Source organism: Lycorma delicatula, chromosome 7 (genome assembly GCF_047948215.1).
Source record: "Lycorma delicatula isolate Av1 chromosome 7, ASM4794821v1, whole genome shotgun sequence".
In the NCBI taxonomy this organism is placed as follows: Eukaryota; Metazoa; Arthropoda; class Insecta; order Hemiptera; family Fulgoridae; genus Lycorma; species Lycorma delicatula.
The window spans coordinates 41100653-41389010 of record NC_134461.1 but is presented as its reverse complement, the minus strand read 5'-3'; the positions used below and the strand labels follow the sequence as shown (position 1 = coordinate 41389010).

Below are 288358 nucleotides of genomic sequence, written 5' to 3'. Positions count from 1 at the left end.
CCGGTAATGTGCAAAAGGAGGTCGGCGTGTTTCAATGTAGTGGGAAGGATCCTGAAGGTACGCTCCTTAGATAGGAGCAAGAAAGGGTGGGCAAAGACTTTATTCATAGCACTTCAAGGTGATAGTGTTATCCTAAAACACGAAGAACACTCTCCTTGTGGATGCTAAAAATATTTTGGAGGTTGGGAATGGCTATGAGGGGTGAGAGGAGGCCATCATTAAAAAAAAAAATTTACGTAAGCCTATCAACCAGCTCGTCACTCACATTTGTTCTCCCGTTTCCAAACATTTTGCAGGTTTTTATGATCGTCGGGTATGATATTCATTCTCATCGTATATCTCAACAATTTGTTGAGGAATTTCACAACAAGTGTAATTATTTCCCTACAAAAATCGGACTACCGAACGCAGTTCTGTAATCGACGAAACCTCTAGAGGTAACGACGTGTTGAACACGATAATGCATATATACTGAATGATGTACAGAACTGCTGCTGGGGGACGGTGAAAACAACAACAAAGCCAGTGCTGCATCAGAACACATTAATGTATTCCTTTCAGTTTAAAGACGGCAAAGGTGTAACTGCTTTTTTGACGCACTTGTTAAATTATGTACAGTAGTGATTACAATGTGGTAACGTACAGTTTTTCCAGCATCATGATATATTCTAACACATTACACTTATTATAATGTAATTTATGAATTTTGGATTTAAACACTTGAACATTTTTTTTTTTTTTCAGATGTATGAGTTATCATTTATACTATCTACTTTTGTATAATTATCTCACTTTCAAAACGTCTGGACTCTCGGTAATGTATCATTTATATTATTAATTACATAGTCGTAACGTACGGTTTATTCAGCATCGTCTGATATTCTAACAATTTATCATTACTAGGTAGATTTTATTGGATAATAGCGCTATGGTAAATTAATTTGAAAAAATTACAAAACTCATAAAGGATGTAGAATAGCGTCAAACCAATTAAGTAACAAAAAAACCTATAGTAAATACTACTCTTATAGCGGTATAAATACTGTCATAAGTAGCTCATTTTATCAGTGCACGATTTAAATCTGCAGTTCTATTAGATAGTATATTTTTAATTGAATTCTGCATTTGTAGATTTTGCACAGTACGGTGTAATTTTTGCTTAAATATTTAATAGTTATGACTGTCATAAGTAGCTCATTTTATCAGTGCACGATTTAAATCTGCAGTTCTATTAGATAGTATATTTTTAATTGAATTCTGCATTTGTAGATTTTGCACAGTACGGTGTAATTTTTGCTTAAATATTTAATAGTTATGAAATATTCATTTCTGACAAATAGTAATTTTCTTTTTATTTGATCAATAAATAGGGTTTTGTATTTTTTCTCATTATTATAATTTGTAGTGATTTATTATGTTTAAAATGGTGTTGCAGATGTGTTGTTAATATTTAACTATTTAAAAAAATTACAAAAAATATTTTTTTAACATAATTCTTTTGTTCTATTGTTACAGGTACGATACAGGTAATTTACTTCATAGGTTAAAGACTGAGGATTATTTGAACAGCGTTAACTTTACTTAAATATTTATCTCTGGTAATGTAATACTAATGACTGGTAGGAGGAATATTTATTTTGTAGCATGTTAAACTAATTATATTACTGTTTCATTAACAAACTTGTTATATTTATTTTGTAAATATGTGAATATTCAGATAATAATAATACGCATGGTATTTTAAGAAAAATATCGTGTTCGCCCAGGTAAGTTCCTCTGTAGGTTGTGTTTATATTTTATTTATATATTTTTATACATGTGTGTTTTTTCAGGTTTTGTGTGCAGTTAATTCATTCGGTTATGTTTTAGTTTAAAGTCGTGTTCGTATCCCACCCAGGACACTTTGGTAAAATTTATTAGAAACTGGATTTTAATTTTTTCATTGATTATTATATTGAAGGATTAGCTGTACAAAAGGTATGTAAAACATGACTATATCTTGAAAAGAAGTGGAAAATAAAAATTTATCATGCATGTTTTTTTGAAAAATTCCAATTCCTGATCATACAATTTTCTTCTCGCATGAAATTAGTTTTAGGGAGATTTTCTTAATTACATTAGTTTGTAATATCATATTTCTATTTTTAACTGTTTATAGAACTCTATTCAATAATAAATGTTTATCTTTTTGTATTGCCTTGGTGTTGTTGTTCGGTTAGCTTTAGTAGAGTGTGTTGTGGAATTGTTTCCTTTTTATATATGTATTGCGCATGTTCTGTGTGTGTGTAGTTGAAGTGCATAGAAAAGTGTGCTTTTGTAAAAAGAATGTTGCTAGGATACAAATATACAATCAGTCCTTTCTATAGTACAGCCTGGTTTTAATGCAGATCCTAGAATTCAAGAAAATGTTTGTTATTCACTATCATCACCATATTTTCTAACAGGTAATAATAATTTTTGTATGATTATTATTAGATAATATAACTGTTGTTTCATTAATATCATCAAGATAATATTTCTGACGAATAAATTTTTTTTTGTTTTCGGGTAAACGTGTAACATATAAAAATTTTTGCTTAATATTAAATTCATCCTACATCAAAGAGCTGTTCCGTGTGACCAATACATGACGTTCAGTATTAATTCCATAACGGTAGTAGACATTTGTCTCGGTAACTTAGTACTATATTTTTTGGTGGTTTACACCTGTTGATTTATAATTATATGATTTTGTTGTAAAACATCCGTGTTGTTAATTAATATTATAATTGATTATTGTTTGAGATTTAAAAAATATGTTTATTTGTGTTTCAGATGCATGAGTTGTCATTTAAGTAGTGTACTTATTTTCAAATTATGCCACTTTCAAGCAGATTAATATATTGTGTTCAGTATAATTAAAATAGCGGTAATGTACAGTTTTGTCAGCATCGTCATATTAACTAAGAGTTTTTACTTATTATACGATTATTAGATTTTATTGGATAATATACACAAAGAATGATAATAATAACACAAAATTTTTTGTTTAAAACTATTAAAATACTTTTAAAATTATTATTTTTTTTGTTTCAGATGTAATTGTTATCATTTAACACCCTACTCATTTAAAGAAAGGATGCTTTCAAGACTGCTTGACAGTGAGTAAAATACGAAGGACGATCAGAAAGTAAGTTACACTCGATCTATGAAACAAACATATATTTATTAGTCAAACCTAATGTTTATATTTATTTTTTGACTGCCTGTATTTTTGTGTGTCCATTTATGTGTTTCTCATTCAGTTTAAATAGTGTAATGTAGCACCCAGCTCTCATCCCCTACACGGATTTCTTTCAAAACATGTGGACCAGTCATAAAATAATAATGTTGATTAAAATAAAAGAGCTAATGCAAAAAGTTGACGTTTGTAGTTGTCGGTCAACAGATGTGGCACAACTTGTGCACACATGTTGGGGTAACCAAGCTGATCGTGAATGAAATCGCATACACAATACTTTCACACAGTTATCTTCACTTTCTATTTCTCCAATTTTACTGTGCCGGTTACTCATTATCAATTCATTCACGGTTTCCGATTAACGCATCGTGTTTTCAGTTAAGTGATCCCAAAAAAAGTGAGCTTGAGATGAAAGTTGGCACCGTGTAAGTCGCGGGGGGGGGTTCAACCTATGGCCATTTTGTTCTCTCCACCCACACGCATCACTGAGGAATCAGGATTTACTGATGGTGGATATGGTGACCCTCGACATATGATGAACCTGTGAGGATTGCGGGAAGGACATGTGCTAAGCGAGTCTGGATCTGATAGACTGTCCCCGGGAAGGTTAACCCTTAAACAGATTAACACGCCGGTAATGTGCAAAAGGAGGTCGGCGTGTTTCAATGTAGTGGGAGGGATCCTTAAGGTACGCTCCTTAGATAGGAGCAAGAAAGGGTGGGCAAAGACTTTATTCATAGCACTTCAAGGTGATAGTGTTATCCTAAAACACGAAGAACACTCTCCTTGTGGATGCTAAAAATATTCATGGAGGTTGGGAATGGCTATGAGGGGTGAGAGGAGGCCATTATTAAAAAAAAAAATTTACGTACGCCTATCAACCAGCTCGTCACTCACATTTGTTCTCCCGTTTCCAAACATTTTGCAGGTTTTTATGATCGTCGGGTATGATATTCATTCTCATCGTATATCTCAACAATTTGCTGAGGAATTTCACAAGTGTAATTATTAGCCTACAAAAATCAGACTACCGAACGCAGTTCTGTAATCGACGAAACCTCTAGAGGTAACGACGTGTTGAACACGATAATGCATATATACTGAATGATGTACAGAACTGCTGCTGGGGGACGGTGAAAACAACAACAATGCCAGTGCTGCATCAGAACACATTAATGTATTCCTTTCAGTTTAAAGACGGCAAAGGTGTAACTCCTTTTTTGACGCACTTGTTAAATTATGTCCAGTAGTGATTACAATGTGGTAACGTACAGTTTTTCCAGCATCATGATATATTCTAACACATTACACTTATTATAATGTAATTTATGAATTTTGGATTTAAACACTTGAACATTTTTTTTTTTTTTCAGATGTACGAGTTATCATTTATACTATCTACTTTTGTATAATTATCTCACTTTCAAAACGTCTGGACTCTCGGTAATGTATCATTTATATTATTAATTTCATAGTCGTAACGTACGGTTTATTCAGCATCGTCTGATATTCTAACAATTTATCATTACTAGGTAGATTTTATTGGATAATAGCGCTATGGTAAATTAATTTGAAAAAATTACAAAACTCATAAATGATGTTGAATAGCGTCAAACCAATTAAGTAAGAAAAAAACCTATAGTAAATACTACTCTTATAGCGGTATAAATACTGTCATAAGTAGCTCATTTTATCAGTGCACGATTTAAATCTGCAGTTCTATTAGATAGTATATTTTTAATTTAATTCTGCATTTGTAGATTTTGCACAATACGGTGTAATTTTTGCTTAAATATTTAATAGTTATGAAATATTTATTTCTGACCAATAGTAATTTTCTTGCTATTTGATCAATAAATAGGGTTTTGTATTTTTTCTCATTATTATAATTTGTAGTGATTTATTATGTTTAAAATGGTGTTGCAGATGTGTTGTTAATATTTAACTATTTAAAAAAATTACAAAAAATATTTTTTTAACATAATTCTTTTGTTCTATTGTTACAGGTACGATACAGGTAATTTACTTCATAGGGTAAAGACTGTGGATTATTTGAACAGCGTTAACTTTACTTAAATATTTATCTCTGGTAATGTAATACTAATGACTGGTAGGAGGAATATTTATTTTGTAGCATGTTAAACTAATTATATTACTGTTTCATTAACAGATTTGTTATATTTATTTTGTAAATATGTGAATATTCAGATAATAAAAATACGCATGGTATTTTAAGAAAAATATCATGTTCGCCCAGGTAAGTCCCTCTGTAGGTTGTGTTTATATTTTATTTATATATTTTTATACATGTGTGTTTTTTCAGGTTTTGTGTGCAGTTAATTCATTCGGTTATGTTTTAGTTTAAAGTCGTGTTCGTATCCCACCCAGGACACTTTGGTAAAATTTATTAGAAACTGGATTTTAATTTTTTCATTGATTATTATATTGAAGGATTAGCTGTACAAAAGGTATGTAAAACATGACTATATCGAAAAGAAGTGGAAAATAAAAATTTATCATGCATGTTTTTTTGAAAAATTCCAATTCCTGATCATACAATTTTCTTCTCGCATGAAATTAGTTTTAGGGAGATTTTCTTAATTACATTAGTTTGTAATATCATATTTCTATTTTTAACTGTTTATAGAACTCTATTCAATAATAAATGTTTATCTTTTTGTATTGCCTTGGTGTTGTTGTTCGGTTAGCTTTAGTAGAGTGAGTTGTGGAATTGTTTCCTTTTTATATATGTATTGCGCATGTTCTGTGTGTGTGTAGTTGAAGTGCCTAGAAAAGTGTGCTTTTATAAAAAGAATGTTGCTAGGATACAAATATACGATCAGTCCTTTCTATAGTACAGCCTGGTTTTAATGCAGATCCTAGAATTCAAGAAAATGTTTGTTATTCACTATCATCACCATATTTTCTAACAGGTAATAATAATTTTTGTATGATTATTATTAGATAATATAACTGTTGTTTCATTAATATCATCAAGATAATATTTCTGACAAATAAATTTTTTTATGTTTTCAGGTAAACGTGTAACATATAAAAATTTTTGCTTAATATTAAATTCATCCTACATCAAAGAGCTGTTCCGTGTGACCAATACATGACGTTCAGTATTAATTCCATAACGGTAGTAGACATTTGTCTCGGTAACTTAGTGCTATATTTCTTGGTGGTTTATACCTGTTGATTTATAATTATATGATTTTGTTGTAAAACATCCGTGTTGTTAATTAATATTATAATTGATTATTGTTTGAGATTTAAAAAATATGTTTATTTGTGTTTCAGATGCATGAGTTGTCATTTAAGTAGTGTACTTATTTTCAAATTATGCCACTTTCACGCAGATTAATATATTGTGTTCAGTATAATTAAAATAGCGGTAATGTACAGTTTTGTTAGCATCGTCATATTAACTAAGAGTTTTTACTTATTATACGATTATTGGATTTTATTGGATAATATACACAAAGAATGATAATAATAATACAAAATTTTTTGTTTAAAACTATTAAAATACTTTTAAAATTATTATTTTTTTTGTTTCAGATCTAATTGTTATCGTTTAACACCCTACTCATTTTAAGAAAGGTTGCTTTCAAGACTGCTTGACAGTGAGTAAAATACGAAGGACGATCAGAAAGTAAGTTACACCCGGTCTATGAAACAACCATATATTTATAAGACAAACCTAATGTTTATATATATTTTTTGACTGCCTGTATTTTTGTGTGTCCATTTATGTGTTTCTCATTCAGTTTAAATAGTGTAATGTAGCACCCAGCTCGCATCCCCTATACGGATTTCTTTCAAAACATGTGGACCAGTCATAAAATAATAATGTTGATTAAAATAAAAGAGCTAATGCAAAAAGTTGACGTTTGTGGTTGTCGGTCAACAGATGTGGCACAATTTGTGCACACATGTTGGGGTAACCAAGCTGATCGTGAATGAAATCGCATACACAATATTTTCACACACGTTATCTTCGCTTGCTATTTCTCCAATTTTACTGTGCCGGTTACTCATTATCAATTCATTCACGGTTTCCGATTAACGCATCGTGTTTTCAGTTAAGTGATCCCAAAAAAAGTGAGCTTGAGATGAAAGTTGGCACCGTGTAAGTCGTGGGGGGGGGTTCAATTTATGGCCATTTTGTTCTCTCCACCCACACGCATCAGTGAGGAATCAGGACTTACTGATGGTGGATATGGTGACCCTCGACATATGATGAACCTGGGACGAGTGCGGGAAGGACATGTGCTAAGTGAGCTGGATCTGATAGGCTGTCCCCGGGAAGGTTAACCCTTAAACCGATTAACACGCCGGTAATGTGCAAAAGGAGGTCGGCGTGTTTCAATGTAGTGGGAAGGATCCTGAAGGTACGCTCCTTAGATAGGAGCAAGAAAGGGTGGGCAAAGACTTTATTCATAGCACTTCAAGGTGATAGTGTTATCCTAAAACACGAAGAACACTCTCCTTGTGGATGCTAAAAATATTCATGGAGGTTGGGAATGGCTATGAGGGGTGAGAGGAGGCCATCATTAAAAAAAAAAATTTACATAAGCCTATCAACCAGCTCGTCACTCACATTTGTTCTCCCGTTTCCAAACATTTTGCAGGTTTTTATGATCGTCGGGTATGATATTCATTCTCATCGTATATCTCAACAATTTGTTGAGGAATTTCACAACAAGTGTAATTATTTCCCTACAAAAATCGGACTACCGAACGCAGTTCTGTAATCGACGAAACCTCTAGAGGTAACGACGTGTTGAACACGATAATGCATATATACTGAATGATGTACAGAACTGCTGCTGGGGGACGGTGAAAACAACAACAAAGCCAGTGCTGCATCAGAACACATTAATGTATTCCTTTCAGTTTAAAGACGGCAAAGGTGTAACTCCTTTTTTGACGCACTTGTTAAATTATGTCCAGTAGTGATTACAATGTGGTAACGTACAGTTTTTCCAGCATCATGATATATTCTAACACATTACACTTATTATAATGTAATTTATGAATTTTGGATTTAAACACTTGAACATTTTTTTTTTTCAGATGTATGAGTTATCATTTATACTATCTACTTTTGTATAATTATCTCACTTTCAAAACGTCTGGACTCTCGGTAATGTATCATTTATATTATCAATTACATAGTCGTAATATCAGTTACATAGTCGTAATCATAGGTTTATTCAGCATCGTCTGATATTCTAACAATTTATCATTACTAGGTAGATTTTATTGGATAATAGCGCTATGGTAAATTAATTTGAAAAAATTACAAAACTCATAAATGATGTTGAATAGCGTCAAACCAATTAAGTAAGAAAAAAACCTATAGTAAATACTACTCTTATAGCGGTATAAATACTGTCATAAGTAGCTCATTTTATCAGTGCACGATTTAAATCTGCAGTTCTATTAGATAGTATATTTTTAATTGAATTCTGCATTTGTAGATTTTGCACAATACGGTGTAATTTTTGCTTAAATATTTAATAGTTATGAAATATTTATTTCTGACCAATAATAATTTTCTTGCTATTTGATCAATAAATAGGGTTTTGTATTTTTTCTCATTATTATAATTTGTAGTGATTTATTATGTTTAAAATGGTGTTGCAGATGTGTTGTTAATATTTAACTATTTAAAAAAATTACAAAAAATATTTTTTTAACATAATTCTTTTGTTCTATTGTTACAGGTACGATACAGGTAATTTACTTCATAGGGTAAAGACTGTGGATTATTTGAACAGCGTTAACTTTACTTAAATATTTATCTCTGGTAATGTAATACTAATGACTGGTAGGAGGAATATTTATTTTGTAGCATGTTAAACTAATTATATTACTGTTTCATTAACAGATTTGTTATATTTATTTTGTAAATATGTGAATATTCAGATAATAAAAATACGCATGGTATTTTAAGAAAAATATCATGTTCGCCCAGGTAAGTCCCTCTGTAGGTTGTGTTTATATTTTATTTATATATTTTTATACATGTGTGTTTTTTCAGGTTTTGTGTGCAGTTAATTCATTCGGTTATGTTTTAGTTTAAAGTCGTGTTCGTATCCCACCCAGGACACTTTGGTAAAATTTATTAGAAACTGGATTTTAATTTTTTCATTGATTATTATATTGAAGGATTAGCTGTACAAAAGGTATGTAAAACATGACTATATCTTGAAAAGAAGTGGAAAATAAAAATTTATCATGCATGTTTTTTTGAAAAATTCCAATTCCTGATCATACAATTTTCTTCTCGCATGAAATTAGTTTTAGGGAGATTTTCTTAATTACATTAGTTTGTAATATCATATTTCTATTTTTAACTGTTTATAGAACTCTATTCAATAATAAATGTTTATCTTTTTGTATTGCCTTGGTGTTGTTGTTCGGTTAGCTTTAGTAGAGTGTGTTGTGGAATTGTTTCCTTTTTATATATGTATTGCGCATGTTCTGTGTGTGTGTAGTTGAAGTGCATAGAAAAGTGTGCTTTTGTAAAAAGAATGTTGCTAGGATACAAATATACAATCAGTCCTTTCTATAGTACAGCCTGGTTTTAATGCAGATCCTAGAATTCAAGAAAATGTTTGTTATTCACTATCATCACCATATTTTCTAACAGGTAATAATAATTTTTGTATCATTATTATTAGATAATATAACTGTTGTTTCATTAATATCATCAAGATAATATTTCTGACGAATAAATTTTTTTTTGTTTTCGGGTAAACGTGTAACATATAAAAATTTTTGCTTAATATTAAATTCATCCTACATCAAAGAGCTGTTCCGTGTGACCAATACATGACGTTCAGTATTAATTCCATAACGGTAGTAGACATTTGTCTCGGTAACTTAGTACTATATTTTTTGGTGGTTTACACCTGTTGATTTATAATTATATGATTTTGTTGTAAAACATCCGTGTTGTTAATTAATATTATAATTGATTATTGTTTGAGATTTAAAAAATATGTTTATTTGTGTTTCAGATGCATGAGTTGTCATTTAAGTAGTGTACTTATTTTCAAATTATGCCACTTTCAAGCAGATTAATATATTGTGTTCAGTATAATTAAAATAGCGGTAATGTACAGTTTTGTCAGCATCGTCATATTAACTAAGAGTTTTTACTTATTATACGATTATTAGATTTTATTGGATAATATACACAAAGAATGATAATAATAACACAAAATTTTTTGTTTAAAACTATTAAAATACTTTTAAAATTATTATTTTTTTTGTTTCAGATGTAATTGTTATCATTTAACACCCTACTCATTTAAAGAAAGGATGCTTTCAAGACTGCTTGACAGTGAGTAAAATACGAAGGACGATCAGAAAGTAAGTTACACTCGATCTATGAAACAAACATATATTTATTAGTCAAACCTAATGTTTATATTTATTTTTTGACTGCCTGTATTTTTGTGTGTCCATTTATGTGTTTCTCATTCAGTTTAAATAGTGTAATGTAGCACCCAGCTCTCATCCCCTACACGGATTTCTTTCAAAACATGTGGACCAGTCATAAAATAATAATGTTGATTAAAATAAAAGAGCTAATGCAAAAAGTTGACGTTTGTAGTTGTCGGTCAACAGATGTGGCACAACTTGTGCACACATGTTGGGGTAACCAAGCTGATCGTGAATGAAATCGCATACACAATACTTTCACACAGTTATCTTCACTTTCTATTTCTCCAATTTTACTGTGCCGGTTACTCATTATCAATTCATTCACGGTTTCCGATTAACGCATCGTGTTTTCAGTTAAGTGATCCCAAAAAAAGTGAGCTTGAGATGAAAGTTGGCACCGTGTAAGTCGCGGGGGGGGTTCAACCTATGGCCATTTTGTTCTCTCCACCCACACGCATCACTGAGGAATCAGGATTTACTGATGGTGGATATGGTGACCCTCGACATATGATGAACCTGTGAGGATTGCGGGAAGGACATGTGCTAAGCGAGTCTGGATCTGATAGACTGTCCCCGGGAAGGTTAACCCTTAAACAGATTAACACGCCGGTAATGTGCAAAAGGAGGTCGGCGTGTTTCAATGTAGTGGGAGGGATCCTTAAGGTACGCTCCTTAGATAGGAGCAAGAAAGGGTGGGCAAAGACTTTATTCATAGCACTTCAAGGTGATAGTGTTATCCTAAAACACGAAGAACACTCTCCTTGTGGATGCTAAAAATATTCATGGAGGTTGGGAATGGCTATGAGGGGTGAGAGGAGGCCATTATTAAAAAAAAAAATTTACGTACGCCTATCAACCAGCTCGTCACTCACATTTGTTCTCCCGTTTCCAAACATTTTGCAGGTTTTTATGATCGTCGGGTATGATATTCATTCTCATCGTATATCTCAACAATTTGCTGAGGAATTTCACAAGTGTAATTATTAGCCTACAAAAATCGGACTACCGAACGCAGTTCTGTAATCGACGAAACCTCTAGAGGTAACGACGTGTTGAACACGATAATGCATATATACTGAATGATGTACAGAACTGCTGCTGGGGGACGGTGAAAACAACAACAATGCCAGTGCTGCATCAGAACACATTAATGTATTCCTTTCAGTTTAAAGACGGCAAAGGTGTAACTCCTTTTTTGACGCACTTGTTAAATTATGTCCAGTAGTGATTACAATGTGGTAACGTACAGTTTTTCCAGCATCATGATATATTCTAACACATTACACTTATTATAATGTAATTTATGAATTTTGGATTTAAACACTTGAACATTTTTTTTTTTTTTCAGATGTACGAGTTATCATTTATACTATCTACTTTTGTATAATTATCTCACTTTCAAAACGTCTGGACTCTCGGTAATGTATCATTTATATTATTAATTTCATAGTCGTAACGTACGGTTTATTCAGCATCGTCTGATATTCTAACAATTTATCATTACTAGGTAGATTTTATTGGATAATAGCGCTATGGTAAATTAATTTGAAAAAATTACAAAACTCATAAATGATGTTGAATAGCGTCAAACCAATTAAGTAAGAAAAAAACCTATAGTAAATACTACTCTTATAGCGGTATAAATACTGTCATAAGTAGCTCATTTTATCAGTGCACGATTTAAATCTGCAGTTCTATTAGATAGTATATTTTTAATTTAATTCTGCATTTGTAGATTTTGCACAATACGGTGTAATTTTTGCTTAAATATTTAATAGTTATGAAATATTTATTTCTGACCAATAGTAATTTTCTTGCTATTTGATCAATAAATAGGGTTTTGTATTTTTTCTCATTATTATAATTTGTAGTGATTTATTATGTTTAAAATGGTGTTGCAGATGTGTTGTTAATATTTAACTATTTAAAAAAATTACAAAAAATATTTTTTTAACATAATTCTTTTGTTCTATTGTTACAGGTACGATACAGGTAATTTACTTCATAGGGTAAAGACTGTGGATTATTTGAACAGCGTTAACTTTACTTAAATATTTATCTCTGGTAATGTAATACTAATGACTGGTAGGAGGAATATTTATTTTGTAGCATGTTAAACTAATTATATTACTGTTTCATTAACAGATTTGTTATATTTATTTTGTAAATATGTGAATATTCAGATAATAAAAATACGCATGGTATTTTAAGAAAAATATCATGTTCGCCCAGGTAAGTCCCTCTGTAGGTTGTGTTTATATTTTATTTATATATTTTTATACATGTGTGTTTTTTCAGGTTTTGTGTGCAGTTAATTCATTCGGTTATGTTTTAGTTTAAAGTCGTGTTCGTATCCCACCCAGGACACTTTGGTAAAATTTATTAGAAACTGGATTTTAATTTTTTCATTGATTATTATATTGAAGGATTAGCTGTACAAAAGGTATGTAAAACATGACTATATCGAAAAGAAGTGGAAAATAAAAATTTATCATGCATGTTTTTTTGAAAAATTCCAATTCCTGATCAAACAATTTTCTTCTCGCATGAAATTAGTTTTAGGGAGATTTTCTTAATTACATTAGTTTGTAATATCATATTTCTATTTTTAACTGTTTATAGAACTCTATTCAATAATAAATGTTTATCTTTTTGTATTGCCTTGGTGTTGTTGTTCGGTTAGCTTTAGTAGAGTGAGTTGTGGAATTGTTTCCTTTTTATATATGTATTGCGCATGTTCTGTGTGTGTGTAGTTGAAGTGCCTAGAAAAGTGTGCTTTTATAAAAAGAATGTTGCTAGGATACAAATATACGATCAGTCCTTTCTATAGTACAGCCTGGTTTTAATGCAGATCCTAGAATTCAAGAAAATGTTTGTTATTCACTATCATCACCATATTTTCTAACAGGTAATAATAATTTTTGTATGATTATTATTAGATAATATAACTGTTGTTTCATTAATATCATCAAGATAATATTTCTGACAAATAAATTTTTTTATGTTTTCAGGTAAACGTGTAACATATAAAAATTTTTGCTTAATATTAAATTCATCCTACATCAAAGAGCTGTTCCGTGTGACCAATACATGACGTTCAGTATTAATTCCATAACGGTAGTAGACATTTGTCTCGGTAACTTAATGCTATATTTTTTGGTGGTTTACACCTGTTGATTTATAATTATTTGATTTTGTTGTAAAACATCCGTGTTGTTAATTAATATTATAATTGATTATTGTTTGAGATTTAAAAAATATGTTTATTTGTGTTTCAGATGCATGAGTTGTCATTTAAGTAGTGTACTTATTTTCAAATTATGCCACTTTCAAGCAGATTAATATATTGTGTTCAGTATAATTAAAATAGCGGTAATGTACAGTTTTGTCAGCATCGTCATATTAACTAAGAGTTTTTACTTATTATATGATTATTGGATTTTATTGGATAATATACACAAAGAATGATAATAATAATAACACAAAATTTTTTGTTTAAAACTATTAAAATACTTTTAAAATTATTATTTTTTTTGTTTCAGATGTAATTGTTATCGTTTAACACCCTACTCATTTTAAGAAAGGATGCTTTCAAGACTGCTTGACAGTGAGTAAAATACGAAGGACGATCAGAAAGTAAGTTACACCCGGTCTATGAAACAACCATATATTTATAAGACAAACCTAATGTTTATATATATTTTTTGACTGCCTGTATTTTTGTGTGTGCATTTATGTGTTTCTCATTCAGTTTAAATAGTGTAATGTAGCACCCAGCTCTCATCCCCTATACGGATTTCTTTCATTACATGTGGATCAGTCATAAAATAATAATGTTGATTAAAATAAAAGAGCTAATGCAAAAAGTTGACGTTTGTGGTTGTCGGTCAACAGATGTGGCACAATTTGAGCACACATGTTGGGGTAACCAAGCTGATCGTGAATGAAATCGCATACACAATACTTTCACACACGTTATCTTCACTTGCTATTTCTCCAATTTTACTGTGCCGGTTACTCATTATCAATTCATTCACGGTTTCCGATTAACGCATCGTGTTTTCAGTTAAGTGATCCCAAAAAAAGTGAGCTTGAGATGAAAGTTGTCACCGTGTAAGTCGCGGGGGGGTTCAACCTATGGCCATTTTGTTCTCTCCACCCACACGCATCAGTGAGGAATCAGGACTTACTGATGGTGGATATGGTGACCCTCGACATATGATGAACCTGTGAGGAGTGCGGGAAGGACATGTGCTAAGCGAGTCTGGATCGGATAGGCTGTCCCCGGGAAGGTTAACCCTTAAACAGATTAACACGCCGGTAATGTGCAAAAGGAGGTCGGCGTGTTTCAATGTAGTGGGAGGGATCCTTAAGGTACGCTCCTTAGATAGGAGCAAGAAAGGGTGGGCAAAGACTTTATTCATAGCACTTCAAGGTGATAGTGTTATCCTAAAACACAAAGAACACTCTCCTTGTGGATGCTAAAAATATTCATGGAGGTTGGGAATGGCTATAAGGGGTGAGAGGAGGCCATTATTAAAAAAAAAAATTTACGTACGCCTATCAACCAGCTCGTCACTCACATTTGTTCTCCCGTTTCCAAACATTTTGCAGGTTTTTATGATCGTCGGGTATGATATTCATTCTCATCGTATATCTCAACAATTTGCTGAGGAATTTCACAACAAGTGTAATTATTAGCCTACAAAAATCGGACTACCGAACGCAGTTCTGTAATCGACGAAACCTCTAGAGGTAACGACGTGTTGAACACGATAATGCATATATACTGAATGATGTACAGAACTGCTGCTGGGGGACGGTGAAAACAACAACAAAGCCAGTGCTGCATCAGAACACATTAATGTATTCCTTTCAGTTTAAAGACGGCAAAGGTGTAACTCCTTTTTTGACGCACTTGTTAAATTATGTCCAGTAGTGATTACAATGTGGTAACGTACAGTTTTTCCAGCATCATGATATATTCTAACACATTACACTTATTATAATGTAATTTATGAATTTTGGATTTAAACAATTGAAAATTTTTTTTTTTTTTTCAGATGTATGAGTTATCATTTATACTATCTACTTTTGTATAATTATCTCACTTTCAAAACGTCTGGACTCTCGGTAATGTATCATTTATATTATTAATTACATAGTCGTAACGTACGGTTTATTCAGCATCGTCTGATATTCTAACAATTTATCATTACTAGGTAGATTTTATTGGATAATAGCGCTATGGTAAATTAATTTGAAAAAATTACAAAACTCATAAAGGATGTTGAATAGCGTCAAACCAATTAAGTAAGAAAAAAACCTATAGTAAATACTACTCTTATAGCGGTATAAATACTGTCATAAGTAGCTCATTTTATCAGTGCACGATTTAAATCTGCAGTTCTATTAGATAGTATATTTTTAATTGAATTCTGCATTTGTAGATTTTGCACAATACGGTGTAATTGTTGCTTAAATATTTAATAGTTATGAAATATTTATTTCTGACCAATAGTAATTTTCTTGCTATTTGATCAATAAATAGGGTTTTGTATTTTTTCTCATTATTATAATTTGTAGTGATTTATTATGTTTAAAATGGTGTTGCAGATGTGTTGTTAATATTTAACTATTTAAAAAAATTACAAAAAATATTTTTTTAACATAATTCTTTTGTTCTATTGTTACAGGTACGATACAGGTAATCTACTTCATAGGGTAAAGACTGTGGATTATTTGAACAGCGTTAACTTTACTTAAATATTTATCTCTGGTAATGTAATACTAATGACTGGTAGGAGGAATATTTATTTTGTAGCATGTTAAACTAATTATATTACTGTTTCATTAACAGATTTGTTATATTTATTTTGTAAATATGTGAATATTCAGATAATAAAAATACGCATGGTATTTTAAGAAAAATATCGTGTTCGCCCAGGTAAGTTCCTCTGTAGGTTGTGTTTATATTTTATTTATATATTTTTATACATGTGTGTTTTTTCAGGTTTTGTGTGCAGTTAATTCATTCGGTTATGTTTTAGTTTAAAGTCGTGTTCGTATCCCACCCAGGACACTTTGGTAAAATTTATTAGAAACTGGATTTTAATTTTTTCATTGATTATTATATTGAAGGATTAGCTGTACAAAAGGTATGTAAAACATGACTATATCTTGAAAAGAAGTGGAAAATAAAAATTTATCATGCATGTTTTTTTGAAAAATTCCAATTCCTGATCATACAATTTTCTTCTCGCATGAAATTAGTTTTAGGGAGATTTTCTTAATTATGATAGTTTGTAATATCATATTTCTATTTTTAACTGTTTATAGAACTCTATTCAATAATAAATGTTTATCTTTTTGTATTGCCTTGGTGTTGTTGTTCGGTTAGCTTTAGTAGAGTGTGTTGTGGAATTGTTTCCTTTTTATATATGTATTGCGCATGTTCTGTGTGTGTGTAGTTGAAGTGCATAGAAAAGTGTGCTTTTGTAAAAAGAATGTTGCTAGGATACAAATATACGATCAGTCTTTTCTATAGTACAGCCTGGTTTTAATGCAGATCCTAGAATTCAAGAAAATGTTTGTTATTCACTATCATCACCATATTTTCTAACAGGTAATAATAATTTTTGTATGATTATTATTAGATAATATAACTGTTGTTTCATTAATATCATCAAGATAATATTTCTGACGAATAAATTTTTTTTTGTTTTCAGGTAAACGTGTAACATATAAAAATTTTTGCTTAATATTAAATTCATCCTACATCAAAGCGCTGTTCCGTGTGACCAATACATGACGTTCAGTATTAATTCCATAACGGTAGTAGACATTTGTCTCGGTAACTTAATGCTATATTTTTTGGTGGTTTACACCTGTTGATTTATAATTATATGATTTTGTTGTAAAACATCCGTGTTGTTAATTAATATTATAATTGATTATTGTTTGAGATTTAAAAAATATGTTTATTTGTGTTTCAGATGCATGAGTTGTCATTTAAGTAGTGTACTTATTTTCAAATTATGCCACTTTCAAGCAGATTAATATATTGTGTTCAGTATAATTAAAATAGCGGTAATGTACAGTTTTGTCAGCATCGTCATATTAACTAAGAGTTTTTACTTATTATACGATTATTGGATTTTATTGGATAATATACACAAAGAATGATAATAATAATAACACAAAATTTTTTGTTTAAAACTATTTAAATACTTTTAAAATTATTATTTTTTTGTTTCAGATGTAATTGTTATCGTTTAACACCCTACTCATTTTAAGAAAGGATGCTTTCAAGACTGCTTGACAGTGAGTAAAATACGAAGGACGATCAGAAAGTAAGTTACACCCGGTCTATGAAACAACCATATATTTATAAGACAAACCTAATGTTTATATATATTTTTTGACTGCCTGTATTGTTGTGTGTCCATTTATGTGTTTCTCATTCAGTTTAAATAGTGTAATGTAGCACCCAGCTCTCATCCCCTATACGGATTTCTTTCATTACATGTGGATCAGTCATAAAATAATAATGTTGATTAAAATAAAAGAGCTAATGCAAAAAGTTGACGTTTGTGGTTGTCGGTCAACAGATGTGGCACAATTTGAGCACACATGTTGGGGTAACCAAGCTGATCGTGAATGAAATCGCATACACAATACTTTCACACACGTTATCTTCACTTGCTATTTCTCCAATTTTACTGTGCCGGTTACTCATTTTCAATTCATTCACGGTTTCCGATTAACGCATCGTGTTTTCAGTTAAGTGATCCCAAAAAAAGTGAGCTTGAGATGAAAGTTGGCACCGTGTAAGTCGCGGGGGGGTCAACCTATGGCCATTTTGTTCTCTCCACCCACACGCATCAGTGAGGAATCAGGACTTACTGATGGTGGATATGGTGACCCTCGACATATGATGAACCTGTGAGGAGTGCGGGAAGGACATGTGCTAAGCGAGTCTGGATCGGATAGGCTGTCCCCGGGAAGGTTAACCCTTAAACAGATTAACACGCCGGTAATGTGCAAAAGGAGGTCGGCGTGTTTCAATGTAGTGGGAGGGATCCTTAAGGTACGCTCCTTAGATAGGAGCAAGAAAGGGTGGGCAAAGACTTTATTCATAGCACTTCAAGGTGATAGTGTTATCCTAAAACACGAAGAACACTCTCCTTGTGGATGCTAAAAATATTCATGGAGGTTGGGAATGGCTATGAGGGGTGAGAGGAGGCCATTATTAAAAAAAAAAATTTACGTACGCCTATCAACCAGCTCGTCACTCACATTTGTTCTCCCGTTTCCAAACATTTTGCAGGTTTTTATGATCGTCGGGTATGATATTCATTCTCATCGTATATCTCAACAATTTGCTGAGGAATTTCACAACAAGTGTAATTATTAGCCTACAAAAATCGGACTACCGAACGCAGTTCTGTAATTGACGAAACCTCTAGAGGAAACGTTGTGTTGAACACGATAATGCATATATACTGAATGATGTACAGAACTGCTGCTGGGGGACGGTGAAAACAACAACAAAGCCAGTGTTGCATCATAACACATTAATGTATTCCTTTCAGTTTAAAGACGGCAATGGTGTAACTCCTTTTTTGACGCACTTGTTAAATTATGTACAGTAGTGATTACAATGTGGTAACGTACAGTTTTTCCAGCATCATGATATATTCTAACACATTACACTTATTATAATGTAATTTATGAATTTTGGATTTAAACAATTGAAATTTTTTTTTTTTTTTTCAGATGTATGAGTTATCATTTATACTATCTACTTTTGTATAATTATCTCACTTTCAAAACGTCTGGACTCTCGGTAATGTATCATTTATATTATTAATTACATAGTCGTAACGTACGGTTTATTCAGCATCGTCTGATATTCTAACAATTTATCATTACTAGGTAGATTTTATTGGATAATAGCGCTATGGTAAATTAATTTGAAAAAATTACAAAACTCATAAAGGATGTTGAATAGCGTCAAACCAATTAAGTAAGAAAAAAACCTATAGTAAATACTACTCTTATAGCGGTATAAATACTGTCATAAGTAGCTCATTTTATCAGTGCACGATTTAAATCTGCAGTTCTATTAGATAGTATATTTTTAATTGAATTCTGCATTTGTAGATTTTGCACAATACGGTGTAATTGTTGCTTAAATATTTAATAGTTATGAAATATTTATTTCTGACCAATAGTAATTTTCTTGCTATTTGATCAATAAATAGGGTTTTGTATTTTTTCTCATTATTATAATTTGTAGTGATTTATTATGTTTAAAATGGTGTTGCAGATGTGTTGTTAATATTTAACTATTTAAAAAAATTATAAAAAATATTTTTTTAACATAATTCTTTTGTTCTATTGTTACAGGTACGATACAGGTAATTTACTTCATAGGGTAAAGACTGTGGATTATTTGAACAGCGTTAACTTTACTTAAATATTTATCTCTGGTAATGTAATACTAATGACTGGTAGGAGGAATATTTATTTTGTAGCATGTTAAACTAATTATATTACTGTTTCATTAACAGATTTGTTATATTTATTTTGTAAATATGTGAATATTCAGATAATAAAAATACGCATGGTATTTTAAGAAAAATATCATGTTCGCCCAGGTAAGTCCCTCTGTAGGTTGTGTTTATATTTTATTTATATATTTTTATACATGTGTGTTTTTTCAGGTTTTGTGTGCAGTTAATTCATTCGGTTATGTTTTAGTTTAAAGTCGTGTTCGTATCCCACCCAGGACACTTTGGTAAAATTTATTAGAAACTGGATTTTAATTTTTTCATTGATTATTATATTGAAGGATTAGCTGTACAAAAGGTATGTAAAACATGACTATATCTTGAAAAGAAGTGAAAAATAAAAATTTATCATGCATGTTTTTTTGAAAAATTCCAATTCCTGATCATACAATTTTCTTCTCGCATGAAATTAGTTTTAGGGAGATTTTCTTAATTATGATAGTTTGTAATATCATATTTCTATTTTTAACTGTTTATAGAACTCTATTCAATAATAAATGTTTATCTTTTTCTATTGCCTTGGTGTTGTTGTTCGGTTAGCTTTAGTAGAGTGTGTTGTGGAATTGTTTCCTTTTTATATATGTATTGCGCATGTTCTGTGTGTGTGTAGTTGAAGTGCATAGAAAAGTGTGCTTTTGTAAAAAGAATGTTGCTAGGATACAAATATACGATCAGTCTTTTCTATAGTACAGCCTGGTTTTAATGCAGATCCTAGAATTCAAGAAAATGTTTGTTATTCACTATCATCACCATATTTTCTAACAGGTAATAATAATTTTTGTATGATTATTATTAGATAATATAACTGTTGTTTCATTAATATCATCAAGATAATATTTCTGACGAATAAATTTTTTTTTGTTTTCGGGTAAACGTGTAACATATAAAAATTTTTGCTTAATATTAAATTCATCCTACATCAAAGAGCTGTTCCGTGTGACCAATACATGACGTTCAGTATTAATTCCATAACGGTAGTAGACATTTGTCTCGGTAACTTAATGCTATATTTTTTGGTGGTTTACACCTGTTGATTTATAATTATATGATTTTGTTGTAAAACATCCGTGTTGTTAATTAATATTATAATTGATTATTGTTTGAGATTTAAAAAATATGTTTATTTGTGTTTCAGATGCATGAGTTGTCATTTAAGTAGTGTACTTATTTTCAAATTATGCCACTTTCAAGCAGATTAATATATTGTGTTCAGTATAATTAAAATAGCGGTAATGTACAGTTTTGTCAGCATCGTCATATTAACTAAGAGTTTTTACTTATTATACGATTATTGGATTTTATTGGATAATATACACAAAGAATGATAATAATAATAACACAAAATTTTTTGTTTAAACCTATTTAAATACTTTTAAAATTATTATTTTTTTTGTTTCAGATGTAATTGTTATCGTTTAACACCCTACTCATTTTAAGAAAGGATGCTTTCAAGACTGCTTGACAGTGAGTAAAATACGAAGGACGATCAGAAAGTAAGTTACACCCGGTCTATGAAACAACCATATATTTATAAGACAAACCTAATGTTTATATATATTTTTTGACTGCCTGTATTTTTGTGTGTGCATTTATGTGTTTCTCATTCAGTTTAAATAGTGTAATGTAGCACCCAGCTCTCATCCCCTATACGGATTTCTTTCATTACATGAGGATCAGTCATAAAATAATAATGTTGATTAAAATAAAAGAGCTAATGCAAAAAGTTGACGTTTGTGGTTGTCGGTCAACAGATGTGGCACAATTTGAGCACACATGTTGGGGTAACCAAGCTGATCGTGAATGAAATCGCATACACAATACTTTCACACACGTTATCTTCACTTGCTATTTCTCCAATTTTACTGTGCCGGTTACTCATTATCAATTCATTCACGGTTTCCGATTAACGCATCGTGTTTTCAGTTAAGTGATCCCAAAAAAAGTGAGCTTGAGATGAAAGTTGTCACCGTGTAAGTCACGGGGGGGTTCAACCTATGGCCATTTTGTTCTCTCCACCCACACGCATCAGTGAGGAATCAGGACTTACTGATGGTGGATATGGTGACCCTCGACATATGATGAACCTGTGAGGAGTGCGGGAAGGACATGTGCTAAGCGAGTCTGGATCGGATAGGCTGTCCCCGGGAAGGTTAACCCTTAAACAGATTAACACGCCGGTAATGTGCAAAAGGAGGTCGGCGTGTTTCAATGTAGTGGGAGGGATCCTTAAGGTACGCTCCTTAGATAGGAGCAAGAAAGGGTGGGCAAAGACTTTATTCATAGCAGTTCAAGGTGATAGTGTTATCCTAAAACACGAAGAACACTCTCCTTGTGGATGCTAAAAATATTCATGGAGGTTGGGAATGGCTATGAGGGGTGAGAGGAGGCCATTATTAAAAAAAAAAATTTACGTACGCCTATCAACCAGCTCGTCACTCACATTTGTTCTCCCGTTTCCAAACATTTTGCAGGTTTTTATGATCGTCGGGTATGATATTCATTCTCATCGTATATCTCAACAATTTGCTGAGGAATTTCACAACAAGTGTAATTATTAGCCTACAAAAATCGGACTACCGAACGCAGTTCTGTAATTGACGAAACCTCTAGAGGAAACGTTGTGTTGAACACGATAATGCATATATACTGAATGATGTACAGAACTGCTGCTGGGGGACGGTGAAAACAACAACAAAGCCAGTGTTGCATCATAACACATTAATGTATTCCTTTCAGTTTAAAGACGGCAATGGTGTAACTCCTTTTTTGACGCACTTGTTAAATTATGTACAGTAGTGATTACAATGTGGTAACGTACAGTTTTTCCAGCATCATGATATATTCTAACACATTACACTTATTATAATGTAATTTATGAATTTTGGATTTAAACAATTGAAATTTTTTTTTTTTTTTTCAGATGTATGAGTTATCATTTATACTATCTACTTTTGTATAATTATCTCACTTTCAAAACGTCTGGACTCTCGGTAATGTATCATTTATATTATTAATTACATAGTCGTAACGTACGGTTTATTCAGCATCGTCTGATATTCTAACAATTTATCATTACTAGGTAGATTTTATTGGATAATAGCGCTATGGTAAATTAATTTGAAAAAATTACAAAACTCATAAAGGATGTTGAATAGCGTCAAACCAATTAAGTAAGAAAAAAACCTATAGTAAATACTACTCTTATAGCGGTATAAATACTGTCATAAGTAGCTCATTTTATCAGTGCACGATTTAAATCTGCAGTTCTATTAGATAGTATATTTTTAATTGAATTCTGCATTTGTAGATTTTGCACAATACGGTGTAATTTTTGCTTAAATATTTAATAGTTATGAAATATTTATTTCTGACCAATAGTAATTTTCTTGCTATTTGATCAATAAATAGGGTTTTGTATTTTTTCTCATTATTATAATTTGTAGTGATTTATTATGTTTAAAATGGTGTTGCAGATGTGTTGTTAATATTTAACTATTTAAAAAAATTATAAAAAATATTTTTTTAACATAATTCTTTTGTTCTATTGTTACAGGTACGATACAGGTAATTTACTTCATAGGGTAAAGACTGTGGATTATTTGAACAGCGTTAACTTTACTTAAATATTTATCTCTGGTAATGTAATACTAATGACTGGTAGGAGGAATATTTATTTTGTAGCATGTTAAACTAATTATATTACTGTTTCATTAACAGATTTGTTACATTTATTTTGTAAATATGTGAATATTCAGATAATAAAAATACGCATGGTATTTTAAGAAAAATATCATGTTCGCCCAGGTAAGTCCCTCTGTAGGTTGTGTTTATATTTTATTTATATATTTTTATACATGTGTGTTTTTTCAGGTTTTGTGTGCAGTTAATTCATTCGGTTATGTTTTAGTTTAAAGTCGTGTTCGTATCCCACCCAGGACACTTTGGTAAAATTTATTAGAAACTGGATTTTAATTTTTTCATTGATTATTATATTGAAGGATTAGCTGTACAAAAGGTATGTAAAACATGACTATATCTTGAAAAGAAGTGGAAAATAAAAATTTATCATGCATGTTTTTTTGAAAAATTCCAATTCCTGATCATACAATTTTCTTCTCGCATGAAATTAGTTTTAGGGAGATTTTCTTAATTATGATAGTTTGTAATATCATATTTCTATTTTTAACTGTTTATAGAACTCTATTCAATAATAAATGTTTATCTTTTTCTATTGCCTTGGTGTTGTTGTTCGGTTAGCTTTAGTAGAGTGTGTTGTGGAATTGTTTCCTTTTTATATATGTATTGCGCATGTTCTGTGTGTGTGTAGTTGAAGTGCATAGAAAAGTGTGCTTTTGTAAAAAGAATGTTGCTAGGATACAAATATACGATCAGTCTTTTCTATAGTACAGCCTGGTTTTAATGCAGATCCTAGAATTCAAGAAAATGTTTGTTATTCACTATCATCACCATATTTTCTAACAGGTAATAATAATTTTTGTATGATTATTATTAGATAATATAACTGTTGTTTCATTAATATCATCAAGATAATATTTCTGACGAATAAATTTTTTTTTGTTTTCAGGTAAACGTGTAACATATAAAAATTTTTGCTTAATATTAAATTCATCCTACATCAAAGCGCTGTTCCGTGTGACCAATACATGACGTTCAGTATTAATTCCATAACGGTAGTAGACATTTGTCTCGGTAACTTAATGCTATATTTTTTGGTGGTTTACACCTGTTGATTTATAATTATTTGATTTTGTTGTAAAACATCCGTGTTGTTAATTAATATTATAATTGATTATTGTTTGAGATTTAAAAAATATGTTTATTTGTGTTTCAGATGCATGAGTTGTCATTTAAGTAGTGTACTTATTTTCAAATTATGCCACTTTCAAGCAGATTAATATATTGTGTTCAGTATAATTAAAATAGCGGTAATGTACAGTTTTGTCAGCATCGTCATATTAACTAAGAGTTTTTACTTATTATACGATTATTGGATTTTATTGGATAATATACACAAAGAATGATAATAATAATAACACAAAATTTTTTGTTTAAACCTATTTAAATACTTTTAAAATTATTATTTTTTTTGTTTCAGATGTAATTGTTATCGTTTAACACCCTACTCATTTTAAGAAAGGATGCTTTCAAGACTGCTTGACAGTGAGTAAAATACGAAGGACGATCAGAAAGTAAGTTACACCCGGTCTATGAAACAACCATATATTTATAAGACAAACCTAATGTTTATATATATTTTTTGACTGCCTGTATTTTTGTGTGTCCATTTATGTGTTTCTCATTCAGTTTAAATAGTGTAATGTAGCACCCAGCTCTCATCCCCTATACGGATTTCTTTCATTACATGTGGATCAGTCATAAAATAATAATGTTGATTAAAATAAAAGAGCTAATGCAAAAAGTTGACGTTTGTGGTTGTCGGTCAACAGATGTGGCACAATTTGAGCACACATGTTGGGGTAACCAAGCTGATCGTGAATGAAATCGCATACACAATACTTTCACACACGTTATCTTCACTTGCTATTTCTCCAATTTTACTGTGCCGGTTACTCATTATCAATTCATTCACGGTTTCCGATTAACGCATCGTGTTTTCAGTTAAGTGATCCCAAAAAAAGTGAGCTTGAGATGAAAGTTGTCACCGTGTAAGTCACGGGGGGGTTCAACCTATGGCCATTTTGTTCTCTCCACCCACACGCATCAGTGAGGAATCAGGACTTACTGATGGTGGATATGGTGACCCTCGACATATGATGAACCTGTGAGGAGTGCGGGAAGGACATGTGCTAAGCGAGTCTGGATCGGATAGGCTGTCCCCGGGAAGGTTAACCCTTAAACAGATTAACACGCCGGTAATGTGCAAAAGGAGGTCGGCGTGTTTCAATGTAGTGGGAGGGATCCTTAAGGTACGCTCCTTAGATAGGAGCAAGAAAGGGTGGGCAAAGACTTTATTCATAGCACTTCAAGGTGATAGTGTTATCCTAAAACACGAAGAACACTCTCCTTGTGGATGCTAAAAATATTCATGGAGGTTGGGAATGGCTATGAGGGGTGAGAGGAGGCCATTATTAAAAAAAAAAATTTACGTACGCCTATCAACCAGCTCGTCACTCACATTTGTTCTCCCGTTTCCAAACATTTTGCAGGTTTTTATGATCGTCGGGTATGATATTCATTCTCATCGTATATCTCAACAATTTGCTGAGGAATTTCACAACAAGTGTAATTATTAGCCTACAAAAATCGGACTACCGAACGCAGTTCTGTAATTGACGAAACCTCTAGAGGAAACGTTGTGTTGAACACGATAATGCATATATACTGAATGATGTACAGAACTGCTGCTGGGGGACGGGGAAAACAACAACAAAGCCAGTGTTGCATCATAACACATTAATGTATTCCTTTCAGTTTAAAGACGGCAATGGTGTAACTCCTTTTTTGACGCACTTGTTAAATTATGTACAGTAGTGATTACAATGTGGTAACGTACAGTTTTTCCAGCATCATGATATATTCTAACACATTACACTTATTATAATGTAATTTATGAATTTTGGATTTAAACAATTGAAATTTTTTTTTTTTTTTTCAGATGTATGAGTTATCATTTATACTATCTACTTTTGTATAATTATCTCACTTTCAAAACGTCTGGACTCTCGGTAATGTATCATTTATATTATTAATTACATAGTCGTAACGTACGGTTTATTCAGCATCGTCTGATATTCTAACAATTTATCATTACTAGGTAGATTTTATTGGATAATAGCGCTATGGTAAATTAATTTGAAAAAATTACAAAACTCATAAAGGATGTTGAATAGCGTCAAACCAATTAAGTAAGAAAAAAACCTATAGTAAATACTACTCTTATAGCGGTATAAATACTGTCATAAGTAGCTCATTTTATCAGTGCACGATTTAAATCTGCAGTTCTATTAGATAGTATATTTTTAATTGAATTCTGCATTTGTAGATTTTGCACAATACGGTGTAATTGTTGCTTAAATATTTAATAGTTATGAAATATTTATTTCTGACCAATAGTAATTTTCTTGCTATTTGATCAATAAATAGGGTTTTGTATTTTTTCTCATTATTATAATTTGTAGTGATTTATTATGTTTAAAATGGTGTTGCAGATGTGTTGTTAATATTTAACTATTTAAAAAAATTATAAAAAATATTTTTTTAACATAATTCTTTTGTTCTATTGTTACAGGTACGATACAGGTAATTTACTTCATAGGGTAAAGACTGTGGATTATTTGAACAGCGTTAACTTTACTTAAATATTTATCTCTGGTAATGTAATACTAATGACTGGTAGGAGGAATATTTATTTTGTAGCATGTTAAACTAATTATATTACTGTTTCATTAACAGATTTGTTATATTTATTTTGTAAATATGTGAATATTCAGATAATAAAAATACGCATGGTATTTTAAGAAAAATATCATGTTCGCCCAGGTAAGTCCCTCTGTAGGTTGTGTTTATATTTTATTTATATATTTTTATACATGTGTGTTTTTTCAGGTTTTGTGTGCAGTTAATTCATTCGGTTATGTTTTAGTTTAAAGTCGTGTTCGTATCCCACCCAGGACACTTTGGTAAAATTTATTAGAAACTGGATTTTAATTTTTTCATTGATTATTATATTGAAGGATTAGCTGTACAAAAGGTATGTAAAACATGACTATATCTTGAAAAGAAGTGGAAAATAAAAATTTATCATGCATGTTTTTTTGAAAAATTCCAATTCCTGATCATACAATTTTCTTCTCGCATGAAATTAGTTTTAGGGAGATTTTCTTAATTATGATAGTTTGTAATATCATATTTCTATTTTTAACTGTTTATAGAACTCTATTCAATAATAAATGTTTATCTTTTTCTATTGCCTTGGTGTTGTTGTTCGGTTAGCTTTAGTAGAGTGTGTTGTGGAATTGTTTCCTTTTTATATATGTATTGCGCATGTTCTGTGTGTGTGTAGTTGAAGTGCATAGAAAAGTGTGCTTTTGTAAAAAGAATGTTGCTAGGATACAAATATACGATCAGTCTTTTCTATAGTACAGCCTGGTTTTAATGCAGATCCTAGAATTCAAGAAAATGTTTGTTATTCACTATCATCACCATTTTTTCTAACAGGTAATAATAATTTTTGTATGATTATTATTAGATAATATAACTGTTGTTTCATTAATATCATCAAGATAATATTTCTGACGAATAAATTTTTTTTTGTTTTCAGGTAAACGTGTAACATATAAAAATTTTTGCTTAATATTAAATTCATCCTACATCAAAGCGCTGTTCCGTGTGACCAATACATGACGTTCAGTATTAATTCCATAACGGTAGTAGACATTTGTCTCGGTAACTTAATGCTATATTTTTTGGTGGTTTACACCTGTTGATTTATAATTATTTGATTTTGTTGTAAAACATCCGTGTTGTTAATTAATATTATAATTGATTATTGTTTGAGATTTAAAAAATATGTTTATTTGTGTTTCAGATGCATGAGTTGTCATTTAAGTAGTGTACTTATTTTCAAATTATGCCACTTTCAAGCAGATTAATATATTGTGTTCAGTATAATTAAAATAGCGGTAATGTACAGTTTTGTCAGCATCGTCATATTAACTAAGAGTTTTTACTTATTATACGATTATTGGATTTTATTGGATAATATACACAAAGAATGATAATAATAATAACACAAAATTTTTTGTTTAAAACTATTTAAATACTTTTAAACTTATTATTTTTTTTGTTTCAGATGTAATTGTTATCGTTTAACACCCTACTCATTTTAAGAAAGGATGCTTTCAAGACTGCTTGACAGTGAGTAAAATACGAAGGACGATCAGAAAGTAAGTTACACCCGGTCTATGAAACAACCATATATTTATAAGACAAACCTAATGTTTATATATATTTTTTGACTGCCTGTATTTTTGTGTGTCCATTTATGTGTTTCTCATTCAGTTTAAATAGTGTAATGTAGCACCCAGCTCTCATCCCCTATACGGATTTCTTTCATTACATGTGGATCAGTCATAAAATAATAATGTTGATTAAAATAAAAGAGCTAATGCAAAAAGTTGACGTTTGTGGTTGTCGGTCAACAGATGTGGCACAATTTGAGCACACATGTTGGGGTAACCAAGCTGATCGTGAATGAAATCGCATACACAATACTTTCACACACGTTATCTTCACTTGCTATTTCTCCAATTTTACTGTGCCGGTTACTCATTATCAATTCATTCACGGTTTCCGATTAACGCATCGTGTTTTCAGTTAAGTGATCCCAAAAAAAGTGAGCTTGAGATGAAAGTTGGCACCGTGTAAGTCGCGGGGGGGTTCAACCTATGGCCATTTTGTTCTCTCCACCCACACGCATCAGTGAGGAATCAGGACTTACTGATGGTGGATATGGTGACCCTCGACATATGATGAACCTGTGAGGAGTGCGGGAAGGACATGTGCTAAGCGAGTCTGGATCGGATAGGCTGTCCCCGGGAAGGTTAACCCTTAAACAGATTAACAAGCCGGTAATGTGCAAAAGGAGGTCGGCGTGTTTCAATGTAGTGGGAGGGATCCTTAAGGTACGCTCCTTAGATAGGAGCAAGAAAGGGTGGGCAAAGACTTTATTCATAGCACTTCAAGGTGATAGTGTTATCCTAAAACACGAAGAACACTCTCCTTGTGGATGCTAAAAATATTCATGGAGGTTGGGAATGGCTATGAGGGGTGAGAGGAGGCCATTATTAAAAAAAAAAATTTACGTACGCCTATCAACCAGCTCATCACTCACATTTGTTCTCCCGTTTCCAAACATTTTGCAGGTTTTTATGATCGTCGGGTATGATATTCATTCTCATCGTATATCTCAACAATTTGCTGAGGAATTTCACAACAAGTGTAATTATTAGCCTACAAAAATCGGACTACCGAATGCAGTTCTGTAATCGACGAAACCTCTAGAGGAAACGTTGTGTTGAACACGATAATGCATATATACTGAATGATGTACAGAACTGCTGCTGGGGGACGGTGAAAACAACAACAAAGCCAGTGTTGCATCGTAACACATTAATGTATTCCTTTCAGTTTAAAGACGGCAATGGTGTAACTCCTTTTTTGACGCACTTGTTAAATTATGTACAGTAGTGATTACAATGTGGTAACGTACAGTTTTTCCAGCATCATGATATATTCTAACACATTACACTTATTATAATGTAATTTATGAATTTTGGATTTAAACACTTGAACATTTTTTTTTTTTCAGATGTATGAGTTATCATTTATACTATCTACTTTTGTATAATTATCTCACTTTCAAAACGTCTGGACTCTCGGTAATGTATCATTTATATTATTAATTACATAGTCGTAACGTACGGTTTTTTCAGCATCATCTGATATTCTAACAATTTATCATTACTAGGTAGATTTTATTGGATAATAGCGCTATGGTAAATTAATTTGAAAAAATTACAAAACTCATAAAGGATGTAGAATAGCGTCAAACCAATTAAGTAAGAAAAAAGCCTATAGTAAATACTACTCTTATAGCCGTATAAATACTGTCATAAGTAGCTAATTTTATCAGTGCACGATTTAAATCTGCAGTTCTATTAGATAGTATATTTTTAATTGAATTCTGCATTTGTAGATTTTGCACAATACGGTGTAATTTTTGCTTAAATATTTAATAGGTATGAAATATTTATTTCTGACAAATAGTAATTTTCTTGTTATTTGATCAATAAATAGGGTTTTGTATTTTTTCTCATTATTATAATTTGTAGTGATTTATTATGTTTAAAATGGTGTTGCAGATGTGTTGTTAATATTTAACTATTTAAAAAAATTATAAAAAATATTTTTTTAACATAATTCTTTTGTGCTATTGTTACAGGTACGATACAGGTAATTTACTTCATAGGGTAAAGACTGTGGATTATTTGAACAGCGTTAACTTTACTTAAATATTTATCTCTGGTAATGTAATACTAATGACTGGTAGGAGGAATATTTATTTTGTAGCATGTTAAACTAATTATATTACTTTTTCATTAACAAATTTTTTATATTTATTTTGTAAATATGTGAATATTCAGATAATAATAATACGCATGGTATTTTAAGAAAAATATCGTGTTCGCCCAGGTAAGTTCCTCTGTAGGTTGTGTTTATATTTTATTTATATATTTTTATACATGTGTGTTTTTTCAGGTTTTGTGTGCAGTTAATTCATTCGGTTATGTTTTAGTTTAAAGTCGTGTTCGTATCCCACCCAGGACACTTTGGTAAAATTTATTAGAAACTGGATTTTAATTTTTTCATTGATTATTATATTGAAGGATTAGCTGTACAAAAGGTATGTAAAACATGACTATATCTTGAAAAGAAGTGGAAAATAAAAATTTATCATGCATGTTTTTTTGAAAAATTCCAATTCCTGATCATACAATTTTCTTCTCGCATGAAATTAGTTTTAGGGAGATTTTCTTAATTATGATAGTTTGTAATATCATATTTCTATTTTTAACTGTTTATAGAACTCTATTCAATAATAAATGTTTATCTTTTTGTATTGCCTTGGTGTTGTTGTTCGGCTAGCTTTAGTAGAGTGTGTTGTGGAATTGTTTCCTTTTTATATATGTATTGCGCATGTTCTGTGTGTGTGTAGTTGAAGTGCATAGAAAAGTGTGCTTTTGTAAAAAGAATGTTGCTAGGATACAAATATACGATCAGTCTTTTCTATAGTACAGCCTGGTTTTAATGCAGATCCTAGAATTCAAGAAAATGTTTGTTATTCACTATCATCACCATATTTTCTAACAGGTAATAATAATTTTTGTATGATTATTATTAGATAATATAACTGTTGTTTCATTAATATCATCAAGATAATATTTCTGACGAATAAATTTTTTTTTGTTTTCAGGTAAACGTGTAACATATAAAAATTTTTGCTTAATATTAAATTCATCCTACATCAAAGCGCTGTTCCGTGTGACCAATACATGACGTTCAGTATTAATTCCATAACGGTAGTAGACATTTGTCTCGGTAACTTAATGCTATATTTTTTGGTGGTTTACACCTGTTGATTTATAATTATATGATTTTGTTGTAAAACATCCGTGTTGTTAATTAATATTATAATTGATTATTGTTTGAGATTTAAAAAATATGTTTATTTGTGTTTCAGATGCATGAGTTGTCATTTAAGTAGTGTACTTATTTTCAAATTATGCCACTTTCAAGCAGATTAATATATTGTGTTCAGTATAATTAAAATAGCGGTAATGTACAGTTTTGTCAGCATCGTCATATTAACTAAGAGTTTTTACTTATTATACGATTATTGGATTTTATTGGATAATATACACAAAGAATGATAATAATAATAACACAAAATTTTTTGTTTAAAACTATTTAAATACTTTTAAAATTATTATTTTTTTGTTTCAGATGTAATTGTTATCGTTTAACACCCTACTCATTTTAAGAAAGGATGCTTTCAAGACTGCTTGACAGTGAGTAAAATACGAAGGACGATCAGAAAGTAAGTTACACCCGGTCTATGAAACAACCATATATTTATAAGACAAACCTAATGTTTATATATATTTTTTGACTGCCTGTATTGTTGTGTGTCCATTTATGTGTTTCTCATTCAGTTTAAATAGTGTAATGTAGCACCCAGCTCTCATCCCCTATACGGATTTTTTTCATTACATGTGGATCAGTCATAAAATAATAATGTTGATTAAAATAAAAGAGCTAATGCAAAAAGTTGACGTTTGTGGTTGTCGGTCAACAGATGTGGCACAATTTGAGCACACATGTTGGGGTAACCAAGCTGATCGTGAATGAAATCGCATACACAATACTTTCACACACGTTATCTTCACTTTCTATTTCTCCAATTTTACTGTGCTCGTTACTCATTATCAATTCATTCACGGTTTCCGATTAACGCATCGTGTTTTCAGTTAAGTGATCCCAAAAAAAGTGAGCTTGAGATGAAAGTTGGCACCGTGTAAGTCGCGGGGGGGTTCAACCTATGGCCATTTTGTTCTCTCCACCCACACGCATCAGTGAGGAATCAGGACTTACTGATGGTGGATATGGTGACCCTCGACATATGATGAACCTGTGAGGAGTGCGGGAAGGACATGTGCTAAGCGAGTCTGGATCTGATAGGCTGTCCCCGGGAAGGTTAACCCTTAAACAGATTAACACGCCGGTAATGTGCAAAAGGAGGTCGGCGTGTTTCAATGTAGCGGGAGGGATCCTGAAGGATACACTCCTTAGATAGGAGCAAGAAAGGGTGGGCAAAGACTTTATTCATAGCACTTCAAGGTGATAGTGTTATCCTAAAACACGAAGAACACTCTCCTTGTGGATGCTAAAAATATTCATGGGGGTTGGGAATGGCTATGAGGGGTGAGAAGAGGCCATCAAAAAAAAAAAAAATTTACGTACGCCTATCAACCAGCTCGTCACTCACATTTGTTCTCCCGTTTCCAAACATTTTGCAGGTTTTTATGATCGTCGGGTATGATATTCATTCTCATCGTATATCTCAACAATTTGCTGAGGAATTTCACAACAAGTGTAATTATTAGCCTACAAAAATCGGACTACCGAACGCAGTTCTGTAATTGACGAAACCTCTAGAGGAAACGTTGTGTTGAACACGATAATGCATATATACTGAATGATGTACAGAACTGCTGCTGGGGGACGGTGAAAACAACAACAAAGCCAGTGTTGCATCATAACACATTAATGTAATCCTTTCAGTTTAAAGACGGCAATGGTGTAACTCCTTTTTTGACGCATTTGTTAAATTATGTACAGTAGTGATTACAATGTGGTAACGTACAGTTTTTCCAGCATCATGATATATTCTAACACATTACACTTATTATAATGTAATTTATGAATTTTGGATTTAAACAATTGAAAATTTTTTTTTTTTTCAGATGTATGAGTTATCATTTATACTATCTACTTTTGTATAATTATCTCACTTTCAAAACGTCTGGACTCTCGGTAATGTATCATGTATATTATTAATTACATAGTCGTAACGTACGGTTTTTTCAGCATCATCTGATATTCTAACAATTTATCATTACTAGGTAGATTTTATTGGATAATAGCGCTATGGTAAATTAATTTGAAAAAATTACAAAACTCATAAAGGATGTAGAATAGCGTCAAACCAATTAAGTAAGAAAAAAACCTATAGTAAATACTACTCTTATAGCCGTATAAATACTGTCATAAGTAGCTCATTTTATCAGTGCACGATTTAAATCTGCAGTTCTATTAGATAGTATATTTTTAATTGAATTCTGCATTTGTAGATTTTGCACAATACGGTGTAATTTTTGCTTAAATATTTAATAGGTATGAAATATTTATTTCTGACAAATAGTAATTTTCTTGTTATTTGATCAATAAATAGGGTTTTGTATTTTTTCTCATTATTATATTTTGTAGTGATTTATTATGTTTAAAATGGTGTTGCAGATGTGTTGTTAATATTTAACTATTTAAAAAAATTACAAAAAATATTTTTTTAACATAATTCTTTTGTTCTATTGTTACAGGTACGATACAGGTAATTTACTTCATAGGGTAAAGACTGTGGATTATTTGAACAGCGTTAACTTTACTTAAATATTTATCTCTGGTAATGTAATACTAATGACTGGTAGGAGGAATATTTATTTTGTAGCATGTTAAACTAATTATATTACTTTTTCATTAACAAATTTTTTATATTTATTTTGTAAATATGTGAATATTCAGATAATAATAATACGCATGGTATTTTAAGAAAAATATCGTGTTCGCCCAGGTAAGTCCCTGTGTAGGTTGTGTTTATATTTTATTTATGTATTTTTATACATGTCTTGAAAAGAAGTGGAAAATAAAAATTTATCATGCATGTTTTTTTGAAAAATTCCAATTCCTTATCATACAATTTTCTTCTCGCATGAAATTAGTTTTAGGGAGATTTTCTTAATTATGATAGTTTGTAATATCATATTTCTTTTTTTAACTGTTTGAAGAACTCTATTCAATAATAAATGTTTATCTTTTTGTATTGCCTTGGTGTTGTTGTTCGGTTAGCTTTAGTAGAGTGTGTTGTGGAATTGTTTCCTTTTTATATATGTATTGCGCATGTTCTGTGTGTGTGTAGTTGAAGTGCATAGAAAAGTGTGCTTTTGTAAAAAGAATGTTGCTAGGATACAAATATACAATCAGTCCTTTCTATAGTACAGCCTGGTTTTAATGCAGATCCTAGAATTCAAGAAAATGTTTGTTATTCACTATCATCACCATATTTTCTAACAGGTAATAATAATTTTTGTATGATTATTATTAGATAATATAACTGTTGTTTCATTAATATCATCAAGATAATATTTCTGACGAATAAAGTTTTTTTTGTTTTCGGGTAAACGTGTAACATATAAAAATTTTTGCTTAATATTAAATTCATCCTACATCAAAGAGCTGTTCCGTGTGACCAATACATGACGTTCAGTATTAATTCCATAACGGTAGTAGACATTTGTCTCGGTAACTTAGTACTATATTTTTTGGTGGTTTACACCTGTTGATTTATAATTATATGATTTTGTTGTAAAACATCCGTGTTGTTAATTTATATTATAATTGATTATTGTTTGAGATTTAAAAAATATGTTTATTTGTGTTTCAGATGCATGAGTTGTCATTTAAGTAGTGTACTTATTTTCAAATTATGCCACTTTCAAGCAGATTAATATATTGTGTTCAGTATAGTTAAAATAGCGGTAATGTACAGTTTTGTCAGCATCGTCATATTAACTAAGAGTTTTTACTTATTATACGATTATTAGATTTTATTGGATAATATACACAAAGAATGATAATAACACAAAATTTTTTGTTTAAAACTATTAAAATACTTTTAAAATTATTATTTTTTTTGTTTCAGATGTAATTGTTATCATTTAACACCCTACTCATTTTAAGAAAGGATGCTTTCAAGACTGCTTGACAGTGAGTAAAATACGAAGGACGATCAGAAAGTAAGTTACACCCGGTCTATGAAACAACCATATATTTATAAGACAAACCTAATGTTTATATATATTTTTTGACTGCCTGTATTTTTGTGTGTCCATTTATGTGTTTCTCATTCAGTTTAAATAGTGTAATGTAGCACCCAGCTCTCATCCCCTATACGGATTTCTTTCATTACATGTGGATCAGTCATAAAATAATAATGTTGATTAAAATAAAAGAGCTAATGCAAAAAGTTGACGTTTGTGGTTGTCGGTCAACAGATGTGGCACAATTTGAGCACACATGTTGGGGTAACCAAGCTGATCGTGAATGAAATCGCATACACAATACTTTCACACAAGTTATCTTCACTTTCTATTTCTCCAATTTTACTGTGCCGGTTACTCATCAATTCATTCACGGTTTCCGATTAACGCATCGTGTTTTCAGTTAAGTGATCCCAAAAAAAGTGAGCTTGAGATGAAAGTTGGCACCGTGTAAGTCGCAGGGAGGTTCAACCTATGGCCATTTTGTTCTCTCCACCCACACGCATCAGTGATGAATCAGGACTTACTGATGGTGGATATGGTGACCCTCGACATATGATGAACCTGTGAGGAGTGCGGGAAGGACATGTGCTAAGCGAGTCTGGATCTGATAGGCTGTCCCCGGGAAGGGTAACCCTTAAACAGATTAACACGCCGGTAATGTGCAAAAGGAGGTCGGCGTGTTTCAATGTAGCGGGAGGGATCCTGAAGGATACACTCCTTAGATAGGAGCAAGAAAGGGTGGGCAAAGACTTTATTCATAGCACTTCAAGGTGATAGTGTTATCCTAAAACACGAAGAACACTCTCCTTGTGGATGCTAAAAATATTCATGGGGGTTGGGAATGGCTATGATGGGTGAGAAGAGGCCATCAAAAAAAAAAAAAATTTACGTACGCCTATCAACCAGCTCGTCACTCACATTTGTTCTCCCGTTTCCAAACATTTTGCAGGTTTTTATGATCGTCGGGTATGATATTCATTCTCATCGTATATCTCAACAATTTGCTGAGGAATTTCACAACAAGTGTAATTATTAGCCTACAAAAATCGGACTACCGAACGCAGTTCTGTAATCGACGAAACCTCTATAGGTAACGACGTGCTGAACACGAAAATGCATATATACTGAATGATGTACAGAACTGCTGCTGGGGGACGGTGAAAACAACAACAAAGCCAGTGCTGCATCAGAACACATTAATGTATTCCTTTCAGTTTCAAGACGGCAAAGGTGTAACTCCTCTTTTGACGCACTTGTTAAATTATGTACAGTAGTGATTACAATGTGGTAACGTACAGTTTTTCCAGCATCATGATATATTCTAACACATTACACTTATTATAATGTAATTTATGAATTTTGGATTTAAACACTTGAACATTTTTTTTTTTTTCAGATGTACGAGTTATCATTTATACTATCTACTTTTGTATAATTATCTCACTTTCAAAACGTCTGGACTCTCGGTAATCTATCATTTATATTATTAATTACATAGTCGTAACGTACGGTTTATTCAGCATCGTCTGATATTCTAACAATTTATCATTACTAGGTAGATTTTATTGGATAATAGCGCTATGGTAAATTAATTTGAAAAAATTACAAAACTCATAAAGGATGTAGAATAGCGTCAAACCAATTAAGTAAGAAAAAAACCTATAGTAAATACTACTCTTATAGCGGTATAAATACTGTCATAAGTAGCTCATTTTATCAGTGCACGATTTAAATCTGCAGTTCTATTAGATAGTATATTTTTAATTGAATTCTGCATTTGTAGATTTTGCACAATACGGTGTAATTTTTGCTTAAATATTTAATAGTTATGAAATATTTATTTCTGGCAAATAGTAATTTTCTTTTTATTTGATCAATAAATCGGGTTTTGTATTTTTTCTCATTATTATAATTTGTAGTGATTTATTATGTTTAAAATGGTGTTGCAGATGTGTTGTTAATATTTAACTATTTAAAAAAATTACAAAAAATATTTTTTTAACATAATTCTTTTGTTCTATTGTTACAGGTACGATACAGGTAATTTACTTCATAGGGTAAAGACTGTGGATTATTTGAACAGCGTTAACTTTACTTAAATATTTATCTCTGGTAATGTAATACTAATGACTGGTAGGAGGAATATTTATTTTGTAGCATGTTAAACTAATTATATTACTTTTTCATTAACAAACTTGTTATATTTATTTTGTAAATATGTGAATATTCAGATAATAAAAATACGCATGGTATTTTAAGAAAAATATCATGTTCGCCCAGGTAAGTCCCTCTGTAGGTTATGTTTATATTTTATTTATATATTTTTATACATGTGTGTTTTTTCCGGTATTGTGTGCAGTTAATTCATTCGGTTATGTTTGTTTTAAAGTCGTGTTCGTATCCCACCCAGGACACTTTGGTAAAATTTATTAGAAACTGGATTTTAATTTTTTCATTGATTATTATATTGAAGGATTAGCTGTACAAAAGGTATGTAAAACATGACTATATCTTGAAAAGAAGTGGAAAATAAAAATTTATCATGCATGTTTTTTTGAAAAATTCCAATTCCTGATCATACAATTTTCTTCTCGCATGAAATTAGTTTTAGGGAGATTTTCTTAATTATGATAGTTTGTAATATCATATTTCTATTTTTAACTGTTTATAGAACTCTATTCAATAATAAATGTTTATCTTTTTGTATTGCCTTGGTGTTGTTGTTCGGTTAGCTTTAGTAGAGTGTGTTGTGGAATTGTTTCCTTTTTATATATGTATTGCGCATGTTCTGTGTGTGTGTAGTTGAAGTGCATAGAAAAGTGTGCTTTTGTAAAAAGAATGTTGCTAGGATACAAATATACGATCAGTCTTTTCTATAGTACAGCCTGGTTTTAATGCAGATCCTAGAATTCAAGAAAATGTTTGTTATTCACTATCATCACCATATTTTCTAACAGGTAATAATAATTTTTGTATGATTATTATTAGATAATATAACTGTTGTTTCATTAATATCATCAAGATAATATTTCTGACGAATAAATTTTTTTTTGTTTTCAGGTAAACGTGTAACATATAAAAATTTTTGCTTAATATTAAATTCATCCTACATCAAAGCGCTGTTCCGTGTGACCAATACATGACGTTCAGTATTAATTCCATAACGGTAGTAGACATTTGTCTCGGTAACTTAATGCTATATTTTTTGGTGGTTTACACCTGTTGATTTATAATTATATGATTTTGTTGTAAAACATCCGTGTTGTTAATTAATATTATAATTGATTATTGTTTGAGATTTAAAAAATATGTTTATTTGTGTTTCAGATGCATGAGTTGTCATTTAAGTAGTGTACTTATTTTCAAATTATGCCACTTTCAAGCAGATTAATATATTGTGTTCAGTATAATTAAAATAGCGGTAATGTACAGTTTTGTCAGCATCGTCATATTAACTAAGAGTTTTTACTTATTATACGATTATTGGATTTTATTGGATAATATACACAAAGAATGATAATAATAATAACACAAAATTTTTTGTTTAAAACTATTTAAATACTTTTAAAATTATTATTTTTTTGTTTCAGATGTAATTGTTATCGTTTAACACCCTACTCATTTTAAGAAAGGATGCTTTCAAGACTGCTTGACAGTGAGTAAAATACGAAGGACGATCAGAAAGTAAGTTACACCCGGTCTATGAAACAACCATATATTTATAAGACAAACCTAATGTTTATATATATTTTTTGACTGCCTGTATTGTTGTGTGTCCATTTATGTGTTTCTCATTCAGTTTAAATAGTGTAATGTAGCACCCAGCTCTCATCCCCTATACGGATTTCTTTCATTACATGTGGATCAGTCATAAAATAATAATGTTGATTAAAATAAAAGAGCTAATGCAAAAAGTTGACGTTTGTGGTTGTCGGTCAACAGATGTGGCACAATTTGAGCACACATGTTGGGGTAACCAAGCTGATCGTGAATGAAATCGCATACACAATACTTTCACACACGTTATCTTCACTTGCTATTTCTCCAATTTTACTGTGCCGGTTACTCATTTTCAATTCATTCACGGTTTCCGATTAACGCATCGTGTTTTCAGTTAAGTGATCCCAAAAAAAGTGAGCTTGAGATGAAAGTTGGCACCGTGTAAGTCGCGGGGGGGTCAACCTATGGCCATTTTGTTCTCTCCACCCACACGCATCAGTGAGGAATCAGGACTTACTGATGGTGGATATGGTGACCCTCGACATATGATGAACCTGTGAGGAGTGCGGGAAGGACATGTGCTAAGCGAGTCTGGATCGGATAGGCTGTCCCCGGGAAGGTTAACCCTTAAACAGATTAACACGCCGGTAATGTGCAAAAGGAGGTCGGCGTGTTTCAATGTAGTGGGAGGGATCCTTAAGGTACGCTCCTTAGATAGGAGCAAGAAAGGGTGGGCAAAGACTTTATTCATAGCACTTCAAGGTGATAGTGTTATCCTAAAACACGAAGAACACTCTCCTTGTGGATGCTAAAAATATTCATGGAGGTTGGGAATGGCTATGAGGGGTGAGAGGAGGCCATTATTAAAAAAAAAAATTTACGTACGCCTATCAACCAGCTCGTCACTCACATTTGTTCTCCCGTTTCCAAACATTTTGCAGGTTTTTATGATCGTCGGGTATGATATTCATTCTCATCGTATATCTCAACAATTTGCTGAGGAATTTCACAACAAGTGTAATTATTAGCCTACAAAAATCGGACTACCGAACGCAGTTCTGTAATTGACGAAACCTCTAGAGGAAACGTTGTGTTGAACACGATAATGCATATATACTGAATGATGTACAGAACTGCTGCTGGGGGACGGTGAAAACAACAACAAAGCCAGTGTTGCATCATAACACATTAATGTATTCCTTTCAGTTTAAAGACGGCAATGGTGTAACTCCTTTTTTGACGCACTTGTTAAATTATGTACAGTAGTGATTACAATGTGGTAACGTACAGTTTTTCCAGCATCATGATATATTCTAACACATTACACTTATTATAATGTAATTTATGAATTTTGGATTTAAACAATTGAAATTTTTTTTTTTTTTTTCAGATGTATGAGTTATCATTTATACTATCTACTTTTGTATAATTATCTCACTTTCAAAACGTCTGGACTCTCGGTAATGTATCATTTATATTATTAATTACATAGTCGTAACGTACGGTTTATTCAGCATCGTCTGATATTCTAACAATTTATCATTACTAGGTAGATTTTATTGGATAATAGCGCTATGGTAAATTAATTTGAAAAAATTACAAAACTCATAAAGGATGTTGAATAGCGTCAAACCAATTAAGTAAGAAAAAAACCTATAGTAAATACTACTCTTATAGCGGTATAAATACTGTCATAAGTAGCTCATTTTATCAGTGCACGATTTAAATCTGCAGTTCTATTAGATAGTATATTTTTAATTGAATTCTGCATTTGTAGATTTTGCACAATACGGTGTAATTGTTGCTTAAATATTTAATAGTTATGAAATATTTATTTCTGACCAATAGTAATTTTCTTGCTATTTGATCAATAAATAGGGTTTTGTATTTTTTCTCATTATTATAATTTGTAGTGATTTATTATGTTTAAAATGGTGTTGCAGATGTGTTGTTAATATTTAACTATTTAAAAAAATTATAAAAAATATTTTTTTAACATAATTCTTTTGTTCTATTGTTACAGGTACGATACAGGTAATTTACTTCATAGGGTAAAGACTGTGGATTATTTGAACAGCGTTAACTTTACTTAAATATTTATCTCTGGTAATGTAATACTAATGACTGGTAGGAGGAATATTTATTTTGTAGCATGTTAAACTAATTATATTACTGTTTCATTAACAGATTTGTTATATTTATTTTGTAAATATGTGAATATTCAGATAATAAAAATACGCATGGTATTTTAAGAAAAATATCATGTTCGCCCAGGTAAGTCCCTCTGTAGGTTGTGTTTATATTTTATTTATATATTTTTATACATGTGTGTTTTTTCAGGTTTTGTGTGCAGTTAATTCATTCGGTTATGTTTTAGTTTAAAGTCGTGTTCGTATCCCACCCAGGACACTTTGGTAAAATTTATTAGAAACTGGATTTTAATTTTTTCATTGATTATTATATTGAAGGATTAGCTGTACAAAAGGTATGTAAAACATGACTATATCTTGAAAAGAAGTGAAAAATAAAAATTTATCATGCATGTTTTTTTGAAAAATTCCAATTCCTGATCATACAATTTTCTTCTCGCATGAAATTAGTTTTAGGGAGATTTTCTTAATTATGATAGTTTGTAATATCATATTTCTATTTTTAACTGTTTATAGAACTCTATTCAATAATAAATGTTTATCTTTTTCTATTGCCTTGGTGTTGTTGTTCGGTTAGCTTTAGTAGAGTGTGTTGTGGAATTGTTTCCTTTTTATATATGTATTGCGCATGTTCTGTGTGTGTGTAGTTGAAGTGCATAGAAAAGTGTGCTTTTGTAAAAAGAATGTTGCTAGGATACAAATATACGATCAGTCTTTTCTATAGTACAGCCTGGTTTTAATGCAGATCCTAGAATTCAAGAAAATGTTTGTTATTCACTATCATCACCATATTTTCTAACAGGTAATAATAATTTTTGTATGATTATTATTAGATAATATAACTGTTGTTTCATTAATATCATCAAGATAATATTTCTGACGAATAAATTTTTTTTTGTTTTCGGGTAAACGTGTAACATATAAAAATTTTTGCTTAATATTAAATTCATCCTACATCAAAGAGCTGTTCCGTGTGACCAATACATGACGTTCAGTATTAATTCCATAACGGTAGTAGACATTTGTCTCGGTAACTTAATGCTATATTTTTTGGTGGTTTACACCTGTTGATTTATAATTATATGATTTTGTTGTAAAACATCCGTGTTGTTAATTAATATTATAATTGATTATTGTTTGAGATTTAAAAAATATGTTTATTTGTGTTTCAGATGCATGAGTTGTCATTTAAGTAGTGTACTTATTTTCAAATTATGCCACTTTCAAGCAGATTAATATATTGTGTTCAGTATAATTAAAATAGCGGTAATGTACAGTTTTGTCAGCATCGTCATATTAACTAAGAGTTTTTACTTATTATACGATTATTGGATTTTATTGGATAATATACACAAAGAATGATAATAATAATAACACAAAATTTTTTGTTTAAACCTATTTAAATACTTTTAAAATTATTATTTTTTTTGTTTCAGATGTAATTGTTATCGTTTAACACCCTACTCATTTTAAGAAAGGATGCTTTCAAGACTGCTTGACAGTGAGTAAAATACGAAGGACGATCAGAAAGTAAGTTACACCCGGTCTATGAAACAACCATATATTTATAAGACAAACCTAATGTTTATATATATTTTTTGACTGCCTGTATTTTTGTGTGTGCATTTATGTGTTTCTCATTCAGTTTAAATAGTGTAATGTAGCACCCAGCTCTCATCCCCTATACGGATTTCTTTCATTACATGAGGATCAGTCATAAAATAATAATGTTGATTAAAATAAAAGAGCTAATGCAAAAAGTTGACGTTTGTGGTTGTCGGTCAACAGATGTGGCACAATTTGAGCACACATGTTGGGGTAACCAAGCTGATCGTGAATGAAATCGCATACACAATACTTTCACACACGTTATCTTCACTTGCTATTTCTCCAATTTTACTGTGCCGGTTACTCATTATCAATTCATTCACGGTTTCCGATTAACGCATCGTGTTTTCAGTTAAGTGATCCCAAAAAAAGTGAGCTTGAGATGAAAGTTGTCACCGTGTAAGTCACGGGGGGGGTTCAACCTATGGCCATTTTGTTCTCTCCACCCACACGCATCAGTGAGGAATCAGGACTTACTGATGGTGGATATGGTGACCCTCGACATATGATGAACCTGTGAGGAGTGCGGGAAGGACATGTGCTAAGCGAGTCTGGATCGGATAGGCTGTCCCCGGGAAGGTTAACCCTTAAACAGATTAACACGCCGGTAATGTGCAAAAGGAGGTCGGCGTGTTTCAATGTAGTGGGAGGGATCCTTAAGGTACGCTCCTTAGATAGGAGCAAGAAAGGGTGGGCAAAGACTTTATTCATAGCAGTTCAAGGTGATAGTGTTATCCTAAAACACGAAGAACACTCTCCTTGTGGATGCTAAAAATATTCATGGAGGTTGGGAATGGCTATGAGGGGTGAGAGGAGGCCATTATTAAAAAAAAAAATTTACGTACGCCTATCAACCAGCTCGTCACTCACATTTGTTCTCCCGTTTCCAAACATTTTGCAGGTTTTTATGATCGTCGGGTATGATATTCATTCTCATCGTATATCTCAACAATTTGCTGAGGAATTTCACAACAAGTGTAATTATTAGCCTACAAAAATCGGACTACCGAACGCAGTTCTGTAATTGACGAAACCTCTAGAGGAAACGTTGTGTTGAACACGATAATGCATATATACTGAATGATGTACAGAACTGCTGCTGGGGGACGGTGAAAACAACAACAAAGCCAGTGTTGCATCATAACACATTAATGTATTCCTTTCAGTTTAAAGACGGCAATGGTGTAACTCCTTTTTTGACGCACTTGTTAAATTATGTACAGTAGTGATTACAATGTGGTAACGTACAGTTTTTCCAGCATCATGATATATTCTAACACATTACACTTATTATAATGTAATTTATGAATTTTGGATTTAAACAATTGAAATTTTTTTTTTTTTTTTCAGATGTATGAGTTATCATTTATACTATCTACTTTTGTATAATTATCTCACTTTCAAAACGTCTGGACTCTCGGTAATGTATCATTTATATTATTAATTACATAGTCGTAACGTACGGTTTATTCAGCATCGTCTGATATTCTAACAATTTATCATTACTAGGTAGATTTTATTGGATAATAGCGCTATGGTAAATTAATTTGAAAAAATTACAAAACTCATAAAGGATGTTGAATAGCGTCAAACCAATTAAGTAAGAAAAAAACCTATAGTAAATACTACTCTTATAGCGGTATAAATACTGTCATAAGTAGCTCATTTTATCAGTGCACGATTTAAATCTGCAGTTCTATTAGATAGTATATTTTTAATTGAATTCTGCATTTGTAGATTTTGCACAATACGGTGTAATTTTTGCTTAAATATTTAATAGTTATGAAATATTTATTTCTGACCAATAGTAATTTTCTTGCTATTTGATCAATAAATAGGGTTTTGTATTTTTTCTCATTATTATAATTTGTAGTGATTTATTATGTTTAAAATGGTGTTGCAGATGTGTTGTTAATATTTAACTATTTAAAAAAATTATAAAAAATATTTTTTTAACATAATTCTTTTGTTCTATTGTTACAGGTACGATACAGGTAATTTACTTCATAGGGTAAAGACTGTGGATTATTTGAACAGCGTTAACTTTACTTAAATATTTATCTCTGGTAATGTAATACTAATGACTGGTAGGAGGAATATTTATTTTGTAGCATGTTAAACTAATTATATTACTGTTTCATTAACAGATTTGTTACATTTATTTTGTAAATATGTGAATATTCAGATAATAAAAATACGCATGGTATTTTAAGAAAAATATCATGTTCGCCCAGGTAAGTCCCTCTGTAGGTTGTGTTTATATTTTATTTATATATTTTTATACATGTGTGTTTTTTCAGGTTTTGTGTGCAGTTAATTCATTCGGTTATGTTTTAGTTTAAAGTCGTGTTCGTATCCCACCCAGGACACTTTGGTAAAATTTATTAGAAACTGGATTTTAATTTTTTCATTGATTATTATATTGAAGGATTAGCTGTACAAAAGGTATGTAAAACATGACTATATCTTGAAAAGAAGTGGAAAATAAAAATTTATCATGCATGTTTTTTTGAAAAATTCCAATTCCTGATCATACAATTTTCTTCTCGCATGAAATTAGTTTTAGGGAGATTTTCTTAATTATGATAGTTTGTAATATCATATTTCTATTTTTAACTGTTTATAGAACTCTATTCAATAATAAATGTTTATCTTTTTCTATTGCCTTGGTGTTGTTGTTCGGTTAGCTTTAGTAGAGTGTGTTGTGGAATTGTTTCCTTTTTATATATGTATTGCGCATGTTCTGTGTGTGTGTAGTTGAAGTGCATAGAAAAGTGTGCTTTTGTAAAAAGAATGTTGCTAGGATACAAATATACGATCAGTCTTTTCTATAGTACAGCCTGGTTTTAATGCAGATCCTAGAATTCAAGAAAATGTTTGTTATTCACTATCATCACCATATTTTCTAACAGGTAATAATAATTTTTGTATGATTATTATTAGATAATATAACTGTTGTTTCATTAATATCATCAAGATAATATTTCTGACGAATAAATTTTTTTTTGTTTTCAGGTAAACGTGTAACATATAAAAATTTTTGCTTAATATTAAATTCATCCTACATCAAAGCGCTGTTCCGTGTGACCAATACATGACGTTCAGTATTAATTCCATAACGGTAGTAGACATTTGTCTCGGTAACTTAATGCTATATTTTTTGGTGGTTTACACCTGTTGATTTATAATTATTTGATTTTGTTGTAAAACATCCGTGTTGTTAATTAATATTATAATTGATTATTGTTTGAGATTTAAAAAATATGTTTATTTGTGTTTCAGATGCATGAGTTGTCATTTAAGTAGTGTACTTATTTTCAAATTATGCCACTTTCAAGCAGATTAATATATTGTGTTCAGTATAATTAAAATAGCGGTAATGTACAGTTTTGTCAGCATCGTCATATTAACTAAGAGTTTTTACTTATTATACGATTATTGGATTTTATTGGATAATATACACAAAGAATGATAATAATAATAACACAAAATTTTTTGTTTAAACCTATTTAAATACTTTTAAAATTATTATTTTTTTTGTTTCAGATGTAATTGTTATCGTTTAACACCCTACTCATTTTAAGAAAGGATGCTTTCAAGACTGCTTGACAGTGAGTAAAATACGAAGGACGATCAGAAAGTAAGTTACACCCGGTCTATGAAACAACCATATATTTATAAGACAAACCTAATGTTTATATATATTTTTTGACTGCCTGTATTTTTGTGTGTCCATTTATGTGTTTCTCATTCAGTTTAAATAGTGTAATGTAGCACCCAGCTCTCATCCCCTATACGGATTTCTTTCATTACATGTGGATCAGTCATAAAATAATAATGTTGATTAAAATAAAAGAGCTAATGCAAAAAGTTGACGTTTGTGGTTGTCGGTCAACAGATGTGGCACAATTTGAGCACACATGTTGGGGTAACCAAGCTGATCGTGAATGAAATCGCATACACAATACTTTCACACACGTTATCTTCACTTGCTATTTCTCCAATTTTACTGTGCCGGTTACTCATTATCAATTCATTCACGGTTTCCGATTAACGCATCGTGTTTTCAGTTAAGTGATCCCAAAAAAAGTGAGCTTGAGATGAAAGTTGTCACCGTGTAAGTCACGGGGGGGTTCAACCTATGGCCATTTTGTTCTCTCCACCCACACGCATCAGTGAGGAATCAGGACTTACTGATGGTGGATATGGTGACCCTCGACATATGATGAACCTGTGAGGAGTGCGGGAAGGACATGTGCTAAGCGAGTCTGGATCGGATAGGCTGTCCCCGGGAAGGTTAACCCTTAAACAGATTAACACGCCGGTAATGTGCAAAAGGAGGTCGGCGTGTTTCAATGTAGTGGGAGGGATCCTTAAGGTACGCTCCTTAGATAGGAGCAAGAAAGGGTGGGCAAAGACTTTATTCATAGCACTTCAAGGTGATAGTGTTATCCTAAAACACGAAGAACACTCTCCTTGTGGATGCTAAAAATATTCATGGAGGTTGGGAATGGCTATGAGGGGTGAGAGGAGGCCATTATTAAAAAAAAAAATTTACGTACGCCTATCAACCAGCTCGTCACTCACATTTGTTCTCCCGTTTCCAAACATTTTGCAGGTTTTTATGATCGTCGGGTATGATATTCATTCTCATCGTATATCTCAACAATTTGCTGAGGAATTTCACAACAAGTGTAATTATTAGCCTACAAAAATCGGACTACCGAACGCAGTTCTGTAATTGACGAAACCTCTAGAGGAAACGTTGTGTTGAACACGATAATGCATATATACTGAATGATGTACAGAACTGCTGCTGGGGGACGGTGAAAACAACAACAAAGCCAGTGTTGCATCATAACACATTAATGTATTCCTTTCAGTTTAAAGACGGCAATGGTGTAACTCCTTTTTTGACGCACTTGTTAAATTATGTACAGTAGTGATTACAATGTGGTAACGTACAGTTTTTCCAGCATCATGATATATTCTAACACATTACACTTATTATAATGTAATTTATGAATTTTGGATTTAAACAATTGAAATTTTTTTTTTTTTTTTCAGATGTATGAGTTATCATTTATACTATCTACTTTTGTATAATTATCTCACTTTCAAAACGTCTGGACTCTCGGTAATGTATCATTTATATTATTAATTACATAGTCGTAACGTACGGTTTATTCAGCATCGTCTGATATTCTAACAATTTATCATTACTAGGTAGATTTTATTGGATAATAGCGCTATGGTAAATTAATTTGAAAAAATTACAAAACTCATAAAGGATGTTGAATAGCGTCAAACCAATTAAGTAAGAAAAAAACCTATAGTAAATACTACTCTTATAGCGGTATAAATACTGTCATAAGTAGCTCATTTTATCAGTGCACGATTTAAATCTGCAGTTCTATTAGATAGTATATTTTTAATTGAATTCTGCATTTGTAGATTTTGCACAATACGGTGTAATTGTTGCTTAAATATTTAATAGTTATGAAATATTTATTTCTGACCAATAGTAATTTTCTTGCTATTTGATCAATAAATAGGGTTTTGTATTTTTTCTCATTATTATAATTTGTAGTGATTTATTATGTTTAAAATGGTGTTGCAGATGTGTTGTTAATATTTAACTATTTAAAAAAATTATAAAAAATATTTTTTTAACATAATTCTTTTGTTCTATTGTTACAGGTACGATACAGGTAATTTACTTCATAGGGTAAAGACTGTGGATTATTTGAACAGCGTTAACTTTACTTAAATATTTATCTCTGGTAATGTAATACTAATGACTGGTAGGAGGAATATTTATTTTGTAGCATGTTAAACTAATTATATTACTGTTTCATTAACAGATTTGTTATATTTATTTTGTAAATATGTGAATATTCAGATAATAAAAATACGCATGGTATTTTAAGAAAAATATCATGTTCGCCCAGGTAAGTCCCTCTGTAGGTTGTGTTTATATTTTATTTATATATTTTTATACATGTGTGTTTTTTCAGGTTTTGTGTGCAGTTAATTCATTCGGTTATGTTTTAGTTTAAAGTCGTGTTCGTATCCCACCCAGGACACTTTGGTAAAATTTATTAGAAACTGGATTTTAATTTTTTCATTGATTATTATATTGAAGGATTAGCTGTACAAAAGGTATGTAAAACATGACTATATCTTGAAAAGAAGTGGAAAATAAAAATTTATCATGCATGTTTTTTTGAAAAATTCCAATTCCTGATCATACAATTTTCTTCTCGCATGAAATTAGTTTTAGGGAGATTTTCTTAATTATGATAGTTTGTAATATCATATTTCTATTTTTAACTGTTTATAGAACTCTATTCAATAATAAATGTTTATCTTTTTCTATTGCCTTGGTGTTGTTGTTCGGTTAGCTTTAGTAGAGTGTGTTGTGGAATTGTTTCCTTTTTATATATGTATTGCGCATGTTCTGTGTGTGTGTAGTTGAAGTGCATAGAAAAGTGTGCTTTTGTAAAAAGAATGTTGCTAGGATACAAATATACGATCAGTCTTTTCTATAGTACAGCCTGGTTTTAATGCAGATCCTAGAATTCAAGAAAATGTTTGTTATTCACTATCATCACCATTTTTTCTAACAGGTAATAATAATTTTTGTATGATTATTATTAGATAATATAACTGTTGTTTCATTAATATCATCAAGATAATATTTCTGACGAATAAATTTTTTTTTGTTTTCAGGTAAACGTGTAACATATAAAAATTTTTGCTTAATATTAAATTCATCCTACATCAAAGCGCTGTTCCGTGTGACCAATACATGACGTTCAGTATTAATTCCATAACGGTAGTAGACATTTGTCTCGGTAACTTAATGCTATATTTTTTGGTGGTTTACACCTGTTGATTTATAATTATTTGATTTTGTTGTAAAACATCCGTGTTGTTAATTAATATTATAATTGATTATTGTTTGAGATTTAAAAAATATGTTTATTTGTGTTTCAGATGCATGAGTTGTCATTTAAGTAGTGTACTTATTTTCAAATTATGCCACTTTCAAGCAGATTAATATATTGTGTTCAGTATAATTAAAATAGCGGTAATGTACAGTTTTGTCAGCATCGTCATATTAACTAAGAGTTTTTACTTATTATACGATTATTGGATTTTATTGGATAATATACACAAAGAATGATAATAATAATAACACAAAATTTTTTGTTTAAAACTATTTAAATACTTTTAAACTTATTATTTTTTTTGTTTCAGATGTAATTGTTATCGTTTAACACCCTACTCATTTTAAGAAAGGATGCTTTCAAGACTGCTTGACAGTGAGTAAAATACGAAGGACGATCAGAAAGTAAGTTACACCCGGTCTATGAAACAACCATATATTTATAAGACAAACCTAATGTTTATATATATTTTTTGACTGCCTGTATTTTTGTGTGTCCATTTATGTGTTTCTCATTCAGTTTAAATAGTGTAATGTAGCACCCAGCTCTCATCCCCTATACGGATTTCTTTCATTACATGTGGATCAGTCATAAAATAATAATGTTGATTAAAATAAAAGAGCTAATGCAAAAAGTTGACGTTTGTGGTTGTCGGTCAACAGATGTGGCACAATTTGAGCACACATGTTGGGGTAACCAAGCTGATCGTGAATGAAATCGCATACACAATACTTTCACACACGTTATCTTCACTTGCTATTTCTCCAATTTTACTGTGCCGGTTACTCATTATCAATTCATTCACGGTTTCCGATTAACGCATCGTGTTTTCAGTTAAGTGATCCCAAAAAAAGTGAGCTTGAGATGAAAGTTGGCACCGTGTAAGTCGCGGGGGGGTTCAACCTATGGCCATTTTGTTCTCTCCACCCACACGCATCAGTGAGGAATCAGGACTTACTGATGGTGGATATGGTGACCCTCGACATATGATGAACCTGTGAGGAGTGCGGGAAGGACATGTGCTAAGCGAGTCTGGATCGGATAGGCTGTCCCCGGGAAGGTTAACCCTTAAACAGATTAACAAGCCGGTAATGTGCAAAAGGAGGTCGGCGTGTTTCAATGTAGTGGGAGGGATCCTTAAGGTACGCTCCTTAGATAGGAGCAAGAAAGGGTGGGCAAAGACTTTATTCATAGCACTTCAAGGTGATAGTGTTATCCTAAAACACGAAGAACACTCTCCTTGTGGATGCTAAAAATATTCATGGAGGTTGGGAATGGCTATGAGGGGTGAGAGGAGGCCATTATTAAAAAAAAAAATTTACGTACGCCTATCAACCAGCTCATCACTCACATTTGTTCTCCCGTTTCCAAACATTTTGCAGGTTTTTATGATCGTCGGGTATGATATTCATTCTCATCGTATATCTCAACAATTTGCTGAGGAATTTCACAACAAGTGTAATTATTAGCCTACAAAAATCGGACTACCGAATGCAGTTCTGTAATCGACGAAACCTCTAGAGGAAACGTTGTGTTGAACACGATAATGCATATATACTGAATGATGTACAGAACTGCTGCTGGGGGACGGTGAAAACAACAACAAAGCCAGTGTTGCATCGTAACACATTAATGTATTCCTTTCAGTTTAAAGACGGCAATGGTGTAACTCCTTTTTTGACGCACTTGTTAAATTATGTACAGTAGTGATTACAATGTGGTAACGTACAGTTTTTCCAGCATCATGATATATTCTAACACATTACACTTATTATAATGTAATTTATGAATTTTGGATTTAAACACTTGAACATTTTTTTTTTTTCAGATGTATGAGTTATCATTTATACTATCTACTTTTGTATAATTATCTCACTTTCAAAACGTCTGGACTCTCGGTAATGTATCATTTATATTATTAATTACATAGTCGTAACGTACGGTTTTTTCAGCATCATCTGATATTCTAACAATTTATCATTACTAGGTAGATTTTATTGGATAATAGCGCTATGGTAAATTAATTTGAAAAAATTACAAAACTCATAAAGGATGTAGAATAGCGTCAAACCAATTAAGTAAGAAAAAAGCCTATAGTAAATACTACTCTTATAGCCGTATAAATACTGTCATAAGTAGCTAATTTTATCAGTGCACGATTTAAATCTGCAGTTCTATTAGATAGTATATTTTTAATTGAATTCTGCATTTGTAGATTTTGCACAATACGGTGTAATTTTTGCTTAAATATTTAATAGGTATGAAATATTTATTTCTGACAAATAGTAATTTTCTTGTTATTTGATCAATAAATAGGGTTTTGTATTTTTTCTCATTATTATAATTTGTAGTGATTTATTATGTTTAAAATGGTGTTGCAGATGTGTTGTTAATATTTAACTATTTAAAAAAATTATAAAAAATATTTTTTTAACATAATTCTTTTGTGCTATTGTTACAGGTACGATACAGGTAATTTACTTCATAGGGTAAAGACTGTGGATTATTTGAACAGCGTTAACTTTACTTAAATATTTATCTCTGGTAATGTAATACTAATGACTGGTAGGAGGAATATTTATTTTGTAGCATGTTAAACTAATTATATTACTTTTTCATTAACAAATTTTTTATATTTATTTTGTAAATATGTGAATATTCAGATAATAATAATACGCATGGTATTTTAAGAAAAATATCGTGTTCGCCCAGGTAAGTTCCTCTGTAGGTTGTGTTTATATTTTATTTATATATTTTTATACATGTGTGTTTTTTCAGGTTTTGTGTGCAGTTAATTCATTCGGTTATGTTTTAGTTTAAAGTCGTGTTCGTATCCCACCCAGGACACTTTGGTAAAATTTATTAGAAACTGGATTTTAATTTTTTCATTGATTATTATATTGAAGGATTAGCTGTACAAAAGGTATGTAAAACATGACTATATCTTGAAAAGAAGTGGAAAATAAAAATTTATCATGCATGTTTTTTTGAAAAATTCCAATTCCTGATCATACAATTTTCTTCTCGCATGAAATTAGTTTTAGGGAGATTTTCTTAATTATGATAGTTTGTAATATCATATTTCTATTTTTAACTGTTTATAGAACTCTATTCAATAATAAATGTTTATCTTTTTGTATTGCCTTGGTGTTGTTGTTCGGCTAGCTTTAGTAGAGTGTGTTGTGGAATTGTTTCCTTTTTATATATGTATTGCGCATGTTCTGTGTGTGTGTAGTTGAAGTGCATAGAAAAGTGTGCTTTTGTAAAAAGAATGTTGCTAGGATACAAATATACGATCAGTCTTTTCTATAGTACAGCCTGGTTTTAATGCAGATCCTAGAATTCAAGAAAATGTTTGTTATTCACTATCATCACCATATTTTCTAACAGGTAATAATAATTTTTGTATGATTATTATTAGATAATATAACTGTTGTTTCATTAATATCATCAAGATAATATTTCTGACGAATAAATTTTTTTTTGTTTTCAGGTAAACGTGTAACATATAAAAATTTTTGCTTAATATTAAATTCATCCTACATCAAAGCGCTGTTCCGTGTGACCAATACATGACGTTCAGTATTAATTCCATAACGGTAGTAGACATTTGTCTCGGTAACTTAATGCTATATTTTTTGGTGGTTTACACCTGTTGATTTATAATTATATGATTTTGTTGTAAAACATCCGTGTTGTTAATTAATATTATAATTGATTATTGTTTGAGATTTAAAAAATATGTTTATTTGTGTTTCAGATGCATGAGTTGTCATTTAAGTAGTGTACTTATTTTCAAATTATGCCACTTTCAAGCAGATTAATATATTGTGTTCAGTATAATTAAAATAGCGGTAATGTACAGTTTTGTCAGCATCGTCATATTAACTAAGAGTTTTTACTTATTATACGATTATTGGATTTTATTGGATAATATACACAAAGAATGATAATAATAATAACACAAAATTTTTTGTTTAAAACTATTTAAATACTTTTAAAATTATTATTTTTTTGTTTCAGATGTAATTGTTATCGTTTAACACCCTACTCATTTTAAGAAAGGATGCTTTCAAGACTGCTTGACAGTGAGTAAAATACGAAGGACGATCAGAAAGTAAGTTACACCCGGTCTATGAAACAACCATATATTTATAAGACAAACCTAATGTTTATATATATTTTTTGACTGCCTGTATTGTTGTGTGTCCATTTATGTGTTTCTCATTCAGTTTAAATAGTGTAATGTAGCACCCAGCTCTCATCCCCTATACGGATTTTTTTCATTACATGTGGATCAGTCATAAAATAATAATGTTGATTAAAATAAAAGAGCTAATGCAAAAAGTTGACGTTTGTGGTTGTCGGTCAACAGATGTGGCACAATTTGAGCACACATGTTGGGGTAACCAAGCTGATCGTGAATGAAATCGCATACACAATACTTTCACACACGTTATCTTCACTTTCTATTTCTCCAATTTTACTGTGCTCGTTACTCATTATCAATTCATTCACGGTTTCCGATTAACGCATCGTGTTTTCAGTTAAGTGATCCCAAAAAAAGTGAGCTTGAGATGAAAGTTGGCACCGTGTAAGTCGCGGGGGGGTTCAACCTATGGCCATTTTGTTCTCTCCACCCACACGCATCAGTGAGGAATCAGGACTTACTGATGGTGGATATGGTGACCCTCGACATATGATGAACCTGTGAGGAGTGCGGGAAGGACATGTGCTAAGCGAGTCTGGATCTGATAGGCTGTCCCCGGGAAGGTTAACCCTTAAACAGATTAACACGCCGGTAATGTGCAAAAGGAGGTCGGCGTGTTTCAATGTAGCGGGAGGGATCCTGAAGGATACACTCCTTAGATAGGAGCAAGAAAGGGTGGGCAAAGACTTTATTCATAGCACTTCAAGGTGATAGTGTTATCCTAAAACACGAAGAACACTCTCCTTGTGGATGCTAAAAATATTCATGGGGGTTGGGAATGGCTATGAGGGGTGAGAAGAGGCCATCAAAAAAAAAAAAAATTTACGTACGCCTATCAACCAGCTCGTCACTCACATTTGTTCTCCCGTTTCCAAACATTTTGCAGGTTTTTATGATCGTCGGGTATGATATTCATTCTCATCGTATATCTCAACAATTTGCTGAGGAATTTCACAACAAGTGTAATTATTAGCCTACAAAAATCGGACTACCGAACGCAGTTCTGTAATTGACGAAACCTCTAGAGGAAACGTTGTGTTGAACACGATAATGCATATATACTGAATGATGTACAGAACTGCTGCTGGGGGACGGTGAAAACAACAACAAAGCCAGTGTTGCATCATAACACATTAATGTAATCCTTTCAGTTTAAAGACGGCAATGGTGTAACTCCTTTTTTGACGCATTTGTTAAATTATGTACAGTAGTGATTACAATGTGGTAACGTACAGTTTTTCCAGCATCATGATATATTCTAACACATTACACTTATTATAATGTAATTTATGAATTTTGGATTTAAACAATTGAAAATTTTTTTTTTTTTCAGATGTATGAGTTATCATTTATACTATCTACTTTTGTATAATTATCTCACTTTCAAAACGTCTGGACTCTCGGTAATGTATCATGTATATTATTAATTACATAGTCGTAACGTACGGTTTTTTCAGCATCATCTGATATTCTAACAATTTATCATTACTAGGTAGATTTTATTGGATAATAGCGCTATGGTAAATTAATTTGAAAAAATTACAAAACTCATAAAGGATGTAGAATAGCGTCAAACCAATTAAGTAAGAAAAAAACCTATAGTAAATACTACTCTTATAGCCGTATAAATACTGTCATAAGTAGCTCATTTTATCAGTGCACGATTTAAATCTGCAGTTCTATTAGATAGTATATTTTTAATTGAATTCTGCATTTGTAGATTTTGCACAATACGGTGTAATTTTTGCTTAAATATTTAATAGGTATGAAATATTTATTTCTGACAAATAGTAATTTTCTTGTTATTTGATCAATAAATAGGGTTTTGTATTTTTTCTCATTATTATATTTTGTAGTGATTTATTATGTTTAAAATGGTGTTGCAGATGTGTTGTTAATATTTAACTATTTAAAAAAATTACAAAAAATATTTTTTTAACATAATTCTTTTGTTCTATTGTTACAGGTACGATACAGGTAATTTACTTCATAGGGTAAAGACTGTGGATTATTTGAACAGCGTTAACTTTACTTAAATATTTATCTCTGGTAATGTAATACTAATGACTGGTAGGAGGAATATTTATTTTGTAGCATGTTAAACTAATTATATTACTTTTTCATTAACAAATTTTTTATATTTATTTTGTAAATATGTGAATATTCAGATAATAATAATACGCATGGTATTTTAAGAAAAATATCGTGTTCGCCCAGGTAAGTCCCTGTGTAGGTTGTGTTTATATTTTATTTATGTATTTTTATACATGTCTTGAAAAGAAGTGGAAAATAAAAATTTATCATGCATGTTTTTTTGAAAAATTCCAATTCCTTATCATACAATTTTCTTCTCGCATGAAATTAGTTTTAGGGAGATTTTCTTAATTATGATAGTTTGTAATATCATATTTCTTTTTTTAACTGTTTGAAGAACTCTATTCAATAATAAATGTTTATCTTTTTGTATTGCCTTGGTGTTGTTGTTCGGTTAGCTTTAGTAGAGTGTGTTGTGGAATTGTTTCCTTTTTATATATGTATTGCGCATGTTCTGTGTGTGTGTAGTTGAAGTGCATAGAAAAGTGTGCTTTTGTAAAAAGAATGTTGCTAGGATACAAATATACAATCAGTCCTTTCTATAGTACAGCCTGGTTTTAATGCAGATCCTAGAATTCAAGAAAATGTTTGTTATTCACTATCATCACCATATTTTCTAACAGGTAATAATAATTTTTGTATGATTATTATTAGATAATATAACTGTTGTTTCATTAATATCATCAAGATAATATTTCTGACGAATAAAGTTTTTTTTGTTTTCGGGTAAACGTGTAACATATAAAAATTTTTGCTTAATATTAAATTCATCCTACATCAAAGAGCTGTTCCGTGTGACCAATACATGACGTTCAGTATTAATTCCATAACGGTAGTAGACATTTGTCTCGGTAACTTAGTACTATATTTTTTGGTGGTTTACACCTGTTGATTTATAATTATATGATTTTGTTGTAAAACATCCGTGTTGTTAATTAATATTATAATTGATTATTGTTTGAGATTTAAAAAATATGTTTATTTGTGTTTCAGATGCATGAGTTGTCATTTAAGTAGTGTACTTATTTTCAAATTATGCCACTTTCAAGCAGATTAATATATTGTGTTCAGTATAGTTAAAATAGCGGTAATGTACAGTTTTGTCAGCATCGTCATATTAACTAAGAGTTTTTACTTATTATACGATTATTAGATTTTATTGGATAATATACACAAAGAATGATAATAACACAAAATTTTTTGTTTAAAACTATTAAAATACTTTTAAAATTATTATTTTTTTTGTTTCAGATGTAATTGTTATCATTTAACACCCTACTCATTTTAAGAAAGGATGCTTTCAAGACTGCTTGACAGTGAGTAAAATACGAAGGACGATCAGAAAGTAAGTTACACCCGGTCTATGAAACAACCATATATTTATAAGACAAACCTAATGTTTATATATATTTTTTGACTGCCTGTATTTTTGTGTGTCCATTTATGTGTTTCTCATTCAGTTTAAATAGTGTAATGTAGCACCCAGCTCTCATCCCCTATACGGATTTCTTTCATTACATGTGGATCAGTCATAAAATAATAATGTTGATTAAAATAAAAGAGCTAATGCAAAAAGTTGACGTTTGTGGTTGTCGGTCAACAGATGTGGCACAATTTGAGCACACATGTTGGGGTAACCAAGCTGATCGTGAATGAAATCGCATACACAATACTTTCACACAAGTTATCTTCACTTTCTATTTCTCCAATTTTACTGTGCCGGTTACTCATCAATTCATTCACGGTTTCCGATTAACGCATCGTGTTTTCAGTTAAGTGATCCCAAAAAAAGTGAGCTTGAGATGAAAGTTGGCACCGTGTAAGTCGCAGGGAGGTTCAACCTATGGCCATTTTGTTCTCTCCACCCACACGCATCAGTGATGAATCAGGACTTACTGATGGTGGATATGGTGACCCTCGACATATGATGAACCTGTGAGGAGTGCGGGAAGGACATGTGCTAAGCGAGTCTGGATCTGATAGGCTGTCCCCGGGAAGGGTAACCCTTAAACAGATTAACACGCCGGTAATGTGCAAAAGGAGGTCGGCGTGTTTCAATGTAGCGGGAGGGATCCTGAAGGATACACTCCTTAGATAGGAGCAAGAAAGGGTGGGCAAAGACTTTATTCATAGCACTTCAAGGTGATAGTGTTATCCTAAAACACGAAGAACACTCTCCTTGTGGATGCTAAAAATATTCATGGGGGTTGGGAATGGCTATGATGGGTGAGAAGAGGCCATCAAAAAAAAAAAAAATTTACGTACGCCTATCAACCAGCTCGTCACTCACATTTGTTCTCCCGTTTCCAAACATTTTGCAGGTTTTTATGATCGTCGGGTATGATATTCATTCTCATCGTATATCTCAACAATTTGCTGAGGAATTTCACAACAAGTGTAATTATTAGCCTACAAAAATCGGACTACCGAACGCAGTTCTGTAATCGACGAAACCTCTATAGGTAACGACGTGCTGAACACGAAAATGCATATATACTGAATGATGTACAGAACTGCTGCTGGGGGACGGTGAAAACAACAACAAAGCCAGTGCTGCATCAGAACACATTAATGTATTCCTTTCAGTTTCAAGACGGCAAAGGTGTAACTCCTTTTTTGACGCACTTGTTAAATTATGTACAGTAGTGATTACAATGTGGTAACGTACAGTTTTTCCAGCATCATGATATATTCTAACACATTACACTTATTATAATGTAATTTATGAATTTTGGATTTAAACACTTGAACATTTTTTTTTTTTTCAGATGTACGAGTTATCATTTATACTATCTACTTTTGTATAATTATCTCACTTTCAAAACGTCTGGACTCTCGGTAATCTATCATTTATATTATTAATTACATAGTCGTAACGTACGGTTTATTCAGCATCGTCTGATATTCTAACAATTTATCATTACTAGGTAGATTTTATTGGATAATAGCGCTATGGTAAATTAATTTGAAAAAATTACAAAACTCATAAAGGATGTAGAATAGCGTCAAACCAATTAAGTAAGAAAAAAACCTATAGTAAATACTACTCTTATAGCGGTATAAATACTGTCATAAGTAGCTCATTTTATCAGTGCACGATTTAAATCTGCAGTTCTATTAGATAGTATATTTTTAATTGAATTCTGCATTTGTAGATTTTGCACAATACGGTGTAATTTTTGCTTAAATATTTAATAGTTATGAAATATTTATTTCTGGCAAATAGTAATTTTCTTTTTATTTGATCAATAAATCGGGTTTTGTATTTTTTCTCATTATTATAATTTGTAGTGATTTATTATGTTTAAAATGGTGTTGCAGATGTGTTGTTAATATTTAACTATTTAAAAAAATTACAAAAAATATTTTTTTAACATAATTCTTTTGTTCTATTGTTACAGGTACGATACAGGTAATTTACTTCATAGGGTAAAGACTGTGGATTATTTGAACAGCGTTAACTTTACTTAAATATTTATCTCTGGTAATGTAATACTAATGACTGGTAGGAGGAATATTTATTTTGTAGCATGTTAAACTAATTATATTACTTTTTCATTAACAAACTTGTTATATTTATTTTGTAAATATGTGAATATTCAGATAATAAAAATACGCATGGTATTTTAAGAAAAATATCATGTTCGCCCAGGTAAGTCCCTCTGTAGGTTATGTTTATATTTTATTTATATATTTTTATACATGTGTGTTTTTTCCGGTATTGTGTGCAGTTAATTCATTCGGTTATGTTTGTTTTAAAGTCGTGTTCGTATCCCACCCAGGACACTTTGGTAAAATTTATTAGAAACTGGATTTTAATTTTTTCATTGATTATTATATTGAAGGATTAGCTGTACAAAAGGTATGTAAAACATGACTATATCTTTAAAAGAAGTGGAAAATAAAAATTTATCATGCATGTTTTTTTGAAAAATTCCAATTCCTGATCATACAATTTTCTTCTCGCATGAAATTAGTTTTAGGGAGATTTTCTTAATTATGATAGTTTGTAATATCATCTTTCTATTTTTAACTGTTTATAGAACTCTATTCAATAATAAATGTTTATCTTTTTGTATTGCCTTGGTGTTGTTGTTCGGTTAGCTTTAGTAGAGTTTGTTGTGGAATTGTTTCCTTTTTATATATGTATTGCGCATGTTCTGTGTGTGTGTAGTGGAAGTGCCTAGAAAAGTGTGCTTTTGTAAAAAGAATGTTGCTAGGATACAAATATACGATCAGTCCTTTCTATAGTACAGCTTGGTTTTAATGCAGATCCTAGAATTCAAGAAAATGTTTGTTATTCACTATCATCACCATATTTTCTAACAGGTAATAATAATTTTTGTATGATTATTATTAGATAATATAACTGTTGTTTCATTAGTATCATCAAGATAATATTTCTGACGAATAAATTTTTTTTTGTTTTCAGGTAAACGTGTAACATATAAAAATTTTTGCTTAATATTAAATTCATCCTACATCAAAGAGCTGTTCCGTGTGACCAATACATGACGTTCAGTATTAATTCCATAACGGTAGTAGACATTTGTCTCGGTAACTTAATGCTATTTTTTTGGTAGTTTACACCTGTTGATTTATAATTATTTGATTTTGTTGTAAAACATCCGTGTTGTTAATTAATATTATAATTGATTATTGTTTGAGATTTAAAAAATATGTTTATTTGTGTTTCAGATGCATGAGTTGTCATTTAAGTAGTGTACTTATTTTCAAATTATGCCACTTTCAAGCAGATTAATATATTGTGTTCAGTATAATTAAAATAGCGGTAATGTACAGTTTTGTCAGCATCGTCATATTAACTAAGAGTTTTTACTTATTATACGATTATTAGATTTTATTGGATAATATACACAAAGAATGATAATAATAACACAAAATTTTTTGTTTAAAACTATTAAAATACTTTTAAAATTATTATTTTTTTTTGTTTCAGATGTAATTGTTATCGTTTAACACCCTACTCATTTTAAGAAAGGATGCTTTCAAGACTGCTTGACAGTGAGTAAAATACGAAGGACGATCAGAAAGTAAGTTACACCCGGTCTATGAAACAACCATATATTTATAAGACAAACCTAATGTTTATATATATTTTTTGACTGCCTGTATTTTTGTGTGTCCATTTATGTGTTTCTCATTCAGTTTAAATAGTGTAATGTAGCACCCAGCTCTCATCCCCTATACGGATTTCTTTCATTACATGTGGATCAGTCATAAAATAATAATGTTGATTAAAATAAAAGAGCTAATGCAAAAAGTTGACGTTTGTGGTTGTCGGTCAACAGATGAGGCACAATTTGAGCACACATGTTGGGGTAACCAAGCTGATCGTGAATGAAATCGCATACACAATACTTTCACACACGTTATCTTCACTTTCTATTTCTCCAATTTTACTGTGCTCGTTACTCATTATCAATTCATTCACGGTTTCCGATTAACGCATCGTGTTTTCAGTTAAGTGATCCCAAAAAAAGTGAGCTTGAGATGAAAGTTGGCACCGTGTAAGTCGCGGGGGGGTTCAACCTATGGCCATTTTGTTCTCTCCACCCACACGCATCAGTGAGGAATCAGGACTTACTGATGGTGGATATGGTGACCCTCGACATATGATGAACCTGTGAGGAGTGCGGGAAGGACATGTGCTAAGCGAGTCTGGATCTGATAGGCTGTCCCCGGGAAGGTTAACCCTTAAACAGATTAACACGCCGGTAATGTGCAAAAGGAGGTCGGCGTGTTTCAATGTAGCGGGAGGGATCCTGAAGGATACACTCCTTAGATAGGAGCAAGAAAGGGTGGGCAAAGACTTTATTCATAGCACTTCAAGGTGATAGTGTTATCCTAAAACACGAAGAACACTCTCCTTGTGGATGCTAAAAATATTCATGGGGGTTGGGAATGGCTATGAGGGGTGAGAAGAGGCCATCAAAAAAAAAAAAAATTTACGTACGCCTATCAACCAGCTCGTCACTCACATTTGTTCTCCCGTTTCCAAACATTTTGCAGGTTTTTATGATCGTCGGGTATGATATTCATTCTCATCGTATATCTCAACAATTTGCTGAGGAATTTCACAACAAGTGTAATTATTAGCCTACAAAAATCGGACTACCGAACGCAGTTCTGTAATCGACGAAACCTCTAGAGGAAACATTGTGTTGAACACGATAATGCATATATACTGAATGATGTACAGAACTGCTGCTGGGGGACGGTGAAAACAACAACAAAGCCAGTGTTGCATCATAACACATTAATGTAATCCTTTCAGTTTAAAGACGGCAATGGTGTAACTCCTTTTTTGACGCATTTGTTAAATTATGTACAGTAGTGATTACAATGTGGTATCATACAGTTTTTCCAGCATCATGATATATTCTAACACATTACACTTATTATAATGTAATTTATGAATTTTGGATTTAAACAATTGAAAATTTTTTTTTTTTTCAGATGTATGAGTTATCATTTATACTATCTACTTTTGTATAATTATCTCACTTTCAAAACGTCTGGACTCTCGGTAATGTATCATGTATATTATTAATTACATAGTCGTAACGTACGGTTTTTTCAGCATCATCTGATATTCTAACAATTTATCATTACTAGGTATATTTTATTGGATAATAGCGCTATGGTAAATTATTTTAAAAAATTACAAAACTCATAAAGGATGTAGAATAGCGTCCAACCAATTAAGTAAGAAAAAAACCTATAGTAAATACTACTCTTATAGCCGTATAAATACTGTCATAAGTAGCTTATTTTATTTGTGCACGATTTAAATCTGCAGTTCTATTAGATAGTATATTTTTAATTGAATTCTGCATTTGTAGATTTTGCACAATACGGTGTAATTTTTGCTTAAATATTTAATAGGTATTAAATATTTATTTCTGACAAATAGTAATTTTCTTGTTATTTGATCAATAAATAGGGTTTTGTATTTTTTCTCATTATTATAATTTGTAGTGATTTATTATGTTTAAAATGGTGTTGCAGATGTGTTGTTAATATTTAACTATTTAAAAAAATTACAAAAAATATTTTTTTAACATAATTCTTTTGTTCTATTGTTACAGGTACGATACAGGTAATTTACTTCATAGGGTAAAGACTGTGGATTATTTGAACAGCGTTAACTTTACTTAAATATTTATCTCTGGTAATGTAATACTAATGACTGGTAGGAGGAATATTTATTTTGTAGCATGTTAAACTAATTATATTACTTTTTCATTAACAAATTTTTTATATTTATTTTGTAAATATGTGAATATTCAGATAATAATAATACGCATGGTATTTTAAGAAAAATATCGTGTTCGCCCAGGTAAGTCCCTGTGTAGGTTGTGTTTATATTTTATTTATGTATTTTTATACATGTCTTGAAAAGAAGTGGAAAATAAAAATTTATCATGCATGTTTTTTTGAAAAATTCCAATTCCTGATCATACAATTTTCTTCTCGCATGAAATTAGTTTTAGGGAGATTTTCTTAATTTTGATAGTTTGTAATATCATATTTCTATTTTTAACTGTTTATAGAACTCTATTCAATAATAAATGTTTATCTTTTTGTATTGCCTTGGTGTTGTTGTTCGGTTAGCTTTAGTAGAGTTTGTTGTGGAATTGTTTCCTTTTTATATATGTATTGCGCATGTTCTGTGTGTGTGTAGTTGAAGTGCCTAGAAAAGTGTGCTTTTGTAAAAAGAATGTTGCTAGGATACAAATATACAATCAGTCCTTTCTGTAGTACAGCCTGGTTTTAATGCAGATCCTAGAATTCAAGAAAATGTTTGTTATTCACTATCATCACCATATTTTCTAACAGGTAATAATAATTTTTGTATGATTATTATTAGATAATATAACTGTTGTTTCATTAATATCATCAAGATAATATTTCTGACGAATAAATTTTTTTTTGTTTTCGGGTAAACGTGTAACATATAAAAATTTTTGCTTAATATTAAATTCATCCTACATCAAAGAGCTGTTCCGTGTGACCAATACATGACGTTCAGTATTAATTCCATAACGGTAGTAGACATTTGTCTCGGTAACTTAGTACTATATTTTTTGGTGGTTTACACCTTTTGATTTATAATTATATGATTTTGTTGTAAAACATCCGTGTTGTTAATTAATATTATAATTGATTATTGTTTGAGATTTAAAAAATATGTTTATTTGTGTTTCAGATGCATGAGTTGTCATTTAAGTAGTGTACTTATTTTCAAATTATGCCACTTTCAAGCAGATTAATATATTGTGTTCAGTATAATTAAAATAGCGGTAATGTACAGTTTTGTCAGCATCGTCATATTAACTAAGAGTTTTTACTTATTATACGATTATTAGATTTTATTGGATAATATACACAAAGAATGATAATAACACAAAATTTTTTGTTTAAAACTATTAAAATACTTTTAAAATTATTATTTTTTTTTGTTTCAGATGTAATTGTTATCATTTAACACCCTACTCATTTTAAGAAAGGATGCTTTCAAGACTGCTTGACAGTGAGTAAAATACGAAGGACGATCAGAAAGTAAGTTACACCCGGTCTATGAAACAACCATATATTTATAAGACAAACCTAATGTTTATATATATTTTTTGACTGCCTGTATTTTTGTGTGTCCATTTATGTGTTTCTCATTCAGTTTAAATAGTGTAATGTAGCACCCAGCTCTCATCCCCTATACGGATTTCTTTCATTACATGTGGATCAGTCATAAAATAATAATGTTGATTAAAATAAAAGAGCTAATGCAAAAAGTTGACGTTTGTGGTTGTCGGTCAACAGATGTGGCACAATTTGAGCACACATGTTGGGGTAACCAAGCTGATCGTGAATGAAATCGCATACACAATACTTTCACACACGTTATCTTCACTTTCTATTTCTCCAATTTTACTGTGCTCGTTACTCATTATCAATTCATTCACGGTTTCCGATTAACGCATCGTGTTTTCAGTTAAGTGATCCCAAAAAAAGTGAGCTTGAGATGAAAGTTGGCACCGTGTAAGTCGCGGGGGGGTTCAACCTATGGCCATTTTGTTCTCTCCACCCACACGCATCAGTGAGGAATCAGGACTTACTGATGGTGGATATGGTGACCCTCGACATATGATGAACCTGTGAGGAGTGCGGGAAGGACATGTGCTAAGCGAGTCTGGATCTGATAGGCTGTCCCCGGGAAGGTTAACCCTTAAACAGATTAACACGCCGGTAATGTGCAAAAGGAGGTCGGCGTGTTTCAATGTAGCGGGAGGGATCCTGAAGGATACACTCCTTAGATAGGAGCAAGAAAGGGTGGGCAAAGACTTTATTCATAGCACTTCAAGGTGATAGTGTTATCCTAAAACACGAAGAACACTCTCCTTGTGGATGCTAAAAATATTCATGGGGGTTGGGAATGGCTATGAGGGGTGAGAAGAGGCCATCAAAAAAAAAAAAAATTTACGTACGCCTATCAACCAGCTCGTCACTCACATTTGTTCTCCCGTTTCCAAACATTTTGCAGGTTTTTATGATCGTCGGGTATGATATTCATTCTCATCGTATATCTCAACAATTTGCTGAGGAATTTCACAACAAGTGTAATTATTAGCCTACAAAAATCGGACTACCGAACGCAGTTCTGTAATCGACGAAACCTCTAGAGGAAACATTGTGTTGAACACGATAATGCATATATACTGAATGATGTACAGAACTGCTGCTGGGGGACGGTGAAAACAACAACAAAGCCAGTGTTGCATCATAACACATTAATGTAATCCTTTCAGTTTAAAGACGGCAATGGTGTAACTCCTTTTTTGACGCATTTGTTAAATTATGTACAGTAGTGATTACAATGTGGTATCGTACAGTTTTTCCAGCATCATGATATATTCTAACACATTACACTTATTATAATGTAATTTATGAATTTTGGATTTAAACAATTGAAAATTTTTTTTTTTTTCAGATGTATGAGTTATCATTTATACTATCTACTTTTGTATAATTATCTCACTTTCAAAACGTCTGGACTCTCGGTAATGTATCATGTATATTATTAATTACATAGTCGTAACGTACGGTTTTTTCAGCATCATCTGATATTCTAACAATTTATCATTACTAGGTATATTTTATTGGATAATAGCGCTATGGTAAATTATTTTAAAAAATTACAAAACTCATAAAGGATGTAGAATAGCGTCCAACCAATTAAGTAAGAAAAAAACCTATAGTAAATACTACTCTTATAGCCGTATAAATACTGTCATAAGTAGCTTATTTTATTTGTGCACGATTTAAATCTGCAGTTCTATTAGATAGTATATTTTTAATTGAATTCTGCATTTGTAGATTTTGCACAATACGGTGTAATTTTTGCTTAAATATTTAATAGGTATTAAATATTTATTTCTGACAAATAGTAATTTTCTTGTTATTTGATCAATAAATAGGGTTTTGTATTTTTTCTCATTATTATAATTTGTAGTGATTTATTATGTTTAAAATGGTGTTGCAGATGTGTTGTTAATATTTAACTATTTAAAAAAATTACAAAAAATATTTTTTTAACATAATTCTTTTGTTCTATTGTTACAGGTACGATACAGGTAATTTACTTCATAGGGTAAAGACTGTGGATTATTTGAACAGCGTTAACTTTACTTAAATATTTATCTCTGGTAATGTAATACTAATGACTGGTAGGAGGAATATTTATTTTGTAGCATGTTAAACTAATTATATTACTTTTTCATTAACAAATTTTTTATATTTATTTTGTAAATATGTGAATATTCAGATAATAATAATACGCATGGTATTTTAAGAAAAATATCGTGTTCGCCCAGGTAAGTCCCTGTGTAGGTTGTGTTTATATTTTATTTATGTATTTTTATACATGTCTTGAAAAGAAGTGGAAAATAAAAATTTATCATGCATGTTTTTTTGAAAAATTCCAATTCCTGATCATACAATTTTCTTCTCGCATGAAATTAGTTTTAGGGAGATTTTCTTAATTTTGATAGTTTGTAATATCATATTTCTATTTTTAACTGTTTATAGAACTCTATTCAATAATAAATGTTTATCTTTTTGTATTGCCTTGGTGTTGTTGTTCGGTTAGCTTTAGTAGAGTTTGTTGTGGAATTGTTTCCTTTTTATATATGTATTGCGCATGTTCTGTGTGTGTGTAGTTGAAGTGCCTAGAAAAGTGTGCTTTTGTAAAAAGAATGTTGCTAGGATACAAATATACAATCAGTCCTTTCTGTAGTACAGCCTGGTTTTAATGCAGATCCTAGAATTCAAGAAAATGTTTGTTATTCACTATCATCACCATATTTTCTAACAGGTAATAATAATTTTTGTATGATTATTATTAGATAATATAACTGTTGTTTCATTAATATCATCAAGATAATATTTCTGACGAATAAATTTTTTTTTGTTTTCGGGTAAACGTGTAACATATAAAAATTTTTGCTTAATATTAAATTCATCCTACATCAAAGAGCTGTTCCGTGTGACCAATACATGACGTTCAGTATTAATTCCATAACGGTAGTAGACATTTGTCTCGGTAACTTAGTACTATATTTTTTGGTGGTTTACACCTTTTGATTTATAATTATATGATTTTGTTGTAAAACATCCGTGTTGTTAATTAATATTATAATTGATTATTGTTTGAGATTTAAAAAATATGTTTATTTGTGTTTCAGATGCATGAGTTGTCATTTAAGTAGTGTACTTATTTTCAAATTATGCCACTTTCAAGCAGATTAATATATTGTGTTCAGTATAATTAAAATAGCGGTAATGTACAGTTTTGTCAGCATCGTCATATTAACTAAGAGTTTTTACTTATTATACGATTATTAGATTTTATTGGATAATATACACAAAGAATGATAATAACACAAAATTTTTTGTTTAAAACTATTAAAATACTTTTAAAATTATTATTTTTTTTTGTTTCAGATGTAATTGTTATCATTTAACACCCTACTCATTTTAAGAAAGGATGCTTTCAAGACTGCTTGACAGTGAGTAAAATACGAAGGACGATCAGAAAGTAAGTTACACCCGGTCTATGAAACAACCATATATTTATAAGACAAACCTAATGTTTATATATATTTTTTGACTGCCTGTATTTTTGTGTGTCCATTTATGTGTTTCTCATTCAGTTTAAATAGTGTAATGTAGCACCCAGCTCTCATCCCCTATACGGATTTCTTTCATTACATGTGGATCAGTCATAAAATAATAATGTTGATTAAAATAAAAGAGCTAATGCAAAAAGTTGACGTTTGTGGTTGTCGGTCAACAGATGTGGCACAATTTGAGCACACATGTTGGGGTAACCAAGCTGATCGTGAATGAAATCGCATACACAATACTTTCACACACGTTATCTTCACTTTCTATTTCTCCAATTTTACTGTGCTCGTTACTCATTATCAATTCATTCACGGTTTCCGATTAACGCATCGTGTTTTCAGTTAAGTGATCCCAAAAAAAGTGAGCTTGAGATGAAAGTTGGCACCGTGTAAGTCGCGGGGGGGTTCAACCTATGGCCATTTTGTTCTCTCCACCCACACGCATCAGTGAGGAATCAGGACTTACTGATGGTGGATATGGTGACCCTCGACATATGATGAACCTGTGAGGAGTGCGGGAAGGACATGTGCTAAGCGAGTCTGGATCTGATAGGCTGTCCCCGGGAAGGTTAACCCTTAAACAGATTAACACGCCGGTAATGTGCAAAAGGAGGTCGGCGTGTTTCAATGTAGCGGGAGGGATCCTGAAGGATACACTCCTTAGATAGGAGCAAGAAAGGGTGGGCAAAGACTTTATTCATAGCACTTCAAGGTGATAGTGTTATCCTAAAACACGAAGAACACTCTCCTTGTGGATGCTAAAAATATTCATGGGGGTTGGGAATGGCTATGAGGGGTGAGAAGAGGCCATCAAAAAAAAAAAAAATTTACGTACGCCTATCAACCAGCTCGTCACTCACATTTGTTCTCCCGTTTCCAAACATTTTGCAGGTTTTTATGATCGTCGGGTATGATATTCATTCTCATCGTATATCTCAACAATTTGCTGAGGAATTTCACAACAAGTGTAATTATTAGCCTACAAAAATCGGACTACCGAACGCAGTTCTGTAATCGACGAAACCTCTAGAGGAAACGTTGTGTTGAACACGATAATGCATATATACTGAATGATGTACAGAACTGCTGCTGGGGGACGGTGAAAACAACAACAAAGCCAGTGTTGCATCATAACACATTAATGTAATCCTTTCAGTTTAAAGACGGCAATGGTGTAACTCCTTTTTTGACGCATTTGTTAAATTATGTACAGTAGTGATTACAATGTGGTAACGTACAGTTTTTCCAGCATCATGATATATTCTAACACATTACACTTATTATAATGTAATTTATGAATTTTGGATTTAAACAATTGAAAATTTTTTTTTTTTTCAGATGTATGAGTTATCATTTATACTATCTACTTTTGTATAATTATCTCACTTTCAAAACGTCTGGACTCTCGGTAATGTATCATGTATATTATTAATTACATAGTCGTAACGTACGGTTTTTTCAGCATCATCTGATATTCTAACAATTTATCATTACTAGGTAGATTTTATTGGATAATAGCGCTATGGTAAATTAATTTGAAAAAATTACAAAACTCATAAAGGATGTAGAATAGCGTCAAACCAATTAAGTAAGAAAAAAACCTATAGTAAATACTACTCTTATAGCCGTATAAATACTGTCATAAGTAGCTCATTTTATCAGTGCACGATTTAAATCTGCAGTTCTATTAGATAGTATATTTTTAATTGAATTCTGCATTTGTAGATTTTGCACAATACGGTGTAATTTTTGCTTAAATATTTAATAGGTATGAAATATTTATTTCTGACAAATAGTAATTTTCTTGTTATTTGATCAATAAATAGGGTTTTGTATTTTTTCTCATTATTATAATTTGTAGTGATTTATTATGTTTAAAATGGTGTTGCAGATGTGTTGTTAATATTTAACTATTTAAAAAAATTACAAAAAATATTTTTTTAACATAATTCTTTTGTTCTATTGTTACAGGTACGATACAGGTAATTTACTTCATAGGTTAAAGACTGTGGATTATTTGAACAGCGTTAACTTTACTTAAATATTTATCTCTGGTAATGTAATACTAATGACTGGTAGGAGGAATATTTATTTTGTAGCATGTTAAACTAATTATATTACTTTTTCATTAACAAACTTGTTATATTTATTTTGTAAATATGTGAATATTCAGATAATAATAATACTCATGGTATTTTAAGAAAAATATCGTGTTCGCCCAGGTAAGTCCCTCTGTAGGTTGTGTTTATATTTTATTTATATATTTTTATACATGTGTGTTTTTTCAGGTTTTGTGTGCAGTTAATTCATTCGGTTATGTTTTAGTTTAAAGTCGTGTTCGTAGAATTCAAGAAAATGTTTGTTATTCACTATCATCACCATATTTTCTAACAGGTAATAATAATTTTTGTATGATTATTATTAGATAATATAACTGTTGTTTCATTAATATCATCAAGATAATATTTCTGACGAATAAGTTTTTTTTTTTTTTCTGTTAAATGTGTAACATATAAAAATTTTTCTTAACAAAACTCACATTTGTTCTCCCGTATAAAAATATAATTTTTATATAGATACCAAAATGAAACTTCATAATAACAAAATTATTTCACCAAATTCATCATCTGCTTTTAAATATAATGTAATTATAAATTGTTTTAATGATGATGAATATAATTTAACAATGTTAATTGATTCAATATATTCTTTTATTGAAAATAATAATAATTTTTAAATAACACATTTGAACATAGATTGTCGTCAAATGGTTTGTATAAGTGACACTATTTTGGATATTATTATATTGATGATGTAGTCATTTAGAACAAAACTTGAAAATGATTTACTTAAAGTTTTAAAAAAGACGCTATTTTCGATATATATATATATATATATATATATATATATATATATATATAACTTTATTAAATTAATAATTTATGTCAATGTAATTTGTACATTTAATTGTTTAATTTATACATATTTAACTTTTCAATAATTTATTAATTTTTATTTTTTTTATAATTAGTGAGATATGCGACAAGTACTACAAAAAACAAATCCCCCATTGTAAATGCAATGAGGGGATATACATTTAAAAAACACAGTAAACATGGTTCTCTCATGCCAAACACTATTAAATGTATTGTAGGTGGGCCATCGAATTGTGGTAAAACAAATGTAGTTTTAATCTTTTAGTTCAAGAAAACGGAGTACGTTTTCAAAACTTGTACATTTTCTCAAAATCACTTCATCAACCTCTCTATAGAATGTTATCAAATTTGATGATGATGAATCCTAAAATGGGTAATTATGAATATACTGTAAACGATCAAATCTCTTAACCAGAGGCGATTGAACCACATTCAATAATGATTTTTGATGATGTAATAAAAGAGAAATAAAATATCAGTTCTTATTTTGTACGGGATCGTCATAATAAAACTGATTGTTTTTATCTAGCACAAACATATACTAAAATACAAAAACAAATCATACATGACAATCACAATTTTTTAATTTTTTTCAAACATGACAATTTAAATTTAAAACACATTTATGATGATCATGTAAACGTCGACATGTCTTTTGATGATTTTAAATCAATGTGTGATCATGTTTGGAATACAAACCAATATAGTTTCTAGTTATCGATAAAGAGAAAGATACAAATAAAGGTCGATATAGAAACAATATAGATAACTTCATCATTATTGAATGTAACGTTTAACGTAATGTTTAACATTGTAACATAACGTTTAACGTTAGTTTTTAATTATATTACGTTAATAAAATAATCGTTTTTAATTTTTTTTTTTCTTTATAGAACATTGAAAAAGGAGAAACAAATGATTGAAATTGATAAGCTTAATAAAGATTTTAAACGTAAATATGCAGCCTTTACGATGGGTTTGGCTGAAGAAGAAGCTTTATTTGCTAAACGTTTCAAACCGATAATAGATCCTCTAAATGAAATTAAAGAAAAAGTAGATAGACCAAGACCTCCTTCACCTAAAACCAATGGAGAAATTGATGTAGATAGAGTAGGGCGTGAATTGGGTGATAGATTGTCGGCTCATTTAGAAAGACACTAAGATAGATGTGAACAGAGTTTATTGGAACAAGATTTAGAAATTTCAGATGATGATGAAGAAGATATATATATATCTTATATATTATTATCTGAACAAACAACATCACCACTATACTCTGAACAATCTCAAGAACTACCTAGAATATATACAAAATATACGCCTATATTAGAAGACAGTCTGTCTTCCGACATAACTGCAACTGAAATAATTAAACCATGCTTGGAAATGTTAAAAACTGGTCCAAAAGTATCTCTAGATCATGTATATGGTGTAAAGTATGATAAAAATACAGATTCTTGTACTTTGGGTGACATTAAAATTGAATTTAAAAACGATAAAATTCATTTGGGACGTGTAATCTATTCGGCTACACCAGGGCTTTTACAGTTGTTGGTTCATAAAAATCCAGACTTCAAAAATGTTCACACTGCAGATATGATGGCTTATAAAGAAATTTTTAAATATACTGGTGCTCATTTGATGGAGCGACACGATACAGATGTAGTGAAATCGAATAAATCTTTTAAATATAATGAAGTGATTAGAAAATTGTTCCCTTCAAAAAAACTCATTTACCCAATCTCCCCATATAAAACACCATTCCATGTCTTTTCGTGGTTCTGGGTTGTTACATGCACAATTCAATTATAATCCGGGATATTTATATTGGGACGATCCAAACGAGTTGATTGATAGATTGTATACACTTGTGGGTGAATATGATGCTGGAAACAAGACCGTTTCAAATGAAATCATATCCATAGTTAAAGAATTGAAAGATGTTGAATTTGTATAGGTTTTTAAGTATTAATTTTTTATTTTTTTATATAGAGAAATGTCACGAATAAAATTAGGTAAAGGCCGGCGACGAGGAGAACGAGGTTTTCACTCACACCAGATGGAAATTTTTATATAAAACATCATAGATTGTGTAATATATCTGATCCTACTGATGATAAGGATGCGTTTAATTTTAAACAATGTAAACTTATGTTTGACGAATACACAAACAGTCTGTGAAAAGTTTGTGGGTTTATAACGATTAAATCAGGAGATAATAATTCTTATTAAAACATAAAAAAATAAATAGAGGATGAAAAAGTGAAACTTGCAGATGCAACTGTTGAATTTATGAAAGATTCCCTCAAACCTCTTAAAGAAAAAATCGCAAAGTATATAGAGAGAGATAGACGATGAATTAAACGGTCGCATTACAGAAGATCTCATCGGGAACCAGATTAAATTCATTGTCGGGGCAATGATTCGAGAAAATGAAATGACTAAATTAAAAGTACTTGATAAACCATAGAAATGTTATTATCAACAATTTATTTAATTTGAAATAACTTTTTTTATATAAAGATATGAACAAAAAGATAACAAAGACGAAGAAAAAAGGACGTAGTATTATTGGTTCTGTGGTGAATAAAGCTGTAGATTTATTATCAGTGAAGCAAACTTACCAGGTTTTATAATTATTATGGAAAAATAATTATATATGAAAAAAGTTACATAAAATTATTTTTTGAGCTGGGGGTAATTATAAGTTTTATCATAAAATTATATCCAGTTTTTTTGTTCTGTGTTTAATTAAACCAAAATAAATTTTAAAACTCATAAAATCAGTATTTCTTTTATTTTTGTGCTCCTCTCCAAAATCACCATCCAAGACTTTTTTTTTTATTTTTCTACATTGACTATGTTAAATGAAAGAAACTAAAAAAATCTATTAAAAAATGTACAACCAAAATAATGTTACCTAACATCTTTTTTTATGATGGAGGGACAGCTTGGTTTGCTTGGCATTACTCCCGCTACCGTCCCATTCGGTCGCCATAAAGCATAAGACCGAATGTCTGTACCACAAAGGGCTACTGAGGCTCGAATCAGTTTAGCGACCGGTGTCCTAACTAGCTCCTAGAGCTAACCTAATTGCAAAAGCGACATAAGCGTGGTGCCACACACCACCGGCTTACGTGTCCCAACAGCTTATCATATATTTACTAAAATGGGTAGGCGCACCACGTCAACTACTAAAAATATATACGACATCCGTAAATTAAAATTTACTTTGTCAAGACAGCAATTCACTGCCACGCCTAGGTCGCTGAATGCCAGCAAGTACCTGTCCACCATATTAAAGCGTTTGGAGCACTAATTGGCTGGTGGTCAGCCATGTATCTCAAGGTTAGCTTCCCAAAGCAGTACGTTATGAGTCTTTCCCTTAAGTAAACTACTGATGATGGTTGACCTTTGCAACCGCATCAAGAAACTCCAACAAGGTCACAATCTCTCGCCACATTGACTCGCTGCTTGTGAGCGGCCAATTTTCCCCTTGACCTCTAAGTTCCAGGGTAGCCCGGTCTCTGGCTCCCCCAAGCGCAGGGCAGGTCAAACATAGAGTGTTCATTTGACTGGACCTCCCCGCAGACGCACAGCTCTTCAGCTGGCAGGCGAAACCAAAAAAAATATTGGTTCAAATTAACATGGTTGGTGAGCACCTGAGCACCTGTTGTTCTTAAAAACGAACTCGAGGCATACCAACCCTCCAGATTCCGTATAAACTTGTATAGGGATCTTTCCTTAGTGGTGGTGTTCCATTCCAGCTGCCATGCTTCCATCGCGGGGCTCAGCAGCCTCTACCACAGGCGAGAGATGGGTAATTGAACGAAACTTAGATCCAGTGCATTGCGATCACCGTTCCGTTCTGGTACTGGCCCGACTTGAAACCGCATACCAAATACTTCGTCGGCCTCCCGGCCTCTTCGCAATGACCGCATGTCTGCCCGAACTTTCACCACTAAATCGATTGGGAGAGTCTTTCCCAATATGGTGGTAGCCTCGTAGGAGGTTGTTTTAAAAACACCAATGCATACAATTAAGGCTCTGTAAGAATCATCACAGTGGTTTTCTCTGCACTGAAGACCATCACCTTAGTACCTTACATGCCTGAGTCGCTCTGAGTTCTATCTCAGCACACGAGTTTCCCTTGACCAACAGCAACCCATGGTGGCATAAGCCACGATGCGGCAGCCACAGGGCATCCTTAACCGCTCATCAAAGAACACCGGTATCCACGATCTAGTATTCAAATCCGTATAAACGTAACTGCCTTTACTAGAATTTGAACCTTAGAACTCTCGACTTCGAAAACCATCTTATATCTTACCCTAACTTAACCTAGCCCTCCGCCATATTGGAATTTCCCTTTAATAAATATTATGAACTCGTACAAGAAACTGTTATTTTTATTTTTGAGTTATTAAACAACACTATCTTTTGAAGCCATCCCTGTGTTTTGAGTAAGATAAAGGTCAAATTAGACATTACTCGATCAAATGTTTTATGAACGTTTAAGTCACCAAAGGAACAAGCGAATAGGTACCGCATACGTGTAATTTGACGCCTTGCAATTTTTCTTTTTTTTGAAACAAAAAAGACACGGTATTTCCTTTAAATACAAATGATCTGAATCATCTCAAGCTTTTAAATATTTGACCTGATTTTATAAATCAGAATGAAAGTTTATTAAAACACTTTTAGTGCCTGTGAGTCCAATGTGGATTCACAGAGTTACAGATCTAATGGCCGCGTGAGTCAAATGTGTCACCACATGTTAGGTTTAGTTATATGGCCGTGTAACTCCTCTTTGGTTTCATAGTTCCTATTAAAACACATGGCAAGTGAAAGAGCATGGCCAGTATGTCATGAAACTGTTATTGGCCTGTTGATAGCGAGTCCACACTGGTGTCACATGACTATTACTGTATGATAAATGTAATGAAATAATGCAGAATATCAGTATTACAATATGATGTTATTTTTATTGACAAAAACTATACAAAAGCAACTGCAGAAAATCTGCTTGAAAATAAAATGTAGATAATAAAATTTCAACTTGAAAATAAAAAAAAATTAACTTTTCAGACAAAATATTTATGTACACCAAAAAAACAGTCCAAACAAAAGTGTTTTTCACACACCACACATTTATATTTGGTTTGAGTAGTTTTTCGCATGGCAATCTTCCTGCCTTCAGCCTTTGACTTTTTTTCATAACATTTATGACATCGCCTTCTTCCTTGTCTGCCATTGGTTGGCATTATTAGGCATTGGTTGTCAACATTAGGACTTCTTTTCTTCTGTCATGCCATTTTAACACAACTACACCTGTATTGCTTTCAACAGCAAAATTTTCCCCTTTTTGAAGTTTTTTTTTTTAATTACACTTGGGGGATTATTCTTTCTGTTTCATCTCAAAGTACTAACCAGGTGTGTGTTTTGTTTTAGTAGCTCATGGACTAGTGCTACTGAGGTGTACCAGTTATCAGTGCAGAGCATACAGAGCCCCTTATCTAGTAGATAAGGGGTTACTTATCTACCTAAATTTGTCGCTCTGACCTAGGACCCATCTGGTCCATGTCTAAGTCAGGCCGTGTCTGTCGATACAAATTACCCATAAAAACAATGCTTACCTTCATAAATTACCTCATATAAATCATACTCACAACATACATATTTTTTATTTAGCATCTAAAAGTCATGAACTCAGCACTCTTGAATCAACAGTACAAATGAGGAAGGGATTTGATTATAATCCCAAAAATATCTGGAATCATGCAGTGTAACAACTATTTAGAAAGTGAGTTACAAATCTTTCCACCAAGGTGTTGTCTCAGCTTATCAACTTTAAATCCATGATTTGAATCTGATCTGATTAGGAATTTTTATAAGTTAATAAATGTCTACACACATGCTTTGAACTTATAATGGTGAGCTAATAATCTAGAAAAGAAAAACTGTTCTCATATAAAAACATAAAGCTCATATCATCATGGTTATTTATTAAATGAACTATCCTTTATTATCGATTCTCAATGAATAAAATATTTCATTCTTCAAATACTCTCCCTTAAATGACTGATTTCAATAACTATAATTATTCTTTAAAAATGTTTTGTTTGCACACTTTTACTACATAATGAAAAACTCAATATTTTTTTATCATTCACATTGCATCCTGTTACAAAGGAAGTAATGCAAAAATCTCAGTGTAGAAAAACTGACCATTAAAATTTTAGGTAACTTTTGTTATGATAACTTCAATTAATTAATTCATAATAAAAAAAGTTTTGATTTTCTTTAATATTTTGGAGGCCAAAATTTAATTTGGTTTCTAAAAATGGTATTCTTTTAGGAATGTGTTTAATGAGCTTTATGTTATAATAAGTATGAAGTATGATGTATAACAATAAAATTAATGCAAAATTAATATTACAAAAAATAAATAAATAAAAATAGGCTACTTTTTACTTTCTTATACAAAGTAAAGGAAGTATTATAATAATGAAAAATTTTGGTATTCAGATTTCAACAGAAATATCCATTTTGACCATCCCTGAATCCATTTTGACTGTTTTTGGCATGACATATGTTTGTATCTCACATAACTCTAAAACTGTCACACCGTAGATTGTTAAAATTTTTGATTTAGGACTGTTGTAACATCTAATAGTGCACCTCCCCTTTTGATTGCAATCGATTTGACCAAAAATGCCCAAAATCCAAAAGAATTTGGCTTTTGGACTTTTTCTTAACTGTAGTAATAAGCCCACATTGAGTGCTTTTCAATGTTATTTCATAAGTGGTACTTATTTTCATTGGTTCCAGTTATAGCCAAATAAAATTTTAATTAATGAAATATTTTGTCTTACAAGGGGAAGGCAGTTCAAATCTGACTTGATTCCTTATTTTTACTTTTTTTTAATTTAAATATATTAATTTATTTATAATTATTAACCTCTGTTATAAAAAAAAATGTCCAATAAATAATAATTCAATAATAACAGTAAAAAAAAATTGAAAAAATCTGAAGTTATTAGTGGAATAAAATTTTATGTACTTTTCCTTTTAAAAAAAATGTGTATGTAATTTAATAGGCGTTCAAGGAAGTCATGTTGTGTCCAAATCAGATTTTTGTTTAAGAGAAAATATACCAGATATCTTTTTGGAATTTTATTCAGCTCCTTCACTGATAACATTTAAGGGAACCTGGTAATGAAAATAAATTTAAGTTCTCCTCTTGAAAGACGTCATGCAAATAAAAATATTAACCATAACATGCAAACGTTACCCTTAGCACACAAAAACCAAGACCTTAACACATTTACACAATAATACATTCATACATTTCATTTGACAGAAACAACGAATAACACAGCATAAATGGATTATATTATTTGATTACATATGAAGAGATTTTGTACCCTTTAAAGATTGACATTATTAATAGCAGTTATCTCCACTGAAGAAGATACAGCCTCGTTCAGTTCCAAAAGGTTTTTTAGAAGAACAATTTACATGTAATTTAAAAATTATTCATTTATAACTTCTAATAATATAAATTATTCATGTTTCTATTTACATTATTCACAAACAAGTCATTTTTATTTAAATTAATTAAAAATCATTTTAAAGAAGCTATTATCTATTAGATATTGTTGCAGGACCAGTATAAATACCAGGATAATGAATGAATTTCTTCCAATTAAGAAGAAAGAAAAAAGTAATGGAAAGAAGAATCCAGAAGGAACTAAAAGAGATCCTTTTCTTAGAGTAATAGGTTTGTTTGACAATCTGTTCTTTGTAATACAATCAATGGTACCTCCAAAAGCTGTTGTTCGACCAGAAAGGTTACTGGACCAGAATACGAATTTATAGAAAAATGTAAGGATGTGGACAGTTATAATTATTATGCTTCAACAATTAAAAGAATGAGGCAGGTACTGGTTCTGTAGGTCAGGAAATATAAATACGGCTGGGGATCAGTGGGTCAGAGAATAGTTCTGCAAGACCATTTTCTGCGCAGTCGTGATAACAGGAGTAGTTCAGCTAGGCTGTGTTTGGTGCATTTGTGATAACGTGATATAAGTGTATATTAACAACTTCTGAAGAGTATGGCATAAGTATACCAGTGTGGACAATGGGTGAATACAAGAAGTTGTTTGGTGTGTTCTTACTGATGAACACTAGTGAAAATGACAGTATTGTTTTGTAGATAACAACTGTGACCTTCTTACATAACAGACATGACTAACTTTATATTATGACAACCAGTTGTGATTTTAAAATTTTATAAATTTACATTCTACACAATTTAATTTTAATGTTCTCAAATTGAAGAATAACTTTTCCTGAGGATAGTCAAATGATTGAAAGTGCTTGAAAATAGAACACGGACAAATTTTTGGTAAGGTTGAGTTTCATTTATTTATATATAAATAATATTATATACCAACTGTGGAATGCTTAAAAAACTTAACTAAGTATTATATTCATTCATAAAGGGTAGAGTAATTCTTTTATAAATAGTAAATGTAATAATACTTGCTGAAAGTGAATGGTATGAACATTAGACTTTTCTATTGTTATCTTGTTAATCCAATATTAGTTTCTAGCAGTCATTATAACATTTTTAGTAAAGTAGGCTACATTTTGGTATTCATTAACTTAACTATAATTAAATAAATCTTGTCTTTTTATTTGAGTTACTGTTTTGTATATTATGTAATGTATTATTAATTGTATTTATTGCATTTTTTATATTTTTAGAGAAATAAATTGTATTCATTAGAAATTTTTAGTTTGTTACTCTCTCTATTTCCTGGTCGAAACACGAACATGCAATATTTTCCAGCTGTTTTAAAACTAATGCTATAATTTTTATTTTTAAGAAAGATTCAGCAGTTAATTTACAAATTGATAGACCAATTCGTTATTGTCTGTTTTTTTCTAAAGTATTTGAAAAATACCTTTAATTTTGTGCAATTTCAGTAAAGCATTCAGTTTAATTCTACTATTCAATTTGTACATCAATTCATTAAATTTTGCATCTATCTAAAAATAATTGTTTTTCAATGAAATGCAATGAAAAACCTTTATTACTTGCTAAGTATTTCACAAGGTTAACAAACCTTGTTAAGTATTTAGGTGTGTGGGAAATGTTTTATCATTTATTATGATAAACAAGCTGCTTTCATTCAGCAAAAATGTTTAACAATGATATAGATGGATGATTCAATTTTAAAACTACTTCTTGTGCGTAATTTTACACGTAGTTCAATTAACTCCGGTAGGTAGCGTTGCTATTTGTTCCTTATTCTGAAATACTAACATACAATATTACATTTGTTAAACATCTCATCGTGTTTTTTTACTACCCTTAAAAATTCTAATAAACATATGTTCTAATTTCTACATAATACGAGAATTAAGGGTTTAATTGTTTGTAAATAGAATAAAATGGGTACAAGTTAATACGACCTTCAAAATTTTAATATCAAAATGGTTGCAAATGCCTTATTAATAATAACGTATTTGAATCACCCACCTTAACACTAATTCCTACTGATTAGAGAATATTTACACCATGAAAGATAAAAATTGACGCGCCGAAGTCTGATTAATACTAGTTGTAAAAAAATTTAATTGCATATTTTTTTTTACAATTAAAACATTTGGTTAAAGTTCATTTATTTGTAAGATTTTAATTTTAAGTGAATGCTTTACTGTCTTTTGAAAATAAATTAGAGTTTATAATCTGTAAAAGAAAATTTTGTGGTATATATATATTATCTCACTCATTGAATTGTTAAAGGTTTATAGTTATGTAAGGATACAACAATGTATTCTTTACGAGAGGGTTAACAGGTAGGAACAATAACTGGTTTTCTGACCATTTTATTTCTTAGCAGGGAGCAGCTGGCACTCCTGTTGGAGCGAACGGATCTTTTAGTTTGTTTGAGTTCTGATATTGAGAATGAGCCGAAGAAAAAAGACTAAGGTTTGTAAATTTTACATCTAAAAGTACTTAATTTTGTTATATATGTTGCGATTGATGCTAAATTATGGTATTTTCAGGCGGGAAGAAGTACTTTTATGCTTACCGGCTAAATTTGTAACACGTTCTAAAGGGAAGGTTACAGTGTTTTGGCGTCTGTTCACATAAGTGCAGGTTATATTTCTAAAAGATGTTAATTGTGTTGTTAAAACGTTCATGTGTTAAACATTTCTGTATTAGAATAATATATTTCATAAAGAATTCTTAAGCTGTAACTCAAGAAGGGCTGTTTAATTTGCAAAGTGTCAACAAAGTGCTATGTTGTTTAGTTGTAGGTTGGGTAAATTTTGATGCTCAATTATACAAAAGTAGTTAAATTAAGCGGGTTAACGCAATTAATTAGTATTAGCGGTTGTTGATATTTATGTGTGGGTTTAATTCTTGACTATTCAAATTTTAATATCGTTGAATGCTGCGTTTTTATTAATCATAAACTGAAATTAATTTAACTGCTTGTAGAATAGTGTAGGCGTGTAATAAATTTTTCATCATGGATTAAGTCAGCTTAAATATCTGACATTTGTATGAAGTCATGAAAAATTAGTTGTAGTTTATTAATATTCTGTTATATTTACATTCAAGTTTTATTTTAGGACATTCAATTTTGTTATAACTTGATTTCCATTAGTTTCATCCGATTTGTTTATACTATAAATTTTATATCTTTTATAAGAAAGTTATAAACCATAAATACTAGATTTTATAAATTTGTCATAAGCCATTTTGAAAATAGCATACAAGTGTCTACCTCTTGAGTGCTAAGATTCAAGCCTTTTTGACAGTTTGTTTAAAGACTATACAGAGTTTGTTATGGTATACTGCCTATTTTGCGTGTGGTGTTTTACTGAGTTGCCTATGTTTGTTATTTATAAATAAAAACACCACATTAAGGTGTAAAATCTAATGAACATGCTAATCTAAATTTCTTTATTTTAAAATTATCTGTTTGGGAAATTTTCTTAAAAACAGTAACAGACATTTGAGGGACATCTATTTAGCAGCATAAAAATTGTGTTTTGAGTGTAAAAGTAAATATTGTATTTAATGCATTATTCGATTATATTATTCATCTGGAAAATGGTACTTCTTTTATTTATTCATTTAGATATTTGCTAATATGTATTGTGTATAAATATTAAGACTAAATTTAGAAGTTATTGAGAAAAAATTTTTTTTTTTTGTAATATTGTTTAAAAATGTTTTTATATTCTATCAATTCATGATTTATTATTATATCATTAATTAATTAATTATAAATAAATTTATTAACTGTAATAAATAAAATAACTTAATAATCATGTTAATAAAGAATTAACTTTTTATTAAAAATATACGTTTATGTAATATTTGTATTATGTCTTGTATTATATTTTTATTATGTATTAATGTCTTTTAAAATATAATTTAAGTCATTTAAAAAAAATTACTATATTTTTGTATGGTCTGAGAATCAGTTAAGTTATTCTAAGACATTCACAATAATGATGGATCAATACATATCAGATTATTTGAGCTGTTTTTATGTAAGTGTGAATTAGACTATAATTATAATTTTATTTTGAACTCTGGATGTAAGTTATTGATTTTTATTTATATATATATATATATATATATACATGCTGTGTGTGTGCGCACGTGCACGCATGTGGAGATGAATTCCTGAGTGTATTTTTGATTGTTAGTATATACAGCTTTTATTCTGTCATATAAACTCTTTAAAACAGGAGAGATGATAAATAGTTGGTGTATGTTTAGAGCATTTTTGGATAGCAATTTTATTTAATAATAATAATAAAAAGAAAACAAAAGCATTTTTTTTTTTATGAGAAAATATACAATTCAAGTTTTTGTCTGTTGCTTAGAGCAAATGCTTAGTTGAAACAAATTAATCAACACTACTACTTCTTTTAATTTTTATTCTGTAAAAATTATTAAATAAAAAAAAAATGAAAATAGTATCAGTTGAGTTACATTGATTGTTTTTAACAAAATAAAATTTTCATTATTCCTGTAGGATGGAGTTTGTTGTTCATTAAGGTTAAATATTTTGTTGTAATTAATGAAAACAAAGATTTTTTTGTATTAAGAGACCTCATCCATGGTACATAACATTAAAATTCTTATAGAAATTCATAAAATAAAAATGTAAAAAATTACTTATCAAAAAGAATTTTTTGAGTAATAAAAAATTAAATACATGTGGATGAAAATTGTTTAGATTAAACAGAAGGTTAGTATACAAGGTAATGCAAAGTGTACAGTGATGTCTTTCACTGCACAATATGTGTTTGCTTGACTGTAGGTGAAATCCTTTACATTAAAATGGTTAAAACTTTTATATATTGATTGCTCTTGCAATTAGATTCAATTTGAGAGAACATACAATGAATCCTGGGCAATGATAAGGAAATTTTAGACTGGGTGTTGTTTTTTCTTAAGGCCGTCTGTTTATACTTGAATATTTGATTTACTGTAGTGTTTATCGGCTCTTCATACTAGTTGCAATGTAGCAGTTGGAATTTTTATTGTTCTGATTAAGAAGTAAAATGTGATATCTTAGTTTATTGTGTCATGTCTGGGTGATGATAACGCAGAAGCATTTTTCACCCAGAAAAAAGAAGTTGAGATAATTATTCAATTAACTAGTGAGATTTAATATATTATAAAGAAATTAATTTGTTTTAAATATAAACACAACATAGTTACAAACTTAATATTATTAACTTACCGATTTATGTTACTTTTTGAGTCCAAGGATTTATCATCAGCTCTAAAGTACAATATCAAGTGGTAACGTATTGTCATTGTTACATATGAATGCTAATAATAGTTATAAAGGGTATTAAATAAAATGTGAAGTTTGTATTAATTTGTCATTTTGGTGTTCATTTGTTAATAAAATGTTTATTAACTACAGAATCTGTTCAGTAAAATTATATATATGTATACATATATAATATATTTTATGTTTGTAGGTTGAGCTGGGGATGATGGATGATAATTATACAGCAGGTGATGAAGGCGATACAAGTGATGCTGGGTCAGAAAAATCTAAACCTGTTGATAAGAAAGTGACTCCTCCTGTTTTGATGGAAACAGAAACATCAGGTGGTGATCCTTCTTCTTCTTCGAATCCAACTGGCCAACAGACTACAATTACCCCAAAACAAGAAAAAGATGAAGATGGAGAACAAGATTCAGAGCAAGATGATCCAACTGGTATTAATTTTTTATATTTCTTGAATTCCCATTTTACGTTTTTACTCTGTTAGATTTTGTTTACTTATACATTTCTTTGTTGGACTGCTTCCATTTAATTTTTTTTACTAATATTTTAATTCATTTGAATATGTAAATTTTATAATCTTGTGTAGAATGTGTTACATAAATTATTTCTCCAGCATTCTTTCAGATATCTACAATAAATTTTCTCCTTTAGAAAATATTCTGTTGTAAATCTTTAAGACCACACATATTTATATCTTTCTTACAGTCTTGTGCTTGTTACTGAAATATATTTCCTAGAGAAATTTTACTTTTAAGTTCAGTTTCTCAACTGTTATGCTTTTTATTGGCAGTTCTATCCCAACAGTATAGTGGAGTCATACTTTGAGCTCAAGGTAATAATTTAGAAAAAGTGGAGAGTCATTAAAAAATGCAAAATCAGTAAAAGTAGAAGATTTTAAGAATATGAAAAATATATATTTGAGCAAATCCTGTGGTATAGATAGGATTACAGTTGTGCTTGCTCACATTACGTTTTTAATATTGGTGAGTCAGCCAATTGGAGAACACTGTTAATGCAAAATACAAACAGAACATAACTTTCATTTGATGTAGTTTTCAATGGGCGTTCCTTTCAAAAAACGTTTTATTATAATAAGTGGAGTGATAGGATCTCAGAATTTCATCTGGAAATTTCTGCGGTTTGAATTTTGGTCAAGCTTGGAATTTTTCATATGATACAAAATGTTGTGTCTTTTTCCCATTCACAGTTCTGAGTTTGTGTGGTGAATAAATATTTAAATATAAAATTTTGATTTCAATTTGATTGTGTAATTTGAATCATATTGATTAAAAACACTATCTACATTGTAATATTATTTTTGTTTAATACTGACTAACTGAAATACAGGTATTCCTCCAGGTACCAGATCTTATTTATTATCTAGAAGGAAACCCCAAATAAAATTAAAAAAATTATATCGTGTTGTGCAAATTTTTATTGCCATTGATTTTCATTAAAACATTTTTCATAGATGTAAAATTCATCATGTAAGTTAAAAATAATGTCCTTGTGAGGTGGAAAAGGAGTCCTTGTTTGAATATTTTTCATACAAAACATTGGTAAGAGAATCATTCAGGTCCGCCCGGCAGTTCTTGTGTTTTTAGTTAACATGCATATGAACTTTCTGATTTATTTTTAATTATTTACAATATTCGTCTATAGAATGCTTTTAAATATTGGCTGTGTATACAATACTATAATCAAATTGGTTATGGTAACCCATTTGTGTAAACATTTTTTTACCATTACCTGGCAAAAATAATATTTCATACATTTGTCACTACTAGCTGCTGGCTTAAAACACTGTAGTTTTGCTATTAAATCATGTAGAATATCTAATTCTTTTAAAATTACATTTATATTCATTGTGTTTAATTTTAAAAGATGAAACATTTTTATTTACATTTTATAAGAGTACAGTAGCCACATTGTTTCATTATTTTTAAGCTTATGTTCACTATTATCTTCAAAACATTTTCTTCTATAACTTTTATAATTATTTATATTCTTCAGAAAGTAAGAACTAACAAACAAAAATAATGGTAATATTGAAAACAAGATAGAAATAATATTAAAGGAGAAAATTACAAGACACATGCTTATGTAAATGTCATGTGGTTCAATTAACCACACATCTCAGGGATGGTCATCCTGAGTCTGTACAAGACTGCACTTCATTTACATGTCGTACATATCATCCTTATCTCTTTGGTCAGGAGGGGGGGGTTGTTTATTATTCACTAATTGAACATATTGCAACATACACATTAGGAATAATGATAATAATAATGATGGAACTAATCCAGTACAAAAAATTTAAAATAAAAATTGGATAGATTTTTGTTTTATGCCACCCAAAAATTCTTACCCAAACTAACTCAAAATCACTCAAATTATGTTGAAAAAAAACAATTTTTAAGTGAGAAAAACGGTAAAAAAAAATTTGTTACCTATGTTGCTTCACTTGCTAACCTCTACTAATTAACAGTAATGTTTTGGTTATGTAAGTGATAAATAATTGCAATAATTACTGAATTTATTATTCAAATACTCAAAACATTACTGTTAATTTGTCAAACTTAGTGAGCAAAGCAAGCATAGGTGTTAAGTTTTGTTAATTTATGTCTGTAACATTTTTTGATAAATAATGCAATAAGCATTATTTCTTTTAATTAAAGATTGCTTCACTCCCTAACCTTGACTAATGTAACAGTAATTTTTTGATTATTTAAATAATAATTGCAATAATTACTAAATTTATTATTTAAGTAATCAAAACACATTACTGTGTTAATTAGTCAAGGTTAGCGAGCAAAGTGAGAATTAGGTTAAGCTGAATGAGTTCCTAATATGTTCACAATTTTATTTCGCGAGGAAAAGTGATTTTTTGTATTTCTAAAAAAAAAAAATTTTTTCAATTTCTTTGATTTTAAAAATTATTGATTTTCTTTGATTTTTTAATTATTATTTTCATGTCCAAATTCAAGGAAATGTAATGATTTTTCAGGGGGGTTTGGGAGGGACGGAGCCACCCTAATTGTTACAATATACAGTCATAAATTTAAAATTATAATTCTACATAATTTAAATTTTAAAAAAAATAAAGGAAAAATATTTTTTCAAAAATTGAAAAAAAATTTTTTTTACCTTTTTTTTCACTTAAAGATTGTTTTTTCAACATAATAATTATTTCAGATTGATTTTAAGTTGATTTGGGCAACAATTTTTGATTGGCATAAAACAAAAAAGTACCAAAAATCAATTGCTTATTCTGTCAAAAGTTATGTTAGTGAAACAAAAACCGTAATTAATTTAATAGATCTGTTGTCTGTTGAATTACAAATAAATTACATATTTTAATATGATGTAAAGAAATGTGTCCATAATAATCTACCATCGTTTTTATTTTCATTGTGCTTATTCAAAATACTTTATGCTGGGTTAAATTTGAGTTTAAGTTATGGATGAATAAATAAAACAAGTTATATTATCTATATTAGAAATAAAACTGGAGGGATTGGAGTGATTAAACAAATCACTGTTAAAAAACATGTGTTATTGATGTTGTGGTTTTAGTGAAATTATGGTTAAACACTAGAAGAAGAATAAAACCAACCAAATATTTTATTGTTCTACCATATCTAGTGAAGCTGCATATTAGCTATTCAGCTAAGGTTTTAAGTTGAATAAATCTGTTTCATAAATTTGAGCTGCTGAGTATTAAATTATACTAGATTTTACAATCTCAAAATTTTCCCCCTAATTGGCATGCAAAAAATGGAAATGAATATAATATTTATATAAAACCTTTTTGTTATATTTTGATATAGAGTTTTTTCCTGGAAGCACTTCTTTTTCAAGAAAGATTCTCTATGATGGGTGATAAATAAATTTAATACTTTCATTATTTGGATAGTTGTTTTTTAAGTATAATCTTTTACTAGAAAAAAATATTGAGTGGTCTTTTCTTTATAGTTACTTTTAATTATTTATTTAATAGATTCTATTTTAACAACTATTTATTTTTACTAAGTATTCATTTATTATAACTTTATTTAAATTAATTTTATTTTAGGACTTGAAGGTGCTGCATTTCATAGCAGATTGCCTTTTGATAAAATGACTGCCACAGAAGCATCTTGTTTTCCAGATGTTTCTCAAGGACCTCCTCAAACTCAGAAAGTGTTTCTTCATATTCGTAACAGACTTGTAAGTTACCACTTATTACTATAAATATGAATCTTTTGATTTATGCCAAGAATGGTGAAAATTTTTCAAACAGAAAAATTGTACATTTTCTTCCCATAAAAAATGAAGTGAATTGTTAAAATCTTTTTATCTCTTGAATGACCAATTTATTTTAGTTAGCTGTCTTTGATTCCTATTGTGACATTGCCTCTGTACATGTCTACCAAGGCTTATTTGCGGCTGTTTGGCTGTGGCGTACATGAAGCATCTTAGATGTAAATATCCAATTAGAGTAGCTTTCTTTAAGAGTAATAATATTCATTTATAGCAGTGAACATAGTTAAGTGATATGTTAAATGGGTGATTTAACCAAAATGGATGTCTCTCAAATGATGCTTGTTGCTCTTGAACATGGCTATGTTTTTTTCAGGAATGGCTTTTGCCTAACATCAGTTACCTGAAAGGATTTTTTTTTAATATGTTAATACACTTTCTTTGTAGATAGTTTAATATAAACCCACCGGCTTGGTCTAGTTGTGAACTCATCATCACAAATCAGCTGATTTTGAAGTCTAGAGTTCTAAGGTTCAAATTCTAGTAAAGGCAGTTACTTTTATATGGATTTGAATACTAGAACGTGATACCACTGGTGGTTGGGTTTCAGTTAACTACACATTTCAGGAATGGTGAACCTGAGACTGTATAAGACTATACTTCATTTACATTCATACATATAATCTTCATTCATCCTCTGAAGTAATACCTTAAGGTGGTTCTGGAGGCTAAACAGAAGAAGAAAAAAGATAGTTTAGTGTAATTTCATTCTATTTTTTTTAATTTCAATTAAAAAATTAATTGGTGTTTTTTATGCCAACAAGCATATCGTCCTTTTTATTGATAATATTTTTTAATTTTTAGTTTACATAATATGTATCTAATAACTATGAGCTTTATTGTAAAATTATATTTTATCACATTCACTGTGAAATTAATCACTTTTTCTGGTCTTTGATAGTAATACATATTTTAGGTCTGAGTAATATTTTATCACAGTTTTGTTGATTTTGATGTTATCGAACTGCATTAACCACGATCAGTGAGATACAAATGTAATTTCTTTTATTTTTATTTAGATTAAATACGTTATAAATATCTAAAACATAATGAATTAGCTGATATATAAATACTTGTTATTTATTGTAAACTGGATTATTGTCTAATACTGAAATAACTAGAATAAAGCTGTACTAGATGTACAGTTTTATTTGATTTGGTCATATGTACAAATAGAGAATATCTCAGTGCTAGACAAACCAAAACAAACAATAAGAAAGAATCACTTCATGAAAGTAGTTAGCATTAAAAAAAAAAAAATAGAACTAGATATACTGATGTTTGAAATGTTGATGTACTTTCAAGTATATACAAGATGACATGTGTAAAAGTAACCGTAACATCTGTACAAACATAACTTTTTTACGTATGCACAAAGATGGACACTACACTTGTTAATCTACAGAGTCTAAAATAAGTTCATGAGGATCTATTAGTTTAAAATGACATAATTATGATTATCTGTACACTATTATCAATAATGTATTCACAATTGGTCAGCAGAGATTTGATTTACTTCATTTTATATGTAGAATATTAACTGTCTAGTATAATCAATTAAATTGATGGTTGTTTTTAGCTATGCTTTATCTGTACTTCAGCTTGTAGCCTCTTTGTACTATTATTATTTATTTTGTTTTATTTAATTATTTTTATTCCACTGTCTGTGTCTGTTGTATTACACTGTAAATTCATTTTATCTTATTTTTATAGTTTCAATAAATTTTACAATTTTCAAAATATTTGTTTAATTATTGTGAACTTACTGTTCACAATGGAGTTGTGAAGTATTCACTCCACAAGATTATAAAATAGCTTTTCATGTTTCTGATATGAGATTGTAGAATAATTCTACATGAAGATTTTAAATGTTTATAGGATCTACCAGTTGAAAGAAAATGTCATGTCACTATCAATCTTTCTTTTGCACCAATTACTTCTCTTCTCCCAACTGTTTTCTTCATTTGGATATTTTTATCAAGTAAAATTTTAAAATATGTTTTGTCTGTGTGCAAAATTATGTAAGATAATTTTGCAAAGGTCTCAATTCATTCAGTAAATTGATTTCCTTAAACTACCCCATCTTTATACCAATCTTAACTTCTGAGATTTGCTTTGTTGCTTAAAGTTTATTATTATTATTACAGGAAGACGTATCTTTTGTTTGTGTTGTAATGATTGGTTCAAATGTTGCAAAGTACTCTGTAGGGCCTATACTTGTATGTTCCAACCTCTGAAATACATGCGTTTTTATATTAAAAAGTGAGTACTCTATTTGTTAATGCTTGTACAAACATGAGAAATAGACATATCAAGTCATTTTATATGAACATCAGTGGGTGTTATTTATATGACTTACGTTGTTTTGTATTTATAAAACATTTTATTTCATTACACATTCGTGAATGCTTATACATTCTTAGCTTTTTGAGTAAGGCCTGGCTAGTGTCAGGATGTTTTATGTAAGAGTAGGATGTTTATATAGAAATAAAATTTTACATACTGACATATCTTGATCCATCCAAGCCTAGTTTATACGTTCAGAAGCAAACCATATTTTACTCTTATGACATTTTAAATAGTTTCTGTGTTCCAAGGTTTGAATTTTTAGTACGTTTTATATTGATTGTGACAAAAGATGGTTTTTGGAACAAAATATTTCTTTTGTGAAATTATCCAAACTTTTATGAATGTCACAGAAGTCTGGAAATAAGCTGTGAACTTGTAAAAATTCATACAAGTAAAAAGTCACCTTTGAAGTATGATAACTAAAAATTTATCATTGTAATTTAAGTAGACTTTATAATACATATTGCTACAGAGCTTTCCATCCCTCTCAGATTGTCTTATCTATATTTAGATACAAAAGTATAATTTCACTACAATATTATTGCACATGTATATTATATAAACCTATTAATAAAATAATTATATTAAAATAAAAAAATTAGCCAGCTCTTTTATTAAATTTAATTCTATTGGTTTAATTCTGACAAAGTTAAATATAATTGTGAAAAAATGTACTCAGGAAGAGAGATTTTCTGAACATGTGAAGGTATTTAAAAATATAAATGATTTTAAAATATTTCTGAGCATATTATAGATAATATATGGTAAAATATTGGAAAATAATTTGGAAACTTTAAAAATGTAACTGTAAGAAATAGAAATATTTGGAAGAATATTCTATTTGTAAAGTGGTAAATTGTTAAAATTGTAATATTAAATCTTATCAGTTGAATTTAATTCATCCAGATTGAAAATAAAAAAATTGCATACAAATATTTTTGATGCTATAAAAAAGTTTTGTCATTGCACCCCAATATGTGTAAATTTACTGGAATTGTTAACATTTTCATATCATAAATATTGTCACATAGATAATACATTAATCTGTTAACATGCCCAGTCAGTTAAAAGGTTAATGAGAGCGTAAGTCCTTTTTTTTGCTAAATCTTAAACATAATTTAAAGTAATATTAGCCTTTAAACATTTTAGAAAATTTAATTTGATTTTAATATGTGTTATCTATTATTTGTAGCTACAATTATGGTTAGACAATCCAAAGCAGCAGCTTTTGTTGGAGAATGCATTGCCTCAGGTTGAACCTCCATATAATAGTGATGGACCATTGGTGATGCGCATTCATTCATTTTTGCAGAGACATGGCTATATTAATTTTGGTATATTTAAACGGCTTAAGGTAATAGACTTTGAATTTTATTAATAAATTACTAGAATTATATATATATATATATATATATATATATATATGTTTGTGCATGTATGTTTATGAAAATGAAACGTGGTTACTACTTGTTTATTATTTTGGCATTACCTACCATTTTCATTAAATATTAAGATTAAATCAACAAATGTTAGTTCTTTTTTCTTAAAGTTGTCTGTTATTTGTTTTTCTGCACGATTTGCATTTCATTATTTGTGACATTACTTTTCTGTTGGTCTACCTGGAAATGAGAATCAACTATTGAGTTTCTTTAACTCATTTATATAACCAGTTTTTCTTTTCATTATATACTTGGTCACAATGCATGATTTAATTTTTCATTGTTTGCTGTTACTAGTCATTTTTATTATGTGAACATGCAGGATTGTTTTTATGTTTTAGCGATTTTATTAGATCTATTTTTAATAAATATGCATACTTTTTACTGACTTACAAAATGTTGCAGTAGAGTTATGGGAAGCAATTTGTGAACCATTCAGGATGATTTAATTGTTTTATGGTAAAATAACAACTTAACTATTCTTAACAAAATAACAATTCTGGATTGTCACAAATGTTTGACAATGATCCTGTTAAAAAAATTGATGCTATTATCAGTGAAAATTCCAGTTATTTGTAAAATTTTGCAAGAAATGAGAATTTGTAAAACTTTGTCACTTAATTTTAACTAAAAAAAAAAACAACATATATGACTAAACTTTCAACATATATGAACATCTATGACAGAATTTGTCATATTTGTTATTCTTTTGTAAGTTTATTTTTGTAAAATCAGCTCTAGTGAGGTAGAATGGCAATGTACAAGGTAGCATTAATTCTCTTCGATGGTCTAGTATGTGTAATAGTATGTAATACTATTTGGTCTAGTATGTAATAGTATGTGTATTTAAACTGTGGTGGCAGTGTTCTCACTGCCACCACAGTTTTAGATACCCATACTATTTAAAAAATCCTTCTTCCTTTTTACTGTATACTCAGTATCTTCAAAATGTTAACCCATGTGTTGAGAGCATGAACTGATAAATATATAACTGAACAAGACAATTGCGATGAATATATAACTGTCTTCAAAATCCATGTTGAGCAATTAATCATAAAATAGCACTATTATATAAAAGATTTCAGAACAGATGTAAGTTGGATTGCAGTGCAAGACTCTATTGTAAGTACAACATAAGTTCCTACTGTATAGTTTAATATTTAAAGTATAAGTGAAATATAACATCATGTGTTTCGTGATTAAATAATGTGGTGCAGATGCATCTGCTATAGAAGATACTGGAATATTTTGTTAAATTCTGTCTTATTACTCTGAATACTTTTATTATTGATATCTAAAGTAACTGCTAGATATTTTATTATTATTGATTTTAATATATATGTATAACTTCTTTTTTTATAATATCTGAAAGTACTTTACATTTATAACAGTTGATTTTATGTAGTATAATCATTAACACAAATACTGAAATAAAAGTAATAAAATTGTTTCTTGATTTTTGTATCTCAACAGTAATTTAAAACCAATTTTAATTATCATGTTTAAGTTTCACACACAATGTAATATTTTAAACATGCACAATTGTACCTAATCAAAAGACACCATGATTGCGCCAATTCACTGCGTTAAATAACAATAGAAAATTAAATAAAAATAATCATCCACATTGTGAAAAGACACACAGATATAAAGGTAGCACCTGAATTTTTATATGAAACCTCTATCTTTTAGAGTTTAAAACAAACTTAACATTAGAAAAAAAATTAAAAAATGAGGTTGCAGTTAGTTACTGCATTGTGTTTCATTTGTTAGTGGCCTCATGGGCTGGCATCTGTGAAATGGTTTGATCAAGAGCTAAATAACTCAGAGTCCAGCAATAGATTGGAACAGTTGAGTACATGTAGTTGTGGCTTCTCGAGGGGAAAAGGAAAACTGGGAGATATGGTGGATAGTTGAGATGACGGGAGTTTTATCATTGCAGTAAAACCAATTGCCGATATACATCAGCAATTGAGATACATGTAAATTGCTAAAATACATGTACAAATAGATATACATGTAGCAGTGAAATTTTTAGGTCATGTGATACACAACATATGAGTATTTCCTGGTGAAGGGCTGATCTATTTTTCATAATGACATCACAGGAAATATTGAGTAGGTATATTTGGATCCCTATGTAAGATGCAAACTAATAGTTGGAATTTAACCATTTCAAAGTGGATTTAACAATTATAATTTAATAAACCCCAAACAGGCATGCACACACAGACAATTACGAGTATATCTAGAAAATGATGCAATAAAATATATTGCATCACAGGCTGTCAGCATGTCAAAAGATCCTTTTCTGAGTTTGTGTGGCATTGTCCATTTGGCATCAACCTATTTGATGCAATCATCGTCATAATATAAGAAACCCAGTTCCTGATGATTAACAGTTGACACCAAAAAGGTAACTTACTTTGTTATAAAAATTATTTTTGATGAAAATGCTGATACTCTTAAAATGACAAATAGTGTTGTTGTAGCATAGAAGTACCAAAGATTGTTTAAAAAAAATTATGCTTGTAATTTTGGAAATACCGAAAAAATTTGGGTAATTTTTTTTTATTTTAGTCTCCTGGAATCTTTTTTGTGGTTTCTACAAGAATTTGTAGAAACCACAAGTTTCTTGTAGAAACAGTCACATCTTTACCATTGTACAGTTACATCTTTATTAGCATTATGGTACTTATGTATATGATATTACTGAAATATATCCAGTTCTTGAATTTTGTGCTGTTTACAATCACTGCTTGCCAAAAATATTTTTTACATTTAAGTATTATGCATGTACATTTTTATTTTTTGATAACATAGAATTACTTTCTTGTTGTTAATACTTTCTGTAAATATTAGTGCTTCACTAGTTTATTAGCGTTTTCTGTTAGCTGAATAAAAAGATCATCTATCAGATGGATTGCAGTTACTTCATCTAACTTTTAATGTGGCTGTAAACATGTACAGTGTGCTACTCTGGTTGACATACTATTGTTATTTGTTTAGATACTTTCTATTAGCACTGTAACAAGATTTCTATGGTCAGTTGTATAAAATGTTTTGGTTTCTTGTGGGACTATCAATTTTCCTGGGAGTGATCAGGTTGAGTCCATTTGTAATCAGATCAATTCATACTTTTTTCTTTGAAACATGTCAATTACTTATTTTAGCAGCTACCAGATAAACACCCATTTACATTTATGTATAAAAGATGAATTTTGTAATTCCAAGTGTGACCGAGATTCAAACTCACACAGATTTAAACTCGCATGTTAGTTTGGGACATTACCATCCCATCACAAAAATTGGCAGTGTGTTATAATTTATTTTGTCCTAATTATAAAATATTTATTATGTTTAAATATTACTGCCTAAAAAAAATATAGTATTAAGCTCGTTCATAAAATCATAATGAGTTTTCAGGCACATGGTTTGTTAGAGCAGCGTTTGGCATAAGTGAATTTGATTTTTATTGATTAAAAATTTGTACATTGAAATCAATTTTTTCCTGTTATTTACAGATATAATTTGCAAAAAGAGATTTCTGAAACAATTATAATTGCTTCTACTAGAAAACAACTGTTTTCATGTTATATAAAATGACCTTTGGATCTATGAAAAAGAGCCTTATTATGTTTCTGTTTTTTAGTTAATTAACTACACCTTTAAGATCATCCAATCACTATATTTAAAATAAAATTGAATATTTCCTTTTTCAGAAACAGTATTTTTCTCTTTTGATGATTTTTAAGTCTTGTAATTAAGTAAAACTGAATTTTTTTATATCTTTATTTAACTTACTTTACTCTCAAATGTTTATTTATTAACATCCAATATTTTTATTAACTGTTGTATTAATTTTGTTAATATTCTATATCCATATATTCTAATCCAATTTTCTGCAGTAGTGCAATTTCAGTGTTCCAAAACTTTATAAATAGAATATATTTTTTCACAAAATTAATGTAGAGTGTACTTAAAAATTATCTATGTTTAAGTATCTTAAACATTTTTTCTGTTGGTTTTAAGTGGTGGCCTTTTTTTAAATTTTTTTTTCTAAGGTATGAAATTTTTCATAACTGCATATAAATGTAGTGAATTTATATGCAGAAAAGAAATGAATAATACTTTTCTGTGGAGCTGTTTCACTCTTATACCATAATAGTGTTGTTAGAACACATTTACAGTTCAATAAGTAATTTCCTGCACTTGTTAAATTACTGAAAAAAAGGAAAAAAGTAATTTTTGCTAAATTGTTATGATTCTTTTTGGTTCTCTTCAATTTTTAAATCTAGTATAATGCAGAAAATAACAAGGTTTATTATAGTATAAAATTTAATGTTTCCATCTAAGTTTTTTTGTTTGTGAAATACCAAAGTATATTTTTTCCGACATAAAGAACTGCTGTTAGTTTTGTCAATTCTTGGTGACAGCTTTTTTTGCCGTTGGACTGACTGGAGTTAGTGCCACTACAGTGTGTAAAATCACAGGAGACTGTTCCTGCAGGCTGGGGAAAGGAACTCCTATGCAAATTTTCAAAAAATATTTTTGTGAATTAATTAAATTAATTTTACCAAAAGGGGAGGGGGTTAATTATTATCAAAAATCTGTTTTAATCAAGAAGTGGGAGCTCAGTGGTAAATATATCAATTTGAGAATTAGAAAATAATGCTAAGATAAGTAAATTACCTTGTTTAATTAAAAAAAGTTCACTTTTCATAAATTAAGATAATGGGATCTAATTGAAATAAAAAAGCCAGTTAAGAAAAATCCCTTTTAACGTCATTGTCAAAACACTTACTGTACTCGTAGTTTTAAATTTCTGTTAGTTAAATAATGACTAATAGAAATTGAAAAATACCAGTACAATAAGTTTTGATAACGGAGTTACTCTGAAATGCGTCAATGTATAATAAAAGAATGAAGCTAAGAAAGGTAAACAGTACTCAACGTAGAAATCATAATGTTCTTAGTAGAAAATATAATAATAATTATCTTAGTAACAATTCATTTGATTTTAATAAATGAAACATCAAAATAATTACAGCTTTTTTTTCAAGATTTCACTTGTAGGAATTTGCATTTTCTTTTTCAGAACATGACTTGACCAGACAGAGATTCAGAACATTAAAAGAAAAAAACACATGCATGTTGAGTCTTGCATATGTAAAACATTTGTTTTTTGCAACTAATACATAGAACAATTATAATTTAACTTTTCCTCATTGTAGTTTTATTTTCTTAACATGTTAATTTAAATGTATTTATTTTAATATATCTCTAATTGTTTTAGCCTTTGCCTGTGAAGAAACATGGAAGAGTGATTGTTATTGGAGCAGGTATAGCTGGCCTAGCTGCTGCTCAACAGTTACAGCAGTTTGGTATGGAGGTTGTTGTACTTGAAGCTAGAGTAAGTATAAACAGTATACTTTCTACTCAGTCATTTGGCTACATTGAAAGAATTCTAATTTTGTGCTATTCTAATTCAACATATATATATTTTTTTTAATATTTCTCCAACCAGTTCTACGGCTACTGCTGGGGCTGGGTGTGTGTGTGTAGCCAAATACAATTACTGCTACCAGTTAGCCAGACCTGAGGGTAATGCAAGTGTAAACTTACTGGTAAACATGTAGTCTTAAGCAGACTGTTGAGACTTGTGGTTAATTGAAAACCAGCCACCAAAGAATACTGGTATCCACAGTCTAGCATTCAGATCCATATAAAAGCAACTGCCTTTACAAGAACTCAAATTTTAGAACCCTTGACTTCGAACAGCTGATTTTGCGATGAGAGTTTAACTACTGAATAACCTGGCAAGGTACTATTCTTATCATCATCAGGCCATCTAATGCATCCAATTTCCTTAATTGTTTTTATTCTTTCTCTTTTACAGTTTTTATCTTCTACCTTCCAAATTAATTTAATTTGGAAGTTAATTAGGAACTTCCATACTAATTCTGTTTATTCTAAAATATAGTTTCCTAATTTTATTTTCTGACAACACAATTTTTGTTTTACAAATTTCTCATATCTCCTATTCAATATTTTCTTTTTATTTAATACTTTTTATAGTTATCATTTTTAGCACTTCTAAAAAAAAAAATTGTAGCTCTAACAGATTTTTAAAAAAATCTTGTGGATTGCCATTGACTTGTGAGATTTTAGCCAGAATCACCACATAAATTAGGATAAAACTATTTTTGCATTACACAGTATAATTCTTCAGCTCATGAGAGTGCATTATTATTCTTCAGTTTCAGTTTTTTATAATTTAACGATTGATCTAAAGATCTTACCAATTTATTTAAAATCAAATTTCTTCTAAAGGAACAAACTTTAAATAACACTAATTATATAACCCTGATTTTCCAGTTCATTTTTTATACATTTAATGAAATATTTACTGAAATATTTTTCAGTTAATGCTTTCTAAGTTGTTATTTTATTCTGTATCACTTTCTTATTTACCACAAAGTTGTTTTTTTTCTTTTGATATATCACCACATAAGCCTAAAATATAGAAATGAAATTTTATAGAGTGAAAAATGCCATGTCTCGCCGGGATTCAAACGTGGGACCTCCGGATGAAAGGGCAAGATACTACCACTTTGCCATGGAGAACGGGATAATTTCCCTATTATTTGATGTAATTATTACTGTTAAATAATAAATTGAATTATAACTACTTTTTTTCTTATTCATTAACTATGTACTTATATTTCTTCTATGATTGAAGTTCCTCCATTGTTTCATTGATCCTTCCAGGTGAATGCTGTAGCAGTTCCTTTTTCTTATCTGTGGAGTAGCTCACCACATTATACATTACAGTGTATAATTATGTTAATGTAAATGATGTTTTTTTATGTTTACTAATAGAATTTTTGTTTTTAATACACTTAAGTTTATTTAAATGTAAACTCTTGAGCAAATTGAGCCAAATTTAAGCCTTGTAGGCTTCAAATGAACTGAAACTCTTGAGAAACATGTGTCGGAAGGAGGGTGGATTAATCGCTTAATTTAAGTGGTTTTGTGATAATAAAAATGACGTGATCATCATTTTAAAAAAACCTTTTGAATTTTACAGGACCGTGTTGGTGGACGTATTGCTACATTCCGTAAAGCTAATTATATAGCTGATTTGGGAGCTATGGTGGTAACAGGACTTGGTGGAAATCCAGTAACAGTATTATCAAAGCAGATCAGCATGGAGTTACATAAAATAAGACAGAAGTGTCCTCTTTATGAATCAAATGGTGGAACTGTAAGTTATCAAATTTTTTTTGTTATAATGAATAATAATGGAATATCTTGTAAATTACTCATAGATAGAGTAATTTCATTTTTAATGGTTACTAATTATGTATAACATTGTATCAATATTTTATGTATTCAAGTTTTAAATTTTACAATTGTTTTGATTTCCATTATTATTATTTTTGTAACAGAGTATGACAAGAAATCTTAGTTTTTCAAAAAAAAATCTGAGATTTTTTATTTACATGAAAACTTTCAGAAATCTCCTTTGAAAAAATTCAGAAGATACCACGTGTGCTGTATTTTATGATTCATTAGTTGTAAAATTAATAAACAGTTTTCCACTTTTCGTGTTACAGCTGTCAGTCTGGTAAAAAATCTTTTATTTAAAAATGTAAAAACATTTCCTATTTTCCATCCATCCATCCTTCATGATTTGAAGTGTTAATAATCATTTTAAACTCCTTGACATGTGTATGTTCACAATCAATTGCTAATTTTTCTAATCTGTGTTTCATAAATCTACAAACTTAATTCATGTGTTACAATTTGACCTCCATCACTAAGTTCAATCTTTGCTTTAAAAATGCAGTCATGTTCGAGTAATTATTCATAAAATAATAAAATATGACTTAATATAAAAGATCTATTACATTTTGATATGTCTTCTTTCCTTAAAAAAAAAAAAATTGTAATTGAAAAGTTGTCAAGTACATTTGCTACAGGAGAATTTTAAAGGGATAGATACAACTACATAAAAATTAAAATGGCTATTTATTTTTATATATTTATTTAAATTTAATTTTTGTAAAAAGTATGTTAAAGAACCATAATTTATGTTGATTAAAAATCAATGAAAAATAATACATAAGTTACACCTTGTACATTTTATGCCGAATGGATTTATGGTTTCAGTAACATTGTACAATTATTTTTATAGTGCAGTTAAATGCCAAACTCAGTTGTCAAGTTGTGTCAATCATGTCAATTACAAGCATGTGTTTACAATCCTTGTTTAAATTACAAACTTAGCTAAAATCTAAACTGAGATTAATTATTATTTTACTCAATTAAAAAAAAAATACTCCTAACTTTTTGTTGTTTTCTTTTTTACTAGTGATGATTAACCATAAAAAAATTGTAGATTTTCATTCAGTATAAAAAGTTTTAGTTTTCTCTTAATTATTTTTTCCAGTTATGTCTAGCACAGCTCATTTTCTGTATGTAGGTAACCAATTTAGAAAGATATTAAATAAATATTTATCTAAAATTTTAAAAAAAGCATGCGTTATTTATTGTATGTACGTAAACTAGTGTAGAAAATAATTAACTCATTGTGATATAAGAATCTGTCCCGACAGTTCTGTGCAAAAAAACATGAAGATTGGAACACTTCTTTATTTATAAATCTAATTGTTATAAATCTTTAATGTAAAATTTTGATTCAAGAAATAATGTGTTGTATTCCCCACAATGTTTCTGACTACTTAATGATCTATTTCCTTTGCAATATTGCTTTTGTGGCCATAGTGCTTAAGCATGTTTATAGAGTTTTCGGTTTTATTCCTTTAATGATAATAATATTTAATAAATTTGAAATTTTATTTTATTTACTTGTTTAACCCGCCATTGCTGGATAGATTTAGCTTACTGCCTTATAACTTTTTTTATTGCATTAGAGTTGTAGAGTTATTTGTCACAACTTTTTCGCTATATGTGTAGTAACAGGAGTGATCAATTTTATTTTAATTGGAAAGCTGTTTATGGTGATATATTTAGTATAGCTTTATTTGATTTCATATCAGTGAGCACTGTCTTTCATAACTATTACCTGTGGTGAGTAATTTTCAGTCTGTTAGTCAATCTTTAGATTGTTTTAAAGATAAAAAACAAAAATATTTATCTGCATGGATTTTTATGAAAGAATATGTTACAGCTTACAGTGCATTGGAAGATTTTACGAGTGATTATTTGATTTGGTCCTGCTTAATGTTTGTGTTCCATTAAAAATGTTTCCTGAATATTAAATCATTTTTCTAAATATTGATTTTTTTTAGGAATAATTTATAAAGTATGTTTTTGTATTTTTAGGTACCAAAAGATAAAGATGAAATGGTTGAAAGGGAATTCAATCGTTTGCTTGAAGCAACAAGTTACTTGTCTCACTCTCTTGATTTTAACTATGCTGGTGGCAAGCCTGTTTCACTTGGTCAGGCATTGGAGTGGGTCATTAAGTAAGTTAGAAATACATTAAGTTGTTACATACATATGGTTTATACATCTAATTTAAATTATAGATGTAGCAGAAGTTTGGTTAACTGAAACCTGGGTTATACAAAAGATGTTTCAGTTTTTGTTTTATTCAGTTCAGTTTTAAAAAATTTGAAGTAATTAGTAGTAATGAACAGTGAATAAGTATAATGAGACATATTAATGTAATTTGTTCCTTTATATACTTAACTGAACAAGTTTTCTTAGTGATAATAAATGGAATAATGTGATAATAAAATGCATTTTATTTTGCAAATACTGTAGAATAGATTTTTATGAAACAAATTTTAATTTATTTAACAAATTTAACCTTCTAATCTGATTTAGTTGCTGAATTTGTTATTCTGTATAAAAGCAGATTGTAATACATAGATTGTCTTTAAAATTTAGAAAGATCATTTACTTAATTAATATCATCTAGTTCAGTTGGTATCAGTATATGTAGGTGTGTTCCTAAATTTAGTTGCACTAGTCACATTTATTTTGTAATTCATTTGTTTGATATTATTATTATTTGTCAGTTCTTTGGGGCTAATATTATACTGATAGACAAAAAAAAATTTTAATGTTTCTCTAAGTGTGATACCATTTCTTGAATTAGTTTTTTGTATACATTACAGATCTGTAGATACAATTTTTTTATCACCCTTAGTTTTAAATAAATTATGCTTAAAAAAAAAGTCTTTGTGAAATGTCTGCCGTGCTTCATCACCTACGTCTCGGAGGTTATCCAGGAAAATATCCAGATGTGAGTGGAGAAAATGTATTTTCAAAGACATATTACATCCTATAGCTCTGTATAAAGTAAGAAGTTGATTAACAATATCGTGGTAATTGTTGAATTTTTATTTGCCGAGAAACGTTTTGCATACGTTCTGAAATTTCTACCTGATATACAAAATTCGGGACTGTCCTTCTTCATTGCTTTTACATAATTTTTCATTAGTCCTAGCTTGATATGGAGAGGGGGTAAAAATATATTTTTGGGTTTAATTAAGGGTTCATGAATAATATTTTTCCCATTTGTAATAAGTTGTCTGTTTTCTTCCACTCTTTGGTAACATAATGTTTATCCCTAGCTCAGCTGTCCCATTCACAAAGAAAGCACATGTACTTAGTGTAGCCTAACTGCATGCCTAACAAAATAGCTAAAGCTTTCAAATCGCTACATATGTTCCAGCTACGTTTTTTATCATTTATTTTTTCAAGAAAATCTTTCATCACATCGTATACCTCTTTCAAATTAATACCATAAGCGATTGGTATCGAAGGATATTTGTTACTGTTGTATAGTAGAACCGCTTTTAAATTATACTTTGACGAATCTATGAAAAGGCACCAGTCCTCAGGTTTATGAACTTGTCAATATTTGAGCTCATCAATATTTGTGCAATAAACCAAATTATTTTAATCAATAAAGTATTGAGAAAGTTCTTTTTGTCAGCTTCGAAAGCCTGAAATTTTTGTATTTTTTTGAAGTAAATTCCAACCTTGCAGTCTTGATTCTAACAGTTCAGCTTGATTTTTTGATAAATTTAAATCCCTAACCACACCATTATGATATAATACGTGACTTATTGGAAGATAATTCAAAATCAAAATCACTGTTGTCTTCTTCAGTACTGCCTGATTCTTCATCACTGCTTTCGAAATATACATTCACAGCTGGCTCAGGAACTGGAATAATTTCAAAATGAGGTACAGGCCTGAATGCAGATTGCAATGAAGGATATTTTACAGTATGATTAGATGTTTTAGAAATTCTAGACACACTTGTTAAACAAAAGTAACAATCGGTTACATGATCCTTTGGTTCACACTAAACCATAGGTACACCAAATGGCAATGCCTTCCATGTACCTTTCAGCCATCCTCTTAAATATGCAGAAAAATTAGTTTTTGAATGATTTGTAGTTCTTAAATTTATTTCAGTAACTGTTTAACATAGCTCTTACCTTGTAACCTTGTCACAAAAAACCTGAAAATAAGAAAAAATTGTTTTTTTTCTAAGTGTAAAAGTACATAATATGTACTGCATTTTCTATAATTATAAATATATAAATAATCATGATTTGTGTGGGTTTAACTATTTTTATATTTCTGTTATCAAAAGTTTTTTAATGAAGTATATGTATGAATATTTAACACAAAACATTTTTAATTTATTCCCATATTCCTGGTTTTCTGAAAATGGATAATACCCATTGTTTCTGTTAATCTTTATTTTTGTTTTTCTGATTTGAATCATGAAAACAAAAAGAACTGTTCAAGATGTTAAAAATTGGTGTATAGAAACTATTGCAGGAAGAGAGAAAAAATTATTGTAACTAATATAGAAAGTTTGTGTTATTAAAAAAATTGGTCAGTTTAAACACTAATTCATATTTAAGCTTTATTTTCATAATAATGATTATCTGTTGTCATTTTTATTTCATGTCATATAACTTTTAGTGCTATTCCTTACTTTTTTATAATTAAATAGCACTTTGCATATCAACTTATTTTTATTTTTACAGATTGCAAGAAAAGAATGTGAAAGAAAAACAAGTTATGCACTGGAAACAAGTTATTACCCTGCAAGAGCGTTTGAAAAATAATCAGAACAGGGTAAATATTTCTTCTGTGTATTATTATTGTTTGCTGACCAGGCGACATATTAATCGCCTTGATAATTCTCTTCCCAAGATTTCAATCTCAGTAACAGTCTTGTTATTTTGTCATCTTAAAAAAAAACTTTCTTTGACCATCTGTTTGTAAATGACATTCCGTTCTTATATTATAATTAATGGTAGTATTTTAAAGAGAATGAGGCTGTAAGCAAAATTCCTATACTATCTGGTTATGTAATCACCTATGCTCAGTTATATGAGGCTAAGCTGATAAATTTTACACATATATGCTTAGCTTGTGAATGGAAAAAGATATTGGAATAAAATAAAGAATTAATAAAAGTACCTTACATACAACGTTACATACAAAATACAGTATAATCCCCATTTACACTAATACACTTTTTCCAACGTGTGACAAGCTTTTGCATTCCGTCACTGAAAAATTCTGGGGGTCTGTCTTAGGTCCAAATGGCCACAGCTTCCTTCACCTCATCATCGGTGGTGTAATGACTACCTTTAAGATCCCTTTTCTGATGAGGGAAGAACTGAAAGTTGCACAGAACCAAATCCGGCGAGTATGGCGGATACAGAATAGGCTCAAACTTCAGCTGGCGAAGAACCATCAGAGAGTTTGTGCAGTACCCATCATGCACAGATTTTACGGTGACCCAGTTGCTCAATAATATGGCCTTCTCATTCTTTAGATATGCCTAACTGAATAGTGATGCGTTGCTGGTCACTTTGAAGCAAATTGTTCACCTCCTTTTGATGTTTCTAGTCAGTCACAGAAATTGATTGCTTCGAAGTGCATCCTCAATTGTTGCTTTACATTCATGAAATTTTAATGCCCACCTATTCAGAGTACTCCTGTCAACAGTTTCACTACCAAAAATTTCTTTTAAACGATAAAAATATTCGTAGAATTTACATTTTCTGCTGTTAAAAATTCGATCACTGCGTGGTGTTTTAACCATGTTGACATATTGGCCATACTAGACTCTATCTTAACTGCTACTGAAAACAAACCAGTAAACTGATTTCAATGCATTATCGTAGGTTTGTGGAGGGGGATTTTAGCTATCATGGGCGTGATCATGTGCTGTCACGCCCAACTTGATAGTACGTTTTGTCTCTGTGTGGCATATTGCTGTGTAAACTTTATCAGCTGAGCCTCATATGTTGTTATTTTAGGGTAGTTCCATCTCTTTCATAACCTCATTTCAATTCCTCCAATTTTTCCTTTTATCTAGTTTCACATCCATTATGAAGTACACTTCAAAAGATGCTGCCTTAGAATTTGATTCTGTCATATTGTATAACTGTTTCTTTCTATTAAACATTTTCCTTAGCAATTGCTCTTGTAGTTTCTATTTAATCTTTGTTTTTGCAATCTTCTCTTAACATTACACCTAACAGAAACTTTTCAAAAGTGTAGTTATATCAAGAAATAATCTGTACTGCGTTAGTGTACTTTTTTCTTTTGAGGGGACATTCATTAATTTATTATACTGTATACTTTGAATGTTTTCCTAACATATCTTTTCAAGCCATGTTAGTCATAGTATCATAATTTTGAAATTATCTTTTGAATATCTTGTGCTTCATCTGAAAACAGTGTCATATGCAAATCTTAAGCTATTATTATTTACCTTCCTCCTATGGTGATCCCTTTATTTTTTTCTACAGCACAGTTGATCATGTCATCAATACATTTTAAAAAAGGTTAGGGTTAAACAGCACCTTTACCTTTATAGGTCAAACCATTTAGTTTGACAGCGTTTCAAAACCTTTCAGTATTTGTGACCCAATTTTCAATCATAATTTTCATCGTGCCCCCCTCTTATACAAAAATAATGTATTTTGAGTATTTTCATGCTAAAGCTACACAATGACCTTAATTACAACCCTTACAAATTACCAAGAATAAGTAAATATATTGATATTCTGCAACGTCAATCCACTGCATTGACAAAACCAGAATGAACACCTCTCTATTGCTCTCTTACATCCATCATATTGGACATTTTTGTGGCTTCATGAGAAGTTCCAATTTGTCTCGAACATTCTGGAATGTCTGCGTAAATGTGTATAAATGCTACACCTCTTAATTTCAGCCAGTCTCTGTCGAGTTGATTTTTCTATCGTTATCGAATCTATCGTGATTGAATATGTTGTAATTTGCATGTCAGTTGCAATTCATGGTATTAAATATTCGTGGTAGAAGATATCTGCAAAATCATAGTTAAAATTTTAAGTGGATGTAAGCGAGCATTAGACGATAGTGAAGCATCAACAAGTGCACATATGAGTGTGGTTCCAAAAATAAAATCAAGAAAATATTGTCAAGAAAACTTAAATTTTGGGTTTACTAGTTCTGAAATAAATGAAGAAGAAAGGCTCCTTTGTATCATTTGCTCAAAACTTTTGGCAGCAGATGGCTTGAAACTAATAAACTTAAACAACATTTGAAAACGCTTCATATTGAGTATATTAGCAAACCCCGAGAATTCTTCGAACTAAAATTAAAATCATATGAAAAGCAAACATCAGTTTTAAGAAAAACTTTGAATGAAAAAGCTGTAATTGCCTCTTACAAAGATTTATATAAAACAGCCAGGTAAAAAGCCTCATGCCATTTGTGAAGAGTTTATTTTGCCAGCTGCAGTTGAGATTGTAGAAACTATGTTTGGAGATAATATTGCCAAGCAATTGCAGTCCATACCTCTCTCAATTGATACTGTTGCCCATCGAATTGGTGATATAGCTGAAGATGTACAGCATGAGCTTTTCAAGAAGTTGCGTGATAAATTGTTTTCAATTCAGCTTGATGAGGGAACAGATAACAATAAGGATGCTCATTTCATTGCCTATGTTTGATTTTGTGATGGTATATCAGCAACAGAATAACTACGTTCCTGCAAACCAATAGAACTCAAAGCCACAGCATTTGCTTTATTTGTTATCCTAAATGATTTTATAAACAAGGCAAACATAGAGTCGAAAAATTGTTTCGGGATATGCACAGATTGTGCGCGTTCAGTGTCTGGAAGATTCAAAAGTTGACAAACACTTATGAAACAAAAATCTCCGCAGTGTGTCTGGACATATTGGTGTAAATGTGTATTTTATTATTTATTTTCAGGACACCTTGTCATATGATCGAGAAATCGTTCGTAAAGGCGGATTTATTGGTACAATCAATGGCATGAAAATGCAGAAGGCAACCAAGAAGGATGCAGAAGGAAACCACTGCATTAAAGATCCCAATGGATATCCCTAGTATAAATCATCATTATGGTTGGTTTCAATATTAAATTTTCTGGAGTTCGTAGTTCCCCGGTCAGATATCCGGGGGAGGATAGTGTTGAACGAAACCATATGAATTGGTGCCTGGAATGTAAGAAGTCTGTTTCAGGCATGCAAAATTAACAATGTAGCAGCAGAGATGCAAAGGCTTAATATAAATATTCTAGGCGTAAGTGACTTAAGATGGCTAGGAACTGGAGTGCAGTGAAGGGACGAATGCACTATGTATTATTCTGGAAGCACTGATAAAGTGAATAAGTATGGAGTTGTTATCATGGTCGATAAGAGTGTAGACAGTTGTATATCCAGTTTTGTTCCTTACTCAGATAGAATCATGTTGATACAGATGCCCTCTCATAAAAGTAATATCAATCTCTTCAAATTTATGTACCTTCAGCGTATAAGCCTGATGAAGAAATTGAACAGTTCTATGAAGATTTATGCATTGTTCTGGAAGGCAGTAAGGAACAGAATATTACTATAGTCATGGGAGATTTTAATGTGAAGGTGGGGGAGGATAAACTGGATGATACTGTTGGAGGCTATGGACTGGGGGAGAGGAATGATAGAGGCGACAGGCTTGTAGAATTCTGTGAGACAGGGATGTTCATAGTTGCTAATACATATTATAAATTATCCAATAGAAGAATATGGACGTGGAGATCTGCTCAAGACACTGAAGGTAGGATAGTAAAGAACCAGACTGGTTACCTACTTATCAAGAAACGATTCAGAAATAGCATAACATCAGTAAAAACTTACCCAGGAACTAACATCGGATCAGACCATAACCTGGTGGTTGCTAAAGTACATATCAAGCTTAAAAAAGCTAAATCATAAAAGTAAGAATAATAGGATAGCGACAGAGAAACTAAGGGATGAAAGGCATAAGAGAACAAGTGCAGAGAGAGGTAAATATTAAAATTGATTCAGTACAGCATGAGGCAATGAATTTCGATGTGGGGCATAAATGGAATAACATAACCGTGGCATTGATTGATGTAAGCAGGGACAGATTGACATCAGATAAGAAGAGGCAAGTCTGGTCAGTACCTGATAAGACAGTACCTGCAACCCGCCGTTCTCCTTCTCTTGAAGTGATGCAGATAGATATCAAAGTCCCCATGGCCCGAAAGTGGTTGAGTGAGGCAATATCCAACTTCACCTTGTTTACGCCCCACCCAAGCACTCACGTCCAGAATCAGATGCATTGTCCATCGTCCTACCTGGCTTGTCTCCCACCGTTGCTGCCAGATGACCAAGATCTGCGCCCTTGCATTCTCTTTGCTTACACCTTCAAACCATAACCATCGTTCCCCACCAATAGGTCTATTGACGGTGTTCCCGCATAATGTAGATCGCGTCGTAGGAGACCATCCTGCAGGCACATGTCACTTGCAGAAGCAGCCTCCAGCTTCCTCCTGTACTTCTGAACCGCCACTGCCCTTTTCCATGCAGGGGCCCCATACAATATAGGACTGATGTCACAGTTGTAGCTATGACTCGTCGATGTTTATCTCGTGGCCCTACTGTGTTCACCATCAACCTCGAGATAGCCCTCAGCTGTTGTTCTGCCTTCTTTATTGCTTCATCTATATGTCTGAATAAATGGTGCTTTTCCATCCAGACCCCGAGGTATTTGGCCCTCAAGACTTGGCTTACCTCTGCGCCATCAATTGTGAAGTGCATCTTCCTTAGCTGGCGTCGACCTGCAAGTACCAGTGCCTCCAACTTTTCTGGTGCTATTTGCAGACTGTGAGTAACCATCCATTGGTGCACCATTTCCAAGGCAATGTTTCCCTTGGCCTCCACCTGCCTCTCACCCCTTCCTTTGATCAGTAGGGCCAGGTCATCGACGAATCCGAAGACTTCAATCCTCTCTGGATAAGCCTGGCAAAGAACTCCATCATATGTGATGTTCCACAAGAGAGGGCCCAGCACAGATCCTTGCGGGACCCTCGCTCGCATCTGAAACACCCATTCACCAGTACCTGTGAACGTGCACACTTCCTGTCACTTAAGTAGTTACTAATGATCGCTTGAAGTTGTGTGGAGACTCCTTTCACCCTCAATGCCTGCCCGATGACCTCTCATGGCAGGCTGTTGAAGGCGTTCCGGACATCCAATAGTTTCAGGGCCGGGATCGCTCTTGTCCACCGCGTACCATTTGCTGCTGCATCGACAGAGTACATCACCTCACGAATTGCATGGACCACTGACATGCCCTTCTGGAATCCAAATTGATGAGGGGAGAGGCCCCCTTGCTCCTGTACCTCTGCCAAGAGCCGCCTTTCCACGACACGTTCATACATCTTGCCCAGTGTACTGAGTAAGCACACTGGATGGAAGGATCCTGGCTGGTCTGGATTTCTCCCCGGCTTGGGTAGAAGTACCAAGCGTGCCTTCTTCCAACATGATGGGAAAGCACTTCGTGTGAAGGCCTGGTTAAAACAGTCCAGCACCATCCACAGGAATGCCCCACCACCATCTTGGCCACCTCCCCTGGAATTTATAAACTTTACCTGTTATAAGTCACAAGAAAGAAGACATAATAAAAAAGGGAGTCTGACGAGGACGTTCCCTATCCCCTTTACTTTTTAACCTTTACATAGAACTAGCAGTTAATGATGTTAAAGAACAATTTAGATCCGGAGTAACAGTGCAAGGTGAAGAAATAAAGATACTACAATTTGGTGATGGTGTAATAATTCTAAGAGCCTCTTTCCTCTTTCATTTGTGTGTGCAATCCATTCTTAGGCACTACTCTAATTTTCCTTCCTACCTATAACACTATTTCAGTGCCTCATTATTAACTTATATCTTACTTTATCTTACTCCTTCATAGTTTCTGTTCATATCTTACTTCATTTTCATCATGTTCACATTATTTGGGATGTATGCTTGCAAAAAGCAATTTTTGGGTTCATCTTGTGCTCATACAATTATCCTATTATTAATAAAAGTAATTCTTTCTACACATTTTACTATTTTCTTTTTTAACAAGGATTCCTAAGTCTTTTCTTCCTTTTTCCTCATAGTATATTATGGTAACATCACTGTTAACTTCAGTTTTTCCTTTTCATCTAATTTAACTTGTGTAATTACATGTTTCCTGTTTATTTTCATCTTCCCTTTTTAGATTTACAGTTTACCTGTTTACAGAAGTAACCTTAAATGCACCTGCTCTTATCTTCTTTCCATCTTGATGATTCCATTCTTGCAGCTGATTCCCACAGTTTTTCGTGTTGCTTCCCTCAGAGATATGGAGAGTAGTAACTTCATAACAAAAATTAGTATCTTTTATTAAGTGGAAAAGATAAATGTGAAAAAGTACCTAGAAAATAGTTTAAAAAAACATTGTTCATTATATAATAGAAGCTAAAAAAATTTAGTTGGTAAAAAAGTTAAAAGAAAAGTCAAAAGATTGTACAAAAATGTAGTTGTGTGTCAAAATTTAGTTGAGTGATTAAGTAATTATAATCTTACAACTGTCTTTTAAGTGCCACAAATGTTAAGTGCTGATCTCTGAGTTAGAGTAGTTAATATCGCTGCTTCTCTGCAAGGTGTTGGGTCGAATTTGTCAGGCATAGAATTTTTCATACGTTACAAAATCACTCTTACCCATAAAAATAAATGAACCAGCTGTAATTGAGGATTAGCCTTAATTGGAATCAAATAAATAAAACATCTGACCTGTTAGGTTTATTAATTTTCAGGAATTGCAGTGAAAAAATAATTAGTTTTTCATCATAGTCTCCTGTTAGCTTGATTCACCTATTCCAGTAATATTATTCAAGCTTTTTGATACCGTCAGATAAATACAATTTAGACTCCAAAATAGGTACATGTTTCTTCAATTATTGCTTAATGAAAATTACCTTCGATTGAGTTTTTTGCATTTTTAAACACAGAAAAGACACTCAGCTCTAATTCTGAAGAATATGCAGAATGTGGAAATGGAAGCAATCTGTTGTATAATTCACAATTGTCAGATTGCTACTTGTGAGATGATACACTTTCAAATGAAAAAGCACTTTTTTTTCAAATGTGGCAATTTTTGCTTGATTTAATTTGTCCATTCAATCTGTGTAACATACACAGTGTAATATATTCCTTTGATAGTTTCTCCTTTTTCTAGATATTCAGTTGATATTATACTGTGTTCATTTCATAAATAATCCAGTTGCCATAATCTATTGAACTGCTGCCTTGTTTGGAGCACTTCCACCAGCATGTACTCACTGTTATGACTCTCCTTTCATTTCTTGTGTTGTGATGAATTCATGTTCATCAATGGTTATTAATTGATGCAGAAATTAGTTTGTATTATGTTTAAATAATGCTTAGAAGTGGTCACTCAATCCGTAGAAGTAAGCAAACACTTTATTCACTATTCCAGAAGAAATAGTTTTGATATGCAACCAAAAAATTGAACTCTGTTTCTTTTGAACCATTAAGCAGTTCAAAAATAAATTCTTTCTTACTATTTCTTTTTTCCATTTTTAAAAGCATTAATATTTGTTTTGTTAAAGTGGCTGAAAAAATAAACTAGTAGGTGGAATGTCATAACAAGAATCATTAAAGGTTGGTACTTGTTAACTATTATGTTAGTTATTCATTCATTAGTGCCACCGTATGCTGGAATTCCAGATAATTATCAAATGCCTCTCGTAGAATTAATGCTATTAAATTTAAAATAATTTTTTTACAATCTGAGAAAAAATAAAATAGTGAAAACTTATCTGACATGAAGGGAAAATAAGCTATAAGAAAAAAGTGTACAAATTTTCAGAGTAGATTTACAAACTGTATAAAAGTGCTCATATTAATATAAATTTAAGGCAGTAGTGTGTAATTGTGCTATGAGTCTTGGAAAGAAATTTGATGTTGAATGTGAATTTGTGGTTGCTCAGCCAGATGTGGAACTTACCTGGATACAAATATACACCTTCCATCCGCACCATGTTAAAAAGTTATTTAATTAAAAGTAGTTTTTAATTATGACTAATTGTTAAAAGAAGTTACACCAAAACACAATCCATATTTTGAAATTATCTCTTACCTGTTAAAAAATGTTTAATTCAAAATTTATAAATAAGATTGACAGTTTTTAATTAATATTGCTGTATTTAAAAATATATATGTATATATATATGTTTTATGTTTAGTTTTCATTTATTTATTTCTTTTTCTATTTTATGTTATAGATGTTGACCGTAAAAGAGCATATTGAAGATCTAAATAAACAATATAAAGAGCTCTCTGAAAGTAAAGGCCCTCGTGATATTACTCAAGAATTTGTTCTTCGTTCCAAACTGCGTGATATTAACACTGCTTGCAAGGTAATATTAAAAAATTTTTTCAAACTATATTGCATTGTTGCTATAAAATAGAGTTGGCTACAGTTGTAGAGAGCTGTTCACTGTAAATAATATTTATTGTAACATGAAAAATACAATTGAATTAACCCAGGTTTGACCACTATCATTGTTGACTGAAAGTGATTTAGGTTTGGCAGTTAAAGGTTTTAAGGTAATTGAAAATAATGAAGCTCACGGCTTAAGTAATCCTGTCATATTTTGAATTATGAAAGCAAATTACTATATAACTGTAGCCCTTATAAATTTATTAACACAAGAATAAAACTATTTGTTTTTGTACTGTATGCAGTAAGAAATATTTATAAGTAACTATAATGATAATAAATTCTAAGTGTAGAAAGAATTTTTGCTATTTATGAAAATAGTTAAACACACTGTGTTGCAGAATTGAATGAGGCTAATGCTACGAGAAAAGAGTACTGTAATGCCCTGCACAGTGACTGTCTACCGCGTGCATGCAAGCTTTTATTTTCTCCGTATGAACTAACATGACTGAAATATATAACGCTACTTTTGTAACTGCTCTAATGCTGAGAAATTAAACATTTTTTTTGAAAATCATAGCTTAGTGTTGCATTTTGTTTAATCAATGTGGCTTTGCAGAATTATCTCATTTATATATTGGTTAAATTTTTTGGTAAGTCAAATTTTTCACATTAGTTATGTAATATTGTTGTAATGTAAAATACATTCAATATAAATGCGTTTGGAAAGTCACTGTGCAGTATGTTTTATAATTGTGTTATGCATTCTGTGTTTTCAGGTGTTTCAGCATTTCTGTGTTGTTAGGTTGGTTACCCTGCGGGTTCGTTAAGCGTTGCTCAGTAATAAACTAAAATGTCAGTTCTTGAATTGGGATTGAATGTGCTTCGTTTTGCTTTGTCAGAATCAGTAGTTGCAAGAAATGTAATGCTTCTTTTGGTAGAGGAGCACATTTTCCTTGTTGAACACTTCTTTCATGAACATTACAAGTATACAGACTTATTTAAGCATAAGTTTTCTGAAAAGTTTCAAAATACTCCTGTTCCTCATTTCAATGTAGTTTAAACTTATCTTAACGTAACATCTTAAGATGTTACGTTAAGATAAATGTTACGTTGATCGATGTGAAGACCACCTAAACTAAACAAACAGAAGCTGCTTGATATTTTGAATATTATGGTCAAAAGTACATAACAAGTGTATGTTAGCACAGCAGTAAGATATCAGACTTGTTACTGCACATAAAGCTGTAAGAAAAGAATTGAAATTTTTACCCTTCAAAGTAATGTTTGTACAAGTACTGAAACCTACAGATCATGCCAATAGGCTAAATTACCATTGATTTTCAATGGTTTAAAAGTTTTATTGACCAAAATTTTGTAGGTATCCTTGACATTACATTTACTACATAAGAGTGCAGTTTCACCTGGGAGGGTCTACACAAAAGACACAACTGTGATCAACAACTAACCCCTGTGAATTACACGAAGGGAAAATTGGAGTCTGGGTTGGTGTGAATAGAATGCATATTGTTGGTCCAATCTTCTTTGGAAATACAGTAATAGTGGTTGTTATTGTGCTGATTTAACAAACTTCATTAGTCAGTTAACAGAAGTGGAAATCAATCATGGTTGATCCAACAACATGGCGCCGCAGTGCACTCAACTAACAGGTCAATGATGTTTTTTTACAAAATTTCTTTGGTGAATGATTAATTTCGAGGGGTTTGTGGCCTGCAGTGTATTGCAACAAATCATGCAAATTTGACAAACTAAAACTAAAAACTGTTTACTACTGTTTGTTTGCGGATTAGTTTTTTGGGTTTTAGTTTGTGGTTTTCCCATTGCCTTCTAAATTCCAATACCGTTGATCTGGTGATTCACGCACCTGAATTAAACATTTATCAAAAAAATAATCTAATACTTTTTATCATACATCAGGAGCTACTTCATCACTTTATTTTTACAAATTTAACTATCATACTAATATGTCTATAAGAAAATTATTTCATGTATTATATTTAATAAAAGGAGAAGTTTGAATATAAATCTAATAGATTAAGAAAAGGGATGAATTAATGATAATTTTGAAAAAGAAAGGAATTGATTGCAAAGATAGGAGTCTTATGAAGGAGTTTTATATGAACCAGAACATAAAAGTAAGAATAGGAAGTGAGACAACACAAAAAATAGAAATAGTTAAGGGAGTACGACAAGGATGCTGCATGTCACCTACACTATTCAATATTTATCTAGAAGAAATTATCAACAATGATTTGAAGGGTAATAGAGGGGTGGCAATAGGTGGTAGAAGAATGTATATGATTTGCTGATGACATGCTGGTGCTGGCAGGAAGTGTAATTGAAATGCATAACGATCTAAATAAGGCTTCTGAGAATCTAGGGGTAAAAATTAACAAAAAGAAAACAAAATGTATGTTATTAGATGGCAAAGATGAAAATATTAATGTAAGAATTGAGACTGGGGTACTAGAGCAGGTGGTGAAATTTAAGTGCTTGGGTAGCCTCCTAACGGAAGATTATAACAGTATCACAGAAATCTGAAGGTGGAGACAATAGATAAGGAGACATTTAATAGGAAATGGAGTTTGCTATGTGGGAAATTAAATTTAGATTTGAAGAAGAAATTGGCAAGGTGTTTTATTTGGAGTGTTTGTTATGCTTTTTGGTGCAGAAACATGAACTTTAAAAAAGGAAGACCAAACAGCGAATTGAGGCATTTGAGATGTGGGTGTGGTATAAAATGGTAAACGTTTGTTGGCAAGATAGTAACAAATGAGTAGGTGTTGAGAAGAGCAGAAGAGGAAAGCAATTTATTTGTTAAATATTTTAAGCAGGAAAAGGAACTGGCTAGGACACTGTATGAGGCTAGGACACTGTATGCTTACTAGTAGATGCAGATGAAGGAATTGGTGATTGGAAAGAGGGGAAGGGGAAGAAGAAGATTTCAGTTGATTGATGGGATTGTGGAAAGAGGAAAATATATAGAAACAAAAACACTTGCACAGGACAGGAACAAATGGAGAGCAGCCATGGCAAGACCCTACCCCATTGGTAGAATACAATGAATGAATGAATGAAATATGTTAATTGTAGATAATGTTACAATCTATTAATATCACTTCTTATTCGCTTACATTCAATATATATATATATATTACATTGTATATATATATATATACTTATTCTTCTTATTCACTGAAAAGAATCAGTTTGGCAAAATAATTTTGAGAATTTTGTACATCCTTGATGGATTTCAATTGATGTCCCTTTTTTTAGTCCTGAACATTTTATTTTATTACCTAATAGCTTATTTTCTCCCTATTGTACTATATTAGCATCCTTGTGCTTCTTCCTCCTCTTCCTTTCACTTTTCTCTCTGATGAGAGTTTTTGCATAGCTTAAGTCCCAACAAAGATGCGTTCCTCTTATCTTCTTCATCAAACTTCTGTCTCCTCTTCTTGTCATTTTCATTCATTTCTGTTTCATTTTGTTAATTTATCATTTTTTCTGTTTTTTTATTCTCCACAAACATATTTCAAAACTATCTTATAGTTTCTTTCTCATTTTGAGTAGTTGATACAAATTCATATGATAGTACTCTCCCACAAAGTATTTAATTAGTTTACCAGGATCCTTCTTGCCATCAACTGTCCTTTTACCTTTGTGAAAGATCTTTTCACTTACCCATAAGTAAGTGAAAAAATCCTCATATGTATTCTGTTTTACCTGTCTCACACAGCTTGCATTCCAACTGATTAAACTTTCCAAATACAAAATGACTTGATATAGCTTTCTTTTTTATATTGCTATAAAAAGCAATATTTTTTATATTGCCTTTTAGCAGTATATTAAAATAAAACCAATATATTGCAACTTATTTCTTATAAACTCAGTTCTATTCTAATATAGTACTATTATAGAATCTATATTCATACTGTGAATAAATCAAATGAATTTCTTGTACCATAAGTTGTTCTTTATTCATTAACATAATCTTTATAGTAAAAAAAATAATAATTTTAATTAATTTACATTAAGGTATATTTTATGAATAGATAATACTCATATCTTTAAGTAAAATAATGGTAATTAAGAAGTTTAGAAATAAATTCACTTTAATTATAATATAAATTAATCTATACATACAACCCATATCAGTTAATGAATTATATATGTGTATATATATATAAAAATTTATTGCATACTATTGTTTTAGTTTTTTACTATAATAAATCAATTTTTCTAATTTAAATAATATGAATTAATTTAAGTAATAATTCATTACTGTAGATTGAGGCCCTAGCCTCCTTAAAAGTGAAATTGTGAATTTTTCCTCTTTGTCAACAATCTAATACCATTTTTTCCCTGTTTTTCAACATAAAAATAATAGACCATGCGTTTTATAACATTTTTGATTTTCAGCTCTCTATCTTGACTTGAGATAAAAGTACTCTAGGGTAATTGAAAGGGTTACTGAAAGGGATATGTTCGTCTACAGCAGGAACTTTTTTGTTAAAAACAAAAGAATATTGGAGAAAAGAGAGCTTTTGTTATTTATCAGTATTATTCTCACAACCATGTGATTAGCAAAGACAGCAAGGGTCCAGGGAACTCTACTCACTGACTAGCTAGAATTATATAATTTTTAATTTTTTTCTGTTTATTATTTTCATATATGTAAAATATTTCATTTAATGCAGCGTTTTAGATATTTATTGTAAAAAAAAATATATAAAAAAAAAACATCCTTGTCATCTCGCTTCAAATATCCAAATATTAGCATCCCACTTTGCAGCTTCGCCTGTACTATATGCATATAGAAATTAACAAATTGGAAATTGGCTAGTACCATATAAATAGTACAGGCTAATTTTTCAGTTGTTTATATTTTAGAAAGTTTGAAATTATTATTGAATTTTAGTTGAGAAAAAATTTTCTTTTTATATTTAATTATTTTGGTGTACATCTCATCATTTTTATTGTGTCTTTAGCAGTGTAAATCTGAATTTTCCCTATTAAATAAATAAAATCCATTTTTTATCAACAAAAGATTGTTAAACTTGGATCAGTTGTTTTAAACTTCATGCTTTAGATTTTATTATGGATGGCTGTGATGCATATAAAGCACCTGAGGTGTTTCTCTTACACTTTCTTTCTATGATAAGTAATAACATTCATTACACAACCAGGCCCTGTGGTTAGTAGAGTGAAATTGTCACCTATTTACCTAAAACTCTCCTGCATGTCAGTGAGCTTGCATGCAGAAATTCAACAGTATATTTGAGTCATTGGTGAAGGCAACAGGGATCTTCTCACTCCTTACTTTCCGTGATAAGCATGACACACAGTGTTTGTTATCTTGTTGTAATAATAAATCAGATATGTTGTAAAATGCAAGGTCTATTATTACTGCATGGAAAAACAAAATGAAGAAGGGAATTAGGTTGTTTTCAAAGAGGAAAACTCACAAATTCAATTTACTTGTTATCTTGAGATATACAGTCACGTTTGAAATTCCTAAGTGAAGATGGAACTTTCCACTTTTGTTCTTTATTCCTTACATTCCTTTTGCCTTTTTTTTTGTTTGTGATTTATGAAAGTAATTCACTTTTATTTTTTTTTACAATTTTTATTTTTTTTTAGGAATGGGATCAACTTCTTGAACAACAGAAGGAGATAGAGGAAAAACTGCACGAAGCAGAAGCATCACCTCCTAGGTAATATTTAAAAAAAACAATTTCCGACCAGTTTTAATATTTTAAATATATTTGTACAATTAGATGCATTGACTTTTATAATGATAAATTGGTTAATATTTAAATTTTGCTCTAGTAATTTTGGGAAAAAATATTTTACTTGTTTTTCATCATCTTCAGAGAAATGGGATATTGTTAGTATTTATTAAGTTGTTTATACTTCACCATTAGTTCCAAGTTATAAGAGCTAATTATTAAGAGCTTACAATTCTTGCAACTTGACGACTAATCCACCAACTGGGAATTCAGAATAAACTGTCATTGGTCAGTGATGGTGGACAATGAACCATATCATGCTTGTAACCTAGTCACAACCTTCATAAACAATCTTGTTATGAATTTATATAAACAAAACAACTATCATTTACTGAGCTCACTTCTTATTATTTACCGTGCAGTGAAATGAATGCTATAAATATAGCATGGTGTCATGTCTACATAACCAAAAAATATCTCTTTATACTTAATTTATTTTTCCAAGTGTGATGTAAAGTTAGATCTCCCAGTAGAAAAATTATATTTACTATTCTTTATTTAACTTATAATTTCTTTTTAGAATCAGATTTTTTATTATAAAATCATTAATTATTTTAAAATGAACTGCAGTTATATTAATAAACATTTGACACTTTTTAATGATAAACACTTTAATGATAAAGTCCAAGTTTAAAAATGAAATCTAAATTTTGTGAAATTTACCTAGTTCTGATTGTTCATTAAAAATCACTCGGTTCAATTCGTTGGTTTGAAAAATATTTGTTTCTGTTTGTGTGTTGACATTATTTTGTTCTTATTTGCATAATATCTTTCCTTATATGATCCAATGAAAATGAACATGCTCTGGATTTTTTTGTAACTTTATTTTATAATGCTGAAATTTCTCTTTGAGAAGGGGCAAATTTATTGTCCCTTTCAATCTTTTTTGATATTTTGATTTTAACAAGATTTTATCATGTAGTTCTAAAGTCTATCAAACAAATAATGTGTTAAGTAGTTTATTCTGTTTAAACAAAAGAAAAAAGTAAATGAGTTACAGCAGAACTAAATATTAAAATAACTGAAAAAACTGAAAGCATTAAATAGATAAATTATGTATGATTTGTGTATATTAATCTGTGTGTAAGTAATTACAGTGAGTATTATTAGTAAGTTATTATACAGTTTGTAATTAGATAATTTATATTCTAAGAGAACCAAAGTTGATTCTAAGCCTGTGTTGAAAAAGGGAGGAGGGTAAATGGCTGGTTATTGTGTCCTGGTGAGAAAATTGCTGTGATAATTGTAGACATCAAATACCAGGAAACATTCTATAGGCAGAATAATTAGATTATAATAAAAAAATCCTATCGTAAATGGTCGTTGGTGAATGCAAGTAACTAGCATCTTAAAATTGATCTTTTCAGCTTAGGGAAGGAAATTCATAACGTCTCATTTTGGCAGAGGTTGTCTTATTAACAGTCTATACTATAAAAAGTGGCAGTTATGGAACCAAATAACAGATTTTAAAGGATAAAATTTCCTATTGTAAATTTAGAAGAACTTAAGGAAATAACGACGATGTGGATATCAGAACTTCAATAAAGAAAAATGATTTGAGAATTGGAAATGCAAACTTTGTTAAAGCTAGGGAAATGAATCAAATTACGGACAAGATTTCAGTTAGATGTAGCAGCTCTGCAAGGGATTGGATGATAGGGTTAGGGTGGAATTGACTACAATTATCGTTTGTTGCTCTACACTGATTTTTTTTTTCTTTTAAGAATCAGGAATAGCCTGCTTTACCTTATAAGCACCTCAGCTGTTTTGGTTTTTGTGCATACATGGAAAAAAAATAGTGGTTGTTAGGCTTGCAGGCTGAATGACCACCACTGTCACTGATTATTATCAGTTAAGAAGCAGCTGCCCTATAGCATAGAACATAGATGGAGCCAGTGTGATTGGTTGGCACATAATTCATATATTTAATAAGGAACAAGAGATAAGAAAAAAAATGATAATGTAATTAATTATGGGTTAAGGGGGTTTGAATAGTTAGTAGATGAATGAGTTTTCCTCTTGTCATAAGCTTGATTTTCACACCTCATGTAATATGTGCTAAATTCAATGTATATGCATACACACCCCTCTTTCGCTTGTTCATCTAATCAACATTGCAAATAATTCCCCTTACTAGTGTTGGTGCAAAATGCAGAGTGTTTTGTAAAGCTAATTTCCAAAGTAAAACTAAGTTACAACTAAAAGATAATACATTGTGCCTTCAGATATATTGTGTGTCTTTTAGATTTTAATTACTTTCATTTATGTCGCATTATACATTGATGTTTACTCAGATTTCCTGTTAACACTTAATTACAATTACATTTGTTTGTTGTAAAAAAAATTATAAATTAAGGTAGTACTAATATAAAATAATTAATTAAAACCCAATTTCAATGTTATTAAGGGGATTTAAGAAGTAAACATATGTAATTAAACTAGACTAAAATTAGGAATTTTTAGTTAGTCTGACATCAAAAAAGTTACCTCTACTTTTTTTTCAGTGATGTCTACTTGTCTTCTCGTGATCGTCAGATTTTGGATTGGCATTTTGCTAATTTGGAGTTTGCTAATGCAACGCCACTTAGCAACTTATCTCTAAAACATTGGGATCAAGATGACGATTTTGAGTTTACAGGAAGCCATCTAACAGGTAAGATGATCAAGTTGTATTCATTGTTACATTGAATCTAAGAAACTATTTTGATTGCTTTTCATCTGTGATATGTCTTAAGCAATATCTTTTTTTTGAATTAAGTTTCTGTTAAGTGTTTGAGTTGTGTTAAGTTAGAGTTACTCCAACTGTGTTTTTCCCCAATATTATTATTAGTATTTAATTAAAGTCTAATTGTATGAATGAAATTGTTGACACCAATGTACACCAATTGATGGTTAAATTATTTCATCTAATTTTTGTTTATAAATTAATAAAAAAGAAATTAAATAATTTTTTTCACTTATTTGTTCACTTTTTTTATTTATTTGTTGATATCGATTTCCTTTTTTGTTGTTATTAGATATATTTGTTGGTATGGTTGCTAACTGCAAACATATGAATAGAATTTTTATAATGATTATACTGGTACAGTCTAGGATACTTTTGTTTCCGTTTGACCATAGTAGAAGCTAGCAAGTTTAAAAATGCTTTGTTGTTACAATACAGCTCTGCAACCACTCATATTATTGTACAGTGTGTTCAGAAAGTCGTTGTACAGTAAGCTTTAGAATTATGTGGTGCATTCTGTTCTTTCAGCGTTAGGTTGGTTGTCCTGTGGGTTTGTTGGGCATCGTTCAGTAATAAACTAAGACATCAGTTGTTGAGTTGTGATTGAACGTACTTCATTTAGGTGGGCATCGCTGAGTAATAAACTAAGACATCAGTTGCTGAGTTGTGATTGAACGTACTTCATTTAGGTTCATGCTATTTATTTTATTGGAATCAATAGTTGCAAGAAATGTAATTGTCCTTTCAGTAGAGGAATGCATTTTTCTCGTTGAACATGTCTTTTGTGAAGATGACAGGTTTAGTGATGTAGTTAAGCACACAACTTTTCTGAAAAGTTTCCAAATACTCCTCTTCCTCAGCACAATGGAGTTTGAACTCTTATTAAAAATTTCAGCCAACAGGCTCTGTTGAAGACACTGATTGTAGTGGAAGACCACCTAAACTAAACAAATAAAAGCTGCTTGATATTTTGATGCTTTGCCCAAAAGTCCGTCAAAGTCAATGCATAAGTTAGCACAGTAACAAGATTTCTACCACATATAAAGCTTAAGAAAAAAGCTGAAACTTCTCCCGTACAAAGTACGGGAAATGTATTTTCAAGAACTGAAACCAGATTGTCAAAAGACTAAATTATTGTCATTGGTTTAAACATTTTATTGGCCAAAATTCCGTAGGTATCCTTGACTTTGTTTTTTTTTTTTTTTACAAATGGTGATTTCATGTTGAAGGTTTTATTATTTAACAAAATACATGACTGGCCAACAACTAACCCCCATGAATTACATGAACAATCTTTATACGAAGTGAAAATTGGAGTCTGGGTTGGTGTAAGTAGAACATGCATTGTGGGTCCAATCTTTTTTGAAAATATAGTTAATAGTAAAATACAGTAAGTAGCATATTGTACAGTGTGGCTATTGTAACAAACTTCATTAGTTAGTTAACAGAAGTGGAAATCAATCAAGGTTGGTGTTCCCTCTCATGTTCTCATCATTTATGATAAACAAATTATATAACTCAGTCTTCTTACTTATGTAAGATATATATGTTAATCTAGTTCTACAGCTGTTTTATAATAAGAAGAAATACACATTATATCTACTGTAAAAATATACTTCTTTTTATGTAATTATTAAGGCTCATTTAGTCTAATACAAAATATTATATAGTAAACAATTCAGTTCTTAAGATGTAAAACTAAGTTCCTAAATAGATTAAAATAATTCACTTCTTTTAAAATGTTAAAGTAAATGTATATAAAAGAACTTCAATCATATTATAAAAAATAATTTAAACTGTGAATACATAACGATATGAAAGTTATGAGGCATGATGAAAGTAACAAGGTGTCGCACTCCCAGCGTTGCGCAGTGGCTCGTCCCAAAATCCTTTTCCCGCTATGATGTTTAAATTCGTTTATGCGGTTGGCGCACAAACAGAAGCAAGACATCAATGTGATTAAAGGCAGAATTATCAAGGGGGAGGGGACAATTCATCTATGCAAACATTTAATTTGTATAAATCATATAATCTTTTAGATTAATTAATTTTAGAACTTAAAATTTAATAATAATTGAAGATGAAGTCAATAAGTTCAGAGAAAATTTCATTCCATTGATCAATTAGCCAGTAATATATTCTTTTCATTTTTCCCATACTGGCATTTGAATTCGAAATTTAATCATATTTATTTCATCAAAATTTAAATTCAGATAAAAAACACACTTTTGAACTTGCCATGTTCAATTTTTATATTATCACGTGATTTTCCGCATTTTTATACCACACACTTTGTAATGCTTCATTCTCCAGGAACGGAAAATATTTCACGTTCTTTTTCACTGGTGAATCAGTTCTGCCCAAACAATTGAGGAAATAACACGACGGCATATTTACATTTGTATCAGAATAAATTTGTATAAAAAAAACCACTGTTTAAAAGCGAGTAGTTATAAAATCGAGAAAATTCAGAGACAAACTATCTGTGTAAAAGCTAAAACAGAATTGTGTCTTCAGAGAGAAAATTCTTTTCTGCTTTGTCCAGGTAAAAAAATGAGTCAGAGTTGTAAAACAAAACAGATTAAGATATCAAACCTGAATGCAGAACAATTGTTCTCTTTATTGCACGCGGTTTAAAATGGTTTACCTAGAAAAATCCCTTGCATTTCATTTGACTCATTAGAAAAATATGTTTATTGAATATAAAATTATGTACATCCTTTATAACAGTCATGCATGGTTAATTAATATGGCCAGAAATAATATTCCTACTGAACAGCACTAAGTTATCAGATAAATGAACTTTACTGTTTTGCACTTCATAGTATGCATTAATATGTAATAGTTGTAGATTTAATTTCTTATCTGTTAACTAAGTCATTACATAAATTATCACATGTTTACAGATTGTAATGTAAAATGATGAAAGTGATGAAGTTTAAGTTATGTAGTTTTGCCCGGTTAATGAAATGTTTTTCCCGGGCTTCCACTTAACAACAGACATCTCAAAATTTTCTGGTTCCTATTTTGTACACTGTTGAGAGGTTTCAGTGTTTGATATATACTGTACACCTGTAGTTTACTCCTTTACAATATTTATTGTATTTTGAGAGGATATTATCAACAGAAAAATGATTAGTAATTATTTAGGTAGTTCTGTCATACATTAAGCTTGAAGAAACTGTAAAAAAAATCTGTTAAATAAATGAGATAGTTATTGCCATATTGAAAAAAAATTTAATCATAGCCACCCGATGCTGCAGTTTTGCTGTAGCATTGCCTTCACTGATAAAAAACAAGTCAAAACCAGTTTTAAAGCTAAACTAAGCAATAAAGAAAGAAGTTTAGTTAACAGGTTTGTTAGCTAATGAATGAAAGCAACTTCTAGTGATGACAGTATCATTAATGCAAATGAAATGAGGCTGTTTTACAAATTTAGATTAGATAAGAACTTCCAATTTATTGGTAAAATATGTTATAGGGTATTGGAATTTTTCATTTTCTGCATTTAAAATTGTATATACAAAATTTTAAAGGTATTTCAAGAATGTAAATTCTATTTTTTGTATTTTTATTCTAATTCGATAATTATTCTTACTTACGTATTTATAGGAAATAAGCTTGTGATACCATAAAAAAGTTTAATTAGATGAGGTCTGATATATTATTTTCTACAATCTGTAAAACATATAAGAATGTTGTTTTAATGTGTTATGTATTTATATTTATGTTTATATACATATAAATATCTGAACACATTGCTATACATCAACGAAACTAAACTAATCTTTTTTTAACTATCAATAGTTCTTATGGAATTGTTGTAGGGTTAGAACATTTACTCGTCACAACTTACTTCTTAGATTAGCTTTGGAGGTATTGGTAAAACCATTTTATAAATATATATCTTTATAATTGTATTGTATTTGATAAAAAAACAGATATAAAATTCTAAATCTGTTAAAGAAATCTTTTTTTAGTGCTTATGTTGAAATGTGTAAAGATTACATTCTCAGGTTTAAGAAAAACTAATTGTTCATTTATATAATTGATCTGGATTAGATCAGGATTTTGGCTGGTGAAAAGTTAACATTCTATATAAGGGAGGTATAATAACATTTTGTCCTGGTTGACTGGAGTATACAGTACAGTATTATGTTTTGAAAGAAATAGCTTTCTTTGAAGAGTTTTATATCCCACGGACCACTTGATGAAGAAAGTTTAGTTTTACATTATATTAAAGTTTCATTAAAACTTTATTAGGAAAGCATATTATAGTTACTTCATATAGGCCAAGAATAATTCATTGAATGTGGATATCTTGCAATCATCTAACTGCTTGACTTTTCTTCAAGCACTTTTTATTGGCTTCTCTTTTCTTTAATATCCAGGAACATTGGATTATATGAAGATTTTACTTTTGCATGGTTTCTATAAAAAAATAATCCTAAAAGTTTAACTAGAAATTTTTGAAATCTGTACCTTAAAACTTTCACCAATAGACTTAAAATTTTTCTCTCCTTAAAATGTTGTCAAAGTAGGAAGAATCTTTTGTTATTATCGTAGGTTTAAGTAGTGATTTATCCTTCATTTTTAAAAGCAGAAGTTCTGTAAACTCTTAGATTTTAATATTCAAACTGCAGACCCGAATTTAAATCAATTTATTATTTTTCATCTCAGAGATATTATCAAATTGAGATTGGTTTCCAAATCTTATCAGAAGTTAAAGTATATTATATATTTTAGATGCTCGTAAATGTAAATCTTGTATACCGATGGTTAGCATGAATGTATAAATGAATGAATGGACATCATAAAAAGACTGTATTATCTACAACTTTTTTTTTTTTACCTACTAGTAATAACAAAAATGTACAAAAACTACGAAGTTTAAACATGTTAAATCTTAAAGAGTTCTGAGTACCAGACTTTTTAACCTGAGCTATTTTCAGATTATTATTTCTGATCATTTCCTTAAAATGCTTATTTACATCTGTAACAAATTCCTAATAAGTTATTTTTCTAATTTTAAAGATAAAACGTAATGTCAGCACCATAATACTTTGCTTTTCTTATATTTAATGAGTTAAGAGTTTTAAACATTTAACTTTATACTAATATTGCTGCTAACTTTTAAAAAGTGCATTACTCATTTAGCTGACCTTTTGTTGTGCAAAAATAAAATTGAAGCTCAAAAATCTACATGCGAGGCTACCAAACTTTTAAATAAATACAGTTTCTAATTACTTTAGTCTTCTTCTAATTTTACATAAAAAGTGCATTTTTTAGACATTTTACAAATATAATCTAAATCTTGTTAAATTGTAATTTGCTATATAAATTATTCCAAGCATTATTTTTTTATGATTAACATGTTCAATAATATTATTTTCATTAATGTTCGTTCCATTATAATCTTGTTTAGTTTTTTATTTAATGTTTTATGATTGTAAAGGATCACTTTCAGTCAGTCCATTATTCAAGTGTCTTTGAAGCAGCTATTGTAATCCTCTCAGTACTCTTTCATACGTTCCAATCTTTGTACCCTTTCTGGTATTAAAAATTTTCATGTGTGAGTTTCTTTCTTGAGTGTGAAGCGAGTGTTTATGTCCTTGACTTTTATATTTAATATTTATCTCATCTCTGGTGTCTTCTGGTGTAAGGCCAATTTTTTCAGATCCTTTCTTATGTCTCTGATCCATCTGCATTCTGTCTTTGTGCTTTCGAGTCAAGATTATAGTGTGCCAGCTATTTCAGAGGTCTTGAATCTTGTAACCTCTTGATACAGACCAATGAATTCTAGTCTTCTCTTACACATGGCATCACTGACAGATTCTAACTCTTTGTATAATCCTGTTTATTATATATTGTAATATATAATAAACTTAACTACTAATACAAAGTAATATATGTGTATATATATATATATATATATATATATATATATATATATATTTGCTACTAGTTACTAATGTATAGTAAACTTAATTTTACTTTTATTTATTTTTAACCATTTATTAATAATATTTTCTAATCGTACTGATTGTTGTACTTAACATTATTTGCTTGCATGTAAATAACTTATCATCAGCAAATAATGTTTAAAAAAATACATGAACTCCAGTATGAATAAGCTTTATTAAATTTTATGAAAGAAATAAATATTAAATAATCATAATTTACAGTAATTTTTTTATAAGTGTTTAAGATATCCTCCATTTTCAGCTATTCAGGTATTAACACATTTCTTCATGCTAGTAGCTGCCTTTTTAATGGCTGCAGCACTATTATTGGATATTTCGATGTCATTGTTCTCTTTTGATTTGATCAATTGTAGGAGGATTATTTCTGAACATATTTTTTCTTTTAAATAACCTCTAAGAAATTCATGGGAGATAAATCTGATGACCTAGATGGTCATTGGCCAAAGGAAATGACTTTCTCCATAAAGAACTCAATAGCAGCAACATGTGTTTTTTGCTATGCAAGCTGTTGCCGTCTTGCAGTCGCATTCATACTTTTCTAGCAGAGCTATGAAGTCAGATATAATCTGGTAATATTCTGTTAGTGTTTTCATGAAAAATATTGGACCCGCTATTCTCTCCTGAATATTGCTACAAACAAAACACACCGACCGTTTCAATAATTGAGTTTCTTTTGTGACTGGGTTCTCACAATTCCTGCATTATGTGAATACAGTATAGATATAATTTTTATTTTTTGTGACTTTGCTCACATTCCCACATGACATTCCAATATGCCGAGATTGCCTTCTTATCGATTTTCAAATTGGTCGTTTAAAGGATTCCCAAACATGTTCTGAAGATTTGTTGTTTAAAATAGTTGGCTGGCCAGACTGTTTTTGTTCATTTACACTACCAGTTTCTCTAAAACAAGCTATGTATGAAATTATTGACTTATTAGGTATTTTTGATGAAGGAAAATCTACAGCACAGTCTTGGCACTTTAATTGCGGTTGAAAATAACTAAGTTGAGACTACATGTTGAAACTAAAATGCATGATGTTCTTTTTATAGCACCTGACATTGGACAAACAAAATAGGAAGAGATTATTGGTTGTTGTGCATATATATTTGCTATAAGATCAAACATTACAAACCCACCTGTTAGTGCCAACTTTAAAACAAATTTCCCACTTCAGTGGATTAATGAATTCAGGGAAACTTTTCACTCACCTGTATATTATTTATGTATAACATAAAAATGCACTTATTGTCTACTGAGCCACTCCTATTTAATGATTCCTTAATACAACATATATTATCTCTGTAGTTTTTTGTTTACAATTTCTAGTAAATGAAAAATTGTAATTTATCTGTTTGTTTACAATTTATGAATCTATTACCTTTGTTAAAAGTAACTATTTATTCCTAAAAATTAATTATGTCCATCAAACAGCATAGAGGAAAGGGCTTTAATTAAGAGATTGACTTTAATAGAACTGTAATTAACCTTTGTTAATAGTTTTTAAATAATGCTAATTATGAGAAAAAACCGAAATGGTTCTGCATCTTTTCTATAATCTTTACAAATAATGAATGTTCAATATAATTTTCAGTAATTTACTCTGCGTAGTTATATTGATTTTTTATGTTTACTATCTGTGTATGTGTCTTACTACTATTTCATATTTGAATTAATATGGATTTTGATCCATGTTGTGATCCATTCTGATTAAAATTTTAGTTTGGTTTCTCTTGATCTGTCTAGGGAAAGGAGGGGATAACTTTTTTTGTACATGGAATAGCACACCTATCCACCCTAACAGAATTACATACAATGTATAATTATACATATCAATTTATATACTACTACTAGAAGTAGGTGTCTTATACATTTGTTTTATACATCACGCACATAGAGGATAAATTTTTTAATTTCCTGAAAAAATGAATTAATTTTTTTAATATCTCATTATTTTATCAGTTGAGGTCTTTTTAACCTAATTTTATGTTATTGAAAGATCTTATTCTTTGTAGTATAAATTTCTAATTTTTATCAGTTTCTTGAACTTTTTATTAATAGAATAAAACAATCTTTATTAATTTATATATATATATAGCAACAAAGGCTGATGGCCAATAACAGATAATAATAATAAATTTTATAGTGTGTAAAAATTATATGCCTGACAGGGACTCAAACCTGAAACCTTCATATAAAAGCAGAGAAGCTATCACTCTACTGTGCTTATTATGATTATTATAGAAAATTATTTTGTAAGAGTAATAGCTTTAAGCCTGATAAAGAGTTAAATTTTAAGGCGTTTGTGGATAGATTTAAAAATTTTTGCTACATTATTGCCAGATTTTATTTTATTTTTGTTATTATTATATTTTATTTTTGTTTATATGTAAAATTGGACTGTTATTTTAGTTTATTTGAATAACTTAATCAACAGCTTTTTGTGTCTATTAAGATAATAATATAGAAGTTCGATAGAAACAAAGCTGATTGTTTATTCAAATGAGATTTTTCGTTGTTAGAAGATAATAAATCTTGTCTTTCTGGATGATTAGTATCTCTTATCTCCACTAAGTCTTCTGTGGTTCTTGTTTTTATTGCTGTTAGTTTTCTTATACTTAAATTTAGAAATCTTTTTTTTCCAAAACAGTAATTTTTTTAAAACTGGGTACTACAATCTTCAGTTTTTGCTCTCGCAATTTATATGTATGATTACCAAAATTTGCATATTATTATAAAGATTCATTGACATGTTTGTATGATAGTTTTTCGACTAAATAAAAAGAGTGGTTTTTATAGAAGTCATTCTCATTCAGTGCTTTATTATAGGTATTTAAATTCTTGTATTTTTAATCTGTAAATCAATCTTATTTTTCCTCAAACATATTTTAATGGTTCTGAGGTGTGAAAAATACAAAACACATCTACCTGAACTTAAAATGTTGATAAATTGGCAAAATCTATGTTGTGGTTTTTCTTTTTAATTATTTTTCTTTCTTTTTATTCTGTGATTGGACTGTTGTGTCAATTTAAAACTTGTAAATATGATTAAGACATAAAAATAAAATAGTATTATCAAACATCTATTATTTCATTTTTTTTTTGTCTTCAGCCAATGCTCTCCAAGATTCCCTATCTTTGATAGGGAATCCCTAGGTTTGATGCAGCTCTCCAAGATTCCCTATCTAGTACTAGTCATTTCATTTCAGTATACCCCCTACATCCTACATCCCTAACAGTTTGTTTTAAATATTCCAAATGTTGCTTGCCTGCACAATTTTTTCCTTCTACCTGTCCCTCCAATGTTAAAGCAACTATTCCAGGATGCCTTAATATGTGGCCGATAAGTCTGTCTCTTCTTTTAACTATATTTTTCCAAATGCTTCTTTCTTCATCTATTTGCCGCAATACCTTTTCATTTGTCACTTTATCCACCCATCTGATTTTTAACATTCTCCTACATCACCGCATTTCAAAAGCTTCTAATCTTTTCTTCTCAGATACTCCAATTGTCCAAGTTTCACATCCATATAAAGCGACACTCCAAACATATACTTTCAAAAATCTTTTCCTGACATTTAAATTAATTTTTAATGTTAAGGTTATTTCATATATAAGCTATGATGATAATAATAATCATATACCAAATTTAAAAATCATGTAATGATTAAAGCATCTTATTTTGGTGAAGTGGTAGCATCAAACCTTCTCATACAAATTATCCTGGGTTTGAATCATGGTCAGGCTTGGCATATTCTCATATGCTACAAAAATTTGTTTTATATTTCCATCATATGAGTTTATGTGATGAATTATTCATAAAAAAATTGAAGTGTAATGAAAATTTAAAGCTGAAGTATTTTATGATCAACTGCAAAACTCTGATACGGAGAAACCTACCATGAAATTAGTCCAGTAAATTTTTTCAATTAAATAATAATAAAAGTTTTATAACTACTCTATGCATAATCTTGTTACAGAATCCTAATATAATTCTGCATATTAGCACTTTTTGTATATCCCATTTTTGATTTATACGGAATTTTGGTTTGTAGTTTTTAAAAAATGCCTTCAGCTTATGTCTATTTGAAGAATGGCCAGAGGAAATGCAGACAAATATTACCCAACATTATTTAAACATTGATGATGTATGAAAATTAGTTAAAGTGTGTCTTCAAATGCTGGTATTTATCTTTACTTCACAATTTTCGGGTTCCTACTCTCTGAAAAATTCTAGATTTTATGGACCTAATGTAAAGGGTTGCAGTTTATTTCTTACCCAAAACATTTTATAGTTTAGGAAGGATTAGTGGACGGAATCTGGGCACATCATCCACTAAGCTTATTTATTTTACACCCACTAGACATGAAATAGGTTCGTGGGTTGGCCCATCAGCAAAATCCCTTACCTTATCATTCCAGGGATTCATTGACTTTTCAAGTCGTCAAATTCTCACCATATACTTATCTGGATCCATGCTTAGATTCTCAGGGACTTACATATGCAAAACCAAAAATTAGAAATAAGGGAATAAGGATAACAAAATAGGGTGATACTGAGAAAGGATGTAAAAATATAAAACAAGTGCCATACCTTTTTAAAACCGGTTTTAAAACATTTCGCTAGTTTTTTACTTTTTTAGATTATTGTTTTAAGATTTAATATGTAAATTAGTCAAGATTTTACCAATTATTTCTTTATCTTGCCCTTTTCTTCTTTTTAATAATAGTTGTCTATATTAGTATAACTAGTATTTTGACTTTGACAGTATTTGAAATATTTAGTTAAATCCAAATTATACTTCACAAATAATAACAAATCATTCATTAATTAAATAATAAGCATTCTCTTAATATTCTAACTGAATAAAGTTTGATTTTTACTTGTTCATTAATTAATTATAAAAAGAAAAAAATGTGAGTAAAATATTTGTTTTTTTTGCAAGACTCATTTGGTTTAGTGTTAGCTACTTCGTGCGTCTTTATCTTAGGTAGATTATGTAATAAGTGCACAGAGCAAGCAAACCATGTACCTGTTTAATTTAGATTGGCAAAGGATAAGAAACTTTATAAAGATTGTTGGTATATAAATGAACGCATTATTTAGTGAGTGTGTTGACATGAGGCCTACGCGTTTTTCCGAACGTCTTCATTAAACGAGATTGCAATAATTATTAACTTTGTTTCTTATTTTTTACTTTTTGTTGCTTCCTTTCTTCGTTTGGTCGTCTCTTTATATATATTACATCCTGTTTTATTAAATTTTAACTGCTTTAATTGTATAATAAAAAATAAGAAAATATGTGCGTGATTTTTATTTATTATCTTCATATAATGAAGAATAATAATGATTATTATGTGGCCTGTAGTTGGTTGGATAATATTTGACAGGTAGTATCATTTATTTCTTGTTATTCCATTTCTTTCAGTACTTACCATATTTTCTCTGCTTATAAATATTCGCTTTTACAATCGATAAAAAGATAATTATTTTTATTATTACTTTTAATAGTAACATCTTCATTGTTAGAAATATCTGTGGACATGATTCTAAATATACTTTCAAATAACATAAGCTTTTTGAGGAAAACGTTTTTTTTTAAATATAAAAAAAATAATCACAATGTTTAAAAGGACGTGAACTATTTTTATATTTAACTCAAAAAATATATTTGTTTTGACTGACAGAGATTTTGTTGATAAGTTTTTGTTTAATTAATATGATATTTAGTTTTATGAAAGATTGAGTAAGATATGTTGCTTGATTTTTTATTAATTTTTTTTTTTTTGTAAAGTACGGTACACGTAATGAAACCAAAAAAAAACAAAAAGAAGATATAAAAAAATAAATCAAAAATCATTTTATCCTAATTATGTTTGTTAGTGCCATAATCAGAAAACTTGTAGGTGACCTGAGCGACACCAGTTATTCTGAAAGCAGCACAGACATTTTCAAGAATAACTATCATTTCAAGCCAGGCTTAGGAAAAGTGATGGTGAAGTACCTTTCGAGTTGTCTCCATCACTGAGCTAATATATTATTGCATATTGGCGTGACAAGTCTATTGCAATACGGGTGATTGTTCAATCCTACTAGTGTCACCTTCATTCTGTTCAACACAGGGACCAGTTGTTTAGTGAATGTCATTATTGTCAGAGAAAATACCTTGGGCTGCTTGTATTTCAGATGTCTTATGTTCATCATAGGATTAAGAAAGTCTTGAGAAGTATAGTATAATGCACAAATAATGTAATCCGTTGCAAAAAAATGTGTACATTTTATCTACTTCATACAGAATGCTAATACGTAATTAATATGTAAAAATAGATTTAATTACTAAATATGTAAATCCATATTAATCAAAAAATGTAAGTAGCATTTTATAATAGAATGTCGATGGAGCTATGCAGCTTATTTATTTTGCAAAACCTGTGGTTTTGTTATCAAACTATTTCTCTAACTTAATTGTACACATCAACTGCCCATTATTGCTTTCTTGAATAATTTTTACTCATGATCCTATAATATTGATATTATTTGATATTTTAAACTTTTAATAAAGACCGTAATTTGCGATTTATAAATCTGAATTGCTTCTCCATGATCAATTAACTGTTATCAAGCAATAGCTTCACATGATGAGAATATGATCATTGCAATTCTGATGTTCATCCATAAGCTTTATACAACATGTTTATTTCTATTTCATAACTTTGTCCTCTTAATACATCACCAAAATACTGAAATTTTATTATTGTGCATATTGCTATGGTAGTTTTTAATCATATATGTTCTTCAGCTATTTTATGTTTGTGCTGCTGTAGGACTCTGATTCAAATCTTGACATGTTTTACTTTTAATCATACTAACAAAACAGAAAAATTCTCAAACATCATTTACAAAAAATGCTATCTAAAATCTAGAAGGCATTCGTGATTGTTGAACATTCACTGTCAGTAGATACTGAGGACATAATGTATGTAAATTAATAAAACAGTTAAATAAATAAATGTAGAATATAGTTTTCAGAATATCATCAGATTTATCAAGAGAAATTTTTAGGCTGAGGTATCAGTGATATAGATTTTTTAGCTCTCGATTGGGATCAGCTAAAACGACTAATGTTTCTATTGTTTAAACCGATCCTAAAATTTCTTTGTTTATATTTGCTAAATATTTAATGGTAATAATTGTTTAACAATCTAAATGGACATTATTAGTTTTAGATTTTAAGTACGAGTGTAAGTCAGTTATTATCCGCAATGTAGTTAAAAATTTTATTGCAATACAAATAGGAAACTTACTTGTACATCCCTATTCAACATAATCCCCTTGCATTTCAATGCACTTGGTCCATCGTTGCACAAGCTTCCTGATGCCTTCATAAAAGAAGGTTTTCGGTTGAGCTGCAAACCAGGAATATACCTCTTCTTTCACTGTTTCGTCCGAGGTAAATCGACGCCTTCTTAATACCTCTTTGTTTGAATGGACTAAACAAGTGGTAGTCAGAAGGGGCAAGATCAGGACTATACGGAGGATGAGCCAGTACTTCAAAGTCGAGTTTCTGGAGCATTTCAGCAATGTGAGCAGCAGTATGTGGACAGGCATTGTCATGCAACAACACAACACCTTTCGACAGCAGTCCTCTGCATTTGCTTCAAATTGCAGGCTTCAGCTTGGCAGTAAGCATCTCACTGTAACGCGCACTGTTTATTGTTGTGCCCCTTTCCCCTTATGTTCCAGTACTGTGCCTTGTGAGTCACAAAAAACTGTAAGCATCAGTTTTCCTGCGAACGGGTGGGTCTTGAACTTTTTTTTGCAGGACAAATTTGGAAGTTTCCATTCCATACTCTACCATTTACTCTCCAGCTCGTAATGATGGATCCATGTTTCATCACCGGTGATGATTCTGTCTAAGAAGATGTTCGATTTGTTACCATAGCGATCCAAATGTTTTTGGCAGATGTTTAAGTGTGTTTGTTTATGCAACTGTGTGAGTTGTTTTGGGATCCATCTTGCACAGACTTTATGAAACCCAAGTCTGTTGTGGATGATTTCGTAGGCAGAACCGTGACTAATTTCCAGACAATATGCCACTTCATCAATAGTTACTAGTCTGTCTAAGGAAACCGTGTTACGTGCACGCTCAATCTTTTCCTCATTTGTGGCGGTAAACGGTCGTCCTGTTGTTCAATACATTCATTTTTCCTTGTTAAAATTCTTCTTCATGTTTAACATGTTCAAGGTTGTAATACTAAAATTTAAAAAAAACTTAATAATATCTCTTGTATTATTAATTTATGGTATCATTGCATAGCTATGATTTCATAAATTAAGGTTTATTAATTTAATAGATGTATTTCAAACTGAACCAGTATTCTTTTTTCGTCATCTAACTAATCTAAAATTTACATACACTTGAATTTTAGAGAATCTTAACCCATGCTTAGTAGTTATGTGTTCTCTGCATTCTATTACTTATTTTTATACAGATTGCATTTTTTGTAGATTTATTTTATTTTAAATGAATAGAATTTCAGAAAAAATTGAAGTTAAACAATATTTTTTCAATTCTTTTAATTTAAAAGTTTTGAAGTCTTGCTACAGAAAATCAATATTTTTCAGTGTGGTGTTTGATTCTCTGCCTTTCTTTTAAGTTTATTTGGTTTTCCTTGCTGAGCAGAGAGTGTGTATGTAACATATTGTTTTTCACGGATAGGAGTACATTAGTTTGTTGTATTAAACTCTTAGTCTTGTCTTATGAATCTGATCTATGTAAAGCATCTAGGAGAAATTATGTTAATTATACAGCCAGGCTTTGTGGTATACAGTTTGAAGGGTTTTATTTTCATTTCAGTAGTTTTGACACTGATAAGTGATATAAGTGATATATATATATATATATCCTTTAGAGGATGATATGAATCAATGTAAATGAAGAGTAGTCTTGTACAGTCTCAGGTCAACCGTTTATCAGATGTGTGGTTAATTGAAACCCTATCTCCAAAGAACACCGGTATCCACAATCTAGCATTCAAATCTGTATAAAAGTAGCCTTTACTAGGATTTGAACCTTAGAATTCTAGACTTCAAAATCAGCTGATTTATAACGATGAGTTCACCATTAGATCAAGCTGGTAGGTTAACACAGTATGTTTAGCTCTGTGTAAAATCCAATGAATTACTACTTAAATTTTTACTTTCCTTATAAAATCTGCAATTTTATCCTTACTTTAACTGGAAATATTTGTCATTTTTGGGTGTGATTTCGTTTCTAATGTCATAACCATTCTGGTTATGTTACCTAACATATATTTTAATTTGGTTGAATGCTTATGACTCGCCTAATGTTCAACTGTCAACCCATTTTAGAAATACTGGTCAGCCTGAGCTTTGACAACACTGACAATTGACCATAACTGGCTTTCTGCATATTTTGAAAAGTATCATTTCAACAGAAAACATTTGATGTGGGCACTACATGACTACCTTGTATGCCTATTAAATAACGTATACACATTATTTTTTAAATGAAAAGTACATAAAATTTTATTTCATTAATAACTTCTGATATTTTTTCATATTTTTTACTTCCTTGTACGAAGTGCAATTAAAAAAAGTATTATTAAAAAAAAAAAGTTATTAATGAAATAATATTTTATGTACTTTTCATTTAAAAAAAAATGTGTATATGCAATTTAATAGGCGTACAAGGTAGTCGTGTGTTGTCCACATCAGATTTTTTTTTATTGTTATTATTGAATGATGTAAAAAAAACTTTCCAATCAGAGTTGAATAATTATTAATAAATCAATATATTTAAATTTAAAAAAAAAGGAGATGGAAGTCTCATTCGAACCGATGTGCCCAGATGTTTAAGATCCAAACATTTCATTAATTAAAATGTTATTTGGCTCTGGAACCAATGAAAATAAGTACCACTTATGACATATCATTGAAAAGCTCTCAATGGCGACTTTTACTGCAGTTAAGAAAAAGTCCAAAATCAAAAAAAAAAATTGAATTTTGGGCTTTTTTTGGACACTTTTGGTTCAGTCGATTGCAATCAAAAAGGAAGGTACACAACTAGATGTTACAACAGTCCTAAATTTCAACATCCTACGGCTAATCGTTTTTGAGTTGTGCGAGATACATAAGTACGTAAAGACGTCACGCCGAAACTAATCAAAATGGATATTTCCATTGAAATCCGAAAACCATAATTTTTCACGATCACAATACTTCCTTTATTTCGTACAAGGAAGTAAAAAAATACGAGATTTTGTTTAGGTTTACTTCTTTTTTACTTATTAGATAATAATATTTGGATTATTTATCTCCTTTTTATCTTAATCTTGGTGAAATCATTGATTGATAAAAGAAGTCTGAAATTTTTAAAATGTATTCATATGTACTATGAAGGAAATTTTTTTTTTTTTACATTCTGTGAACTAAGATCAAAATGGTTAAAAAACTAATTAAAAAAATTACAACACAGTTAATTGTACAAAATAAAGTACTTGCGTTGAAGTATGTAATTGTTAACACAACTTGAAGATAATAATTTTTTGTATGGCTTAATTGGTTTTAAAGATTGAGTAAGCATGTGTACATACAAATGAATTTCATTTATTTTCATTGTAGTAATTTGTAATTTGAGAGTGATTTATCGTCTGCAACTAAATAAAAGTAATATAGTTGATTGTAATTTAAAAATAAAAAATTTGACTTAAGAATGTTTTTTATCCAAAAAATTCTGTTCTTTTAGTCACTTGTCTGTTTCTATAACAGAATATTTAAATTTACCTATTTATATTTAAATTCTGTTTATTTTTTCCCTTTACGTATACATACGGTACATTTTTATAATAATTTTTTATTACTTTAAAGGGACACGCCTATCATCTTTATTGATGAAAAAAAATTTGGTTTTTTGCCCTTAAGCAAATTTTACTGTTAAGTTCATTGACATTCATATTTAGAAAATGAATCAAGAATTGGAATAAAAAATAATTTTTTTTCGTAAAAGACAGTTTGTATAGTTGTTTTCGTATTTTCTAACCATATTTGTATTTGCAATACGGTTTTATGTAGTACATATGTCATCTTTTTTTCTTTTATTCGAGTAAAAAATGTGGAAAAAAATACTTAGTTGAAAATATTTATTTATTTTTGAAAGATTTTATGTAAAAACGTGTGGCATTTATGGTTGATAAATTTGATGAAATATAATGTAGACTGACCAACAGTAGCGAGTTATTTTTCAGTGTCTCTTGTTATTTTATTTAACTCGACAGTAAAATTTTAAATGTGCTCATAAAATATTAAATAACGTTTACATGAATTTACTTTTGCATGGAAAGATATATAAATGAACGCCGTCAATCTGTTGTTATAAAAAATGGTTTTAAAATATTGTTATAAAAAAATTAATTAGTTCCAAAAAGTTTTTTGTAAATGAAATTTAATTTCAAGTTATATAGTAGCTTATACCGTTCCAGCGAGGTCGCTAACCTTAACGCAAGAAACGTCTATCAACAATTTTAGTATTCGCCCACGACAATGTACAAAGATATTTACTTTTCATGTAAATCAGAAAAAAAATGTTTACCTAAGCATTTTTACATTATTTATTTGGAATTCTCTTGTCAAGATTTTTATACATGTGTTTTTCTTCTTTTTTAGTCAATTTCTTTAAAGTAGTTGTTAGATACGTGTCTTTTACGTTTGATTTGATTTTTTTTTTTAATATTAGGTTAATATAATGTTGTTCCTGTTAAGTATGTTTATTTTGATAAAAAATTATGTGCTTTTTTAATGCAAATAGAAGTTATCAACAAAGGGCATCCATTAACGAAAAATTATGGTTTTCATACTTTAATCCATGTCACTTCTTCGTGATATTACGTCAGATTTTAGCAGACCACATCCCCTCAGTTGTTAAGAATATTTTGTTGATCTATTTTAATATTTCCAATTGTTAATTATAACGTACGTATTACAGAGATATCTATATAATTAAATCGATAATTTTATATAGATTCTTTTTTTCTTTTACTAATTTTATAATTAAATAATGTAGGAAATTTAACAAAAAATTCTATTTTATCTGAAAAGCTATTTATATATGAGGCTCGGCTGATAAATTTTGCACACTAGCGAGCTACACGGAGACATAAGGTACTATCGAGTTGGGCGCGTGGCTGCACATGATAGCTAAAATTCCCTTCTACAAACTTGCGATAATGCGTTGAAATCCGTTTACCGTTTTCAGTAGCAGTTTAAGTGGAATGTAGTACGGCCACTATGTCAACACGGTTAAAACAGCGCGCAGCGATCGAATTTTTAACAGTAGAAAATGTGAATCTTACGAATATTTTTCATCGTTTAAAAACGGTTTACGTTAGTGAAACTGTTAACATGAGTACTGTGAATAGGTGGGCGTTGAAATTTCGCGAATGTGAAGCTGGTAAAGCGACAATTGCGGACGCACCTCGCAGCAGACGTCCAGTTTCTGTGACTGGCGAGAAACGTCGAAAGGAGGTGGACGATTTGCTTCAAATTGACTGGCGAATCACTTGGCAACGCATCGCTATTCAGTTAGGCATATCTAAAGAACGATTAGGCCATGTTATCGATCGATTGTGTTAACATAAAATCTGTGCACGATGGGTACCGCGCAAACTCTGATGGCGCTCCGCAAGCTGAAGTTTGAGACTATTCGGCATCCGCCATACTCGCCGGATTTGGCTTCCTGCGACTTCCACTTCTTCTCTCATCTCAAGAGGAATCTCAAAGGTAATCATTACACCACCGACGATGAGGTGAAGGAAGAAGTTGTAGCCATTAGGATCCGAGAAAGACTTCCAGAATGTTTCAGTGACTGAATGTAAAAATTTGTCAAACGTTGGGAAAAGTGTATCAGTGTAAACGGGAATGAGACAGCTAAGATTTCAGAAACTGTAAAAAACCATTTTGATTGCTGTGAAAGAGTTGTTGGTACTAGAAGTTGCCCAAGTATATTCCTGTGTCGGAAGACAATGTTAGATGTTACATTACTTCAGACTCCAAGGACTATGAAAACCGACCATCCTGTGTCAAGTATTGTACCATTTTCATTTAAGGAAAAATACTCTATTGCTTGTGTGTATGCTGATCAGTGGTGGGTAGGAGAAGTGATAGATATTAGCCTCGAAAATGACGATGTGCAGGTTCATTTTTTCCACCCAGCTGGACATCATTTCAAAAGTCTCAGATAAAGTGTGGGTACCGATCTCCAAAGTCCTGAGAAAGTTGACATCACTTGAACTAACTACAATGACAGATCGTTCTCACAATTCAAGAGAATATCAGAAGAGATATCACAGCTCTTGGTTAACCACACTAAATAATAAACTATTTCATTGAAGAATAACAAAAATTCTGCCAGAATTTATTTTTTCTTCGATAGTATTTACAAAAATAAACCAATATAATAATAAAAATGTAGGTTACTCATTGAAATCTCAGTTTGGGTAAGTTTTATACCAGCATTTTTGAGTCAAAATTGAATTAGGTTACTGGTATTGGTTAAGTTATCATTAAATTACGACCTACCATTAATAATTATAAAAAAACTATTTTAAAAATATTGAAAACTTCAGCAGCATAGGGGCTATATATAAAAAAATGTAAAGTGCAAATAAGACAAAAACCCCCTTGGAGCACTTATTTGTTGAGTCAACAGGTTTTTCATAATTTTGAGAGGTTATAACTTTTGTATTAATACAATACACAAGAAACGTTTCTATTTGCCATAAACATCTAGAAAAAGACTAAGTTGTGAAAATTTGTGATTTTTATCACCAGCTCCATCAGAGTTATTTGAAGCCAAAATCTGAATTTTAAAAAAAATTAGTTTTCAAAAATTCATAAACGTTTATGGGTAAGTGTATCTCCATTAATATTATTTATAGTAAAACCATCAACATACACCTACTTATAAAAAAATAATTCATACTGTGTATGCCATCCCTACATCTTGAAAAAAATTACCAAAAGTGAAATTTCACCATTTTTCATGTTCTACTTTATTGGTTTTCTCTCACAGAAAGAGCAATAATTTTTTTTTTAAATCCACTACCTGATTCAAAACCGTATGCTTTGAATCGCATAGCGGCAGACGTATTTCTTTTCTGACAATATAACATTTCAAGTTAATGTAACAGATTAATCTGTTAATGTAACAGATTGCTTTCTTTTGATCTTTCTTTGTTCGTAAGAAGTTGTCAAATTATTTATTTGTAGTCGATAATGTAAAATTCCTGTTACACGTTATGATTCTATTTAGCTGCAGAAAGATCCTTAAATTATGTGGAAATTAATATACAAATTCCCCGGCAACCGTATTATACTAAAAGTGTTTACATAATAAAGAAATTTAATGTTTCAGCCTTACAGCTTCGTTATAAATAACGTGTCCCGAGTCTGAAAATAAAATCCCCGAGCACAAGCTTTTTAACCTTAGTCGAGATCATGCGAAAGGAGAAAAACGATGTAACATCGATGGTATAAATGTATTTGCCGATTATTTCGCACCATTCTGTTGTTTCAATCTCAAGGAATGCTTAGATATTTCGAACGCACTCTGAAAATGCCATTTGTATATGAACAAAGATTCTGTACTTTAGTTTTGTTTTCTTTAATTTAAACAAATTTACCTTAGACTTTTTATCATATATTTTCACTGTTGAATGTGTAGGCACTGGAAATTGACATTATAGATTATTCGATTGTATTTTGTCTTGATTTGCGTTTGGTGTTTTTTTTACGTTTTAAATAAAAAAAATAATAAATAAGCGGAATAAACAATATCACCTACGTTATTCTGTTCTGTATTATATTGCATTGTGTTGTTGGCACATTTAACGTTAAAACCTTAATAGGTGATTTGAAAAAGGTACACACATATTATATAACAAACAGTTCAAAGAGACATTTTGTGATCTAGCGACGTGATACAGGGTGGATTCACGCTATTATGTTGTCGTTCTTTAACGTTTTTAAATGAATCTCGTCGAGCGTTTAGTCTATGTGTACGTGTACGTATCTATCTGTTTCTGTGTGTGCGTTCTTTCAATAGATGAGATGCGCTCGTGTATGCATGTATGTGTATTTTATATGTATAAGGATGTCGTGCTCATCACATGGAAATTTAATGACACTCGTTTCGTTTTTCTGATAGTACCTACACTACATATATTCAGTTCAGGATGTGCTAAAGACGACACATATTTACTCTGTGTATGTGTGTTAGTTATGAGTGTACGTGTTTATACTCTTCTTACTTTGGAATAAGTATATGTAATTTTTTTTTTAACTCTTTTTCACGATATCACCGTAAACACGTACAGCTACTAAAACACGTTTATTATACATTTAAATATACTAGTAAGTATTTATTCGTTATAAATACGTATTATATAACGCCTACAGTGATTTATTTATTAAATTTATTGTTTTAGTTTTTATTCTATTTTTACACGATTACGTAAAGAAGGAATATCCGTAGACTACGAATATTCCGATTCGTAGTCTACGTAAATATTTGTAATGTATCTAGTAGGAAACGTTTTTAAAGTATTGACGTGAACAGAAGAATATTATGTCTTTGACTAACCCCCTTCAAATATCATTATTATAAAGAAACAACTGTATTACCAATTTAGCTGCTAGATTGCTCTACATAAATTGCAATTTTAATGAAGTAAATTAGAATAAAAGTAGAATGATCAAAAGGGCTGTAAACAGTGTGATTTCAAATAATAAGAGGAGACGAAAAAATGGTTTTACATCACGGTTATTGAAAATATAGTATTGTACGGGGCAGATGACTTTGGGATATTATATCAAGATCTAATTCGAAATTACTGGCCACCGAGATGGGTTTTCTAAGACGTTTTGGATGAGATGCACTAAACATAAGTCGTTTGATCGAGGCATGTCAATAAAATGAGACAGGATCGGGTTGATTAAAAAAGGTGATGGAATACGTTCCAAGCCGTGGAAGATACAAAGGACGTCCAACACGCGTGCGACTTAATGAGGTCGAAGAGGCGATATCGCTTAGAAGCATGAAGATGGTTGATTTTAACGGCGGCCGGGAGCGAAGAAACTGCACCGGCTGTAAATAATTTCGCCTTAAGTAAAATAAGTAAGTAGAAATTTATTTCAAACCGTTTACTGCTGTTATTTTTTGTACCGACTCTAAGCAAAGACAACGGTTAGCCGTTAAAAGAGATATCTATATATTCTTTTTTGTTGGTTCGGATCACTGAGGATCACGTTTGCATAATAAATTGGAACTGTTTTTTGTTTTCCCAATATTTCTTCATTTTTTCCCTCGTTCTTTTTCTTTCTCGGTCCACGTTTTTCTTATATTCCCCTTATCCTTCTCTGGAAACTGATTAATTGGTCTCTATTTAAACAGGTTTCTTTGGAAATTTTAAAAATTTTTTGACCGTTTTCTGTTTCTTTAAACCGGCTAGTTTTAATAGTTTTATTATTATAAAAGTAAAATATTTGTTTCGTTAATGTATTTTCGCTCATTCTGAATAAATGCCCGTAAAATTGTAATCTTTTTCTCCGGATGGTATCTTTTATTTTATCTGTATTTTTATAAACTTCTGTTTCACTTTTTAGTTTATAAATTCCGTCCTGGTAATCGGATCCATATATATTTCTTAAAATTCTTTTTCCTATTTTAAAAAGTCTTATCTGAAAAATTTTGCCAATAGCGTCACATAATGCCTCAGGAAGAATTTTTGTTTTGTAATGTTGAGTTTAGCATTATGCGAAACCGATATTTATTATATAAATTTCGTGTTAAGTTGAAAGCTAACCCCACTTCTTTCTGCGTTTACTCTTCTAGCGCTTCCTTTTCTAGAACGTTTGACGTTATTACTTCTCTTGACATATTTAAATTTTAATACTTTTTTAATTTCTTGATTTTCTAGAATTTTTAGTGTTTGTAATTTTTTTTTTATCGTTGGAGAACCATTTTGTGTTTTCGAAAGAATTTTGTAAGCTTATGTTATTAGAACATTCGTTTAATTTCTGGACTTTATCGCGATTTCATGTGTGAAGTTTATTAAGGTTGTGTTTTTATAAATTTGTTTTTATATCTCTTTTGAACAAATCTGTATTTTAAAGGATTGTTTTTTTTATGATCGATCGTTAACAACTTTAAGAATAGGAAACGTTTAAACTGTTCCGACTTTAATTTGATTTCTGTTTACGGAGGATAATGAATTTACCGCAATTAAAGTTCAGTCTTGTCAGTTAAATTGATCGTGCATTTCATATCGTCTGGAGGGAAATGTCTGGCGTATTTTTTGTTACTTTGCATCAATTTTGAAGTTGTTTAATATAGGTTCACTAATGATTTATGGAGCGTAAACAACCGAGATTCTCCTTCATTGGCTAGGAAGAATTGGTTTTCCTTTTTTATTTTATGTAATTGATCTCTTGATTCACCTGAATATACTTCGTTTTTTAAAGATTAAAAAGTATATACTTACTTAATGGTTTTATTATTAGATTTTACTGTACATTTTTTCTTTGTTTATTTAATATTTTTAATAATTTTTTTGTTGTTAATTTTTGGGGTTTAAAATTGTTTTACTATTTCGGAGTTACGTGTAATACCGTGAGAAGTTAATTTTTTTAAATAAAAGTGATTGATTTTTCTCCTTAAAGCAATTTTCTGACGTGTAATTTTTTACTTTTTTTAACGTTAAAATTCACTTATAAAGAACATTTTTGTTTTGTTGACTCCCGTAGTTCTTATAGTTTCCGTTCCTTGTCATCCATAATTACAGAAGAATTGTTTCTTTTGTTTTTTTTAACATAATTTCCAATAACATTTCGTTAATAACATTTTAATAATTTTTATTTTTAATTGGATGTCATTAAGTACGAGTAATATTAATTATACAGAAAATTAAGAAAACAAAAAGTAAATAAAAATTCAAATTATTTGAAGAAACACATTCATTATAAAAAAATATAGTCTTAGAGTACGTTTTTTGATCTAGTTTGTCAATAAATTTGGCTAAAATAAAAATAATTTTTCAGTTTTATAAACGAGTATCTATTTCATTTGAATCGCATTATACTATTCAAGGAGTATTTTTATGGAATATAGCAACTTACAATTATGGTAATATAACAGTGAAAACATGGGACTTGAAAAGATAGCAGTGACCTTATGATTAATAGATAAAACAATATAATCGCGCTGGTTCCATCCTTACGTTCGTCTTGTTCGTTTTCACGTAACTTGTTTAATTACCCACATTATACCTTGAATCGGTTCTCAAATAAAAACTAACGTGCATTTATTTGTCTAAGAATAACTATGTTAACTAATCGTACTTAATGATTCCTTAGTTAATTGTTGTACGTTGCCTATTGCACAAGTAGATTAAATAATATTTATTTTGACATTTGCAAACGGTGCATTCAGTAATACTGGGTATTAAAATACTTTTTTAATAAAAAAAATAAAAGCTGATTACACAGTTGCAGGACTTTCCCGTCACGCAGCTTTGTTCTGATGCACGGCTTACACACACAACTTATTTTAAAATATTTATTATTTTATTTAAATATAGTATTTTTTGTTTATTTAATTCAATGATTTTAACTAAAGCGCGCAAGCATACCGTGTTTCATTCGCACGGGTGTGATGGGACTAGCGGCCACTTTAAGTACTTTTTTACACTTTATTATTCATTTATTTAATTCTACCGCTCACCTCCTGTGACGTAACAACATAGCGGACTACTGCAGCTGTATTTCAGTGCTACACTAGCGCTCTTTGTTGTGTGAGAGAGGAAACTATTGATCCAGTACACCCACTTTGAGGGGGATTCGATTTCGCAAAACGGTCTTTGCAAATTTTATTTTTTTTTAATTGTTAATAAATGTGCCTAAAAAATAAGACGAAATCTTATAAAAAATATGCGAAATCTCAAAATAATGAGGGTGACCTTGCTGTACAGCCTCACCACGTTGACCTTTGATGTTAAAATTTAATGGTATCCCATATATAGAAGTAATCCGAACAAGTTTGGTCAAAATCGGTCCAGTAGTTCTGGAGATAGGGTTTTTTGGGTTCCTGAGGTGTCAAAACGTCAAGATCCGGTGAAAACCACAATGCCCAAATTGGACTGATTACAATACTTTCCCTTCTAAAGCAATAGGTTTGCTATAGCGTTAGACGGGAAAGTAAAAATTCTAATGCAGTTATAAATAAGATTTTAACATTAGAACTTTAATAAAATTGTTCAAACATCAAGTTGCTTACAATAAAACCCCTTAAACTGCTTTTGTTTTTCCATGATATTTGTGTTTTAATAAATTATAAATTGTTTTTAGTAAAATTTTTATCCCTTTTGTAATCCTTTATATAAAAATCGTTAAAAACGAGTTTCTCTGTCATATAACATAGTTCAACTATATCAGGTTGATTTTGGAAAGTTTGAAATTCATAACGACCCCGCTATGACGCGGATAGAAGGAAGAAGAATGTTTCCCAAAAAATAGCGGTTAACAAATATAAAAAAAATTACTTCTTAGTAGGTATATAGAAATGTATTTTTGGTACTGATATGTATTTAGTAATAAATTGAGCAGAATAAATAAATATGCTAATATATTTAATTGTTTCAAATTACACGTATCTCTACTGTAGTAACAGAGAAAAAAACAAAATAATATCAAAAATTTACGTTGACAATTTTTTCCCTTATCTTCACATAAGGGGAAAGAGTCTTTTGTTGTGTTAATATAGTAATGGGTTCTAATAAAATATTACGGTATATTACTTTACGGTATTTTGAATTCCAGTCGGTTAATACTGTATCTTCAGTTAGGCTATAAGGGAGAGTGCTTAAAATGACTAAATAATTATCTTTAAAGTACCGTTCCGAAAGAAAGAAAAACTATTTGAAAATGAAATCCAACTATAAAAATATACGTATTGTTTATATTTATATTTTTCTATATTTTATTTTATCCCTTAAGATACGCATTTTAAACTATAACTAATAATAATCGATGTTAAAATAACAATTCTAACTTTTGTTCCTCGCAACAACTGGATTTTTTCTTTCAGTTTCATTTTATTGGTTTACTCTGTACGATCTTGTTTATATGTTAATAAAATTTAGCCTTCATTTTTAATCACATAACATTGAAGGTGTTAACTGGTTTTTACCCCTTCGTCTGTCACCACAGATTAGTTTTTGCTTTGTTATACAAATATAGACAGGTGTCGGGCGTACGTACGTGGCTTGGATGCATATTTTTAATTAATTACTTAATCCTGTTCAAATTTTTTCATGAGATCTTTTAAAGACTTAGTTAACGGAGTTTACAGAAGTTATAGATTATTAATTTTAATAGAATTTAATTTTTACTCGAGGTCCTCAACAAAATTGGTATCATTTCGATAGAAGATATCTAATGACCGGAACGACATTTTAAAAGTAAATTCTTTTAAGACGAAAAAGTCTCGCTAGGAAGATGAACTAGGTTGAGGGTTGAGTCATTCAGGATTAAGACATCCAGGGAGAGTTAATTTAAAATGAAAGGAAATTGAATAGAAAAACAGTATTATGCACCAGAATTACATACAGTAGGTAAACTAATAATTGAAGCTGCAAAATTCAGCAAATACATTTATATTAATTGTACGGAACTGAGAAAAAGGAGAAAGCCAACCGGTCAAGCGAGTGACAATTAAAACGAATAAAAATAAATACAAAAATCGAACTCTTGGCTGAATTTCATCCGGAAGGTCTCGGGTTCGAATTTCGGTCAGGCTTGACATTTGTTCATAAGATACAAATTTAAAAATTCAGAAATCACAAGAGAAAAATTTTCAAGTCTGATATAAAACGGTTTTCACATTATACTTATTTCTCTTTTTCATTATAGTTGGTGATCGTTACTTATAAATTACTTTAATGTTCAAGGTAAATCGCCGTGTCGTTTTATGTCGCTTTTTTGGTCGTCTATATTCTCGAAATATTATCTTATATTGAACTATTATGAATATAATCGCTGTATTATACGAGTATATTATACAGAAAACTTGACATATACTAAAATTTTGCCACCGATTACATTTACTCAGATCATTCAGGTTAATCGTTTTTAACACAAATTTTCTTTTTTCCGTACCGTATATTAGGCAGTTCTGGTATGTAGCTTGAAAGATCGATGATACCTGTAGCTTGAAAATCGAATTACTTTTTAAACCCTGCCGATTAATTTTATTTGAAAAAGAATCGATAGGAATACATATTTTTGGATATTTAACTATAAAATGTCAGATGCCTTCATTTTACAGTAAAAATTTAAACGGTTATTTGTGGGTATAACAGTGCTGAAATGTGTAATTTAGTACATCTCGATTCCCCCCCCCGAGGGGAGAAGATCCCACCTCGTAGCGTGTCCGGTCGCTACACCACCCCCTCCGTTCCTAGCCAGTAGTGGCTTTAACGGAGGACATCTTCTCGCCCTCAAACTGATTGTGCCACACAGCTTTCAGTCCAGGCCCCGCAGAGATGCCACCGATGCAGATGCCACCGATGCAGATGATCGGTAAAAATTCACCCCGAGATAGATTTACGTGTTTATGCCTTCAGAATGAAGACAACGGACACCTGCAGCTACCACGTCGCCCTCAAGAACTAAGCTAGGAAACCTAACCGCGGAAAGAAGACCCCGCGCCTAGATCCTACTATAAAGAGCCACTTTCTGAATGTCTCAGATCCGCACTAACAACCTCTTTAATAATAAACTTCCCACTAAAGTTTGTACATCGAAATTTAGACCTAGTTCCCTTAAGAACCCCGCTTAATACTCCAAATGAGTTTTTATCTGACTCCGCTCCGGTCTGCCCGGGAGAGGAGAATTAACGCCTACCCCCGCACAGCGCCATCACGGAGTCCCGCGTGACATTCACCATCTTTCGCAAACTGCCGCCAAGACTCCCCCACATACCACCGAAGCAGTACCCAGAGAGGCCCCGCCGACAGTGTCGTTAGCTCATTTGTGCCCTCGTCGGAGCGCGACCGCACCCACCGGGCAAGAATAGTCCCGCCCGCCGACAACGGCCGCAACTCCGCCGACAGCGTATTTAATATCATACCACCAATACATCTAACCGAGGCACGCTGCCTAAGCGCCTACCTTCGGTCAATCAAAACTGTCCAGACGGAACCTATCCGCCCGGGCTTCTAACCTAAATCCCTTCTGCCGCCCTGCCCTGGGCAAGGGATTTCAGGAAGCTAGCCACTATTGTCCATTCACTGCGAGTCCTCCAGTTGACTCGCAGATCCAAAAAGGAGTGCACTCTCTCAAGTTCCCTACCAACTCTGGTACGTTCAGCCTCGTACCGGGGACATGTATACAGGACATGGTCCACTGTGTCCTCGACTCCGCATTCCGGGCATAACCCGGAATCAACCAACCTGAACCTGTAATTTAGTACAGATGAGTAGTTAAGAATATAAGATTGTAGTGTGTATTATGAAAGTCTAATGTAAATATCTATAGACTGTTAGCATTACAAAAAAAGCCGACTAAGATTCTTAATGGGAATGGAATTGCGGTGATTTATGTGAAAAACCTTATTTATACAATTTCACAAATTATTGCACTATAAGGGAATATTTATTAGAAATAATAGGCGCTAAAATTACAAAAATTACAAGAGACCTCCACTTACCTCTCCATTATTCCTTCTCGAAAACGTTCTCCACGACCATTCTCTTTTTCAGGTCTTCCTTTGCACTGTTTGATCGCCTTTTTTAGTCTTCTTTTCTTTTGCGACTCCCATCAGTACTGTCTGTAGTGCTCGAACCATCTTATTCGATTTCGTTTTTGAAGGCAATTTTCTCTGTTTTAATTTTTATTTAAAAATTGTTATTTTACTATTAATCATTTAATGAAGTTGTATTCAAAGTTTCGCGTTACAAATTTAAATGTTAATTACTTGCAGCACGTTTTTGACGACAAAGAATATATTTTTTACGTAAAACGTTGTACGGTTGTAAAATAAGGTGGTTTTATAAAAGAGTAAAGGATAGTCTATTCGAGGGGGGTGGAGGGAGTACAGTTCAATTTGCAGTAACTTATGGTCTTCGCCGGGCGGGGGAGTCATCCACACGTTAATGAGTCTGTCACAAGGGACCACGAAGCATTACTTATTCCGTAATAATAAATATTCATTACCGCTTTAGATTTCCAAGATTACAGTATCAAGCGCCCGAATAAAACTAACCGGAACACATACGACGGGGACAATGGATGCGTGCACCGCTCGGTGACGCGAACACGGTGCCTCGCCTCTTTCTTTTTTCCTTCCTCTTCGTCTATTCATTTCACCTTTCTGTGTTTTTCTTTTCGTTTTTTAATCCATGTCGTACTCATTATATAGCGTATCGCATAGCTTTACCTCGACTCGGTCTCGCCCTTTGCCATTACCTCCTGCTTAGATGGCAATTAAAACATCGCCTGCCGACTCTAAAGCCTACGTTATATTGTTCCATTATATTTGCGAATTTAAAGGACCAAGGGTTTTCTTTATAATACCTAAGGTTAATTTAATATAATAACCTTGAACGAGTTTGTTTTACTAAGTACTGATACACAAAGATAAAATCTGATTATTTCTTTATCCAAAACTCATTGTTTATATATATATATATATATATATATATATATATATATATATATTCTTTGTTAAAATAAAAATAAAAACGGCTAAAGTCAAATGCATTCTACTTTTTTGGTTATTAAGCATAAGCATATTTTTAAAAATTTCATTGATAGATTCAAAAAGTTTTATATACGTTTGATAAAAATTTAAATAAATTTATTAATTTAGCTTATGGTATTTCGTCCTTTTTTACATCTGCCAATATTAATTGCCAGATTAGTTTTCATTAATTATTGAAAAAAAGCTTTTTTTATTTCCAAAAATTTCAATATTGAATTTTTTCAGTAAAGTTATTTGATTATACGATCCCAGATCGTATAATTTGTCTAATATAATTTTTGTTTGGTTCCTTCAAATATTTACTTTAGGTTACATTGTCGTTTTTGAATTTTTAACATTAAACATTAATTTCTAATTTTCCATAGAAGAAATTATATTAATTGTGAATCCCTTGGAAGAAATTACGATCAAAGATGGTAACAACTTCCTGTACGGTTACATTTGTATCCAGCACTTTTTAACATCAAAATTGCTTTTTTTTCTTTAGTCTTTAATATAGTACCAGTGTTTCTTTCTTTTAATCGTTCAATACAGTGCAACAACCGAGTTTATGTCGAACAAACATACGTACCTTATTTTTCGAACCTTTTCTTTTTCCTGTTTAGCCTTCGGTAATTATCTTTCAGATAATATTTCATAGGATGATATGTATGAGTGTAGTCTTGTACAGGTCTCAGATCGACCATTCCTGAGATGTGTGGTTAATTGAAACCCACCCACCAAAGAACACCGGTATCCACGATCTAGTACTCAAATCCGTGTAAAAATAACCGACTTTACTTGAACGCTGGAACTCTCGATTTCCAAATCAGCTGATTTAGGAAGACGCGTTCACCACTAGACTAACACGGTGGGTCTTATTTTTCGAACCAAATGGTTGCAACTGTCATTGCGTGTATCGTCGAATCAGCGAATTTAACCCAGATGTAAGATGAAAACAGAGGCAGATGCTGTATAGATGTAATTTGTAAACATTTTCATCTTTTCCCTTTAAAACTTGTGCGATCTAGTCGATGAAATAGCTTAAACTTCTGGGTTTAAATTATTTAGAATGACTATTAAATTTATTATTTCCAAAAAAAAAAAAAAAACAACAAATGTTCAAGCTTTGAATAAATCCTCAATTATTGAAAAAAAAAGTGTTATCTTTGAAGAGTTGAAAACCCTCTCCTCTTTCTTCATCTCAATTTTTTCAGAAACTTGTTGGTTGGAGGAGGGTTTCTCAGAAGAATGATGGGTTTATTGAAAACATCGTTTGATTGCGACAAATCATTAGGCGAATTTCAATGTCATCTGCACTCGGTGTATCGGACGTGGGGTGTTGATAACCTGGCATACATACACATTTCCATCTGTCTTCTTCCTGACCGAAAAAACTATTTGTCAATTTAATATTGATTTCGACCATTGTATCGTGCTTTAAGAATCGTTGAACTGTTTTCTACCTTGTTCTTTTTATGAATTTAACGTATGATTTACTTTTTTTGACGAGTCTATTTCCGCATCCAACCGCTACTCATAGTCTATTGAAAATGCGGTCTGTTATTTAGTGGTTCGAATTACGGTACTCGAACATCGGCTGTAAATGTTGCTTATAAAGGATTCATAACAGTTAATGGAATGTTCTGCGTTAAAGAACGTTTATAAAGATGTAATACGTTTTAATATATTGAGACAGATTGAACATAATCCCGATTTTAATTTGCTTATTATTTTATACAGCACCGAATCTACCTACAGACACGTAAAGCACTAAAAATCTCTCCAAATCTTGAAAGTCTGATATTGATGCGTTATTGAAATTACCGGACTCTCCGCTACGAACTCAAGGTATTTAAAAATATTTCTTAATTTTATGTTAAGAAAGTATCACTTTTGGAAGAAGTGTGTCAATATTCTCTCTATGTTTTTGGTCATCCCTAAAAAAAAGAGAAAACATTTTTTCTTGAAGGCTTATTTAAATTAACTGAAGTAAATGCACTATCATACTCTTTAAACTAGGTCTGGCTGTGACTTGAATTCTTGTTTTTTTCGTGTTTTGTTTGTATACATTCCAATATGAATTATTTTCCTTTTTTATTTATTTAAAGATCCTTTAATTTGTTATTCGATCTTTATATTTTCAGCTTTTATCTGTTTGTGTAGTAAAATTCTTGATAGCTTTTTATGTGATAGTATCTATTGAGTAGAACGTTTCGTTTTTAAGGTTTTTTTTTTATAAAAAAATTTTATGTGTTGCGGTTTTCGGTTAATTTGAGTCGATATTATCTAAGCGTAGATTTTTTTTTGTTGTATCGCATGAATCAAAAGTTTTTATGTTTTTTTATTCAGATTACCATTACAGTAGTACGTATCGTGATTAACGATTTATTGTTTTTATTTTGTCACGCGTTGAAAAACCAATTGGCCGTGTCAGCAAACATATTTCACTTCCATTTCTTATACTTCTTCTTTTTTTTTAAACCTCCATTGTTTTCATATCTTTTATCGTTTTTTTTTTTTTAAGCCATCAGTTCAGGATGGGAAAATAGTTCATTGTGTTTACTTTGTAAATTAAAGTAATGTTATCTGACTATACCTTATTTACTCAGAGTTGCGAACAGATGTAAATACATTATAATATACATATTGTAACAAAATCCATTTAAAATTTATGCCAGTATGGGACTTCTTATTCAGTTTTAAATGCTTTTTCTAAAATTACTGGTACTATTTTGATAAAATAAAAACACATTCTTAGCCGGTGAGAGCACTTCAATATCTCAATACTCATTACATGGAAAAACCTATTTGTTTATTTCTGTTTTAATGATAGGAAAAAATATTTTTTCTTCATAATTATAGGAAATTAAAATAGTGTCGGTGGAATAATATTACACGGAAATTAGTAACGTATTTAATCGATGTGTTTTCTTTCTTAAGTTAAATAATCTCTCTGATAAATTCTTGTGGAGTTTTCGTTCATTCTTTATCGTATTTTTTCAGGACCAATTTTCGATTTGGTTTTATTTTTTTTAATATTCCGGTTACATTCTTTTTTTTCCTTCTTCACTTTATCCCTCGAATCATCTTATTTTTTTAGAATTCTTCTTGGGTGATTTAATTTAAAGCCTTTCATTCTTGTATTTCTTCTTACGAGTTTAATCCGATCTTCCTTTCATTGTCTAGATCAAGAGCTGTAACGCAACTTAGAATTATTTTTGTTCGTTTATATCACCTTTCAGTTCTTGATAAAATATTTTTCTTAAGGAATAATACAAAAATTATTTCAAAAAAATGTTAAGCTACTTTTTTAAATTGCTTTATTTATTTAATAATCATAATTATACATATATTTTAATATGACTTCGGTTTATCTTAACAGTTTTTTATTTTTTTGTAACGAGACCTTGCCGTCGTACCCGAGCAAAGGTTTGTTTGAGTTCTTTTTTTACGCCTTGAAATTCCTATTATTTATTATATGACTTACGCGACTGGGTTTGCAGAATAAGTAAACGTTTAATTTGATATATGAATACATCCACGGTTGCATTAGCATGGTAAGTGCTTTAGTAGATGGTGTGTATTGAAATCCCATATAAGGGTAAAAACAATTTCTTGGCTAGTCGAAGCAATTTTAATAAGAAATGATAGCATCTTTGTACGTTGCCCTATATGAATTGAATGGATATTGGAACCTCTTTGTTAATCTTCTGCACACTGCGACTCGATCCGTAACGGACTCGCATCTTTTTCTCTTCTCCCCTTACACCTTTTGCTCGTTAACCTTTTTTGTAATTTTTTTTTTACACTTTTTTTCTTTCGTTAATAGAGATGATGGAAAAAATAATAATACAATCATTTAGATTTTCATTTCCCGATTAATAAAACAATGAAGTATTGTTTATTTGTGATCTCTTTATTAAAAAAAGGTATTATTAATAATAATCATCACTTCTTTGTTATGAAAAACAAAAACTCATCTTAAAAACTATTACGTAATTTTAAAAGAAAACTTTAAATTCGTTTTTTTGAGCATTTTAAAATTTAAAATAATTTGTTTTAAGCTATGTATATATAAAATATAAAGAATAGAAGAAAAATAGAATTTGAATGAATGAATCAGGTTAATTGTATCAGAGGAAGAAATAAAAACGTTAGGAATCTGTACTGGCGATGTTCCGTAGGCGGAAACCAAAAATGAATTTTGACGATATCAGTATATCGTCAAAATTAAATAAATGAACTCGTTTACGAAGTCTTTCTAAAATTTCTTTGTAGAAATTTTGGTTTACTGTTTGTCCAGGAGGCACCCACTCTTAATGAACACAATTCCCTTGGAATCGAAGAAGCACAGAAGAAGCATTTCACTTTTGACTTTGACACGCGAGCTTTTTTTGGTCTGGGTGATCCATTTGAGCACCATTGCAAACTTTGGCGTTTTGACTCTGGATCGTATTGAAAAAAACAACCTTCATCACCAGTGATAACACCGCTCAACAAATCTGGATTGATTTCCGTTTGCTCTAACAGATAGGCTGCCACATTTTTCCGTGTTTCTCGCTGTTGTTGTGTGAGATTTTTGGGGACCATTTTTGCACAATCTTTCTCATACCAAGATCTTCAGTTAATATTAGACGAACCGTTTCTCGATCGATGTTGAGTTCTGTTGCAATTATTTTCATGGATAATTTTCGATCAGATCGTACGATTTCACGCACCCCGGTCAAGTTGACATCTGTCCGTGAGGTTGATGGTCGCCCACTGCGGTCTTCATCTTCAACATTCGTTCTGCCTACACGAAAAATTTTATGCCACCGAAAAACTTGAGCTCTTGACATAACCTCCTCTCCGAAAGCCTTCTGAAGCTTACCATAAGTTGTCGTCGCGTTTTCACCCGATTTAACGCAAAAAGAAATGGCATACCGTTGCGCAATATTTTGCGGTTTCATTTCTGTGACGAGAGACACAAACACGTGTTCATTTATTACAGCACAACTCACGACTGAGCAGTTGCATCAATGTGCCGCTTGGACTAGAAGTAGCTTATAGACCAAGGTCAAAGACGGTGTGCCTACGCAAGCTGCAGGGTTGCCACATCTTGCAAAGAAAAATCAGTCTCATTACTTTATTGTCGCACCTCGTACATGAGATATTTCATCCAGCGAAATAATAATAATAAAAAAATAACTTGTTGGTCATCTCGCTTGAAATATCTAAATAGTATCATCCTTCTTCTGGACTTCGCCCGCACTATATGCGTATAGAACTTCAAACTGGAAATAGTTTTTTAGTAATTATGTGTGAGCTGTAGGCACCCAGAGTTACCGCTGTTCACAGCTTACGGGAGAAAATAAATTAATTTGGATGAACAACAATTCAGTTGTTAAACATGTAAAATGGCCGTCATTCACTTTAATTTTTCTATCAAACTAAATTGTTTTTTCATATATCACGATCATAATAAAAATTGATCTTTTACGATCATAATACAAATTTTACAGACAATGACATTAAATTTGGTAAATCATATAATAATTATCTGAAGAAGTCGATATTGACATAGACAGTCATCGATATAGGGAGTGATATTAAATTCATTGAAAGAAGTTGTAAATTATTTACTTATAATTTATATAGCGGTGAGGTTGGTGAGATTTAAATTGCGATAAACATTCCGGGGATCATAAGAAAGGTAGTTAAAATTTCTTAATAATTGGTTCAGTAGTTTTCGCGGTTATCGGGGACCAACTAAGAAGACGTCTATATGCAGGATGTCCCATATAAAACCCAACCCAACCTTATATTGGTAGGTATTGAAATAATAAAAAGGCATGTGTAAATATAAATGTAATTTTTATTATTACCATCCATTACCTTACATTTAGAGTAAATGTTGGAAGTGGCCGTCAGCTTCTTTAATACAAGCTTCAATTCTTTTTACAGCGTTTCTTGCAACTTTTTTCAAAGTGTGTGGCTGGATATTTAATACAGCTTGTTCAATATTGACTTTCAATTGTTCAAGTGTTCGTGGTTTGTTGCTGTAGGCTTTTTGCTTTTTTTTTTGCTGTAGAAAAAAATTCCGCCGCAGTCAAATCTGGAGATCTTGGTGGCCACAAGCCTCGACCGATAACACGATTACCAAAGAATTCCTCAACAAAATCAGAAGTTGAATCTGCGTAGTGCGATGTCGCACCGTCATGTTGTAGCCAATAGTGTCTGTCTTCCTCTTCCAAGAGTGCGATGAACTGAAATAAAATATCTTGATATCGTTCTCCATTAATGGTGTACTCGAAAAAAATAGGACCTATTATTTTCTTCCGCGATATCGCGCACCACACGCCCAACTTCTGCGGGTTTTTCGTGATAAACGTGGGGATTTTCAGCGCTCCAAATTCTACTGTTTTGGCTGTTTACGTAGCCATCCAAATGAAACCGTGCTTCATCTGTGAAAAATAACGAATCCATAACATTAATTCCCTCACGCAGAAATCGACGGAACCGTTGACAATATTGTAGCCGTTTTTCTTTGTCGGGCTCAAGAAGTCGATGAACCGTTTGAATGCGATATGGTCGTAATTGTAATCGTTTGGTCGCCCGATGAACAGTCGATTTAGACAAATTAATTTCAGCAGACAAACTTCTGATCGATTTATTTGGCGAGGCGAGTAATCGGTCTTTGATTTCAGTGACTGTATCTGTATTCAACACTGACGCAGATCTTTTGCGTCCTTGTTATTAACAGAACCAGTTTGACAGTCTCTAAATTTTGCGACTAACCTTAATACTGATGTTTTGTTAGGAGCTGGTTTATCTATGTACTTATGGCGAAACAAATCTTGCACTGCAACCACTGATTTCGTACTGAAGTACGACTCGACAATTAAAACACTTTCATCTAGCGAAAACACCATCTTGTCTCTAGCAATACACTGAACGTTATGATTGCATTGTTGTTACTATCGGTAGTGTTCTACTGCGTCGCCGCGATGTTCAGATGTTGGAAGAGTCCATTTCAGTAATGAGTAGGGGAGTAAGCATTTCATGGATGAGTGATTGATGGGTTGCGTTTTATATGGGACACTCTGTAGTAATGAAATTTAGTATGCAACCGCATAATGCCACTTTAAACTCGTCTTCTGCTTCCCCTTTTTTTCGTCGGTTACCCATATTGTCACCGAATAATTTAACATCTTTGCAAGAGAGTAACTACTAGAATTTTTAAATGGAGACCTACTTCATTTAAGATTCTTGTAATACGTAATCGTAAAATATTAATTCCTTGTGTTATTTTCTTTTGTACGGAAAGTAAAAGTTGTCGGCCGAGTTTGACGGTTAAAAAAAGGTCTTATCGAATTATATTTATACCTTTAAAATTTTCTGCTTAAAATTTATGTAATAACATGTATATATGGTTTTTCATTTTTTTTATTTACCGTTATAGAAAAGAAAGGGTCTCGGCCTTTAAACAAATTGTTGGAAAAATCAAATATTTAAAAATTGTTGCATTCATTTAAAAGTAAAATAATGATTTTACCGCGTCCTCAGGATCTTTGGTCTCCGTAAACTGTAAATTTTAGCCGTGAATTGTATTTATTAGTACGTAAAAAATGTGTTAAATACTATTTTACTGTTTTTTTCTTGCTGTGCAATATTTTTCAATTTTTATAAGAAAAAACTCGGAATAGTTGGATAATCTTTCATGTTTATTGTAGGTAATCCTGTTTTAAGATAACCGTCATTAAAAAAGGACAGTAAACTTTATAATAGAGTACGCCCGCAGAGAATAAATATAAATAATGAAATCGATGAAGTGTTCTTTGCCGGTATTTATTTTTTGGTATAAACTGATGTAGATCCAGTAAATCGAAGTGAACGTAGGAGGTTTTGATTTCTTAATTAGTTTTAAATTTTTAACGCGAGATAACGAATATGATCTTCAAATTGATATTATATTTATTAACGTTCATATTAATTTTTCGAACGTTAGTAGTAGTTAAAAAGTCAAAAACGCTAAAAATTAAAATATTAATATTATAACGATACTAAGGAAATTAAATTTAAAACTGAAAATCGAATCGGTTGAAAATGAGACAAAATGTATCGGAATGCTTACACAACGTTCCACCCACTTACACTCACGTTCAGCCTTAACAATGAATATAAATAATCGTGCCGTATATCTTTATGCATTGTAAATATTATTTTATTAGGGTGACAAGATTGGTTAGTTTGTTTTTTTTACCACGCCCTGCTTCACTCAAGCAGTATAAATTTGTGTGATTCTCATTATGTGTATTTGAATGAAGTGTTTTTTTATTTTAAAAAAAATATGGAGTATAAACCAATTAAAACTTCGGTGAACAATAAAGTATGTTTTACGCCTTGTAATTTTGTAGTATAATAAAGCAAATATTTGTTTAAGCTGTTTTTCTTTTGTTTTCTTATTTAATGTGGTAGGTTAAACATTGCGCTCTGTAACTACCCTTACTAAAACTGAATCAATCGGACTGTATATTGTTTTTTATTTTATTTATACACATACGCGAGTGTGTTATTTTTTATTATTGTTGTAGTTATTGGGTATTGTATGAAAAAATCACACGATTGTAATTTTGAAAGTCTTAACAGGGCAGTAAAATTATTGCACTTTATGTGTGTTGCATTAGTAATTAATTACTTTTCCGTATCTATTTTATTGCATATTTTTAATTATACGCTCTAACATTATTATAATTTTTGCTCGTTTTTATTTTTCCCATGAAAAAAGGTTTACGCCTGTCTAATTGGTCCTGTTTATTTTAATTTATAAGGAGAATGAATTTGTTATTGAGTTTTAAACGTTTAATTCGTTTGACCTTACTTTTAATTCCTGTTGTCTCGTTCATTTCTTGTTAATTGAACGTAAAAATTTTATTAAAACATTATCGCATAAAGTTATCGCGTACTTGTTTACATATTCACTACGTAAATTTTATATTAAAAAAGGACGTAGTTGAGTAATAATTTTAAATCCTTAGAGTATATTATTATCATCTTGTTTATCCGGAAACGTAATAATTATTATTTTTTATTTATTTTTCTTGAGTTTATTTCTGTTTAGAAGGTAAAAAAAGTAATAAAAAATTATTCTATTGTTTTATTTCTTCAATTTATTACTTTACTGCATTGTTAGCGTATGAGTTTTTTATTTGAATTATCGCCTCTCTAATTTCACATAAATAGTAATTAAATAAAAAATCATTTATTTCATTGTATTGCTTATAAACTATCTGAATTTGTAATCAGGTAAGATTTTATTAGCACTTAGCCAGCCGGTCGTACTTTAGCTCTAGGGCTGGAATTGCATTAAATTTTTCTTCGGAGTTTGCAAAAGAAAGAGTAGATGTTACGGAAACTTACATTTTTTTGCCAGGAAATGATATGTACTCGTACAATTGGGAATAAGACACTGAATTGTTAAAAGACTCAAAGTAAGTGCGTCAGAAGGGCGGATTTCCGGTTTTAGTTTAAAAAAAAGGATGTTGCACTGCTGTAATGATTTTTGAAAATAATATTGCTTTCGGTGTATTTTGTATTTCATTTTATGTTTGTATCATGTGTTAAAAAAATTAAAACTTCAAAACTGATTTTTTTTTAGATACAACCCTTTTTTTCATACCAGATCACATTTTGGAGTATTTCAAAACTAGCTTTTTTTATGTGATTTAGTTTTTTTTATTCGAAGAAAATTACGGTATTATTTTAGATCATTTAGTGGGAGTGGGGGGTGAAAATAAATTTTCTTTACGTTTTGAGGTATGAGTAATATGAAAATGTCATTCACTTAAATTAGGGTTTCCTTATATGTATATAAATTTTTATACATAGCCCTATGTATAAAAGTTTTGCGGCTCGGAAATCTCCAAAACTACTAGATCAATTTCATTGAAATTTAGATGTGCTGTAGAAGTGTATCTGAAGTTGTGCATCTGAAGAAAATTGATCAAATCGTTCTTGAATTACGCTCAATTTGAGGTTTAATAAAATAACAAAAAGTTGGTCTTTTTTGGCTTAACTCCGGTTCCTATGTACTGATTCGCTTGAAAAGCAAAAACGCTCTACTCCCGATAGGTTTACATAACCTCACCAAGTTTTTTTCAAAATCGACTAAGATTTGCGTCCGGTAGAACGGACGAAAAAATCTTATACATTCATTGGTATATTATGTTTATTAACATGACCGGGCGCATTAATGGTTTTCAGATTTTTGGTATTCCGCTAAAAAATTACGATGAAATATATTTTGATATACAGAGTGATTCACGAAGAATGTAACAAAACTTTCAGAACATGTTCTGTTGGTGAAAATGAAGAAGAAAGTTCACATAATCATAGGTGCGAAAACGCTTCTTTAACGAGTATCTCCTTGCGAGAAATTTCGCCCTGATTTTTGCGCCTTCGGTAAAATTAAGCCAGACTCCAATTATTTGGACCCAAATTAAGGGGTGAATTTAGTGGTTGTATTTGAAATCTGCCCTGAAAAATAGAAAAATAATAGATCCCGGAATTGTATGTATAATAGTTTCCGAGAATTATGGCGTAAAGACAAAAAATTAGGGGTCTCTCTTTTATCTGTTTAGCTTCCGAAATCATCGTAAGGTATAACTTCAGAGAATGAATAAAGGTGATATATACGAATTTAAATGAAGTTAGTTTTTAACAGTCTCAGGTCGATCGTTCCTGAGATGTGTGGTTAATTGAAACCCAGCCACCAAAGAACACCGGTATCCACAGTCTATCGTTCAAATCCATATAAAAGCAAATGCCTTTACAAGAACTCAAATCTTAACACGGATTAAGGCAAAAAATTGAGGTCTGTTAAAACCTCCGGGACCATCGTTAGGTATTACATCAGAGGATGAAATGAATGATTTGTAGCGCGTGTGAAAATGCCGTGCCTGACCGGGATTCGAACCCGGGACCTCCGGATGAAAAACCTAGATGCTACCATACGCACCACGGAGGCCGGCAAGACAAAAAAATTTGGGTCTAAAAATACACTACTTCATGTTTGGCATAAACTATCTTTGTTAAATGTGTAATAAACAAAAAAACAGTTTTAAACAAAATTTGGAAAGTATTTGATTCTGAATAAATTAGTTTGAATAAAATCCACAGAAACTAATTAGAAACGTAAGAATTTTGAAGTTTATTAAAAACTATCAAAATGTACCTGATTTTAAGTAGTAGGTATTAATCGAATCGAAATGTTCAATATTACAAAACAAAAGAATTGAAATAGCGCATGTACATGGTGACGTAGCCACTATTTGATGAACCATTAGTTTTTTCCAATTTAAGTGGATATGTATTAGCCGCAGTATTTTTTTAATTATTGTAAATTTAACTGACAAATTTTTGTGATATTCTGTTCCGCGGTTTAAAAGAAAAAATGGTATAATCTTTTGTAAAAAGCTTGTCATCGCCGAAGTAGCGGACAAAACGACATGAAATTTGATCGGGGTAAAGTTAAGTACTACGCAAATCTTGGAATTTTGTTCAGTGAAATTATTTTATTGAAAATATGCATGCCGATACGCATCCGCGCGCACTCATGCATAAGTGTATATATATATATTTTTTTTATATATATAAAGACGTGAAAAAACTTTGATTCGACTGAATTTTTTTTAGATTTTTCGTAAAGTAACATCTCGTTAAATTGTTTTCTCAAATATCCTCTACAAAAATCTATTTGTTTGTTGCCAATTTAACAAGATTAATAGATTTACAGTTTATTTAATGAACGTTTCTTTTTGGATTATAATTTTCAGGGATTTATAACGCCTGTATTATATATATATAATTACATAAACGTTACGTTAAATTGATACATACAGTGTTCTTTTTTGTTGTATTGAAATATCTCACTAAAAGGTTTTCTTTTTACGTGTAACCCGAATATAACACTCCATATAAGCTTTCCTGGCGCGACCACAATACTACGCTCCAAATTAAGAACCGATTGCGGCTCTGATTATTATCCTTGTACATGTTGTAATTTATTTAATAGTTTTTACATCACAAGGTTCGTTTTACTATTAAGGCCATTTAAATACCGCCGGTTTAAATATTAAGTATTACGACGTGTTTGTGTAATAATTTTGAATTAATTTTTATTTGATTTTTAATTGTTACCTAAGGTATAAATAAAATAAATTTATTTCTGTTTTAACTCTTATGAATATTATTACATAATTTTTATTACGAAGTTTATAAATTTTGTTTATCTGATTAAATTGAAAGTAATAAAAAACTTTATAGGCATATAGACTCTAATATTTCTTGACAGTGACCACGTGTCTTTAATCCGAGTGTATTGTTGTTATATTTAAAATTTTGTTAAGGTGGAGTCACAGTCGTAAATATATTTTTTATGGCCCGTTTGAGTTCTTTGCACTCTGTCGTTTGCAGACATCTGATTTTATTTCTTTTTGAATCGCTTTTTGATCTGCTAATGTATAGATAAAGTTATTGAAATATTTAAAATAACTTTAAAACTAGTGGTTTGGGTAGTTATAACGAAACAAATTTCGTTATAATTTCAGCTAATTTTTAATTAAATTAGTATAAAATTTTTCCATCATTTAATCTCATTTTAATCATTCTTTCTTTAATTTCTTTTTCAAGTTTTCCCTCTTTCGCTTTTACACTCAAGTTTTTTTGTTTCTTTTATTTTTTATTTTTATGCTCGACAGAAGTTTTAAAATGTATGAAAAAATTTTTAAATTTAGAGATTTTTAATGTGTATGCGTAAATCCTATTCTAAATTACAAAAGTAAATTTTACCACAAGATGGAAGAAGGATACAGAGTTTTAAATGTCATAGAAATTAATTTAAAGTTATTTTATGCTTAAAAATGTTTTGTTGGGATGGATCTTCATTAAGTAAATCATAAAAACGTTTTGGTAAAGGGAGGGTGGAATACCTGTTCACCTTCTATATAAAAACTGAAGTGTCTAAGGAAAATTATGTTATTTTTGAATTTTTTAATATATCGTGTGTGTGTGTAAATTTAAAAATGTTCATTAAAAAAGGAACAGTTTAATTTTTTTTCTTCCGTAGTTTTATTTTTTAGTTGTTCAGTGAATAAATGCAAAAAAACTGTTTTTCGACCCTTAATAAACTTAAATATTCAACGAGTAAACCTATTAAACATCTTATTAAGATAGGAATCGTAAGAATTGCTATTCAGCTAATTGCTGACCACCGGATTGGTCTAGTGGTGAACGCGTTTTCCCAAATCAGCTGATTTCGAAGTCGAGAGATCCAGCGTTCAAGTCCTAGTAAAGGCAGTAACTTTTATACGGATTTGAATACTAGATCGTGGATATCGGTGTTCTTTGGTGGTGGTTGGGTTTCAATTAACCACACATCTCAGGAATTGTCGAACTGAGACTGTACAAGACTACCCTTCATTAACACTCGTACATATCATCCTCATTCATCCTCTGAAGTAATACCTGAACGGTAATTTCCGGAGGATAAACAGGAAAAAGAAGGAAAAGTTCATTCTACAATTTTTATTAATACAACTTTTATCGTTCATAAATAATTCCGATAAAAAATAAACAAATTTAGGTGGTAACGTTTGGTTGAAATTAAAGTTATACGTTTGTGCTTCAGCTGGATTGACACAAAGGTAATATGAATGTAAAACGAATTATAAATTCTGTTCGTTAAGAAAAAAATAAGACACATATTTAAATAAATTGTGAAACAATAACATTTTGTATTAAATGGTTGATATTTTGCGAACAGTACACCCGATTTTAATTATGTGTCAAATAAAAGTCTGTCTATTTGGCATTATTTACGGTAGTCCCTTTGAATATTATTTACCATAGAAACCCGCATTTGGTAATCATCCCGTGAAGTATAGTTCTTGAATTCGTAAATATAGATGTAACATTTAGTTTGATAATCAATTTGTTACCGCGCGTAATTTATTTAAACGGTTTATGCCGAGTGTAATGAACAGAATCGCTAATAAATTTTATGCACTACAACGCACGTTACAATTATAGTATTTAAATATTAAGTAATAGAAATAACAGTAAAATAACAATGAACGATATAAATGTAAAACGAGATTAGATTATAATGACGAAGAGGAAGGAAGAAAAGAAAAAGGTCCTATTAGATTGTTAACAAAGCAAGTAAAATTATAAGTTGTCCGAATACACATCTTTCCAGTCCTTCGCCGAAAGAATTACTTCTTACTTATACAATACAGAAAGAAGTTGTGTGTCGTCGTACGGTTCTCTGCGATCGTTCGTATTGTATTTTTTTGTAACATCGTAAGATATGTGCGGACCTATAATTTAAAATAGCTTTTGGTGGTGGTTTTAACTACTTCCTTAATAAATTGTTAGTAACAAAATAATCGGACCGTTTCACTTGTTCCTTTTGACCCCTTGTCTTTGTTATTTGGTACAGTTACGGTAAATATATACTGTGTAAGTTCTCACCCGTTATATAAGTACTAATTCGTATCTGTATAAATCTTTCACTGAAACGTAAATATTGTTTTTTTTTACGTCATCGGTAGTATTAAAAAAAGAAAAGTAAATCATTTTATCTAGAATCCAGTTGTTTAGTTTGTAGCAAGTAAAAACATTTTTTGTGCGTAAAATCGTACCTTTTTCTATGAATTATTTTTTAATGATGAAGCTAATTTTTATTTAATAAAATGAGTTTTAGGTAGATTCTTTTTTTATTTTGCCTTCTTATACTAGTAACCCAATATAATTACCTTACCTCCCTACTGTCTATTGCTTTTTATTTTAGATCAAATTAAAACTTTTTTATTAATATAATTTATAGTAGGTTTTTTTTTATTATTTTTATAACTAATAATACTAACTACTGTAATTAAAAAAAAAAATTTCCCGAGCATAGGTTATAAATTACCGTAATTTTACTGAAGTATACATCTCATTTTTTAATTAAAAATAATAATTTAATGAAAGTAATAAAGAACTTTACAAAGAAATAATTTTATTTTTATAGAGAGAAGTAAAATGTTCTACAATAAACCGATGTTTAAATAAATTAAGGTTTTTATTACTGTTACTGCTATTAAATATACTATGTTAAATTGTATTTTTATTGTTTTACAGAACGGTAAAGTTAAAATAATAAAATTGAAAATTTTACATACGAGTTCACGTTAAAATAACGTCGATGCGTTTTCAACATAGTTAATAAAATTTCAAACAACAAAAACGCTAAATACACATATAATCCACCGTCCTTTACCGCTCGTGTTACTACATCTGACTTTATTAATTGTGTAAAACGGCGAGGTGACTGGACTGCTAAAGTCGATAACACACTTCGATTTATCAAAGATACTGTGTTGTCGTGGGACTCCTCATGCAGAATAGTTGGCCGAGAGGAAGTTGTGTGGCCGATTGCGGTTGGGTCGTACGAGAGTTACTCACGAGTTTTTGATGTCAGGAGAAAACGCTTCATTATGCATACGATGCGACAGCCGCTTAACTGTGCGCCACATCTTTGTGGATTGCATAAGTTACGCAGGCTTGCGTTTTAAATATAAATTGCCCAGAAACATTCGACGAATCCTGGGCAACGGTAAGGGAATTTTAGTGTTATTTCTTAAGGCCGTCCATTTATACTCTGATATTTAATTTACTGTAGTGTGGATCGGCTCTTCATGCTAGTTGCCGTGTAGCAGTTTGAAGTTTAATATTTTAATTATAATGTAAAATGTGATATCTGTTTGTTTATCGCAACAAATGTGTCGTGTCTAGGCGATAATAACGCCGAAGCGTTTTACGCCCAGGAAAAAACACAAAGTGTAGTATTCGTGAAGGATAATATTGTTTAGGGTCGTTCTCAGGACGTGTCATGTAAGCGGTGTACGAAGTCGAAAACCGAAATTACCCAAACGGTGGAATAAAATAGGAAGCGAACAGCTCGATTTTAGTCTCCTTTAGATTTATGGATCTATCGATTGAAAACCTATATCAAATTCATATATACTCGCGAAACAAAAGGTTCTTTATTCCTTTACTTACACGTTGTTTTCCCCTCCTCATCAGTCGCCGGCACATAAGTTAAACAACAGTGTGTGTTATTCAGAAGTAATACTTATCAAATGCTATACTTAAAAATTGTACTCTGTTAATTTTGACGAGTAGGCACACACACGGGCTTGAAATCGGACGTTACTAATTTACCAACTGTTATTCTTAAATGTTTCTAAAATTCTATAGTAACCTATTTCTGAAACATATCTACAGCGTTCTTGACGTTTTAGGAAAACAATTTAAATTTCTGGGATACTCAATAAATATATTTATTGACGATACAATTTTTTAGATTTTGTTTTTCATGTTATATTTTACTTTACACATATTGAAAAGCCTCCCCTTTTCATAAAAAAAGTAAGCAAAGTTCGAAAATATGCGTAATTAAGTAATACTTGGAACAGCGACCTAACTGATTTGATGAAATCTGAAATTTACTTTTCACAACCGTGAATTTTGAATAAAATCTCTCGTATCATTGCAGAAAAATTAAAATTACAATTTTTTTTTGAAATTTCCTATACCTTTTACCAAAGCGAACCTCATTAAAAAAAAATTTGACCAGGTTATTGCTCCAAATCAAATACAGGATCAGTCAATTTAGTATAAATTATATAGATGTACTGGATAATAAAACCGGCTGTTTATCGTATATTAAATATATATATATATATTTGTAATTAGATTTTATACCGTTGTGTTGTTAAATTTGTAAAATTAAAATTAAAGAAGAAAGAACAAGTAACTATAGTATAACTCTGGACTCTATAAATAATGTATCTTTATCGTTATCAACACGAACTTAAAAGAGAAATGATCGTTTATACGTTATTTACTATCATTTGTATTATTCTTACGATTGAAAACGCTTCGGAATTATCTTTTGGTATATCAAGTATTATTTACTGTAGAAGAAGTACATAATGACGATAGTTATTGAAATTATCTGGTGTGTTGTAATTCGTGTTTGTCTGGTCGTGATTTTGATGTAGATTTCAATAAATACTGTTGCGGTATGCAAAAACGGTTTACCACGTCGTTGTTAAATTTTATTTCGTGTATTTTTACTGCGTGTGCTATACATTATATTCATGTACTGCTTGTATATCTTTTCTTAAGTTTTTATTTTGATCGGCACTTGTAATTCTTGAAGAACTTCAGAGAACGTAAAAAACTAATCTTGCTATAATTTATTAATCTGCTGTGTCCTGTGATGACTTTCTGTATGTCCTGTAAAAGGATTTACTGGTTTTCTTCATATTCGTCTTTGTAGGCTAATCGGAAAGATGGATACATTTTGTATAATTTCCCGTTCAGTTTTCCTTTGTTAGTGCCGTTAAGGACACTTTCCGATATCGCAGAAAATTGAAATGTGGCGGTCATATTATTTGACCCAAATGTAAAAAATATTTTGAAATTTTTAAACGATTAATAATTTTTCAAATTATTAATTTATGAAAACTGGATTATTCGTGTTCAGATGGATTTTAATTCTACTTTAAACATTTTTAACTCAAAGAATGAAAATAAAATTTATCTAATAAAACATATTTTCTGAATTAAAAATTCTAAATCAGCCTTTTGTTTGAAATTATTTATTTATTATTTGCCTAACTTTTCACTGAACGGACCAATTTTGAGAATTCTTACATTTTGTAGAGAAATTTTCCCTCTACTAGTATTTACGGGTTTTTTTCCTATTAAACTTATGAAAAATTTCTAAATACAACGAATAGTTGTATTGTTTATAAAGATGATTTAAGATTTTTTATTTTTTTTTTTATCATTACTTAATACCGGATTGTTACAGCGTAATTGTACATAGTCTGGTGTTATTCTAATATTCACACGCACTTAAGTTCCAAAGCACCACGTTTTAATTTTTCACGAAGTTTTTTCGTTGTGTAGCACACCGTAAAAATGATATACATTCCCTCATTCTACTATAGAAATTTTATGAAATTTCTCTAAACATATCCATATTTTAAAATAAAACAAAAACCATCTAATGTGAACACCATATGACTTCCTTGTACGCCTATTAAATTACATATATACAGGGTTATCATAAAAGATTGGTGGGGTTTTGGACATGGTTTAAATTAAAACAAAATTACTTACAGTTTATGTTTTTTTTTTTATTTTTCACATTTGTCGTCTCAAACATTTTTTTACATAATTAATAAATTTCAATATGTGCGCCCTTAGTAGCTCGGCAAATGTCCAAACGATACTCAACTTCTCTCCAAACATTAGTTAACATTTCTTCGTTAATAGTTGTCATTGCTTCATTAATTCTGTTTTTTAAGTGGTTTAGGTCGCGAATTTTTTGTGTATAAACAACGATTTTGATGTACTCCCACAAGAAAAAATTGCAAGGTGTTAGGTCTGGACTCCTTGGAGGCCAAAGTACGGGTCCTTGCCGGCCTATCCATCGATCTCCAGATTTTTCGTTCAAAGGGTCCGTGACCGATGCATTGAAGTTTGGGGGAGCACCATCTTGTTGGAAATGAAGTCTATGAATGTTTTCGAGTTCATACGGCTGAGGAAAGCAATAATCGGTTAACATGTCAAGATACACAACTTCATTAATTCTTTTTTCAGCAAAGAAGAAAGGCCCTATTACACGATTTTTCATCACACCACACCAAACATTAACTTTAGGCGAATCGCGTTGTTTCTAAATAATTGCGTGTGGGTTTTCAGAGCCCCGTATTCGTGAATTGTGTCTGTTAACACATCCATTCACATGGAATGTAGCTTCGTCTGTAAAAATTATATCGTCTAAAAATGATTCGTTTTCACTTATTCTGTCCGACATTTCACAGCAAAATCGTAACGTTTTACACCATCATCGGGTTTCAATTCCTGCAGTATCTGATTTTATAAGCGTGTAATTTCAGTTTTTTATGTAAAACGTTGTGAACTGTTGATTTTGGAATACCTACTTCGACGCTTCGACGGGGGATGGACTTCCCAGGACTTCTAATTGCCGATTGTCTAATTAGTTCAACCGTTTCGTCCGGTACACTTGGTCTGCCGGTTGATTTCTGTTTCTTAACCGATACAGTTTCTTCGAATCGTTTGAACCAACGTGTTATGTTATTTTTGTGCGGTGGATCTCTTCCGAATTCACATCGAAACGCAAGTTTCGATGTGAATTCGAATGATTTCGAAATCGAAACGCAAGTTTTAATTCAGCCATCAATAAAACACACTTTCCTTTGTCTTTATCCGAGAACATAGTAACTCTCTAAACTCGCCGCAACAACAATACAAGAACTAACGTTGTGGTTACAACTGCTGATAAACAAACTTTTGGGTTGGAGGTATTCAGGGATAGGCAATATAATATCTAGAAATTTCCCTACAATCTTCCTATGAATTACTGAAACCGCACCATTCTTTTATGATAACCCTGTACATTATTCTAAAATGAAAAGTACATAAAATTTTATTTCATTAATAACTTTTAATTTTTTTTTTTATTGTTATTGTTGAATTATTGTTGAAAACTTTTTTTATTATCGAAGCTTAATAATTATTCATAGATCAATATATTTAAATTAAAAAAGAAAAAAAGGAGATGAAGTCTGATTCGAACCGATGTGCCTTCCCCTTGTAAGATTCATATATTTCATTAATTAAAATGTTATTTGACTATAAGTCTGGAACGAATGAAAATAAGTACTAGTTATGATATACCGTTGAAAATCTCTCAGTGAAGGCTTATTACTGCAGTTAAGAAAAAGTCAAAAATCGTTTTGATTTTGGGCTTTTTTGGACACTTTTGGTTCAGTCGATTGCAATCAAAAGGGGAGGAGCGCAACTAGATGTTACAACAGTCCTAAATCCAAAATTTCAACTACCTACGGCTAATCGTTTTTGAGCGCGATACATGTGTACAGACCTCACGCCGAAACTAGTCAAAATGGATTCAAAGATGGTGAAAATGGATATTTCCGTTAAAAATCTGAAGACCGAAAATTTTCACGATCGCAATACTTACTTTACTTCGTACAAGGAAATAAAAACAATGAATCTTATGTAATTAATAATTTTCATCGACTTGTGAAACGAAGTCGTAACGAATACCTTGACATATCGCTTTGTTTGGGATTGAACGGATATTTGAACGGATTTCGAGTTCTAATGATTTGTCGGCTACTCCTTAAACTGTGATTGAAATTAAATTCAGTATCAAAGAAATTTGGGTTATGTAATAATGAATCGATTTTTCTGTACATCTTTGATTAGTCAATTAGAGATTTCCTTATTTTGCGAATAAATTAGCTTTTGATAGTTTATTAAGGAAATTGTTCATATAATAATATAACTTAGTAAACTGCATACCTACAGATATGTATCTACGGTATATATTTATAGGCCTATATTGATACGATAACGCAAATCTAAAAATATCGCGGCATTGGTTACTCGAAATTGGCTTTCGACTGTAATAGATTTGTCTAAAAAAAATATAGAATTCCCTCTTGTTGTTAGTGGAAAGTAAATATAAATTAGATATCTACGGAACGATCATAAAATTAATTTTCATTTGAGTTTTTAAGTGTGGCCAATACTATCTTTCGTAATATTTTTTTTACTATAGTGAATTTTATCGTGTCGAGTCACCTACAACTCTGTCTAAGATGCATAACTTAAATAGTTATATTATTTGTTTGATGGTTTTTAAACATATTTAAGTACTCTTTTTTTCGGCATAGGTACAAAGCAGAGAAACTTCCTTTTGTTACCTAAAAAGGCCAACTTAGCACCACGCAAGTATAACTTCTTTCTATCTTCTTTTTTCTTCCGTGCATTTCTCATGTTTTCAGCGCGGCTTCGTTTTTGTTATCTGTCCATTTTTTTCCTGTCTTTTCTTGTGTCAAGAACTTTTATATTTTAAATTATTCTTAGAAAGTTATTTTTGTCGCAACAGTGCTCTTCTTTCAAGCTTATCATTTGGAGGTCCTCATCCATTTGTTTCAGGTAATTGATTTTGCTTTTCATGTTCCACAGCTTGTCAAAGATTTATTTATTTAACTTGTTTGAGTCCATTTTGATCATATGCTCCAAGATAAGGGAAAGAACTTTTTTCCTTATCGCTATTTCTAGGTCGTGATTTTGGTGGAGTTTCTTGTTAAATTTCAGTCTGTATCCTTTCTCTGTTACATTTGGACTGTGAATTTTCTTTAGCTTCTTTTTTTATTTTGGGCAATTTTTCGAGGTCTATTAGGTGTAATGTTTCAGTGTCGTATAGGAATACTGGTCTTATTACAGTTCTCTAGCGTTTGAATTTCGCCATCTTTGAGAGATTCTTCTTATTCTAGATGTCTTTGGTGATCTAAGCTTCTCCAGTTTTTTAATATTGTATTTTCAATTGCCGCATTACCTATCCCTGTTCTGCTTATAATGTCCCCTACGTATTTAAAGTTGTTGGTGACATTTATCTTTTTGTATTTAGCCCCTGCAGTGTCCTGTTATTTATTACTTTATTAAACAATTATTAAAATTTTTAGCATTTTTTTTTTTACGTTAAACTAATGAAAATGAATGTCGCAGTGATTGATGAAAACTTTCTAAACCTGTTAATTCAGGTTAAAATAATAATTTTGATTAAAAATTTTTAATTATAGCAGCTGGCGATTCAGTTACAAATTAATTTTCTCAAGTTTCTTCTATCTTTTAATATTTTTTTTGTAAATAAATTCTCTACCGTGGATTAACGAGAAATTCTTTTATACTTCACATCACGTTTCTTTACTAAGGGTAACAAAAACCGAAGTATACTTATTTAACGTTTTACTATATGGTGGCATAGCAGCGTATGGAGTATGTATAGCCTCATCGGAGTCCGTTCGGTCCGTCCGACCGCCCCTTGTATCACGATACAAATAATGTGTGTGTGTGTATATATATATATATATATATATATATAGCATACAACATACAGTATTGTATGTCAATTACTCTAGCTATTTATACCGTAAGATAGAATCGCTTGATACTACACGTGTGTACAAACTGTAACACGACAACACAAGAGTCCATTGTAAATCTATTCAGCGATCTCAAATTACGTTCGACTAGGCGGTACGACTACCTAAATCATTTTTAGCGATTACAGTCGAACTTGTCTCCATTTTACACAGTCCATTTTCTCTTGTTCAATTCAAAATACTGTTGTAATGTAACAATAATAGTAATAGTTTGTAATACAACGATTCTACCACCATTATTACGCGAAGAATATCACTTACGAAACAATAGCTATCGTAAAGTTATAATTCAGTCGTTTGACATTTGTTATAAACTTATTTTCTTATTATTATTATTATATTCATCTTCCAAACTGATAATATTGTTTTGTAAATAACGTCTATTGTTATTGAAATTATTTTTAATTTATTTATTTTTATTTGTAATATAAAAAATATATTTGCATAAACAAAATTCCGATAGTTATAGGTCTGAAACTTTCCTCATCAGAATTAACGTTTTTCTCAGCAATTTCTATTCCTTTTTAGTTATTTTTAACTTATTTATTTATTTTCCTGTTCGAATTTTTATGTCCTGAGAAAAAAAATTAGAAAGTATTTATGTAATAAAATTAGAAAATACTTATCGCTATATTTTCGATGAAATAGAAATAGGTATATAGATATAACTAAATATTGAGTCTGTGATTAGTTCTGGGAAATGGAGCTTTTATTTGACAGTGGACAAATGGACGAAAAAACATTATAAAATATTTTTTTTTTTTTTAATTAAGGTAACTAATGGGGATGGGGAAATTCCGAATACATATTTGAAAACAGGATAAAAAACTGCATTAAGTACACTTATTGGTACTCGTGAGACAAAAATCACGTTGACTAGTGTTATTACAGAAATCTGTTACGTGACAGTTATTTCTTTTAGGTAAATAAAGTCTTGGCTGGTCATATGATAAGTATCACAATCGTAAGAAAAACTTCGTAGTTTTAAATACGATTGTTTTACACTATCGTTAGTGTAAAACACAAAATCATGTACTCCTTTTTATGAAAACTTCTTTTTTTATTCTTTATGTCGGCTAAATGATTCTTTAATAGTTTTTTTATTTAATTTTATGTTTATGTATTGAAAAAACTGTAATCATTTTTAAATAAAATTTGAGATGAAAAAGTTAAATTGTTTGGTTAAAGTGTTTTCCCTAACCAGTTTTTTTTATGTAGGCCCTTTTAGAACAAAAAAAAAATCGTCTTTTAAGAAGTATTATGATTAGGTCTGTAATTAACGAGCATAAAATAGTTTTAAAATGTTAATTTCTAACGCTAAGTAGAATTTAGCGAACTTAATTCATTTTTTTTTTTTTAATATAGACAAAAAATTTTCTCGTCGTTAGAATAGTTAAAATCCGGTCTGGTATATCATTAGATATGTAACAATTTTTGAAAGTGACACGGAATTTTTAATCCATTCATCAATAAATTTTCTTTGTTTTTTTCTTAAGTTTATTGCCCGTTATTTGAATATTCGTCGATTACTGCCTTTTGTATAGAGGTTAACTTAAAAACTACAATTATTGATGACATATATAGTTTACTTTCAATATTTTTTTTTTTGTCTTCAGTTACATCCACGTATATACGAGTAATATAGAACTTTAAAAAGACCCCCGCATTGAAGAGCAAACATTATAATTTTGTATTTGTCAATTGTGATTTATAGAATAGAATGTTATTTAAATGTGTATTGTCCACTCTTGGCGTATATTGTCTCCGTCCATGATTATATACGTATACACATAGGCCCGAGCTCATAAAGCGTATAAACACACACACACACACACACACGTTTACATTGAGATTTTATGTTCAATATGAGACCGGTTTTTCATAAAAAGTTGTGAAAATATTTCTTCTTATTGTTTAGTTAAGTTTAGATGGTATAGTGCTATAATCGATGTTTATGCATTAATTTGCATATTCTCTTTAGATTATGCAAAATAGAAACTTCTTTTTGCTATTAGCCTACATGGGACCTACCACATGCGTCTTTATATTCTCACTTTTAATTCGATATTAAATCAATTACGGTGGACAGTGTTTGAAGTAGAAATTTCTAGTATTCTATCCATAACTTATGTGTGTGTGTGTGTATGTGTATTTTTAAATTATTATACTTTATTGTTGACTTTTTTATTTGTTGGTTAAAAAATATCTTCGTGGAATAATTTCACTTAGGTTACATAGTTGTTAGAGGGAGCTACTGATGTGTTACTGAAGCCTCCGTATCGATTCTCAGATTGAGCTTTGGCGTTTTGTCATCGCAGTACCAATTTTTTTACAATTTCTTTTTCTCTTACAAACAAAAACGCTCTCGGGAATCATACGATTCCTTCTCTTAATAAGGCTACAGTCTTTAATGTTATAATTAGTACCGCATTATAAATTGAACTGCGTATTATATATGGTTATCTACTCTTAGGTAGATACTTTGGACCATGTCCGTTTCTGTTTTCTTTTACTTTAACCAAACTTTTATTACCTGAGAGTTCTCATTTCATTTTACATCTTTTTACCCTAATTTTTACTTTTTTTTTTGTACCTTCTAACATTGTTTTAAATAAGCCTTTTTCCTATTATATTGTCACAAGTTTATTTTGCTACTCAATTTTTCAGATTAAGATTTTTTATTTTCTTTCATTCATCATTTTCCTCTGATCTCCATAGTCTTACTTTAAATACCTCAAGTATTTTTTACCTTTTCAATTGCCCTAACAATCTTTCCCCATCACATACGTTTAAGAGTAAATAAATGATAGTTTAGTCTTACGAAAGAAACCTCTTTTATTCATTTTTTGTATGAAATTATTTTATTAAAAAAGATTCATTGATGTAGCTCCGTAGTCCTTAGGAGCTGAATAATTTATTTCCGTTTGGTGGTTCTATATAGTTCTTGGTCGCTCATCATTTAATGCAGCTATTTACATAATCATTTAACGAATAAGGCTCACAGTAGCTATGGGTCAGATGTTCTTGACCCATAGCTTACTGTACATCAGCAGTATCTGATAATTTATGACAGATATTCCTGAGATTTCGACGTTATTATACGTTGTTCCTATTTTTCATTAACTTTGCTTTTATATATGAATTAAATAATCAAAAACGTTAGATATAATTATTCTTTTAATTTATAAATTGAAAATAAAAGCGCACAGGAAAAAATACCAAAGAAGTAACAAATTATTGATGCTTAACACAACAGTAATGGTAAAACATTAATAAGTAGGATATTAAAAAAAAAGAATACTTTAACTGGTGGTATCAAGCACGTGAGATAAATATTTAAGATCAAAACCGAGTTTAAGAAGCTTTCTTTTATCGGAATCTTTTGTATTCTATTGTTATAAACACAATGAATGCTTTTATCTGATTAATTACTCTTCTGAGTGGAGACAGTGAATACTGCTGGTTCCTGGGTTCAATTTTGTAGCATTTTTTCCTCTATAATTTTATCTAATTCATTTTTCGTTGTAACACGTTTGTGTGGAATGTTCAAGCAGCAAAAAAATTATTTTGTTTCGATTATACGACAAAAAGTGTTTGTTTCATGCAAAGGAAACGAAAACTGGAAGAATATTGTTTAATTTATATATCTATTTTGTTTCTACAGATTTTTCCATATCTTGGTTATTTGAAATTATATACAAACAAACTAGATATTATGTTGAAAATAAATTCCTTTAAGGTGTTAAGATGTAAAAAGAAGTTATGTTAATGATTTAAAAAATTAACGTTGTACTCATTTTCGAATTTGAAAATGAATAGTTATCACGATTTTTTTAGAGAATTTCGGTTTAAATATATATACAATTTTTTTTTAGAATCTTCAATCCGTTCTTGAGACGTGAACGTATTCGATAAAACAAAAAATTATAGAAGGACGAAAAACTAAGCGTTTCCGGACATGTTTGCAGGTACTTTTTCATATTGTTATGTAAGAAACTCTTTGTCATTGTATTTCCTTATATTCCAGGGATATTCTGTATATTCGTAAGGAAAGTTTGAATTACTTTTACTCCTGTACCTAGATAATTTATAAAGTGTTTACCCGTTCGTACAATTATTTTTAACAAAGTTTGGCTCGGATTTCTTCTTTTGATGTTATTCATATTCTAGCTTCTTTTAGTCGCTCTTTCTTTCGTAACGTTCACCTTTTTGTAAGTTCTGCTAATAGTTTTGTTATAACTTCGGATAGTAAACTCTTTTAAAAGCGGTATGTAGTTAAAGTGAAGGTAAGAATGGGTTGAGGATGTTAACGCACGCTTTTGTACGTGTGAATTAGTGTTGTTGAAACGAAAGTAAATAGGAACGGTACAGAAATATCTCTTATAGAAGAAAAGATAAAGATAGGCGGAAGGGACGGAGCGAAGGGCTGAAACGGTAAAGAGAGAAAAAAATACATAAAGCCGGCTCCAGTTTCATTCGGAGAGATCAAACGTTTAGCGGATCGGATCAAAGCGCCGCCGCCAAATTCCGAAAGTACATTCACTATATTGTGCTACCCTTATTTGACAGTCGAGACATGCGATATTTGCTTCCGCTCCCGTTTTGATCGGTTCAATCGAAGTTTTTAATTCGATATGATTTAAAAATCTTGTCTCCTATTTCGGTTCCGTTCACATGTTCTACAAATATACGTACATAAATACACCTGTCTGTATAATATTTAATATATTTTTACGAGTACAGGTGAATTTTTATGCTTGCCGCGTCTGAAGTCTGTTTTTTGAGATATTTTGTTTAATTATTACACATAATTCTTCACAGTGTATTTATCATTCGGTCGTACCCTTTTCAAAAAGCATTATCTTAGAAAAATCTATATGATAGCATCTTGTACTATTTCGCCCGAGATAGTCGTCTTTTACACCTGTACTCTCTAAGAGATTATCATTAACTTGCCGAGCTTCTAAAATTAGATCTCCCATTCTTAATTGAGTTGTATCTCTCAATAAAGTTATTTATACGCCTTTTAAAAAACTTATTGTAACTGTTTTTTCTATTTACCTATTGGATACCACCATTTTATATAACCTTTTACGAGAGACGTTCAATAATTAACGAGACAAATTGACGTAGAGAAAAAACGATTTATTCAATGACGATGAAACCTACACTGCTTTTCATCATAGTCTCCAGCAACATTTAAACACTTGTCCCACCCGTCTCTGAGCTTTCTGATTCCCGCAGCGTAGAAGTCTTTACCTTGCTCTTTGAACCGTTCATTTTTTGACCGCTTCGTTGTCGAACTTCTTGCCGCGTAAAAAGTCTTTGAGAGGGTCTAACAAATGAAAATCAGAAGGGTTGAGGTCTGGATTGTAAGGAGGATGTGGCAACACCTCGCAAGCCAGCTTCTCTAGCGTTTCTTTTGTTCTCTGAGCGATGTGCGGACGCGGGTTGTCAAACAAGAGAATCATATCTTTTGAGAGAGCGCCCTGACGTTTTCGCCTTATCGCGAATCTCGCTTTCTATCGGAGCATGTTAGAATAGTACTCACTGTTCACGGTACGTTGTTCTAAATACTCACTAAAAATAAATGTGAGTCCCAGAAGACCGTCAACATCGCTTTACCGGTTGACGCGTGAGTTGAATTTTTTTTTTGTGGGCGAATCCGGCTGTTTTCACGGAAGACTTTGCCGTTTGGATTCGGGCTCGAAATGGTGTATCCACGTTTCTTACGTCGAAAGTCAATCCTTCCGCTTCAAACCGTTCTTTGAGGTCAGAACAAATGCGAATCCGGGTGTTTTTGTGGGCTTGAGTGAACTGACTTGAATCACATCGCGAATAATTAAATGCGCGGATCCAACACTAATATTACACAAACTAGCAATTTGGGAAATTTTGACTCGCCTGTTTTCGCGAGTAAGATAATTTACGCGATTTTGCAGCGCGGTAGTCGAAACTTCAACCGGTCTTCCAGAGCGACGGAGATCAGTCACACTTTTTCTGTCCGAATTAAATTGTCTTACCACTAATACACATTACTGCGGTTTAAACATTTATCAACGTACTGTTTCAACATTTTATAGTAAATTTCCGCTGGTTTCACACCTGATAGCATATATTTTATCACTCTACGTTGCTTTTCCGGCGTGCAAGTTTCAAGTGGAGCTGACATTCTGAAATCAATAATAGTGGTTACGTTTAGATTATGACCGAACAGCTGATTAAATGTGTTTCTAAGGTTACCAACTTATCCCTCAGTCAGTTTCATTCTCATTGAATGGACCTTTTTTCTACATCAATTAGTCTCGTTAATTATTGAACGTCCCTTGTATTTTAACAAAAAGTACATACATTTTTAAATGATCCGAACAGGTAGCAACTTCAAAGCATACGCATTCATTTTATTAGAATAACTTTGTCACATTTCATTAGCGGATGATTATTGATTAGCTGTATTGACCTATAATTGTCGTTTTGCCAACGCTTCTATTGAAATAGTAAATAAATTATCTTTTTTATAAAGGAACAGAAAGAAAATTATCTTGATTTTGTATATTTGTCCTAAAAACATATTTCGGTACTTTATCTTATGTAAACTGAAAACCTTTTTTTTAAAGATTCTTTCTGTAGTCATTAGTGAACTAACTGATGCTATGCGTATTTTTAATTATTTTCTATTTTTTGCTAATCTTTTAAGCTCAACATTTACTACATCCTTTATCCTCAATTGGTTTATCTGGATTTTCTCCTTCGTATTTTTTTCGAGGTTTGTCCTCCATATACAATGTTATTAATTAACTGAGCACGGATGACATAATACATAGCAACCGACATAGTCTATCCTTTTACAAACTCATTTAATTATTCTTCCACAAATCTTTTCCTCTCTTCGTTTTAAGATCTCTTCATTTGGAATTAATTAGTACCACCAGATTTTCAATATCCTACTGTGACATCGTGTTTCCAATATTTTTTCCTTCCTGCTTTTTTTAAAATTTTTAATAGTTTCCTTATCGTAAAATACTTTTCTCGGCGAAAGTATCTTTAAGAATATTTTTGTAGTTATATGAGAACTCTCATATAACATAATATTTAAACCCTCCCCATTATCCTCTTTTTATTCAATTTCATTACCTTTGTTTTAAACCTATTTCAAATAATACGAATTTAATTTACAAAGTTTGTTTTTTTCTTCATTATCAATCTATTGATCTAAAAAAAAAAATTTTTTTGTTCTGGTAAAATAAATTTAAAATCATTTATGCCGTAATATTTATTATAATTATAATTTTAAAATTTATTTTCCTTACGTTTTCATAATTACTTCTAATAGATGTTATTAAAACAAATCCGTTTAAAACTATTTTTCATACATGATATTAAAGAACTCTCATAATAAATTTTTATTTTATAAGTTTTAAGCGAGTTAGGTTTTTCTGTTTAGATAAAGTGACATATATAACCTCCACCAGTTTATTTCCTTCAAATCGTTCTACAGAGGTGGTATCCAAGTCATTTATATAAATAGACGAGCAGGACACCCCCCAAATGTCGCTTAGAAACGTGAAAAACCGATCTAAATATACATTTTAGCCAAAAATGAGAAAAAATATTTTTTCATAATTTTTTGTGTTTAATTCGCTGTTTCTCAGCCGAATATTAATATTTCTTAACGAAATTTTAACGCTATGATCTTCAAGCGATTCTTCGAAAAACAAGACCAGAGGGAATTTTCCAATACATTTTCCGGCTGAGTTATGATTTCTTGAAAATTTTAGGTGCATTTTCACGAATTAGCACATTTGCAAAAGTTGTGACGAAGTTTTGAATTTTCATTTTTAACTCGTAGAATATTATTAAAATTTAAGAATTATGAAATTTAAAGTACTTAGTGAAGTTACCAAGATGGGGCCCTTTTCTTTTTCACATGATAATTAATTTTTTATTAGGTACTTCAGTGGTTGTTCGGTTGTTTTTATAATGTTTTTTTTTCTATTAAAAAACTATTTAGTTGTGTTTCTGCTCGTTCTTAATTAACCTTATGTAAGCTAGGTATGTGTTTGTTTGATAATGTAGTTGATTCATTCATAAGAACGTTTAATTTAACCAAAATAAGGAGATTGCGTGGATTGACAAGCAGCTTGAAATAGCTTAATAATCGACTGGATTAATAAATTTAAAATATTTCAACACTTTATTTTTTTTTTCTATAATAACTTGCCGTATTAGATTTACATATTTATGAATAGATTTATTTTTTGAAATTTTTTTACGTCTTTACTTTATCGATGTTAATCAATTTAATACTATTTAAAATTAATTAGATTAATTTTTACAGTTTTAAGATTAAATAAAGTGCGATTATCTTGTTGACCTTATAGGTGTTAATTTATATAACTATAGTTGTCATACAGATATGTTAGTTCGCCCCCACGGGTTTACACACACGCGTACGCGCATAAGTGCGGCGACGTACACGGGTCGAGGAAGAAGAGAACTTACATGCATATGGTGTTCTAAGGACCGACCACTCCTTTTGTGAAAATAACGTAAATGTTATGTTAATACGATTCTACGGTTTAGTTGGTTCGAGTCGTTTGATGTATGTGCCATTTTATTATAATTTCCAATAAACTATCTTTAAAACGTTGTTGGTTAGTCGCTCGGTTATAGCCTACTTGGGTCGATTACCGTTCGGTCATTCGGTGGGTTTAGTGCTGTTGTTTAGGTCGGTCGTAATAACGACCGGGAGAGGGTAACAAACCGAACGTTACTCTTTATTGTTATTGTTACTGTTGTTTCGTTTTTCAGACGATGTATTCATATGTAAAACATCGGCGACATTCTTTTCTTTTTCACTATCTCTCTCGTTTAAAAGTCACATCCATATAGTTAGTTATCTCTAATGAACCAAACGACCTAAAATGTTACGACTGAAGTACTGAACTGAAATGAATTGACGACTACTGACTGCAATATCCGACCCGTTCGGTCACCGTCTTCCATCTTTCTTAGCGTCTCTTTTCTTTTTTGTTTTCTTCGTTTTATTTTTATTTCCGGTATATACAACTAGAAGTTTTCTTTACTCTTTCGTGGATTTTTTAAATCACGATTATGACCTCTTCCATCTTATTTTTAAATAAATTTTCCCTCTGATATTATTTACTTCATTATGTAGATAACTACCGTACGTATTATTTACGTTGAAAATTTTCGTATTTATTTTTATTACTTTAAAAATGTTCATAAATTATCATAAGCTTAATTGTACGTTCATTCTGCGTACCGCAATTTTAATATAAAACACGTTTCGAAAGTATTATTCTTCGTGATCAAATATATCCACGTCCCGTAAAATTCTGGAAATGGGCGCACCGTTCTTAATAAACTTCAAGTCTGTACTAAAGTGGATCTTCAATTTCTAGAGGAAAAGAAACTTTTGTCATTACATCGACTTAAGCCGGTCATCGTATCGTTAATCCGTAAAGTCCTGATGTCTTCAAGATTGTTTTTAAGGATGGGAATTTTCTCCGAATGAGATTCTTTATTTCGATTTCCGATGCGATCATGATTTCTCAACACCTGTGACCCGTTCTTTATCCTTAATCCCTTTTCCTTTTTTTTGAGTTCCAGGAGTACAGATCTGATTCTTTTACGTTCATATTCAGGATATTAATTACGATCTGTTAAACCGATCGACTTTGTTATCCGGTTGGGTTCCCAATCTTTGGGTCTTGTTTTTTCTTGTCAATCAGCCGCAAAGAAAGCCTAATCACTGAATTGCCTGTCGGGTAAAACAAAATTTTTATATTCCTCGTAAAATATTACTTCTTAGCCGGGTAAATTTTCAATGTTGATCCACTATGGAGTAATAATGAATGCGTATTTTTATTTTACGAATAACTGTACGAAATGCAATAAATCGATAATTAAATACAAAAAAATAAATAATTCATACTGTTATTCAGATAAAAAAATAAAATTGTAATTCCATTTTTATTACATTATATAACTAACATGATTATTTGGTCGCCTGTCAGCTGGAGGAAATAACCGATCTACTTACTTGTTAGATAAAACCTCTTATAAAACATAACAAAATAAAAAAATTCTTACTTTAAATTATAAAAAACTAACGCAAAAATTTAAATTTAAATATATATTTTTTGAAATCTTTTATTAGGACTAGTCCACATTTCATAAAACGTTTTGGAACAGCTTTTTCAAACAGAGTATCTGCGGTCTTATAAAATTCGTATTCTTGGATCAAAAAGTATAAGAGCAGCATTTGTAAAGTGTGGAATGCGTGGACACGCATTCTTGCGTGTCCAAACTATACTAATGTAGTTTAGTATTTCTCATTGAAAATAAAACTGTCGAGGGAAGAAGTTATCGCGGGAATTTATTTATCCAGTTTGTCTTTATTTAAACTGTAATCAAAAAAGAAAGGAGACGTGTTGGTGGATGTGACAAGTACTTATAAAAGATACAATCATTACGACAACAGTCTTATTGGTCGATTTAAAAATCGGTTGATGGAGCAGGTTTTAGACATTTTTAGAATATCTCAGTGTTTTCAAAATGTTGCTGTGTTTATAAAGGGAGAAAACATCACGGAAAAATAAATAATTTGGAAAATAAATTCCTGGCTATCAGGTTAACTATCTGTTCGATTTTTAGCCATTGGAAACTTCGTACATAAGCCTTACGTACAAGTTATCTTCTTGTGTGTAATCTACTTATTTAAAAGTCTTGCTCAAGTGTATTAAGAAATTGCTGATTAGTAGAATTCGTCGGTAATCATGACTGCAGGGCACATTTATAGAAGTGAAAAATTTAAACTCTTAAAAAATTAAACTTAAAAAATATTAAATGTTTTATATGTGTCGATTAACAAATGAAAGAAAATAATATATCAGCCCTGTCACAGATTTGTAATTTATTTCCAACGAATTGTCCCATACACTCCATCACGTTTTGAATCGGTTTTATTGTAGTTTTCGTGCACTGAAATTCTTCTTCGATGGCTTCAACCTCTGCTCTTAATTTTTTTTGTAAGTGGGGGTTTGAGCTAATGCACTTCCAAACCTGCTAGATTGTCTCACTTCAGGAATATAGTAGGAGGCTTGAGTTACTTTTTACTCTATTAGTTCATCTTCATCTGCGCGTTCTTGACTATCAGAATTATCGTCACCCAAAGAAATCTCAATATAAATAAATAAAGTAGTTTTCTGAAAATAATATCATTAAAACAATTTTTTAATTCTGTCAACTATTGCAGATTTGTAATCTTAAGAACCTTTATTAATTCATTTTCTTAACTTTGCATAACGTAGTATATATTGAGTAATGTGAATAAATTACTTAATTCTACTCGACTTTTTTCAAGCAAGTGCTTATTCTGCCTAGAATTTATTCCAGTTATCTGGAATTTCGACCAACTACTTAGGTTATGTATGAATAAAGAAAACTTATTTTGAAAATCTGTGTAAATTATTTTTTTTTTTTTAAGTCTATAAGATAGCATGTTGTTTAATTGTACGTATGCAAGTTTATAAAAGTAAGGTGTTCGGTGTACAAAAGACATAGACAAAATGGAAACCATTAATGCGTTTTGAGAGTGATATTATTGATTGCTAATCGGGGGAATCTTTACCGGAAAATAATAAACAAGACGGGACGGGCTTTGCCATCAAAAATTACTACTTTTATCTATAGGGCGGAACCCTCCATGACTTATTTCTCCTGCTTTTCGTCAACGATCCACGATTTCACCCGGTTTAGCTGAAGGCATATGACTCATCGTTTCATTGTGTGTAGGACGTAAGATGTAGCTGTATTCATGTAAAGAGGTCGACTTTGTTTAAAGATAACATAAATAAAATAAACAAAAAATTTCTTTTTGTTTGGATAAACAAAAAGAGATATGCTAGCATAAACGTGTAGGCCCCGTGCTAAAAATTTACTAGCACCAAAAAAAAAAAATTACTAGCACCATGCTAGTACATTTTTCCAGGAACCATTCATGATTCATTCCGGATTTAGAGATGCGGCTCAGCTGCCGTAATGAATCTTGAAGCTTTGACAGATAGTACGGTGTGTGTTTTCCAAACTGAAAACATTCAGTTTATTTTTCACTCGCAGACCAAATTGCTTTCTTGTAAGTACAACTTGTTATTTTATGTTATTGTGGAGTACTTTTAAATACTTTCTGTTTAAGTGGTTTATCTGAAACTGATGTTTTTGTTTGAAAGCCATCATTTGTTTTTATAAATCCTATAAGAACATTGAAATTTTCACAGAACATTTTTAGAACCTAAAAACGTTTTTAAAGTTTCAATTAAATCTTTGTGCGAGTAAAATACTAATGATACTAAATCAAAAGGGTATACCTCTTCGTTGATAATCTCTGTGTGTATATATCCACGTGTTTATATATATATATATATTCATGTTTCAGCTGAAGTTCACCATTTTCGTATATTTTATTAATTAGAAACAAAAATTGATGTCATGGACCATGAGAGAAACCATTAACATAAAAATATTAAAATTTTACTATTAAGGTTATACCTTGATGTCTCGAATTTTCCCTTAGAAAAACAAGACCGAAACGTACATAAAAACAAAAAGAAAATCCTTGATAAATTAATTGAATATTAATTTGAGTAAAAGTTAACAATTCTGATTGTTTCTTTCCTCTATAGAAACAAAAATTACGTATTGCTATTTACAACGAAATATATTTAAAAAATTCATCTGGAAGTCGAAATTTTATTTTTATTAAAATAACTGTAGTCTTACTAACTAACAGTGTTCAGTTGAATCGTCATAATGTTATCTGTTTTTAAGTCATTTAAAAAAAAGCACGGCTTTACAAGTGAATTTATTATTGAATAATTTTCTAAGGTATAAAACACACGTGAATAAATAAAAAAAATAATAATAAAATAAAAAATACATATTAAATGAATGTAAAATGTTTTCTCGATCCATTTAATTATATATTTATTTACATTTTAAAATGAATCTAAAAAGAAATAATAGTAACAGGAAATTTGTTTAACAACATTACAGCCACTCCTTAATAAAGGTCGATGAACTCTTTATCCCGACCAAAAAATTACAAGACCTAATCAAAATAACTAACTTGTTTTCTTTTTCCCCGCAGACAATGAAGTGACATTATATCATTGTACAAAACACGCTGGAAGTCTTCTGGGACAATATCCTAGGGCCACAGAACATGACAGAAACAATCCTGACTTAACAGAATAGCTTGGAATTTAAATTCTTTATAACACTCCTTTATTTAACACGACAGTTTTTTTTCTGTATATTTAAAATTATTAGAAAATAAATATTATGAATAAACAGCCGGTTAAAAATCTGTACAAGACAATTTACTGTATAAGTTAATGTAAAAATGTATTTATCACGTAAGAAAATATTTTTTGAAAAATTATATCTTACAAACAATTTAATAGTAAGAAATGAATTTTATTCCCAAAAAACTGGTACAAATCGTACATTAAAATACTCAGTTTTCGCGGTTTCAGTGTTCCATAAATTCATTAGGAGATAGATAAAAAATTAGCGTTTATTATATTAATGTATTCCCTAGTTTAAGTGTTGTTCCCGCTTCCCTTTGGTCAATTTCAATATAACGGCAGTTTTTCTCGGTAAATACTGTTGGATTTTTCGGCCTGGTGTTAGAAAATAATAGTCTTCTATAACTTTGTTTCACTATTAAAGAGCCTTAAAGAAAAGTGCATTGCCTGCAGTACGCTTCACGATCACATAAAGCGGCTGCACTTTTTTCTTGTCTTTTGATTGTCAGCACCGTAGTTCTTCCGCCTTCCGTTTTAATGGGAAACTTTTTATCTTTTCTTCACAACCCTGTTTCTAAAACCATTTTAATTGAAATCACCGGAATTAGTGTTATTAATTTAACGCTAAAAAAATTCTTTTCTTACCTTTCTTCACCTTCTTTTTCATTTTTTAAAAGGTGCTGCATTAAAACCAACCGTAAGAAAATTTTCACAAATAACTTAATCAACGAATTAAACTTGGTCAATCTTAACTGAACGTAATCTTTTTTTTTATGCATAATCTATTAACGAAGTGATGAACCGTTAAAATTGCACTGTTGTAAAAAAGGATTATTTTTTAGGTTTAATTTGCTTTAATTCTGTAGGATTTCTTTTAATAAATTGAAATTATCAACAATAATAAAGAGAAAAACAAGTTTTAATATAATACATAAATAATTTTTGTTCACGTTTAGTGGTAGGTAAAAATTAAAAAAAAAAAAAAATTCTTTCACCGTATTATATTGTTGTTTGAACTAACTATGAATTATTCCTTCCTATAAACTATAAATGCTTGAATATAATATTTTTAGTTCTATTGTAACAATAATTTGTTGATGATCGCAAAAAAGTCATTTACGTAAAAATATTACTCAAAAGTTACAATAAGGTTAAGGTACGTAATTTGTTCTATAACGTAGCAAAATATGTTCTTTACATGTTGTTTTATGCGATTCTGTTTTATATTTTTAATGTCGTAGGTAAACAAATATAAAAAACAAAATTTTCTTTCGGTAATAAATATAATCCTGTTACGTTTCATTAAAATCAGTTAGACGCGAAATTATAGTTATTTAGTCATAATGAATTTATTAGAGTATGAAAAACGGCATGCTTGATCGGGATTCAAACTCGGAAATTTCGGATGAAAGGCATTGGTGATTCCCGCTGACCACCGTAGTAGATATGGTAGCTTCTCTGCCTATTCCCTTGTATAATCCGAACATATATTAAAAAAACAACAAAAACAAACACTTGTACTCCTAAACTCTGACCGATGAATTACTCCATGCTACATTACTAATGAAAACGAACTAAAGAATGCAATTAACACGATTTTTAGTCTGGCACAATTAATCTTATTTCATTCCGGTAATTTACGTATTTCTGTATTCACTTGTTCAAGTAAAATCGTATAATATATTATCGGTAAAAAAATATAACGAGCAAAGACATTTTTTTTAATCAAGAATACCTGTAAAAAAATCTGTCCTTTTTATTTACGAGACTAGTCCAATGCTTCGGTCTAAGATCTCGGGAAGCAGCCGCAATATCTCTCTAGCGCTTCATAAACATAACGTCTTTGGGTGTGGTCTGTGGTCTTCGTACGTTGCTTGAAGTATCTCTGAGCCAGCTACCCCTTCGCAGTATAAAATGACTGGTTCTACTTCATAGAGATTATTTCACTGTAAATGTAAAATTCGTGACCGTGGTCATTGTCGTTTGTCGTGAATTCACTTACATCGTTCTCATATTCTCACAACATCCCAGCAGGTATTTTGTAAGATCTAGTCTGTTCATCAGATTATTTGAATGGATCAACGTTTACAACTATTTACACGATTTTTTATTTTTGTTGTGCCACTCCTATAATAATAATATTATTATTATTATTATTATCACAGGCAAAAAATGGATGTAAGATTTAAATAGCATGTGTAAATTCAAGTTATTTGACATATAAATTGAATCCGGGTATTCCGAGCAAGTGCCGGACCAATTTGTTAGATTACCGGGATTGTAATGTATGTATTAAATCTTACGCGGACTTGTAGTTATGAGAAAATCTTCTCGTACGGTGATCGAGGGGACTGCATATAATTTTAAGCGACGTGTAATTGACCTTCACAAAATTCCCCAGATATATTTGGATTTAATTAATTAGATCTTTCCTCAGTATTATTGGAGAAAATGTCGTATTTTTCTTACACCTAAATTAATAATCTTTGTTATATATATATATATATATATATATATATATATATATATATATATATATATATATGTATTATAGCATCTGAACAAAATAATTTAAACTGATGTTTAATTACATCAAATATTTAATATCTAACTATAGTTAAATACTAAATACTTTAACGAATCTAAAAAACAGGTTCGGCATATTTCTAACCCGTTAATACAACGGGTTAGAAATATGGAATCCGCAAGTAGTAATTAATGTAAATCCCTGTGAGAAGTGTTTTACATTGTACTTATAACGATAGGAGGTCTATGATACTGAAGGAACTAGATTCGGTTCTAATTAAAGTATTTTATTAGATCCGAATGCGTTGTATTACCGCTGTTCGGCCGTTGTGGTTCACTTAACGGCACTTCAAGGTAAGGTCTTAGTAAGAATGGACAAGATGTAAAGCCGGGACGGGCGTAATTGGGCTTACAGCCTATCTTTAGACGGTATAATCTAGAAATAAATATAAATTTGTGTGAGAAGGAACTCGATATTCTATTTTGATCCGGTCCGTAAAGAAATGTAATATTTCTTCGCTCTTTGATCGAATAAGATGCGGTTTTTGTAAACTCGAACGGATTCTCTCGTAATTGAGCTTCGATAGAACACATTCAAATGACCCCGGTTAAACCGTCTGAGACGTCCGACCTTATTTTTCTTTCTGTAATGCACTCGGTCGTTAGGATAATTGTTTCTTTCGTTAGTACTTTTTCGTTTTGTTTTATTAAATTGGTACGGTCAGTTTTTGTTTTTATTGCGTTATAAACTAATAAAAAGAGGCGGGCGAGCGCGTACGCGTGTGTATTTATGTAAAGTAAAGCCTAACGGGTATATCTGGCAATAATATTCAGTTGTTCTTAATAAGATGCTATGATGTTACGGGTTCTGAATTAAAGATCGGAGAGGTAAAACGACGGCGAGCGGTTAGGCTATCGAATCAATACAGAAGCCCATTACGTGTTGATAGCGAAAAAGGCTTAATGAAAAGTCGGCTAATAAATCTAGCAGCTCTCGCCGCCGACACCGCTTAACTCCGTGCCGCCGCAAAGCGCTCGGCCCCATCGTTCTTCGGTTTATAGCGCGTTGTTAGTTTGGCATATTCAATTAACATGTCATTTTTATTTTTATCGAGGTCACCGACCTTTACTTATTATAAATAAAATGTTTATATTTCTCTTAAAATAATTATATATTTCGATTAATTTTTTTTATCTCTACTTATTTGTCGCTATTTGTTTCGAAGACCGTTGTTTATTTTTAAAGGTAACTATATATTCCTAATATAATCTCAGGCGATAACTTTAGTTATTTTGATCTGCGATACCACTTATTATTTTGTAGGCCGGTACGTGTTTATAAACATTCTTCATCTCTTTAAAGTTTACTTTTTTTTCTCTTTTTTTTAAGTCATAAAGGTGTGCATTTTTGCGGCTGTACGCCCAGTAATTTATAGTAAAAGTGTATGTTTTTGTTTTATTAAGAGGTTAATAAAATAAATTGTTGGTGGTTTTATAAACTGCTTAATAAATTTCATAAACGCCTAATATTCTGGTCGTTTACTATCCGTGTATATTATTTTATTCATTGTGATATCGTAAAATTGCGACTCGTCGGAAGTTATTGTATATTCAAACAAATATTTAATTCGGGTTTTACAAATACTCGGCTAAAGGTTAAATAATATAATTAATTATTAGCTCTATCAGTAGAAATTTTGAAAATAACAGATTTGGGTTAAGTATAAGAAAGGAAACAGATATTTAAAATCTTTATTCTGCATTAAATACTTGCATTCATTCTGTTCGTTCAGTTTTCCCGGTTTTTTTTGGGGGGCTTAGGAGGAGGATTGATTTGATGGAACTTTTAAGAACGGTTGCCCATCTTCATGCAAATCTACTAACATGGTGTAGCGAATGAGATTTTAGTACGAGTAAATAATATTTTTATATTGTACATATATTTCCTAGTTTTTTGTTTTTTTTGCCACTGATACCTGACTGATTTTATTTATATGCATTTAAGGATATGCGTGATTTTACCTTTCGTTAAGAAATTTGAAAAACTCTGATCTGGACACCACATGGCTTCCTTGTACGCCTATTAAATTACATATACACATTTTTAAAAATGAAAAGAACATAACATTTTATTTCATTAATAACTTCTGAAATTTATTCATATATATTTTTTTTATTGTTATTGATTTATTATTTATTGTAATTTTTTTTTACAATCAGTGGTTAATAATTATTAATAAATCAGTATACTTGAATTAAAAAAAAGAGATGAAGTCGGATTTGAACCGATATGCGTTCCCCTTGTAAGAGGAATATTTCATTAATTGAAATTTTATTTGGCTATAACTCTGGAACCAATGAAAATAAGTAGCACTTATGATATATCGTTAGAAATCCCAATGAGGGCTTACTGGAGTTAAGAAAAAGTCCAAAATCCAATTTTGTTGGATTTTGAGCTTATTTGGACACTTTTGGTCCAGTCGATTGCAATCAAAAGGGCAGGTACACGACTAGATGTTACAACAGTACTAAATCCAAAATTTCAACGTCCTACGGGTAATCATTTTTGAGTTATGCGAGGTACGTACAGACGTTATGCCGAAACTAGTCGAAATGGATTTAGGGATGGTCAAAATGGATATTCCCGTTGAAATCTGGAAACCGAAATTTTCGATCACAGTACTCCTTTACTTCGTACAAGGAAGTAAAAAGTCACTCAAATCAGAAACTGTGTTTTATTTAAATAAATTCAGTATCTAATTTAACGAGTCAATATTTTGAATATTAACATTAACTCAATTAAATATTGTAGAATTGAACTATAGCAGTCGGCTACATCCTTGCCGATGAATTTGAAGCTTAATAACTTTAATAAAAACGTAATATTTTTATATGTTAAACTAAGCAATTTCATTTTGTTATTGATATTTCTGTACAAAAAAAAAAACAATTTTGATTACTTTTAACCCTAATTTGATATTTATACCCTTATGAAATGCGGAAAAAATTCGAATAATATTATATTTAACGAATATATTTGGCGAATAATAACTAATTTTTTCATATTCTTTTTTGTGGACCAGTTTAGGTATTTGTGATTTAAGAGTATTTAATTTCTTACTTTCCAGTAAGAAAGTATGTACCGTAAAATTATTAACAATGAAATACAACCAGTGTAATGACAAGAATGAATCTATATTCGTAAGTAAAAATGTAATTAAATATTTTGCACTTGTAAAGATGATATAAAGAATTCTTCCAAGAAAATGATAAAATCGCATACAAGCATTTCATAATAGAATTTTACAATCAGAGGTATTATTATGTGGTATTACATTGATTTTTTTCCGCTTATTAGAAAATAATTTTATATTTTTAAATACCATATCAACCGTCCGTTTCAGTGGTTAATTTCTTTTAATTACTGTTCATACTTTCTTATTCAGCTTATCAGGATGAAACCCACCGGTATGGTCTAGTGGTGAATGCATCTTCCCAAATCAGCTGATTTGGAAATCGAGAGTTCCAGTGTTCAAATCCTAGTAAAGTCAGTTATTTTTATACCGATTTGAATACTAGATCCTGGATACCTGTGTCCTTTGGTGGTTGGGTTTCAATTAACCACACATCTCAGGAATGGTCGAACGAGACTGAACAAGACTGCACTTCATTTACACTCATACATATCATCCTAATTGATTCTCTGATGTAATACCTGAACGGTAATTCCCGGAGGCTAAACAGAAAAAAAAAGAAAAGCTTATCAGGATGTACATACTATTCTTTCTTTTATTTATTAATATGTCTAAACTTTGTGAATGCAGTGAGAAAAGGTTAATATTATACGGTTAAGAAATGCTTTTAAAATTATTTTACGCGTTTCACAGGAGTATATATTGTTCTGTTATAAAGTTGTCAAAGAGTAATTTTGGTCTTTTAGGTAAATTTAACTTGCACAGATCAAAATAAAAGAAGTCGGGAAATTGGGTTACTGTGACTATATAATTTTAATCAAATTAAAAATAGTAATTTGACGTTCTAAGTATTTTATTTTATGTATGCTACAGATCGTATGTAATAATTTCCATATTTTGAGATTTTTTTGCTCCATATAAAAACATTTCTCTTCATGTTTGAGAACGACTTAATTATACTATTTTGTAATGAAGTAAGTGTTTCAGTCTGCTGCTGTATTCTCAGAAAAAACTTGAAATTTGAAAATAAATTGTATTTTTAATTATTTTGCAGTGATAGCACAATCATAATAATAATTACGGTCACCTCTGGTTTGACTATGACGTCATCCCTTCGCAATGATATGTAAATGAAGTTATAAATAAATAAAATTCTGTATTTCTACTTAGATTTTAAATATTTATTTTTTAAATACTTAATAAACAGTTTTGTATTATTTTTTTTATGATTTAAAACTGAAAATTTAAATATTTTTAATATTTAACTTAACTGTGTTTTAATTTCCAGATATGTTTTTTTTATTGTAACTAAAATTTTATCCTTCATCACAGTACTTTGTTTGTGTTTAAAATTGTCATTAAAAAAAAACAAGCGTCGCATAATTAGCCCTTCCATTTACTATATAGGCTTCACGCATTTCTTTGAAATAAACACAATAATACAACGCCCTTTTGTTGCAAATTATTTTCGGTATTTGTAATTATGGGCGTTCCTCTCACAGCGTAGATGTTACTTCCAACAGATTTTATAATTTTATCTTTCGTTCTCTGTCTGTTTATTTATTCTTTATTTAAAGAGCTTTAGTTAAAACTCGATTTTGCTAAAACTTGCTAGATAATTTTATCTCATTCATGGTAACATATTAGGTTATTAAGTATACTTGTTAGGTGATAAAAGTAAGACTACAAAAAATTGGACAAGAAGTAAACGAAATTTAGTTTGTTTTACGTCAGTTTTTTTCTTTTTAAAATGGTATCGTTTATTTTATCTCGGTTAGCCTTTAAACTATTTATTTGTGTGCTAAAAAACAGGCAATTTTTTAAACAGAAAAAGTGTTAAAATGTAAGGAAATTATCAAGGTTTGCAATTTGTATCCAGTTTAATCAGGATATTTTTGGATTTAAAAAAAAAAATTAAAGAAAAGATATCACCTTTAATTTGCTACTCACATAGGGTTGTTCCTAAAATTGTAGTTTTGTGTGATAAATTTTCACAATTTATTTGCAAGATATTTTAGTAAAAGTAAAAAAAAAAACGCATGTCTTTTTTTTAATTTTGTAAAAATCTATTAAGTCGATGAGATTTACACGTAAATATTGCTACGTAAGTACGAAGTAGCTATTACTGTTTACGTTTTGATGCCATTATCTCTAAAAAAAAAAAACAATTGTGATTACTTATTTGAATATTTTTATTATTATTCACCTGCTATTTTAAATGTGTTTCTGATGAAAGTTTATAAAAGATGTATTGTTTTCTTTAAAAGTATCAAAATGTAAATAGTTCATTTATCGAATTATTATTTTTTCTGCCATATGTAGGAGGGTGGACCAGCTAATGCATTGCTCACCCTCAAGAGGTTGGAGGTGTTTTGCCTCTAACCTGCTGAGACCCCGCGGGACCCGGCTATGCCGTTCCCCGCGGGGGTCGTTCACCCAGTAGGCCGGGACTGGGGCTTTTGTATGCCTGCCTCTAACCGTACCCTTTCCCTAGGGAGATATCCAGTCGGTCTTTTTTTTTTATTACCCACGAACGCAGGGGGTCTCCGATCAGTCATCAAGAGTGGGCCACCTCAGCGAACCACCCTCTGATGAGCAGAGCTGCCCCTGTAAGACCCTACCTCCAGGTTACCCCGTTTTACTCAACAGCGTCTCGTTCCTTAATCTTTATAATATTTGTGACTAAGGTTGCTACGGCGATCTATTCTCGATGTCCCTTTAACAGGTATTGTACGGTATTATCCGGTGTCAATCCTTGAATGGCCCATGTGTGCCTCAGTTCGTCCCACCGGTGATAGAAGTATTCCTGTGTTCCGCGGTATTATTTCTTCACAGTATTGGCAAACCGGTTTGGGCCTTCTGCCAAAGCGAGTTATTTATTTAAATATAGTAATTTGTTTTTAATAATTAAAAGTAAATGAAACTTTTTATAAAGCTGTATGAAGACTTGAGGAACTTAGAATTTTGTAACAGAATTAAAATACATTCATAATTTTTTTATCAAACTTTTTTTAAGCGGCGTTTATGCTCTTTTGTCAATGACTAAATATTTGCTGTTCTCGCCAAGATGAATTTAAAAAAGAAAGAAATCTTGATTTAATTAAAGAAGTTGATAATGTTTACTGTGGCCTTAAACATATTTTGAAATTTGAATAAGGATTCCCTTCCATTATCGAAAATATGTATGAACAATTCAATTAACTTTTAATTTTGGAAATTTTGAATATTTCGGTTTAGTATTGAAAATTATATTAAGCACAATAGTTTTGTCCTTTATATTTTTTCCTTGTAAATATTTTTACCTGTACCGGATGATTCAAAAAATACTTCACAAATTTAAAACCGTATATAAAAGTTTATTTTAGATAACTTGTAGATTCTGTTCAGGTATCATTTCGTAGCAAAACACATCACATTAAATTGGGTCACATAGTTCATTAGTACCGAATTCGGCCACCAGTGTTGTTGAAAATTGATAGATTTACTGATGCAGAACAAGCTGGCTGTGTGTTTTGGTTTCAAGATTTGCAGTCAGCAACTGCAGTTGAACGTAATTTTTGTAGAGTACAGTAGGGAGAGTAGAGAGCCTACAGGTTTGTAGGCGTACTCTGGTGTTAGCAGCAAACCTTTGTTGAGACAGATTGTACTTCTTCCAGACAGAACGGCCCGATCTTCTTCCAGAAGGCAACCGTAAATCCTATCTTATATTTGGACATGCTTCAAGATTTTCAAATTTCTCAATTAGACGATGATGACCAAGATGGACGCCAGTCTATCAGCAAGACGGAGCACCATCTCACTACCGCCTAGAAGTCCGAGATTTTTGTGATACGATTCCCAGGTCGGTAGATTGATCGTGAAGGTCCAATCATTCTAGGATTGGGTCTAGGATTTCTAAGGTCAAATTTGGGCGCTACCTCGCTCCGAGATTTGACACCGCTAAATTATTTCTTATAGGGTTTCATTAAAGATAAGGTTTATGTACGCATCTTTGCCTGCTGATCTTGTTGAGCTAAGACTTTGACGCCGCAGCTGCAGAGGTAACGACCGACTTGTTTGATACAGTATGGAACGAAATCGACTTCAGGTGGGATGTATGTCGCATTACAAATGGAAGCCATATCGAACCAAAGTGTGAATGTTGGGTGACAGACGTGATCTAAGTAAATTTTTATATGGTTTTAAAGTCGTGATGTCTTTTTTTAATCATACGGTATAATGTTGCTGCTGTTGGCTCAGATGATGGAAGCGATCGGGAAAATTTTGGGACAATTATGAATCATATAATAAATAGCACGAATATACGTTAACAGTATGTTAAAAAATGTCGTTATTATATATTTTTTTATCTTCTTTTGGATTCAGGATGTTCCTGCTGTTTAACGTTTGAGTATTAACATACCGAGACTTAAACCTTTCAAAAGTGAATTCTGTATTGAATATTTTGGAAAATAGATGAATGTTCATTTTTTCTCACCGCCATTTTATATCGGATCATTATAGCTACTCTTTCTTTAACTTATTTAGATCTTCAAAATAAAGTATCACATTTTGAGTGTTGATATTTAAATTATTTATTTTCGCTCCCTGTAACTTAAATTTCACTTCTGTAGTCCAGAATACCTATAATAACTTTTTAGTTAGCTTTATTTCATCTTTAATGCGATAAAGTTTAATAACTGACCGATAAATATCCCGAAAATTTAACGTTCTTATCAGAAACAGCTTCAGTGTTAAAAGAAATTGCAATATTTTGCCTCATAATGTATATTCTAAGACGTTTCACCCACGATAATTTTATTCACGTAGATTTATTTCGCGTATTTCTTAGGTTTAGCTTTTCTACAAAATCGTATTAGGAACCTGATTATCTAGATTTCAGCTTTTCATTAATCCGATTTTATTTTATTAGTTATTTTTTGTTTTGTTTTAATTAATTAGTTTAATTCTTAATTAATTAAATTTATTTTTATGTTAAATCGGCTTTAGAAATTATCGATTTGCTTTTTGTCATAATTAATCATTTTCGAGTCATAAATCTCAGATTTTGACAGTACATAAATCAGGGAATCATATCTTATCTGTTCCGTCATGCGATTGGACATTACATTTTATCAGGAAAGTGCTTTTAAAAAATAATTATATATATGTTTACTTTATCAAACATTTAAAGGCTTATAATCAAAATAGATTCGAAAATTTGGTGTCGTTAATGGTCAATGGTAAATTACATAGTATAATTATTTAAAAGGAAAAAATGCACCAAATTTAAAACAGTTCCGGAAATTCTTGTGTTAATATTTCAAAATGTTTAAGTGCTGCTATTTTACTATTGTTCTGGTGCTGGCGATTTTTTTTAAATCGGATTGATGCAAGGTTTATATTTTTTATTTTCTAATTACGCGTTTTGAGTTAAAATAACTCCCAGTAATAATGTTTGCTAGTATGATTGTTCAATAACAGCAACACTTGTACCGGGGAACATTAATACGCGTAATTTAAATCGGAAATGCGAGAAAAAATTTTGATATGATTTATTCTTTAAATTTATTTTCAAAAAAATAAATAATTTTTAAATAAATTCTAAAATATTTAAGTTAAATCGAGTAATTTTTTACGCGTAGCATTTATCTGTGTATTATTTTATCTGGAGCCTGTTATAGAAAACCAGGAAGCATGTTGCGAGATATCGGTTACGGGAGTTGACGTTTTAGGCGGCCATAAATAATTCGGAAGGCAAGATGACGTGGTAATAACCGAGCAAACCACTATTTACCGGTTATGAAATATCACCTTACGATTGCTACGTCAAATTCTTTAAGCCGACGAACGGAAAACTAAACGTTATTTCTTAACGTACGAAAAAGTATACGAACATCTTTTTGAGGGAGTGCTGACTGCTATAATTCTTTTTCATTTTTTTTTTCAAAACCAAAAATTTTATTTATAAGTTATCGTCTTTAGGATATTCAATTATAAAAATAATCGTCTTCTTTTTCTTGATGAAAAATTGTGTACCTTACTGTCTTATCGTTTTATAAAACGAAATTATCCCCGGTAGGGTTAATGGCACGATATTTCATCATAACTTCATATTTTTTCCCTTCTTGCCTTACTGCTCGTTTGTCGTTAGTCAGACCAAATTACAGACATTCGTCTGTTCTGTGGAGGGTGGTCATCGACAATTCGTGCTCTTCTCATGCAAATTATAATAGCTTGAAGCTTTTAGAATGCTTGCTCCTCATCGTTTTCGTATTCTTTTATTTTTATTCTTTTTGTTGTCGGTATTAGTATGTTGTTGTTCTTAAGTAAACAACATTCGTTTCAGCTCTTCTTCGTTTCCTTTTATCATATCATTATTGGATTGCTTCGATTTTTCCATTCTGATGATACCGATGTGTATCTTGATTCCTTTATAGAATTTCTACCTACGCTATTTGTTGTAACCTAATCACTTGATACAACACTTAGAATATTTTAAATCCACAATCATCGTTTTGTTCGGTGAATCGGTTAACCGTCTTGGAGTTACGTTATATAGTATAACCATTATAATAATTTACATAACATTACGAAGTAGGTTTTATTAATTTGTCATCTACATCGTTATACAAGTTTGTATTTTTTGTGACCCCTAAAATACAATACAGCGGGACCTCAATACAGTTCAGCTAGGTTATAAAATTATTTAATTTCTGTAATGACGGCTAATTTTTTGTAATATAATAAAGAATAAAGAGAATTGAGAATTATATGACAAAGTAGAAAATATAAATAAAACATTCAATTTATAATTAAAAACTATCATTAAAAAAAAATCTTTCTTCCTCTCAAACTATCTACTCCCTTAAAAATATACTTTTAACAATTTGATGTCATTTTAATATAAAATATACCCTAATCCTTTTACTTATCGGATCTGTTATTCGATATAACTAAATGAAATGTGATTTGACAATTAATTAATATATATTCTTAACAAATTTAACTAAAGGTTCCCAATCTTTTTCTATGAACATTGAAAGAAAGCTTTTTTTGGGATAGAAATGGGTAATCGGTTATTGTGTCCGGATATCACATTGAAAAATAGTTACTTTTTCTCAGAATGATTACGGTTTCTTTTTGCTAATAATTACGGTTTTTTTTTTAAAAATAGTTATTAAAATAAAATTCAAAATAAACGTTTTAATAGTATAAAGGATATTTTATAATTTATAATATTTTTTTCAGCCATTTAAACTTTTATTCCATATTAAAAATAAAATAAGTAATTATTATTTTTATAACAATCAAAAGATGGGTGTTGTTTAATGCAATCCATAAATCTAGTTCGTTTTCTCTAACAATAATGAAAAATAATGTTCTACGGAATATTTAACTCAAAAAAAATAATCGTAATTGCGCCTTCATGTTTAAAATACCTTTCGTATATCATCCTGTCATCTAGTACATAAAATAAATTATAATTTTTTAAAAGTATTTATTATCTTTTATTTACACAAAAGTATGATAAATCATAACACCTCCTGCTACCCTTCCAACAAAAGAGGCCCTTTTATAGAACTACCATCCAGATTGAGTGAAACAACTTATTTAAAATGGTCTTATTCGGGTTTTTTTGTGAGGTTTTTGGTTTATTTTCTTTTTTGATTATATTTTTAATCGATGCAATTTTGAACGCGATTTCAAGTTGCTGAAAACTGTAATAGTGGATTTTTTTATGCGGAAAAATGTAATTGGTTTCCGTACAGTAGTTGCTTATATTTTTAATAATTTTACTAAAAAGGGTCGAACGTAGAAATAAAAATGAGAGGGCTATTAAAAAATTTTTGTTGGAATATAATTTAGTTTTTCAGTACGCGTTTCGCATATTTCTGTCGTCCACGTACTTGTTTCGCTTGAAATATAAGAAACAATATTTACAATGAAAAGCGCATCCGCTAACCTAAGATTACTGTTGAGAAAAATTACCGTGAACTTGAGAAAGGTTCGACAAATATGTTCTTAGAGCAGTAGTTATGTTCAAGATGATATGTAGTATGCTAAAAAAAGGAAAAATAACTTAGTAAATTTTACATATATTTTGAGGAGGATAAGGTGGAATTAAGGGACCCACCGGGTTGGTCTAGTGGTAAACGCGTCTTCGCAAATCGGCTGATTTCGAAGTTGAGAATTCCAACGTTCAAATCCTAGTAAAGTTACTTTTATACGGATTTGAATACTAAATCGTGGATACCGGTGTTCTTTGGTGGTTGGATTGCAATTAATCATACGTTTCAGAAATGATCGAACTGAGACTACACAAGACTACGCTTCACTTACACTCAAACTTATCATCCTCATTAATCGTCTGAAGTAATACTTGACGGTAATTCTCGGAGGCTAAACAGGAAAAAAATGAATTAAGGAAAGGAGATGAGAAATGATGTGTGAATGGTCTTATGGAAAATGAAACAGAATTGGATGCATTTTAAAATAGAGGATTCATCAAGAGAAAGATGGAAGGAAAAAGAAGTTATAAACAATGTACCGGTCCAGAAAGTTTAAAACCTGTTGCGCAGCTTCTAAGTGAACTGTGAAAAAGAATAAACTACGTAAATTCTCTATTAAGCTGAAAACTAGTAATCTACATAAGCTGTAAACGTAAAAGATGAAAGAATTTTATAACATGTAGATTGCTTCCGGTTCGCACGATATTTTACCGGATATGAATTAAGTAATATTTTGTTGAGAAAATGGATTATTCGTCATACATAGGAATAAACAATTAAGTTATCTCTAAAAACAGACTGTATGGTACACACCTTTCAGTTAAACTTTTAACAATAGCATCTGTTCCGTTTATTTAAAGCTGTTGTATCTCTGCTAGTTTAAGGTTATTACCTCATTCTGATGTAATTGGGGAATACTTCATTGTGAGAAGCGGAAATCCACACCCCGCTCTGCTACGAACTAAATACGGTAGATACTATTTACCGTCACATCAATTGAGAATGACAACGATAACAAAGTTTAAAAGCAAAGTGCACACTGTTAACAGGAAATTCAAGTGCTTACATAATACCCTCCGCAATCTAGAAAAAGCGGACCTGCCTTCCTTTAATAACGTCGTCATGCAATCGAAAATATTAGAGTTTTTTTATCTCATTTACGGATATATGTAAAATGATTTCTGGGTCGCCACCAGAAATGGGTTTTTTCGTAAAAAAAAAAACTACCTACTGTAATTAGGATAAAAATTTGTAAAGAATAACTTTTATTTTGAAAGTGCTAATTATATGCTTATTAGATGAAAACGCAATACATAAAAGGGGGAAACACATTTGATTTATCACTTGCAATACGCGGCCAGTGTCATAATTTAATTATCTTTAGTTAAAATCGTAGCTAGCTTAAGCAAGCATGAGAATGACAGATATGGTATGACAGATTGAGGTATGTACGAGTATATCTAAAGTATAATTAACAGTTGCGCTATCCTAGTATGTACTGTTTTTGTCAGTGTTGTACTACCATAAACAACAATTGAGCAGGATTGTTTAGATGCGTTGGTTATACTGATGTTGACCGGTCGGTCGCCTTCTCTCCACTGGTGACTTATAAATCTCCCATCGATCAAAACTCTTGAGCTCTCCGACCGACCATACCTTCTCGCTACCTCCCCGGTAGTTGTGGATAGATAACTTTGACGAAAAGTACTGCTGTTCGTTTTGTCTGTTGAACAAATAGACCAGAGGTTCCCAAACTTATTTTTCTGATAGACCACTTTCAAATTTTTGCTGGTTCCGGTAGACCCCCTGCAGCTACATTTCTACCATATTTCCAGCCGACGGAAATGTGAAGATTACATCTAACTATGAAAATTTGCGTTACGGCTGAGTTCCACGAACTAACAGCTTCCGAAAAAAGTGAGAATTGATTGGTTAATTTTTGACTGACTGTGCTGTGAGTGGATGTCAAAAAAGTAAAGTTGGCCGATCAAAAAAAATGCTTCCATCCAACTTTACATTTTTGACATCTACTCACAGCACAAGAAAGCAATCAATTCTCACTTATTTTATTTAGAAAACTTCCCATTCAGAGTGGTAAAAAGCTAAAGAAAAATAGTATATTTTTTGTGTTGCATTTATTCAAATATGTAATCATTACGCTATTAATTATTATTGTTATCATATTGCAATGTAATATAATAAAATTGTAGTAATATAATTAAAATTAAACATTAATAACGTAATGTAACTTCTACAGTGACAATCACAAAATAGTTACAATTTTAATGGGAGGGATGTACTTGATGGATTGACAGCAAATTATCAATACTTGGCTTCAGTTTTGTTAGGAATAAGTGCAAATCTCCCCGGTCTGTGATATTGAATCTGCTCCTTTTTTTGATAAAAGGTTTGTAACGACACTAAAACTCTTTTCAACAATATATGACGAGGGAAACGCTATTAAAAGCTTTCTCGCAATTCCCCACAATCCAGGATATTTTTCTGGTATTTCTACCTGCAGCCAAAATGTTTGATACCCTCTTTTAAATTTCACCTTCAGCTCCTTATTAGTGCTAAGCTCGAGTAGCTCCTCTTGTAATATCACATTTTCCACTTCCGTTTCATCAAATGGATTTATGATCCATGGTGATATTTCCATCGTCAGAATATCTTCAAATCTGATTTTGAAGTCATCATGCAGGGCAATTAAATGTTGAACGTATGTATGAATATCCTCATCAAGGCATTCTACCTGTGACTGAAAACTGGGAAAATACGCGCCGACTAATATTTTGCTTCATAAATTTCAACTTTCCAAGAAAAGCTGAAATTACACCCTTTGTTTTTATTAAATTGAGACTGTCCTCTTGTAAGTTACAGTCGCTGAGCTTCCCAAAACATCATCTGCCCAGATTGATACGCAAAGTCAAGCCAACATTTTAGTTCTTCACTATCGAAACCAGATGAATTTTCGTGGACCCCCGCTTACGAATTGTGAACCCTCATTTTTTTCTCATGCCAACGTAGACCCCCCGTCGAGTCAAGTTTTACGATATCCGATCAAAAAATAGGATTAGTAGATTCTTAACCATATAAATATTTCTGATTTATTATTTCGTACCGATGCGTATTTGAAGACCGTTTAATAATATAAACCGTCTTTAATAATTAGTAGTTTAAGTTCTAAGTAAAGTATTTCCTGGTTTCAAGCCCAGTGTTGCCGGTATATTATGGCTGTTGGAATTAGCATTTCTAAAAATGGATAAGACCACCTGCTGCTGAACGGTAATAGGCTTTCGCGAGATAGTATAATCTCAAAAAAAACGTAAAGCAGTAACAATCGGTTAAACAGATAAATGTAATCTTGTGCGACTGTCTATTTGAAAAGCCGATAAAAATCTTGATGTATTTAAATTAACCGTGCACTTTATTTTAACGGGTATGAAATAACTGTAATATTAAATAAGATATTCGATTACGAGCGATGTTATTAATCGAAGTCCTTTTTTCTTTCTAATTCTATTTTAATTATATACGGATGTTACTCGTATTACTCGAATCCCTATTAAGGGGTTAAGTTCAGTCTTGACAGCCTTTTATCTTCATATTTATTGACATTTGTTTTAACGTGTTATTGAAACTATATATTTATATTATCGCCATCATGCACCGAGAAAATAGTTTGTAATTTTACATACAAGAACGTGTTCAATTGCTGGGCGGTCACTAATTAACATTAAAATAACATATAAATGCATTAGATAGATTCTATTGCGACTCATCCTATTACGTGTTAGAATTACATTAATTTTATCTTTTAATTTTTGAAATTAATTATTCTACGTACAACTCTTATATTTTAGTTTTTAATTATATATTTTTTTATAAGATAAAAATAATTGTTATTATCACTAGTATAATTATTATTGAGTTGTTCGAACGTATTATTTTCGTAACTCGTTTAGGTATGTTAAATTAAATGGTTTTAAAATGTAAAACTTTTGTCTTAACGTAATCAATAACAAGACTATAATATAAAAAAAGTCATCCGTAAAAATTATTAAACATTTTGGTGAAAAAAAGTTATTTAACTAATAACATTCCCTAAAAAAAGGTAATAAATTATTATTTAAGTATGATAGCATTTATCGGTTGTAATAAAAACAAGTAATAAAAGCTATTAGGAATGTTACACCACTTCAGGGGCTTTTTCTAAACCTTTTGAACCAAATGCTACAAATTTAAGGTGTCGCTATTTAAAGAGCGGTAAGTTTTTTAATTCTTACCCGTAAGAATTTTTTTTTTTTCAGGGAGACTTAAAAAATTATATGGAATTAAGAAAGTCGAGCAAGAACCTAAGCCAAATAATTTCATATCACCATAATCAATGTCCCCCTAAACTGCATCAGAATTTACGAGAATTGTGTATTTCAGACTTAGCCTCAAAACCATTTATTACGATGTAATTACGCAAATAATGAGTTCCTAGCTTAAACTAGTTCCAGGTTTTTGATCCTTGCAGTGTAAAATTACTTACCGCTCGCTGTATATGATTTTTGATGTGAGACTTTGGGTAGGATTAAAAAAGTTTCTTATAACTCAAATAATCCATGTAAAGTGTTACATAAGGATTTATTTGTCCTCCCGACTTCAAATTACACTGTACTAAAAAGATTTTTGAGGATCTTTCCCTTCTTGGACGAATCAGTTTTTAACTGAGCATCTTCTATTTTTCAATTCTGATAGTTTTTTTTTTATTGTTTCTTAACATTTTATCTGTAAGCATCCCAAACCTTTCTAATGAAGACGATTTCTAGCATCCAAGATAAAAAGCGAAGGATGGTAGGCCCAAAATTGAAAAATGTACGTTAAATGAAGTAATTAACTATAGTAAAACCGAAATAGAACTCAGCTTGGCGTAAAAATTACGACAATTTTTTTTTTTTATTAAGAATAAAGTGCTATTAATGGACTTATCAGATGTTTTATACTGTGGAACTTAACTTACATAAATCTACAGTTTCCGTTTTTATGATTTTATGTACATCTTTTCCCATATTCGGCCTCACCAGCAATTTCGCTTGTTATCTTCGTTCCATTTAACTGTTTCCATTATTCTGTTACTTTTATCTACATCGTTAAAGTGTACAAAAATCGGGAAAAGTAAATTCGTATTGCAGGATTATTAAACGTGTGATTAATGCGTTCCGATCTATCAAGTTTATATATGTTATGTATTCTAAAATACTGAATCTTTTCCGCAATTTGTTTTCTCCTTTGTTATTATTATATATATTCGTGACTTCAATAAAGTTAGTGAATTATTTTATGTTAATCGTAAAATGAAAATACTGTTTTATTTACTGTTGTGTTGCGCTCGCTCTTATAAAACATTATATTGTTATAAATTATAACTAAGTGTAAAATAAAATGGATCTTCAGTTATAAATTATTTCCTCTTCAACTATAGAATATCGTAAACAATAATTGTCAGAAATTGTATTACAGTTGTAAAAATATGTAGGAAGTGACCGGGGAAAACGACGAGAAAAAATTGAGGTTATAACTGTTCAGGTTATGCTCCTTATTTTTACTATACCGATTGGTCGCATTTCATGTTTATTGATTATAGCTAGAAGATACAAGTAATTTATTTCAAAAAATATATTAATATTTTATGTAAGTAGAATAAGTAAAGCGCGTGATTTTACATCCTGTATTTATTTACTTTAGGTTTCAGAGCATTATGTATTTCGGTGGAAACTAAATTGTCCCTTAGATGCGTAGAACATTTTACCCGGGAAGGAAAGTGTTTAGCGATACTATTATGTATAGTTGAAATATATAACTAATATAATGTGTATATATTTATTCTAAGGATATATGTAAATAGTTTTACCTCGCTCTGGAGTACTATTTATTTTGTTGCTTCTGCAAGTCCGACCATAGTTTAATTTTTTCCAGAATGTACGTTTGTATTTTAATAATTTCATTTTAATATAAGTTTATACAAATATGTCTATCTAAAATATACGAGGTAACTTCTTCTGTAACCACACGTTCTTGGATTGTATATGTTTCGTTTAGTTTTCGTGTTGTTATTTGAGTGCATTGTGTTAGTAACGATTTTTATGATGCGCTTATTTTTGATGATTGAACTTTTGTCTCAATATCGTAGCCGTAAACCCAGCTTTCGTCTTCCGTTATGATCCTTTGTATGATTGTTTTATGATCAGCGGTTTGTTCAAAAAATTGCCGACAAACGTCCGCTCGATGTTCTTTCTGCTGTTCGGTCATCAAACGAGTAACGAACTTTTCTGCAACTCGATGCTTGTTCAATTTTTCAGTCAAAATATCACGGCATGATCCAATCGAGATGCTAACCTCTTCTGCAAGTTCTCTGACAGTCGATCGGCGATTTGATGTGCACCAATCGTTGATTTTCTGAATCCGGGTGTCATCAGTTAAAGTCGAAGGCTTTCCTGGTCGAGGGTCATCTTCGATTGACTGACGACCACTTTTAAATCGTGAAAACCGTTCGTAGCATTGCATACGACCAAGACATCTCCGTAAGTTTGTTTCAAAAGTTAAAACGTTTCTGTGAAAGTTTTTCCCAGTTTCACGCAAAATTTTACCTTGTATCGTTACTTCTAAAAATCGCACATTAGAAAAATTGTTACTAACACTTCAACACCTTGCACTCAAATAGCAATAATACGAAAACTAAACGAGATATCAACAATCCAAGCAAGTGGTTAAAGAGGATGTTATGCGGAACACAATGCTGCCAACCGCACGTCACTAAATATCTTCGTTGGCGCGTAATTAAAACTGTTCGGTTATTTTCTGAACAGACCACGTGTTACCTACGTTTTTCAGTAGTTACTTCTGTTACTTTGTAAATTAGTGGTTTTTTAAATTTTATATTCATTTATATGAATTATAAATTTTGATCGCATTAAAATTTATTATTATTTAAAATAGTATAGTCTCTTCTGTTCTGGGATTTCTTAATTTGTAAGAAGTTAATAGGGTTGTAGCTTTGAGAAGATCAGTAAAGGGATATTCAGGAGTAAGGCTAAAAGTAGAAAATTAGAGAAATTGAAATCATTAACTGTTGATAAATTTATATTTATACTTTTTGCAATGGACAGAAATATTTCTTGGGATGAATTTGAAGTAACATTTATGTATACCATCTAAGCAGTTTAATATAAACTTAAGATTAATATGATCTTATTGCTTGCGTTATATCCCACTACGAATACAGAATTATTCAAATTGGACAAAGTACAATAAAATATTTTTTAACTTTGTGAAAGAAGTAAATTCATTGAGTAGAAAGATATATTAACTTTTTAGAAGATGTGGAAGAAGTGTTAAAAAATACTTCGTTATAGAATTTTCAGAATTTCAATATTTTGTTTATAACTGCGCTTGTAGAACTTTCATAATTGTTGTAAAACTGCAGTATTTTGTTTAAAGCTGTGTAAAATAGTATTACTCGTTAAGGTTTTGTATAAATGCATAGATGAAAAATAATTCCACCTCTATATGGTACATTGAGCTAAGTGAAGCAGACAACAAAAAGCCAGTACATTTTCTGCTTTTCCTAATAGCTCTGACTTGTTATTTTTGTGGATGGGCTTTGACTCATGATAGCTTATTTATTTTTTGCCCTATCTACTTTAACATCTAGGAGGAAAATGTAATAATTAATAAAACCCAGTAGCAAAAATAATAGTTTTAGGATTATTTGTATTTATTTTTGCAAAAATTAAAACTCAGTCGTAAAACAATTTAGCGTTTGACGTTTATAGTCTAATTTTGTGAAAGAACCCTGTAACCATCTTTTGGGATTTATTTTTCTAAACGACAGAAACTTCCCTCTGACGTCATGGACGTAAGAACTGCCAAGGATTTTTAGATGTTTTACAGTTTAGTAAAAAAAAAATCTTTAAAAAATTAACAATAAGATGTGGATGTTTTTATAACATAAATAAATATAAATTTATTGTGATTTATGTTTTAGATAATAATTAATTAGGTTTACATTTCGTTTGATGAACTGCCTGTATATAGTTGATTATGCAATTTGTAATACGTAGTTTTGCTTGCGTAGTGATAAGTATGAACGTATTTGTAGTATAATATGACTAGCATAACCGATTCTTTTCTTTTAATATTTTTATGTATGAACATGAAGTGTAATGCTGCGATTATTTAAAAAGATATTACCCCATCAAAAAAGTATTACTTTTATTTTATTATGATTTTTTTTTATTTATTTATTTTTTTAATATAAATTATTATGCGTGGATGCCTTAATCTGTTTTTACATGATGTAAAATTGATTAACTTGCCACGGTTTTGCAATGCGGGTGGTCTGGGTTTCAAACTTTAACGGCTTCCTACTCATGATTTCTCATTTTTCGTCTACTTGTCTCCATATTTTGTTAACATTTCTCGGTTATTTATTATGATATTTTTAAGACCCGCTATTATTTAGTAATTATTACATTCTTTCAGAGTAGAAAAAAGTAATAAAAATACATATTTAATTTTATATTTAACTACAATTGTTGGTTATCAATTTTATACACGTAATTAATAACAGGTTGTCATTGTTGTTTATCTAGTTTTGTATTCCCCATTCTGATTCTTTATGTTACTGCAAATATTATGTGTTCCAGTATGCATTTTTGAATCATTAGAGAACACCTCGCTCAACCGCTTTGAAATCTTTTTTTACTGTTTTGAATTATTACGGGTTCTAACTCACTTAGATCGACGAAGTACGCAGTTTTAAATTATTCAGAAAATATTCTTTAGTTGTTTCTCATAAATTAATGATTTTTATTTATAAATATTAATAAAAATTTCAAAAAGACGGCAGGAAATATCGTCCAGGCTTTCGAGGACGATTTAAGCGCGTTTTTAAGGACTCCACACGGACCAGTATCGTAATTGGACCGCTATCGGCAAACATCCTGCTTACACACTAGTTGATCATGCACAGTGCTGTTAATAATTTTCACTAGCGATGTCCTTCTTAAGAGAAATAAAAATCTGTTTTTGCTAAGGTAAGAAAGGTTTCGGCATCATTTACATAAATATTTGAAGTAATCCTAAAGTAAATTACCTCGAATAGGAAATTAACGAAAAGAACGATGAATAATAAAGGCAATGTGTTAAGATAGAAAAACTTAATATATCGAAGATCAAAGAATTTACACTTTTAGGAGTGAAATTGTGAAAGACTGAACGATGTAACGAAGTAAAACATCCGAACCAGATTAGTACAAGCTAGCAAGAAAAGTAATTTTCTGAGGTAAAAAATAATTTTATTGATTTCAAAAGGAATTTATAATTTTTTTTAAGTTTATTTTTAAAAATGATGTCGTTAATGTAGACCTAATTTTCAACGAACGAACAGTTCGTTAATGAATTTAATATCTTTATGTGTTTGAACATTTTTTGACTCCGATTTTGATTTTGGATTCGGATTAAACATCGTAAGGGATTACAGGAAAAAAAATACAAATGGCTGCGATCGGCCGTCGGGTTCAGTTCAAAATGGCCGCCAAAATTAAAATTTTGTAATGATCATTACGCAATAATGGGGTACAAGTTTGTTCAAAAGCACTAATGTAAGGTTTACTAAAATGCATAAAATATATAATTATCGATTTTGTAAATCAAGTGTAAGACTTCAAAATAGGGAAATTAACTTTTTAATAATTGGAAAAAAGCCTTAAGACTGCCAAAAACACGAAATAGATTATATTAACTTAGCGTATGTAGCATAAGTAAAAGTTAGAGGTAATAATTATGTTAAAAATGAATTAATAATCGAGAGAACAGTAACAAAAATAACAATGTACGTTCGGGAAAGTCTTACTAGACTTTTCATTGATAACTGGTTAATAATTAAGAAGTGTCTATAGCAGGGCACCTACATTGAGTATTTATTCAACAAAAGTTGCGCAGAAAATGAAAAATTGCTTTGAAAGATTTTTATTTTGCCGTCTAGCGCTTTAGCAGAGCTCTATAGAAGGAAAAGTATAAAGTATAAATGTAGAAGGGAAAATACTGTTATCGGTCGAATTTGAGCATGTGCGGTTTTCATCGGCTATTAACGTTTTTACACACAAGGAACCCAAAAAACCGGATGGAAATTTTCCGGATGTTCGTGTGTTCGGTGTTGCACTCTAATAAATCACCTTTACCTCCAGAACTACTGGACCGATTTTGACCAAACTTGGTCAGATTACTTCTGTATTTAGGGCACTGATGCCATTAACTTTTCAACTTAAATGCAAGGTGATCGTCAGTATCTTGAGATTTCGTCTAATTAAGGCTTTATTTTTCTTAGGCATATTTTTTTACAGTTAAAAAATAATATTTGCAAAACCGCACCACCCACTCCAAAAAAAATGCTCTAAACTAGTGGCTAAGTAGGTATACTGCTTCAGTAGTACCCCCTGTCACCACAATGAGCGCTAGTGTAGTACTGCCATTTTAAAATAAGTTCTGTGTGTATAAGCCGTGCATCTAAAAAAAGCCGCGTGATGGGAAAGTTTCACAACTTTCTTTTATGATTTCAAATAAGAATTTAGTTTACATATTAGGAATGTTTAGTACTTTCAGTACTAAATTTAATACGCGTTTTGTTTTGCTTATTTTTCACGTTCTTTTTAAAAACTTATATTCAATGAATTTTATGACAAAATTGTCAATTCTTCCGTGAATACTCAAAACTTTGAATTCGAAATTTCCAAATATTTACCTTAAATAAACATACATTAAGAAAGTATAGAGAAAAATTCTTTCTAGAAGCTATAATTATTGTTCAAAATACAGCATGTCCTATAATTTTCCATTCGTAGAATACATAAAAATAAGTAAAATTGGTTTTCATAAAAAAGAAGTATTTTTCCATGTTTAGAAATCTATGGGAAACCTGTAAAAAACGGAGAAGAAAACATTTTTATTACCCTTACTGGAAAAATGCGACACCTACATTTTTCCTCAAATCCGCGTTAAATTAATTATAATGGCATCTATGTGGTCGAGTATTTCAGGATATCTCCACCTGATGTACAAAAAAAATTTCTAACTTTGGAAAAAATCAATAGAGATCTTTTATTTTTCAATATTTTTTATTTATATCGTACCGATGAATTATTGTTGGCGTCTGCACGTTAATATCTTTTGCGTGTACTGATGCAAAAAATCGGTAAATACTTAACGGTTTATATTTGCTGCCATCATCAATTTTTCACATGTCTGGGAATTAATGATGGAAAATTGTGATATTCCTTGTAGTTAATATATTTGTATTACGTTATTTGTTCTTTTGCCGATAGATATTTCATAATTTGACATGCCAGAAGAAGATTGATCCTGGAATTAACAGACGCTGTTTTTTTTCGAAACCGTTTAAAAGAGAGTTGTTAAGCGATGGATTCAGTCGAGAAAAACATAACGTGCAGTGAAATCGTGGTAGTTAATTGTACGGTAGTAAATGTCACATCTTATAAATTTTCTATAGATTTTTCTGTTGCATGGAGATATCAGTCGACAAAAATAATAAAAATATTAGAATTTTTATTTCGCATTAACCAGATAAGTAATTCAACGGTCGTTCCATCAACTCCAGTAGCTAATGGTTAAAAATAAATCGTAATACTTAACGTACAAATAGATCTAATAATTCCTACTATGCGCCTTACGTAGAATGACTAACGTGACACTCGGTACGTGACTGTATATAGCTTTAACCGTGACGTATTATATCACACTTTATTATTAGACAGGTTGTACGTAAAATATAAAATACAATTTTTAATGTCAATTATTTCAAATAATAATAAGTAAAATGGAAAAAAGTTGTAAATAAGTATAAGAAAAAAGAAAACCTGTAAACCGAGCTAAGTTATAATGAGTATGTAAAGAAATACATTAACTTTGGCGGGCGTCTATTTTCTAAAACGTATACGAATGATATATAAGCAAAAAGAACACGTTCCGCATGTAACTTCATTCGCCGACTATTTTTCGTTGTTGTAACTTTTTGTTTCTTTTAATTTCAGTTCTAAATTTTTCTGTTTTATTTTTAATAATAATTTACAACGCTAATAGCACTAGGTTAAACGTTACATTCGGAAAAAGTAAGAAACAGAAATCACAATAAATCAGTTTTATAAGACACTGTCAAACTCAATAACGCATTCCTACGTACACAAGCACACTTGTGTTTTAAAAAAAAATGTTTTTGAAGTCCGATGAACTGTAGTAAGGTCATTGTGTTATGTTTTTTAATGTAAATTATAATTAAAATATAAAGTATTTTTGTGGTGTAAATTAATGGTTTTTTTATTTTATTTCTTGAACTAAACAAAATGATACGGCTAGCATTACGTCCAACCGTCAGTATTTTGCTACGTCAATATAGATGAGAATATGCATTACGGCTTTGTTCGGGAGTCATTCATCTAGTTACTTTTCAATATGTAAACCGTATTCGAATCTGCAACCTTTAGACTAGAAAGCCTGTCCGGTCTCTGAGTTATAACTGCTATTTTTTATACGGTTTTATTTATTTTGTTAGATAATATCGATGTATTTTATAATATGTGTCTGTTGGTGAGAAATGAATATTAAAAACTTAATTAAAAGTTTCTTACAAAAATAATTTATTTCGGATCTGCCAAACCTAAAAAAACTTAATATTAAGAACGCCTTATAAATTCATTTATAATTTCCAGTACCTTTATTTTTCTTCGTTCCGCCAGATTGAAATTTGGTTGGCTATAAAAGAGGGCAGAATACCAAAGGAAAACCTTGCGTTTCTCGTATTTTATCAGATCAAAAGAGTGTTAGATATTGGTTTTCTGATTACCAGCACGACGACTGATATATAAAATAAAATAGCCAATAGTAAACTGTTTCTGCACCATTTTGACCGTTGTGTGATGGGAGGGGGAAATAAAATTTGCTAAAAATAACTAGAAAATGGGAAGATCAACACTATTCGCTATTATTGGCTTTCTGCTGGCGATTACAATAGTATAAGCGTAAAATAATTAAATTCTTATGTAAGAAAAAACATATATTTGTCACGTAAAAAAAAAAGTAAATTAATATATTTCATAAATTTATTAATTTACTTTTTTTGAACTTTCTTATAGAAGTTCGTCTTTTATGTAGTATATCTTTTTTAATCGTGAAAATGCCTGTCGTATTGTGAAACAGAGAAGGTGCATCAAATTTGTTCTGCAAATAGATAAATTTTTTATTCAAATCATAATATAATCAACCGTTATGTAGATCACCCAGGAACGCTCGATGGTAGGTTTTCTTTTTATACGAATGAGATAAAGGAACCGCTTCTAGATTTGCACGGAAATATCAAAAGAAACCTTGGAAAAACCTTGTAGAGAAGTATTGTGAAGTATAAAATTTATGAATAAAAGATACGTGTTTAGTCCATATTAATAAATGTAATTATTTTATGAAATGATAATATAAATCTGCGGGGAAAAAATAATAAAATCAGTAAACCGTAAAATAATTGATAGGTGTCGTTAATTGATAAATGTTTCACTACTTATTTTAAAACACGTTGAATAAAGTATGCGAAATATTCTGGTGTACCTTAATAGCTTTTGTGTAAAAAGTCATCAACAGAGTAATATTGTTTCTATAAAAGGGAATATTTTAATTTTATTTTAAATAAATTGATCGAAAGCTCTATTAGATAAAATCTGTAAATAATTTATCAAAGATAATTGTAAATTTAAATGCATGAAAGCGTATCAGACAACGTATTCATATGCATATTTTGTGGTTTAAAATAAATTACAGGTTTTCAAAAAAAAATTTTAAGTATTTTAAAAAACACAAATTTAAAGTTATTTTTCATATGAAAGTTTATTATCAGAAATGTTAAAAGTTGTGTCGAAATTATCTACTACTATTTCTCTACTGAAATAAATAACTAGGATGGAAATATACTTTCATACGCATCTCAATATACACTACAAAAGGAAGATTTTCTAAATTTTTTTGCCGTATCATATTTCATATGGATAATATGAAATATATTTCTTGGATAATAATTTTACACTATTTATTTAAAAAAGTTTTATTTGAAAAGAAAATTGTGATATTCCAATTTGGCTCAGGAAGTTCTTCAGATGTTATGTATTCAGTAAACTCTGTTCTGTTTACTTCTGTAGTTATAACATCACAGCAGTAAGTAAATAAGATCTACTTGAACCAACATTAAGCAGCCGCAGACCCAGTGGTTTGCGACTTAATAATAATAACGAAACAAAAGATCCAAATCTAGTTTCTCGTTAGACGACCCGTTCTAGATTGCTAATCTGAAAGTTGTTCATTTTTTTTCAAGGTGACTCAGGAAAAGTCCGAACATCCTGTCCATCATAATTCCTATCATTCGCTCAAATCTTTGAAACATATGGTCTACGATTTGCATGAGCCCGTGAAAATTCGTATCAGTTGTTTCCTGACCACAGGAACCACTCTCTTAACTCGTTCAGCGTAGGTAGGACCGGAAGTATTTAGCCTATTTTTATACTCATTATCATTGTTATCAGAGAGTCCACACATTGTAACTTTCTCAGCATAGATAGGACCAGAAATATACAGCCTATTAACAAAGTCAGTATTATTGTTATCATTAGCATTATTACTATTGCAAACGCGAGAATCATTGTCACTCGAGCCAGTTACGCGCACATTTCCTCCTTTGGCACGCGGACTGTTATTGACATCTTTATTTTTGTTAAAGAGGCACCCACCTTGGACTATTCCGGTAGCCCACCACCCCCGCAGTTCCTAGGCCGAAGCCTTCGCCTGCAGTCCTCAAAAGCCCTCGGAACTAACATGCCGTAGAGGCATTCGCCAGGCTAAGATGTCCCCCCCTCAGCCATCCTCGGTTCCCCTCCGGCGTCATCAGGAGATTCCTCGGACTGGCACACAAATGGCAACCCGGTCGTATATTTCAACCGAATCGCTGTTCCAACAGCCTAGATACGTCCTAGTCATGGACGAATCGCGAAACCTTGCACGCCCTACTCACAACACACTCCGACGATCTTCAATCGTGGGCCGCCCTTCGCTACGCGGAGTCCCAACCGACTCGAACAGGAGGCATGACCCGGGTGGGCCATGCAACCCTAATCAGCCGGGCTGTCCGAGCTACCTAGCTGAAAAGATGCTCCACAAATAACTATTTGTGGCATTTGTGCCGGTTTGAAGTTTCAAACCGGCATCAGAAAACAACAAAGCCGGACATTGAAATTTAGCCCGAGCCGTCTAAGGTCACGGAGTAATCCATCTCTGGCGTAGGCGTACCGCAAACAATCGTACAAGACGTGGGAAATGGTCTCAGGCCGCCCACATTCCGAACAATTCGGATCAGCAACTAGACGAAAAGTAAAGAGCTTCGCCCTGAAGTCACCATGGCCGGAGAGCACCTGCGTCAACTCGTGGTCAGGCTTCACCTTACAGTCCAACCACCTGCGGCGAACATCAGGGAATATGTCATGGGTGTGCCGCCTTACTGTCGCGGCATCCCACCTCCTTTGCCACCTCGCAAAACCTTCCTACTCGACACCTCTTGCTCTCTCAGTATAGCGTCCTGACTTGCGCAATTCGTACTTCTGGGCCCTCGCCCATGCCGAGATGTCCAGGGGCTTCACCCCTGCTATCACCGCCAAGGCGTCTCCAGACACGGTACGGTACGGCTTCGTCAATGCCAGAAGCGCCAAGCGCTGAGATCTATTTAACAACGTGCGGTAAAACTGTAACTCTAACCGCTTCGCCCAAACAGCCGAGGCGTATAACATGATCGCCTCAAAGAGACCAACATACAACACTCTCAACGCCACGTAATCGAGGCCCCAGGTTGACCTCGCCACCCGCCGCAAGCTATTATAATAAGGCGCAGGCCTTATTTCCAGCCGACCGAAAGTGTTCTGTTCTACTGTTATTGACAGTAGAATTAGTATTGTTGCCATTAGAATTGCTGGTATTTGTAACTCTGGAAGATTGACCTTAATTGTTGACACCCTTTATAACTCGCTGGGTGTTGGTCGCCGCAGTTAACGCAGGAAGCTGGGACAATAGTGAATGCGATTAATTGAGATTTTTTTTATATTTTATAAGTATAAAAGTATGTAATAAAATAAGATAAATTTTTATAACTAATTTTTTTAAGTCAAATTTTGTAGTTACAGAAAGTTTTTTGAAAACAATTACATTTTTTAAATTCTTTTTCGACAGTATTTTCTCTGACGAAGCGTAACACCATATTTGATGTGATGCATTTAAAGCGCCTGAGATACAAGAGGTACTCGTCAGCGTTATTTTTTATGAGTAATTATTTAAAGGTGTCACTTGATCTGAATATTATTTGTATTTTTGTACTTATATATCATAAAAGAAAGAAACTGTCATAAATGGTCGTCATTTACGTTTGTGATTTGATTTGCTACAGCCTTATGTATACAGTGATAATATATGGTAATTTTAATTCGAGATTAAGGTAATAATTATTTTTCATTTCTCCGATTTCAGACCGGAAAGAATTTCCCGTCTTATAAAACCATGAATACTAGCAGGAATAATTGATGACTGATACAGAGTAATTTATTTATGGAATTAAGTAATTTTAAATGATAACCACATAATCTTTTACATTTGGGGATGGCGTCTGGATTTTTGAACAAAAAAAGAAATATTAAGAATATAAATATTTGTCCTATGAACACTGCTGTAACTTTAGTTTTTTTTTTTGTTTACCGTTTTGAAAAATATGTTATTTTGGAAAAAATCTTGGCATCCTTTTTCTAAGATATGATTACATCTAATATATTGACACTTTTTTTTGCACAAAATTTCATTCTGATTTAACGAATAACAATATTCTTTCTTGCACTGTCCTTTTTTTGCTAATTGGTATTCCAAGGTTTCCGATATCACAAATTTCAGGCTGTTGCTTGTTTTCTTAGAATTGAAGTTATCTAAATAGATAAATCAATTTTGTTTAAATATGTTGGGTTTTTGTTGTATGCGTCATTGCGGAATGAAGAAAAAAATATGAATGACGATATTACTTTCATTGATTATAAATGAATAAAACCGACTGTATTTATTAATGATTCTGCACGAACTGACCGTGAGAAAAACAAGGATAAAAGAGAAATAGTTACAGTTTAAACTAAGAATTAAGAAAGATAAATAAATATTTATGAAATCTCTAATTAGTCATCGCCGATTATACATAATTGATTAGTATACCTGAACAGGAAATTCCATGCATATTAAGAAAACAAATATTAACAAGCCTACTTAACGGATTCCATGAATCATGAATCACGAAGTACATTTTACAAAATAGATTAATTTCATAAGCATTTTTTTTTTTTTAGTAAAAATAACACATTTAATAATATATAAACGAATCAAATTAAAATTGTAAAAAAAAATTCTGTACACTGGTTAGGTCATGTCAATGTGTGTAAAACTTTTTGCGCGCGATCCGTGTTGTGATAATTTTAATATATTCTGGCTGAATATGTTTAAGTCAAACGATAAGATTACAGGCCACAAATCACATTTAGAAAGATACAAATACCGTATCGCTGATCCTAATCAGCGGTTGTCAGACCGATATCAGTCATAAAAACCCACAAATCATTTGTCTACTGCTGTCAGCAACATGTAAATCGCTATTAATTCAACTTATATACGTTCAGAACTCTCAGCAGCTTCTAATATTAATACTTTTATTATTATTTAAATTAAAAAAGAATAATAACGTTTATCTGCCCTTACCTAAAATTTAAATAAAATACGTTTCATTTATTAAAAAATTATATAGACAATTGTTGTCTCGTATGATTATATGATATTGAATTTCCGCAGCGGTTTTTTTGTGACCTTTAATTTTTTACAGCTACTAGCTTCTGGCCGTTAAAAACTGGTCGGAACCGCCCCCTGTTGTGGCACTCCAATGACGGTAATCGTGGTATCTAAAAGTTTTCTTAATCAATTGATATTTATTTAGTAAATAACATCACGTAAGGAGTTAAAAATGTAATTTTAATATTAAAGATTTTTTTTTCTGTAACAATTATTTAGTTACGGTTAACATACAAAACACCGCTTACCAGCAAATGAATTCGACTCGTTCAAGCGCTTTCGGAATTAAATTCTATCTTTAGGAACTTTCATATTCGTCGTATTTATAAGATTAATTAAAATTTCAGATGTAACATTATAAGAAAATCGTGATATCTGCTTAAAACTTAACTTTTGTTTTAAAATGATTTCAACGTAAACGTCCTGTCAATTTGGTGATCTCAACTCTTCATATGAGACCAACTGTCACGTTTTAAGCAAATAAGTTTTAATTAATGTTTTAAATAGAACGAATATGAGAGTTCCTGAAGATGGAATTTAATTCCGAAAGCGCTTTAACGTGTCGAATTCAATTGTTGGTAACCGATTTTTTTATATTAACTATAATTATATACTTATACCAACGGGCCATGCTTAACGAAATTATTATAATAATAAAAATAATTTAATTTTTTATCCTTTTAGTAATTGTAGGAATTTATATAAAAAACTTTATTTTGAATTTAGGTTAGTTGTAAAAATGTCGTGGTAGATTTAAACTGAGGCAACCGAAGAATTAAAGTAATACATACAAATTACTTATTTGATAATTATTAAAGTTGTGATAAATTATCATTAGAAGAAGGTATAATAATTTTTATGTTTTAGATCTAAAATGGCAATCCCAAATTATTTTATTATAAATGGTAACACAATATTTATGAAAAATCTTCAAATCTCTTTTTTGTGAATCTTTTTTAACTTTGTAAGTTTATGTTATCTTTGCGGAGATGTTTAATGGAAAAAGAGAGTCTCTAATAAATCAAAGATAGATTGTATTACATTATCTAATTTATTTATTCTTCTTTTGATAGTTAGTGGTTTTAATAGTTATTTCGTTATTTGATTATTTAAATAATAATTATTATAATGATGGAATTCTAGCTTAAACGTAATAAATTTTATTTTAATATAGGGATTCACTTAATTTTCTGATTTTAGCTTGTTTCAAAATAATTATACAGCATTATGTTAATTTTGAAGAGGGAAGGGTCATTTAAATCCTATTGTTATGAGAACGGTAAACCTTTCTGTATATTAATTTATATAATGTTATATTTGTCAAAAAATGTAAATATTTGTCTCCATTTATAAACGATATGGTGTAATATCCGGTACCGTGTATTTAATCATGAAGGGAAGGGGAGAAATGCTTCTTGCATGTCTAGGTAAAGGCGGATATGTGAAGCGTATGAACCGACATCGGTCGTGATGCAGCGGTGGGCGTGTAAAAAGATTTATGTCGGTTAAAGCGAGCCGGCCGCAAGTATAGGTAGGAGCTGCGAAATACCAGTGCAATTGTTTTTAAGGAGACTTTTCTTTAGTAGCGAACGAACAGTATTTTGCACATAATGGAACAATGGTGTAAAATTGCGGAGGTTTTTCTCAAGACTCGGCAAACAAGACTCGGACATGACTCTTAATTATAACTATCTTAACAACAAGTGGTAAAGTTTTACTGTCCGCTTTTAAAGTAAATGAGGATCACCGGCTCGCTGTTGTTCACTTACTGCTCGGTTTTCCCTCCTTCAGGTCTTTTTCTTGTACGTTTAATGTTGTTCACGGATTACTACTGGTGAACGTGTCCTTCCTCTCATTAAACATTACCTCTCGACCGTACCGCTACGTGTAGACTTTTTCCTTAGCTTTTTTATAGTTTACTAACGCTTCAGATAACGATAGAATTTTAATTATTGTTCATCGATGCAAGCTGCTTTTTCGTTAATAAAAATTTGATTTTTATTATTAACGAAAAATAACAATTTGATTTTTATTATAAACGAAAAATAAAAATTCCATTTTAAACATGCAAACCGTTTTTCTTCTATCGGCGTTGTCCGTAAGGTTCCCTTTATTGGAATCCTATACCTAAACCTATATCTAAACCGTTTACTTCGGTTTGATTTTTTGTCTTATGTTCTCCGAAAAAGTTCACTAATCTTGTTAACAGAATGATGTTAATCTAAAATAAAATCATTTATTTTAACCCGTGTCAAAAACAAGAAAATATTTGATTTGAACTCTTCCCCTTGGACTTGTTTTGAGTCTTAAAATAGAATTTAACTATCATAAGTTAAATATATTTTATGGGAAAATTACAAGAAATTGTATCACAGAATTTCCTTTTTTTGTAGTTTTGTTTTCCCCATTCTGTTTCCTGTTTACAAGTACGTGTCATAAGGGATTTTAATAACCTCAACAAAATTTTTTGTTAGATAAATAAATTATGTTAGTTTCCAAAATAGGGGATATAATTTTTTATAATTATTCAGTTATTTGTATTAGTAAACTGAAAAGTAAATTTAAAAAAAAACTTGTAGCTATGTTTAATCTTATCACTGCATTAATAATAATTTATTATAAATAAATTAAATTAAAATTTGAATATTGCTTCTTTCAAAATATAAAAATAATATTTATCGATGAACATTTATTGTCAAAAGCTAAAAAAAAATTTTTATAATTAAAGTTTTGCAGCTTCATTCGTTTTTTTTTCTTAACTTCACCTGTCTGTCAGTATGCTCAAAAGTTTGTAATCGAATTATAAACAATTTCCTACTGAGGTAAAAGGCTAATAATTTGCTACTCGCTCATCTTGGAATGAGGAGCGATGTGGTGCATGGCGAAAAGTAATTTTTTTTGCTTTTTTAATATATTTTATATGGTGTGAGAACACGGGAGTGTAATATTCTGTGTATCTGTATTCAGTTCATCATTCAAATGTGATCCGGCGGGTCTAACATAGCTAAAGTTTTATCAAGAACCCGCGCTCGGGCGTGACCGGCTCAATAAATTAAAAAATATTTCAAAATAATTTGAAATTTTTTATGATTAAAATGAGTTTGTTAGTGATTAATAACACAGTTTATCTCTTCTAAAACAGTGTGATTTAATGACTATTATTTAAACCGATTACAATTACTTTTAGTTATATTATAGGCCTTAAGAGAGCTAACAATTCAAGTTCTGTCGAACAAGTAGTTGTTCACGTAGGGTATAAAATATTACCAGGTCAAGCTTACTTAGCTCTTGGATAGTAAAATTATTAGGATTATAGATTGAAGAACTAGACGACATTGTTAAAATCATCAGAAAAAACCCTTGTAACAATAATGGATTGGCAGAAATAGAAAGAATGCACTCACATCGTCAAAATTGGAATTGTACAGCATGTAATATAAACTTAAATCATAAAAATAAATGTTTATGTGAAGTAAGAATTACGAAATAAATTTATAAAAATTTAAATTTAAAAGTTATCTTTAAAAATTTTTAAAAAGATTTTTTTTTAAATTACAAACTACACTATATGTTTCATTACAAAAGTACATCATAAAAAAAGACAAATTTTTAATGCAAATTTGTTTAAAAGCAAATTACTCTTATATTTATTTACTGCCATCGCAGTAATTTCAGATTTAATATCACTACTGATAAAAACGTGGGGTTCTCTTTATTAAAATACGCATATTAACTAATGTTCACTTATCGTAAACTATACGATTTTCATCCGCAGTACAGAATCGTTTTAAGAGTACAGCAGCACCACAATTTTATATAATAATCATGTAGATCGGTGTATTTTGTAATACTTGAATTATTATGGAAAATATATTGTGTTCATTTAGAGGCCTTAAGCTGTGGAATAAACAATAGTTTTATACTGCCACAAATTTTAATTATGATATTAAGAAGGTCACTATTTTTATTTTTAGTGATATTAAGATGTGTGAATTATTGCGATGTAATATATACCGATAATAGTAATTTCCTTTTCATACTCGTAAATATTAATCTATTCTTTTTGATGACCAAGATAAATAATGATAGATAACTTAGTATAACTAATTTATTTATATGATATTATATGTAAATTATTAAGATATAAAAGATAAAAAATTTCGCCTCTAAAATACATTTTTTTACCAATACCAATGTATTAATAAAAGCGATATAGTCTTTCTTTAATTTATTTTATTATTCTGAAAACCCTAAACACTAAAATTATTTAATGTGTTTTATGATATTTTTATAGAGTAATTAAATCCAAAGGCATATTCTTCGGTTTAAAGGGCAACTATTTTGGTTAGAATTAACATATATATTTATATTGACATTTATATATATATAAAATTCGGGTATATTTCGAATGTAAAATATATGAGTTACAACCCGTCTACTTCTAAAGAGGTATGTGTGCCTTTTTTAACGGTGGATTTCTAGGGTTGTAATTATTCTGCTTTGTTAAATTTTAACCATAATATTTTATGTGTAATTAATTGGGAGTTAAAAAGATGTAATGTAATCGATAAGCTTATATAGAAAACAGAAATTTGAATCGTCTGTAGTATATGCTGATAAGAATAAACCAATACCAAAATGTAGAAACGTTTGCTTCTACGTTATGGTATTGGTTTATACCGATACCTAGAGCGGTCCAGCTGTTTCTACGCAATAATTCATGAAGGCTTATCTCATCCGATCGTCGACATTTTTTTGTTAAACTAATCTCAGTTTATTGGTTTTTGAAGATTTAAACCTCCTTATTTTCTATAAAATTCCACGGAAGGAATGGATTGATGTATAAGAATTTTCATGAACCGCAGTTTTTATTGTTATTGAAATAAAATTAAACTATTCGATTAATATTACATCTAGACTAATTTAAATTGTTTTCCACTTCTTTGTTTTATGTCTCTGTTGAGTTTTGTCGTAGAATTACTTAATTGCGTTTATATTTAAATACGGTACCAAACTTGTAGCTTCATTATTACCAGTGTATCTATACTAATATATAAAGAGATATATAAAGAGGGTTTCTGTTTGTTCAGGATAAACAAAAAACTACGTGATCAATCTCAACCAAATTTTTTGCCATAACTGAGATGGTTTTTAAATACATTTCATCTCAAAAGTCTATATATATATATTTGCCGATTGAAGCACAATCTTTAATAAATTGAATTAATGAACTGTGAACTGGTATGAAGTGGATGATTCGAATCAATTGAATGAATATTAAAAAAAATAATAGAATTAAATTTACGTTAAATAAAAAAATCTATATACTATTATATAAAGAGAAAGGTTTTTGTTTGTTCGGGATAAACGAAAAAAACTACTCGATCAATCGTAACCAAATTTTTACCCGTGTTTGCCATAACTGAAAAAGTTTTTGGATAAATTTCATCTCGAAAAATGTCTTATATGTTGTAACAAGACCTGAGAAACGGATTCCTGCCAATTAAGAAGAAAGTATTAGAAAATTTAATAATGGCAGGAATTCAGAAAGGGGCTAAAAGGAACCCTTTTAGTAAAGGTAACTGGACCGTTTAACAATCGTCTTTTGTAATACTGCCTACTGACACCTAAACAAATATTTTTCCGCGAGAAGAGTTGACGGGCCAAGGTTTGGAATTTCATGGGAAAATGTGAGAGCAATCGATCATTCTCAAGCTTCGAATTGGGTCCGGTCTGGTAACTAAAAAGAATAGAAGTAAACATTTTCCGTGGAAGACCAGTTAATAGTCAGTTTCACGAGGAGAGTCTCCGATATGTGAGTCTGTAAATCAGTCAGCGAGAGTATTCTGGGAGCAGGTCAGTGAAGAAGCGAATTTCTAGTGTGACAAGTTCAGCGCGATTATGGTGACGTTATAAATAATTCCGGTACACGAAAACAAGAAATTGTTCGGTGAGTTTATTGTTAGATTATAAGTAAAAGAGATAATTTACTGAAAGATTTCATTCATAAATTGTTAGGGTAGTTTTATTTGTGAACAGAAAAGGTATTTGCAGTAAAAGAACTTTATACTTGTTTTATCTATTGTACTAGTGTTGTTAATACAAAACTAGCGGTCATGCTAATGTCTTTTGTCAGTGGGACTGAATTCTGCTTTTCCATTCTATTTATGTACCTGTGAATAAATCCTGAGGATTACTTTAAATTATGTTTTGTATGTAACCGCTGTCTTTATTATTATTATTATTACTATTATTATTAATATTTGTTTATTGTAACTACAATAGATATCTATCTATTATTGTTATTTGCTGTTTTCATCATTATTATTCTGATTATTGTTGTGGTTGTGATTACTACGATCATTATTTGTTTTTTTAATATTGTCATTATTCTAATTATTATTCTGAGGTGTTAATTATTGTCGTTTATTATTATTGATTTTTCTAGTTTTACTTCCTAAACTAATAAATTGTAATTATATAAACATATTCAATTTTCAATCTCTCAGTATCCTGTTCGAGCCGTGAACACGCGACAATATATATATATTTATATGTAGTAGTTAGGAGATTGCCGGTTGAAGCAAAAACTTTAATGATTTGTGAGCGGTTTGAGCGAAATGATTATGAATATATAAAAACCAGTTTCTATTTTTTTTTGAAATTCCGAGTTTCAAGGATTAAAATTAATATATATTTTTTTAATTTCTCGGTTACAAGTTAAGTCAACCTGATTTTTGGTGATTGTTATCTTCATGTCAATAAACCAATTTCTCGATTTTTGAAATTTGACATTGAAAGGGGATGAGGATAGGTAAAAAAAAAATTTGAACAATGATTGGAAATTTTCCCAATCTCGACTATCTTAAACGAGATATTTACTAGATTTGGGCTTACAAATACTCTTCAGATAAATATTTAAGACCAATTTCGGGGTTTTTAAAGGCTACGAAGGTATACGGCGCTGTGGCTAAACCACCACAGCCACTGCCACCGTTATTGTATGTGTTACTGGCTGCACTTGCCTCAGGTTACTTTACTAAAAAACATAAAATAAAAAGATTGACCGCTACGGGAAACGCAAGTAACCATACAGCGCGGGCGAAGCTGCGACGGGGACCTTGGTCTTAATAATATCACAAATATTCGTTTTATTTCAATTACCGATTTAGTAACACTTTTATCTACGTTTTCTTAAAATAATTTAATTACGTTTGTAATTATAATGAAAAAATATCCGTTTTGGAAAAGCAGATATGTAAGAAAATACTCAAACTAGTTCAGAGAAAAACAGTAAGAGGGAAATATTTAAAAAAATTATTTTAATAAATTATACTCTTGGTTGCAATTTATTGAAATACTTATTAGAGAATTTCATGGTATATAAAATTGTGCTAAATTCTATTTCTAAGATATTATTGCTGTTTTACATTTACGTGGAACCATAAAAAACCGCGTTTATTCTGTTTTTAAAAAAATTGCGGTTTGTTAGAAAAATTTAACATGAAAAGAAAGGGTTCACGTATAAAATAAAAATTAAGTAAATGTTTAATTATTAAACAGTATAATCAATTTTTCTTCTGAGAAATAAGTCCATTTTTCTTATTTAAATATAACATTCAGACCTATGTATTATATTAACTTTTTTCTTTTTTTTTAATTCTAATTGAGACCTGTCGATACAATTAACTTATTTTTTATTTTTTTTATTTTAAATTAGACCTGTCGACACAATAGTTCTACTGTTTTCTGAGAATTGATTTATCTCTTTTGAATGATCGGGTCGATGTGGAGAATTTAGCATTAAATGAAATCACGCACGAAATGAAGCATTACTCATTCGTACACCGCTTCACTCGTGTAAATAGTAATGCGTAAAATATACAACATTCACCCACACAAACCCCTTTCATTTTTTTATTGCCTCGTTTCTTTTTTTAAAGTAGTAGTCAGCCTGTAATTTTATTCAAATATGAATAACGTATAATTATAGTTTTGTATTATTTTTGTAGTTGTGTAGGTCAGCTTCTCATGTAAATGTATGCTTCTGTTTATTTCACCGTAATCTTTAATATTATTACTACTTTTATGATATTAGAGATTCCATTCTAGATAGCCACAAGGTTTATTTTGACGTTGGTCGATTTTGGTATAGAGGGTCATCTTCTCGTGTAGTCGGAGACAGTTCGAGGCCCGGAGAAACTATAATATCGGTTACTATAAAAAGGGTATGTTTTTCAAACCCAATGATGGAAAAAATTTAGTTTTCTCAAAACTGTAATTTTCTGCATTATTTCTGTGATTTAAGTTTATTTGCAATGATTAATAAATAAAATAGTTGTAGCATATTTAGCTATAAAAATATCTCATACTTTCCTGGTATCACAGCTCCAGAGGTCTGCTGCAAAAAAGGAAGTATGGTAATCTGTCAAAAAATGGAGTGTTGAGTTTGCATTTCTCGGCGTTTCATTATCTAGGAACCGTATGCTCCTACAAACATATTTATGTACAACGTATGTACGTTTGTTGGCTTGTTTGCAGCTTAATAACGTTTGACTGGATAAACCGGTCTTGATGAATTTGGCACGGAGAATCCTGTATATGGAACAATTTGTGGGTAAACGTTTTGGTTCAACAATTCCACTGGTTGGAGCGTATCAGTTTTCTTTAGGATCAATTTTTCAAAATTTTGAAAAAAAACCCTACTTTATATTAAGCTCACTATATACGTACATGCTTATCGTACCACTTGATAAGTGGTCCCCATTTTGTCACCAAATTCTCCTCTTCTCCAAAAATCGAAAAAGTTTTTTTTTTATTACGTACTAGCATCCCCGTCACGGCTTCGTGCGCAATATGGCTACATATGTTTAATTGTGTGTCGAACAATATTTAGTAGTTTTGGACAAATATGAACCAAATTGGACCATAAAAACAATTTTTCGAAATATCGACCCCAGCGCCATCTAGCGGGTCCAAACTAATTCATTAACCTTCGCGGGCGTGCGTACAACTCACAATCTTTTAATAGAATCTTATATTAATTATGCAATCGTGTGCAAGTTTATTGAACACTTTTTTTAATTTATTTTTTACACTATCCCTAATGTACTTTTTCACAGTTCTTTTTCTGTCCACTTAAGCAAAAGTGTCAGAGTTAGATACTTCTGTCTGCGATATCTTCAGGTTTTTTCGTTTTTGCTTAGGTACTTCGTTGATTACGAGATCTTCGGAACGAATTAAAAAAAATTTTAATTTTGTAATGTATATCTTGTCCGCACGGGTAATCTTTATATATATATATATATATATATATATATATATATATATAAAGAAGAAAGTCTGTTTGTATATTTGTTTCGTAAATATCTCGACGCCGGGGCCACCTGCGAGTATAGTTTTTGAATATTATTTTTCACGTAACTAAAATATAGTCTGAATATGAGCCAAATCGGACCATAAATACAATTTTTCGAAGCTCGACCCTAGCGCCACCTAGCGGGTGTAAACTAATTCAGAAACATTTGCGGCCGTGCGCAGAACTCAAATTTTCGTCGCAATTGGATGAACGATCGACAGACAAACAAACATTCATTTTTATTTATATAGATTTAATTTATTTTTATATATAGATCAAATGGCTTCCAAAAAGTACTTTGGAGGCAATATTGGTGGTTGATGGATCCGATCAAAGTTTAAAAATATAGATTTTTGTAATTTTTTAAACAGTTTTAGTTTATTTAAACCTTTAATTAAATATTACAATAAAATCTCATAATTTCCCCCCCTCCTATCAAAGGACCTTCACAATTCTTAAAAAGAAATCATAGGTAAGTTTTTATTGGTTGTAAATTTTTCAGTGGATTTCTTTTTAGTTTCTTCCATTTAACGTATTAAACGTAAACAAATCAAAGAATTCTCTTGGAATGTGATTTTGGGGATGGGGAGCAGAAAAAATGTTTTTTTTTTATTTTTAGAATTTTTTTGTTATCAATTATTTTTCCCTTGTATCAGAATAAATAATAATTAAATTCAGGAAAGTATAACAAATTTGTTTTCAGTTTTTTTTTTTAAGTACATTGAGGAAGTATATTATCTATCATTAATATAATTATATAAATTTATTTGTAAGTTTTTTATTATACGTTTAATTTGACGACCTTATACGTATCAATATTTTCTGAATATGCCAGAAAACTTTGAACCCTCCTTGATTATACGTGTACTGTTGAATTTCATATCATGATTTGGACATATAAGCTGCTTGTATTATAGAAGTTTTTATAAAAACACTGGTACACACTGCTGACCGTTAAAAAAACTGTTTTCTCGCGGTCGCAGGTATGTGTGACTGATGCGAAAAATAGATAAAAACAATCTTTGATGCGGGTTATATATCGTGCTAAAATTTGAGTTCAATCGGTGCAGACCATTTTGAGTTTTTGAAGCGTACACAAACGAACTTGACATTTTTATATATAAAGATTTGTGGGCTGCGAAAAAACTCATCATTTTAAATGCTTACAAAAGCAGAGTAATGTTTACAAATTACAGAATAATCAAACGGCGTTGATTTCAGATGTTAATAGACTGCTAACGTAAGTAGAAGTTGTGCTGCTTCAGTGTAGTTTAGCGGTGTATTATGTCCTTTGGAAGAGAATTCGGTTATTGTCTTCGACAACGCTTCTTGTCATTAAACGAAAAGAATTCCAGCCGTGTTGTAGAAAAACAATGATATCAAAATGTGGCTTAGTTCAAAAGGAATAATTTTTGAAGAGTTTTAAGTTAATGTTCAATCATTCCAAAGGGTTTCGCGTATTAAAAGTAATTATAGTCCGTATAAAATTGGTTTGACACACAACGCCATATTGGTAAGTCGTGTGTTTATTCGGCTCCTAACGAATATGTTTGCCGGCCTCCGTGGCGCGAGTGGTAACGTCTCGGACTTTAATCCGGTGGTTCCGAGTTGGAATCCCGGTCAGGCATGGCATTTTCATACGCTATAAATCATTCATATCATCATCTGAAGCATTCATAACGGTGGTTTCGGAGGTTAGAAAAAACAAAAAAAAAAACGAATACTTAGTTGTGTGGTTTCAGTGTTACTATTTGTGAATTTTGTTCTTTGCTTTTACATAGCAAAGAACGCTAAATAACCAAAAAACGATTGTTTGGTCATATATATATGTGTGTAAAAAAATAACCTAACAAAGGGTTTTTTGGTCATTATGTAGGGATATTATTTTCTGTGTATTTGGTTATTTCGACTTTTTTTGTGTGCATAGTCTTAAGTCTATCTGGACTATAAGAAAGTTCGGTGTTTTAATTTATTTACTGTAAGTCACCCTTCTTGGTGGCTTTTCTTTTTGTTTTGGTGTGTTTTTTTAAAATAAAATACAGATGTTTTAGCTGTTGTGATTTTGTTTACATTGGCAACGGCCATACGGGCTCTTTGTGATTGGTCGTTGTGTTTGACAGCGGCCATCTTGCAGTGATCTGATTGGTTTTCCTTTGTTTACATTTCCATCTGATTTATTAACCTCTTATTTATTAAAAATAGATGAAAACAATCTTTGATGCGGGTTATATATCGTGATAAAATTTGAGCTCAATCGGTGCAGAACATTTTTTGAGTTTTTGAAGCCGTACACAAACGAACTTAACATTTATATATATATAGATTTCAACATGCAATATACAAAGTTTTACATCATAAAATTTAAATTGTATATAAAGTAATTTTTTTTCTCCTTCAACTTGAAAGCCATTATAGTAATTTAATTTTTGCAGATTTTTAAAAAGATGTCAATTTAAAGGAGTTTTTTTTTATAGAAGCTTAAAAAATAAAATAAATAAATACATGATTTAAAGATATAAGTAAATATATTACTTTAGGGAGGAAAACTGAAAGGAAAAAAAATGTAGGTTTAGTGACTGTTAGGACAAAATAGATAGTTTAATGTATATATATGATTGTATGTATACACATTTTATTCTTTAGAATAGGATATAGCATGTTTGTAAATATGGCATTTAGAAAATTCATCAAATAGTTTAATCTCGCATTAAAGATCTCTTGCCTGTAAATAGAGTCTTTATGTAATCTTATGCAACAAAAGTAAATAAAAATGTAAACACTATTGGTAACTGAAAAGGTTACTAAAATGTACCGTAATCGTGAATTTTTTTACTTTTGACCGATTTTAAAAAAGGGGGTTTTTAACTGGACTTGTATATAACTTTTATTTTAAATAAGATATATGTCGTAATTGTTTCTCTGAGAGTAATGATTTTCATTACACCACGATCTTATCGTGAACATGTTACTTTATGAACGGTCTTCTATTTTATGTACTATCTAGTGGAATATTACCTCACTTTCCACTTCAGCCTGGCTAGGAATGATTGTTATTCTTGGCAACGATTATGTAATTTTCTAGAGTGACTTATTAATCGTGTCATTTCGTGTACTGTCTTTGAGATTACGGCACTAATGTTGAATTATGAAATGTAAAAAATAAATAAAATTGTCAAAACCTTGTTAAAAATATTATAAACTAATCCTTACAAAACGATGAATATTTTTAATAATAATATTACGAATATTCGTTGTAAGTTTTTTTTTTTGATCGATTATATCACCACAAGCTTGTTGAAGCGTTCGCGTGGGATATGGAAATTAAATTTTTGTAGCGTATGAAAACTGTCATGCCTGGATTAATTAATCGCAAGGTATACGTTTTCTTTTTTTGTTTGTAATTAAAAATAAAACCAAATTCCTGTTTTATTGTTATTTATGGGTAGGAGTTGAGTATTTTTTTCGTATGTTCGACGATGTATACATTTTTGCCATAATTATGTTTCTGTATTTGTAATGTTTCCTGCATTACAGTTAATTCTGCTTCGAAATAAAATGCTGCAATTTATACATTATTATGCTATTATTATTTTACTTAAGTTGACGTTGACGTATAACATTAAAAAATATATAGATATTGTTTTAAATTTTTTTAGGCGGGTTGTTTTTTTGAATTAAAAGTAATATATCGAAAAACCATAGTTTTCCTTGTGATCACTAAATAGTTAAGTAAAAATTAAGTTATTACATTAAAATCTGTCATGTTATGACATAATTAAATCTTAGGTTTGGTTATTTTGATATAGTTGCTTTAAAACCGACAGACGATGGTTTAAACGAATCTATTAAAAGGAAAGAGTCCTCAGTTTTATGGTATTTTCAGACAATAAAATTCTTGACCGGTGTGTGAAATACTTAGTAATTTTTTACGCAACAGCTACTGTTTAGTTCAGCTCGAGTGAAACAATACGCTTTTTACTATTTGCGATATGTAACATATAATAATTTGTTTAGATTAGGCTATATAATGCTATTTAGCCGATTTATTCGCTGTTATTATTTATTCGCTACGGCCATAATAATACATCAAATAGACTGGAAGCCGATGAAGAGCGAGGCTACACTAGTATGACCATTATTGCACCAGATTTACCCCGCTTTTCACGGTCGTACCGTTTAGTGGCACTGTATCGGCGGGTAATCGATTGACGTCTACGAAACCGTAATGGTTTTACATGATTAGCGGTTTGAAATGTATGTGTATGCGTGTTTGTGAGCGATGTTCCAAGTAGTTGTTTATAACCCTTAGACGGTTCAGTATACTATCCTCTCCGGTTTTCTTGGCGTCCGTTAAATCAACAATACATTATAAGCCTCTAGCTAGCATGCAAATTTATAATGTTAGTACTTTATTAAATATTTTCCCTTCGTAGAACAATTCATATAAGGAAATAAGCTATTTCCCTCCTTGTAAATATCAATTTTGCTTCTGAAAAGTGGTAATCAAGTTAAGGTTTTGCTTTTACATTCTTTTAAAGTATCGTCGCATTATTTTTTGTAATTAATAAATATAATGGAAATTACGTCTAAGTTTTATTTAACACTTTAACACAAACCGCACTGATAAACAAATAAAAATATACATAAAGCGTCGATTTTGTTTTTTTTTTTTTAACTGTTTGCAAAAGCGAGTGAACTGGATTATATCCCTCCAGCCTCCCACTACTTATCGCATTTTTTAAATAATATTATCTCGTTACTTTTCAAGGTTGAGATGAAGAATTTTCTTGACAGACTTAAGATGCAAGTACACAAGAGATTTTCTCTAAGGTTATGCGGATTATATTTTTACCTCTTTGCGGTAGAGTGGACACGGGTGACTTTGTGGGTATTTGTGGTTCTTGCTTGAGTTTTTTTTTTATTGTAAAATATTACTTATTTTATTTTCCTTGTCCTTGAAAAAAATTTTATTATTAATCAATTATTTTATTATTTATTTGAATATCCAATTTTTTATTAATATAAGTAATATACTTCATATCACTGCTACAGAAAGATGTTTATTATAGAAAGATCGTTTGTTCCCAATAACCGCGAAAACTACTGAAAAAATCATTACAAAATTTTAACTGTATCTTTCTTATGACCCCCGGAATGTTTATCCCAGTTTAAACCTCACCGATCTCACTACTATGTAAATATATATTAAAAAAGATAACTTATAAATAAATAACCTAGAACTTTTTTTCTAAATTTAACGTCATTGTCTATAAAAGATCAATTTGTATTATTATCTTATACTAAAACTAGATTAGTTTGATAATAAAATAAAATTATTATTTACATATTTAACAAAGTTTTGATGGCTTGAGTAATATTAATTTCAATTTCAATTTTATATGTTCGATTTCGAGAAAATTATATGTTTTACTAAATTTAAGGATGATTTCCACTTCATTTTTTTTGTCTTCAATCATTTGACTGGTTTGATGCAGTTCTCCAAGATCCCTATCTAGTGCTAGTATTTTCATTTCGGTATACCCCCTACATCCTACATCCCTAACAATTTGTTTTACATATTCCAAACGTGGCCTGTCTACACTATTTTTTCCTTCTACCTGTCCTTTCAATATTAAAGCGACTATTCCAGGATGCATTAGTATGTGGCCCATAAGTCTCTTGTTTTAGCTATATTTTTCCAAATGCTTCTTTCTTCATCTATTTGCCGCAATACCTCTTCATTTGTCACTTTATCCATCCATCTGATTTTTAACATTCTCCTGTAGCACCAAATTTCAAAAGCTTCTAATCTCTTCTTCTCAGATACTCCGATCGTCCAAGTTTCACTTCCATATAAAGCGACACTCCAAACATACACTTTCAAAAATCTTTTCCTGACATTTAAATTAATTTTTGATGTAAACAAATTATATTTCTTACTGAAGGCTCGTTTAGCTTGTGCTATTCGTCATTTTATATCGCTCCTGCTTCGTCCATCTTTAGTAATTTTACTTCCCAAATAACAAAATTCTTCTACCTCCATAATCTTTTCTCCTCCTATTTTCACATTCAGCGGTCCATCTTTGTTATTTCTACTACATTTCATTACTTTTGTTTTGTTCTTGTTTATTTTCACGCGATAGTTCTTGCGTAGGACTTCATCTATGCCGTTCATTGTTTCTTCTAAATCCTTTTTACTCTCGGCTAGAATTACTATATCATCAGCAAATCGTAGCATCTTTACCTTTTCACCTTGTACTGTTACTCCGAATCTAAATTGTTCTTTAACATCATTAACTGCTAGTTCCATGTAAAGATTAAAAAGTAACGGCGATAGGGAACATCCTTGTCGGACTCCCTTTCTTATTACGGCTTCTTTCTTATGTTCTTCAATTATTACTGTTGCTGTTTGGTTCCTGTATATGTTAGCAATTGTTCTTCTATCTCTGTATTTGAACCCTAATTTTTTTTAAATGTTGAACATTTTATTCCAGTCTACGTTATCGAATGCATTTTCTAGATCTATAAATGCCAAGTATGTCGGTTTGTTTTTCTTTAATCTTCCTTCCACTATTAATCTGAGGCCTAAAATTGCTTCCCTTGTCCCTATACTTTTCCTGAAACCAAATTGGTCTTCTCCTAACACTAATTCCACTCTCCTCTCAATTCTTCTGTATAGAATTCTAGTTAAGATTTTTGATGCGCGACTAGTTCCTCTTCATAGACTGATCAAATACAAGTTGGTTCTCCATTTTTGTTATTATGTAAAATTCAACCTTCCATTCTGTGTAACGGTAACAGACTAAGCGTAACAATATTGTTGAAGGGTATAATTAATTCTTACTAGGCCAGCGACTTGAGAAATTACATTTATTCCTCGAATTCCTATGGTCACTGTAGATTTACCATTTCAATTTAAACGTCTACAATTCTTCGCCTGAGTTTCTTTTCCTATTATCGTTAATATCATATATATATATACATATGAAATGGATCTCCGTTCAGGATATTTCTCCCACAGCCAATTATATGTAGGATTTTCCAAAATTTGTAATCTTAACCAAATAATCTTGATACCAACGGGTTAAAAATTAGAAATGTAATTTGTCCAGAAATTTTAGAGTTATTTCATATTTTATGAAATTTTACTTTACTAAAAAGTTGTTGTTCATCCAAATTAATCTGCTTTATCCAATGATTGTTGAATTGTGATAACTGATAGCAACAGCCTACACATAATGAATAAAAAACCATTTCCCGTTTTTGAAATTCTATAGCCCAAGCGAAGACGCGACGGGATGCTAGTAATATACGTTTTGGCTTTTTAAAGTCTATACGTAACATTTGGAATTATATCCGAAGTTATTAATATTTATTCGTTTTAAAATTTTGTGCAAGAAACCTTATCTGTTTAGAATAACCAGTCGAAACCAAAATTTTACTAGAGAACGAAATGATTGTGGTTTAAAATATGGAGTTTTACTTTTTGAACACCACTAAATTCTTCCGACTTAGCTCGTGATGTAGAAAGTTCAAATTTGATTTTTTCCTTTTTTAAGTCTTCGAAAAGAATCCTCTATCAGATTAATAAATATGTGTGTAAACTGGGAAAATTATGATTGGTTGATTAAAAAATATATATGTTAAATTATTTAAAACGTGCTACTTTATGTAAAAAAAATTATGTTATATTTTCGTTTTCCGTTATCATACCTTTCTTTATTACTTTTACTTACCCGGCGAATATAGCTAGGATACCTGTGTTAAAGGAGAAAGTATGGTGATCATATAAGATGGGTTCGGTTTTTTTTGTTGTTGTGAAGATCTTTACGTTTTAGGGTCCAACTAATTAATTTAGACCAAAAAACAGATATATGTATGTGCGTACGTATGTAATCGTATAGCTGCTTTTGTTCTTGTATCTCAGGATTGACCAAACCGATTTTTTTCAAATTATGCTCAAATATTTCTTGATATGGAGCATTGATCGTATTATTTTTACTTCCTTATACAAAGTAAAGAAAGTACGATCGCGAAAAATTCTGGTATTCAGATTTCAACGGAAATATCCATTTAACTATTATCGGCGTGACGTCTGTACGTACGTATGTATGTCGCATAACTCAAAAAGATTAGCCGTAGACGGTTAAAATTTTGGATTTTAGACTGTTGTAACATCCAGCTGTGGATCCCCTTTTGATTGTAAACGACTGTACAAAAAGTGTCAAAAAAAGTCCAAAATTAAAAAAAATTTGATTTTTGACATTTTATTAACTGCACTAATAAGCCCTCATTGAGAGCTTTTCAACAATATATCGTAAGTAGTACTTATTTTCATCGGTTCCAGAGTTATAGCCAAATAAAATTTGAATTAATGAAATGTTTGAATCTTACAAGGCATATCGGTTCTAATCAGACTTCTCCTTTTTTTTAATTTAAATATATTGATTTATTAATAATTATAATTCTCTGTAAAAGAAATTTTACGATAAATAATACTTCTTCAATAATAACAGAAAAAAAAGAGAAAATATCAGAAGTTATTAATGAAATAAAATTTTGTGTACTTTTCGTTTTAAAAAAAATAGTGTATAATAATTTAATTGGCGTACAAGGAAGATTTTTTTGCTGTAACTCTATTTGTTATAGTCGGGAATGTCATGAAATACTTTGTTGGAGCTTTTTTATTTTATTTTCCAAGATGCTTATCTTTTGTTGAATTTCATTAAATCTTTTTAATAAAAATAATTAAAAATTTAACCAAACGCGGTTCTTATACTGGGATGAAAGTGAAAAAAAAAAAAATTAATTATAAAGTTGTACATTTTCATTGATTATTTAATAGTAAAAAAGGGAAAAACTTATATTAAACAAATTTTACTTTTAATACATAGAAAAATTATTTTCACTTCGTTTTTTTTTTTTTTAAGGAGTAAAATTTATGAATGGTCTACTTATAAAATTTTTATTCATTATTTTTACTTTGTATTTTCCTTTTAAATTTAACCTCGGGATCTTGTAAATAACGCGGACTTAATCCGGATTAAATTTACATCGACTTTTTTATCGGCTTAAAATTAAAGCCAGCTTAATGAGCTAGAATAGAAAGATGAAGACAACTGTGTACGGTATAATTGCAGTAATAAGGATCCATCATCCTAGGTACCTGTTTCGTTCCGTATCTATAACAAAAATTTTAAATGGAAACATCGGAGCAAAAATATATTTTTACTTGTAAAAATGTAAATCATGATATTAATGTGATTTACGTAATAGTAATTAGAGATTTACAATTTATTTATTCTATAGCAATTATTATTTGTATTGCTAAGTAGACTGCTTGTGTATATCGATGCATACGAAGTACAGTAATAAATTATTTAAACGAACAATGATAATCGCAGTAGTTAAGTTAAAAATCACGTTTTAAAGAACAAAATTAATAAAATTATTCTATCGTTACGCGATTGATTTTCAATTTATAATGTTATTAGATACAATAATTAAACTCGACTGCAAGTATATACGGCCGTTTAAAGAGACTGCATACGGCCGTATAAAGAGGTACAGCGTACGTTGTATATAATAATTGATAGTCGGTGAGTTGCGTTAAAGACAATTAGCGTATTAAAAGAATTCAAATAGTTTAGTCCGGTAAAATTACTAGGCTGTCTTATTAAACTTTACAACTTACATTATACCTCTTGTAAAATTACACTAGATATTACTTTAACAAGTTAGTCGTACAAGTTGTAAGGTACGCGTACATTTTATTGTAAAATAAGTAAAACAATAGATACTTTGTATTTAAGGAAATAAAATTTTATCGTTTAGTTAATAAATATTATAATAAAAGGTCTAAAACATTTAAATGTATAATTACAGTAAATTAATGTATAAATGTAATTAAGTAATTAACTATCTAATTATGATGAAACAATAGACGTCTCCCATAATGTCATTCTTTACTTGTAATTACAATTTAAACTCTAATTTACGCGTAAATTTTACCTAAAAATTTCTACTGGGTACTGTTTAAATTTATTTCTCATTCATCTGTCTATTTTTGTAATTTATTTTGTGGCATAATAACAGTAACGCAACTCACAATGTGGATATATCATTCTTATGTATTAACTAGATACGCTTATTACCATTTAAATAACCATTTGATATATGTATATAATAACAACATATAACTTTGACATTTTACTTTCCTGTATAGATAGCGCTATAGCTCTAAAAGGGAAAGTACTGTAATCGGTCCAATTTGGGCGTACGTGGTTTTCACCGGATTTTGTCGTTTTGACGTCTTAAGAAATCCAAAGAACCGGATGGAAATTTTCCGGATGTCAATGTTCGTATGTACGCGCGCGCGCCCGTGTGTGTGTTCGGTGCTGGTCTCTAAATCTTCTTATAACTCCAAAAGTGCTGGACCGATTTTGATCAAACTTATTCAGATTAGTTATATATATGTGGCTTTGATGCCATTAAATTTTCAACTAAAAGGTCAAGAGGGTGAGGCTGTAGAGCAAGGTCAACTTCAGTAGCTCGAGATTTTGCCTAATTAAGGTCATATCTGTCTTTGAAAAGACAAATAAGTCACGTTTGTTAACAATTAAAAATAACAATGTTTGTAAACAAAGATTTGCAAATTGCACCCTCTCACCAAAAAATGTTTTAAATTTTGTAACTTTGTTGTGACCGTTATGATGGTTGTCTTTCATTGTGGTTTCTTCTATTGTCATCTAATTACGCATATAAATTAATCTTTACCAAATTAGGAACCCCAAATCGTACCTGGCCGGACCCAACCTAAAGTCTAGTAATTTTTATTTATTTTTTTCTCTGTTTTATTGTAATCAAAACTGGTTTAATAAAATGTTGTATAATTGAACTTTTAACTCCCACTTTGGGGTTCGCGCAAGTAATAACAAACATGGTCGTGTGAGGTATCAATTTTTACATTTTCAAGGGCGCTGAAAACGATTTTAATATTTAAAGTTGTTGAAATAGAAGCTTTTTATTTAACAATACCAGATTTAAAAGTAGAAGTTTTAACGTCAAACTAATATTATTATCTTGTAAATATAACGTGGGATTTTTTTCAATAGGTTATTAATATATGAATTATATTTTATTTATAAATAGCCGCGTGACGGGAAAGTCCCACAACAGTGTTGTCAGATTTTTTATTATGCCCCATAATCATATTTTCTAAATTCATTAAGGCATATTGCTGAATTAAACTACTTTTTCGGATGTAAAATTTATTACAACAAAAAACGCTGTTTTTAAGTATATATTAATTCCAATAATTTTATATTTTTTTTTTATCACTTCCCTCCATGACTACACTTTAATGAATATCTTTTGTAAAGTTTTAATTGTTTCATTTGAAATCTATATAATATAATTTTTACTCTTATGATAAAAATTTGATGTGCGTAATAGCAAAAAAGTATATAGAAAAGAAGCCCATTTCGGTAGTTATCTTGATTTCTCTCTTAGCTGATAAAAAGTGAAGTGTGTTAGACTAACTGGATAAAAGGTATAAGAGTTACTTTTTCTAGGAGTAATAATGTTCAAATAAGACCAGTTCTGTAGTGGAGTGATTGTTGACAAACATATGGCTGAACATCTCGCGGGCTATTTGCATAATATAACAAGAAGAAACCACTTCACTTCTTCTTATGTTTCTTATTAAAACAGGGATACAGTGATTATTTTTCTTAAAAATAAAATTTTTATTTTAGAAGTTATTTGGTTAATGGTCGTTTACAGCCTAATAATGTTATAGTACCTAATCTATAAAATTTTTTTATAAATATTATTTAATTTGTATCGAGTAATAATCCTTGTTCCTTACGACGCGTTCAACTGTTGCAACCGATGATACTCTTTGATGAAGTGCTTGCATTTGTATCGTAATTTAAGTTGGAAAGTTTACATTTTTAATGTGGACGCATCTTTACTGTTTTATTAATACAATTTTTCGCCATCGAAAATCTTTGGGAGTTTGCCTCTAGTTTATTTTAAATCGTAATTACTTTTTTATTTCCTGAATATTTGTAATATTTTTTTTTATATACAAGGTGTAATTTTTTAAATATTGCGCAATTTATTTTAAACATATTTCGCGTAAAAAGATCAATGTCTGTATATTTATTTAAAAATAAATTGTAAATTAAAGCGCGCAGAAAATAAAAATTTTTAAATATATTCACGGCTTTGACCCGTCATCGCATCGGTCGATCTACCGTCGTCATGGCAACATCGCTTTGTATTTAGACGACGCGCGGCTGTTTTAAAATGGTGGGGATAAAAGTTGTTTCCTTTTAATTAGAAACATGATTTGTTTTTAAACTGTCAGCAGTCTTTATGTGTGAATGGAGGTGAATAGATAGAGAAAAAAAGTTAAGATTGCCCATTGCCCGTGATGGTAGACCTAATAGGTAAGAAATATTTGCCGGAGACTCGTCTGACTGGTGAAAGATTCTCAGTCTCGTTATAGTACAGGCTATTGCCTGAAGATAGCGTTGCCGCCTTAAAATTGTTTAATTCTGTGTTTACTGCTTTAGAAGCAAATATCTTTGTAAATAGTTTAATATTAATTTTTTTTTTAATATAAAAATAATATTTATTTAAATGTGATAGTAATTTATTTGTTTCAGATGTTAAAAAAAAGTGTAATGTTTGTGAAATCCATTTGTTTTTTTATTTTTATAAAAGTATAAATTTTGTTATTTTCCCTTTTCTTTACCATTTAATAAAGTTTTTTTTCAGGCATAACATCTCGTTCTCAATCAACAACGAAATTTAATCTTTTGATTTTTGAAAAGTATCTAATCGCAAAAATGTTATTAGGAATTACACTTTTTTTTACAAATTAACATTAATAAAAATTATCAACCGTCATAAAATTTGTATTAAATACTTTAAATCGTCGAACTAGTTTCATATTTAGGTCTTATAAATTATTAAATGTTTTAATAAACGGAAACAAAGCTCATCGTTGTTATACGATCTGATGTTACTTTAGACCTAATGGTCAGACAATTTTTAGGACATCGCTTTAAAATTACCCACATAGATTTAATTTAAATATTTTTTAACGATATTTTTTTCTTCGTAACTTTTATTAGCTATTTTATAACAAGATTTTTGTTAATGTCTAACTAATAAATAAGAATTACTGTGATTCGTATTAAATTTTTTCCAAAATCAACTGGATTATAGACTACAATAGTGACTTGAATAGAATATGTTATTTTTTAAATTAGTTTAATTCAACAAAATGACAGCAGAAATTTCTTTCCACGAAATAATTCTTATAAAAACTACGATATTTAACTTACGATAACTTTTTACGAGTTGCAATTTACGGATTATGGCTTTTAAAATGACTGACTTTATCGCAGTTATGAAAATACATTAAAATAAATATAATTTCTTTTTTTGTAATAAAATGTACGTAATGCAATAATTTTTTATTAAACTATATTTTTTATAATGGAAGAATTAATTGTTTGGAATAGTTTATTTTTACTGGGAAAAAATAAATTAATAAATATAAATAAAAAAAATTTCGAAATATTATTAAAGAAATAATAATGAAACAAAACATATAAAAATGCCAAGAATTTTTAGGAGGCGTTCGATGATAGATTGATGATTATTTACTGAAGCGGAGGTCATCGCCCGCAAATCCAAAATGTTGGCGATTTAATTCCACATATGCTCCTGACAGGTTTTTCTGAAGAAGAAAATACGTAATCGCTTTCTTACTCATAGTCATATCATTTTACGGAATGACATTGAAAGATTGCTATGATTTTAATATCGTTTAAGGTTTAATTTGAACAAAAATACATAATGTATGCTTAAACTTATAAAAATTGATTTTTAAAAAGAATTGTTTAGATATTGTATGAAAATAGTTGTGAATATTTTAAAGAGAAGTTCGGTTTGTTTTCAGTTATGTTAGGTGTTAGGCTTTCGGTTGTATTGTTTTAGGAATGTAGTGAATGCCAATTTAGTTTATCACCGCAAGAATTAAAACAGAGTAAGTAATCTAATGACATTTTGCATAACTTCAGTTATTGGTAACCGGAGTTATAATATCGATATTTCGTCTTCCTTAGCCCTATTACTAAAAAATCGATATTTTTCTCAAACATCTTTCATGACTTATATAGAATATAACAGTGTTTGAGCCGACTTAACTGCGTATTACTAAACTGTAGGGAAGTGATTGCCATCTTGATTGTATATAACCACAAATGTGGAGTCCATTAGGATATGTGTATCATTTTAGACGTACTGAAAATATTGAAACCTATGTTTAAATCCCGGGTGCATTACGAAGTTATGTTGTTATAGAGTGCAATCCCTTTTTATAGTAGAAGTTTTTTTATCGAACCGTTTTTGGATTTCCGTAATACCAGAATGATTTTTATTTAATATTTAACTCGTGTTAAATGTTTATACAAATTTTGTTTTTTTCTTGCCGCAATGTTTAATTTACAATCTTTTCCAATTTACTGGGAACCATTAGTAAATTTGAATACAAAAAAATGACACGCAAGAAGCGGAGTTTCCATTGAAATCTCTCAAAGAAGTGTGTACATACATAGAAATATGATTCCAAAGAACATCGATAAAGTTCAGAACATTAAAACCAAACAAAACACTAAAAATACTCTATTAATTACATAAACAACTAATCAAACGAAGAAACAGTGAAACAAATCAATAAATCGACTGAAGTAAGTGGCGAAACGAAATGAATAATATTGACGACGCACGACACCCTAGGGATAGCTGATTCACCTCAAACCTTAGAGAAGCTCGGTAATATATAAATCTCTTAACGTTTATAAATTTAAACTTAGACCTTTAATCTAAGCTTGAATTTTGTTGATCTACATGTCGTTATGCGTTATGTGAAACTAAAAGCAATTTTTTTTTCAAATATAAAGAAAGAACCATGCTAAATGATATTGAAATTAAATCGAAATTTTAGTATGCATGAAATAAATACAAAAATTTAATGTAAAAAAAATAATCATGATGCTTAATTAAAATAAATAATTTTTTACGACACCCTTTCATACGAATATTTCAACTTATTACGTAAAAAAAAAAATGAATTTTTGATTAAAATCGCCTTTAGACTATTACTATCGAAAGAAATGGTTGGCTTAAACAAGTCTTTGACTATGCTTGTTATATTTTAATTTTTTATGCGCTAGTAAAATTATTTGTTTTGTTGTATTTTTACTTTATCGCGCTATAGCTCTAGAAGGGAAAAGTGTTGTAATCGATCCAATTTGGGCGTACGGATTTCACCGGATTTTGACATTTTAACCTCTAAGGAACCAAAAAAAAAAAAACGGGATGGAAATTTTCCAGATGTTAATTTTCGTGTGTGTATTCGGTGGTGGCCTCTAAATCGTCTTATATCACCAGAACTACTGGACCGATTTGGACCAAACTTGGTCAGATTGCTTCTATATATGGCGCATTGATCCCATTAAATGTTCAACTTAAAATATTAAGAGAGTGAGGCTATAGAGCAAGGTCATCCTGAGTATTTCGAAATTTCGCCTAATTAAGGTCATATTTTTTTTAGGTACACTTTTAAAAACAAAAAATAAATCTTTTTGCATAATTGCACCCCAACCTCAAAAAATAGTGTTGTAGTCGTTTGCTATTTTGTCACGTCACAGGTAAGCGGTAGAATTAAATAAATTAATAATATTTAAAGTGTAAAAAGCCTCCGTCTGGCTGGGTCTGGAACTCTATCGCCCGGTTGACTGGGTACCCGGTGCGTTAAGTTTCGCGTCTACACCGACAGTACAAGCGAAATTTGTTGTATGTAACTTCAGAAATACATTAGTTTAATTAGTGCCGACCGTCCCCGCTAGTACCGCTATCCCTGTGAGAATTACATACGATATACGCGCTCGCTTTATTTAGAATCATTGAATTAAAAAACGAAAAAAAAAATTATATTTAAATAAAATTATAAATATTTTTAATTAAGTTGTGTATGTATGTTTATAAGCCGTGCATCAGAAACAACCCACAGTCTTAAAACTTTCCCGGAAAGCGGCTTCAGCCGCGTTACGAGAAAGTCCTACAACTGTCTTATCAGCTTTTTTAAAATTTATTTTAAATTGCTATTTTCTCATTTTTTTCTACCGATTATGTTTAACCGTAGAAATGACCCATCTAATTTTAGGTTAATTTTTTTTAACTGTGTGCTCTTTCTTGTTTTCCAATTTATTAAAATAGTGTTACAAAATCTTTTTTTTTATTGTTATTATTAAAGCTTTTGGTTACTCAGAAGATGATAAATTGGATAGGATTACGTTAGTCACGGCAGTTAAAAAAGTTACATGGATTGTTATAGGCGAGGAACGGGGAAATTGTACTGGAATAACGGGCATGTTTTGAATAGTTAATTTCTCACTGACGATCTACTTATGAATTATGATCGATGCTTACTAGACAACGCTGCTTGAATTTATCATATTTACGTTATTGAATGTTTTTTTTTTTAAAAAAAAAACATTATTATTAAACTTATTTCTATACCTGTATAAGTTTCCTCAGTGAAACTGAAATAGTAGCTGATGTCCTGCGGATTGATGAACGGAAGGAAACATCCCACTTTAGTGAACGATTGGGCATTTAACACTACTTTCTAACAACATTCCTTTATTACAACCGAAAACAGAATGATTTTTTTTTAAGTTACAAAGACTTAGTAGAATACTTTAAATTCTAGAAAATATTCTTAACGTTCATGATATACTTAAGTCCTTCCTACATTTCACATTCCTTTTAGCTCTTCGGTTACTAGTCCTTATTATAAATATTGATAATTCGTGATCGTTAAAGCTTTTATGTTTATTATAATTGGTTACGCGGCCGCAGCACTTGCAGTTACTTTTAAACCGATCGCATTGTCAGTTTAATAGTCTCTATCGGTCTTTGAATTTCAATTAATCTATTTTGAGGTACTGTAGTAATCTCGGAAATTGTTTTAAATCTAAGAAAAGGCCAGGGAAATTATGAATTTTCATAATTACGAGTATTTCAACGGTTAAAAGGCTAGTAAATTATAATTTAATCGGTTCACCTTATGACCGTACGCGACCTCATCTGACATTTTTTTAAAATATTACGTAGGACGTACGACTGTACCGTACGATTACCCGAACCGTACCGTACGATAAATATTATTCGCTACGATGTTTATCTAACAAGGAAATATTTATCATTCAACGGAGCAAGTTTACACCGACTTAAATTCTATATGTAACTAACTCTTTTTGCCTTTGTTTACATGTAGTTACATATTGTGTACATACAGTTTGCGGTTTATCTTGATTTTTCATACCGATCTACAAACAACAACAAAAGATAAACTAGCTCGTACATGTTGTATTGTTTTATGCAGCACATCCATTAAAAAAAAATCACTCGGCCTTTATTTTAAAATCGTATTTTATTACCCTAATTCGCATGACTTAAATTTGTGATTTACGTACGAGTAAAGAATGTTACGTTTGAACGAGTCGAAGCCTAGTTATACTTAAATCCCGTAAAAATAAAGAGAGAGAAGGTAGTCGTGGAAAAAAGTACGTGTTTTATTTTAACAGAGCAAAACGCATGAAAGATTGTTAAGAGACTAGCATGTGACATATCAGTAAATAAATCTGATGAAAAGGGGCAATTTGTCTGCTAGTCATTGCTTCACAAAGAACTTGACTCTTCTTTCTGTATACGTGCTCTGTTTTTTGGATCGGTCGGTCCCGTCATTTCATTTAAGCAATCTGTAAGCATTTTATACAACAAAAGAGAGTTGTGTTTACTCGTCTTGTTCTAATCTTAAATAACAGTTTAAATTTATGTCGATTTCCTTTTAATGTTAACGATCAAAATTCTGTAATTGTTTTTATAAATTTATATATTTTTTACATATATTTCAGGTTAATTTATAAAAGATATATTCCTTTTAGTTATTCGTCGTAAAATGTTTGTTTACAATAAAAAAAAAAATCGAAATTCGTCGGGCTTAAAGAGCGTAATTATAATTAGCTGCCATTATGGGAAATAATTGAGGACTAGGTTTTCCAAAAAAAAGGACTTAAACTTTAAATTATTAATTATATTATTAATAATTTGAAGATCGTGGGTAAGTGTATTACCGATTAATAATAATTAATTGAATTTATTATCTTCAAATATGGAAATTAACTTACGAAAATATTATAAACATGAAAATAAAGTATTTTTCGAAACTATTTTATGAACGTAATTGTTTATATTTTGAAATCAACCGTGTTTTTACATCTTTTATAAAATAATAAAGTATCGTTCTCGAAAACTTTTATGAAAATCTAAAAATGTTGAATACGCCTGGGAAATTGGGGTTAGTTGAAGAAAGAAGAGTATATTAGAAAACAACCAGTATTACCTATTTCTTCCGGGTAAAAGAATCCAAATTATACTTGGATTTTAATTCCCAAATAGTTCATTAAATGCATACTCTGTAAATAAAAAACAATTTGTTACGGAAGGTATCGTACACTGCGTTTGAAATTTCCTTCCAAATTTCTGTATTATAGAAGGTTTTTTTTAACAAAAGTCAGTGGAACCTTTTATCCCCATTCGTATCAAGTAATAAAAATCCTTTTAAAAAGTTGATTTTATTTTGAATAGAGGAAAAGTTGTTCAGTCTTTTTGCACGTTGAAACTTAAAAATTACATCTCGTTATAATAAAAGTACCGATTTTGATTCTACTATAATTACGGTGACTTGAATTATTATCTTGAAAATCATTTATTTTGTGAATCCTTTGCGGAGTAATAAATTAGATAAAAACAGTTTATTCAGGGAGGAAAGAACAGATTTACAAATCGTTTAATGATTTGGGGTTTAATTTTCCTCGTAGTTAATTTTTTTGTATCCTTATCCTGTTAGTAAGTTTTTTCCGTCAATACTGTATGGCTCCCTATTAAAACCTTTTTGTTATGCAATAGAGCTTAGGCCTAAATTAATTTTCAAAAGATGTTATTCTGCTAGATACTTTTAATCTGTTGTATCGTTTACATGGTTTCTTACAAACATAAACTGATGTACTTGGCCAAAATTGGATTAGGAAAAAATTAATCTTTGATTTATGAAACGTAAAAAGAACTGACGTGTACACCACCATGACTTTCTTGTACGCCTATTAAAACACATTTACATATTTTTTAAATGAAAAGAACATAAAATTTTATTTCCTTTAAAATTAGAGTTATTGCTCATCCTAAAAATTTATTTACAATAAGAGGTAATAATTATTAATAAATTCATATATTTAAATTTAAAAAAAAAGGAGTTGAAGTCTGATTCGAACTGATGTGACTTCCCCTAAGATCCAAATATTTCATTAATTAAACTTTTATTTGGCTACAACTCTGGAACAAATGAAAATAAGTATCATTTATGATATTCTTCGGAGCTTTAAAGTAGGATTTTTAAATTTAAATATCTTCGGCTTCGGTCGGATTCATTCGGCTATGTACAGTACACTCGGCTCCTTTCGTATGCATTCGGCTGCTGACGATTCACCGGCTCCTTACGCGTCACTCGGCTCCTTTCCGTTACACTCGGCTCCTGACGAAAGAACGACTCCAGCAACATTATTTAACCAAGTCCATCGTCATTATTGTGGGCATTCATTCTTCAGTCGTCACTCTTGTTCAATTCCAGTCGCCTACAAATGGCGATCGCATTCAGTAACAGTTTCAGTTCATAATTCAATTATGATAAACTTTTAATTATGTATAAATAATTCATTTAAAATTTCAAGTATATTAAATATTCAATTTATACATAAAAATATTCAAATATAATAAAGAACTGATAATAACATCAACTTATGACATAATTATTTAAAAATCAGCACCGACCTTCACCTGTTCGTACAGCTATGTAGTACTCAGTAATAAGCCCTCATTGTAGTACAGTAATAAGCCCTCATTGAGAGCTTTGCTCTCAATGAGGGCTTATTACTGCAATTAAAAAAAAGTTCAAAATCCAGATTTTATTTTGGATTTTAGGCTTTTTTGGTTCAGTCAATTGCAATCAAAAGGGGAGGTGTACAACTTGATGTTACAACAGTCCTAAATCCAAACTTTCAACATCCTACGGCTAATCGTTTATGCAAGATACATATGTACGTACGTACAGGTGTCACGCCGAAACTAGTCAAAATAGATTTACGGATGGTCAAAATGGATACTTCCGTTGATATCTGGAAACTGAAATTTTTCGCGATCGCAAGTTACTTCCTTTACTTCATACAAAGAAGTAATTACTCGTAAATAGAAACCATTCTTAGCAATTTATTGACAAAAACTTTGTTTTATGAGATATATAATTTTGCATTACTTGCCTGCCTGTGAAATGTATGAAACAATAAAACATTCGATTAAAAATTGTCGTTGTCGAAATAACAGATTGCCTGATTTCGATTATTTAAAAACTAAAAGAAAATTCAAACTATATTCATGGAAATCATGTGTCTATCTGTAAAAGTACTTTTACTAAATAAGTAAGTTATTTTTAGATATGACTAGTAACCTACCGGGTTGGTCTAGTGGTTAACGCGTCTTCCCAAATTAGCTGATTTGGAAGTCGAGAGTTACAGCGTTCAAGTCCTAGTAAAGCCAGATATTTTTACATGGATTTGAATACTAGATCGTGGATACCGGTGTTCTTTGGTGGTGGTTGGGTTTTTCAATTAACCACATATCTCAGGAATGGTCAAACTGAGACTGTACAAGACTACACTTCATTTACACTGATATAAATATCATCCTCATTCATCCTCTGAAAAATTATCTAAACGGTAGTTACCGGAGACTAAACAGGGAAAAGAAAAAAGATATCACTAGTAAGTTAAAAAAGAAGAAAACAGATCTTGAGCAGGATTTTATGCTTATACATTTATTAACAGTTACGTTAAACACAATTTTAAAAAAATGATTCTGTCTGTAACAGCCTTTATGATTGTATACAACATACGTATAAATGGTTACATATTAGTTAGAAATACAATTGAATATTTTCTTTAAATATAGCAGAAAGTAAGAAATTTTGTAGATGATTATGTATCAACCCACCGTGTTAGTCTAGTGGTGAACGCGTCTTCCCAAATCAGCTGATTTGGAAGTAGAGAGTTCCAGCGTTCAAGTCCTAGTTAAGTCAGTTATTTTTACACAGATTTGAATACTGGATCGTGGATACCGGTGTGTTTTTTTCCTACATCCCTGGGCCGGACATCCAATTAAGTATACTCGGCCCAGGGACGTGTCCTTCCGACTCTAAGGAGATCTCCCCCATCCACCGGCTTAACATCCGGCACGATAGGTCAACCCCTCCGGTTCTGCATCTTTTGTGCCTGCCTCTAATCTTCGGCGGGGGAAACAGGGCCCCCGGCTATGCCGTTCCCAGCTCCCCCACCAGGAACCGGGTCTCGGTCATTATGCCTTGCCTCAAACCAAAGGTGCCAGCACCTTTGGTGGTTGGGTTTATATTAATCGCACATTTCAGGAATGGTCGAACTGAGACTGTACAACATTAAACTTCATTTACACTCTTACATATCATTATTTGAAAGGTAATTCCCTGAGGCTAAACAGAGAAAAGAAAGATGATTACTTGTCAAAAATTTAATAATAACTTTTTTTGCCGGAATCGAAATACGAATAAAAACGTTTCTTTTTGTAATCGTAGTTTAGGTCTTGCCTTCTCCGTTATTTTTGCACTGAAGATGCGCAACGCCTGTTCTAACTCTCGTGAAACACAAAGGTAGAAGAAATCCGTTCATTCTGAATCATACAGTTGATGACGTATCTAGCGTGTAATCTTTAAGCTGATGCGCTATCAGAATTTTCGTTAATATAAATGTTCCGCTGTTTTTTTGCGATTAAAGTTACTTGATCGTAACTTTAATGGGTGTAGGAGTAGAAAAACTATTAACAGAAGGCCTATTTTGCGTTCTCATATTAAGTGGTTAGATGTTTTGGGTGGAGGTTCGGTTTGATTAAAGAATAGTTACCAGAAAAATTGAGTATTTTTTCAGAAACGAATCCCATCGAATTATTTAAAAGATTTTTTTTCGTACCGATGAGCAACAATACTCTGCAGTCAAGTACAACAGCCTAACGAGTAATGTTCTTAATGTTGATGTCGAGGCTCCCCATGTAGTAACAAACAGCTTCTTCAAGATACTATTTCTTGAACAAATTTTGTAGATAAATGTTCAAGCTATTTTTTATATCCCAGCATGCGGTATAACAGTAAAAATCTATAAGAATAAGCGTTCTGTCATTTTTTCTTCCTTTTTTTTTATTCCACTTATTTTGTATCTTTATCATTTACAGCTGCCATTTTTACGTTTTTAATTTATTTTTTTTTTTAAACTTGAGAAACAACTAATAAATTAGTAATTGGTATTCTTATAAGATTGAGTTGTAGAGGATTACTGTTAACCGAAACATTTCTCTCGGCTGTTAATAACGATGTCGTTATTCAAGACCATAATCATAACACCGCTCTAGTATATACGGATATAACTTCTTCTTTTTTTTTCGAAGCAGTTCATTTAAATTTGGGAAATTAATTATAAAATTTGGTTTTAAAAGTAACGGTCGGTTGTAACACGCACAAACCCGACAATATAAGTAGATATATCATACACGCAACGATCGGTTACTTCTGTACACGCACTTTACAAATCTTAACCGTAACAAGAAACTAATGCTAGTTTAACTTTACAACTGAGATGATAAAATTTACCTACGATATAATTGATAACAATGGTTGATTATATATAAAACCCGAATTACGAATTAAAATTTAATGATCAGCTTTAATTTTTTTCTCACGAAATTCTTCGTGAAAAATATATATCACCTTGGTACTAATTTACAAAAATCTGTTTAAGTTAGATGGAGATCGATTCCTTGTTTTAATTTGAAAGATGTATCCTGTTACTATTTTCTTCAATTTTTATCGCTTGGAATTTTTTGTTAAAATTAATAAGAAGCGAATAAACCTACGAAAATCGTGTTAGACGTTGAGGCTCCATTCTGCTGTTCGATATGGGGGGGGGGAGGAAAATTCTTTGGAAAGTTGACAGTTTTTTAATGTCATTTATTTTTTAATTCCAATACGTATTCAAAATGATTGATAAAATCTGTCTTTCTCCTCGCGGATTGAAGCGTATTCTTCAAACAATTAAGTTTCAAACATTCATACAAATTCAATTCTGTAAAAATGTATTTTCTTGAAGTTTATTAATTGTATTTAGAACGTTTAAAATTACGTTAAAGGCTTTCCTCTACAAAAAAAAAAAAAAATTATTTTGTAGTGCAATGTCTAAAAGCTATTTTTACTCTCATAACGCCTCATTTAGGTAAAGATGCAACCATTTTTTATTTCACTGACGCGTTGTTCACAACGAAGTTAAACATTAATTCACTATTCTACACTATCTTTCGTTTATTTGTGATGTATGTAAAGCACGTGACATGTAAGACGTACTATGTTGATTCTTTGTTTTTATGACAAAAATGATGTTCATTATACAACCGGTTCTTATGGAGGTCTTAATATCATCTGCATTTTGTTGGACGTAATTTTTTGATGCACAACCGTATATTCGGATTTGTAAACTATTCTACCCCTTCCACTTGCCTTTGCCAACCTGGCATGATATAGTTGGTATTTTTTTAAATGAATATGTCAATTTCAAGAATAACTGAATGATTTCTGGTATATCAGGTACATATGACTATTGTTTGTTTATTTTAACCGGTGAAAAGATTTTATACGATGGAATCTGGAATAAAGGTCTTATGACATCAATCCATTAAAAGAAGAGAAAATATTGTAGAAAATGAACTGCGAAGCTAGTGGCTGCGTCTCAGGTTAAATAGATTCTTCATAGAAAAACGAAAATATGACCTTGAATTATTTTTTTTTATTATGTTAAGTTATTGGTAATCGATAGGTTATAAGATTTTCGTGATAATGAAGACGAAACACAAAGAGAATTGTCATTCCATTTGTGTTCGCCTACTGGAACGACACAATTTGAGGTAACGAGGAAAGTTTTTGTGACTTCTGCAAGTATATATGACTTTTTTTATACCGTATAGTATTATTATATGGAAGATTCACTCACCAATCCATGCCGTGGTTGTAACTGAAATGATAAGACATCCGCTAGAAAATGGCGTGCCGACACCACGTTCTGTTCTATTAGCGCTCCACTAGCAGGAGTGGGAAATCGGGGAATTATTTCTGCCGGAACCTTATGTTATTTGGCGAAAGATATCTTCGCTTCGTTTGGGGACTTGTAACTTAACGTGATAGTTGCCCAGTTATGCTACCAATTATAATTATTATGTGATAGTTGCTAATTAAGCTATGTGGACATTTCCACATAGCTTAATTGTCTAACAGGACTAGCCGATATTCCTTTGGTGACTTCGATTACTTAAAATGTTTTATATAGGTTTTTTAAATTATCTTCATTTAATTTTTTATTTCTTTTATATATATATATATATATATATATATATATATATATATATGTTTGTCCCGTATGCGTTTCTATACCATTAATCTGATTGCGATGAATGTTTGGCGAGTTGTGCGCATGCTCACAAAGGTTTCTGAATTAGTTTGGTCGCTAGGTAGCGCTGGGATCGAGATGTTTTAGAAAATTGTATTTATGGTCCGATTTGGCTTATATTCAGAATATATATTAGGTGAAAAGAAATATTTTTACAAAACAAATGGACCCGCTATGTGGCGCTGGGGTCGAGATATTTGGAGAAATTGTATTTATGGTCCGATTTGGCTCATATTCAGAATGTATATTAATTACGTGAAAAAAAAAAATACTTTTGCGAAAAATGGAAGTAGCGAAAAAGAGGATAAGGGTAAAAGGAAAAGGTTAAATTTTGTGAATTTCCGTAATGTTCAGTTTAAAAAATATGTTTTGTCAGACTTTCATTTGTGTTTTTAATCTATATATATATATATATATATACACATACTCAAATTTAGCAATGACAAAGCATTGCCGGGTCAGCTAGTTTATAATATGTCTGTATTATATTCACGTAAAATATGAATGTTCTTTCTGTTCTTGGAACAGAATGGCCCCCCGACATCAATATACGCAGTGTTAACTTTCTCATTGTTAAATTAGTTCAATAAATTGGATAATACGTGTAAATTTTTCAAAAATTTTATTAAAACTTTTCTTCATGTACTAAATTAAATGCGAATTAACTCAGAACTATCCACTAGTTTTGAAAATTCAAATTTTTTTTCCATTTTCAGTCCGAAGTATGACAACGCCAAGATGTTGGCATTTAAACACTTTCTGGTACTCGGTAAAAATCAAACTGGTTGCAGACATCAAAGATATCAGTATGATTGCCCCGTGTCTACAAAACGATCTTTATCAGCCGAGTCCTATCCGTTACGGCAAAACAGTCGTGTAAATCAGCTATACGTTTTCTACCGTGCGTAAGAACAGTAGAACGTATGTTTGCCTATTACTTTACGGCCTTTTAATCCTTAATTCAAATGAAAACTGCGCGGAAAGTATTTATCAGTGTCGAGAAAAAACTGCATAAATGAACTTACATCTACAATAACCTCTGGTGCTTTTAAATGTTTAATTATTTTTTAAACCCGGCCGTATTTAAATATAATCAACCTACAGGTTACGGTGTTTATAAACATACAAAACAGTTTCTTGTACCTCAGAATTAAGAATTGTATAATAAGGAATTAGGCAACATCTGATTATAAACTACTTATCAATCAAGTTCTAAAATAGTTGATAAAATAATTATCACCGACGAACAAGTTTCAATTTAAAATAACCTGTTAGAGAGTGCGATAATAAGCTAAATATATGCTCTTAGGCTATCCGTGAAACTGTAGGCTATATAATATTTTAATTAGTCAATTATTTAACATACACAAATATGTAAATTATGTTCATTTAATGTAGATATTTAAATATCAATTTTTAAAATAAAATCACGCGTAAATTATCACGTTTTCCGTTATATGTTTCTATCAATTGAGAAAAAAAAAATTATTTTAATACTAGGAATTTTTTTAAAACCTATTTTAATGTATGTTTTTTTGCTTTCAGCTATTTGTTCGATTTAAAGATCCTTTCTATTCGGTTTCTTAGTTTACAATATACCTTTTACATATTATATCCTCAGTTTGTTTCGAATTGTTATATCATCGTCAGTCATCCTTTATTGTTTTCTTCTACACTTCCTTCCGCTAACTGTAATAGATTTTACTACACTTTTATATCTTCATTATTTCACGTATAAAATGTATCGATTCATGTAGTATTGCTATCGATCCATGAAGTTTCAATCCGATAAGCAAATATGCTCCATTTAAATATTTAAAAAAGTTTCATTTACGCAAAAAGCTGTCCTCGTTTGTGCAATTCTGTTTTTTTGTATTTTATTTTTTATATTTTTTTCTTTGTAATTTTACTGTGCATTAACAAAATTCCTTAAAATCTATTTTTTTTAATTCTGTAATCTTAATATTTATATTTTAATTTTTTTGACGTTTCATCGCTCTTTTATTACTCTTGTGTACTTTCAAATCTGTTTTCTCCTCTTTCCATCAGCTAAGAATCTGTGCTAATTTAATGTTATTCATTTTTTCAAACACAGTGCCTCCTTCACCGGAAATAGAAATATTTTCAATGAATTCTTGCACTTTTAGTTTTTGTTCTTCAAGTTTGTTACTTAAATCTCACTTGTTTAACTTAGTTTAGCATTAGGACAGAATAAATCCTTGTTTTCATCCTCTTCTTTACTGCAGCTTACTCTCTCCTAATTCTCTATTCCTATTATATAGCTAAAAATAAATTTCTTAAAAATGATAATACCTTTTCCGTTTTCCGTATTATAAACATATTTTTGTTAAAATCTAAAATACTATTTTACATTATGGAATTTTATCGTTTTATTTCTCTTACGTATGGTTTGCAATTTAGCAATTTATTGAGGACTATTGCCTCTCGTTTTTATATATTTTTCTTTACCTTTATCTGTATTAATTATAAAGCACTTCATTGTGGATTTGAATTATAAGGCATATTCATTTAACAATTCCAATAAATTAAGAATAACTAATAAGCAGTGGTTATCTCCATCCGGATAAAAGTTTTATTTTTTTACAATTATGTATTCTACTGGTTTGTGCTGTTGTTTTTTCCTTTGTACTTCCTTCTACTAAGTAAAAGATGTTTTGTAATCGCGACTAATTAGGGTTTTCAGATTTCAACGGAAATATCCATTTTGACTACTTTCGGCGTGATGTCTGAACTTATCTCGCCTAACCCAAAAACGGTTTACCGTAGGATGTTGAAATTTTGGATTTAGGACTGTTGTACCATCTAATTGTGTGCCTCCCCATTTGATTACAATCGACTGAACCAAATTGTCCAAAAAAGCCCAAAATCAAAAAAAATCTGGATTTGGAATTTTTCGTTACTGCAATAATAAGTCCACATTGAGAGCTTTTCAACGATATATCATAAGTGGTACTTATTTTCACTGGTTCCAGAGTTATAGCCAAATAAAAGTTTAATTAATGATTTTTGAATCTTCCGGGGAGGAACATCGGTTCGAATCAGACTTCAACTCCTTCTTTATTTTTAAATTTAAACATATGGATTTATTAATAATTAATTATTAACCTCTCATTGTAAAAATATGTTTACGATGAATAAATTCATTAATAACAACAAAAATATCATAAGTTTTTAATGAAGTAAAATTTTATGTACTTTTCATTTTAAAAAAAATGTGTCAATGTAATTTAATAGGCGTACAAGGAAATCGTGTGTTGTCCGCTTCAGATTTTTTCTCCTTTTTCTGGTTATTTTTACCATCAAAATAGTACATCTCTTTTCGGTAGCCTTCTAAAAATATTCTCATCTTTGTTTCCCTGTTCTGTTTTAATCTTCTGCATTTCCTTTTAGAACTATAAGCTAATAGATGATTTAGAATAAGAACACGACCTTTCTCTTTTATTTCTTTTATTTCTCTTATATGTAATTCGCCCCAAATAATTTTGTTCCTTCTCAACCCTTCTTATTTTCAAAATTCAGTTAACCTTTGTAAGGGTTTTCTTTAGTTTACTTACTTTATATTTCCACAATCATATATCCTTCATTCCATAAGTCTATGGATTATTCAATAATTTGAGACCTAAAGGTAATTTTAGCAGGTTAAATTTAATTTTGACTGATTCATTTTTTAGATTTTGACAGATAATTTTTACCGATTGCTTTTTTAAAGATACGTTAACGATTTGTGTAATTTAAAAAAAAACTATTTTCTCGGATTCACTATTTTTGTTGATTATTTTTCTTCTGTGGGTTTAATAAAATGTTATTAAATGTTATATCTTCATAAAAAAATTAATAAAAATGATCTAATTACTTTAATTTTTCTTCTGAGTACAATCGATGGATATAATTAAGATATATTTTACAGATCCGTATTTTGGTCAACTCAAAACTAATTTAAATTTTATGGAATCAAAATTGAACCGAAAACGCCCGTAGATTTATTGGATGCAAGAAATGAAATTATAGAATTATATTTATTTCGACCGTAACGGGGTAGGATAGAATTAATTTTGAATAAAAATAAATAATTGTGGCAGTGACATCATTTTTTCGCGATATAATGTTTTTTTACTTAGGAAAACTTCAATTGTTTAAATTAAAATATTAATGGAAAAGTAATATATTTCTCCTGTTCAGCATCCTAAGACCTGAATAACAAACATTTCCAACCGTCGTATGATACACTCATGTCTTGCAGTTTTCATTTCTGAAAGGAGTAAGGAATTTTGAGGGGATTTTGGTCGTACAACAGGTTATAGATTAGTATTATTTTGATAATCACAATAAACTATGAAAGATTGTTTATTCTTATTGTGATTTCAGACGAAATTGTATTAACTTTTTTTGCTTATAATCGATGCAAGATACAGTGATACAACTATTGATCGGTCCGATACCGATCTTTTTTTTAAATGGTAGTAATAATAATAGTAAAGAGGCCGACGTAACAAATATTATGGCTATAGCCAATCAAAATTCCAGGATAAAAACCATCAGTAGACCTCCTGCTGTAACAGTGATTATATGTATAATTCCCTTTGTATAACTAACTCATAATTATTGTACGAATTTAACTCGTAACGTAGTACAGACCGACCGACGTTCGAACTCGATTCACTACAAAACGCATAACATTTTTAATGGAATTCGGGAACGGGTAGAGTTTATGTGTGTATGTATCTTATAGCGCTGCTACATGTAAGATAGGCGGAATGGTGGGGCGAGCAGCGACATGCTTTATAAATTATCTACCGGTTGCTGTATAAATCTGGACAAGAGCATGGTGCTGTAAAAATTATTAATCAGAGGCCGTTCGCTACTTGCTTAGCCCAAAAAAAAAAAAGTAAATAAATGGTTCGACAAACTTCGGACGGAATTTAATCATATACGGAGAGCGATATATGAATAAATAATAACGTATTCAAAAAAACAAAATGAAAAAATTGTTATTTTAAATTACAACTAAATTAGCCTCCAAAAATTATGTAATTTATCCTTATTTAAAATAATAAGATAATTTTTCCTCGTAAAAAATATTTCTTAATGTCCTAGAACGCTTAAATATAACAGATAGATTTACTTTGACGTAATTAGGCATTGAACCGAACAAAATCCCACTAAGGTAAGGAGATAAAACTGACGTGGTTTTGAAGATCATTATTTTTTCTACACGTTCTTAAAATATTCACCTTTTGATTACGGAAATATTTTCGGCAAATAATTATAATAGTCTTCCCGTACCTGATTTTAATAAAAAAATGTTTGAAAAGTTGAGAGTTTAAATAGTTGTTTTTTTTTTTTTTTAGAAACGTAAAATGAATGAATGTGTTCCCATTTGATCATGATAGAGAGGCGAATTTTCTTTTGAAACAACTCTGGACCGCATGAATTTTCTAAGATGAATTTAAAAAATATACAGCTAAACGCGAATTATATTGTTTAAGACAAAGTTGCTTTTGGTAGGAAAGGTGATTTGTGTTACAAAAAGGTTTATTAATAGATTAACGGTTAAAATATACTGTTTTGAAATTCATTGTTTTAATTTTTTTACTGCATATATGCACATTTGTATGTGTGCTGGTATTTGTTAATGTAAACAACTTTTTATTTTTATTTCCAATTTCCATGATTTAATTAGCTTTTTATACTTTAAAAAAAAAAAAATTAATATTTTTGAGGGTTCGTTCTAGTTTTCTTAAAAATACCACCTGATGCTTATATTACAGAAAACCTATATTTTACAAACGTGACGGAATTTAATTGTATAATCAATTAGAGCTCTTAAAAAAGGGTTTATTTTCGAAAATTATTGCTGATGGAAACCCAAAAATAAATTTCGGATTAAATTATTTGCGGAACTACATGGAGAAATCTCTTTCATTAAGTAGTTTAATAATTTACTACTGGTTAAGTATAACATGTATAAAATCAGAAGGAGAAGGTTTAAAGCTATTGAAATCCTCCATCTGACCGGTAGAAAGAAAGTTGAGTATTTTGAACCGACTGCTATGTTTAGAGAGTGGTTTGAATTAAATCTGAGATAGGTAGTGTTGTTTGTTTGACAACTGGATTTATTTAGATTCTGAATTATAAAATGGAACTTTAAATTTTGTGAAGTTCCGAAATGTTCAGTTTTTTGACATTTAATATTAATTGTGATGATTTTGCTGCATTATGAAGTTTTGTAAGTATACTTAAATACTGTTTAATCTTAATTGCAATGAATTTACATACTGACTGTTCGACTCTTGTTGTTGTAGAATTGCTGAAGGAATTGCATTTTGCTATTGTTAAAAATGCCGCCAAAACGACAAAATACTGGTCGTCGCACAAATTCAGCCAAGAGAAAACGAGATGAAAGACGAAACAGAAGAATGAAATAAACAAAATAGATTACATATGTCACAGTCACGTGCATCCATGTTTTTCTCATGGCAATTACACGTTTCATGTTTCCTTGTTCGAAAACCAAGGGATTTGTTTGAACATATGCCAAATGGAATCGCCAATAACATTTTATATCCAAGAGCACTGCAATGAACTTAAAATTGAATAAAACAAAATATTTATCTAATCTAAAACATAAAAATAATAATGTATATGTAAATATCTAATTTTAACTAAATACAATAATTGATATCAAACTTTTAGTTGTATTAAATAATTGCTATATAATTATAATTATATAAATTATTTATATAAATAAATTATTTAATTTATGTATATATTTGCATTTCGCAATAGCGAAGCATTGCCGGGTCAGCTAGTAAAATATATTTTTAAATTAAGATGTATTTAGCTAATCTAATTTTTATATAGATTCTAAGATAAGTTTATAAAGACATATTTTTATTTATAAAAAAATATTTTTTTAATATTTTATGGAACGATAAAATATTCATACAATTCTTATATACAAGATTAAATATCATCAAACCTTGACGAAATACGAAAAAAATTAATAGTTACTAGTTAAAAGAGATAACTACTCCAGTTGTATCGCCACAAGACTATTTTATTCTTGTTTTGTCCAACGTTCTCTGTTAGATTAACCGACGTGTACTTTAATTTTGCTCATGTTTAATAAAATATACACTTGGCAGTATACTTTCAAAGCGTATATGTAATTGATCTCCGTTAACATAATTTAATTTTATATTATTTTTTATTATCCTATTTATTTTTTAAATTAATACATATTTTATTTTATAACAATAATAATAATTATGGTAATTTTATTACGTATATTTTTATAACTTGTAAATGTATTAATTAGACTTGATAATCGATTCTTTTAACATAAATTAGCTTTTAATGTCAAAAAAAAAATTATCGTTTTCGTATTTCTTCTATCGCGTTACATTGATTTGAATATTAATTTTTTTTTCGGTATTGCTATTTATTAGTCATCACTGCCGTTCACCTGAATGTGTCGTTCTTTATTAATTTTATTCTGTGTTCATGTCCTAAATATTTTGAATTTTTTTACATTGCCTTTTATTTTCTTAGTTCCTTGCTAATAGCACTGCTTCATCCTTTTGTAACTTCTATAGATAGTAAAATCAAACTGTCCTAACGTCTGTTTTTCTTCTTCTTTTCTTGAAGTCTACGCTTCATTTCTCATAGGATATGAATTAAGTTTATTTCCATATCTATTCTTATTTCCTTCTTCTGTTAAATATTTGTTTGCCGTTAATTTTTGTATGTTAAATCCAAAACCGGTAACGGTTATAAGCGACTTAATGCGAGTCGATCCATTTTAAAGAAAAACAACAAGCTTCTCGTGCCAGGTTTACTAAGAAAAGCTGTTTTTAAACTGGTTTTCTTGTTTCTTCTTCGCCGATTCTAATATGTATATTAACATGCCAAGCTTATCGAAATGCAAGTGTTATTCAACCCTGCAATTGACCCCGTCAATATGTTGGTTGTATATAGTGAACACCATTGTTTCTCAAAGGAAACGGCTCTCTAATATCTTGTCTTTTGTATCTTAGGTGTTATAAGTCATGATATTTCATAAACATAATAAGGGTAAGAACAGATAGAGTAAAATAACAAATTGATGTGCCCATTTTTATTGTAAAAGAATCCGTTAATTAAAGTGTATCATCAGGATAATTTCAATTTTTATCATGGATTTTATGTGTATGTTACAACAATCAAATTTCGTTTTAATAACATTATGTTTGGTTTTTTTTTTTTTTTTTTTTATTGAAGCATCAAAGGGTTGTATGCGTTTATAGTAGATTTTTTTAAATTATATATTTGATTGAAAATATAAAATTTTTTTATGTATTATTTAGCGGGAGCTTTGTTATTTCTTATTTAGCTAATTATTACTAAATTATTAAATTTCTGATATACCGGAAGATATTAAAGTGTGGAAACGGCTTTATATACTGCATATCTGAGAGAAATTTGGAGACAGAAAGAAATGGGGTTTTACATAATTAAAAAATACCTGCGTTGTGGTGGGTTTTTAATTTTTGTCCGCCATCTTGGATCCCGTAGGTCCCCAGAGCTGTCTCCTCTGGATTAATTTTTTTGGGGGTACCTTGAAACATAATGTTTACAAAACAAAACCTACAGAATTGACGAATCTGCTCGTGTACCATCAGACATAACAAGTTATAAACTGGTATTACTTGAGGTTAACATTCTGCCAAGCTGTAGAGGAGAAGCAATTTTAACATTTATTGTAGAATGGTATGCTATCAAAATTTTAATTCATTAGTAATTAGTAACGATCGAAAACATTTATTTAAAATTTTAAAATAAATATTGTTATATTTAAAATAAATACCAGTTGATATAACCGTTTAATTTGTTGTTGATTTTAAGTTTTGATTTTTAATATTAAATCACTGTTTAAAGTTCGTTATGGTATGTATTATGAATGTAAAATGCAATAAAATTGTTCATGTAGCGCTTTTTACCTCGTTTTATTGTTTACACGGTTTTTCCGTCACTGCAACTTTGAATGCTTATAACTCGATAAGGAAGGCATTCACATAAAAACGGGTTTCAGGATTTTTTTTCATGTAAAATTTTAAAACGACATCATGCTTCATATGTCCACTTTCCTAATTAAGAAAATTAAGTTTGATTTAATTTGGCGGGTTCGAGATGGCGGACAAAAATTAAAAACCCATCGTAATGCAGATTTCTTTTAATTATGTAAAACCCCATTTATTTCTGCCTCCAAATACCTCTCAGGTATGCAGTATAAAGCTGTACTTAAATATCACTCGGTATATAATTTTAGCTCTGTTAGATCTACATTAGAACTTACTAGGCAGGAGAGATGTGTGTTATTATTTCCCAATAATAATATAAAAATACATTTTAAACCTCTTATAGGAAATTATTATATTTGTTGATAATGTAGGGCTTGATTATTTTCCGCTCTTTTGAAGGCTTTGTTTTCTTTAAATTTACCACCGGTTTAAACTTAAATTAGAGAAATTTTACCGAGACGGCCATCCAATTAACATCGGATGAATTGTCTGGAGATTGATCGTGTAATTATACTTTCAGTAGCCTATATTTAATCACTTTAGGCTACATTTTTATTTCTTTGTCTATCGACTCTTGTTTAATACATTGCCTAACGAAATTGGAAACGCCCTTGAATGGAAATTATTGTTTGTTCAACCAAGCGGTCGATCCTTTATGCTGTTTTAATATATACTTAAACTTTTTTTATTTTCATAAAATCTTTCGTTTCATAATTATTTAGGAAAGGGTAAAACGTATAAAATCAATAGTATAATTATACTGAAAAATATTGTAACTATTTTTGTCGCATTGAAGCTATGAATTGTTAGATAATCGATCTAACAAATGGATTGTCGGGAAATAATTTGTTTAATTCTCATTCTACTCTATCTAGTAAAGACTGATTGATATCTTGAGGCACCTCCTTTACAGTCTACTATATTTTCAGTCCACCACAGGTGAAAAAAAAGTAAAAGAAGAACGTAACGCGGTCAAAACCTATCAAGACGGTTCGGTAATGAGTTAACCTTTTATTACAATATTCATCTTGTGCTAACCGTAAATTGGACACCCTAAACGACTTCACTCTTAGTTAGTTGTTAGACTACCTGAAAAGCTGAAAGCCGGGTACGGTATAACCGGTAACAATTTATAGTAATAATAATGACAGATGCATAATTCATTATTCAATCGGTTAGTATTATAGATGAACAATAGAGTTTAGTTTTAACGAGTCCGCGTTGCAGCCACAAACATTATTAACGGATTACCTTCCTTCTAAGTTATTATTATTATTATTATTATTTATAAAGAGTAATAGTTTTAAAAATGATGGTCAGATAGTCTAAATTAAAGTAATCATTCGTTAGATTGTTTTTAATATAGAATATCCAGTAAGTGTAACGTCTATAACTTATTTTTCTAACGTGAAAATATTTTTTGCTCGATACGTATTTTGAGCGTAGTTTTTGGGAATTTCATTTCATATTATGTTTTTATATTTATTTTTTTCCTATAATTTCGGTTTTTTTTTAATATGTTTAGATGAAAAATTAATATTATGGTATTTATACTTTTTCACTGTTTCGACTGACCGAGGAAATTAATTATAGTAGGACATTGCTGTCCACAATACTTTTCATAATTCTGTTGTAATAAAATAATTGACCCGGTTGACAACGGAAAAATGAATCGATAGAGAAGAAAATAGATCCACGATAGATTTATTGAATGTGTAGTATCGCATGGATGACGGGTTAGATGGTTCCCTTCGTTGCCTAAAGGATTACGGACTGTTTGCCGTGATCCACTATCTTATATTTACTAAATAAAATTGTGTTATCACCTCGTTCAGTTACAAGAAGCAAAATTGAAGAATTCTGCCGTTGCTTCATTCCCTTGCCTTGTCTGTGCAGCAAAATTGGAGCAATTGACCGTTGTTGGCCTCTAAAAATGATACATTTTGCCATTATAAAGTCGGTAAGATAATTACACCGGTAAATAACTCTCGATGTAGGAATTCACCTCATATATCAGCGTACAGACATCACGCACAAACTAGTCAAAATGGATTCAGGGATGGTCAAAATGAATATTTCCGATGAAATCTGGTAACCGAAATTTTTCGCGATCACAATACTTCCTTTATTTCGTACAAGGAAGTAAAAATGTTATTTTCTGGGAAACACTGCAGCGATATTGTTCAACTAGTATTTGTAAGCGGATGCAGTCTATCTCCATACACGTATTCGATTATGTGTAATAATATTGGTAATATCTTTATCCAGGAAAATATGTTTTTTACTGTTATTCAGTTAAATGCGTTATTCAGCTGTGTTATGCATATATCAAGAGCGAGAGGTTTAAATATTTATAAGTTTAAAAACAAGTGTTGCTCTTCACTGATCATTGTTTTTAAAAAGAAAAAAGTTTAAAATAAAATAAAAAGAAAATAGTAATAAATATTAAAGATTAATGTTATCGATGTTATGTTGTGCATGTAAAATAAACATGAATGGATTTTTAAAGAATTGTCAGTCTATAAAATTATATTACGGGAGCGTCTTCACTTCTGGGAATTTACAATTTAACTCTGCTTAGTAACGCATATCCAACTGAGATCCAGCAGATGTCTGGATTGAATGCCTGGGCAATATGCAAAATATCCAGTAGCACTAAATAGGCAGCTTTTATATTTATATACACAGCATTACTAATACTAACATGATAGGTATGCACCTCATCTCTTTCATATACATATATATAAATTTTTTGAACTAACCTTTTCTCTGCTTTTCATTCAAATTGCTGAACGAGTCCACTGAATGTAAAGAATACGATTGGTCGTAACTTATAAGGAATAAGAAACTCTCATTTTTATTATTATTATTTTTTTTAAGTATTTTTATTTAACTTATTTATAAGCGGATTAGCTTTTTTGCATATTTATTAAACGTTTAAACATATTATGTACTTCTTTGTATGTATTTATTTTATTATGATATATTTATTTTTAGATTATACAATTTTTTTTAATTTAGGGAACGGGTTTGGGTTGATTCATACATTTATAACATGAATTAATAAAAAACAAAATTTAAGAAAACTATTACTATATTTTTAAATTTAAAAGAAATACAAAAAATATCTTTAACATTTTCTTCAGGTTTATTTAAGTAATATTTTAACAAAATATTTCGTCTTATTTTCCTTAATTTTCTTTTTCAGTGAGGTATTTTATTAATAATTAAGCAATTACGAAGCTTTTTTATGTGATTTTTTTTCTATTACTTATTTTAGATATAAGTTTTCTGATCGTCAATTTACTCGACCGATTTAATGCTATTTTCCATTCTTTTCCGTTCTTTGATAAATTTTTAATTTTCAGAATATTTAATATAATATACTCAATTCTGAATTATTTATTTTAGGTATTTCAGTATTTTATTTTTCACCTTCTCTAGTATATTTTATTATCAGATGAATTTAAGCTGGATTTCTTAATATATTTGTATATCGGCAGTCAAGTAATAGTTTTTTCATAAAATCATTCGACAGACTTTGGCGTTTTTGAACAATTTGTTTTGAATACATATTCATTCGCTACTTATCCTGTTTAAGATTCAGTGTATTGTTGTATTATGAATAGAAAGATTTAACCTTACGTGAAGTTCTGCATGCCTATAACTATTCAGTAAGTAATTTAATTGGCGACTAGTTTCAAAATATTTGTTTTGTCATGAATTTCTTTTCTATTAGGTCTAACGGTCGAAAACAGAAGAGGTGTGTATGTTTTACTATTTTTATTAGTATTTAAGATATCGTGTTTGGTTTTATAATTTTTGTAATCACTTTTAATATATCCTTTATTAAAATTTTTAATTGCAAAAATAGATTTTTGTATTCTTTAGCGGAGATATATTTTAAGATTTAAACCAAAATAATAATTTAATTGTTTTATAGTTAGGATTCTGTTATTTGTTTTAAAATTGTTATTTAAGAAGATTGATGACGATAACGTTGAGATATGTATTTTGAGTTGAATTACAAAAAATTAATAAATCTCCGCCAAAGACGTCAGGCAACAAAAAATAAGTTTTAAAATTAATCGTAAAGTAGTCGTTTACGTGTTTCTTACGAATCTTAAAGGATGTGAGTTTACTCTTTCGTTGCTTTCTGTGACAAGGCTACTTTTTTTTGCTACTAATTGTTTGTGTAAGGTAAATTGAAGAAGCGTAATCAACAAAGTGTATTATCAATTAGTATACGTACACCTTAATAATTTTAATTATTTCATTACGTTTAGAACGTCCCAAGAATAACGTAGTAACGTTAGAGTTAAAAAGTCATGCATGCCTAGTCAGAATTAAACAGCACCTAATTTTTAAAAATAATGCATTATTTGAAAATTATTATTTTAGAATAGAAATACTTACTGTTGCTTAATTTATGTAGCATCGTTAGGTTAGTAGCATTAGTAAACAAATATAGGACTGTGTTAAATTGTGTAAATGAATATGAACGTGTTTGAATTTTCAATAGATAAATCCCTATCTAATTAATACAGCTTAAATGTAGAGATCTTATATAAATTAAGGCGGTGTAATTGGAACTTGATTTACTTTTAGAAGGTGGAGCAGAAATTTAATAAAAATGTGTTTCCATAATATATATATTCAAGGATTCCGCTGCGCAAAAATAAAAGATTCGGCACAAACTATTGCACAAAAATTTAAATTTGCAAAAAAGGGAATGATTTCCCTCTCAGCCTTTCATCCGGAGATTCTGGGTTCGAGTCCCGTTCAATCGTCGCATTATTTCAGAAGTTACAAAAAATTCATTTCGTTACAATTCATCGGCAACTTTTCTAACGTACCAGCCAGAATAAAACTGAATATAGAAGCATTAATAGGGCTTTTTCTCCTTCAAGTCAATTATAAATATTCATTTGACACGGAATAGATTGCGGATATTCGTGTCAAAAAAAAAATTGTGAAAGTATTTGTACGAGTATTATCTTTCACTTAATAGATAGTCTTTTTCAAAAAGTTTAATACTTTTGATATCAATACTTATATATATATATATATATATACATAGAGAGAGAGTGAGAGAAAGAGAGAGAGAAAACACATACGTAGACTTCCTTCACTTTCTAGTGTGATGTGTTGCAACATAGGAGATATCGCGAATTTCCCTGTATTATCAAAACTGTAATTTTCTTGTGTTAGTTACTTTTCAGCTCTTAGCGGTGTAGGAAGCGATGGCGATTAGAAACGATCTATATGTTCGCCTGTAAAAAAAATTTTTTAATTTATAGCAACTTCAATAGTTTCATTAATTAGTGCGTACCAACTTAATGCGATCCCCCAGTTCTAAAGGAAACCGAATTGAAAATTTAAGTTGCTTTTTGATTTTATTACATGAAAATGTTTGGTTTGAGCTTCCCTTTAATCCAATCTACTGAGGTAGTTATTTGTAAAACACTTTTAAATTTAATACTGAAATAAAGAAAATTACAACCTTTTCTAATTTGTATCTGTTTTGTTCGTCATGTAACATCTGAAAAATTAAAAAGACGTTAATTCATTCGATTTCTTTTTATTAGAAACAAAATAAAATTGATCCTTTGTTTTAAATAATGATTTTTCATGTTGTTGCGCTTTGCATGTTTTGCTTGATTTATATCAACGTGGTTTGAGTTAATCGACTGATTAATGATAAAAATAAAATACGCATACTGGTGAGTGTAATTTCCTATCTTAAAGCGTTTACGAAATTTTTAATAGTAATCTTACGGATGAAATATCGTGTAGGAAAACTATGTTCGTAAAGCCGCTTTATAATATACATTAATAAAAATTTTGTTTAACATCACATTTATGTAGAATATAGAAACTGGTATTTTAATTTTATTTGGACAATATAATAAATAAAATTTTTTTATGGATACCTTGTTATTAAACTTTTCTTTTTTTTTATTTAATTTTCATTTTAATTTAGTTTTTAAATAATCCCAATATTTATGAATATTGAATGAAATTGGTTAAAAATTATTTTGAATAAATTTTTTTCGCGTTTACAACATTTAATTACGTATGTTAATAAACCAGTTGAAAAAGATCGCTAATAATTTGCAAATTTGTTTAGCGGGTTTTATAACTATGTTTTATCTATTTTTTGATTTTGTGTGTACGATTCAGGTGGAATTTTTTTATCATGAATAATCTTAAAATGTTCAAGTTGATGAGATGTTTTAATCGACTATTTTAGGCTGTGACTCATGTGTTGATGCAGCAAGTTTCTTTTTTTAATTTCATGAATTTTTTTTATAAAATCAATCTTCCTTAAGTTTAATTACTTTTAGCTTAAAATATATTCGGATCGATTTTAAATTTATAAAAGATGTAATGATAAAAATAAAGATTGTTTTATACAACGATTGTATGTTGAAAAACAAATTGGATTTTTTTTTTTTACTTAGTTTTAATTTTTTAGTATTTTAACTACAGACAAAAAAAACCCACCGGGTTGGTCTAGTGGTGAACGCGTCTCCCCAAATTAGCTGATTTGGAAGTCGAGAGTTCTAGCGTTCAAGTCCTAGTAAAGCCAGTTATTTTTACACGGATTTGAATGCTAGATTGTGGATACCGGTGTTCTTTGGTGGTTGGGTTTCAATTAACCACGCATCTCAGGAATGGTCGAACTGAGAATGAACAAGACTACACTTCATTTACCCTCATACATATCATCCTCATTCATCTTCTGAAGTATTATCTAAACGGTAGTTACCGGAGGCTAAACAGGAAAAAGAAAGAAAGAAGGGATGACAAAAGAACGTGCGACGTTAGGGGGTTTATGATTCCATATCTCCTACCTCCATTTTTGCGTAACCGCATCGCATCCACATACTAATTCGTTAGCAAAACTATTATTTTGTGTTCTTTAAGTACAGAAATTTGAAAGTTTGTACAAAAAAGACAGTTACTGTTATCGTGCGGCTATGGCAATCGTGAACGTAGTAAAGCATTACAACGTCGCGTAAGTTAAACGAAAAGAATATCGAGTGTCTATAACAATTTTAAATGTCAACGTTTATTTCTTATACGCAGCAAATTATTTTCTTTATTATTCCTCCAGTGTTCGACACCGTAGAAACATTTCGCGCGATGCGGTGATTTTAACTAATCGTTCTTTTATTGCCCATATAATGTAAATATTTCGCCGATTATAGGAATTGAAGCTGAAAATATCACGACGTCTCGTTTTTCGATTGCGTAATGATTTCATAATTAATTTTCAATGAATTGCATCGACGAAAAATATATTACATACAAGGTCTGTAAATAAAGTAGATTAGTTTTTTTTTTGGCCGCCAAAGTGGCAACACTGTGAAGTTACTAGTAAACATATGGTTATATGAGCAGCTGATTTATATTATGTATTAATATTTTTAGTCTATTGTTGTTGCGTGAGACGTAATTACGCAATGTAAACAAACTTTTTGTGAGACGAGTTTTTGTTGTGCGTTACAAAAATCACTAATAATGAGCAACACTGTGCAATCAAATTTTGTGTTAAACTCGGTATGAATGCTACTGAAACTTTTTCAAAATTGAAAAGGGTGTATGCAGCTGACCTTCTGTCACGAGCCCAAGCGTTTAGGTGGTTAAAGGATTTTCAGATGGCCGGGAATCAGTTGCGGACAATCCACGCTCTGGAAGACTGTTAACGTCAAAAAGTGATGACAGTGTTGAGCGAATCAGAAACTTGATACGGTAGGATCGGCGATTAACTGTCAGTAAATTGAATTTGAACCGTACCACAGTCCATCAAATTTTGACAAACGAATTGGACATGAAAATAGTTTGTGCAAAATTGGTCCCAAAAACCTCATTGTTGAACACAAAAACAAGAGGGTGGAAATGTGCCGCGATCTTCGAGAACGAATTGAAACTGAACCTGATTTTCTAAAAAAAGTTTTTTTCTGGTGATGAATCTTTGATATTTGAATGCGATCCAGAAGCAAAACGCCAGAGCAAGGAGTGGCACACTTCAAACTCACCACGTCCCAAAAAAGCAAAAATGAACAAATCAAAACCGTGGTAATTTGTTTCTTCGATAGTAATGGCATTATCCATAAGGAGTTTTTGCCTACACGACAGACTGTAAATCAATATGTTTCCGAGAAATTCTTGAAAGACTGCGGAAAAGAATTGCCCGCGTGAGACCAGCCATCAAAGACAACTGGATGCTCATCATGACATTGCACTTCCTCATACGGCACTCTCAATTAATTAGTTTTTGGCGAAGAAAAACATTCCTCAACCACCTTATTCACCTAACTTGAGTCCCTGCGACTTCTTCCTGTTTCTGACTTAAACACCTCAAAGGACACCATTATGAAACAGTTGAAAACATTAAAAAAATGTAACCGACTATCTGAAGGATATTCCGGTTTCTGAGTTCCAGCACTGCTATGAGGAATGGGAAAACCGTTTGAAGCGTTGCGTGGCTTCTCAAGGGAACTATTTCGAAGGTGATAAAGTTCATCTATAATTGGATTGTAAATAAAAGGTTTTTCTGAACCAGTCTCATTACTTTATTTACAGACCTCGTTGATAGAGCGTTTATTCAGTCTAATGAATGTAATAGAATTTTTATTTGTAATATATCAACTGTATTCTGGAGAAATTGGAATTTCTCCAGAAATAAGTGTAACATTTATAGAGCTTATAGCGGTAATTTTAAAATTAAGATTTTTTTTAATAGATGTAAACTGAAAACATGAAGTTCCTGTTTTTAAAAAGGTAGCCTAATTCAATCATAATTGAAATTCCACTTAAAGATTGGTAGGTACTTAATCTATTAAAAAAAAAAATAGAAAAAAAGAATAGTTCATTTTCATATTGGTGTAGTATTGATAAGTATTTATTAGTTAGGAAGTTTTTTTTTAACAAATTTTACCCAGTATCAGTACTGATGAGAACTTAGCCTTCGGGAGCATCGTTAGGTATTTCTTCAGGGCATGAGATGAAATGACAATTTTTATAGCGTGTGTAAATGCCGTGCCTGACTGGGGTTCGAACCCGGGACCTTTGGATGAAAGGTCGAGACGCTACCACTCGCGCGTCATGGAGCCCGGCTGTTCTGATAAGAAGATCTAGAAAGATATTGTATACAGATATATTTTAATTACAGTGGTAATAAATTAATAAAAGAAAATTTAGCTACGTTTATAACATTCATTGAAGAATACTGCTTATCCGTATTCTAAGCTTTTCTTTCCCAGCTGTTTTTTTTTTTTTTTTTTACTTTTAAGACCATAATGGATCACTTTAGTTCATTTTTTTGGCAAGTTCTTTCTTTACTCGCTGATTTGTTGTTTTTCAGCTTTTCTTTTTTGCCAGTAATTTCTAACGGTTTCAGATCTTCTTGCCCTTTCTTGTTCAGAGTACGCCCGGCTTATTGTTTTCTTGGGTTTTGATAGGAATCTTGTTTCTTTATTTTTTAATTTCTCATAGTTTCCGGTTTCGTTTTTAGGTTTTCACGGGTTATGTCTAATTCCTCCATGTCTTTCAGTACTTCGTATAACCGGTTCGATCTGCTTTTCTTGTTCCAGAAAAGTTCGATTATCCGTCTAATAAGTCTGGTCTCTTCCATTCTAAAAATATGTCCTAGAAAGGAAATTCTCTTCTTTCTAAATTTATTAATTATCGGGATGATCGTTTTGTAAATCTCTTCGTTTGGAATAATTCTCCAAATACCGTCTTTTTTAATGTTTTTCCCGATGCATCGTCGTAGAATCTGTCTTTCAATCTTTTCCAGTTTGTCGGTAAACCTTGTCTGGTACGGTCCAAATATGGTTTCGCATCCGTAATGTATTTCTGGTCAGATAACTGAGTTATAATGTCTTATTTTTGTGTTTATGGAAATCCATATTTGTTATAGATGTTTTGTGTTTTTATTGTGGCTTTGATGAGTTTAATTATTCTTTCATTCCAGTTTGGATTTTCTTGGAGGTTGTGTGTGATGGTTCCCCCAAATATTTAAAGTAGTTTATTGCAAAGAAATATTTAAAAGTCCCAGCTGTTTATTACAAAGGAAAGTATTGCTATTGCTCAGAGAATTATCCATCCAGATTTTAGCGTTTCCCAGTCCCTTAAGGTTCTCATAAATGTACTGTTCTACAAAAAGGAAAGCGGTTAATAAATTTAGTAAGCACTGAACACAAATTACATTTTAGCTTATGTGTGTGCGTGTTGGTATCTGTATTTTCTTAGCCTGATGAAATCTGAAGTTGTGGCGGTTATTACTGGATTATTGATTCCAACAAATGTGTAAAAATCAGATAAATGAGCGACTCAGTTTTAGGAGAAATACTATACAATTCTACTTAAATATCTACTTCATAAAATCTACTTAAAATATTATTCGTAAAGTTTTAGATTTTCAATCCGTAACATTAAAAGGTCCCGCCTCTATTACAGAATTAAGTTCACACTTTCTCTTAAGTTTTATTTATAACTAATTTTTTTAGAATATTAAATTATATTAATAAAAATTTTTATTTTAGCTTAATATTGTAATATATAATGCTACGGTAACAATACGAAAATTTTACGATAGCATTTACATCCTGCGGTGTTTGAATACGAAATTACTTTTAAAGTTTATGGTATCGGTAAAAAAATGCGTCATAAATTACAAACCTTTTAACTTTTACGGACAACTGTATTTAAAAAAAGGCACGTATTTTTTTAACTGTATAACGTTTTCATTGATTTATTTACTGTAAAATTAAAAAAAAAAAAATTAAAAAACGACCGTGGTGATAAGAGAAGGAAACATTTCATTAAATACTAGTCTTAATTATACTGAACGAAAATGGAGAACAAAAAATTGTCGGCTCGTTTGAAAACTAGTGAAAATATCTTTAGTGCCGGTCACTTAGTTAATATGAAGAATTGCTTGACGCGACAAATTACATAATTTAAATTGTGATGGACAGAGGTTTGACTCGTACTAATTACAATATCGTCCTTGAATAGATAATAATGTTAATATTATTTTAACAGTCTGCTAGTTATAGTTCATTGCTTAGCAAAAAAATTATTTTAGTTATGAGACTGTAAGTCGTATAAGTTATTTCCTCACCTAATTTAAATATCTAAAAAAAAAAATTGAAAATATTAAAACAATCACTGGAAACTACTACTAATGAAGTTAAAACCCTACAATTTTTAAATAAAATTAAGTTGTTACCTTTTATTATATTATGGTTTTTATTTCTTCCTATTTGAAGACAGTATTGTACAGTTAATTGTTTCCCAACAAAAGGAGTCCATTAATTTGTAACTTTACAACTGTCACAACGTTTGTGATAGCTGAACACCTTTCTTACGATGTAAAACATCATCCGAGCTACAAACGGCACTGGGCAGTGTTGCTTTCTGTATGTGTATGACGTTTAATATGCACCTCCTTAAGTAAACACAACGGTGTTACTTTAGAATTTGTGTCCTGCGTTTCAGTGGGATTAACATGCTGATATAAAGCAATACAACGGGCTCTTTCTCAAATGATGTGATGTGAGTAAATTTACTCAGAGCCAAAAATTGATTGTATGAAATTTGTACGAACGCGGACAGGTGGTGTGGCGACCGGAAGCGTCACACGGCGGGTGGGTGTCTTCCCCTACGGGATTGGGATGTATTAAATTTATGTGCGATTTTCAGTTTTCTTTCATAATGTTATCCTTGAAGAGGTATATCTATATGTTATATTATACTGTTACTCAAATTTTCTGGAGATGTAGAAATAAAAAGACAAGCGTTTGGATATGATCACTAAATGTTTAGTTTTTGAGATAAATACAAAAAATTATAAAAGAAAAACCCGTTTTTGGTTTTATATGAAGTTGTATTAAATCTGTTAATAAAAAATAATGAATTATATTTCAAAATTTTACTTCTAGAAATCTACTGAACAAATTTTATTTTAATCGTATGTGTGATGTTCTAAGACATCACACATCAATTTGAAAGTGATTTCAAATTGCAAAATTACGACAGTCGTATCTACAAGAAAGTAAAATAACGCGAAGATATGTCGAAATTTTCCGGAGGTCGAATCATGGTACCCATTACAATAGGTAGCTTTCTTATGAAATCTAACTAATTTAAATGCAATATCTGTATTAAGAATGTTTTATACGAAAAATGTTATTCTTTAACTTAAAAATTTAATCTTTATTGACTATTGTACAACTTGTAAATTATGATATTTTTCTGTTGCATGTAATTTTATCAGTTGATTGCAAGTAATATTTTAACAATTAATTTCATATTTCTATTTATTGGGTACGTATTATTTATTTACTGATGTAGTATACTGAATGGTAATAGTATATAAAATAGATTTCCCAAATAATATTATTCATTAACATATTACTTTACACGATCTATCTCAATGACTCATGTCTGATATGGTATTCAGTACACAACTAATCCCTACGGTGAACATATAAAGGTGTAAGAGTCTTTTGCAGGGCAGAATTTACTTGCGTTTCGGTGAGCTTTGAATTTTGTGATGTGAAGTAATATATTAATTCTACTCTAGAAAAAGACAATGAGAAATCAGTTAACTACTTACTTTCCGTTCTTAACGTGGCATTGGAACTTTCTTATTCTTACGAATTACTATGCCATTTACACGAGTAACAGTGGTCTCATGTCGGGTCGCTTACCCGCAATTATGGTTATGGCACTTAACACAAACATGAAAATCACTTGTTTTATTTACAGCTTTCTTCTTAAAATCAACTTGAAGCGGAAAAAACTTCTATTCCTTTAGAAAGAAAACAACCAGGAAAACCTTACGAACTTCATAGAACAACGCCGGCTAAGCAGACTCAAAAAAAAAGATAATACTCGTAATTAGGTTTGTTACACCCAACGCTTGTTTTATTGAGATTAATTGATTTTATTTCTTTTCACTTTATAAAATTAATCTATAATTATCGTCGTAGGACGATTGCGAGTTTGATTTCAAGGGCGAATTTCGAAACGACCCAGAATTCCTTTCAAACGTGACGGTGGATAAAGGTTGGTCCTTATGTTACGATTATGCAGCCAAACAACAATGAAGCCGCTGGAATCGCTGTGAGCATAGAATATATTAATTCGATCGAATTTAAAGAAAAGTACGATTTGTTTTTCACTGTGAAAAGGATTGTTCGCTGATTTTTCATTCCTTTTGAATAAACAGTGAATCGATATTTCTATCTTTATGTGTTGAAAAGATCCCGTCAAAGTGGGAGAGCGATGATTGGTCTGTATATCGCAACTCTCCTATCCACACTGATTTCTGCATCCAATAGTTTTTTGTCTTAAAATAAGATGGCCGTTTGGCCTAGTCTCCCTAGGGATGTTTTTCAAATGAAAGTGTTTTTGTAAAGTAGATGAAGCGAAGAAAAAATTAGCAAGCCATGGACACCATTGATCTTTAGGAATTCCAATGGTGTTTCCAGCAGTGGGAAAAACGTAATTTAAGATATCTTTAGGTACCCTTTCGTATTTTTAAATATATATAGTGTTTATAAATATATTAAATATATAATAACGGTAAGGGAATATGTAAATAACTACATATTTTATTCTGATCGGAGCATAATAATTTTTTATAGTTCACTTGAGAAATGGACAGTTTTCCTGTTCCAAGGATAAAAAAAATTACTCTGCATTTGCCTGGGTGGATTAAAGAAAATCGTGGTAAAATCTTGATTAGAATCACAAAACACCCAATTAATTGTAAAATAAATAAATAAATATCACATTTATTATTTTTTTTATCTATTTTATTAAAACACTTTTTTAATATTTATGAACTTTTTATTTTATTCTTTTTACTTCTATTTTACTTTTTTTTATTTATAAACACATGAAATGTTAAGGTAAATACATGCAGACATGAAATATAAATAATAATTAACAAATAATTTGCAGTTCAGAAGGAGATATTGAAAATTATTTCAACACATATTTTTGTACACATTAAATTCGGTGTAGAAAATTGAGGGGGTTTTTTAATTAGTATTATTTACAAATTTATAGACTAAGTAACGTTACGTCTGTAAAAGAAAATCTTTTTAAATGTATTTTAAATAAATTGGTTGAAAGATTTTTTAAACGGTTTCGTAATTATTTTTAATAATTACGAAAGCGTAATAAAGTAGAAAGAATTTGTCTAAAAAATGGATCAACAAATATTTTTAAAATTTCATCTCAAAAATATTAATTAAAATCTAGACCGGGAAAAGATAAAAAGAATTTTATTTCAAAGTAATAAAAAAATCATATAATCTAAAAAAGAGCAGAAAAAAAATATGAAACGTTTTAAGTTTAAAAAACAATACTATAAAGATAAAATCATATCATCAGCAAAAAAAATTATAATACAAAGTCTGTTTAAATGTGTAAATAAAAAATAATTTTTTATTGCAATAATAATAATACATAGAATAACATACATCAAATAAACGTTTAAAAAAGAAGCAAAAATTAAAACAAAGGTAAAAGTAAATAATTTTTTTACATAGTAAATTATAAAATCATTTTAGTAATAAAACGTAAATGTTTTACTGATCGATCCCATTGAAGTGGTATGAAGAAATCCATCTTGGATTCCTTACTGTAACTAATAAATCTATTTTTAAAAAGTTGTAATTTATAGAACGGTGAATAGAAAAATTACAAAAGGAGATTTAATACAGAAAAACACCAAATTAAAATGTGTAAGAAATTTATATAAAAAAAGACCACAAACAGACCTGAATAGGTGAAAAAAAAATTGTTTACAACGATTATAAAGTATTTAAAAAAGAGAGATAAGCGTAAAAGGAATTCAAAATTATGTAATACATCAAAAAACCAAACGTTGAACATCTAATGTGTGTAAAAACAATATAATCTAAATTAAGAAGGAAATGATAGAAAGAAATAAATAAAATTTATTTATTAAATTAAAAAAACTTACTACTCGTATTTATAAAACTAAAGGAACAAAAGGGAATTTTTAATTAAAAAAATAATTTTAGAAATAAGGGCTCAAAAATAAAAACAGAGTAATTATTACTTGAAAATAAATTTGTTTAATACAAAAAAACTATTTACACCTCGGAAAAGTAAAAAGCTAAAACTGAAAGTCAAGAAATAAAGTAATATATAAAATTTATTTTAATTAATTTAAAAAAAAAAAATGAATAAATAAATAACTAAACGAAGATAATTAAGTTAAAAAAAACCTATAAAAGTTAAATACAAATAAAAAAGTTCAATTTAAAAAAGCAATTTCGGAAAACTATACAAGAAACTATTTTGAATAATTTCAAGAAGAATAAACATGAAAATAAAACTTGCAGGGAAATAAATCTGTTAGATAAAATAAAGAAGTAACAGAAAACCTGAAGTACTTCATGCAACTTTATAATCTATTGATAATACTTTATAATACTACTATTAGTAATCATCTACTAGCATATGGGGCAGCCCGCGCTGGGCTCCTCCCCCCCGTCGCGGTTTCACCCGCGCTGTTTGGTTACTTGGCGTTTCCCGTCGTAGTCAAGTAACCGGCAGGCACTCGCATCGCATATACAGTAACAGTGCCTGTGTTGATGGAGGCGCGCACCGTTACATTCCTTAAAAAGAAGTCAAAATTTAAAAAATTCAAAGAGTATCTGCAAGCCGCAATCTAGTAAATATCTCGTTTAGTATAGTCGGAAATTGGGAAAATTTGCAATCATTGTTCATTTTTTTTTTACTTTTCTTCATCGCTTTCAAGATTGAATTTCGAAAAATCTAGAAATTGATTTTTAAATATTTATATAAAAAAATTACACCAAAAATCAATTTGATATTTTCATTTGTTCCGAGAAATCAAAAAAAAAAAAACCGGGTTTAAAAAACAATTAAAAATCTATCTTAACTTTAAACTCAGAATTTCAAAAATATAGAAATTAATTTTTAGATATTCACATGAAGATATCACACGCAAAAAATCAAGTTGATATCTCTATTTATTACTGAGAAATTAAAAAAATAGTAAATTTCATTGTTGCTCCATTTTAACTCTAAATTAGGAATTTCAAAAAAATCCTTTCTTATTGTGCACTTATACCGTAAGTAGAACATGAATACAAAGTTTCGTCAATTTATCTTCGGTAATCATCGCTGAGCGTTGATAAATCAGTCAGTCAGTTAAGAAAAGTTTCTTTATAGGTACCGATCATTTAGGAAATTAAAAAAGAATTAGTAACGCTATAAATTAGTGATTGGGATGAGTAAGTGTGAGGTGGTGAGCCCCTACCCTAATAATTTTCTCATTTTCGCTTTTGGGAAATTTTATTCATTTAAATTAAACCCGATATTAATTAATTAATTTAATTTTAAAGTTAAATTATAATTTAGTAGTGTAAGCGAAGTATGTAGTAACGTCAGTGTTTTGCTATTGTGTACACTTACAACATTGTAATAGATTGATCTCAGTAAGATGTAGCCTGATTGGTTATTGAAACTAGCAAAAAATTACTAATGAAAAGATTCAATTTAAAAGTTCTAATACTTGCAAGTAGTGAATAACAACTGTTAACTGGTTTTAAACTTTTTGCAGAATATAGTTTCCACTAATTTTATTATAAAAAAAATTTTACTTTAGTCCCCAAAGAAATGAAGATTCTATTCCCTACTAAACAAAAAGGAACATTTAAAGTAATAGAAGCAGATTATGTTTTTCGAGTAACTGAATTCCGAATTTTTTGATTGAAAATACTGTACTTGCAAAAGTAACATATTTCTTAAGATTTTAAGAGAAATTTTAAGTATAAGGAACGAAATTAAATAATCAGACATCGAAAACCGAAATCAAGATTACTGGTATGAATATAAACAGAATGAAAGGAATTTAAAAAAAAAATTCAAAAAATTTATCGGTTAGTTGAATTGTCATATGCAATAATTTTAAAGTTTCAGTTTTTATCTTCTACATGTCCTTCTTCCATTTCTAGGTTAACTAATACTTTGTTCCTCTTACGATAAAACAGTTTGTACATATTATACTAAAATATTACCATTTTAAATCAGTTTACATATGTATTATTTTTTTTCTATAGCGTTTCGGTGTTATTTTATCTAATAAAGATCAGTATTTGATTTTAAAATTTCAATTCTGCGTTTAAATTATTATGAAATGTGAAAACATTTTAATTATAATACTGCCTATTTTTATTGAACCTTTTCTTAAAGTTTAATCAACCCTTATTCTGAAATCGTGTATTATCACAGATTTCCTTGGTTAGAAGAAATGGCCTACTTTCGTTTATATATTGTAAAATATTTAAAGACGATGTGCTGTGTTCTAACGTGATGTTTATTTATGATTGTGTTATTAAATGATCGATGTTTGTGTTTGAAATGCGCCTTACATGAGATTCATTACAATATTTATTGTCATCTGGAAGGAAAAATAACTAATTTGTTGCCTTACCGAAATCTTTTTACGCTTCTGTCAGGATGTCTGTGATAAATTTCAGCGTTATAATTGTAGTAATTCCATTGTAATTTCAGAATTGTCTATTTTAAGTGTAGAAGTACAACTCAAATGCACTGACAAATAGCTTATATCCTTCTTTCTTTTTTCTGTTTAGCCTCCTGAAATATCGTATGGTATTACTTCAGAGGATGATGTGTATGAATGTAAATGATTGAACAGTTTCAGTTCGACCATTCCTGAGATGTGTGGTTAATTGAAATCCAACCACCAAAGAACACCGGTATCCACGATCTAATATTCAAATTCGTATAAAATTAACTGCGTTTGCTAGGATTTGAACTTTAGAACTCTCGAGTTCGAAATCAGCTGATTTGAAATAGATTATATCCAGGTAGAAGATTTGGCCCCCTTTTTATTGCTGGATCATTATAAATTAAGGTGTTTATTCTAGGGTTCAAAATTTCTGACCGATATAATAGGTACGATGGAAGCAACATTACCTCTTAATATATTCCACTAACGTTCCTATATACAACTTTGTCATACCTTTAGAAAAACCGTTTGGTATGTTTAGTTCCTTTTTGTTGTTTTACGAAAAAAAAAATGTTCATCATAGCTTAAAATGTGATATCGTTTTTATTACACATCATAAAACTTACGCACGTTTATATAATTCTTTACTTTTATTATGTATTTGTTGGATTTTATTTTATAGGGATATTCATTTCTTTATCGATGATCCTTCTTCTTCACGTGTCAGTTACATTCTTTTCATTTGACATAGAAATAATATATTTGGTCGATACACGTAGGCGTTTTAATTCAAATGAACTTCCTTCCCACATTTCTTATCGTTTAACAGTTTCATAAATATTAAAATCTGTGAAATTTTTTTCTTTTATTCTGAGGACAGTCACATATTTATACGTATATACAACACATACGCGCATTATATGTTATTTATGATTTATTAAATAATTTATTTTGACAAATATTATTTGTAGTATTCATTAATAATAAAATAATTAATGTTTCCGAGTCCGAGTCGCGTAGGATTTAACGATAGTCATCCGAAGCTACTGGTGGTACAACTTTACATACGACATTATTCGGTCGTTTAATATCTTTACAGAAACAAATTAAATATCCTAAAAAAATATCAGATAACGAATTAAAAGGCTATACGATATCTATCCGGCAACACTGTTAAACGGGAAAAATTAATTAATTCCATGTTTATTTTAACGTGTGTACGCGTGTGTTTGTAATGTAGATGTACTCGTATCTTGTCGGTCGGTAAACTAATGTTCATGTATATTTAAAGGTATTATAAATTAATATATAGTAACTTTAACCGGCATCATAACTGTCATTTGATCTCGTAGTAATATCCGACTCAAATATGAAACGAGTTACTGTTTGTTAGTAGGAATAATTTATTTGTCGTATTGTAATGAAATTTATAAAAAAGGTTTATCTGATTAAAAGAAAATTCATTCTTTTAAGATTAATAATGTTGTTGTGATTATCATTTTATTGTTACTTTATATTAATGATCGTTTAATGAAAATAATAATAATAATATTTTAAGAATAACATCTTGGATTGCATTCCGTGTAGACGGACGAAGGAAAAATGTATTTATCGGTTGTTGACGATAGTTGTCGCTATACAGACGCAAAATTTCAGTTTTATCACATTTGCCACACCCTATTACAGCGAATAAGTTCTCGGGAAAAAAAAGTTCGTCCAAATTCTATGATTACATTCAGTGAAATTACGTGACGTTCCAACGGGCTATCATAACTATCAGCTGTACGTTTTCCCTAAGTAATTAGCCGATAAACATGGTATTTAAACTTACCCGCTATTTACACCGGTATAAAAATTCTGTTTCTCTCCCAGTAATAAAAAAATTAATTATTTTACTTAAAAAATTTAAGGTTTTTAAAATTCGAATTCAGTGCGCTTTATTTTGAGGTGAAATGTTAAGCTGTATGTGTATCTGTGCTAGCTTCCTCTATAGTAGGTTTCTTCAGAGTTTCGTTAAGGGAGCGCTGAGCGTTGCGGTGCGGTGCCGTTGGATATGACGCTTGTTTTTGAATTGGGTTTTGAAAGATGTTCATGTTTAACCTTACCTTCTCCTGTTTAAAGAAAATATCATTCAAAAAAAACTGTAGATTAGTTTATAAACCGGTCAAAATTCTACAAAACAAAATTTAAAACTGTTGTAATTTATCGATTATTGTTGTTGTAGAGGTGTATAGAAACACTTTAAACTTTATGAAACAACTGTTTTGAGCTGTTTGAATTATTGCTGTAATTAAAAACTTTTCGCCATGTCGTAGTGATCATCTAAAAAATAAATATTTTATCGCTTTCATTACAGGACTTGAATCGTTTTATTTTAATTTGGAGAAATAATTTCAAGTGGATTTATTTAACCGGTAAAGAAAATTTTTTTAAACCTATTGTTACGGGTTAGTAAATTTTCAGAAGCCTTTTTTTCCAATAGCATCATGTTTTTAAAACTCATACGAATAAAATTGTAAAGTTAATTGATAAAAATTGGTAACATTAAGCTTGTTTTTCTTTACCAAACAAATATAAATCCAAGGAACTTTTTAAATGTTATGTTTTGATGCGGTCATTACCTCTGAATATTTACGTAGCTTTGGAAAAAAAATAATTTCCAAATTTATAATTTTATTTTTTAGTCGCTTTGTACATGAAATACATGAAATTTTAACTGTTTTTCAGAAATTCGGTGCAATAACATTATACCGTTTTGGCTACCGTCTTCTGAGCTTTTGGTGCTCAGAAAAAATCATATAATCCGGATGAGTAGTAATTTTAACTGTACCAATAATATTAGCTCGCTACAAAGTACCAAGTTTATCACTCGGTACAAAATTTGGTGACATTGGAATAAAATTTTTGAATTTAGTTTTTCCCCATAATTTTATATTTTAATACATCATGAATGAGAATATATCGAAAACTTATTAAATTTGGGAGTTAGGATAACAAGATAACATTTTTTATTTACAATATATCCGAATAATTAAAATGAGGTCATAAAACATGAACATGAACATTTACTAAAGTAATTTTTAGTCTTTTAACACATTTGAAAAAAAAAACTGATAAATTTCAAAATTGAATTAGTGTATAATTATGCGAATCGTAAAATATAAAAATGTAAAAAAAAAAACAATGACAGTTTACAGAAACATTTAAAGATAATAATAGATAAAAATTCTTCGTGATTATAATTGTACGCCAAGAGTTATTTTTATTAACTTTTGCGGTTGTTTCGATTTATAATGGTATTTTTCTTATTTGTAATTTTCGCAAAATTAAAATAGCCATTTAAAAAATGTTTATATATTATCTGTTTCTTTATGTACCGTTTCTTTACAATAATACTTTACATAGACTTAACGTATTTTATAAGATATCGCTTTCTTATTTCATGTCTGCATTAAGTGTTACAAAAGTTTAGTAATTTATTATCATTATTACTGTTGTCTTCGTTTATAAGAAAAAACTATACATTATTTTATTATTAGTGGAATTGAAAATAGATTGTTTTTTTTTAAAATAAGAACAGTGTTTATCCAGATTTAAAAAAAATTTATTATGTAGATTGTTTAAATTCCGTTTTGCTTATCGATTTAAATTAAAATAAGTTTATTTAAGAGAGATTTTGATTTAGATTTGTCCAATTTGTATTCGTCCAAAATAATTAAACAGTTTTTTTATTTTTTTATTTTTCACCCACGTGTTTCAAAAGCATTGACTTAATTTAATTCTTTAATTTCACCGCATCTTTATTTATTCCGGATGAAATTCTGAAAAGTACAATTTTTATTTTTACGATTATATTTAAATAAAAATTTTTGACTGTCCATATGATGTTGGGAATCGGCTTTTTTTACGACTTCGGAATATAATCTGTCACTCCCCCCACCATGTTGAAAAATCTCGATCGCTTTTGACTTCTAAAAATTTCCTTTGTAATATGGTGTCATCTCCACAGTTGTTGAAGTCTGATTTCGGACCCCTATAGCTTAAGTCTTATTTTAAGTCCGGTTTTTTTTTTCATAAAATAATAAATGTTAATTTCTAATCCCGGGAAATGTTTAAGAGATATAATTGATCTATAGTACCTGTGAATAAAATTTAAGACTGATTTTTATATCTATCTTAATCGATCAAAATCAGCCTTTCAGTTTTCAAGATGAGAAAATTTTGCGGCTCGGAAAGGAGGGATTCAGGATCTTTGTATATCTGGTACTTTTAACTGTATAATGGCTGTATCTATATTCAAAAAGTAATAACTATCAAACGAAATAAAACTGTCGCTATTTTTTCCTAGCCAAAATGTTTGAAACGTAAATTATATCAAATATTTAAAAACAGGATTTCAAACGTATACGTACATTTTAAGGTTCCGTATCGATGTTTAAAATGCTTGTCATTATTTTACTTGAAGTATCATAAATATTAAAATTTACTAAATTAATAAGTATGCGTTTTTTGAAGTATCTTCATTAAAAAAATAAAATTGTGATCGGCATGAATAAAGATAACTCTCAAAACCGATGTAGCTATTCTTAAGAATCACAGACATGTCATGCCGACTTGAATATATATTGGTACTTCCGTAACCCTAGATCATTCGTAGGCTAAAAAATCTTATCATCTGGGGTCTGTGTAGCATCGGTGAAAAATTTATTTAGTAGAAGTGTAGTAATAAATTGGATACATTCTGGAAGGGGGTTTATTCGATGTCGATGTTTTTTCCGTAAAAAAATACCGGATGATTTTCTTTTTTATATTTTTGGTGAATTGTTATTACATAATTTTGGTGTGTTTTGTTAATAGCTGTGTAGGCAGGCCACGTTTGGAATATGTAAAACGAATTGTTAGGGATGTAGGATGTAAATGACTGAAGACAAAAAAAAAATATTTTTTGAAGAATAGCACAAATTTTAATCGTGATTGCTGTTAAATCAACAGGATAGAAACAGACAAACACAACAAATGTAATTATTTTTGAACCCAAAATTTCATTAACCCCAAGATCCGCCGAAGTTAACAAAATCAGATTTTTGTACCATAGCAGTAGTTTTTTTTCTAAACACCTCATACATACATATATATACATAAAACTTAGTTCCATAATTTATAAATAGAATAACACTATAAAAAACCCCGAAAAGGAATACGGAATTATTTATTTTATTTTTTTTTTATATGTGTTGTTTTTTAAATAAAAACAACTTGGGTTAAAAGCTATATCTGTTTAATTCATTTTATTTTTTTTTTTTAGAGTCCTTTTAAACAAATAGTATGTTTTATCGAAAATTTAATGGAAACTGGCATTCAGTATATTAATGGAGATTTTTCCTTATCGAGTAGCTTGGAGGTTGTACGAGTAGTTAATAACCTTACATCAATCATCACTGAGTTTTGTGTAATATTTACTTTCTTGGCATTATAGTTCTAGAGCTATGATTCCAGAAGGAAAGTATGTTAATTAGACAAACAATTGGGTACTACGGGTTTGTTTTCATTTCTCGACATTTAGTTAGCCAGGATCCCCAAAAAGAAAACCCGTGAATGAATGACTGTAAACGAATGTACGTAATGAATGTTCGTACGTACATATGTGTGTTGGCGTGGATGAAGCTTGAACGTGGATGAAAAAAAAACTTTTGACTGGATAAACCGATTTTGTACAGAGACTCGTGTATATGGGACAATTTTTTGGTAAAGTTTTGGGATCTATCTCCAAAGGGAGAGTTTGGGAATCAATTTCTCAAAATTTTGCAAACATAATCCCGCTTTATATTAAACTCAGTTCATGCTTATCATAGCATTTATTTTAAATTGTATCCCAAAATTCCCGCTTCCCAAAAATCGAGACTGTTATCTTTTTATTTATTGTATACGGTATGTTTTATCCAAATTTTTTTAAAATTTAAAAAAAAATACTTTGTGTATTTAGGGTGGGTGAGGCTTTGATTCTGAATTTTTCAGAACTTTTTTAAACTTTTAATAATAAATATTAGGAAAAATTTCATCGTAATTTACTCCAACTCCAAAAAAAAATTAGGTAACAGTTTATTAGTTGTACATTTTTTAGTGGAAATTTTTTTAGTTTCTTCCATTTAATACAGTAAACGTAGAAGAATTAAATAAAAATCTTTCAAGTTGATATAGGGGCTGGGAAATAAATTTTTAAAAAAATGAAAAAATGCCGATCTTTTAAAACTTTTCTTGGTTTATTTAAACATATAATGGGAACTTTTTTTTTTTTTTGAGGTTTTTATGGACATCGACTACTTTGGTCATTAGCCCCATCCCACTTCAAAAAAAAATAAAAAAAAGGTTCTTTAATTCATATTTCCATGAAGAAAATAAGTGAGCAAAATTTCAATCTTCTAATTTAAAATCCACAAATTACCGCCTAGGCTTTCCTTTCGGCCATCCTTTCTTACGTTTTTCCATTCTGCGAACGGCCTCAACTTCCGACGACAGAGTGTCTGAGGCTTCGGACATGGCATCGTCTTCTCTTTCTGACGCCAATGACGTTCGCTGGCTTACATCAGGTGATGAAAGCTTCAATGGTGCTGTGAGCATCGTTACAATTGAGTCTAAACTTGCAACCGATGCACTTTCGGCGGCTGATGAACTTGATTCAATATCTAAGGCTGTGCTTGGGCCGGCTGATACAGATGCTCTCGCCACAGTTGTTCTCTGAGCTTTTGGGGCCTCTGTAGGTACGGTTTTAATATCGTCTGTGTCTGGTGCTTTTTCGATAGTTACTTGCACCTCCATTTTGGTTGACGCAGATTTTTCCTGTACTCTTGTCACAGTATCCTTAGCTATATGACTCGTCGTCGGGGTGATCTTTAGATCTTTGTCGGATAAATCAAGATTTTTCTTCATTACGTCTATTGCTGGAGTTATAATCGAGGATTTTGCCGGTTTTTTAAACTGCGCTGGTACGGGTCTTCTGTCGGCGACGTCAGTCCGGGATTGAGCCTTCTCATGTTTACTTTGTTGTATCTGATGAGTCGACTCGATCTTGGAATCAATGATTCTTTCTATCATTGTCACGAGACTTGGTGCCATCGTATTAAGCAACTGCTCCACGTTGATTTTAGGTGTGGGGGGAGCAGCAGCTGCTTCTGCGTATGAAGTCGATGGTCTAGGTGTACGTAGGTTTACAATCTTCTTCGCTTCAGGGTAGCTGACTTTTTGAAGCGTTTTAACCTCCTGAATGGCTGTTTCTGATTTGTATACTGGGCAGTTCCTGGATCGACAGTTATGGTGCCCTTTACAATTAATGCAGACTGGAGGGTCTTTACATGGATCACCCTCATGTATCTTCATTCCGCATATACAAATTTCCTGCGCTTCACACCTAGCTGCAGTGTGTCCGAAACGTTGACATCTAAAACATCTCATCGGCTGCGGAATAAATGCCCGTACATCAAGCCGATGGATGCCAGCTCGTACCTTTTCAGGAAGACTTAGCCTATTGAATGTCAAAACATGAGAGGCCGAAGGAAGAATCTCACCATTTCGTCTCATAGAAAGTCTGCGACAATGTGTCACTCCCTGACTAGACATTTCCTGCACTATTTCTTCTTCAGTACAGTTAAGAAGATCACGGCAAACAACAACTCCTCTAGATGAATTAAGTGTACTATGCGGTTGGACAGTAACCGCAAATTCACCGATCTTCTTCAACGCCTGGACTTTCTGGCTTTGCATGTCGTTTATAGTTTCGACATGTAATCCGTTAAACGTCTTACGGATTTCCTTGACAGGACCACCAGCACAATTTGTAATCTCTCTGGCAATTAAGAATGGACTTACCTTTTGGAAGTTACCATTCTCTTTTGTAATGACCAAAAATCTTGGTTTGGGAACATTATTTCCAAACAAAGCTTTTCTCAAATCTTTACTGATTTTATCAGCATCTTTTCTAATCTTATCACTCTCCTTACTTTTTTTCCTCCTCGCTTGTGGCGAATCGGCGGTTTCTAAACGAGGGTGTTTACGTGCACCCTCTGCCACGTTAGTTGGTTCAGGAAAATTCATGAACATTGATCCCTTCTGTAGCAAGGCTAGCCGCCGGGGTAC

At 30.5% G+C, this 288358-nt stretch overlaps 1 protein-coding gene across 1 annotated transcript; it reads left to right on the top strand.

Moving 5' to 3' along the window:
• Window positions 1-82191: 82191 nt before the first annotated feature.
• LOC142327384 (lysine-specific histone demethylase 1A-like) lies at window positions 82192-260161 on the top strand. The gene is made up of 12 exons (XM_075370393.1): window positions 82192-82338; window positions 85371-85614; window positions 89259-89392; window positions 93027-93188; window positions 98570-98686; window positions 100364-100540; window positions 102625-102767; window positions 105321-105411; window positions 113930-114064; window positions 119752-119825; window positions 122405-122553; window positions 259912-260161. The coding sequence occupies exons 1-12, from the start codon at window positions 82315-82317 to the stop codon at window positions 260007-260009; spliced, it is 1548 nt and encodes a 515-aa protein (XP_075226508.1). The 5' UTR covers window positions 82192-82314; the 3' UTR covers window positions 260010-260161.
• The last annotated feature ends 28197 nt before the right edge of the window (window positions 260162-288358 follow it).

Excerpts from the sequence above, each read along its gene's own strand:
- LOC142327384 (XM_075370393.1), top strand. The coding sequence starts at position 82,315 with ATGAGCCGAAGAAAAAAGACTAAG. Across the intron at positions 93,189-98,569 it reads GTATATTTAAACGGCTTAAG|CCTTTGCCTGTGAAGAAACA; the intron begins GTAATAGACTTT and ends TAATTGTTTTAG. Across the intron at positions 98,687-100,363 it reads TTGTTGTACTTGAAGCTAGA|GACCGTGTTGGTGGACGTAT; the intron begins GTAAGTATAAAC and ends TGAATTTTACAG.